Below are 288,358 nucleotides of genomic sequence, written 5' to 3'. Positions count from 1 at the left end.
AAAGTTTCTCTATCCAATACTAATTTTAAAGCTCAATGCAATTGAGAAATTTCTTTGGTTTATTCTTACCTAATATGCTTTCATTTTTACAATTCATTGGTTGATGATAGATACATTCTTTATAGATTAAAGTACCTTGTCTTTAACCAAAAGATCTTCATATTATGTATGAAGGAGCTAGTTTCCAATACTAATTATCAATTCTTCCATTATCATAATTCATTTTTTAATGGTAGAACTATAGAAGCACTAGATTAAAGTACCCTATTGCTAAAAAAAAACTCTTCATATAATAGATAAAACAACATTCAAAACTAATATGTTGTATTGCTTATGGAACCCTTTCGAATGGTTAACTACTATGTATATTTTATATATATTATTCCCTAAATCTGAAATCCCATTAATATCAAGTACAATAAATGTATTTAGAATGAATAAATCCAATTAAGCTATTCAAGCTTCAACCATATTAGTTATAAATTAGAGTCAGAGGCTAATAGTAAGAAAGAAACAAAATCTCAACATATGGAGTACTAGACCTCTTAGGAAGTGTTAATCAACTTGTCTACATGAGACAAAAATTTTGAATTAATTTTGAATTCCCCACTTTGATGGAATCCTAAACCTTCTCCAATAAGTTGACTCTTTTTCTTGAATTTATTGAGGAACATGAGCCACTAGATACATTTATATTTATAGTCCATTACAAATTTCTTTGGTACCAAAATTTGACTGAGATCAATACCTCAATGGATACAAGACGACTACAACTGATAATTGAAAGAGCTATTATTAGCTATCTACAAACAAAAGTGAAGATAATAGTTCTATTTTACATTTAAAAAACATACAAACTAAACTTAACAAACAAAAATCTACACTATATTTCTCTTAACTTAAAATTAAAACTGATTACCAAAATCACAGTGAAGTGTCTATGGCTTCTTCATACCTAGCTAAAATAGAGTTTAATTAATAGAATTTGAACTCCTTGTTTCTCTTTCATCTATAGTTGTGTTGAATTGGGATATGTCATTTTCAAAACAACTTTAGCTAGTCATATTCTCTTAGTTTTAGAGCCCTCGATTCTTTAGAAGTCTCATATATGTAAAACTTATGGAGATCAAAGTTTCAACTTAACTTTCATCAAGTTAACAACACTTTTGGAACACAATAAGTTTTTTGCATCTATTAATAACACATTGTTGCTCAACTTTTTGCTCTTGCTCTACCCCTAGTGCCTATTTATTATGCCAGGCTAGTATACAATTTAAATCAAGCATGTTGGGGTTTGGAAATACATAGGGTACTCTACACTTAAAAAATATAATGTCATTGACAACATACCAAATAGTGATGAAGATAGAGCTCATAGGTTCAACCATCTTGGAAATAATCGTACACTATATTCATTTGCACAAAATTTCATCTTTGTAGATTTTGGAACTATGGTTTGGTTCAATTGTACTAAGAGCTTTTTTGTTTCCTATTACAAACTTTCCAATAAGGAGAAACCTATTATAGATTTAATACTATTTTACTAGGCTTGTTCCCAAAGGGGCCCATGAATAGGCCCTAGTCTGGGTCTAGTGTGGTTGAGATCATACTCTCAAGTGTTTCTTGAGAATTGTCCTTATCATTATTTTTTGTGATCAAACTCTTCGTAAGGGCTTGTGTGGATGTATTTTCTTCTAAAATTTTGCAACTAATCCATTTCATTCCTTCTACAGTCCAAATTTTTCATTTTACTGATGTTTCTTTTAGCATTTTGTCTTACAAAACCTTGCATCTACCTACCTTACCTCCCACTTTTTCTTTATTTTCTTAGGCTCTAATACCTATCAAATTTGACTCTAAGCAACAAAGAGTCCTAGTTTATGAATGATCTTTTTCTCACACTAAATTATGCCTTTTGTGGATCTGAAGAAAAGTGAAATCCACATGACAGTTAATAATATTTAATTTTTTATATCCTAAGTTGTCAGTTTAGATTCTATGTGGGTTTAAAATTTGCTCAAATTTTTCTGGGGCTGGGTTTAAGTTTTTTAATATCTATGTAAAAACACACTGAGTAAAATAAGTTCATAATCCTCTATGCTAATATTAAAGAATCTTAGAAAAATATACCACCCCATATATATTAACCTAGCTACTCAATAGAAGCATTCTCCAGAGTATAGCCCAGTTCACTGGCCAGATATCTACACCTATCAAAAAAAAGTCCAATGAAAAACTAACCAAGAGAAAACTAGAAATTATCAATTTGATGTAATATTTGAGTTGTATTAGCTATTAGAGTTGGTAAATATTATCTATCTCATGTAAGGATTATACATTGTAGTGAGGCCATGATAACAAAAAAGGTTCCCATTCACCTCATAAAACCACTATCTATAGAATAATGATTGTCAATAGAATAATCTTTTATTTGTTAGGATAATATATTAGACCTAAGGTGTAAGTAACTCCAAACATGAGCTATTAGTATTAGTAGCAAAGGATGCCACACACACAAAAATGTCTCTGCAACAATGTGCTTCTTTATTGGTCATTTACATCCAAGAACAAAGAGATAAACCTAGATCCTTCTATAACATTTTTTAATTTGACATCTATTGAGTATCTTGATCTACTATGTAAAAAATTACCTCTGTAGTGAAGTAGAGGTCGTAGAGAAGATCCTCACCATTGACTACAAACTCACTACCCTATAAAGGTAAAAAGATCAAGAAGAAGATAATCATAGCACATTGTGCTGCCAAAACCATGGATCTATCTTGCATTTCATTTTACATTGGTTGTCCCATGCACTACCACTCCCCAATGAAGAAATCTATGATATTCATACAGGTGAATATGAGCTACTCTAACAACAAGAAGCATCAAATACACTAGCATGGACATGCCAAAATATATGTAGTTCCTCTCTCATTTGATTTCTATAAGTCATCCTAATGGATGCAATCTTTTTGATCTTTCATTGTGAAGAGATCATGATTAGGACCATGAGTGGTCTACAACCTTGAGGTGATTGGATTTATGTTACTATATCAGTTGCTTCGATTATGTTTATGGATGATTTTTGAGATTATGATGTGTTATGTGGTTTACTAAGGTTTTTTCTAGTGGTTACCATGATTGATGTGATATCATGATGTTTTTCTATGATTACCCTGAGATGTGGGCAGAGATTTCATTGTGTATTATTATCTTGCTACACTTGACTAGGTTCCTATAGTAGTGGTTAGTCATGTTTATGAGTGTGTTCTCTTATGTTTTTTAAGTGATTTTTTGTGTTTTTTAAACAACCATTATTAAATGCTTAAATACTTAGAAATGTGATATTGCTATCAGGATTTAACTATGTAATTTTGAGTCAACTCATTGACCCATGTTTCATGAGTAGTGATTCAACATGAATCCATCTCTCATGAGAATAAATGGAATACTTAGCACTCATTGGATCTAAGTGATGCTCACAAGTGTGAAGCACTAGGACTTCCTGGGAGGTCACCCATCCTAGTACTACTCTAGCCTAAGCGCACTTAACTATGAAGTTTCCTCCATGGTTAAGCCCAAAGCTTCCAACCCTATTTGAAATGGATTGTCCATGTTGGATTCTTTGGTTATGTGCTATAGATATTTACCTTGTTATATTTTGATTTGAGAGATATTTTTTACTCATGCTATGTTTTACATTTGAGCTTACTCGAGGATTAGGTATTATACTTTATTTTAGTATCATAGATGTTAGACTACGATGTTGTTTAGTTGATCATATTTGCATGATGATGCCATTTTAAGATGATCATGTATTTTATGATGATATTTGGTTATCAGGTATTGGGACATATCTCTGATTAAGTTATGTGATGGATTTGATGTTATGGTTATTTACCTCATTCTTTCTTTATTATGCAATATGTGATGGAGTGATGTAAATAGATTATTTCAATATAATTGAATAAATAGTTTAGTTAGGTGATTTAATGCATTTATTGCTCCATTTAAGTTATTATATGAAATTGCACATGATTATGTATTTTAGTGTGTAGGATTTATATGCCTAGTAGTGGCACATGGAATTAGTGATTTAGTCGTTCATATTTTACCAATGTCATCCCTATATGGTTGACACATCTTATTTAAATGTTTAAATTAAACCTTCTAGTGATTTAATAAATCTAGACTCATTTTCATTATGTGATTAGACCTATGATCATGTTTGTGCATTGAGAGGTTTTCATGTGTCACAAAAGTTATTAGGAAATTTTCAAATTTTTGGTTTAAGGGTTTTTGGGCTTTATTTTAATTAATTTTAATTTTTGAAAACTTTGCCATAGATGAATTCCAATTACTTTTAATACCCTATTTTCATTTGGGTTAATTTAAGATCTAACTAGTTCTCTTAGTTGTATCCAAAATGAAATTTAATTCTAGACTTCTCACTTTTAAATTAGAAAGTTTGAGAGTTAAACCCAAAATCCTCTTCATGAGGATTTACTAGTATGTTCTTTGTGGGAGCTATAGGAGTGAGATCATTACAAGATTTTTCTCGTTAGATCAAACTCGGGAGACCTTGGATTGTCACAATTTTTGGTTACTTCTGTGGGGTTTTTATTTTATAGTTTAGATTCCCATTTTCCCCCTCTTGGCTATAAGGTAGGGCTCTCTTGTTTTATTGTTTTGGCCATGTTTCTACTTCTATTGTTGGTAGTCATTTCTCAGGAGACTAAGAACTAGTTTGCCCCTCCATTTTTGTATGCTAGCTCTACCCAATTGGATAGGTATGAGCATTTCCCTATTTTTTGAGATGAGGGTTTTAGGTTTTGCACCATTATGCTAGTCATTTTTGCATAAGAATCCAATCCTAGATTTTATTGGATTTTTGTGGCTTTTGTGACCTAACACCAAATGGGTTTTAATTTCAATTTTTTCCTATTTTGGGGGTTTTTACCTCGTTTTGCATGTCGCCCTATTTTCTCAGGTTTTCTTGGCATGATGTTGATCATGGACCTAGATCATCCATTGGAATGCTAGTTAAATCAATGTTTCACTTTAATGTTGCATTGGAATGCATTCCACATCCCTACTCCTAACTTTGTGTTTAGTTGAGTGATTTATTACCTAGTGTTATTGTCTATTTTGGACCCTTGTTGTTATTTTGTGGGCACTAGGATTCATGTGGAATCCATACTCCTAGATTGAGGTTGGTTAAGTGAGTTCATGATGTTTGGTCTTGTTGCATTATTAGCATTTGTGTGGAATCCATACTCCTAGATTCATGATGTTTGGTCTTTTTGAATCATTAGGATTCCTAAAGAATCCATACTCTTAGATTCACACCAGAGTAGTGAGTTCATGATGTATGGTTTTATTTTCTTTAGGATTCATGTATAATCTGTCCTCCTGAGTCTATTTTTAGTTGAGTGTATTTTTTCATTGTGTTCTCATCCAATCCTTGTGTGAAGATATTTGTGATGGTAATGCACCACACACGAGCATGTGTGCATGCATATGTTAGGTGACTTGTGAGGCTCGATCTTTCATGGTACTTCTTGAAATTATGATCATTGGGGTTGGGTTGAGAATATGCATGCCTATAGGCACTCATCATTGGATGAACATGGGTAGGGTAGGGTAGCATATGGAGAGGGCTTCTATCTCACAACATAGTGATCATGGGTTGGTAGAGGAAGTTGTTAATCAAGTGATAACTAAATAAAAAACATTGGGTGGTAATAAAACATAAGATAATAAAATGTGTGTGTAGGAGCCTTCTATTGAGGAGTTGAACCACATGATCGTACCTTGGGATTTTGGATGCCATGAGACTCTCCATGATGTCATCCCCTACATAGAAGCTCATTGAGTGTCTAGCTAGGGCTTGTACTTTATGCATTGTCTCTAATCTTGGTTTTAGTCATCATACTATTTGGTGTGACTATTAGCCATGGGTGTTTGCTTTGTGTGTGTTTGTCATTGGATCATTATCTCAATCAACATGATGGGAGTGGACCTATGGGTTTCATGTGGTTGGGAGGCATAACAACCTTCACCACTACTAGGGACTAGTGTGCAAAGACAATCTATTGTCCTAGTGTGACCGTTGCTAATGTTTTTACTTGTTACTTTAGGTTTCAAAGTATGCTTTCTTGTGACTTATGCTTTCATTGGAATGCTTGAATATCATGTTTAGATGATGTTATTTTATTTGGCACATTAACCTATTATGATGTTTAGCATATGTTAGATGATGAGTTTGATTTATTGCAATACCTAATAATTTACTTTTACCATGTTAGATTTCTTGTTATTATGATGTTATTACACTTTAGTAGTAATTTCTTTATAAGATAGCTCTAATTATCTAGTTGGTAGTTTGGGATGTTACCTATGGGGGATGGATAGGACCCTTGAGGTCTCATGATGCTATTATGGGAGGAACCACACACTTATCTTGTTATTTCACTACATTGTGATGTTTCTTTTACTTCTTTCCCTTCACTACTATGTTAGATGGTTAGATGTAGTTTCCATATAGTAGTTATTATTTTGAGTGTCTATGCCTCAAATGTGGATATGGTATTCCCTAGTATGGAGGTTTTGACTTCTTCTTTTATTCCCTTGTTTTCTTTGGAGCATTTCTTTCTTTTCTTGGGTGACCACACATCAGAATTGGGTGATACTTTAAAGTATTACATGTCCAAAGAAGAAGAATCATGTGATACTAGAAAGTATCACACACCCATAGAATATTTATCATGCGGTACTTTAAAGTATCGCACACCCATTGTAGAAAGTTTTTATGATACTTATGAAGTATTACATGAATTTAGGAGAAGTATCACCTACACCTTGAAAGTATCACACTCCTTCTTTAGAAGGGTTGTATGATACTAGAAAGTATTGCACAATGCTATTTTTAAGTGTTGCCTGGGTTTTAAAAAAACTTGTCTAGGAAGATAGAGGCAATTTTTGGTTTGACCAGAAGTTCTCAAGAAGTGCTCTGGCCACTGTATTTAGTGTTCCTATATACCTTGGAATTGGATTTTTATTTTAGAATGTTTTAGATTCAAATTTTATTGCATTCTTCTATGGTTTGCAGTGGCATTTGGAGATCTATTGTTGTTTGGATTCTTTTTAGTCTTCCATTGTGATCTTTGTGATCCTCGTACATCATATTTCATGTGCATCGATAATTTTTATATAATTTTTTTATCTCAACTTATATTTATCCTTGTTCCAAGGATCTCTAGTTAGGGCATTACATCTATTATCAAAGCCCATATTCAAACATTGGGATCTCTATGTATGTGTTGCCCATATGGATGTTAATGCTAGGATTATGCGAGTGTGTATGTCTTGGTGATAGCTAGTGAGTTTTGTTGCTTTGGTATCTATTGTGATGGACTTTCCTATCTAGCAAATGCACCTAGAATAGTGTGAGGGGAAAGAAGTGAGCATTCCTTGTTTTGTATATAGAATTGGGGGACCTTTGTTTAGTTGGTTGTGTGTGTGACCCTATTGAATGTAGCTACTAATCGGTGTCCATGTGTTGGATTTGAATGCCTCTTTTGTTTCTCCTTATGGAGTGAGGTGCATTGTTTCCCTATTTTCTCCTATTTGTAACTAAATAAATGAATCTTATTTGTGATTCTATGTTTTTTAATTATAGTAATGAAATGGTTCCTTTCATTGAGATATGAGTGTTTATTTTGAATCATTGCAAAGGAGTAGGTTTTGCATTCAATCCTTTAGGTTATTAACTTAAGTCCCCAAACTAATTTCTTCATAAGCTTATTTAAATTGTATAAAATTCATGGATATCTAAATGTTGCATTGCATAGAAAATAATTAAGGAAATTAATGTAGTCTACATATGCATGAGGTTATTAATGGTATACTACTTAATGTGTGTGAATGTGTTCTCTAATGCTGCTAGGATGATGTATTCATTAGTATTATGTGGTGGTTTATCCCTCTTGTGTGACTATTCCCAATCATCACATGTAATGTGACTTGATTGATGCCTTGTTTTATTTGGTTGGAGGTATTTTCCTCATGTTGTTGGGCTAGCATTAGTTTTCAGTATTTTCCTTTCTTGAAGTAGTCATCAAATTTTTTCTATCACTCTCTTTGTGGCTATTGTCACACTCAAATTATTGTTGAAATCATCTCTTTTTAATATTTACTATTGGAGCTAACAATTTCCCCATTTGGGCCTTTTGATTATGTTCCATGGTGAATATTCTACATGTTTTAATTCTGCCCAGTTGTGTGTTGTGACTCTATCACATTCATCTCAAACTTCTGGTAGTGCGTACAAGGGATAATATCATAGAGAACATACTAGTGTGTTTTGTTATAGATATAGATTTGTTAATGTTATTTGATGTTATAAATGATGATTAATTGTAATGGTATTCTTGAAAGAAATTCAAAAGGACATGTACTTGTTTCATGGTAAGTGACTCTTGAACCCTTTCTTCAAAAACCTTTTAGATTCATTATGCATTAATGCTTGTGTCATGTTTAATTAATGAAATTATAAAAGACAAGTAATGATGATTTCATTATGTGGATTACCTTTCTTTTCATGTCTTTTACATTTTATACATGTGTGCTCTATGGTTGTTTTGGATGTTTCATCCACTGCTTGTCTTGGTAATCAAGATGGTTTCTGTTTTCTTATGCCATTTTATCTTGAGTGGTGATTCAAAATCTTAGGTCTTAGGACTCTCTTAGCTCCATCATGTTGTGGGTCTCATCAATATCTTCCCAATGCTTTTCAAATGGAGTCAATCAAAGTTTGAACATGAAAGTTATGGCCTCTAGAGTGAAGGAAATTTTTGTACAAATTTGAAATTTCATGCGAGAAACAAGTTATCATGTGTTTTCTCGCTTGGTTCTTTGCATTATCTCACCTGGTTTGATGAGAAACTTCATGAGAGACTATGCTAATGAAAAATTTGGCCTAGGGAACAACAAGCATCTCTTTTGCACTTCTAAAGATGTTGATTGATGTTTTTAGTACCCTTTATTGAGTAGAGGCCAATTCAATCATGATTTATCAAATTTATGGTCATTGGAGAAGTTTAGTCCTTCATGTTATTCTTAGAGGAGTTAATAAGCCTTCCTAATCTAATTTGTACTTTTTAGGACTCATGCTTGGGTTGTGTGTTCCCTATAGCACCATCCAAACTTTGTGAGAAGAAGTGTGGACTGTGAACAATTTGTGCTTGAGGTGCATGTTTCCTTGTCAATTGAGAGTAACTCAATCTTTTTATGAGTCTAGATCTACCTTTTGGACATTGCTTTTGGCACATCTATATAGCATTTTCTCTCTTGATAAAGTAGGCTAGCATGGTTATGCCACTAGCTTAGTTAGTATTGGATGAGTATTTTGATGGTTGGTGGAATAATGAGTTTCTCTAATGCATCTTGGGCTAATTAGTGTAGAGGTTGAGAGAAACTCCCTCTCAGTCCTAATGCTCTGTAGTTTTTTCCTCCCTAAGCTTGTATCTTCACATGTTTGTCTAAGTCAAGTTGCTCATTGACAATTGACTTGAGGTTGGAGATTTAGTTTAGCAATAGGTTGGGTATGGTATTTCTAGCATGTTTCTAGAGGGATATGGTATTTTTCAATGCATATTACCATCGTATGAGTTGGTATAAAGATACTACATGATTTTTTCCACTGATGAAATTCTTTGCAATGTTGTGGAAAGGGATATCTTGTCCAATTGGCTTCTGCAACCCTAGTTCTCAATGATAGTTGAGCTTTTATACTTTAGAGAGAAAGTAATTTCTCCTATGCTTGGTGGATATTAGTGGTATGTACCCTTTTGGAGTGTATAATTTTGTTAGTAAACTATCATCCTCTATTCTCAAAGGTTGAGTTTACATAGATTCAAGGATGCTCATGTATGGCATGAGAGTATTCTTGTGAATTTTGAGATGGTTATTCCCCATAATTCCAACTCTTTTTGGAAGTGTGTCATGTTTTTACCTAGTTTTATGGTCACGTGGTAGGTGTAAGTCATAGTTGGACACCTATTGATGAGGTTAAGTGGGTTTTTCCTTACCGTGTATTGTTGACTTTATGGCTAGATGGGTTTTCCTAGTGCATAGGAGGTTCCTTGTTGGTAGAACTTGTGTCTGTGTAACACCTATTCTCTTGTAGTTGACCTATTTGGGGGCTGACAAGATGGTTTGAGAATGTGGGAGTGATTTGGTTGGACTTGTGAAGAAGTCGGTGAGTCATTCCTATTGCTTGGTTTTGATTTTACAATTGGTGTGTTTGTTTTTGATTCTTGGATTACAGGCTTCCAAGAGTAAGCCTAATATTTTAGGGGGATGGTGTAGTGCCTCTCCCATTTGATTTGTGTAAGTCATCTTGATGGATGCAATCTTGTTGATCTTTCATTGTGAAGAGATTGGGATTAGGACATGAGTGGCCTACACCCTTGAGATGATTGGATTTATGTTACTATATTAGTTGCTTTGATTATGCTTATGGATGATTTACAAGGTTATGATGTGTTATATGATTCAATAAGATTTGTGCTAGTGGTTACTAGGATTGATGTGGTATCATGATGTTGTTCTATGATTACACTAAGATGTGGACAAAGATTGCACTATGTACTTATATTATCATACTACACTAGACTAGGTTCCTATACAACTAGTTAGTCATGTTTATGATTGTGTTCACTTATGTGTTTTAAGTGCCTTTTCATGTTGTTTAAAAAACCATTATTAAATGCTTAAGTTATGTTTTACATTCAAGATGGCCCAAGGGTTAGGTATTATACTTGATTTTAGTATCATAGATGTTAGAATACTATACTATTATGCTGATCATATTTGCATGATGATGCCATTCTAAGAATAAAATGTGTTTTATGATGAAATATGGTTATCTAGTATTTGGACATATCTTTGCTTATGTTATGTAGTGGATTTAATGCTATGGTTATTTACTTCACTCTTGATTCATTATGCTACATGTGAACATGAGTGATGTAAATAGATTATTTCAGTATAATTGAATAAATAGTTAAATTAGGTGATTTAATGTATTTATTTCTTTGGCTAAGTTATTATATGCAATTGCACTTGATAATGTATTTTTGTGTGCACAATTTATATCCCTCATGGTGGCACATGGATTTAGTGATGCAACCATTCATATTTTACCAATGTCATCCCTGTATGGTCAATCTATCTTATTTAATTACTTAAATTAAGCCTTCTAGTGATTTTGTAAATCTAGATTCATTTGCATTATGTGACTAGACCTGTAATCCTATTTGTGCATTTAGAGGTTTTCATGTGTCACAAAAGTTATTAGGAAATTCTATGCTTTTTGGTTTAAGAGTTTTTAGGCTTTATTTTAATTAATTTTAATTTTAGGTAGCTTTTCCATAGATGAATTCCAATTACTTGGAATATCCTATTTTCATTTTGGTTGATTTAGGATCTAACTAGTTCTCCTAGTTATTTTTCCTAATCTATTATTCACTTGAAAAGTGAATAAGTATCCAAAAAGGAATTTAATTCTAGACTTCTAACTTTTGAATTATAAATTTGATAGTAAAACCCAAAATTCTCTTCATGAGGATTTATTGTTCTATTCTTTGTGGGAGCTACGGGCATGGGATCATCACGAGATCGATCTCATTGGATCTAGCTCAAGAAGACCTTAGATTACCGCAATTTTTAGCTACTTCTATGGGGTTCTTATTTTATGGTTCAAATTCTTGTTTTTCCCATTTTGGCTATGAGGTAGGGCTCTCCCATTTTATTATTTTGACTCTATTTCTACTTTTGTTTTTGGTAGTCATTTGTTATGAGGTTGAGAACTAGTTTTCCCCTCCATTTCTATATGCTATCTCTACATAGTTGGGTGAGTATGAGTATTTTCCTATTTTTCAAGATGAGGGTTTGGAATCTTGCACCGTTATGCTAGAAATTTTTGTATACAAACTCCAAACCTAGATTTTATTAGATTTTCATTTCTTTTTTACCCTAAGATCAAATGGGTTTTAGTTTCAAATTTTTCCTATTTTTGTGGTTTTTACCTTGTTTTGCATGTTGCCCTATTTTCTTGGGTTTTCCTTGCATGATTTTTGTCATGGACTTGGATCATCCATTAGGATGCCAGTTAGATCACTATTACACTTTTAAGTTTCATTGGGATGCATGTCACATCCATACTCTCAACCTTGTGTTATGTTGAGTGATTTTTTTACCTAGTGTTATTGTTTCTTTTGGACCCTTGTTATTTCATGGACATTAGGATTCATGTAGAATCCATACTCCTAGATTGAGGCCGATTGAGTGAGTTCATGATGTTTAAACTTGTTGCATCATTAAGAATCGTGTGGAATCCATACTCCTAGATTAAGGTCAATTGAGTGAGTTCATGATGTTTGGTCTTATTGCATCATTGGGATTCATGTAGAATCCATACTTCTGAATTGAAGCTAGTTGAGTGAGTTTATGATGTATTATTTTATTCTGTTTGAGATTCGTGTAGAATCCATCCTCTTGAGTCTTTTTTTTTTTGAGTGTATTTTTGCATTGTGTGATGATCTTCATAATGGTGGTGTGCCACACACGAGCATGTGTGCATGCATATGTTGGGTGACTTGCAAGGCCCAATCATTTGCAATACTTCTACAAGTTATGATCATTGGGTTTGGGTTGGGAATATGCATGCCTATGGGCACTCATTTTTGGATGAGCATGGGTAGGGTAGGGTAGTACATGGAGGGGGTTTCTATCTCATAGTTTGGTGATGCCCAAAGGGTTGGCAGAGGAAGTTGTTAATCAAGTGATAACTATATAAAAACATTGGATGGTAATAAAACTTAAGATAATAAAATGTGTGTGCGAGAGCCTTCCATTGAGGAGTTGAACTACATGATCCTAACTTGGGCTTTTGGATGCCAAGTGACTCTCCATGATGTTAGCCCCTACATAGTAGCTCATTAAGTGACTTACCAAGACCTGCACTTAATACATTATCTCAAATCTTGGTTTTAGTCATCATATTGTCTGGCATGAGTGATAGCCATGGGATTTTTTTTTATGTGTGTTTTTGGTTGGATCATTATCTCCATCAGCATGGTGGGAGTGGACTTACAAGTTTCATGTGGTTTCAAGGTGTACCTACCTTCATCACTGCTAGGAACTGGTGTACAAAGATGATCTATTGTCCTAGTGTGACCATTGCTGAAGTTTTCACTTGTTACTTTAGATTCTGAAGTATGCTTTCTTGTGACTTATGCTTTCATTAAAATGCTTAGATATCATGTTTAGATGATGTTTTTTTATTTGACACATTTCCTTATTATGATGTTTATCATATGTTAGATGATGAATTTGATTTATTGGAATACCTAGTGCTTTACTTTTAGCATGTTAGATTTCATGTTCTTATGATGTTATTATGCTTTAGTAGCAATGTCCTTATAAGATAGCTTTGGCTATCTAGTTGGCAGTTTGGGATGTTACACACAAGGGATGGCTAGGACCTTTGAGGTCTCATGATGATATTACGGTTGGGAGGAACCATACACTTACCTTGTTATTTGTGTATAATGTGATGTTGCTTTCAGTTCTTTCCCTTCACTACTCTATTTGATGGTTAGATACAATTTGTGTCTAGTAGTTATTGTTCTGAGTTTCTATGCCTTGATTGTGGATCCATTATTCATGATGTAGAGGTTTTGATTTCTTAGTTTATTTTCTTATTTTCCTTGGAGCATTTCTTGCTTTTCTTGGATGACCATGAATCAACACTAGGCAATAGTTTAAAGTATCACATGCCCAAAGAAGAAGAATAATGTGATACTAGAAAGTATCACACACCCATAGAAAATCTATCATGTGAGACTTTAAGTATAGCATGCCCATTATAGAAATTTTGTACATACTTATGAAGTATCACACAACTTTGGGAAAAGTGTCATCCAGAACCTAAAAGTATCACACTCCTTTAGAAGGTTTGTACAATACTGGAAAGTATCACATAGTATTGTTTTTAAGTGTCATCTAGGTCTTAGGAAAACCTATCTAAGAAAACAAAGGGTACCTTTCATTTTCACCAGAAGTTCTTGAGAAGTGTTTTGGCCACCCTCTTTGGTGTTCTTGTATACCTTTGAATTGGATTTCAATTTCAGAATGTTTCAAATTCAAATTTGATTATGTTCTTTTATTGTTCATCATGTTTGGTGTATAGTGGCATTTGGTGATCCATTGGTGTTTGGATGTTTTTTTTAGTCTTCTATTTAAATATTTGTGATCCTCATATGTTGTTTGTCATGTGTATCCATACTTCTTTTTTTAATAATTATTTTGGCTTATATTTATCCTTATTCCAAGGATCTTTAGGTGGGGCATTACAAAATATGCCATTATTTTTCCAAGCATAATAAATGTGCACCTTTCTTTTCCTAATTTACCATTTTTCTTTGCTAACATTTACCAAATTCACTCTAAATTCTCCCAAAGCTGACCAAGGTTTGAAATATCAAACCCGCAGGGAATTTTACAAGAAAAAGAAGAATTTGACAAGACTTCAAACTAACTACAAATTTGCAATAATCGAATGTAAAATTTGACTTTTCTGTAGCAAATATGGCAATTTTTTTTGTATCTATTGATAAGTATGAGATTTTTTCCATAGCAACTAATATCTTTGTATTTCTATCAGGATTCAACTATGTATTTTTTGATTCAAACTCATTGACCCATGTTTATATTTATATAATTATAATCCAAGGTGAATATTGCATGCCCAAAATCAAATGACCCATGTTTATATCCCTATATTTGCTATGTTGAATGGGATACATAACAATTATCTACATAATAATTCCAATTGCAATCAAGAAGATAAAAAAGTTTGCAATTACTATAAGAACCTATTTTATAGAAGAAGTACTATTAGAACTTTTCCTTAAAGGGTTTTGTTGGCATGTTCCCATTGTTGAAACTCTAAGTTTGTATTCAAGAGTCATAAACTATGGATTTTTGTTAATTATTTTTAGATTTTATTTAAGGGAAGAATTAGATACTTGAAATAATTAGTAGTAAATGTGAGAGAATAGTTTGAATTTGATAAGTAGAATGTATGTCAATAGGATTTAATACAACACATAATCTAGTAATCTAATTCTGAATATTTTCATATTAATGGAGGAGGTTTATATGATTCAATTTGTTTGACTCTATTACCCAATGGAGTGGCACTAGACTTTAATGTTGATTGGGATACAAATGGAAAGACAATCTAAAATCAAAATATTATTTTCCAACCTGGGGATGGGATATGATAGTATTGCCCCCAAATTGTAAATAGATGATATGTACCAAGTAAATGATTAAATTGGAGTCATGTTTATTGCTCTTGGCATAATTTCATTAGGAATCTGCCTTGTTTTCATTTGAATATCTAAAATTGATAAGTCATAATAGAAAGTGAAAGTATAACTACCAAAGTTTGGTAGAGCTTATAGAGAAGAAGTTGTTGAGCCACCTTCATTAGCTACTGGGTCTAGTTATCTGTGAATAGGATATTACAACCCTTAGGAATTTCTAGAGCACCCATTGGAAACACTAACATAATCAAAATAAATAATGTTGAATTCTTATCTTAGATTTAAAAAAATGGTCCTATGATGCAATCTTTGGATGTCTAGCTAGTTAGATAATGCTCTAAGACATCTAAAATAGGTAAGAGATAGGATGAGTAGAAATAGAAAGTATCAATTACTAAATATAATATTCTATTATAGTGAATCAAAAACATGATATCATGCAAAGATCTAGAAATCTAAGAATTTATATGCACCTAGATTTACGTGATTTATAGATAAAAGTGTATCACAAATAGAACTTCCAAAATTTTGGTTAGATACCATTATCTATAGAGTAGAACAAAATACTAAGTGGATCCCCCACATCGTACCTACCCTATATTTTGATGAACCTTTAGATAGAACTAAATGCTCATAACATATACTCAGGAAGTCATTTACTCGTAACAATTGGTTGAGAAAAAATATTCTATGACCTATAAATAGCACAAGCTTTAAATGAATGCCACAAACTCACACTAAAAATCAGTGTTCATTTAACTTTATCCTAAACTCTCATATTTAAAATGTCTATCTATGATATTTATAGAAGAGGATGGGTATTTCTTTTGGATAAGTCCAATTGAACATTTTTTTATAAGGACGATCTTCACAACATCCATTCTTCTATATAATAAACAAGCAACTGAAGGACTCATATTGTGGGTGTTGTCCAATCTACAAACAAATAAGATCATTTTTTTATGAAAATTAATTAAATATACCATTTCTATCATCTAAGCTTTCCAACCTTTGCCATACTAATATATGTCAAAGCACCAATTAAAAAATTCATCCTAAAGAGTCACTTTAATTGGCTGCAAGATGGAGATTATCTTCAATGTTACTTGAAACTCATAGTTACATGTAGTTTGAGTTTCATAAAGCTAAGTAGCTTCTCTATAATTTACTAATGCTATGTAAAACCTTCACACTAGCCTTAGAACCCTTATTCAATCTTAGTAAATGGCAATGATCACAAGACTATAGAAGTCTTTAATGTTCCCAAAATGTATATGCCCAAGCCTATGTCAAGGTAAAAAATGATCCTATTTGTGTCCAAGTGCTCATGGTGATATACTAGGTAAGGTTAGTATTGGCTTCTTGATGTTGGAAAAGGAAAATTGGATAAAAGATTGGAAAATAATATTAGAAATTGTTCAAACTATTCTAAAGCTTATAAGTAACTTTAAGAATATTGACATCCATAATAAGAAAATAATCATTTCATAAGAGTCCAATGTTACTCAAAAAAAAAAGTTAAACTATTAAATCATATTATCATAAATTCTACATTTGGGGATTGGAAGCAAACTATTATCTTTCACAATCATGTACACTATGGAACACATGGTGAGTTATAGAGATTATTTTATCTAAATTCTACTTAATTAAGATAAGTTGGTTGTTATGTCTTAGGGTTATGTCTATGCACTAATACCTTATCTTTTATGATTATCCTAATGAATAACATTCTATTTATATCTAAGTTCCCAAACATGGGCTCAGTTGGACTCGGCAAGGTTGAGCTGACTTGGGACTCAACTAAAAAATCTGACAAAACTATAAGCAAAGTGAGAAATTTGGTAATTAAATCCCTATTTATTACCCAATATTTCATGTGATCATGCCTTAATTTCTATTTACAAAGAATAGATTAAGGTAAGGCACAAATTAAAGGTAAGGCTACAGATACCATTAACTACATTTGTAGAGAATAGAGTAAAACTTAAGTGCCAACGTCCATGGAAGAACAAGAAAGACTTCCAAGATATGATTTTTAAAATAACACTAAAAAATTATCAACAAATGTATATGATAGGTTTAATGTCATATCCAACTTTCTTTTTCCCAAAATCCATATGCCTGTACCAATCTAGAAGCCATAGACTATATATGGACACCCATGAAAGCATACTCTCCATGTGTTTAATAGGGAGGTTGTAGAATATATATTGGAATATTCTAAGGCACATATATAGCTATATTTTTTATAGTCTAATTACATTTGTATAAAACAATGTATCCAAGTTCTCTTAAATAGAGTTGGAGCTTTGGATATGAATAAGGTGTGATGATTTTATGTTGTTTTTGAGTTATTATCATTTCAAGAAGTTTATTAACATTTGTATTGTTCTGCATACCTTGTTTAATGACATGCAATTTAATACTCTCAATCTCTAGGTGTACCATGCAAAGTTCTTAGAAATATGTAGAGGGAAGAAGGTTGTACTAATTGAAAATTCAACACTCAATACTTTCAATATGCTTCTTGTAGTATGTGCTAGTATAGAAGATGTAGAAGGTAACTCTAAAATTTATTTTGTATATTAATTTCCTCTATATGGCTATCATGTGCCTCTATGAACTATCTTCTTTTGGAAATATTTCTTTATCATGTTGACATTTAGGTGCATTTCAAGTACTACCCCTTGTCAAGAAAATGGGTTTGAATGCAAATTGCAAGCTATACACTACACTGATATCAAGTTATGCAAAAGGTAGAAAAGTTGACATCATGTTCAAGGCAAGCATATATCCCCTTATCAATTTTCTACCTTGTATTCAATCATTTATGTGCATTGAACTATTCAAGTGATCTTGTATTTGGTTGTGAAACATATTCGAATACTCAGGTATTATAAGATATTCTCTTTTTTTTAAAATCCTTGATCTAAGTATTCTATCTAATTGTTTTTGGTGTAGTCCTTTGCTATCCAATTGAAATTATTGGATAAGCCTAACCTTTTTTTTAATTGATCACAAAGTTTTATCCTTGAATAAATTTCTTACATATAAGTACAACATGTTTCTTTTGGACTGTTCACAGGAAAAACTATTTAAAAGAGTAGCCCATGGTAAAAATGTTATATCTTACTCAAAACTCTATAAAATTGAATGAGACCAATTATTTTTAAGGCTAGAGCCATATTCATATTTTCCAATCATGTGCAGGTTTGTGCCAGACCATGCAAATCCAAAGAAGTCATGTTTTTAGACTACAAAGCTAGTAAAATAGTGGAAAAATAGTCCTTTTCAATGTAAGGAACAATTTTTCTTCACTCCAAACTCCAAAAAACTCTTTTTTTTTAATGTTTAAATCCTTTTAATATCCAACACTATATGGTTTCATCACATAACTAATTCTTGGTCAAGATCTACATAGTTGCAACACTATTGCACTTTTTGCAACTTTTTAGTTGACTATAGAATAGTTCTAATTATGCAACTTTTGATACTATTAAAACCTATGCATTTACTGTTTTACCTAGATGTACTATAAATATATGTAGTTAGTCAATAACTATTATATTGTATGGCATCAGACATAGGATACTAAATTTAGTTTATTGGTGGAAATGGACACAACATTGTAGCCTCAAAAACCAAACACAATATTTTTCTAAATACAATACTAGCAGAGGAAAAAGACTCTACATCAGATGATATAAGTTCTAGATTATTCTAACAACTTCATACTACTTTAAGTAGCCTTGGGCTCTAAATCTAGAGAAAAAAGTGTCATCTTGTAGAGCATTGGCCATTTGAGTTTCAAACCCATGAGGTCCTAAATGACCTGAGAACCTCTCAAACATTTTTTTAGTCTCCTCTAGCTTTAAACTAGTTATTCCATTCAAATTTCCATTGAAAATATGTGCATAAGGATGACTTGTAGCATATAGTAAAGTGGAGGAAGGGACAAAAGTGTACTCTGGTGACATGATGCCATTAGATGCACTAAGGTTTCTTGACAGATTTTTGTAGATTACACAATTTGGGATTCCATTATTACTAGTATTAATAGTTGTAGGACTGAGAACTGTGAGATTGTATTGAAACTAGCCATTGGGTGCGAGCATGGATTGCAACTAAAGATATTTCTCATTATTACTAGGGTGCAATTGTGATGGAAAATTGAAGATGTGGGCCTCATTTGGTAGATGTCCTCCTTGATATGATGTCATCCATGGATTTTATTATTGATATGAACCTCCATTCATTTCAATAGAAGCTCAGAATGCATTACCAAAGATGGAGATAGCTAAGTCTCCCTTAGAGCTCACTGTGCTTTTATCTTCATGGTTGTTCCACTATACTTGAATGGTTCTTCCCATGTAGAATAAAACACTTACAAGTTTTTTTCCTACTATACTTGATTCGTTGTTCCCATGTAGAATACAACATTTACAAGTTAAAGTGATATCTTTTAGGTCATGGTTCAAACTCGTATGTGATAATCTACTACTTTGCTATCATGCGTTCATAAAAAATAATGTTGAAATTTGAGAAAATCATCTCCATGATAACCCCTATATCTAAGTCCATTCATCTCTAAATTTCCAAATTTGATGACCATTCTCACTATTAATCACCATATTCAAGTGCCTGATTTTCTCCAGACCTATGATAAGTATAGAACAACATGACATATAAATCATTGAAAAACTAACATGAAAAATTAATAAATATGGTTTGTAGCTTCCTCCTAGAACAATTTTCTCCTATCATTGGATATAATCTTAGGCTCTTTTCATTCATGTAATGGGTGATGTATTTAGGCTTCCATAACTAGACTCCAACATTGCTACTAAATGCATTGAAGATATTGGTACTTGTAATGGTAGTTTCTCTATCATATTTGAGAATTGATATTAACAAATCTCTTGAAACATTCAAACATGGTTATCATACATATTAAGCACTATTTCTTAAGATTCATAATCTCCATGATTCACATTTATAAATTCTTTTATAAATTCTTATATGGTCTGCTATAAATGATCTCCAATTTTCAAATTGTGGAACTCTATACTCTTGAATTATACTACTACAAGTGATACTTGTCGAAATACTAAACTGTATATGAAGGTGTTTTGGAGCATATTCTAAACTAGATTTGTTTGCTAAACATTCTATGTCAAAACCTCCATTTTATTGGTATAAATTTTATTACCCTTTAATGTCAACCTTCATGTACTACTTGTTGTATTTCTTGACTCAATATATGATACCACTACCTAATAACTGTCATTCCCTCTAGTATTTGGTAGAACTTCAAGAATCTATGAGAGTTCTTATAGAAATTAGTAATTACAAGAAGACATTTTTCTTTGTTACTCCACCTGGAGGGGTTCATATTAGCCATGTGGACCATAAAGATATTTATGAAACTTAGAGAAATGATATCAAATGAGTGGGGATAATCTTTATGTCTGTTATGATTTTTTGTAGTGAAGGAATCACATGTGAAACATTGTAAGTAATATATTAAAAAAAAATTCAAATACTAGCCATCATCTTCATCAACTTGGATATTAGGGTAAGGCATGGAGTGTCAACAAGATTTCTCATGTTGCTCACAAGAAAGGAATTTTTGATGTCTATATAACTGCACTCAACAAAATGAATGGCTATGCAACCATGGGAGTTCAAGTGAGATTGAAGTGCCATATATATATATCATGTTTCAAACTATTGTAGAGTATTTTTTTATCATTTTTTTAGTTCTAATATATCCAAGATCATAGGCTTTCAAATACATTTGTAGGAAGCATTTGTGAATCTAAGAGAGCAAGAAAAAGCCTATTGGAAATGAGAGGTGAATTAGTGAATGGTACTAAGTTGATTTTCAATACCAATCTACAATATTTCCTATTCAATGTAAGGTAGAGGACTTTTATTTTAAGGGAATATTTTAGCAAAAATTGGGTGAGGGGAAGTGATAATCTTGCCTATTCCAATGCAATCACTCTCTTATGGAATTTATCAAAATGATGGTTAAGTTGGGGAAATTATTGTGATGAGGTATGTCATTTTCCCCCTTATCCATGATCCTATTTTTAATGTGGCACAAAGTATATGAAGCTTTCTATAGAGGTATCTCAAGTGAAGTGATGTTTTGACTATGACTGTAGGTTATTCAAGGGATGGATTAATTTATCTAGCTATAATATGTAGTAATTTCTTTCTTCATGGTATTAAGCATGGTCTATCAAGTGCTAGAGGTCATTTGGCTCATATTTTATATCTATTGCACTTTGACACATCAAATGAGCCCATGGGAAAAATATTTGACAAGTACTTGGACCACATACCTCACCAACTCTGGCTTTCATGGATGCCCTAGTTGCTCCTTTCTTAATTTGTAGAGACTTGAGGGAGCTCATTGCAAGCTTGTTTCTCAAAAAGTAGCTTCAAGGTATCTCTAGGTCCATATGTAAATTTGGGTTTGAAGTTTTTATGTTTTATTTTTGCAAAGTGTTCTATATATGCTAGTTTCAAAATCTATAGGATGTAATATATGTGGCAACAAATATTTAGTTCATAATTATTTTAAGGATTCTCATATCATAGAACTCTCACATAAAGAGTGATTAGTAGAAAAAAAAAGATGAATTAAATTTTCATGTTTTCTCAATTCTTTCTATTTTCCATAGTGATCATTCACTATTGTTATAAAATTATGAAATAGATTGATGGTATATCTCTAGTTTAGTATTGTTATATCTATTTAAGTCACTAAATATATTTTTGGTAGTCTTTTGAATTGTTAGTGTATTGTTATATACCTAAATTATAACACCTAAATTATAATTGTATAGTCCTAAATTAATTTTTACCCAAGCTATAATTATACTATCCTAGGGTGACATTTTAAATAAGTTCCCAACCATTAGAACCTTTTAAAACTATAGATTCAACACCAACTATGTTTATTGATCCTTTTTCAATCATTTCATCTTGACCAACATTTTTTACAATCATTAGATAAAAAACAAGTATTATTAAAACACTGCTAGAACTTTCAAAACAAAGGTTTGTTGCCAATTTTTACATTTCCTAATGGATCCTCTAATATACTTAATGTCTAGTTACCAAAATAAGCTTAAAAGAAAATTAATTCGTCATTTTTCAACTCCAAGTTGGTTTTAGAGATATTATTCTATTATTTTATGATTACACATTGCATGATTATTCTTTAAATGTTATTAGCTCAATGGAAGAGCATTTGCTTTTAAAGTAGGAGGATGGTGGTTTGATTCCATCATGCTCTATTATAACTAAATATACTAATTATGTGACCAAACATCATTACATATAACACTAAATATATGACCAAATCAACTTTCAAATTTATGACTAAATACATGATTAAATGTACTACTAATTATATGACTAAATGTGTGACTAAATCAATGATCGAAACTAGTGACTAAAATCTAGTTAATATGCAGTCGTTTATAATACTACTAAATATACTACTAAGCAATTTTAGTCACTAATTTTGATCTGTGACTAAAATATACTACTAAATATACTAATTATATGACTAAATCAACTATCAAAATTAGTGACCAAAATTATTCAAGTGACTAATAGTAGTTAATATCCAGTTATTTATAACATTAATAAATAAACTACTTAGTGATTTTAGTCACTGATTTTGATCTATGACTAAAATATGCTACTAAATTTACTACCAAATTTTAGTGACTAAAATCACTTAGTATATTTTAGTCATAGATCAAAATAAGTGACTAAAATCACTTAGTAGTATATTTATTAGTGTTATAAATGACTGGATATTAACTACTATTAGTCACTTGATTGATTTTAGTCACATATACAATTTTTAGTGGGTTTTTTAGTCTCATATTGTTGTTTTTGTACTAGTGGATCAAGAGGGTCTTCCACAAGTTCTGACACTCCCTCTCCTTCTACTACAGCTCAACATTGGCATTGCCTTGAATTAGTTGGTTCTAGAGGGATCCTAACTTCTTTTTAGTTAATTTCCTCTCTTTGAAAATGTTCCCAAATGAAGATCTGCTCCATCCTCTAACCTCTTTTTGGATTCTTTCAAGTTTTCTAGCAATACAAAGCATAGTTGTTCCTTTAATTGAATCCTTCCACCACCATGCAATACAATCTCTAAACTCCATATGTGAGTTCCACATGATCTTGTACCTAAATTGCCTCCATCTGGTAGATTGATTCTACAACCAAGAGAAAACCAACATAGAGTGATCTGATATGGTCCTCGAATCTACCTTTGAGGGAGAATGTTGATGAATATCACAACTAGAAGAGATAAGTGCCCTATCAAGTCTAATCTGAATCATAATTTTCCACAATCTATTATTAGACCAAGTGAAAGAAAGACATTGTAGATGAATATCAATCAAGTCATTCCTTCTAAGGAATCCCTCAAAGTCTTGCATGCTATTAGAAAAATCTCCAAAGCCCCCTATTTTCTCAAAAGGGTATAGAGGGGTGTTAAAATATCCCATGCATAAAAAATTTCCTTGTCTCATAGTCTCAACCACTTTAGTAGCCTTTTCCTAGACAACAAGTTTACCATTTTGAGTGTTGGGGACATAGAAGTTGAATAAATTCCAACTACTAGCTTGGGAGGGGAAACTTGTGACCACAAAATGGGTATTAATGAAATTAACCAATCCCACCACCTTGTTTGAGTTTCATAGCATGGAAATTCTACCAAAAGCACCATTAGCATCACTATAATAAAATTTTACACCTAGCCAAATGTAAGTAGCAACTCTAGAGAAAACTATAACACCCCACCAAGGGATCCAAAAGAATTAACCTAAGTTTTACGAAGTTTTCCAAACATTTTTTTTTTGAACAAGAAAGAGTATCATACACATCAAATAGATACAAAGTGTAGCTTTCATAGTATGGTTTGATTTTGAAAACATAATGATGAGTTAAATGTAAGGTTTCAGTTTTCATTTCAAACACTAGTGCAAAAACAACAATATATTACTAAATAAACTACTAAAAATTGTAGATATGTGACTAATTTTGATTGTGTGACCAATGGTAGTTTATTGCCTGACATTTATCTCCCAACCAAATTTATGACTAAATTATTTTAGTCATTGATTTAGTTATTTATTATTGTTACTTGGTAGTTTATATTGTAGTTTATTTGGTAGTTTTGGTAGTTTTGGTAGTTTTTTGGGTTGTATATTTGGTAGTTGATTCAGTAGTTTGTTTCGTAGTTTATTTGGTACTATATATGGTAGTATATATGCTAGTGTCTTGGGTAATATATTTGGTAGTTTATTTAATTATTAATTTAGTCATATTAGGGCATGATGAAATTGAACTACCATCCTTCTACTTATAAAGTAGGTGCTCTTCCATTGAGCTAGTACCCTTTAAAGAATAATGCAAAAATTTGACAAAGCTATCTTCCCAACATTAGATCTACCATGATCATGGTCATTGTAACATGATCTAGTCTCCTTAAAGAACACAAATTTTAGTTAGTATGAAATACAACAATCTAAATCTTTATCAATAACAATTCAACAATTTTAAATTCTTCTTTCAAGCATGTCAATTATGCTTCTCTAAATTATTGTAGTGACAGACTCTTATAAAATATAATTTGAAGCAGTTTGGCCACACACAAGTATTGTTTCTTATGCTAACTTCTCATAAAAAAGATATAAATGATTATGAAATTCATGTCAAGTAAATAGACCTTTGCATTAAATAAAAACATCAAACCCCATTGAAAAATCACATCTATTAAAAACTATGAAACACAATCAATTGAAATACTCACTTTTTAACATATGGAGGTGACAAAGGATCAAATATTTCCTCTTCCTTGTGCTTAGGTGGGTGTTAAAAGTGTTCTCTAACCTAGTGTTGACATTTATTGAACTTTAGTCTACAAACAACATTAAAATACAAATTTGATAAAAATAAGGCAAATGAAAAGAAAGTTTTTATCAATGGTCTATACTTAAGTTATTTGTACTAATAAGAAAAGTGGTGCCAATTCATAAATGTAACAATGAACTAAATAATATGTTTATGATAAATTGCTTTAAAAACCTATAATAAAAGGAAATAATGGACTAGTAAAGTTTGGTAGGAAATGGATATGCTTCACCTTTTGATAACCCCAATTATAGGATAAGCCCCAAAACCATACATTCATGGATCGTGAGATGGTTGATCATAACCATAAACTTCATATCCTTGACCATAATGTAATGTCCCCTTTTTAGAGCTAGATTTGAATGATAATAGAGCCTAAATACAAAGTTAAACATGTATGTATGTATATATATATATATATACACATATATATATGTATACATATATATACACATATATATATGTATATGTATACATATATATACATATATATATATATGTATATATATATGTATATATTTATGTGTATATATTTATGTATATATATATGTATGTATATATTTATGTATATATATATATATATGTATGTATATATATATACATATATATATACATCTATATATAGATAGATATATATGTATATATATATATGTATATATATATGTATATATATATACATACATATATATACATAAATATATACATATATATATACATATATATATATATATATGTATACATATATATATATATATATATGTATACATATATATATATATATAATTATAATCATAATAATAATCATGTTAATCAAATAAATAATAATACACTGAAATAGTATTATTCAAATTATTATAATAATGAAAGAAAAGATTGTTACTAATAGTACATAATATAATTTATTATTACAAATATGATTAACATATAACATAATATTATGAATCATTTATTTTAATATGATGAATAGAATTAAAATAAAATATTAAATTATGATTATAATTTTATCCCAAGTCAATATTTTAATATTATAGATAAATTAACAATCATACGACAAATAAGCATAATAATAATCAACAATCCAACTACAAATGAGCATACATGGACTTTGACAAGCTGAGGGGATCCATCCTAGTCTGGGATATTGAGCTAGAGGCCATGGGAGATAGATGTGAGAATCTCAAATATGTAAACAAAATATGGACATAGAAATAGAGCATGTAAAATGTACTATACTTCCAAAATGTACAAGCAGAGACAAGGCACACCAAGTGTATCATTGTATCATCCATGTTGCTACTTGTACAACCCTCTTAGAAATTTCTTAAAAGTATCTGTATATTCATCTATGGAAGAGTAAACATCCCAATAGAGAAAACCATGAATTATAGAGGCCAAAGCGATCGATAGGAGTATTATCATCATCGTGTGCAAGAAAAATGAAGGATAGCCTAGCCATGAAAATTCATTGACAGAAAGCCTCAAAAGAATTCAATCTGAGAATAAAGTTACAAAACAATTATGAGGCTAAGGATTCAAAGCTAACAAAAAATATTCTTTTTGTAGGTTTCATAACATATCCCCTCCTTGCCAAATGTCCACACATAACAAAATTCTTTAAGTCAATTGTGATCAAACAATATAGTGTTCAATTTTTACTCTTTCTTAAATGAAGATGCATAGCATACAAATGGAGGGAAGTTTTTATTTAACCGTGCCCTGTAACTATGAGTGTTTACTATAAATGTAATGCTAAAAGGATACTATATCTCCCTCATGTGGATGAAGATAAGGAAAAATAAATAGATTCATGTTCTAGGTTAGGTTCAATGTTTTGAATGTAGTGAATTATTTTTTAAATTTTAAACATCAAAATATATATCTTCAATTATTTTCCCAATATCTCATTGCTATCCTAAATGTGTTGGAGATTGCATTAACTAAGTTTTCTATATTTCCTTCTTCCTTTACAAGTTTTTGATGAAACCTCTTCCCTAACAGTGGCTGTAGATGTAGATGTAGAAGAATGTGAAGGAAATATAAAATATTCAAATGCTCCTCCCTGTCCTTTGATTCCATTAGGATATATATTCAATTAGAAATCCCAAGATATTGTTTGTATTTTCCCATTCAATATCTGCAATATATATCATCCCTTACTCTATTTCATTATTTATTTCTGATCATTATTCCTCCCTCTATTTTTTTTCATTTTTATGTATATCAGTTACATAGAAGGATAGCACAATATTCATAAGTACATGGTCATATCAATATATCAAATCACCTAAGCACCCAATAGCCTCTGTGCAACATTAATTTGTAAATCAAGACCACTTGTTAGATTGAACAAAAATAAATGGCACCTAGCTTTCCCACAATATAATATATCCTAAAGATAAATTCTAGACTAATATGATGACAAAATAATACAAAGGAGATGAATCACTTGATTTTAGACTAAAGAGAAATCTGAAATATAATTTTTGTCTCTACAATCCATTATGCTTGATATAAGAACTTATACATAGCAATATTATTTTTGGTGGAAATAAATAGTAGTTATCATCTAGCCATAAAATGTGGTAATAATCAGTTATAAAAGGTAGTGCTAATTAGAGAGGTATGGAAACTATGCAAGAAGACATTTCTATTCAAGCAACCAAGCATGGAGATAAAGGAATGCTAATGTGCTAAAACTGATATAGTTAACACTATTGATGACACATTGACATATTAGAAAGAAAGTAATTTTTTTTTAGAGGATATGTAGATAGGAAGAGGAAAAATAATAATTTAGCTAGTGACCAGATAGAGTCATTGAACAATATATAGCAGGGACAAAACACTTGAGACTGGATAGTAGAACAGTAGAGGATAAGAAGAAAAAAATCATGCCTAACGTATTTGGAAATGATTACATCAATCTAAGTAGAAGATCCTACTCCAGAATAATTGAATAGAGTATGAAAGGAAAATCAACACATTCTGGTAGATTGGATCATTGAATCCTTAGCAACCACATAGAGATATAGGAGGAGAAGAAGACCTTCAAACCATATTCATGTAAAACATTGGGTCAAGTGAGTAGATGTGCAATATGAAGAATGCTCCTTCAAGAATTCAATCTAGAAGATATTATATTCCTAGAGACATCAATATTAGTAATTCAAACTCATATATACAATACAAATAAGGAGAGGAACAATCATCTTGCATATAGATAAAATACAATCTTATGCAGTCTAAACATAGTAAATAGTAATTGAGACCACTAGGAGGTATAAGTATATGAAATATGAGGGATTTTTGATGTTCAAGTCACAATGTATTACTGGCTCAAATGAAGTGATAAGTAATAGAGTTTTAGAGATATGATTCACTAGCCGTAGTCAATAGAAGAAACCCTACAAAGAGATAACATATTAGTATTGCTAATAAAATTTCCAAAAGCTATGTTCTTAATGTGGAAAAGATATTTGGAGTTTATGGGCCAAATCAACCAAATAAATTGACTCCTCTTTTCCATAAGATGATTCTAAGAAATTTTCATAAGCATATGATTCTAAATAGTGAAGGACATGCTCATGATATTAGAGGGTAGGTAACCTCAGTTGTCCAAGAAAGATAGACATTACATGATAGCTGTAAAGGATGATCAGATTACTTATGTTCAACTAAAAATAATGTACATGAAAAACTTAATCAGCAATCAAGGAGCAACAAAAGAATTCTCAAGAAGGTATAAAAATGATTAAATTCAACACTATGAGAACATGGTAGCCTGCCACATTAACAAATCAAACAAGATCAAACAATGAAGTATTTATCTTAATACAATGCAGATCAATGCTTGTTCACACTACATAATGATAGCTATATCAGTGACAATCCAGATAAAATTAATAATATCAAAGGTTAGAGTTAAAAAGATCACGACTCTCAAAACTCTCAAAGCCAAATATAGAAGGTTTTATTTGAATCAGTCTAATTCCATTTTTGTTATATTTTTTAAGTAGTCATTTATACTTTTTAATAAAGGGATTAAATATTGACTTTATTTTCCTTTTAGATTATATTCATAAGGTATAGGTTTTATTTTTTTAATACAATTATATCAAATATATAAATTAATAATATCTATAATATAATGAGAAAAACAATTATTAGAAAATAATTTAAAATAAAATTTACTGAATCAAAAGCTTCAAATTTTATAGGATTTATAATAAGATTATTTTTTATAGATAAAATATAATAAAAATAATCATTTTCTAAAGATTTACAATAGAAAATTACTAATCATGCTTCTATTTTTTGATATTATCCTTGGAAATATATCTAGTCTTAAGAAAGATGTTAACTTCTTTTGGAACATTCTTTCTTCTCACATTCTCTAGTTTATTTGGAAATGTAGAAATGAGGACAAATTCCAAGGCATTGGTAGATCCCTTACTTTGTTTCATCTAAAAATCATATGTTTTAAAATTGTTTCGCAAGTGTGTTGTATTATGAAGATGGAGAGAGATAAGCTAAAAAGATTTTTACGTGATGGTCATGCCACTACATCCATCTACAAAATGAAGTATGGTCTGGAATGGGCCACCATTTTTGATGATTAGGCTACTTTTGAAGAAGCTCTTAAGCGGTTGTTTAAGGAGATGAGGAATACTAGAGGCCCCTTTTCTAAAAGACTGAAGTTCTTTGCACATATTCTTGAGTGGAAGAAAGTTGTTTGAATGGAAAGAGAGTTTGGATGGACCTCCTGGATAGATGAATTTGATGATATTCTGGAATAGCTTCTTTTATTTTCCTTTTTGAAATCTTGTAAACTATTACATATTGTTTTAGTTGGCTACTCATGGTTGAACTAGGTGGTTGAGATTCACCTCCCCCTTTTGATATCGTACTTGTCCTTTTTTATCAATCGATTATTTAATTTATTTTTTAAAGATAGTTTTGTTGTAACTTACAAGGTTAGGATTAGGCAAAAGTAGATATCTTATAGTACAATTACATGTTTAATTATAAAATGCAAAAAAAAATGAATTTAATTTAATGTACGATTAGAAAGAGGAGTTATTTAAAATCAATTTAAGCTCAAATTAACTAAATGAACAAAAGCTTAAAACTTCAAATTTTATCAAATTTATAATAAGATTATTTGTTATAGATAAAATATTATAAACATGGTCAATTTTTAAAGATTTGTATATAATTTAAAGTTATTTTTTAAAATGAAAAGGAAACTTCCTTTTTTAAAATTTATAATAGAAAGTTAGTTTTATTGTGACTTATAAGGTTAGGATTAGGGGAAACTACACTTCTTATATACAACTACATTTAGAATTAAAATTAAAATTCTATAACTAAATTTTGGAGTTGTTTGTTTTAATTTATTACATAAATAAAATTTCAAAATTGAAAAAAATAGTTTAATTTAGTTTGAAGTAGAAAGAGGAGTTATTAGAAATTCATTTAAAATAAAAATACCTAAATCAACAAAAGCTTCAAACTTTATAGAATTTCTAATAAGATTATTTTTATAGATCAAATATAATGAAAATGATATTTTTAAAGATTTATATACAATTTTTAGTTTACTTTTAAAATGAAAGGGGCAAATTAAAATGAAAAGAGTCGATGGTTTGAAGAGATTTTGAGGATTTAATTTAATTACATAAGATTGGTTTCTTTATGATGGTTGAGCTATGCCTCTCCGTCTACTATAAATATAGGATGCAAAATCAAAAAAATACAATTGATATCCATATACAATTTCTTAAAAAAAAAATTTACATATTTTATAAGCACTCTAGATATCTGATATTCTTTCATTGATAAAGAAATGAATTATTGAACTAAGGTCGTCAATTTTGGGTTATTGAGTAAATATATTTATATTGGATTCTTGAATGGATCATCCCTACGGAGCTTCTCTAGTGCAATTTTATTTCCCACATGATTAGTAAGAAATATTTATTTTATTTTATTTGGATGAAGCATCAGAGTTCAAATATTATACAGTTTTGTCCTTTATAATTATTAATGTTAATTTTATAAATAATTTATATGATAGATAAGTGGACATGATCAATTATAGCATTTTAAAATTGAACATCATAGATATTGAGAAATATTTAATTATTTTCGAAACTATGTCTAGTTTGTCTCCCAATGTTAAAATACATTCTAGACTAACTCTATTGCCCTTCAACATTGGTCTTTATATTTTTCATAATTCACAATCCATATGTTGGTAATTATTTCATTTTTTCCCTTAGAAGAATTAATATATTCATTTTTTCATTAATCTATACTTATTCTTATTTTGACAATATTCAAATATTCATTTATTATTCTTAATTCATAAATTTCAAGTTTGAAGTTTTCTATAATCTCAGAATTTGGGAAACTTTCAATACATTTTCATTCTAATCAATCTACTATAAGTGTCTTGGACCTAAGTGTTTTGTTCCAGGTGAAAGCTTTGAATTCAAACATTTGATACATTTGCATTATAATTCAATGCTTTCACCTAGAATTGATAATACAAGAGCCTTGGAATGCTAGTCATACATTAGTTTATCTTTAAAAAAAATTCAAATATGTACATAATATTTAAAATGTGTTTCAATTAAATGATAATTTATGTTATATATCTCTCTAAAATGAATATTGTTAAGAAATAATTTCACTAAATATCATTGCATCAACATTTCTAATGTGTTTTTATTAAATAATATTTTAATGATCATAAAATTAAATATAAATAATTATAAATAAAGCTCCCTATAGAAATGAAGAGTCTTGTGACCATTTTTACTAAAATAGAGACCTTATAAAATTGTTGACTTCAATAGATAAGGATGTGGAACATAGTTACCTCTAAAAGAAAGAATTGGTGCCAATGTGGATGGAAGGGGTATTTTGTGCAATTTGTGATAGTAAGAGACCTTGATAAGGTTTAAATTATTATTCAGATTATATAAATTAAAATATAAGATAATAACTAACTACAATAATTCATGTGCACAAGTCTAATTATTTCACTATACATGATATAAAAAGCTTCCAATAACCAAAATGAATAAATGCTACACACTAAAAATTAAATAGTAACAATTAAAAACCTTACATCTATAAATCTATAAAAAAGTTAAAGAGTGTATCAACATGATTAAAAATTCATCAATCAATCATTTAGTCATTTGTTTGGGTGACTAATTATTAGTGACCCATAGTTTAGTCATTTATTTGATCATCTATTTAGTCACTTGTCTTTGTCTAACCTTGTGATTTTACTTGATGATCAAAGTAGTCATTTATTTAGTCAATTATAAATTAAAAAACATTACTAGAATTTGATCACTTTTAGTCACGTGACTAAATTTTTTAGTCTTGTGACTAAAAGTTTTAGTCATGTAGTCATTTATTTGCCAAAATTCTACTAGTGAAAGTATGTTTCAAGTAAAAGATTCTTAGTTTACCCTACAATTCAACCCATTCATTTATTCAAATTAGAAAAAATGCACAATTACCCCTAATTGATTTTAAGATAATTTTCTAAAATACTCTAAAGTTGTAAAATTTATTTAATTATTATTAATAACTTTGATTTTAATAAAATTATAAGTTATTTTATTTAAAATCAATAACTATATTTAATAATTTGAATTTCTAAAATTTTCTTCTTCTAAAATTTGCGATCTCTTCCCAAAATTTTGGTCCTCTGAAAAATGAACCCTCAATTGCTGATAAGGAATTCTCTCCTAAATTTGGGGCACTAATTGTGTGATCACCCGAGAGCACTCCTTTCTCACTAGACTTTAACTCTTATTATCTCTTCTTTATCTTTTTCATGCATGTTTAGTGAATTATAAAATAACTTTATTTAATTTTCACTTGACTTACTACAGATATCATAGTTCTATTAGCATGGCACCTTTTCAAGCCTTAAATGGTCATCCTTGTCAAACACCTTTGAATTGGGATAGTCTTGAGGATTACATCCTATTGTGTCTAGAGATGCTTTGAGATATAGAGCAATAGGTAGTGTGCATCTGAGAGCACTTGACTATGGCATAGGATAGGTAGAAAAAGTATGTCAAAGCTCATAGGATAAATAAGCAAATTTCTAGGAGAGAAGGTTTTCTTAAGAGTGTGTTCATGGAAGAGTTTGATATGTTATGGAAAGGGTTTGAAGCTAGCACATCGCTTTATGGGACCATTTGAGATTCTTGAGAGGATTGGTCCATTTTCTTACTGTCTTCCTTTGCCACCTAACATAGCTTGCATTCATGATGTTTTCCATGTTTTGGTACTTAGGTAGCATATTCCTAATGTGGTACATGTTCTTGATTGGAATGTGTTATAGGTAGAGGATGGGAAACTAGCTTTGGAGCTCACTCACATTCTAGAGCAGCGAGAGTTGACCCTCAGGGATCGAACCATAGAGCAAGTAAGGGTCTAATGGGACCCTACTAATGATTCATCAACTACATGGAAGGATGCTTCTAGATTATGAGATTTATATCCCTACTTGTTGTTGGATACAATTGTTCAATTGTGTGTTGTCTTTGATGTTACACAAATGTCATATTAGTTATTAGTTAGTCTATTGAGCTCAGTTAGTCAGCAAGGCAAAAGATAGAGTCAATCGAGTTCAGAAGGTTAGCAAAGAAAGTTTGCATTGTCTACCAAGTGTTCTTAGGCTTTACCTTGTATAGATAGTTATTACTGAGCTTTCAATGTTAAAGAAGAAAATTTAGTTGTTACCAAGCTCACTCGGTCATCAAAGAGAAATATGGAAGATATAGTTCTTACCGAGCTCTCATGGTTAGTGAAGGAAATTTAGTTCTTATCGAGTTAACTTGATAGCCAAAGGATTTTGCAAATTTTGTAGTACTAACTGAGTTGAGATGATTAACTCAGGAAATTATTTCTGGAATAGTGCTTACCAAGTAGGGTCAGCCAATGAAGGATTTCATTATTTTGTGAAATAAATTTTATTTGTTTAATATAATATATGTAGCTGACTGATGTATGGTTTATTAGTAAATGTGACTTGTGAATGAGCCGACTTGATAATCTGGATGGTATATATAAGAGGTCAAGTTATGAATTCTAAGTGTGTGATGGATTTGATGTGAAATGAATGCAAAGAAGGACTAATTATTGTGAGAGTGAATTTTGAAGGATGATCTAGCTTTTATTGGTGATACGGGCTAAAGTACCTTGATGAAAAATATGTAGAACCTGCTAGTACATTATCTGTCAATGATATTGCTGAAAAGAAGACTCACAAAAACATGATGATAGATATTGCATCTACCCTAAGTTATGAAGAATTTGATGATATCAAAGATTGCAAAATTGCCTTTGAAATGTGGAACAAGTTTAAAGAGATCTATGGAGGTGATGATAATGTAAAAAGAGCCAAAGTAGAAAGTTTGAGAGGTCAATTTGATCAAATGAGGATAAGAGAAGATGAAAACATTACAAAATATGTTGAAAGAGTTAAAGCATGTGTTAGTGAAATCAAAACATCTAGAGGATATATCAAGGAGGAAATAGTTATAAGCAAAGTTCTCAGAACTCTACTTCCTATTTATACAATCAGACTTTCTACAATTCAAGAAAGAAGATGTGAAGCAAATCTCAAGATAAATTTAGAAGCCATAGTTGGAAGATTGAATACATTTGAGCTAGATAACTATGACAATTATGTTCTAGTTGCCAAGAACATTGAATTAGCATTTGAAGCCAAGCTTTCACTCAAGGAGAAAGGCAAGAAGATAAAGGATTCTTAGTAAGATAGTGATGAAGAATCAGAATAGAGTTTAGATAGTGATCTTGAGGTGGTTGAAGCTCTGCTAGCAAGGAAATATTCAAGAGGCAAGGAGAAATACAAAGGTAAGGTTCCTCTAATCTAATTTTCTTGTGAAAAAATTGGACATATTGTTGCTAGGTGCCCAAATAAAAAAAATAAGGATGAGAAGAAAGGTCACAAGTGCAATGGCAAGAAAGACTTCAAATAATTCAAGAATAAAGGTAAGAAAACATGTTTCATGGCTAAAGATTCTAATGATGAAGAAGAAGATGAAATTGTCTACATTGCTATAAAGGATGAATATGATAATGATTAGGAAATGACACTTTTTTCTCATGTGAGAAAAAATGATACATGGATTATAGATAGTGGTTGTTCTCATCACATGATTGGTGATAAAACTAAGTTTAAACATTTTGAATATTATGATGGTGGTAGTGTGAGATTTGGCAATAATGAACCTTGTTGCATAAAAGGAAAAGGAAGAATCTCTCTAACTAAAGAAATTGTATGTGATAATGCATATTGGGTAGAAGGACTAAAACACAATATGTTAAGTGTGGCACATCTACTCAATAATGAAATCAAAGTGAAATTCATGCATGGAAAAGCAAGATTGTTGGATGGCAAAGGAAAGCTGATTGGATCGAGCACTCAAACAAAAGGTAACTTGTTTTTATCTTGAACTTGATGAATGTTCATGTTTTATTGCTCAAGTTGAAGAAAGTTGGTTATGGCATAGGAGGTTATGTCATTTGAACTTTGATAATTTGGTGAAAATAAGTAAATTTAGAAAAGTAAGAGGCATTCCTAACATAAAGAAACCTGAGGTTGGTCTATGCAAGAATTGTCAAATTGGAAAGATGGGAAAGAGTAGCTTTAAAAGAAAAAACTATCAGTCTGAAGAAGTTTTAGAAATTGTGCATATTGATTTATGTGGACCTATTGGAATTGAAAGTTATACTAGTGAAAAGTTCTTCATTATTTTTGTTGATGATTACTCAAGAATGATGACTGTCATGTACCTAAGAGAGAAATTAGAAGCATTTGAAAAGTTTAAATGGTATTTGGCTAGAGTAGAAAAGGAAACAGGCAAAAGACTAAAATTTTTAAGGTTAGATAAAGGTGGTGAATTCATTTCACATGAGTTCAATAAATTTTGCATTGAAAGGGGAATCAAAAGATAGGTTTTAGCACCTAGAATACCTGAAAGAAGGAATAGATCTATCATCGACTATATAAGAACCTTAATGATTGAAAAGAGCATTGCTATCAAATACTAGAAGGAAGCTATCAGCACTACAGTTCATACCTTGAACTAAGTACAGCTGAAGAAGGACTCATTCAAAACCCCCTATGAGTTATGGTATGGCTACAAACCAAATGTAAGTTACCTAAAAGTATTTGGAAGAAAATGTTACATTTTGAAAGAATCTATAAAAGGTAAATTTGATGTAAAGGGTGATGAAGGAATATTTTTGGGATATTATTGCAAAAGTAAAGCATACAGATGTTTGAATTTGTCTACTCACAAAGTCATAGAAAGTGCAAATGTGAAAGTTGATGACTTTGCAGAAAGAACAAAACAAGAAAGCAAAAGGGAACCAAAAGATTACAAGAGATTTGTTTACATTGAAATTGATACAGTACCAAATGCACCTCTCAATCAGGAATCTTCAACTCCTAAGTCTTCAATAACCAAGTTCCAAAAAGTTCAAACCAAGCCAATACCTACTGAGCTACAAGAACTCGAGTTGCAAATAGAAGCTACTAAGTCCAAGCAACCAAAACCTAAAGCTAAAATGTAAGAGGATGAAAATGCAAAGTGTTCAAAAGGCAAGGAACCTATATTAGCCAAGTATGTCAAAAGGCATCACGCACCAGATCAGATCATTGGAGATAAATCTGAAGGAACTGTGACAAGAAGTAAGTTGAAAGGCACTTGTTTACTTGCAGATTTTGAACCAAGAAATGTCAAAGATGCACTAATAATGAAAGTTAGATTGATGCTATGAATGAAGAAATAGAGTAGATAGAGAAAAACAAAACATGGACTCTTGTACCTAGGCCTAAAGACAAAAATGTGATTGGAACTAAATGGGTATTCATAAACAAGTTAAATGAAGATGGTAAGGTGTCAAGGAACAAAGCTAGACTGGTATGCAAAGGATACTCTCCAGAAGAAGGTGTAGATTATGGAGAGACTTTTGCTCCTGTTGCAAGATTGGAAGGTGTTAGAACCTTACTTGCATATGCTACATACAAGGGATTCAAAGTTTATCAAATCAATGTCAAGTCAGCATTTCTCAATGGTATACTAGATGAAGAGGTTAACATTGAACAACTTGAAGGTTTTGTTGATCTAGACAAAATGGACATGGTCTACAAATTGCATAACGCTTTGTATGGTTTGAAACAAGCCCTTAGAGCATGGTATGAAAGACTTCATAACTATCTTATTCTGATTAGTTTTCAAAGAACTAATGATAATAGTAGCTTGTATATCAAGGAAGGACTAGATAATAAGATTATTTTGGTAGAAATATTTGTAGATGATACTTTGTTCATAGAAAATGATGATCTTTGCAAAGAATTTTTAGAAAAAATGAACAAGGAATTTGAAATGTCAATATTTGGCGAGATAAAATTCTTTGTTGCTCTTCAAATTCAATAGAATAAGAATGACATCTACATCACTCAATCTAAATACATCAAAGAGATACTGAAAAAGTTTGGTATGGAAGACTACAAACCAGTTGGGACTCCTATGTGTACTAAATTGAAACTTACCAAAGATGATGAATCAAAGGAAGTGGATCAAACATTGTATAGATCTATGACTGGAAAGTTGTAGTATGTAGTGCATGCAAGACCAGACATTGCTCTTGCAGTTGGTATTGTAGCTAGATTTTCAACAAAACCAAAAGAAAACCACATGATGGAAATCAAAAGGATCATAAGATACTTGAAAGGAACTAAAGATTATGGATTATGGTATAAACTTGGAGGAAATATGGATTTAAAAGTGTTTACTGATGCAGATTGGGCAGGGAATGTTGATGATAGAAAAAGTATAACTGGAGGACAAGTAAAAAGTAGAACTACACATCCCAGTCCACAACAGAGGCTGAATATGTTGCTGCAGTAGTAAACTACTCAAACATTGTTTGGTTCAAACAATTATTGGAAGGTGCGAAGGAAGAAATCAAAGAACCTATTGTTATGTTTTGTGACAATACAAATGCAATTAACATATCCAAAAATCTAGTGATGCATTCTAAAACCAAGCAGATTGCTATAAAGTATCACTTTGTTAGAGAATTGGTGCAAGATAAGGAGATCAGACTGGAATATGTTCATACAAAGGAACAAATTGCTAACATATTCACAAAGCCTTTACCTAAGGATGCATTCATGTATCTAAGAGGTAAGTTAGGGGTCATTCCCCTATCTAAAGCTCACTAAAATACAATTTTAGTGATGCATCAACATGTACAAAATTGAATATATATCAGTTGATGTACCAAAGAAATGAAGACATTACATATGAATCAATACTTAAGGTACATTGAATTTCATTTAATTTTAAAGTTGTATTATATTTGGCATGTGTTGTCAAAGAGGGAGATTTTACTATCATATCTTTCTAAAATTTGCAAGAAAAAGAGAGTTTATGTAAGAGGGAGAGATTACTATGAAAGAGGGATATTACTTGAGGAGTTTTGTGGAATAAAATATAAGAGGGAGAAGCATTCTATCAGAAAAGAATTGTTTTCAAATTTCATTCTACCATGACATGTTGTGTTGCCATCAATGCTAAAGAGGGAGATTGTTGGATACAATTGTTTAATTGTGTGTTTTCTTTGATGTTACACAAATGTCATATCAGTTGTCAGTTAGAGTCTATCGAGCTCAGTCAGTCAACAAGGAAAAGGATAAAGTCTACCAAGCGTTCTTAGGCTTTACCTTGTATAGACAGTTGTTATCAAGCTTTCAAGGTTAAACAAGGAAATTCAATTGTTACCAAGCTCACTTGGTCATCAAAGGGAAATATGGCAGAGACAATTCTTACTGACCTCTCATGGTCAGCGAAGGAAATTTAGTTCTTACTGAGTTAACTTGGCAGCCAAAAGATTTTGCAAATTTTGTAGTATTAATTGAGTTGAGATGGTTAACTCAGGAAACTATTTCTAGAACAGTGCTTATTGAGCAAGGTTGGCCAATGAAGGATTTCATTGTTTTGTGAAATAAAGTTTATTTATTTAATATAATATATGTAGCTGAGTGATGTATGGTTTATTGGTAAATGTGACTTGTGAATAAGCTGACTTGATATTCTGAATGGTATATATAAGAGGTCAAGTTGCAAATTCTAAGTGCGTGATGGATTTGATATGAAATGAATGCCAAGAAGGATTGATTATTGTGAGAGTGAATTTTGAAGGATAATTAGAGATCATTGAGGAGCAGCAAAGTATATTTGATTAAGGAGGATCTATTGGTGGAGAATTGAGATCTGTAATCAGTAAATTTAGTTGCATCATATTCAGGTCAATTCATTGTTACTTTCTAACCATTGTAGCAATGATTTCAAAATATCTTAATAGAGTTGATTTAGCAGCCATTTTGTAAATCCTCTAACAAGGTGATAGTTTAGTTGAATTATTCTAAAGACCTCTAGCAAAGCCACTCTTAACAGGGTGATTAAATCCTCTAACAGTGTCACACATAATAGTGTGTTTTGTAACCTTTAACTGGTTTGGCTCCTAGCAAGGCTCACTTCAGAAGAGTAAAAATTGGTAGCTAGTTACTTGGTGGTTTTTCCCATATTGGGTTTCCACATTAAATCTAGTGTCTTTTGTGTTCATGTTATTTACTTTTTCATGCATGTTAATAATTATGAATGCTTGAAGACAAGTAACAAATTAATCTATCGAGTTACAACATTTTGTGAAATGATTACCGAGTATCGGCAGTAACTAGTTATTTAAGACATCTAAGGGATCTATGGATTTGTTTTTGTGGTAACTGATTCACCCTGCCTCGGTTAATCCATCTATAATTCCAACACTTGTTTGTAGGCTTCTAAGAGTAAGCCTAGGTCTAGGGGGGGTGCATTTAGTGCCTACTCCTAGTTTACATTTTGGTTATCATGGGAAAACTCTTTTAGGCTAGTTTTATGCTTGATTATTAGTAGTATTGTTTTGAGATTATTAGATATTGTTTTACATTTAGTTAATTATATGATGAGATTACTTGATACTCTATACTTCATGTATGAAATGATGATTATTCAGTGATTTTAGTAATTGATGATGATTAGTTAGATGGATTATTATGTGTCTTCTTATGGATACTTACCCCATACTACATGTGTATGGTGTGCATGTATGTTTTCTTTATGTATGGCATTTCTGATGTGGTCAAGGAAGGGAATTGTAGTCACCTACTAGTTGGGATCTACATGATGCACCACTTCCTACCATTGCCTATTTAGCTTAGTATATATGTGTTTGTACATGATTTTATGCAGAGTGTACATACCAAGTATCAAGCTTACGTACCAAGTATCACCTTCCTTGAATTTCCAGGATGAGCATACCCTATCACATTATCTCAATGGTAAGAGAGGGGAGATAAATTTTTAAGTCCAAATTCTAAACCTTTAAGCCATTTGTCATAGAAAATTAGAACAAGTATCTAAGATTTTTTACCCTTCAAATGTGTCGAATGACATTAATTCGTGATTATAACACTTTAGTTTGATCTTGTATGAGTTTTTCTATGGTGGGGTTTCGTATTTTATTTTATGAGTCTTTGGTGATTTTTATATTAATGAAGTCAAATTAAATTATTAAATTAATGATTTATTTAATGAAAAGTTATTATAGTATTTTAATATTTCATTATATTTAATTAATTGGGAGATTCATTAAATAAAAAGAATTAAATTTGAAGATAAAAGTTATAAGAATAATTTTAGAACATGATAATATTTATTTAATTTAATAATAATATATTTAGAGTTCATTTTTAAATAAATGATAAATACTATTATTATTTAAGTTAATAAATATTTTATCATTTAAGGTTTGAAAATAAATTAAGTGAAAAAGATATTAATTTATTAAAAGTTTCAAATTGCATAATCCATGCATGAGATTAAAATTTAATGAATTAATTGAAAAGAGAGGTCAAGTGAAAATTAAATAATGTTATTTTATAATTCAATAAATGTGCATGAAAAAGATAAAGAAAATATAACAAGAGCTAAAGTCTTGTGAACAAGGAGTCCTCTCGGGTGAACACACAATTAGTGCCCCGATTTTAGGAGAGAACTCCTTATCACCAATTGAGTGTTCATTTTTGAAGGACTACAAATTTTGGAAGAGGAAAAGAATTTTGGAAGAGAAAAGGTTTTGAGAGGAGAAATTTCTCTCACAATCTTCTTGGGCGTAGTGATTAGCATCAGAGTCCAGGTAGATGCTTGTGATTATTCACACAATTTATTACACTTTTTCCTTTCATGTTTTCTTCGTGGCTATGGATTATAAATCTGAATTTCTCTATGATGAACTTGTGAATATTTCAATATTGTAAATTACTAAATGCATGTCAATATCTTCTATATACATGGAGGTTTAAAATATAGTAAATCAAACCTCATTCTGTACAATTGGAGTCTCAATTTTATTCAGGAAGGGTTTGAATGATATGGAAATTTTATATTGAAAAGTCAATTAGTTCACTAAATTTTCCCTACCAAAGTTTGTTCATAATTCTATTAAAAATATATATCTTTTAAATTATTTAAAAGAGGGGGGTTTCATTATTTTGTTTATATATATATATATATATATATATATATATATATATATATATATATATATATATATATATATATATATATATATATATATATATATATAATGAGGTGCATGGGGGTCACCAACCTCCCACCCCCTCCTTCTTACTTCATCTCCCTAAGGTTGCGACACAATAGATCCCTACTATGTACAATAGGGTACCTGCTATCATGACAGGCCCTACTGTGTACAATAGAACCTACTATCATGACAACAACTGCCATGAGCAACAACGATATTAAAATTGCTTCCCTTTATTTTATTTATTTTTTATGTAATTTTTATTAAAATTAAAATATATTTTAATTTATTTATTTTTTATCGATAAACCTAAGTTGACCCGCCTAACATGTTTCATGATCTAGTTCATTGGTCCCTTCTTAGTCAACTTCTTTCTCAAACACACTAAACACCTCCACCACCTAGGCATGATGTGGCACCACTTGATTGGTCTATAGATCACCACCTCTAATAGTTCCTACTACCACATGGAAGCCTCTAATTGGGTTGTCATGTCACTATGGATAACTCGCATGCATCTTCTCATGGTGAGATCATGAATGCCCTTGATCTGCACCACATGGCACAATTTGGTGCATCAATTTCAAATCTGCCACATCAATATTTTCCACCATGTGTCAATCTATCACTACATCATTTGCATTGTTAGTAGCTTGCCACATCATTCATGACATAGCAATGTCATGACACATGACACCTTGATCCATGTCACCACCTTGATTTCTATGCCATGTCACTGGTGCCACATTATTACTCCTACCACATGGTGACCTTTTGCTATGTCACATGCACAATCACCAGTTGCCACATCATCTATGAGATAGCAATGGCTAACAAAGTTTCAATCCTACCACGTCATCACCTTATTTTCCATGCCTTGTCCCAAACTATGTGCCATATATGGCACTCTATCATTGGTCTAATGGTGTGCCACATGTCAACCATTAATTTTTCTATGTCAATCATTAATTAAGAGTGCATGCTTATTCAAAATTTACTTCTGAGTCCACTAGAATGACCCTTAGGGCCCACACACATGAGTCTTATGTCTCAAAAAATGGATACCTTTCAGACACTACATTATCATGTGTTTTTTTATTTAACTTGTAATTATTCTCTTGCTAGACAAATGTGGTATAAAAGGTTTTCACATGCTTTAACAAAGCCCTACCCATTCATCATGTGTCATTGCACAAACTCTTTTTTTTTGGCTAAATATGATTGAAATGTATCTATCACTAATTTATGTAGCTTCAAGACATTTCATCTCTCCAAACAAGCTAACACACTTCCATAAAAGATTCATCTATCAAAACTACAATCTTCCCTATGATCTTTTGACATGACACATTATTAAACATGTAAAAGCATGACAATGTTGTGAGGAGAATTCAAAATGTGGAGGCTCAATTTTGCCTACAAATTGCAATAATTTCTTCCCTTGCCAAAAATTATTTCCATCCTTGATTTTTGATGTCATTCCTCCTTGAGCGTATTAAGAAATTATTCATCAATGTCATCTCTTAGTCTCTGACTTTGGTTACAAACATGATAGAATCAACATATCATTGTTTCTTATGCAACATGAGCTCCATCTTTCTTAGTCATTAAAAACCCATTACTTTCATCTGTTCTTAATAAATTTAGTAACTCTTGGTAAATGGGTCCAACATATAACTACACCTTCATCCAACTCACCATGCTCACTAAAAAAAAAACATTATATGCTCCTAATTTTAGCCAAGCCTAATCATGTTACCTTGATTGCAAAGCCAATTCGATGAAGAAATTAATTTGCTATTGTGTTATCTAGGGGTAGAATCTCACGTTCCTCCTTTATCACTCAAAACAATGACATTTGTTAATCAATCCTCTATAAGTCATTAGCAATGTCTCCTTGCATAAATTCATTGCCAATCATAGCTCATTTACAAATTACATCTAGTGTAGCTCCTACATATGGTAGGGACTATTGATCCTTCAGGTTTTAGGGAGTGATCTTCCCTGAGAAAATAGGTTAGTGGTGGAGCTTGGGCATAGATAAAAAGCTATACTATGCAATGGGCATCTCCATCCTCATTATCCTTTGTCCATTTGAGTCCTAAGATCCAACACAATTCTTTTCTCTTTTTTGTGCTTCATCACATATTCTAAACACCTACTTCCAAAGTTCCTTAAATTTTTTGACCTACTCACTCGATGCCTTTAGATGTATTATATTTTACAACAAGTTGTGTTAGGTTGGGTGAATTAGGGAGGCTTGGTGAAATAAACAATGTTGAGGGCTTTAATACAATTGTTTTCCTCTTGGGAAACTCTAGACATCTTTATTTTCCCACAAAATTGGTAGCATGCATTACACAAGAATGTGAAACTTGTTTAGGAAAGATGAGATCTAGGTCTTCATATGGAAATATGATGTCTTCAACACCCACGTCTAATCAAAAAATCATGGACCAAGTTGCTTTCTCCCAGAATTCCTAAATATAAATCAATGTTTCTTATTGAAAGATTTTGTTGCCCTCTACATTTAAAATCTTTTCACATCTATACTCATTGGTTATGCTACTCAATGTCCCTCACTAGTTGCATTATATCCATATTTGCTTCTCCATTCAAGCTATGTGAATCTCTAATGTGTAACTTTATGAGATTTACTATTGCATATCATCATCCATTACATTATATTCATTTATCTCTCCATATATGGGGAATAATCATTACTTGTGCAATATTCTATTTGGTGGGTACATTTTTAAGTTATCATAAAAATATTTTCCCTCTCTTATTAATTTATCCCTAACATTCCTCATAGCTGAGTATAGAAAATAGATGTTAAAATGGGAAAAATATTGTTTGTAGTCATCACTAAAATGATGTGTTCCTACTTCTTAAGTGCATCTAAGTAGGCCTCCCAAAATGTTCAATCTCAGCCTTTATTTAAAGCACAACATCCTTTGTTTGAAATCAATCAACCTCAACCAAACTCATCTAGGCTGAAATGAGGTATAATATTTCACCTGCATTTGTCATCAATTTGTCCTTCCATGCATCATATAAAAAGGGTCAATGCAACATTTCCATTTTCTCTAGACTTAGCCCTTTATAGCTTTCATGTGATTCAAAACACATTTAAAACATTGATTGCCTCTTTTAACTTTAACCTCTTTAATATATCAAAACCCTAGTACACCTTATAAATTTGATGGAACTAGTACGGCCCCAGAGTAGGTCAAGCTAAAAAAATTGCAATTAAAACACCTAAATTTTCTCTAATCCTTTGAATGACCCTTTCAAATTGATTAGAAACAAATTTTATCACTAGTTAATCAATTAAAACATCCTTTCCCTTTTCTAATAAATGGAAATTATATGCTAGGAGTTCCCATGAATAGCCTTAATAACTGACTAAATCAAGTAATCAGAGTCTAACACTTGGCACGTCTATTCTTTATTCAACATACTCTTACCCTTTCAATTTTTTTCTAATGATGACTTAGGGGTCAAAATACATTGGCCATCAAAGTTTCTCACTTCAAGTTGTTCTGCAAACAACCAGGTTAGAAACAATAAATTGCATTCGAATTTGGCTTTGAGAACAGGTCAAATGGACACTTGGGGGCATGAGATCTAAGGTATTGGTTCATTATCACATGGAGATTATTTTTATTTTTTCTTATTAAAAATAACTGGGAAAATTTGGTAGGTGTTCAAAGTTGGGTTCTCAAATTTGTAGAACTGGGAACAATAACATATCATCAATTTTTACAAATAGAATTGACCTAGGAATGTGTGCAGATGGATTCGTCAAGACTTGAAAACTAGCACACTTGAAGTATTTTCAAAATAGAACATAGTGGTAGAATCCTTTTTTCTTAATCTATCACGGTATACAAATTTGTAACATCCCAAACATGCCTTCTGATTAATCTGCACTTTTAGACACTAGTGGAACTTTAGAAATTGCATTTGAAACTTAGTTAAATGGATTTTTCATAGGCTCAAATATGGAACATAGCAAGTTTTTGACCCCTAGAATGAAATTTAAAAAGAATATTCTCAATAGGGTTAACTAGGTCAAATTTATAACTGGTCAAACAAGACTTCCTAGAGAACAATACACATTAGCATGACAACAGTAAACAACCAACTTTGAGGGATTCAAAACATGGTCAAAACATATCAAAATATCATGAAATATAAAAAATAGGTTCTTTGATATGCAAACTAAAAAATCCCAAAGTGGTGAGTAATGAAACTTAATCAGGTGCAAGATATTGAGTTTCAAACTAGGCTTCCTATCATTGTTTTACACTTTGACAAAAATGCAGATTTGATCAATGCTCAAGATGAAGATTAATAGAATGACTCAAATAGACAACATATCATTCTGGGACATGTGCATATACTAAATGAAATGTGTGAAACAAATGAAACACATCATAGGCCTCAAAATGACAAATGGGTACACGTGCATGAAAAGCTCTTATAGGAGCTTAATTAAACATAGTTTTTAGAGTGGTACTCAAAATTTGTGCTTCAATTTTGAGTCCCAATAGTGGCTCTTTTTGGAAATGCATGTCCCTTGTGTGCATGAAAAGGATTCTAGATCTCTAGGTGAAGTAGACTAAAATAAGTGGTTTGATGATACTTGTAAAAATTTCCACCACTCCTCGCACTTGGCTTTCAATACTCATTCCCCCACTTTCACCAACATATGATTCTCTTAAAAATGCCTTCTTTGCATTAAGAAGTATTTATTTATTTCTTCATAGAGAAGATCCCTCTGTGACACACTTATACATTGTCCCAAGATATTTTGGTGCATTATGTTTCTTTGGCATCCCTAACCCTCATCCACCCCCACTAGTAGAATTTGGGAAAATAAATGACTATGTGACTAAAACATTTAGTCATGTGACTAAGATGTTTACTCACATGACTAAAAGTGGTCACATTTTACTATTTTTTGACAATTCACAAATGTAAACAACTAAATAAATGACCAATATGGTCATTCAGTAAAATCACAAGGTCAGATAAATTAAAATGAGCAAATAAATGACTAAAAAATTAGTCACCCAAACAAAGATGAATGAATGGATGATTTATTTATTTTTACGCTAATATTTGATAATTTTAGGATAAATGGTGTATATGTTGCTACACAATAAAACAAGTTTCCCTAGTTTCTCTTACTCTCTTTCAATGTTATCTTTAGGAAAATGAAGCAGCTAAAGGAACTTATTAAAATAAGGTTTGACTACTAATTTTAAACACATGTTGTCATGTTGATCATCCAATGAAATTTGATTTGCTAATTTTTTTGCTAGATTATTACATCACTAGACTACATTACATGATTTGGAATTGAACGTTGAATAATTGGCATTAATTATATATTAAAATATTTATTTTATATTGGTATTCCAAAATAGAGTATGAGACTTTTTTATAAGGGAATTTGTAATCTCTAAAATCAAGCAATAACCTATTATTAGTAGATCTTTGATAATTTTATTACATCTTACATTTAGTCGATTAATTTTTAGTTGAGAAATTTGTGATGGTCATGGAAGGTAAGCATCATTGGAGGGAAGTTATTGAGATATTATTTTAATTTATTATTTAGGAGTAAGAAATTGAAATGTGAGTGTCCAAGTTAGCCTTCACTGATCTCTATTTATTGATAGGGCATTACACATTTTGTATATCTAGTTTCAATATAACAAAACTCTACTATTTTTTATCACTTGTGAGCATTCATACATAACGAGCCCTTAGATGTTAGTCAAATTTGATGAAAGCTATTTGAATTCTTGAAAGTAATTCAATATACCCAACAAAACCTCTTTGATTTCTTGAATAGAATCTCAATCAAGGTTGCATTTTTAGTTAAAGATTTCTTTGTATTTTCTAATTTTTTGAAAAAAATTTAATAAATAAAATAATATCTAAATTTATAGAAAAATCCTTTATATTATTATTATTTGATTTTATATATTTACTACCAAATAATAATAAAAATATTATAAGCTATAAATTGACATCAATGATGTAGATCATAAACGCCCTTGGTCGACCATCCAATTCATCATTACCATTTATTGTTTAAAAGGTAAAATATTACAATCCTATTCACCTTGACATGAATCTAGTATCAATTTATTTATCATTGAATTCAATAGTGACATCAATTTTGACATGATCATACAAACTAAATATCATTTTACATTGTGCATTATTTAGTGTGCTTTAATGGTAAATATTCATTTTTGTTTTAGCACTCTTTTAGGTGTAGATTGTTTTAAAAAATATATGCATATTATTTGATGTAATTATTTTAAAAAGTCTAATGAATATAATCAAATATTAAATATAACAAATAAAATAAAACAAATCAATTATATATATATATATATATATATATTGCAAGATATTTCAAATGTAAACAAGTAATACACAAAGTAATTTATTTTTATTTTCATTATTAAAAATAAAAATAAATTTATTTTTTCTTTTATATATTTTTATAATTAACTATCACATAAAATAAATGAAGATATTTTTGTTAAATGTAAGATTACAAATTGGCATTATCTTTTGAATACATTTCATTTTTCATTAATTTTAAACTTTTAATTATTTTGAATTTGATCTTTTACCTTTCTAACAATTTAAATTTTTTATTTTAAAAGTTTAATTTTTTAAAGAATTAATTATTATATAAAATTACATTTATAATTTTTTATTTGTTAATATTGAATTTATTTCTTAATAAATACTACTATCGTGATATTGTTATTACGCTTTAACTATGTAATTTTTGAGTCAAATCTATTGACTCATGTTTCATGAGGGTGATTCCTAGTACTTCTCTTACTTGAGTGTGCTTAACTATAAAGTTTCCTCCATAGTTAAACACAATGTACTTGCAACCACATTTACAAATAAATATTACTATTATTTGTCATATACTAATTATTTTATAAATAATTATTTTTTACTACTCTCATTCTCATACACATTAGGATGGGGGAGTGGGATTGGAGCTAGCCCTAATTTTAAACAATTGTCTTCTTCTTCCCAAATTCTAAACCAAATATTCCCAAGCTCACTTCCAAACCATATATTCCCATGCTCTCATCAAAGTGGATTCGACAGAAGACCATAAAGCTATGGATTTGATTGAGAGAGGGAGGAGGAATTGGGATGTTCTTCTATCGAGGATGAAAGGCTAGGGATAGAGATCTTGAAGGGTGTGTTAAAAACAACCCTTAGATGTGCTTTTACAAACCAAAGAATTAAAATCCCTAGAAGTAGTAAAAATAGAAGTAGTTGTGGTTTAGTTTTCTATTTTGAATACTAGTCTAAAAACTCGAGTTGTGCAGTTGAAGGTTCCACAATACATGCTTTCCCAGGTACGATCTTGTTTAAAGAATGTTTGGTTACATCATTATTCTTTTTGAAGGGAAATGCATGGAGATGAGTGGGTTTTAGTGTATTTGATCAATGGATGGTTTTGGTTCATGGCTTACTATAAAACTCAGAGCGAGTTGTGAGACAAGAGAGGGTTAAAATCAAAGAAAATTAAGGCTAAACACTAATAAAAATAAATAAGTACCTATGACATTCTACTATAGGGATTTTATTACAAGTCAACTAAAACATTGTGATATTTGGAACCCAAAAGATTATTCTTTATGTGAGGAGCTTATTTGATTGTTTAAATCCAAATATAAGTTTTTACATATCATCAATTAAAATGTAAAAAGTGTACAACATTACAAAATTGGAAATTTTGTAATGTTGTACCAAACTTCTTGAGAAGGTGAACTGACTAGTCACAGGTAATTTAATTTGTAACTGCCCCAAATGTATTATAAATGGAGCAATATTATTTCAAGTTGGATATAGAGAAGAGGATGCAAAACATAAATTCAATCAGTTCCTCTAGGTATCGATAGCCAAGAAACCAAGAATATTTATCATTATGGAATAGAAGAGTTACAATACTAAGGCTTTTATTTGTATTCATGTTGGTTTCAGTCCAACTTTGATTTTGGCTGAGTCTTCCAATCAATTTTCCTATTTTACTATTTGGATATTTGTGATTGGGTTAGGATTCTAGACCAACTAAATCTTTATTACTTGAATATAAATGATTTGGACTGAGAAATTGATACTGGTCACTTATATAAAACTTTTCTTAAGATTGTTTTTTGTATAAAAATTACACATTACACATATTTATATTTATTTTAACTAAGCATATCTATACACATTACACCCACCCATGAAAGTGATAAACATTAAACACTTAATGATCAACAAAGATTACAGTTCTTACTGACTAAATGTCTATCAATTTCAATAGCATCATCTCGATAAAATTTTACCTATCCTAAGTAAGGAAGTTAATCACTTGAATTCAACATGTAGATCTATGAGAACTTCATAATTTTAGAGCATTAGTTTGAATTGACAGAAGAAAGAATTATGACAGTGTTTCCTTTTAATGAGGAATTGAAGCAAGAGATTTGATTGCTGATAAGAGAACCTAAATAGTGTTTCTATCCATAGTTTCCTCATCTCACACAAGATTTAAGTATTACATTCATCTAAATAGAGAAGATTTTACCAGATGGATTACACATCTACATCTGAACCATTACAGAACAATTTTCAGATTGTAAAGAAAAACAACAAGGATTATGTATTCATAAGGAGTTATTGTTGGAAATATTCAAGATATGATAGGTTACTAAGAAGGGAGGGGTGAATCAGTAACCTTAAAACTTTTTATTAATTTACCACACATCCATCTATGCTACTACATGCATTAGTTTTGAAACATAAAACAATCATTACACAAGAGAACACAATATTTTGGTGACCTAGAAACCTTCCAAATAGAAAGTAAAACTAGGGTGGGGATGATACCCACAAAAATTCAATACTATAGTATAAAGTTGGCCTGTTAAGGTTTACATTGACCACTTCTAGTGATTTTCCCTATTAGGAGCACAAAGGACTGCTAGGTCCACCTTGTTAGAGGGTTTGCAAACATACAATGAAGTATGCACTTTGTTAGGGGATTTGTACAAAGACTGTTAAGTCTACCTTGTTAAAGGATTTAGAAAATTGATTCACCTATTAGGATGAAGTAGTGGATCTACTTGCAACTAATTTCTGATAAGATTCTTTATGCACTGATCACTTGATGTGATGGATATAATTTTCAATCTCTGAATTGACCTTGCTATGTTCCTTGAACTGTTGCTGATAATCTTTCGCATATATTTCACATTACTTTGCTATTCCTTTTTCATTCATTTCATCATGTTTGATATCTTACAATACATCTTAAATATATACCTTTCAAATTTACAAAATCACAAGGTCGGCCAAAATACAAGTAAACAAATACATTATAGAGTTGGCCCAATAGTAAATAACTCAGGTTCACTGAACTGACTCGATGACCTTCTGATACATGACATCCACTACATTACTTAGCATCATCATGCACTTGGTAGAAGTGAAGGCTTGGTTCATACTAATCACTCGATGAATTTTTGAACTCGGTAACCATTGGTGACTCGTTAGATGTAGTGTCACTTGGTAGATACTGCACACTTAGTTTACCTTGCTTCATTCGGTAAAGTCTAAATATTTCATTGTTCAATTTGCACTAAATCTTCATGATACAAACTTACTACTTGGTAGACACTGTGAAGCATGGTAGATACTGAGAAGCTTGGTAGACACTATTGGACTGCACATTGTTTGTATTTTCTTGGTAGCCACTATCTGCTCGGTGTAAACTACTGAACTGCTAAGCTTACAAGGTAACCACTGGATGCTTGGTAGGCATTTATAATTGAGTAAGTGTTGTCACTAGTGACAAAAATAATCATAATGCCAACAATCTCCCCCTTTAGCATTAGTGACAAAAACACTTATGAACCAAAACTTATGTTAACTAACATTCTAATTTACTCCACTATTTACATATCTTACATATCTCCCCAATATATATGGCATGCATAGCATTTATCTATACAATGTCTCTCTTACTCCTTTTTCTTTCTTTTCCTGTACAACTCATACTCCCAATGCCAACAATCTTATCTCCCCCTTTTTGACAATAATGCCAAAGAATGTATATACAATAAATTTAAATAAAGACACCAAAATGTGAGAGAAATTCAAAGTGTACCTTGAGAATAAGAGAAAATGTCTTATCCCAATTATCTTGCAAAATTTTGCAGGTGGAGAGAGTCACTTGAACTTCTGTAGAAAGTTCAATCATATGATCAGCTATTGAAAAATTGCTATCATGAATCAATGTTTTTGAATAGGCAATATGTCTTTGCATTTGGTCCATGACTGGAAGAATCATATTCTGAATGTCAATCCATGTAGACCTTATTTTGGCTTCTTCTCTAAGTAACTCTACCTACATTCCAGACAAAAAATTCACCTTCATGTGATGAGATGAGCTTGAACTATGGTCAAGCTACAACTTTTGAGCACTATCCTTCATTTCCACATCTATCTTATTTAATTTTTCTTTGACCTCTTTAGTGTACTCGATAACATCACAGAGCTTGCCAAAAAGTGATGTTACATTTGTAAATGCTTGCACAGGGTTGCTCAAAATTTAAGATAATTCAACTTTCTTTATTGCAATGTGCTCAAGCACATTATTGTCAAATTTCTTTTCTACCTTTTCAATGATTTTCTCTTGCCCAGAGGTGTCCTCATTGAACTTATTTATAGCCTCTTCTAATTGCAACAAAATGTGTTGAGATGGATCAACATCAACACCAATGGCTTCAGTAATTATGTTTTTAGCATTTTCAATTATAGTATATTCTCTGTCCCTTTCTTCTATGAGTTGCTTATACCTTGCCTTCAGCTCTAAAAGCTGACTAACCATTCTCATTTCACTGGCTGAGGCATTGCCCAAATCTATCTTGGGAATAATGATTTCTTTATCCAAGTCTATGTCTTCATCAATTTTCTTCCCAGTAAGTAGAAGTTTTAGAGGAGTCTTAGGTTTTACTTCAATGCTTACTTCCTTGGTTTTAGAAATAGAAATGACAGTTGACATAGATGGACTAGCAGAAAAAACTTGAATTGGTGCAATTAGAGGAAAGTTGAGAGAAGTACCAACTATGCCCAAAATTGGTGTGCTTCCCAAAAATGATGTACAAATAGGAATAATTGGAGTTCTAACAATGGTAGACAAAATTGTAGAATGAACTATTGAACTTACTATACATGGAATAGAGGAGGTTGACGTAGTTGATGATGATGTGACTGATTTCTTGGGTGCTAATGAAGAAAGTTCCAACTCGGTAGATGAAGTAATTGATACTTCCATTGTAGATACTTGGAGTTGGGAGGAGATTGGTGAAGATTGAGCAATTGATGTTGCTGTTGTGCTCACAATCTCACTAGTAGAAGCAGTCTCCACAGATGTGACAGTATTTAGTGGAGTGTGAGGAAGAGATGCAATTGCTTCTACTACTATCCCAACCAGATCATCTTCATCCTTTTCTTCCTCCATTGCTTCTTCCTCCTTCTCCTCTTATTCCTTCTCCTTCATCAATTCTTGCATATCTTCATTAGTTACTATGACTGAGGAAGTATTACCATCTTCCTCATCCTCTTGGTCACTTTCATCATCCTTGATTTCTATAGGATCATCACTAGGCATATGTAGATGATAGATGCCCTTCCACATGTTTTCTGCATCATTAACATCATGTTCAATATCTTTGATTAAAATCAAACATGTATGGAATCTAATCATCATTCTTCCTTCATTGTTCTTCATTGCTGCCTTTATTTTTGCCTTAGTAAGATTCGATAAAAGATTCTTCAAGGATTGTTCATATATGTCCTTTTCTATTTGAGTGGCTGACTCCCACCTCAGTTGTAGTCTTACCAACAATTCTTTTGAGATTTGAGGGGCAATCTAGTTTGGGGAATACTTCCATTTTCCCATCTTGGTAAGTACCAGTTCCTCAGTTTGCATCTTCTCTACATTAGTTCTAGTTTCAAATTTTAAAGCTTTGAAATTTGTGATGCCAACTCCCTCTTCCATCTATTTCAATCTTTCTTGGAAGGTGAGAGGGGGCTTACTGAATACAACTTCACTGCCTCCTTTCTTCTTTGATCTTCTGGTAAACATAGTTGTGGAGGCTTTGGGTGGCTTGGTAATGATTACCTTGCCCTTCTTGTTGATTGGCTCTACCTCTTTCTTAGATTCATCTTCATTTTCTAATTCTTGCTCCTATTCTTTGTCCTCACCTTTTCCCTTAGTAATCATTAAAGGCTCGGTAGCAGTTTTCATCTTGGCAACCTTTCTTTTACCTTTGTTGATTTCTTAGGGAAGTTTAATCTCTAATTCTATTCTGGCTTTTGCCTCATCATAGGTACCAAAAATTGGTTTCTTGGGGTCTACTAGCTCATTTACTAGTGCTTCAATTATATCCTTGGTTTCACCAATGTTTACCTCATAAGGTAGAGGTTTCACCCATGCAACTCGGGACTTGACTGCTTGAATGTATACTTTGTCATAGTCTACCATGAAACACAAATCATCTTTGTAGTCCTCAACAAGTTTAGGAGGAATCTTGAACCTATTTTTCATCGTTTCCTTGAAATCTTCAAAATAGTTATCGATTATACTATCAAAATTTACATCCATTTTTGCTATAAACTCATTAATCTAATATAGAATGGGAACATCCTTTCTCCATATGACAGAACCTTTGGAGGGAAATAATTTTTGTACATAAAAGAATAAACATGTTAAAAAAGAACCAAATTTATAGGGGTTATTCTTGGATGATCTAATGCTATCCATGTTCTTGTTCAATTGCCTTAGCAATAGCTCAGACAGGTCATATTCCACATTCTTCTTCACAACCTTAAATGCCAGGTCTATGGCCTCACATGGCACACTATTCAAATGACTAGAACTGTAAATCTTGTGAGAAATTACATGAATTCCATATCTTAGTTCTATGTCAGTAACGATGCTAATCTTTAAGCCACTGCCATCCCACTTGGCTAGGGTTTTCTTCTAAAGTTCATCCTAACCTAGGGTTTTGGTAGATTTAGCTTTGCTAAGAATGGGAAGGCTAGTAATCTTGTGAATCATCTTCTTGGTGATAAATATAGGTTGCTCCAACTATAACTGACCATTGTGAACACGGCCAAGAATATACCTAATCCATTTTATTTGGAAGCTTCTTGGTAGATGAGATATGTGGGTCAACCCTTTTGTTTTGAAATGTTTATGTTTGGGTTTTAGTGAGCCATCAACACACATTTCTTCGAATGTGCTATCCATTTCTAGGGTTCCTATTTCTTGAATTGAACATTTGAAATGAGTTTGGATATTGTTAATTAAAAGTACCTTTGGTGGAATTTGCAACTATGTGCCATTAGGGTTGACTTCCTCTACTACTGTAGGAACCAGCTTGAAGTTTGGTGCTTTCCATTCTACACCCTTGACCAACATTTTTGATCCACGTTTCACCTTGCTGGTGCTTGTGCTTGTGGAAGCCATTGTTGCTTGGTAAGTGATGAAAATCTTTGAACAAATTCCTTAACTACAAATTCGCTTGAAATCGCTTGAAGTTGCTTGAATGCACCTAGAAATCTTTTTGCTCTGAGGATATGATGAAAAATGAAGTTGAATTTCACCCATTTTGATGAAAAATTTTCCATTAATGCTAGGTACCATATTATCATAATGCATGATAGACTATCATCCACTAACCTAACTTGGCAAAAGTATTAACTCGATAGATGAAAAAAAAAAAATTTACTCCTGACCTCGCTCAGTAAGGTCTTTAACCACTTTCCTCGGTAGAGTCTGATGCACTCGATGAAAGATAACATTTCTGTGATCCTGATGTATCTACAATACTGATTGGATCATTTTGCATTCCTCATATTTCTTGGAACTGCTTATGATTTCCTTGCTAAGTACAACTCCAATGCATTATTAGGGATTTAGTTTGAGGGGATGGAGTCACCCACTTCTTGAGTGACTTTACTTCCATGATTTGAGCTTGTATCTTCAGTGGATTTAGGAATCCATTGCTGCCTTATTTGTTTCCTTATTTTGCCAGCCCTTGCTTTTTTTTCATCTTCAATTTTACCTATATTCATGCAATTTTTAGATATATGACCAAGTTTAGTGCATGTATAACACCTTATAATAGTGTCATTCTTCCTTAGGTGATGCCTTGTACAATTTATACCAATGTGTCCATATTCTCCACAATAATGACATCTGCACTAGGTATTATAGTCCCATCCAAATATTGCCTTTACAAGTTGTTTAGTTGGATTGAATGTTTTGGATCTACATTGAGATGCCTTGTGACCATGCTTCTTGCATTTGTGACAATTACCTTCAAATTTTGGTTTCTCCTTGCATTCATTGGCTTTGTGACCATGCTGATTATAGTTATAGCACTTTCCATTGAATTTTCCTTTTCCATTGCTCCAACATTTGTTTGATGTATGACCAATTTTTCCACAATGAGTGCATGAGGGTTTTAGATTCCTTTTTGCACCTTGCTTGGAAGATTCACCTTGTTATTTATTGTACCCAAGTCCTACTTTATCTTTTTGCTTATGAAGATTTTGCTCATTTTTTCGAATCGGTTGATTGATGTCTTCTTGTGACTTCATCATTCTTTCATTGATTTTGTTTTCAGTATTTAGGTCACTCTTTAATTTTTCAACAATTTTCTTTTCACATTTCAATTCTCTCAATATTCTTTCATTAATTTCCCTTTCACAATTTAGATCACTTCTTATTCTTTCATTCTGTGATTTGAGAATCTTGATTTCTTCATTTGCTCTAGAGATTTGATCAATGAGGTCTTCATGTTGATTGGATTGATTATTTCTTAACTCCAAATCTTCATTTGCCTTGTTTCTTTGTTCCAAAATTTCACATAGCCTGATTGATTGGATTTCTTGTTCTCTTTTAAGTTTTCTTACTTCTTGTAGAGAGCCATTCTTTGCTATGAATTCCTTGATTGCCTCATTAGCTTCATCTGAGCTACTTGATGGTAAAAGGTCTTCAATCTTTTCTTCAACATACTGATGGTCATTCATTTGTCTTGCAAGTTCCTTCCTTATTTTTAGGGATTGGGAAAGATGCTCCTTTGCTTCTTTGAGTTGAGCCATGGCCATCTCTAGATCTAGATTTTCATTCTCAATTGCCTTGTCAAGTTTGAATATCTCCATTTGTCTTTTAGATCTTTGCTCAAGCTACCAAACTTTTATCCTGAGAACCACAAAGCTTTGATACTAATTGTTGGAAATATTCAAGATATGATAGGTTACTGAGAGGGGAGGGGTGAATTAGTAACCTTAAATTTTTTTATTAATTTACCACACATCCATCTATGCTACTACATGCATTAGTTCTAAAACATAAAACAATCATTACACAAGAGAACACAATATTTTGGTGACCCAAAAACCTTCCAAATAGAAAGTAAAACTAGGGTGGGGATGATACCCACAAAGCTTCAATACTACAGTATAAAGTTGGCTTGTTAAGGCTTACATTGACCACTTCTAGTGATCTACCCTATTAGGAGCACAAAGGACTACTAGGTCCACCTTGTTAGAGGGTTTGCAAACATACAATGAAGTGTGCACTCTGTTAGGAGATTTGTACAAAGACTATTAAGTCTACCTTGTTCAAAGATTTAGAAAACTAATTCACCTATTAGGATGAAGCAGTGGATCTACTTGCAACTGATTGCTGATAAGATCCTTTATGCACTGATCACCTGATGTGATGGATATAACTTTTCAGTCTTTGAATTGACATTTTTGTGTTCCTTGAACTACTACTGATAATCTTTCGCATATATTTCACATTACTTTGCTATTCCTTTTTCATTCATTTCATCATGTTTGATATTTTACAATACATCTTACATATATACCTTTCAAATTTACAAAATCACAACGTCGACCAAAATACAAGTAAACAAATACATTACAGAGTCAACCCAACAGTAAATAACTCAGGTTCACTGAACTAACTCAGTGACCTTCTAATACATGGCATCCACTACATTACTTGCCATCATCATGCACTCAGTAAAAGTGAAGGCTTGATTCATACTAATCACTTGATGCAATTTTGAACTTAGTAACCACTAGTGACTCGGTAGATGTAGTGTCACTCGGTAGATACTGCACACTGAGTTTACCTTGCTTCACTCAATAAACACTAAATCTTTCATTGCTCAATTTGCACTAAATCTTCAAGACACAAAGTTACTACTAGGTAGACACTCTAAAGCATGGTAGATATTGAGAAGCTTGGTAGACACTGTTGGACTTCACATTGTCTATATTTGCTTGGTAGCCACTATCTTCTCGGTGTAAACTATTGAACTACTAAGCTTACAAGGTAACCACTAGATGCTTGGTAAGCATTCAAAATTGAGTAAGTGTTGTCACTAATGACAAAAATAATCATAATGCCAATAGTTATCACTAGCAGGGTTTTTCTATTCAAATCGTACAAGTTGTCCCATAGATTACTTTAATAGCTTAAAATCCTTAACTTGTTCTCTCTAAGTTTGAATGTTTTAACTATTCCTAGACATAAATTTAGAAGAAGAGTGTTCTAAAAGGTTTCTCCATAAAAAATATGAGTTCATATTTTGATTAAAATAGAGAAGAGAAAACTTCATCCCTAACAATGTAGACTAAAATCACACAAGAAAAGTCTAACAATTCTATTGCATGTTTCATAATCCGATAGAGTTATACATCTGCTATTACATTTTTTTACAAGCCATTGAATAGTATAATGATAGAACAATGTTCTTAATATCACTACATCTATTTCCCCATGTTTCCAACACAAGACTACAGTAGTGCCTACTTGTTGTTCATGCCCCATCTTGTTTAAGCATTGAAACACATCTTTAGTTGTAGTATGAACAAAAGTAATGGTTGCAGTATCTTCAAAATCTAATCATACATCCAACATAAAAGAGTGCTAGCTTCCAAGCTTATTCAGGCTCAAGGGAGATTGTAACGTTGTAATGTATAGTTTAAACTTAAAGAAAATGACAAGAATTTACAATTTGGGAAGCAGATGTCTTCAGATTAACAAAGGAGGATTTTCTAAATTTACATATCATGTAATTTACCTGAGGTCAACTAATTTAGACCAAACACTGAGCACAATTCATCATATACTAAATAGCTAGGAGATCTCTATGATTTCATCTTATTGTTATCTATGCAACAAGTCATGAGGAACAAAATGTGCCTCACTTCCCATAAAAGGATATTAGTTTTGGGGATCATGTATTTAACACATTAATAAATAAATTCTACTATCATTGATCCAAAGATCCATCTAATATAGTAATAGGTGGAGTGTTCCTTCTTTGAAGTTATATTCTAATTAAAGGACCCTGATGGCTAGATAGTAGATTTTTATTTCATTATCTTCTTGCCTTGCAATGATTTCATGTGTATCAATTGTTAGTTTTACTATCTATATTTTAAATAATATGCATACTCTCATTTTTTTAAATGGCTATTTTATAGGTGCAGTTGAATACTTTGACACAGAGACCTCTATATGGTCTGTATTAAAGTCATGTGGAAAGGCTCTGGTACTTTTTCTTGTCAATGTCTGCTTTGATTCATTTTGATTTTGCATTTATTGTTGTTTTTCTTAAGTTCTTAAAAAAAATCTTCTATGCTTATTTACTTTTGAAAGACATGTTTAGAAGTATTTATTCCATCACGTGATTTTCTTTTTGTTAGTTTTCATTCTATTTCAAGTATTTTTTCTTTATGTAATAGAGAATAATTATGTAATTCCAGTGATAATTATCCATGTTTTCTATTAGATTGCACATGGAGGTTAAATTGTGATTCAAAGAGGAGCCTTTTGAATGATTTGAATATTTTGGATTTGGAAACAATGACTTGGGATGCTATAGAAGCTATGTAAGCAATGTTACCATATACAATTATGTGCTATCATAGTCTTGAAAGATAATATTGCCATCAAATATTCATTTATTGGATATTTATCTATTTTGCTTCTGTAGTGGTACTCCTCTGTTGCCAAGGTCTGATCACACTGCAACTATTCATGCTAATAAATATCTTCTAATATTTGGTGGTGGTTCTCATTCTTCATGTTTCAATGATCTACATGTCCTTGACTTGTAAACTATAAGTTAATATAGTAATGCCATTTGTTAGTATTGGTCTTCTAGAAGTGTTATTAACTTTATAAAAAAAACTTGAGCATAAGTAATTTAAAATGTTAACTAAGAATATTCTAAAATTATTGAGCCACAACCTACCTTTAATTTTGTTACTATTTATAAAGGTAGTCAATATGAAAAATGTTTGGACCCTAAACATAGGCAGCATCTGACTAGAATAACAATTTTACAGTGTTGATCAATGCATAAATTAAATTAAAAGAAAATTCACTAATCAGTTAAATCTTTTAAATGAGTACACAATGAACATATCAATATTGCATCTTATAAGCTCAAAAAATAATGATTGCCTGATCAAATACACTTCAAATAGATGTATTTATTTATTTTCATTCAATGTTCTAATATTACTTTTGTAGGTAATAAATAGATGATTAATCCATAAAATATTGGTAGCTATCATAGTTATCAATTATTTTTATTCTTTTAAACTCCTCTAGCTTAATCAAAATTGAGTGTGGTAACTACATTTTTTTATTAAAAATGTAGATAAGTGTGAAACATTGAAACTATTTGAAATACAACTACCTTTATTAACTAATCTTAAGGGTAGAAAGAATGTAAAGATATCTTATGAGCATCTTGTGACTTGCCTTTATTTTTGCAGTCTTATGGTAGTTGTCTTATTTAGATTTCTTATCCACTAGTGCTAATTAGGTAGAATCATGACATTTTAATTTTTTATTTTATAGACATTTCTTGATTACTTGGATTAGTAGGTAGTAGTAAATGCATTTATTTTTCTTGACATAAGCAAAAAATTCATTTTGACCTTTTTTCTTAGAAATTACATAGAGAGGGTCATAGTAGAGAAGGTACCAACATCAAAAAACATCAACGATTTCATAATAGCTATGAGGTTGAGATTTCATAAAAATGATATTTGTTAATAGTTGAGTAATAAACTTAACTTATCAGTCAAACTAATATATGACTAATATAGTTTCGGGCACATGCATTTATATTTTTGAGCTATTTTGAATTTTTTCATAAGAACCATATTCAAGAGTTTGGTTCTAGGAATGTCTCTTGTTTATATATGTATAGTATTTATTAACAAAAGGATAATAATTGCAACTTTGACAATCTTTTCCATTATTCTTTAAAGGGTACTACATCAATGGAAGAGCACCTACTTTACAAATAGGAGGATAATGGTTTGATTCCATCGTACCCTGATATGATTAAACTAGTGATTAAATAAACTACCAAATATACTACCAAATAAACTACTAAATAAACTACCAAATATACTACTAAATAAATTATCAAATCAACTACCAAATAAATTATCAAATATACCACCAAATAAAGTACCAAATATACTACTAAATAAACTATTGAATCAACTACTAAATCAACTACCAAATATAACACATAGTCTACTAAATAAACTACCAAAAAATAATAATAAATGATCAAATCAACATCCAAATTAATGACTAAAATAGTTTAGTAATAAATTTGGTTTCCATATTAATGACTAGAAATAAACTACCAATGGTCACGTGATCAAAATTGGTCATATATCTACAATTATTAGTAGTTTATTTAGTAATATATTGTTGTTTTTGTACTAGTGCCCCGACCTTCACCTCCTTGCCTCCCATGTCTCCATGTTGTATGACATCCCAATTCAACTTGCTCTACTTCCCATCCCACCACTCCCCCCCCATTATCACCTTATAATCTCCACCTCCAACATTCATGATCCCATTAGACTTATGAGATGTAGCAAGGCATCTGATGAGGAGAGTTTTTCAGATTGATCTCTTCAAGCTCAATGCCAAGATCCTTGGCCCTTATCTCTCTATACTCTTTTATAGAGTCATTTGTTTTGGTTTTCCAGACTCATGGTGAAGACACATTATCCACCTGATCCATAAGTTTGGGTTGGCTTTTGATCTTAGAAACCATAGGACCATCATAATTGGGCATACATTTTCCAAACTCTATGCCACAACATTGAATACTATTTTATCAAGTGAGCTTGATATGGGAAATTGTAGGACTAAGGGATGAGCTAGCTTTAGGGAAAACTACTAGACCATTGATCATATCTTGACACTATAGGCTATTATCAAGGAGGCTTGACACCACTTGAAGAAAGTTTACTGTTGTTTTTTGGATTTTCATAAAGATTTTGATTCCATCCCCAAAGTGGCTATTTTTCTAAGACTTAGAGATATTGGTGTTTCTATGATCTTACTGATGACTATCATGAAGTTATATGAGATAGTTGTAGGTAGAGTAAGGACCATCAAGGGCCTCTCCAACCCTATTCAAAGCACCATTGGAGTAAAGTATTACTACCCTCTCTCACTCACCTTGTTTGGGATCTACATTGATGAGCTCAAGGTCTTTGTTAGTAGTTGCTTGATTCCTAGTGATGGTTGTCATCAACACTAGGTATTGATCTCCATACTTCTCTTTGCTAATGATGTGGTTCATCTTACTTCTTCTCCTAAGGATCTTTAGAGGCTTCTAGATAGACTTTCATCATTTTATGACATAATATAGCTGGTCATAAACCTAGAGAAGACTCGTGTTATGGTCTTCAATGGTCTAAAGACCTCACATCTCCATTTTCACTTTCAAGGTCAGGAAGTTGAGATTACATCACTTACACATACCTTGGGGTTAAGTTTTTTGGATCTCATTTTAGATTAAGATAATCCATTCAACCTCAGATCAGTAAAGGGTTGGGTTCCCTTTCCATGCTTGAGAGACAGTGCTTTAGACAACACTTTCAAGACACATCAACTAAGTTATCCCTCTTGGATTCCTTAATAAGACCTATAGTTCTCTATGGTTTGGTGGTATTGGAGCCTTCCCTTTTAGACCTAGTTTGGGCCATGATCGAGTGTACCCAGACTCTGCTCCTCCATTAGATTATTAGATGTCATAGATCTACCCCCCACAATGTTATGTTGGCTGAGTTTGGAGCTCGTACATTTAATCTTGTAGCAACTTTTGACCTGATCTAGTTTCTCCACCTTCTTTGAGGCTTTGTAGACTTGGCTGAAAACCAACACCGATATCCTTAGCCTACTACTCTTCAATTGCTATTGTAGACTCTAATCCAACCACTAGAGCTCACTATTGGTATGCTCAAGATATTATCCTATTAAGATGGGTTGGGATCTACATGGACCATCTCCCTCCCTACCAGTTCTTATTGGACGCTCTTACTCATCTCCTCCCCTCTTAGTAGGAGGTGAATGAGTATGTTAAACTTGCCATCTATAGGTAGTATATTATCCAGATCTAGGTTGATCCTCCTAGGGGTCTATGTCTAAGGATGTCATTCTACACTGAGCACTTCTTAGATACTTGGGATGGGATTATTGTATGCCTTGACTACTTATAAAGACATTAGACACATGCCCTACATATTACCCTTGTTTCCTTTAGGATGGGCTCGCACTAACTCTAGATCTAGGTTGATGTGATAGAGAGGATCAGGTTTGTAGAATTTGTACCTTAGTAGAGGTAGAATCTAAGATTAATTTCCTTTTCACATGCCCCATATGCTACATGATTAGATGGATATTTTATTGTCTATTTAGAGAATGTAGATACCTCCCGTATCTCTTTAGGTACAAAAATTAGTGTTGCATTGCACTCTATCTTCGTGAGTAATTACAACTTCACAACCACACTTCATAGCTATCATTCCCCATGAGCCAAACTCATGCACATCTTATCACAACCTTCTTCTCATCCTTATCTCTAGCTTAGGGTGTGAAGTGAGTGTGCATTTTCCCTAACACTGGCCATTCTGGATTAGTGAGACCCTATAGTGGACCTCTTCACCAATGACACTCCTCTTGTAGTACTTAGTGACACCATAGGACCCCTAGTAGCCACTGGCCATGTTAGTCATTATTTGATTCTTTCCCTTTGAGGATGAATACCTAATCCTTTTTGTGTTGTCTCCTTCTTTCTTCTTCTTCTTTTCTTGTGCTTATTCTTTTGTGGACACTGTTTGGTGCTCCATTTATTTTATATCTTCTTGGTTGTAAGCTTCCAGTCTCATAGACCCATGTTGTGGTCTTTTATTGGACATTAATAAAATTATCTTATCTTATCTTATCTTATCTTATCTAGATAATTTTATTGAAAGCAAGAAAAGTACTCCTAAACTATACAAATGATGGCCCCAAGCCACCAAACTTCACCAAAACTTCTTCTCTTTGTTATAGACCCTATTTTCATTTCCACATTCATGAGGTAAGTTGAGAATATCACCTTCATCAATTTCATGAATTATATTAGCATTCTCAATCAGTCATTTGAAAAAATAACCTCTACATCTTCACTTTCATAATACATGTAAAAACTAGAATAATTCCCTACAACTTTCTCATTATGAAAGTATGGATCAACATGCTCTTGGATCTCAAAATTAGACTAAAATTTATTTCCATCAAGTGAACTATGCATGATATCCAATGGAAACACAAAGGATTTGTACTCTACTTTATTTAAGGAGTCACATATATCATGGATTTGAAACTCATCTTGTGTAACCAAATATGAAGGGTAGATGAAATCTGATTTCTCCTCATTTGCAATCTTGTTTTTCATCTGATCAAATTTGATATTATTTGAAACTCCTTCACATTCTTCAAATAATGGATTATTCACCAACTTACAAAATATACCATGAGAGCATTCAAATACAAAAATTTTGATTACTATCATTCTCTTTTTCTAACAACTCATTGGGATGGACTTTGATTCTATCAAACTTATCATCACTAGACCCATCAGCACAAAAGGAAAACTCAAAATCATAACTACTAGCCCCTTCCTTTTCATCATAAAAAGAATCAAAAATTATTGTAGCATCATCAACATGGGAAGAATTTGAATCAAGAGTAGATCTCCCATTAGTAATATTTCCCACATCATATAAGTCATCATGTATAATGGCATTTGAACTATTATCATATACACCTCCAAAACTTGATGCAAAATATTCTAATTTTGTATTACCTTTAGCATCAAATTGTTAGAATTTCTTTAGAATAACTGGGGGGGTGGGGGGGGGGGGGGGGGCATGAATCATTTATTCAAGGTCGAGATGTCCCTTTAAAACTTTTCACTAAGTGTGGTGAATCCATTCAATCATTCATTTCATTCAAACTTTAACTTGTCCAAGTAGCAAGTTACTATAAATCTACATGCAAGTATAACCCACATGACACCATGATTTACATGGAAACCCAATTTGAGAAAAACCACCCGTAACATGTTACTCAATTCTCACCTTTCTAAAGTGATTCCCTATGAAATTCCTACCCTATTAAAGGCTTACAAAACACACTATTAAATGTGACCTTGTTAGAGGATTTAACCACCCTGTTAGAAGTGGGCCTAGTAAAAGGACTTTAGAAAATTCACTTGGAATGCCACCCTGTTAAAGGATTTACAAATGGCTATTAGGCCAACCTAAGTCCATAGGATTTTTAGATGTAATACAATTTCTAGAGAGTATTAGAAAATCTTGACTTGACTACAATATACAACTTATCTTGCAAATCTCAGATCACTTCTCTACTCATACCCTTGCCTGGCCTTCTATCTCTGCAACTCTTAACTACTTACCTTATCTTTCAAGCTTTGTCTCCTTAAGTATCCATAATCAATGTACCATTGGAATCATCTCTTCATAACCACTTGTAGAAGTAGAGCCTCTATTCTCTTCCTTCTCCTTCTTGAAACTCTTTCAATCACTTTGCAGATTTGACACTTCTGCAGCAGCTCTGTTCTTCTTGGTTTATGACTTCTTAAATAGAAGTCTTGAAGTTCCTTTTCCCACTCAACTCATCTTTTCTTCAATTTCAATTCACATGGATTAGGTAGGATTCATTACATCTAACCCATATTCTATTTCCTCTAGAAACTTCTTGAATAATCCATTAGAATTTGCCCAAAATGGTTTACATAGAATATTGTGCCAACAACTCATCATCCTTATCCTCCAACTTGTTCACAAAATTCAATGTAACCACTAAGTTGTCTTGGATTTGGTGAATCTTCATTATTTGAAATAATGCAACAGCTTGGCACTATTAAAATACTGGTGCTCGACACATATTGTGTTACTTGGCATCAACTATGTTTTTCTTGATGCTCAAAACCTAATGATTACTCGACACCAACTAAAAAAATTTCTTGATGCTTGGCACCTAATCTTTTACTAGGCACTTGAAGATCACTTGGCACTAACTGAAAATGTCTATTACTTGGATTCTACTATGAATTTACTCAACTTCAACTGATTTTCTTGGCTTCAATTGATGATCAAGGTTAAAGCTTTGCAGTCAACTTTGTTAAAACTTCTTCATTCAATTATGTCTAAGTGTGACCATCCTCTTTATCTTTGAGTATGTTATCAATAAACTACTTAACCATTGTCTTAGCTAATCCTTGCACTTCATTACAACATCATAACTCAACCTTTCCCTTAGGTTCTCTTGTTACATCTTGTTGATCAAATCCTCTTCATCAATTAACTAAGTGATAGTGCTTGAATCTTATAAGAAAATATCATTCCTACAAATAGTAGGTTTGACATCAATGGTAAAACAATGAATGAAACATTTTTTTACAATCTTCCTCTTTTGTCTTCAACAACAATGAGCTTTTCAATAAGATTTCCAACAATCTCCCTCTTTGGTATTGATGGAAAACCAAGCTGATCAACCATTAGACTAAATTATTTAACCAAAAACTAACTAGGTTAAAATAGTAAGTCAAAAGCCAAAAGTAAATTGTAACATTACATCTCCTTCTACTATTCTGATTGCTTCATTTCAGCTTCTCCCTCTTTTCTATTGTAGCCTTGTTCTTTGTCTTTCTGCCTTTGTATTGTTCATCATCTACTATTCTGATCAACCTCTAAAATCTCCCTCTATCTTTATTTGTTTAGTTGTCTATATTCAATCTTTGTCTGAATCTTTTATCTTCAACAATTGTTGATAAGTTGTTCACTTCTCCCTCTTTGACAACAATGCCAAAGACATATTAGCATATTTAATATGTAGATGTAGCTCTTGCAGATTTAGTCAATCTCTCCCTCTATCACCTTGCTTGTGACTGATTTGAAGTTTTCAGCACTTCTATTACTTTGGGCATGGATCCCAAAGTAAACATCCTTTGCATTAATGGGTAAAATCTTCAACATTCAACTTATTTGATGTAGGGCATTCTTTATTTTGCTTTAAGTAGCCTTAGCTAGGGGTATCACCCCTAACTTACCTCTAAGATACTCAAAATCATCTTTAGGTAGTGCTTTTGTGAAGATATCAACAATCTATTCCTTTAAGCTAACATAATCCATCTTCACTTGTTTATCTCCCACTAGCTCTCTTACATAGTGGTACTTAATTGCAATATTCTTGGTTTTAGCATGCATTACTAAATTCTTTGATATATTGATAGCACTTGTATTATCACAATAAAGTGTCACAGGCTCAATTACCTCTTCCTTCATACCTTGGAGCAAATGTTTGATCCACACAATATTAGTGCAGTTTATAGCAGCTGCCACATATTTAGCTTCAGCAATAGACTATGAGGTGTAGCTTTATTTTTTGTTTGTCCATGTAATCAACCTCTTTCCTAAGAAAAGTGCTCCTCCACTGGTTCTTTTTCTATCATCAATGTTACCTCCCCAATCTGCATCAGTGTAGGGTCTTAGTTTCAAATTTCTCATTCCTTTTGTAGTACAAACCAAAGTCATCAGTTCCTTTTAGGTATCTCAATATTCTCTTTACTGTCTTTAAGTGATTTTCTCTTGGATTGGTAGAGAATCTTGCTAATATTCCAACAGCTAATGTAATGTCTGGTCTACTATGTACAACATATTATAGCTTTCCAATCATTGACCTATACAATGTCTGATTTACTTCAACAAATTCATCATTCTTGGATAGTTTATGGCTTGTTGCCATTGGTGTGCTAACTGGTTTTGGGTCTTCTAGCACAAATGTTTTGAGTACTTCCTTGATGTATTTGGATTGAGTCACAAATATGTCATGCTTCAACTAATGTAGTTGTAATCCAACAAAGAATTTGATTTCGCCAAACATTGGCAACTCAAATTCATGCTTCATTTGATTTGCAAAATTTTTGCATAAAACATCTTTTCCTCCAAATATTATGTCATCAACAAATATTTTTGAAATCTAAATGTCTTTACCTTCCTTAGCTTTGTTGTACAAATTTCTATTTTCATCTGTTCTTTCAAATCCTATTTTTACAAGATATTTGTGCAACCTTTCATACCATGCTCTTGCCACCTACTTCAGTCCATAAAGTGCTTTGTGTAGTTTGCAGACCATGTCCTTGTTCTTCTCATCAAAAAATCCCTCTAGTTGTTCTATGTAGACTTCCTCTTCTAGTATACCATTCAGAAAGCTGACTTCACATCCATCTAGTAGACTTTGAAACCTTTATATGCAACATATGCAAGTAATGTTCTTACTCCTTCCATTCTTGCAACAGGAGCAAATGTTTCTCCATAATCTAGTCCTTATTATGCATAGCCTTTGCAAACTAATCTAGCTTTATTTCTTGTTATTTCACCATTCTCATCAAGTTTGTTTCTGAACACCCACTTGATACCAATCACATTCTTATTAGCTAGTCTAGGAACTAGAGACCAAGTTTTGTTTTTCTCAATCTGATCTATCTCTTCTTTCATGGCCTTATACCAATTATCATCTTGCAATGCATTTTTGACTATTTTGGGTTCAATCTTTCCTAGTAGACATGATTCATTTATGATTCTACTCCTTGTCATTGGTCTAGCATCATTATCACCAATTATTTGATCTACAGGGTGATGTCTTCTTACATACTTGGTTAATCTGGGTTTAGTCCTTCTTTCCATGTTTGATCCTTCAACTTTAGAGTCATTTTGTTCTTCTTCATTAGGTAATTCATCATCCCTTTCATGTATACTATTTTCAGAACCAGTTTCTTCATTTTCTGCATTCTGCAGCTTAGTTTCTAAATGTAACTCAACATTCACAAGCTGAGACTCGATAGATACTAAATTTTTTTGTTGATTCCCAACTTGATTTGTAGCATTGTCTTTAGTTGTCATTCCTTCATAGAAGTATACAAAGAATCTATAATCCTCTATTTTCTTTGACTCATCATCTTGAATTTCTGCATGCTCATCAAAATTTACATTTGCACTCTCCACAACTCTATTAGTGTTAGTATTCAAGCACTTATATGCCTTGCTTTTAGTGGAGTACCCAAGAAATATTCCTTCATCACTTTTTGCATCAAATTTGCCATTTCTAGTGTCTTTTAGAATATAGCATTTACAACCAAATACTTTGAAATGTTTAACATTAGGTGAATGACCATACCATAATTCAAAGGGTGTTGCATTTGTACCTTTCTTGACTTGAACTCTATTTATTGTGTAGACTACAGTACTTACAGCTTCTCTCCAGTACTTAAGTGCAACATTTTTCTCCATCATCAAGGTTCTAGCATAATCAATCACTAACCTATTTCTCCTTTCAACAATACCATTCTATGGTGGAGTTCTTGGTGCTAACATTTTCCTTTTGATAACATTTTCCTAGGTAGCTTTGTACTTCTATTGGGCCACATAAATCTATATGAACTAACTCTAGAACTTCATTGGAAGTGTATGCTTTTCTTTTGAAACTAGATTTAGTTATCTTCCCTAGTTGACATTGTTTACATATTATATTTTTAGGTTTCTTTAACTTGGGCAATCCCATGACTTTGTTCTTTCTACTAATGCTGATTAGATTATCAAAATTAACATGAAACAACATTTTATGTGACAACCACACATCATCAAGTCTAACAATTAGACATGTGACTTCTCCTATATCTAGGTAAAATAGATTACTCCTAGTTTTTTCACCTTTTCCTATCAAATTTCCATCAATATAATAGATCTTGGCAGTTTTGTTTCAAAACTCCACTTTGCAACCTACATTGCTTAACTGAGATACACTCAATAAGTTGTAGTTCAATCCTTCAACATAGTATGCACTATCACATGAAATTTTCTCTGTAAGTTTGATAGAGCCTTTTCCTTTGATTTGACATGGGGCATCATTACCAAATCTAATTTTATTTCCATCATATTGAGTAAAGGTAATGAGCTTACTTTTATCTCCTATCATGTGATGTGAGCATCCACTGTGTATGATCCATTTGTTATTCTTGTTCACACCGGTAACCAATGTTGTTGCTTCATCTTCATCTTTTTCTAATTCATACTTCATGGCTACATAGAATACTTGATCATCATTTTCATCAGAATCTTCTTCAATAATGTAGCATCTCTTGCCTTTCTCCTTGTAATCTTTTCTATCATCTTCTCTTTTATTCCTAAATTTTCTTCCTTCTTTAAAGTTTTTCTTTTGTGGGCATCTTACAGCTATATGACCTACTTCATTACAATTGAAACATATGATAGGAAGCTTACCTTTAAATTTTCCTTTACCTCTATGAAATCTCTTGGCCAGTAGTGCTTCTAACTATTCCACATCTTCCTCATTTGTGCTGCTATCACTAGATGCATATTTTCCTTTTCTTCTTATTTTGCTTGATGTGTCCTTCTTAGTATCTTTTATTGTCATTTTGTCTTTGAAACCAAATTCAAGGTTCTTAGGTTTGTAATTGTCAAAATTAGATAACTCAAATGCACTAAGTCTTCCAACTATTCCTTCAAAAGTTAGTGTGTTTCCTTGTACACACCTCAACTCTTGAATGGCTAAAACTCTTATAGCATAGATAGGGAGTAAAGTTCTCAAGTATTTTTTGATGGATGTTTCTTCTTCTAGTTGACCACCTAGACTTCTTATTGCACTCACCACTTCTTTTATTCTTGCAACATACTAAGCAGCATTTTAACCTTCCTCCATCTTCATGTCATCAAACTTCCCCCTTAGGCTTTCTCTCTTTGCTCTCTAAAAATTTTGATCTCCTCCATAGATTTTTGATAGGGTTTTCCACATCTTGAATGCAGTTTCATAGTCTTTGACATCATCATTTTTGGCATAGCTAAGTGTAGAGGAAATCTCCAACATTGCTTGATTGTGCTCCTTCTTTTTATTCAAATAATCTATAGTAAGAGGTCTTGTTGGAGTAACATGTTCTACTCCAATTGAAGTTTGTACATAGTCACCTATTGATCCAAGGTGCAATTTTATCAAACTCTGCCATGCAGCAAAGTTGTCTTTGTTAAGCTTGGAAACTTCTCTCTTGGACATCTTGATCTTCCTACTTCTAGTACCTTGAAACTAAATCAGTAGAAGGCTCTGATACCAATTGTTAGAATTTTTTTATAATAACTGAGGAGGGGGGGGCAGGTGAATTAGTTATTCAAGGTCCAAATGTCCCTTTCAAACTTTTTACTAAGTGTGGTGAATCCATTCAATCATTCATTTCATTCAAACTTTAACTTGCCTAAGTAGCAAGTTATTATAAATCTACATGCAAGTATAAATCACAAGAAATCAACACATGGCATAGTGATTTACGTGGAAACCCAATTTGGGAAAAACCACCGGTAACATGCTACTCAATTCTCACCCTTCTGAAGTTATGCCCTATGAAAGGCCTGCCTTGTTAAAGGCTTACAACACACATTGTAAAATGCAACCTTGTTAGAGGATTTAACCACCCTGTTAGAAGTGGGCCTAGTAAAAGGACTTTAGAAAATTCACTTGGAATGCCACCTTGTTAAAGGATTTACAAATGGCTATTAGGCCAACCTAAGTCCATAGGATTTTTAGATCTAATACAATTGCTAGAGAGTACTAGAAAATTTTGACTTGACTACAACATACAACTTATCTTGTAAATCTCATATCACTTCTTTGCTCATACCCTTGCCTGGCCTTCTATCTCTACAACTCTTAACTACTTGCCTTATCTTTCAAGCTTTGTCTCCTTGAGTCTCCATACTCAATGTACTAGGGCAATCATCTCTTCATGACCACTTGTAGAATTAGAGCCTCTATTCTCTTCCTTCTCCTTCTTGACACTCTTTCAATCACTTTGTAGATTTGACACTTCTATAGCAACAGTATTAGTAGCTCTGTTCTTCTTGTTTTATGACTTCTTAAATAGAAGTCTTGAAGTTACTTTTCCCACTCAATTCATCTTTTCTTCAATTCCAATTTGCATGGATTAGGTAGGATTCATTGCATCTAACCCATATTCTATTTCCTCTAGAAACTTCTTGAATAATCCATTAGAATTCACCCAAAAATGGTTTACATAGGATTTTGTGCCAACAACTCATCATCCTTATCTTCAACTTATTCACAAAATTCAATGTAACCACTAAGTCAGCTTGGATTTTGAAAATCTTCATTATTTGAAATAATGTAGTAGCTTGGCACTATTAAAATATTGGTGCTCAGCACATAGTATGTTCCTCGACATCAACTATGTTTTTCCTCATGCTTAGCACCTAAAAATTACTCAGCACCAATTGAAAAAATTTCTTGATCCTCGGCACTTGATCTTTTACTCGACACTTGAAAATCACTCGACACTAACTGAAAATGTCTGTTACTCAGCTTCTACTAAGAATTTTCTCAACTTCAACTAATGATCAAGGTTAAAGCTTTGCAGTCAACTTTGTTACAACTTCTTCATGCAATTATGTCTAAGTATGACCATCCTCTGTATCTTTGAGTATGTTATCAATACACTACTTAACCATTGTCTTAGCTGATCCTTGCACTTCATTGCAACATCATAACTCAACCTTTCCCTTAGGTGCTCTTGTTACATCTTGTTGATGAAATCCTCTTCATCAATCAACTAAGTGATAGTGCTTGAATCTTATAAGAAAATGTCATTCCTACAAATAGCAGGTTTGACATCAATGGAAAAACAATGATTGAAACATTATTTTACAACAATCTCCCTCTTTGCTCTTCAACAACAATGAGCTTTTCAATCATATTTCCAACACAAACTTTGGGGAAAGGACTTTATCACAAGAAGATACATAATGAGGGAAAGTTAGAGCATCCTTAAAAGAATTTGTGTACCTTTCAAAATCATAAGCCAATAGTTTGAAATTTCATCAGCATTTAGCAAGACTTCATCACAAGTTTGTTCTCATTGGCTATGATCATAATCTAGATGATCTAAAATACTTATAATAGTGGTATTATTAATATAGAAATCTAAAAAATTAGTATACTTACCACAACATGTTTCCTCTTCTCTACAAAATATCTCAACACTAGGTACATCACCATACTAATTTTCGTCAAAAGAAGAGTTATCCCTACTACTACTAGATTTTTCTTTAGTCTCACACATACTATCACATGATTCATTTTTAGTCATATATTCCTCTTTCTTATGCTGGTTGCAATCATCTAATTCACTAAAACTTGAATACTTTTCTTTACAATCAGAAGACAATTTATCATTATCTATCGATTCATCACATTCACTATGACTTTCAACACATTCACTTTAATCATTAGTAGAATCAACATAGCATTCATTGTTACTCAAATAAATCTCAATTGTCTTCAAGGATTCTTCAATGTGAATAAACCTTTCTAACCTTAGTCTTGTTGAACAATTAACTGAGTTAGGAATGAAAACCTCTAGGAAAATAATGGGTCATGAAACCTCCTTAGGTCTTAAAGAAATATGGAGATTCAAAAGTGTTGATTTGAACTTTAGGTGTTTTTGGATATCACTTAGAATTTGTAAATACCTTCAAGTTTTGATGTTGCAACTAGATCTACTAATTCAACATGGGTGTAAAGATGAATTTCTTGACACCATTCATAAAAACCATGTAGAGCTGCCACCTCTTTAAAAAGGACAAAGATATCATGACTGTGACTTACCTTTTAACATGTCAACTTCATAAAACAACAAATGCAAACAACATTGAAACCTACAAATCAAGAACTTATAACTTTCTTCTGCAAGAACTACTATAAAAAGCTTAAGATTTTCCCAAAGAAAAGCTAAAAGTATTTTAAATATTTTATTGAATTTAATTTGGAACTGGTAAAAAGATATTCAAGAGTCACCACTCACACTTGTGAGAAGGATTTTAAAACATAATTGTAACTTGATAAACCTAAACAAAGCATTCAATTTTTGGAAAACTTGCAAATCATCAAACCACCTTTGGAGATTTACATACTTGGAAAATAGAAACACATTTGATCATTCTTGACTCTGAATTTGACATTAGCGCAAGTTAAAACATTACCCAACTAAACTGGTTGATGATAAACTTACTATGGTTGTAGCACACAATTTTCATCTAACTCTTAAAGAATTGTTGTCATTAAAAAGCTAACCACTAGGAGACATGAATCTTCAGCAAAGAAATGGAAAAGACATCACAACCTTGCTTCCGTAGAAAATTCTTCCTATTGTATTTAATATCTTTCTAGATTCTCAAGGTTTGTCTATCATATAGATTCAATAAAATTCCCAAAAAATTCACCATTTTGTTGGCTCCTCACTTAATGGTAATTTCAACTACTAGGTAGACAAGACATGATTTTATCTAAGGGAAGTTGTCTCCTATGATGGACACAATTTGTCAAGAACCTGGGCCAACTATAAGGCTAAACTTCTTCTACTTTAAGCTCTACAAAACTTAGGTGAGTAGAACTTTAGATTTTTTCATATGGTACAGGTTCAAAGAATACATATAAATTTATACAAAGCATATTAAACCCTTATTTCTCCTATACTTATGCAATAACAAAGGTATGTAATAGAAATTTTTAAAAATCTATGAAATCCACAAGCTGAGTGAGAGTATCCTTTCAAATCCTAAATAAAAAGGAAAATGGATAATTAATATTTAATTTTCAATCAAAAAAACCAAATATGAAGCAATAAACTAATTTTTTCTTATAGCTAATCAGTGCCCTATCCATTGGGTGTTGACAAGTCACAACATCCATTAGGTATTGATGATCTATCTTCTCACTTTGTAAATCAGATATCTATGTTCAATCTGAACCTCATACTTATCAAACATGCTTCTCATGAAATCTACAACCTTATTAAAATACATCAACCATTTACTCAATTCTTTAAACCAAATTAAAAACACATCAAGATATAAAACTAAATATGAGATGCAATTGGACCTATGTTCTTTGTCCATAGATCACAAAATTTTGCAAACTTTGTTATAAAATCCAACTTTTATTTAAAGGGATCTGCATATTCAACATAAGGATGACGTGGTGCAAGGTAAGAGAATCCCCAAAGGAGATGTCCTAGCCCCTAGCAGTAAAACCACATAGCAGAAACACTACCACAAGAAGCAGTAATGCAAGATCCAACAAGATCCAACTTACAAACCCAATCCCAGATAGTCCAGATACACCACTGGCTAAGAACACCAAGAAGAATCCACACTTGTACCCTTAGGTCCACCAAGCAATCCTCTAGTTCCCAAGCCATAGCCCTAGCTTTCCAAAATTCACAACTCCACCACAATCCTACTGTAAACTACCTCACATTCAGCACTCTGTCCACAGACTCAGAAAAACTTGCTCCTTTGCTTCCTCCTTCTCTCCAAGCTTCTACTAAGAAGATATCACACCTTAAAGCTTGATTAGAAATGCTCATATCCCTTTCTTAAATAGGCATTTTCCACCTAAGATGTTACCAACACAACCAATGTGGGATAAAATGTAAATTCAACTACCTTTCAACAAATATTCAAATCCCACTCAAATACAACTAAGCATCACCATGTGGCCCAACAAATATTAAATGCATGATTTAATAAAATATCCACAAACTTCTAGAATTCCACCTACACACCTCGATAAATAAAATGACAACCATTTTTATTTATTTTTCTATTTATGCCAACTATGCACCTCGAAAATAGAAATTCCTTTTTTTTATTATTACAAATTTTCCCATGCAAGATGCTCCTGCATCAAAGGAAATGATAGATAAATAATTTTTTGAAACTTTCAAGTTTCTCTCTTTTTTATTCTAGGTAAAACTTAAGTTGACTGGCCTGACACATGTCATGATCCAATTTTTTGGTCCCTATTGAGTAACCTGATTTGTTAGACATACTGTACACCTCCACTACCTAGGTGCCATGTGGTGCCACTTGATTGGTTTATAGATAACCACCTCTCACTGGGCCTACCACCCTATGGTGGCTTCTGATTTGGCTATCATGTGCTATGGATAACTTGCATGCATCTTGTCATGGTGACATCATGGTAGTCATTGATTTGCACTATGTGGCTTAATCTAGTACATCCATTCCAAATCTGCCACATCAACATCTGCCACCATGTATCAATTTATCACTATGTTGCTTGACCTATCAGTACATTGCCACATCATTCATGACATAGTGATATTGTGACACATGACACCTCAATCCATGTCACCACCTCAATTTTCATGTTGCACCACCAATGCCACATCACTACTCCTACCACATGGTGACCTATTGTTATGTCACATGCACAGTGACTAGTCACCACATCATTCACAAGATAGTGATAGCTCACCAAGTCTCCATCCTACCATGTCATCACCTCATTTTATGCCTAGTCTGAAACTATGTGCCACATTGCACTCTATCATTGGTCTAGTTGGATGCCATGTGTCATTGATTTGTCCACTTTAGTCGCCTAACTAAGAGTGCATGCTTGTTCAAAACTTACTTTTGAGTCCACTAAAGTCTTATGTCTCAAAAGTTGGATACTTTTTAGACACTGCATTACCATGCGTTTATGTATTTAACTTGTAATTATTCTCTTGCTAGAAAAATATGGGATAAAAGGTTTTTGCATGCTTTAACAAAGCCCTACCCATTTCATTATGTATCATTACACAAACTCATTTTTTTTGGCCAAATATGATTAAAATATATTGATCACTGATTTAGGTGGCTTCATGCACAATCACCAATCACCATGTCATCTGTGAGATAGTGATAGCTCACCAAGTGTCCATCTAGCCATGTCATCACCTTATTTTTCATTCCAAGTCTTAAACTATGTGCCACATGGCACTCTATCATTGGTCCAATTAGGTACCATGTGTTAGTTATTGATTTTTTAATGTCAATGATGTAGACGTTAGGGTACAATAAGAAAAATGCTAATATCAATCCAATAGGACAGATTATACACCCAAACTTCTACACCTTGACACAACAATAACACTAATCGATCATCATTAATCCATAAAACTACACTAGAAAACTTGGCTTCTCACCCATGAATGGTGGATACTCACAAATAAGGTTGATCAGCATGTTAAGGGGTTCAACATAACTTCAAAACCAAAGAATCAAGGCCCAACAAAAACCTAAACACGGGTTACATGACTCTGTCCTAATAATGCAACATCTAGGCTACTAGCCCTTCCAAAGACAAATTAGGCAAAAAGTAAAATATCTTCCAAAAGACCTCAAGAACTAATTAGCATTCCAAGTACCCTTTATTGTTTTTTTTATATCCCCAAAAGGACAAGTGCTAAAGCCATTTACAAGCCTTCCAAAATTGGACTGTTATACAGGCCTAATTGCCCCAATTAGTAATTGCCCCAACCAGGTCACCTTAACAAAGGAAGTACCAAAAATATAGTAAGAAAGACCAAACCAATGCATCCAATTATTATGTTAGGACAAGGGAAGGCAGATTCCAAAGTTTCACTTACTGGCATAGACCCTAAGGCATGCAAATCAACGAGTTTTATAATGCAGCAGAGTTGTCACATGAGGATGCCAACTCATTTGTGCAAATTCCATACAACCACCATCTGCTCTAGCCTAGAAACAACCAAAATATTAATGTACATTTGACAACCTCCCATTCCACCAAAAATCAGAATTTTCCAATGGTGGAAGTGGGAGAAATCAGCATTCTTTTCCAAAACCCTAGGTGGTTAGGGTTTGAGAGTAACTTTTACAAAAAACCTTATATCTCCATCCTCCCAAAAAATCAAGAGCTTAGAGTAGGCTCATTGGAAAGGTGACTATGTAGGCTTCAATAAAAACTAACTCTCCATCCCCCTTGATCCATACAATCTATACAATGCATGAAAAAATAGTCTTTTTGCAAGAAAAATGATGGTTTCTTTATTGATTTCAAAGCAAAAGTACAATGTCTATCTTCCACCAACCTATAAGGGCTTATGAAGACCTTCCTCCAACTAGTCCAACTAATTTTTAAAGGTTGTGACCATTGGAGGGAACCATTACAAACAATAATCCTTATTATATGCATAAATGTTGCATTATTGTTATATTATGCAACTTATTTTGCTTTTTATAACTTTATCAAAACTTCTTAAGATTCTAACACCTCCTAAGACCCTAACAAGACCCTAGGAGACTACTAGACCTCTATGACCTCATCAATCAACCGATTTATAGAAATACCAAAGTTGTTCAAGGGTTCACACAATAGGGTCTAAATGCAAGAAAGCCTAAAAACAACCAAACATGCTAAAAACAAGTTTGAAAAGGCCTAGAAGACCTTAAAAATATTCATTTTGATGGGAGAAGGCCTTATGAATCCTTGGTTTGATGGGGTGCTCCTTGGTTTGATGTGTTAGTTATTGATTTTTCCATGTTAGTCACCTAACTAAGAGTTCTTGCTTGTTCAAAATTTACTTTTGAGTCTACTATAATGACCCCTCGGACCCATACACATGAGTCTTATGTCTCAAAACAAAGATACCTTTCACACATTGCATTACCATGTGTTTATGTATTATTCTCTTGTTAGAGAAATGTAGGATAAAAGGTTTTTGCATGCTGCAACAAAGCCCTACCCATTTCATCATGTGTCATTGCATAGACTCATTTTGTTTGGCCAAATATAATTGAAATGTATCAATCATTGATTTGCATGGCTTCATGCAGAGTTTCCAGTAACCATGCCATCCATGAGATAGAGATGGTTCACCAAGTGTTCATCCTACCACATCATCACCCAATTTTTTGTGCCTAGTCTCAAACTGTGTACCACATAAAACTCTATCATTGGTCTAGTTGGGTGCCATGGGTCAGTTATTGATTTGTGCATGTTAATCACCTAACTAAGAGTGTGTGCTTGTTCAAAATTTACTTCTAAGTCCACTAGAATGGGCCCTAGAGCCCACACACATGAGTCTTATGTCTTAAAAATTGGATACCTTTAAGACACTACATTACCATGTGTTTATGTATTTAACATGCAATTATTCTCTTGCTAGAGTAATATGGGATAAAAGGTTTTCACATTCTTTGAAAAAGCCTTACCCATTTCATCATGTGTCATTGCACAGACTCATTTTGTTTGGCCAAATATGATTAAAATATATCAATCACTGATTTACATGGCTTCATGCATAGTCACTAGTTGCCATGTCATCTGTGAGATAGCAATGACTGACCAAGTGTCCATCCTACCATGTCATCACCTTATTTTTTATGCTCAACCTCAAACTATGTGCCATATGACACTCTATCATTTGTCCAATTGGGTGCCACATGTCAGTTATTGATTTGTCCACATTTGTAGCCTAACTAAGAGTGTATGGTTGTTCAAAATTTACTTTTGAGTGCACTAGAATGACCTCTAGGGCCCCCACACATGAGTCTTATATCTCAAAAGGTGGATACCTTTTAAACATTGCATTACCATGTGTTTATGCATTTAACTTGTAATTATTCTCTTGTTGGAGCAATGTGGGATATAAGGTTTTCACATGCTTTAACAAAGCCCTACCCATTGCATCATGTTTCATTGTACAGACTCATTTTGTTTGCCAAATATTATTGAAATGTATCAATCATTAATTTACGTAGCTTCATACACATTCACTAGTCACCATGTCATTCACGAGATAGCGATGGCTCACTAAGTGTCCATCCTTCCATATCATCACTTCATTTTTTGTAACTAGTTTCAAATTGCATGCCACATCACTTCATTTTTTCTACTCTATCATTGGTCCATCTAGGTGTCACATGTCAATTATTGATTTGTCCACATTAGCTGCCTAACTAAGAGTGTGCTTGTTCAAAATATACTTCTGAGTCCACTAGAATGACCCTCAGGGCCCACATGCATGAGTCTTATGTCTCAAAAGGTAGATACCCTTCAGACACTACATTACCATGTGTTTATGTATTTAACTTGTAATTATTCTCTTGCTGGAGCAATGTGGGATAAAAGGTTTTTGCATGCTTTAACAAAGCCCTACCCATTTTATCATGTGTCATTGTACACACTAATTTTTTTTGGCCAAATATGATTGCAATGTATCAATAATTGATTTGTGTGGCTTCATGCATAATCACCAGTCACCATGTCATCTATGAAATAGAAACAACTCACCAAGTGTCCATCCTACCAAGTCATCACCTCATTTTCAATGCCTAGTCTCAATCTGCATGCTATATGGCACTCTATCATTTGTAAAATTGGGTGTCATGTGTTAGTTATTGATTTTTCCACATCAATCTCCTAACAAAGAGTGCATGCTCGTTCAAAATTTACTTCTGAGTCCGCTAGAATGACCCCAAAGACCCACACTCATGAATCTTATGTCTCAAAAGGTAGATACCTTTTAGACACTACATTACAATGTATTTATGTATTTAACTTGTAATTATTATCTTTCTGAAGCAATGTGGGATAAAAGGTTTTTGCATGCTTTAACAAAGCCCTACCCATTTCATCATGTGGCATTGCATAGGATTCACACGGCTTCATGCACAGTCACCAATCACCACATCATCTGTGAGATAACAACATCTCACCAAGTGTCCATCCTACAATCATCACCTCATTTTTTGTGACTAGTCTTAAACTACATGCCACATGGCACTCTATCATTGGTCCAACTAGGTGTCACATGTTAGTTATTAATTTGTCCATGTCAATTTCCTAACTAAGAGTGCATGCTTGTTCAAAATTTACTTGTTGAAATGTATCGATCACTAATTTACACAACTTCAATACAATTCATCTCTCTAGACAAGTTGACACACTTCCATAAAAGATTCATTTGTCAAAACTACAAGCTTCCCTACATTCTAATGTCACATATTATTAAACATGTAAAAGCATGAGCATGTTGTGCGGAGAATTCAAAATGTGGAGGCTCATTTTTGTCTACATCTTGTGATAATTTCTCTCCTAGCTAGAAATGATGGCCATCCTTGATTTTTGATGTTATTCCTCCTTGAGCATATTAAGAAAATAATTCATTAATGGTGTCCCTTAGTCTTTGACTTTGGTTACGAACATGATAAAATCAATATATCATTGCTTCTTATGCAAGATGAGCTCCATCTTTCTTAATCATTATAGACCCATTACTTCATATATTATTAATAAATTGAGTAACTCTTGGTACCTTGATTGTGAAGCTAATTCAATGAAGAAAGTACTTTTCTATGGAATTATCTAGGGTTAAAATCTCACATCCCTCCTTTATTACTCAATACAATAACATTTTTTAATCAATCCTCCATCAATCATTAGAGGTGTCTCCTTGCATGAAGTCATTGCTAATCATACCTCATTTCCATATTATATCCAGTATGAATCCTACAGATGGTAGGGACTTTTGATCCTTTTGGTTTTAGAGAGTGATTTTCCTTAAGGAAAATAGATTGGTGGTGGAGCCTAGCCATAGATAAAAAGCTATACAATGCAATGGGCATATCCATCCTCATTGGCAAGCTAAGTCATGGTGAGTTGGCATGGTGGAGAAAAGAGATTACTTCCTTTATCCATTTGATTCCCTGAAGCTTTTGCACCTACTCACTATATGCCTTAAGATGTATTAGATTTTATGACAAGTTGTGTGAGGATGGGTTAATTAGGGAGGGCTAGTGCAAGAAACATATTGGAGGGCTTTAGAACAATTGGTTTTCTCCTTTGCAACTCTAGCCATCTTTATTTTCCCATAAAATTGACACCACATATTGCACAAGAATGTGAACCTTATTCAAGAAAGATGACGTCTAGGTCTTAATATGGAAATACGAAATCTTCAAAACCCACCTCCCACCATTCCTAAATATAAATCAATATTCCTATAATATTTTGCCACCCTCTACATTTAAAATCTTTTTACATCTATACACATTAGTGATGCTCCTCAATGTCCTTCACCAATTGCATTATATCTATAAATTCTTCTCCATCTAGGTTGTGTGGATCTATGATCTACATCTTTATGGATTTACTATTACATATTATCATCCTTGACATTATATGCATTTATCTCTCCATTTGAGGGACATAGTCATTACTTGTTTAGTATTCATTTTGGATTATACATTTTGAAGTTATCATAAAAATATGTTCTCTCTCTCTCTCTCTTATTACTTTATCCCTAACATTCCTCATAGTTATATATAGCAAACATATGTTAAAATGGGCAAAATCTTGTTTCCAGACATTGCTAAAATGATATGGTGGTAAGTGCATCTAGCTAAGCCTCCCACAATGTTCAATCTCAACCTTTATTTAAAACACATTATCCTTTATATAAAATCTATCAACCTAAGCTCAACTCATATAGGCTTAAATGAGGAATAATATTTTTCCTACATTTGTCATTAATTTGTACTTCCAGGTATCATATAAAAAAGGTCAATGCAAATTTTCCATTTTCTCTAGAATTTGGCCTTTACTTTCTTTCATGTGATTCAAAACATATTCAAAACATTTATTTCCTCTTTTAACTTCAACCTCTTTACTATATCAAAAACCATAGTACACCTTATAAATCTGATGGAGCTAGTTGAGCCCCAAAGTGGGTTCAACTAATTTTTTTTTGCATCTCAAACACCTAAATTTTATAGAATCCTCCAATTGGCCCTTTTGAATCAATTGGACTCAAATTAGATGACTCATTAATAAATCAAAATATCATTGCCCTTTTCTAATAAATGTCAATTCTATGCCATAAGGACCCAAGACTATACTTAAAAACTGACTGAATCAAGTAACTAGTGTCTGAGACTTGGTGCATCTATTCTTTGTTCAACATATTCTTATCCTTTCAAATTTTTTCTCATTATTAATTTTGGTTCAAAATATATTGACCATCAAAGTTGCTCACTTCAATTTTTTCGACAAACAACCAAGTTAGAAACAATAAATTGCATTCAAATTTGGCTTTGAGAATAGGTCAAACAGACACTTGGGGGCACAAGATCTAGGGCATTGGTTCATTGTCACATGAAGAGTATAATTTTTCATTTTTGTCGTATAATAAATGATTGGGAAAATTTGGTAGGTGTTCAAAGTTGGGTTCTTAGATTTTTAGAACTGGGAACAATAGCAAGACATCATTTTTTACAAATGGAATGGGCCCAGGAAACTGTTGAGACAAATTTTTCAAGACTTGAAAACTAGTACACTTGAAGTATTTTTAGAATATAAAATAGTGGTACAATCCATTTTTCTTAATATAGCATGATTTCAAAGTTATAACATCTCAAATGTGCCTTCTAATCAATTTGCACTTTTAGATACGAGTGAAACTTTAGAAAATGCATTTGGAATCACATCTGAAAATTAGACAAATAAACTTTTAACAGTCTCAAATTTGGAAAATAGCAAGTGTCTAACCCCTAGAATGTAATATAAAAAGAATCTTCTCAATAGGGTTAACTGGTCCAAAGTTATAATTGGTCAAATAGGGCTTCCTAGAATTCTGAACAATATGCATCAACATGACAACAGTAAATAAACAACTTTGAGGGATTGAAAACTTGGTAAAAACATATCAAAACAACTTGAAATTTGAAAAATAGGTTCTTGATATGCATACTAAACACTCCCAAAGTGGTGAGTCATGAAAATTAACTAGGTGCAAGATATTCAGTTACAAACTATGGTTCTTGACACTATTTGACACTTACGCAAAAATGCAAATTTGATTAATGCTCAAAATGAAGCTTCACAGAATGACTCAAAATGACAACTTATCATTATGGGATACATGCATATACTTAATTAAATGTGTTAAATAAATGAAACACATCATAGGCCTCAAAATGTCTGTCAGTTACACATGCACAAAAAGCTCTTATATGGGCTTAATTAAACACATTTTTTAGAGTGGTACTCAAAATCCGTGCTTCAATTTTGAGTCCCAAAATAACTATTATAGTATGATATTAGACCATAGCTACATGAAAATCTTATCATAACCTAACTATTGAATTTAATTTAATTCTAACCTTTAACCAAATTTGTTGCTAAACCAAATTGAAGTATAGCTCTATCATGTAACCAAACTAAACCCTTATTTTTATTTTAAACTCCACTTAATAAAATTAAACTAAAATATATATTTCTAATGCTACTGCTAAAACATATCACTATTAATATGCCCAATCTGATCAAAACTAACCACTAACACATAATTGAACCCTTGCAACAAACTAGATCAAGTTGTATTAATGGATAATACTAAAAGAAACTAAACCCTGTACTTATTTTTAAATTCATTCTAAAACAAATTTAACACGAATATTAAACTAAATATTAGTTCAGCCTTAACACATTACAAAATTCACTCCTAACATTAAATCAATGAAATCTTGAATACAATGCTTGACTAGAACTATACAATAAACCTATGACTACTTCATTAATTTAAAGAAAAAACCCTTATTTGGGGATCCAAACATAACTAAATATTTTGATTAAGTAAAAATTTGTTTTGAAAGGTCCTAAAACCTTTTACAAAGTAATAAGTGAATTAAGAAATGAAAGCCCATGAGAAACTATGCATCAACACTAAACAACTAGACAAGCTAGAGCAAAAAACCATAAAACATCAAATAGGAAAAAGGACAACAAAAAGATAGCATAAAGACATCATTAGAATAGCTATAAGGCTTTCAATAAGTTAATAGCCTGATCAACTAGGATGTTCATGTTTATAGAAAAGGCCCTTAGCTCATCATTTTCTTTGCCATTCATAACCTCTAACTTCTTTGAATTTTCCCTTGTACACTTGTTGGATCCTTGATCATATTTGATATCCTTTGTACCCTAGTTTCTCCCCTATTCTAGGGTATTCAAAAAATTCATTTTGTTGTCCATGATGACTTTCAATATGGAACAACTTTGATCAACAAAATTCTTTAACCCATTTTCAATAGTGTCAACTTTTTTCTCCATGGTATCCATCTTCTTCTACATGTCCTTCAACAATTATTTCATGCTCTATTTTTGGCTTCAAGAGGTGAGACTCTCTTCATCAATTTCTTAACTTCTTTAGCATTCCCAATCACATCTAAGAGCCTATCTAAATGTTGGCCTAAACTTAAGTCACCTCTATTAGTCTCTCTTAGATTTAACATAACTAAATGTTTACCACAAGGCTAAACCAAATTTCATACTATATCAATTAGGTTGTAATCTTATACCAAATAGAAGTAAAAATATAAGTAAAAGTAAACCTTAACTTACATAATTATAAATTAAATTAAACTCAAACTTACACTAATAAAATTGAATTAAAACTATTAACTAAAATTTATTAAAGAATAATTTTTTTACTAAACCAACTTGAACATTAACTGAATACTAAACAAAATTGAAAGATGTCCCTAACGATAATTGAATACTAAACCATATTGAATCTTAACCCATACATTCAATTAGGGTTAATATTGTAATCTAAAACTTAAGTTTTATTCTATATATAATCATGACCTAACACAAACCGAAATGAACCATAACCTAAAATTTGATGGAATTCTAATCCTAATACTAAAATAAAATCCAAATTGAACATGACCATATAAACCTAACCGAATAGTAAAACTAAGTTACATTGTCCTTCAATCAATTAGAACTCGAATAATATTGAAAACCATCAATTTTTTTGAATATTGAACCAAGTAACTACAACTTTAACCCTTCCTTGAATTAGACCTATTAATGAAATTTAAAAAAATTGGCTTGCATAGTAAATTCATACAAATACATATTATCAAATTAATGCAATAATATTATATTATATAAAATTTATTCGAATTATATTCTTACAACTTGTCCCTCCCAATGCTACTATATGTATGTATGTATGTATGTATGTATGTATATATGTATGTATGTATGTATGTATGTATGTATGTATTTATGTATATGTATGTGTATAGAGAGAGAGAGGCTTTAATTTACTTTGAAAAATACCTAGACATTGAAAAGTTTAAACCTAGATATCTCTTGACTTTCTCTATATATATTATATAAATTTATATTTTATATATATATATATATATAGCTAGTTATAATAATATATGTAGATAAAAAATTAATGGTTACTTAAATTATTATATTGTTAATTAATACTTTGATGTAGATCTATCATGTTATAATTGTTGACCAATGAGAAGTGATTTAAAGATTTTATTTTGAAAATGAGTGTTAATGTGACAAGTAGAAAATTAGACAGACAAAAAGTAGATTATCTTTAGTGTAAGAGTTCTTCAATCATTCAAATCAATTAAGTTTATCTTTGTGGAACATTCCTTTATGTAATTTATGATGAAGAGATGTATTATTTTATATCAATCGTAAGTACCATGAAGAATAAGAATTTATATTTCCTTATTTAATTTGGGGGATATTTTTTAAAAGATTCCATTAAATACCTATTATTTCTTGAAGTATTCAATTCAATTTCAAATGAAAATTAAGATAGATGATGCTGAAAAAAAAAAGATATGTTCTCAAATTAAGAAGTATAACAACAATGAGAAATAAGATAATTTTCAAATGTCCACATTCAATTTTTCTTAAATTTGTAATTTCCCCCCAAATTAACAAGCCTAATACAAAGTTAAAGATACTCATGACAACATTTTGATTTAATGTTGAATAACAACTAATATTGAAGAAAGTCTATACTTCCACTTAGATTCATAATTTTCCTTTGATGTAAAGTATAAAACCTAATTTTTTTAATAGAAATTGAAGAATCTTTATATTTAGATAATGATTAAATCAGTTTATATCATACAAAACAAAGAAAAAAAACATAGTGTACTTTCACTTCAACAGATACTTTCATTTGATATAATATAAACAAAATACTATTAATACAATTTTAAGCACAAACATTTTCTTAATGATACTTTACTTTTTTATTTATGAAAAACTAATGTATAAAATTTGAACACAAACATATATGCATCTTTGCATTATTTCTATGAAATTGAATATTTAGTAATAGTGCATTGTGTACGATGTCATCTTGATAAACTCTTTCAACGTATTACTTATTCCAAAGTAAACTAACAAGATTAGCAAACCAATCTGAACACAAAAATAAATAAATGTTATTTATATTTATATATGGAAAACCAATGTATGAAATTTGAACACAAAAATAATTGTGTCTTTTAATATTTCTACAAAACTACACCCTTTAGTAAGGATGCATTGGTCTACAATCTCATCTCCATAGACTCTTTCAACGTATTATTTAGACCAAAGTAAACCAACAATATTTACAAAAAAACCTCCACTCAATAATATTAGATTAATAATTAGCTTTCCAAAAAGAAAAATTTGAGTCCTTTTATATAAAAATATAGTAAGTTGGCAAATACTCCAAACTACCAAAGAAGGGATAAATACGCGTAGAAAACAAGGAATTCATATTTGTATCCTTACATGAATCAAATTTGTCCAAAGAGAAGGTGAAAGCCTTCCAAATACCCTATAAATTGGATTCCCCCATGCTATTTAAGCACAAACATTTTCCTTTGGAGCATATAAAAATGGTGAACAAAGTCATTTTCCTGGTGCTAATAATTGCATTGACAATGTGCATATCGAGGATAGATGGTTATGATAGTTAAAGAACCACCACAATCTAAAAATTCAAGATAATCTATTATTCAACAAGAAGTTATCATATATTTTTAACCTTTAAATTGAGATTTACATCTCATTTCATCTTAGAAAAAAAACCATCAACATAACCATTTGTAATGAAATCTTCTTCTTTCTCTCACATCTCTTCAGCAAAATAATGTATCAATAGAGCTCTCATGAAAAAGAAAATTGTTTATAAAGTTTTTATATTCAATGTACCTACAACCTATTAGAAACTTAATTTGTGCACAACTCTTGTATAAAAATAAATCCACAAGAATATTGTTACGATTAAACCACAGATAGAAATAACAATTACATGCAAATATAACCAATAACAAAAAATAATAGATCACACCAAAAAAAACACAAAACACCAAGATTTAACATGGTTCACCCAATCCCTGGGCTACATCCACCAAACAACAAGTCTAATATTATTATGATCTAGTGATTATAACCTGATTACAATCTGTGATCCCTTACAGCTCAATACTGCTACAAGAACCAATTTTGCATCACAAATATGAAACAATCCCTAAACCTAAGCTCTTTTATACAAGTATTTTTATTGATTTAGGGTTATAACCAATAATTAAATTTTAGCCCAAAATCTTAATAAAATAGGACCAAAATTTTTTTTAAAGAATTTATGAAGTATGTATAGTACTTTCTTGATCAATCACCACAATTTGACAATCTCCCACTTAGGGACTGATCAGGCTCCACACTAAAAAACAATCTCCCACTTGGAGACTGATCCTATAGCTATGTCACTACTACATGAGGCTCCCACTAAATCAAACCACAGTAAACTCTACTATTCTTTTATTCATGTTCAGTCAAGAAGACCAACCGAAGCTAAAGAGGAGTTTAGCTTCTCCCTTGTTACTACCTTTGTCAACATATCTGTTGGATTATCATTTGTATGTATCTTCTCTAGCTTTAATTTTCCATCCCCAAAATTGATCGTATGAAATGGTACCACAACTATATGTGTTTGGTCTTTGAATGTAGAGCTAAATTCTTTGCAAGATGAATGACACTTTGACTATCTGTTAACAAATAATTATCCTTTTGAGGGTGTTCCAATTCTTCCAAAAAGAATTGAAGCCATATCATCTCCTTGGTTGCCTCTATAGCAGCTACATACTCTACCTCTATAGTAGATAAAGCATTAACCTTTTGTAACCTAAAAACCCAGCTCAAGGCTGCCCCACCAATAGTAAAGACATAAACTATAGTACTCTGCCTAGTATCAATATCCCCTACCAAATCTAAGACAACATAACCTTGTAAATCAATAGTAGAGCCCCCAAAGTGTAACCACTTATTAGATGTTCCTCTCAAATGTCTAAGAATCTGTATGATGACATTCCAATGCTCAATTCCTAGATGACTCATATACCTACTAATGGCTCCCACTGCATGTGCAATATCTGGCCTAGTACATACCATAGCATACATCAAGCTTCCTACAGCTGAAGCATTGGGTACCTTAGACATCTTATCCTCATCTTCCTATGTCATAGGACACATCTCCTTAGTCAACTTCAAATGACCAGGTAAAGGTGTGCTGATAGCTTTAGCATTCTCCATAGAGAAACGTCGCAACACCTTCTCTGCATAATCAGCCTGAGATAGCATCAATGTTCTATTCTTCCTATCTCTTCAAATCTTCATACCAAGTTTTTTTTTTGCTGCCCTAAAATCCTTCATAGCAAATGCATGTGCTAATTGGCATTTCAGCCCCTTAATGTGATCCATGTTAGACCCAGCTACAAGCATATCATCAACATATAAACATAAAATAATGTAGCTATCATCATCCAACCTCTTCAAATAAACACAATGATCTGAATGACGCCTATTGTATCCATGTTCATGCATAAAATTGTCAAATTTTAGATAACATTGCCAAGGTGCTTACTTCAAGCCATATAAAATTAACTTTAATTTGCACACTAAATTCTCCTTACCTTTGACCGAAAATCCCCATGGCTAAGCCATATATATCTCTTCATCCAAATCACTATGAAGGAAGGTTGTTTTAATATCAAGCTGGTCTAAATGCAAATCTTCAATAGCCACAAGACTTAAAATAGTATGGATAGAAGTCATCTTAACAACAAGAGAAAATATCTCATCAAAATCAATGCCCTTTTTCTGTACAAATCCTTTCACAACTAACCTAGCTTTAAATCTTTTCTTACCTACTTCCTCTTCTTTGAACCTGTAAACCCACTTATTCTATAAAGCTCCTTTACCTACAGGCAACTTGCATAAATCCCATGTCTTATTCTTTAGCAAAGAGTCCATTTCATCTTTCATTGTAGACTCCCACTAAATCTTAGTATCCACCTGCACAGCTTCATCATAACATTTAGGTTCACTAGCATCAGTAAGTAAAATTAAATACAAAGATGGGGAGAATCTTTCTAGAGGTCTAATTTTCCTTGTTGATTGTCTAACATTCATTAGTGTGTGCGGTATTTTTTGTTTGTTGCTTATCATGAGCAATGGATGGTACATCAGCTTGTGGAGTATCATCTAGCACTACATAATCATCATCTTTCTTCTCATGTTCCTGCAACAAATATTTCTACAACACTTTGTAATTGAATATGACATCCCTACTTCTTATAATTTTATAATTTTCAAAATTCCAAAGCCTATTGTTGGAAATGATTGAAAAGATCATGAATGAAGAATAATGGAACTGGTAAAGAATGTTTTCAATCATTGTTTTGTCATTGATGTCAAACTTGCTACTTGTAGGAATGACAATTGCTTAAGTGATCCAAATACTATCAATTGGTTGATTGACAAGGAGGAGGCAATCAATAAGATGTAACTAGAGAACCTAGAGAAAGGTTGAAGTTATGATATTGTAATGAAGTATAAGAATTAGCTAAGCCATTTATGAAATAGTGTATTGATGACATACTCTAAGAAATAGGGAATGGACACACTGAGACACATCAAAGATGTAAAGTTTAACTAAGTCATTTGTAAAGCATAACTAAGTTCATTTGTGAGTGCCAAGAAAGCTAGTTAGTGTCGAGTAAATTCTTAGTTGAAGCCAAGCAAGTTCAACTTCAATGTGTTCCAATTAATTCTTTAGGTGTCGAGCAAGATCATTCAGGTGTCGAGTAAAACAGGAAGTTAATAGGTGTCGAGTAACATAGGAATTCTATAAGTGCCAAGTGACACACTAATTCTATAAGAACCAAGTAACCAAGAAACGTAGTGGATGCTAAGTAATCCAAAACTAGATAGTGCCAAGCATTAGTAAATAGCAGTAGAAGCCGAGTAACCCAGTTAATGTTGAGCATCAGTAAACCAATGATGTCGAGTTGTTGCATTATTTGTTAAGTCAAAAGATTCGCCAATTCAGTAATGATAAGTTTGTTACATTGAATTTTGTGAATTAGTTGAATGATAAGGATGATGAGTAGATGTCACAGAATTTTATGTAAACCATACAAACCAATTCAAGGCAAATTCTGATGAAGTTTCTGGAAGAAACAACTAGGAGGGAAAACAATATCATTTTCTCAGATCAATTCAAATTGATGAGTGAGAAGACTTGAGTGGCAAATGAAGAATAGAACTTCTTTATAAGGAGTTATAGGTCAAAGATCAAAGAGAGAGGGATTTGGTCATAAGTGTGGTCGTGTGAAGAAGCCAAGAGAAGGCTAGTGTGAAGTGTCAAAAGGATGACACAGTGAGGAGTAAGTACAGAGGATTAAGACTCTAAGTTGATCAAGTGACCATAGAGTGCATTAGCATAATGAGTGGAAGAACTCAAGGAGATAGATCTTGAAGGGTGGACAAGCTATCAGCACTACAACGAAGAAAATTCAAGAAAAGAAAAAAATTGAAGAGTGATCTAAAATCTGCAAGGTTAGAGTTGCAATCTTTATCAGGTCAAAACCTTTCTAATACTTTGTTACCATTTTATTAGACATTGAAATCCTACATTTCTAGGTTAGCTTAATAGCTAGGTGGATAAGCCTCAGAAAAAGGATAGAAGATCCCCAGGAGAAGGATAAGAGATCCTCAGGAGAAGGATAGGAGATCCTTGGAGAGGGATAAACGATTCTTTTGAGAAGGTGACTGTTAGATTGTGGTGACTGATCAGGAAAGTATTGTACATACTTCATAAATAGTGGGGTTCGGGGCATCGTCCCGAAAAATTTTTGGGCAGTAGCTGACATGGTAGCCGACATATTATGGCCGACATGTTATAACCCTAAAGCGGTTTAATACTTGTATAAAAGGGCTTAGGGTTGGGTATTTTTTATAATATTGTGATACAAAATTGGTTCTTGCAGCAGTATTGAGCTGTAAGGGATTATGGATTGTAATCAGGTTGTAATCACTGGATTGTAATAAGATCAGACTTGCTATTTGGTGGACGTAGCCCAGGGATTGGGTGAACCACGTTAAATCTTGGTGCCTTGTGTTCATTTCTGTGTGTTCTATTATTTTCTATTATTGGTTATATTTGCATGTAGTTTTTATTTCTATCCGTGGTTTATCCTAACAGTGACTATAAATCCCATGGACTTGGGTGGGCCTAAAAGCTCTATGTAAATCCTTTAATAGGGTGGAATTCTAAGTTGAATGTTCTTAAGTCCTCTAATAGGGCACACTCCTAATAGGTTGTAGAAATCCTTTAATAGGGTCACATCTGACAATGTGTAAAGCCTTTAACAGGGAAAACCATTGGAAGTGGTTGAAATCAATTTCGCAATTATTTTTTGGGTGTCATCACCACCCCATTTTTACCTTCTTATTCCTGGAGGGTTTTTGGGTCACCAAAATCCTTTGTGTTATGTGGTGATGCATGTTTACTTTTCATGGTTATTTAATGTTTAATTGCATGCATGATAATTCCAACCTTAGTTTTATTAAAAAAATTGTATTGGACATTATTGGACCTTGAATAACTAATTTACCCCCCCTCTCAGTTATTCTAAAAAAATTGTACCAATTGGTATTAGATCCCACTACTGATTTTTTTCAAGGTACTAGTAGTAGGAAGATCAAGATGTCCAAGAGAGAAGTTCCCAAGCTAAACAAAGACAACTTTTTTGCATGGAAAAGTCTGATGAAGTTGCACCTTCGATCAATAGGTGACTATGCACGGACCTCAATCATAGCTGATCATGTAGACCCTATAGGACCCCTCACTATAGAAGACATGAACATGAAGAAGGAGCACAATCAAGCGATGTTAGCAATTGCTTCAGCACTGAGCTATGCCAAGTATGATGACATCAAAGAATGTGGTACTACACATCAGATGTGGAAAACATTATCAAGCATCTATGGAGGAGATGATAATGTCAAGAGAGTCAAAAGAGAGAGCCTAAGAGGAAAGTTTGATGACATGAAAATGGAAGAAGGAGAGAATGCTACTAAATATGGTGCAAGGATGAAAGAACTGGTAAGTGCCATAAGATGCCTAGAAGGATAGTTATTAGAAGAAATAGTATGTAGCAAATACTTGAGAACTTTGCTTCCTATCTATGCTATAAGAGTATCAGCCATCCAAGAGCTAAGGTGTTTACCAGGCAACACATTATCATTTGAATGAATAATTGGAAGACTCACTACCTTTGAGCTATCCAACTTTGACAACTACAAGCTAGAAAACTTTGAATCTGCATTCAAAGCCAAGACAACAATAAAAGACAAAGAGGAGGTGCAAATAAAGAAAAAGAGTGGAAAAGGAAAGTATGTATCTAGTGATAGCAGCATTGATGAAGATGATGTAGACCAATTGGAGGCATTACTAGCAAGAAGATTTCACAGAGGAAGAGGAAAATTCAAAGGTAAGCTACCAATCATTTTTTTTCAATTGTAATGAAGTTGGTCACATTGCAACCAGATGCACACAAAAGAAAAATTACAAGGATGGGGGCAACCTCAAGAACAAGAAAGAGGACAATAAGGACTATAGAGGTAAAGGAAAAAGATGCTACATTGTTGAAGAAGACTCTAATGAGAATGATGATGAAGTAGTCTATGTGGCTATGAAAGATGAATCAGATGAAGATGAAGCAACTACCCTGGTAACTTGCATGAACAAGAATAACAAATGGATCATAGACAATGGATGCTCTCATCACATGACTGGAGATAAAAGTAAGTTCATTACCTTTATTCAATATGAAGGAAATAGTGTTAGATTTGGTAACAATACACCATGTCAGATCAAAGGGAAAGGTAGTATCAAGCTTACTAAAAAGATATCATGTGATAATGTATAGTATGTTGAAGGTCTGAATTATAACTTGTTAAGTTTCTCATAGTTAGGCAACATAGGATGCAAGGTTGAATTTGAAAATGGAGTTGCCAAGATCTATGATTCTCAAGGAAGTCTAATAGGAAAAGGTGACCAGACTAGGAGTAATTTGTTCTACCTAGACATGGAAGATGCTTCTTGTCTCATTGTTCAAATTGATGATGTATGGTTATGGCACAAGAGGCTATGTCATGTAAATTTTGACAATCTGATAAGCATCAACAAAATGAAGAAAGTTAGAGGTCTACCAAAGTTGAAAAAGCCTGATAACACCATGTGCAAACAATGCCAACTAGGGAAGATGACCAAGTCAAATTTCAAAAGCAAGTCAAATTTCAAAAGCAAGGCTTATACTTCTAAGGAAGTATTAGAGCTAGTTCATACTTACTTGTGTGGTCCTTCTGAAGTGCAAAGCTACAAAGGTGACAGATACATAATGCTATTTGTAGATGACTATTCAAGGATGATGACAGTCATGTTCCTAAAAAAAAAATTAGATGCATTCCAAATGTTCAAATGGTATTTGGCCAAAGTTGAGAAATAGATTGCGAAGAGCCTAAAATGTCTCATATCTGATAGAGGAGGTGAATTCACATCAAGAGAATTTGAAGAATTCTGTAATGAAAGAGGAATCAAAAGGTAGACATCAGCACCTAGGACTCCACCTCAAAATGGTATAGTAGAAAGAAGGAATAGATCATTTATTGATTGCACCAGGACCTTAATGATGGAGAAAAATGTTGCACTCAAGTACTGGAGAGCAGTTGTAAGTACTGCAGTCTACACACTCAACAGAGTTCAAGTCAGGAAAGGTACAAATACAACACCTTTTGAATTATGGTATGGGCATTCTCCTAATGTAAAACATTTCAAAATATTTGGATGCAAATGCTATTTATATAAAGAGTGAGGAAGGCACATTTCTTGGGTATTCTACTAGAAGCAAAGCTTATAAGTGCTTGAATGTTAACACTAACAAAGTAGTAGAAAGAACAAATGTGAAATTTGATGAGCTTGCAGAAGTTCAAACTATTGAGGACACCTAGAAAGTAGAAGAATACAAGACCTTTGTATACTTTTATGAAGGTATACCTAATAATGGTGAAGTTTCAACTTAGAATGACAATCAGCAACAAAATCCAGTATCTGTCGAGTCATAAACAGTAAATGTTGAGCAGCAGACACATACAAAAGCCGAGCTATAAATACAGAGAATGTTCATTCAGATTCTGAGAACTATCAACATGAAGGAAATGAAGAAATATCTAATGAAAATACACATGAAGATTCAGATTCTGAAAGAGACAACATGAAAACAAGGAAAGAACTAGTATTGGCAAAGTATGTAAGAAGACATCATCCTGCAAATCAAATTATTGGAAACAAAGAGGCAAGACCAATGACAAGGAATAGACTCAAAAGTGAGACATGTATGCTTAGCAAAATGGAACCAAAAATAGTAAGTGAAGCCATAAAAGATGATGATTGGTACAATGCTATGAAAGAAGAAATAGAAAAAATTGAAAAGAACAAGACATGGACCTTAGTCTCAAGACCAGTTTACAAGAATGTAATTGGAACCAAGTGGGTGTTTAGAAACAAGTTAGATGAGAATGTGAAATCACAAGGAACAAGGCAAGACTAGTCTATAAAGGGTATGCACAAGAAGAAGGACTAGACTATGGAGAAACTTTTTCTCCAATTGCCAGAATGGAAGGAGTAAGGACCTTACTAGCATATGCAGCCTTCAAAGGATTTAAAGTCTATCAAATGGATGTTAAGTCCACATTTCTGAATGGTATACTTGAAGAGAAATTCTACATAGAGCAACCAGAAGGATTTGTTGATGAAAATAACAAAAATAAGGTATGCAAATTGCATAAGGCTCTATATGGATTAAAGCAAGCCCTTAGAGCTTGGTATGAGAGACTTCACAAGTATCTAGTGCAAATAGGATTTGAAAGAACTGATGATAACAACAACATGTACATCAAATTAGAAGAAGGTAAGGATATCCTTGTATCTAAAATCTTTGTGGATGACATAATTTTTGGAGGAAAGGAAGCTCTTTGCAAAAGTTTTGGTGACAAAATGAAACATGAGTTTGAGATGTCTATGTTTGGAGAAATCAAGTTCTTTGTTGGATTGCAATTACATCAACTATAACATGGTATATTCATGACACAATCAAAGTACATCAAAGAGATACTCAAGATATTTGGATTGGAAGACTCCAAACCTGTCAGCACACCAATGGCAACAAGACATAAGCTATCCAAAAATGATGAATCAGCTAAAGTCAATCAAACAATGTATAGATCCATGATTGAAAAACTACAATATGTTGTACATAGAAAACCAGACATAACATTAGCAGTTGGGATAGTGGTTAGATTCTTTGCTAATCCTAGAGAAAATCATCTCATGGCAGTAAAAAGGATAATGAGGTATCTCAAAGGAACTGATGATTTTGGCCTATACTACAAAAAGAATGAGAAGTTTAAGCTTAATGCATACACAGACACAGATTGGGCAGGCAACATTGATGATAAGAAAAGCACAAGTGGAGGAGCATTATTCTTAGGTAGAAGGCTAGTTACTTGGACTAGCAAGAAACAAACATGCACATCTCAGTCCACTACAAAAGCAGAATATGTGGCAGCAGTAGTCAATTGCACAAACATTGTGTGGCTCAAACATCTATTGAAAGGAATGAAAGAAGAGGTAACCAAACTTGTGATACTGTATTGTGATAATACAATTGCTATAAACATATCCAAGAATCTAGTAATGCATGCAAAAACCAAGCATATTGCAATCAAGTATCACTATGCAAAAACCAAGCATATTGTAACCAAAGAGGGAGATTGTTGGAAATGATTGAAAAGATCATGAATGAAGAATAATGGAATTGGTAAAGAATATTTTCAATCATTATTTTATCATTGATGTCAAACTTGCTATTTGGAGGAATGAAAATTGCTTAAGTGATCCAAATACTATCAATTGGTTGATTGACAAGGAGGAGACAATCAATAAGATGTAACTATACCACCTAGAGAAAGGTTAAAGTTATGATGTCATAATGAATTATAAGGATCAGCTAAGCCATTGATGAAATAATGTATTGATGAAATACTCTAAGACACAGGGAATGGACACACTGAGACACATCAACGATGTAAGGTTTAACTAAGTCATTTGTAAAGCATAACTAAGTTCATTTGTGAGAGCCAAGAAAGCTAGTTAGTGCTAAGCAAATTCTCAGTTCAAGTCAACCAAGTTCAACTTTAGTGTGTGCCGAGAAATTTTTCAGGTGCTGAGCAAGATCATTTAGGTGCTGAGTAACATAGGAATTCTATAGGTGTTGAGTGACACAATAATTCTATAGGAGCCAAGTAACTAGGAAACATAGTGGATGTCAAGCAATCTAGAACTAGATAGTGTCAAGCATTAGTAAATAGCAGTAGAAGTTGAGTAACCTAGTTAATGTTGAGCATCAGTAAACCAATGATGTCGAGTTGCTGCATTATTTGGTAAGTCAAAAGATTTTCCAAATTAGTAATCATAAGTTTTTTACATTGAATTTTTTGAATTAGTTGGATGATAAGGATGATGAGTAGATGTCATAGAATTTTATGTAAACCATGCAAACCAATTCAAGGTGAATATTAATGAAGTTTCTAGAAGAAACAATTAGGAGGGAAAAAAACATCATTTTCTTAGATCAATTCAAATTGATGAGCAGGAAGACTTGAGAAGAAAATGAAGAACACAAATTCTTTATAAGGAGTTACAGGTTAGAGATTGAAGAGAGAGGGAGTTGGTCATACGTGTGGTGGTGTAAAAAATCCAAGAGAAGGCTAGTGTGAAGTGTCAAAAGGATGACATAGTGAGGAGTAAGTACAGAGGATTAAGACTTTGAGTTGATCAAGTGACCTTAGAGTGCATTGGCATAATGAGTGGAAGAACTCAAGGAGATAGATCTTGAAGGGTGGACAAGCTGTCAGCACTGCAAGGAAGAAAAGCCAAGCAAAGAAAAGAACTAAAGAGTGATATGAAATTTGCAAGGTTAGAGTTGCAATCTTTATTAGGTCAAAACCTTTCTAATACTTTCTTACCATTTTATTAGACATTGAAATCCTACATTACTAGGTTAGCTTAATAGCTAAGTGGATAAGCCTTAGGAAAAGGATAGAAGATCCCCAGGAGAAGGATAAGAGATCCTTAGGAGAAGGATAGGAGATCCTTGGAGAGGGATAAAAGATTCTTTTGAGAAGGTGACCATAAATCCCATGGACTTGGGTGGGCCTAATAGATCTATGTAAATCCTTTAATAGGGTGGCATTCTAAGTTGAATGTTCTTAAGTCCTCTAATAGGGCACACTCCTAACAGGGTGTAGAAATCCTTTAACAGGGTCACATCTGACGGTGTGTCAAGCCTTTAATAGGGTAGGCCTTTAATAGGGCAAACCATCAGTAGTGGTTGAAGTCAATTGAGTAGTCATTTTGTGGCTGTCATCCCCACCCTAGTTTTACCTTCTTATTCTTGGAGGGTTTCTAGGTCACCAAAATCCTTTGTGTTATGTGGTGATGCATGTTTACTTTTCGTGGTTGTTTAATGTTTAATTGCATGCATGATGATTTCAACCTCCATTTTATTAAAAAATTTGTATTGGACATTATTGGACCTTGAATAACTGATTCGCCCCCCCTCTTAGTTATTCTAAAAGAATTCTAGTGCCTATAACCAAATTCATTAATTCCATAACCAACGAATATACATTTCTTTGACTTAGCTTCTAGCTTCGTTCTATTTTTAGAATCTATGTGAGAAAATGCTTCACAGATGAAGGTTTTAAGAAAAGAATAACTCACCTTCTTACCAGTCCATGCTTCCTCTAGAATACCACAGCCCAAAGGAGTAGAGGGACCTCTATTAATCAAATATACAGTAGTATTGACAACCTCTGCCCACATGTGTAAGGGAAACCCAACATGCAACCTCATGCTACTTGCACCCTCCATTATAGTCTTGTTCATGCATTCAACCACTTCATCTTCCTATGGAGTCCTTGGAATAGTTTTTTGTCTACAAATACCTATAGTGGAGAAATAATCTTCAAATTCATTACTACAATACTCACCACCATTATCAAATATAAGATATTTTAATTTCTTACTAGTTTCATTTCCAACCAAGCATTTCCATTTCATAAAAGTTTGGAATACATCATATTTTTGTCTAAGGAAATAAACCCATACTTTTCTAGTTGTGTCATCAATAAATATAACATAATAATGAGAACCACCAAGGGAAGATACCTAAGCTAGTCCCCATACATGTTTATGCACAAGCTCTAATTTCTCCTTTTTGTTTTCATTCCCAGTCTTTACAAAACTCACTCCATTTTATTTTCCATACACTCAATTTTTAAATAAATCCATATTAACACATTTTAGACCTGGTAAAAATTTCTTTGAATGAATTAATTCCATACCTTTCTCACTCATGTGCCCAAGTCTATTGTGCCACAATGCTGTATCAAAATCTATAGCAGCGAATTGTTCTCCCTGCTCAACTGCAACAATTGTTCCTGAACATTCATTTTCCTTTGAAACAATTAAAGTTGAAGGATCAATATGACTTGTACAAAGATATAAGGTTCCTACTTTCACACCTTTTGCTTCTACAAGGGAACCTTTTGAAATCTTCCAATTTTTATTATTAAAAGTAACTACAGAACCCTCATGTAGTAGCCAATTATTCCCATTTCGCAACTTAATTTTAATTTTTCCCTTCCCAAAAATCTGATAGGGATCATTATCCCCCAAATAAACAAGCCCAAAATCCCCTTAAACATAATCAATGAAATAACCTCTATGAAATGAAGCACTAGAATCTAAAACCCATGAATCATCAATACTTTCTAAGGATAGAAGCAAAGCATCCTCTTCAGATTTTTTACTTACCACATTTGCCTCCTTGTCTCCATCTAGTTTATCTCCTTCATTTTTCTTTTGGTTCCAACAATCTTTATTTTTATGACCTAGATAGTACCAGTAGTTGTTCGGTCCTCTTGATTGAGATCTCCTCCCCTTTGACTTTCCTCTTAATTTCCCACAATTTCTAGAATTACTTCCTCTCTCAATCGTTCTGCCCCTGCTTTGTGCATTCAAAGCACTTCCTAATGTAGATCCACTTGAGGATTTCCTATGAGTTTCCTCACTCAAAATAACACCAATCACATCATCATATTTTAGGGTACTAGATCTAGGAACAAAATTACTCACAGCCATTACCAAGCCATTCCAGCTTTCGGGCAAAGAACACAAAATCAAGAGAGCCCTAATTTCCTCCTCAAAATTGATACCCACAGAAGATAACTGACTAGTAATAGTATTAAAATCATTTAAATGATCTACAATAGATCCACCTTCTGCCATTTTCATATTAAATAAATGCTTCATGAGAAATACCTTGTTTGAAGCGGAGGGCTTTTCATACAATGTCACTAGGGTCTTCATCAAGTCTTCTATTGTATTTTCTTTTGTAATATTAAATGCCACTGATGGTGCTAGGCATAATCAAATGCTTCCAAGAGCCTTTCTATCCAAAAGATCTCATTCATCATTTGACATAGATCCCTAATTGTTGGCTTTGCCTTCCAAATGGCTTCCATAAATCCTTCTGACAAAGATAGTCTTCCATTTGCATCTTCCATAATTGGAATTTCTGCCCATTAAACCTATCAACCCTCAACTTACCCTTATCTTCCATCGCTCCCACTCAATCATGAGACTCCCACTCAATCGTGAGACTTTCCATGAAGTGAAAGGGAAAGACAAGTAAGATTAGATCAAAGACAATTAGTTAGCAAGGATAAGACTCAAAATCAACTTACAAAGAAAATTGAGAGTTAGGAACTGACTCTATTTTAATCAACTTGAATAATGATAAATATCTTAACCTAATGGTCTTACTAGATCTTTGTAAATCTCCTAATAGATTCCTTACTTTTTGGTAAGTGTTAAACCCTCCAATAAGGATAGACCTAGTAGTCTCTTGAGCCTTTAATAGGGAAGACTCCTCACAGGGTATATCATATCTTATGATAAAACATAACCTTAACTGGTTAACTTTATTGCTACAGTAGTGAAGATTTGTGGGTGTCATCCCCACCCAAATTTTACCTTCACTTTGGAGGGTTCCTAGGTAATAAACATTGTGTTCTGTGCTTTTATTTTCATGCATGTGATTGATTAGATTTATATGTTACAATAGATTTACATTACAAGTTTTACATGTACAAGTTATTGATAAATGTGAATGAATTGATGAAAATATCTCACAAGTTAAAATATTTTATATGTTACAGAAAATTTACATTATAATTTATTGTAATTTATTGATTGATTCAAATGCATTATCTCACACACAATAGTACAAAGTCTCACATGAGACTAGAGGGCAGTGTTTCCTCACGCGAGAAATAGAAGCCATTTTGGCTTGGCCAAGGAAAGTTTGGAAGTAGGTTTTGGACACCCTATTAGTTTTTACACCTTCCTAGTTTAAAATAAATTTTATAGGGGGTTTAAAATATATTATTTAAGTATCCCTTATACTTGAGATATATTTTAGTATATGAGACAATTTATTTGAGATAGGTTCCAAACCTTTCTAAGTTAAGATAAAGATTCTAGGAAATTTTAGGGCTTCAGAAATTCAAACTTAGCCAAATTTTAGGGCTTTAGGATTTTAGACTTAGCCAAATTTCATGGCTTCAGGCTTTAAAACTTAGCCAAATTTTAGAAGTCATCATTTATCTTTCAACATGGTATCTAGTAGATGAGTTGTTGTAACTTTGAGCCCTTGTCTTGTGCATGATCATTGTTGGTCTCTTCTTGGATTCTTGATTATGATATGATTAGCGGAAAAGGACTTGTATGTCTAACCATGCTAGGAACTTTTACTTTGGGTTTGGAATAGAACATCCCATTGGTATATTCTCATGATTCCTTTGATCTTGGTTTGAGAGTTATGGTTGAGAACTTGGAGATCTTTGGAAGTAGTTGTAAGACTTTTTCTAGTATAGGTGAACATTTGAGTCTTGTCATATTCCCTATTCTTATCACCTTTTTTTGATGCTTTATTCTTGCACTTGGTTACTTTATGTTTTTTTTTAGTAACTTATCTTAAGAAAAAAATTGTTCAATGCATGTTTTATCCTTGTGTTCCAAGGATCTTCGGGTGGGGTATTAAATAAATCATGGACTCTTTGAGTAGAACAAGAGTCAAGCACTAAATCCTTCCCAAATAAATTTTCAACTTGATGCAAGGAAAGCCAAACTCATGGGTAAAGACCAAGAAATGGAAGCATGGAAAAATCTCCCTCTAGCCTATCAATGCATGTCAGATCTATTCACACCCAATAAAGGTTCATACCAAACAAAGTGTGTGGAGTCTGAGGATAAATTGGAGATTGAAGAGCACTAATAGAGCAGTTTGACTATTGAATGTGAATGAAGGTGAAAGTTGACCCACTCACTAGAAAAAAGGTGCCACACATGTGGGGTACCATTGTCACCAAAACTAGAAACCACTTTTCTTGAGTGCTTGAAATAAGCACTTCATTTCACCAAAGAAATCATGCCATCTAAATTTGTAGTCAAAGCAATGTAGGGGAAAGCAAGGAAGAATGCATGTTTCCCAATCAACACCACATATCAAAGTACTTGTGCACAAGGACTTTTTGTGTGTTTAAATTGCCAACAATAGAGGTTGAGCCATGGAGTCTTCCAAAATTATGTCAAACCCCTTGGTTTAAGTCGCAAACCCCTATCAAAAGAAGAAGAAATCATCAGAGAAATGGCATGGTGCCCAAACACCAAAAAACAAAGCATGTGCCTTTAAAAAAACATTGAGCACATGAAAAAAATTTGGAATTTGCCAAATAATCCACATGCCCAAAAGAAAATTATGCCTCTTCCCAACACATGCACAAAAATCATGTGTTTCTTCAAAAATGCTAACAAAGAGAGTGAGGACCAGGAAGGACAAGGTCTAAACAGAGGTTGGAGTTCTTCCCTAGGGTGAGCCCCATTGTCATTGTCCTACAAAAATCCTTGTGCAGGAGGGTACCACCTCCAATTTTTTTAAAAATATAAAAAACTTGTCTCCTTTTCAAAAGGGATGTGTGCTTCTTTTCTCAATTGTATGAATTGATAGGGGAGTCACCTTTTCCTCAAAACATGCAATTTTGAAAAACTTTTTTTTTTTTGCAAAAAAGAATTGATAAAAATTTAACAAAAAATATTATCACCTCAATTTACATGCCCAAGTTAAAATGACCTATGTGAAAAAAATTTGCCTCAGATTTTAATAGTGTCTAAACTAGACATATTTTATATGGAAATGAGGGTTTTTGAGTGCTTTGAGCTCAATGGTGATGTTTTTTTGGGGCCAAAGTGCCCTAAAAATAGGTTCCCCTAGATCCAATACAAAATGATTCTTAAAACTAAAATCCTCTGAAAGAGAAAAAATAGAGATTTGAAAACCAAGCCAAACCTCTTACAAACATAACATAGGCATGAGGATCTAGAGCTCTGATACCATGTACAATATCTAATTACTCTAACAATCCCCACAATGTACAAGTGCCAACTTGTCCCACATTTCTTTAGCAATATTATAATTCTTGACATCATCAAACTCAATATATGTAATCTCAATCATCATATTGTTATGTTCTCTTTTCTAACCCATCTCTATCATAGTCATAGAATGGGTAGGAGGAACATATTATTTCTCTATGGCTAGTGTGTAGCATTGTCTCAAATTCCAAATAAATGTAACTTTATCCTATTTTTCCTTGATGATAAATTCTCCTTGTTTAGTTTTCATACCTATCTCTTATATATCTTCAGATCTTTTTCTCAAGTTCCTTTAAACTTCTCCCTTCTAGCACTTAGCTCTAGTTCTAATTGTTAGACAAATGAGAGGGGGCATGAATTACTTATATCTAGTTATTCTATAGGCCTTAAACTACATTAGTACCAATTCAAGCTTCATATAATTTCAAGTCAATTACTTAGTAAACACATTCAAGATCTCAAATCAAACATATAACAACATTACTTCAAACTATTATCTCATTATTCCTTACTATACTAATTATCAAAGTAATCAGTTGACATGTACTAAGTTTCATCATTAAGTACTAAAAATCAATATAAACTTTCAACATAATAACAATCAAACATTTGACACAGATATTTGACATGGAAACCTTGTAAAGGGAAAAACCACCTGGGAACTAGCAACCCATATAAATTCACTCTTCTAAAGTGAGATCTATTAGGATCCAACCTTGTTAAATTCTACATGCACATTTTTAGTGCAACTTGGTTAGAGGATTTTAACAAAATATCATCTAGACCTTATCACTCCTTGATGTTTCTAAATAGTGGTCTACTCTAAAGGGCTTACAAACATCACTAATGGACGCTAGCATATAGCATTTCAAATACTTGTTAGGTACACATGATTAAGATATTTTATTTGCTAAAACAATAATAAAGTAACATAACCAAGTCATCTATATTTATTATTTAGCACTACATTTCTTGTCCAAATCTCTTCTTTGCTCTATCCCTTTCTTTTGATATATTTCTAGCTGATTTACACAATTTATCTTTTACTTAGCACTTCATATTCTTGGTCTTCTCCATTATATTCTACCCAGTTCACCTTTGGTGTTCCTTCTTCAAATTCATCAAAATCCCCAATATCATAAACAATCAACAACCAAAAATAACCTTGTTCATCTCCTTAAATAGCTAACTTTTTCCTTTCTAGAATCTACCTAATTTTTCCACTAAAATATGATCGTAGATCTCATACACAATCAATCTAGACACTTAACATATACATCTTCTCCTTGAACTTTGTGCTCATCTTCATTTTGTTAAATTTCCTTCATCAAATCTTCATTATATTTTTCCATTCATAGCTCCCATAACTAACTTTGACTTTATCCTTTGAACTTCTAAAATGTTCTTAGTTTTCATCAAATGTTGGCTCCAGATTAAATATTTTCTTAAATTTTTCTTCTTATTCATACTCTGTGAATCTTACAAATTTACTCAAGAAATACATCACATGGTTAACACTAAAATGACTTAGTTAACAATAAAATTTGACTCTTCTTTTCTAGGTGCTTGATGAAAATTGTAGTAGCTTGGTTAACTTGTGTTCCTTCATGCACCGATTAGACTATCTTGCATATACGTGATCATCATTACTTGCTCACAAACATTATATGGCTGTAAAATAATCTAACCAGTATTATAATTTCAAGATCTAACTCATTCAAGCACCCAATGAATACCATACTTATCATCATACTTTCTTCAAATCCTCTTCATCAATCAAACAATATGGAAGTCTATTGAATTAGTATCATGTCTTACCAACTAAGGCTTCACATCAATGACAACATAACAAATGATATGAATCTTTCACATACATTAACAAATTATCAGTTGGGGCTAATAATGAACCTCATAGATGTGCAACTAGGGAATCATGAAAATTAATTGGTCATATTTTAAAAGCTTTTATAGTTGACATCTTAGAGGTTTTGCACTTTGACAAGTAGAGAAAATGTATTTATTGCAAACTAAATGGGACTTGCAAATGGATTCATTAATTTTTGAAGGTATCATCACTATGTTCTCACTAATCACTAGTAAGGAAAATTAAGCTCTCAAAATGGGCTACTTGAAATTTTGGAAATGTCCAATTAGTAGATTTGAATGAAACACCTTGAACTAGGTAGATCCAAAATGTATCAAAACTCATTAGGAGCCTCAAATGTGAAATGTTTGTTATTTTACACACAATAAGAATGTCCCAAAGTTAGTATTCTATGACACTTAACAAGAATCAAAATATTCAATTTCAAAGTATGCTTGTTCATTCAATTTTATATTAGGTAAAAAAAATTATTGACATAAGCTAGGATTGACACCTTACAAAATCATTCAAATCTACAAAATAGGGACTCATAGTGAACACATGGACTAAATTCAAAGTAGATAACTAATTCAACAACATGTGGTTAAGGACTCTCCCAAGGACCTTTGATAATGTTTGTCAAGTATTTACATAATGTAATTTGTTTGATATTCAATAAGGCTACTAAGGGTTGAGAGCTAGAACTACTCCAAAGAACTTTGCAAAAGGATTCAAATAAAATCAAGGGTTGTAAATAACCCAAAAATATCAAGTCAACCCACTAAAAATATTCTACAACCCATTCCACAAACAAATCTAAAATGTTGATCCACTAGGCCTACTAGCAATTAGGCCTCAAGTCTCAAACTTTTCTCAAAATACCTCTATAAAAAATTATATTTTTGGACATGCATTTGTCTTGACTTCAACATACTAAAAGAGATTTATCAAGTGATTTGGACTAGTCAACTATGACTATTTTTGTCTAGGAAGAAGGCACATTTACAAAACTATGTGCAAAAGAATTCCCCAGCTCTACAAATTTGAAGAGAACCTTATTTTGGTCTCAATTAAAGGATTCAGGCATCAATTTCTATTTACATATTGTCTAGACCCAAAAGCACCAAATTTGTTACCAAACATTTGCCCAAACTATGGCTTCTTCATTGTCACCTCTCCCACCCAAATATTCAACAATCAAGGGTTGATTCACCTTCCCCTTGACATACCAATCCACTTCCAATCATAAAAAGTGGTCCTCCAATGGCTAGTTATGCTACTACAATAGTGATGCCTCCAAATTTTGTTCCTTCAATAGATAAACTTAATAGTGATCACCTATAATTTTCTACTTTTCCTTTAATATAATTTTAGTATAACATCATACATGTTAGGGAATTAATTTGATGGGTATCAGGCTTCTACATCCATTAAATGATCATGATTCTATGAAAAGAGTCAAAATTGGTTAGAAAACAAAGCCAAATCCTTAACCCTATTAGCAACTTATAGAATGAATGCAGAAATGATGGCTTAAAATCATCCACATGCATTAAGCATGAGTTATATGATGTCTCTAAACCATTACAAAGATAAGAGATGAAAGATCCATCAATAAACCATTAGAAATTTGCGACAACAATGAACTTTACTTGTTTAATTCATGAAACAATTCATACAATGGTGTTTAATCTGTATTGTATGATACCCCAATGTCTTCACTAGGCTATATATGGTAGATGTCAACTACATAAACCTATCCAACTAAGTTGTAATTCTTTATACACATATTTAAGGGTCTAAATCCCCTTTCCCTTGAAATTGCAACTAACTATTAGAAATTAAAAATTCATATTTCTAACTTACATTTCTTTTCCTTATTTAATTCAAAACATCTACAAATTTGTTTCTATTATCTTTGTAGGGCCTAATTAACCTATCTAAGACCCCATTAAACCAATTAGAATCTCATTTGACTCTATTAGGCACTATTGGGCTCCCATACATTCAATTTATCGTAAGGTCCTTATCAAGACCTTTAGGAATTATGGACTTTACATCATTTTGATTATTACATATGGCCATGATTGGCCTCAATCCTTTCCAATCCACCTCCAAATGCATCTTCATGCTCCTCTCCAAGATTGGAGTCTTCATGTGGCCTTGGTATCATCTAGGTCCTCCTGCACCATTAACATATGACTCTCATGATTAAGCATCAAACTCACCAGGTACATAAGTACTCAAAATCATAAATAGGACAACTTTAAAAAGATTTTGAATCTATTAATATCAAGAATTTGAGGGTACCAATAACCCTAACTTTGATCAAAACCTTAACCTAAACCATAATACCAAACATTTTAAAACTCTAATCAAGAGCATAATCCTTACCATAATCACAATCCTAGCCTTAAATCTTAACCCATAAAATAAATATTAATCATAAACAAGATCATAACTTAAACCTGTTAGTGAACAAATTTTCCTCCAAAGAAAAACATATGATTTAAGCCTAAAAGCCCAAATAGGAAGACTAAATGTGCACTAATAGTTGGGCCACCTCACTATTGAAAAGTGTAAGCACCCTCTAAATTTATCCAGGTACATCTCCCCATGTATGATTTACAATGTATTCACAAAAATACAAATATGTATGCTTTTAACTAGAAAGCACAAAAGGTTTACAAACATCTATCTGTAAACATGATATAGATGCAGAAAAATTAAGTGACAAAAAGGAAAATGAATAGAAAATGACACAAAGTTCATTAACCTAAATCTTGCATTACAAAGAGAATGAAAACAAGGAATAAATCATCCATCCTCTTGAGAAAGTGAAGAATCAAAGCTTCAAAGACATCTTGAAATTAAAACATATTCAAAAAATAATGACACTAAAATGCATTTAGAGAAAACTAAAAGCTAGAAAAAGATCACAATCAGTGGAAAGATAACTACCCAAGCTCTAAGTTTTAGTGTGCAATTATCTCTCAAATATCCCTTCTCTAAAATGTAAAAGATTACACAAATCTCATTATATATTTGAATAAGAATCACCATCTAGAAGAAACACAAATTCCCTCCCTTACATTATGCTTAAAATCAAAATTTACCCCCTTTTCCTAACATAAAGTCCAAAAAAAGAATAAGAGCTCTACTCTTCCATAGCCCATAGTATATTATCTTCCCCCTTCAAAGAATAGAAAGCAAACTGGAACCCCCACTCTTGAAAGATCTTCACCCTCAATCCTTTGGATAAAGTTGTTCAGTTTTTATAACTAAATCTTAAAAACTGTTCTTGAATGATATATTTCCCATGAATGTAAGTCATAGATATAATGAATGTTCCTTCTATCAATAAACATTATAACTTCATAAGGAGTAACATTCCCAATAGAAGGAACCCTAGGATTTCAAACCCTAAACCCATAATCTAGGGTGAGGATGACTATTGTGAGGAAGGAGATGAAATGGAATCAAATGATGGGGATAAGGATGATGAAGTTAAAATTCTATCCAAAAATCCTAGAAAGAGGAAAGTTGCAGAGGAATTGATCCCAGAGAGGAGCTTTGAGAAATCTCTTGAAACCCCTAGTCCTCAGCCCCAAAGCCCCCAATCTCCTATGGCCCCTGTTCCCACACCGCCTTGGAAGAAGAATTTAGAGGTTTTAGTGGATGTTAGTAGAGGGGAAGTGAAAACGGAGAGGAGAAGGACATTAAGGAGGTTCAATGCTAAAAGGGCCAAAATGGGGATAGTAAGAGAGGAAATGAATCCATAGATCTAGGAGGACAAGGAGGGGAATATAAATTGGGAACAACTTATTGACGTTACCCTAGTTTCCATTTATGATAATGCTCGTGAACCTAGCCTCAACCTACTTAATAATGTAAAAAATTGCATGATTGATAATTTCCTCTCAATCAAGTGGATTTTTCACAAGCTTGAGGAATTAAAAGCTAAAGTTGGCCAGATGGATTTTCAAGTCAGCGGCAGTGATCAGGTTTCTCTGGGGGACCAAGTGGGTCACATCACTAGGGTGGAAAGGAGATTGCAAAGTTTAGAGGCCTTCAATTAGAACCACACCAACCAAATTATTTCCACCTTGGCCACTCTAAATGAGAACATCATTAGTCTGGGTGAATCCCTTAAAGTAGCTAGTATTGGGAGGGTCTAGGAGAAAAAGAACAGGTGTGAGCTCATGCAGACTGATGCTAACAAGGAGGAGATCAAGGACCTAGTAGGTCAATAGGATGATCAAAAGTAGGAGGCTATGGCTATAGAAACTGAAAGAGACATTGAGGTGGTGAAGACAATGTAGGTACTCAAAGGATAGACAGATCAATAGGGGTCTTTTGTCCTTTAGTCCTACTTGTTTTCCTCTGTGGATCTTGTGGCTTTTTGTTCTATCTTTTTCTAAGTTTTTTAGGCTGGCTTTTTCTTTTTGGTCATTGCTCTATTGTCTTTTTCTCTTATGTAGACAACTTCACTTGGATTAGGCCTTTGTTTTTATGCCCGTTTATATGTAAAAACTTTTGAGTTTCAAGATCCCTATAAAACCTAATTTTCTTAATTGAAAACATTATAACTTCATAAATTAAAGTAATATTAAATTTGATATGAATGTTTAGGTAGCATAGGGAAGATGTCTCTATTTTTTTTATGAACTAGCATATATCGTGCCATCATAAGATGAAGTCTAGCCCAATAATACTTGACAAGTAGCATGAAGAGGGAAGGAAAAATTTATCAAGTGAATGTCATATTACCTTCATACCCTATGTGATGACTTCTCCAAGGTGAATGATTTAAATTTTGATATCTCCTTTATTAACATTGTGATTATAATTCACACCATTATTAGAGTGCAATGAAGGAATTAGGTGTCAATCTTTCACAATCTGGCTCCATGTATATGAACCTGCACATCATGCTGCTCCTAGAAATTTTTTCCAAATGATTGGATTGTTATGTTTTAATATCTTGATGAGTCTTCACCTTTTTGTATTTGATCACAAAGAACATCTAAGGCTCAAGACAAATCTATGTCCAAGTTCCATGTATGGGGTATAGGAAGATGACTCATGGTCTTCACATATTGTTTGTGTTACTATCAATATATTCTCTTCAAACCATTGATTTTTCTCATGACTAGTTTTGGTGTCAGCATTTTGCTAAAATGGCTCACATGACTTCCGTTGCATTTTGTATTAACTTGATCCTTGGTTCTTTATTGATGTGTATAATGATGAAGTTTGTGCCTTTTCAAACTAACATTTCATCAAGTGATATGATATATACTATTAGTTCCTATCAGGTTTTCCATGGGTTCAAGGGAGTCTCCAATTTGTGTATATCAATGGGGGTACATCACACTCAATGTAGATTGGTTTGCTAGCTATCTACCACTTAACAACTAACACACAACTCCATTTTTAAACTTGAACTAATAGATATTTCAAAGATGAGTAAATTCTGGTTATTATCTTTGGGTTCCAACTTCAAATATCTTCCTCATTCAACTCAAGGATACACCATACCTAATCACCCTTTATGATTAAAGAAGATTCTTGTCTTTTAAGTTAAATATTTTTAAATGAATGTCATTTCCTTCAACTCTACATCAGGCTTATACATGATTTAATCATCACTATCATTGCCTTCTATCTGAATGTTTTGGGCTTTGAGTATTTGAGAAACAATTTTTTTTTCCATCTCTAAATATCATGAATTATGATGCTCAATTGGGCTTTTGGAGTGACAATATCTTCTCATGTTATTGTGGAGGACCCAAGAACATAATTAGGTTTTATCATGGGGAGACCCAATCTACTTTTTATGCTTGAACATTGTGAATTGATGAACCCCAACCCCCACATCCTTTCACCTCTTGTGGCCAATAAGGCTAGACAAGGCAATGTGAATGTATTTCTACATGCTAGTCCTTATGAATGAATTGAAAAGAGACACACAGTATTAATTAGTTTATTGCCACCAATTTATTCAATAGACATTCTAGGGAATAATTGACACATCATTTCTATGTAATCACCTTCAAAAATTGTGACTCTCCATGTAGTCATCTTCTTTACTTCACAAAGGAGCATACTTTGAGGGCTAATAATAACCATAGTTTTGTGGAGACATAATTTTAAGCTTGACAATATGGTTGAGCATCTTATATTTCCACAACATGGTTGCACCCCTATTTGATCAAAACTTTCATGTCCATTGAAACTTCTTATCACCATGGCATATGTGTGTTATATAAAGGCATCCCAATTGAATTATGATGATTAACTATGAAAATGAGCCTATCATGTTCCTATGTATTTTGGATTGCATGTTAGCAACATTCTAACCAACAATATGTGCATAACTATGGAAAACCATAGAAATACAAGGCTTTGAAACTTTGAGCTTTGAATAATGTGAGTCATGACCAACTCATCATTGACCTAGTTTGATTGTTATCACTCCATGCATCCATAATGACTCCAATGTTTTTAATGGATCCTTGTTAGTTATAAGAGCTCATGGACATGTATCCAAAGTGTTATTTGTGTAGCTTAAAAGGTAGTCATTAGTTAGGATTCTCAACTAACCATACAACTTTTGAATTCATTCCTTGAATTCATGAATGACATGCATTTGACTTTAAAATCTACATCCTAGTCTTTCAAAGGAAGATCTCTACAAATGGAGACTCTTCATTGAAGGGAGTCTTGTTTTGACAATGCTCTATGAGGGAAAAGATAAATTCCTTTTGATGTAGATCCATATATGACCTCAATGCTTTTGATAACTCAACTTTCATGGGGGATGACTGTGATACTTCATTAATTGAAGGGTTTCTTCGATTAAATCTTCCTTGATGGAAAAGAGTGCATGTCATGTAGGGTCTTTATAATTAAGATCAGCTCAACACAAATCTTTAAATATAGATTGTTCCAAAACAACTTGAGCCTTCAAGTATTGAGTGGAATGAGATTTTGACCCTTAGATTTGGATTTGAACTTTAAGGCTTTTGAAATAGATCCATGGGACTACCTAAATGATGAGCCTAAATATGTATACCTGAACCTTACACATGAAACTTGTGAATCCATTCTAGACCAATTAGCACTAGTAAAGTTAATGAACTAAGCCTTTGACCCTAAATTTATAAATCACTAAATTGCAAGATGAACTATATAAACTCTCAAACTAGTTTGAATTTCTTTGAACCTTAGTTCAAAGAGGTTCAAGATCTCACACTTAAATTTTTAAATATTGGATCCATATGGGTACAAACAAAACCCTAAATGTAATGCTAACCATGACATAATTCTAAACTATTTTATTAACTCTAATGCTTCTAAAACCCCAAAATTTAACTATAATAATTGTTGGAAATATAAGAGGAGTAACAAAGAGGGGAGGAGTGCATTAGTAACCACAAAAATAGATCCCAAATCCCTCAGATGTTACTACAAAATATAAACATTTTTGAAACTATTGTTACTCAATTAACACATAGGCACTCAGTTAACACTAACAATATGTTGTAAATCAATAACCACTAAAATAACAATTGTTACTTAGTGAATACTAAACATGTAGAACTTAAGATTTTATATGTGACTAACCTTAATTATCTTAGTTGCATACAAATGAAATAAATAGCATGAACGCAAGTGACATGAAGATTTAACGTGGAAACCCAATTTGGGAAAAACCACCAATTGTAACTAGTTACTAATTTTCACTCTTCTAAAATGAGCTATGTTAGTATCCAACCATGTTAAAGGTTACAAAATATAGTGTTAGGTATGACCTTGTTAGAGAATTTAATCACCCTATTAGGAGTGGCCTTATTAGAGGTCTTTAGATAGTTCGATCTAGAAATGCCACCTTGTTAGAGGATTTACAAATACTTGTTAAGCCAACTTGATTAAGAGATCTGATACACTACTACAATGGTAAGAGAGTAATAATGATATGATCTAATTTTTGATGCAACTATATTTCTGATTTCAAATCTAAATTTTTGCTCAAATACTTGATCCTTCCTAATCAAATAGATCTTTGTAGCTCCTCAAGGATATTCTTATTATCCTTCTAATTTTCTTAATCTAAGCATCTCTTATTCATTCATCCACTTGCACACATTCAATCCTCAACTTGACCTTATACTTATATCATACACAATTTCAAGTCAACTTGAATACATCTTAGAATAATTAATATTCATCTCCTTAATCGGCTAGAACCAACAAACAAATCAATTAAACTTGAAACAAGAAAATCCTTTGTTAGCTGACCCTTCTCTATAGGCACTAACTCAGAAATGGTTTTCCCTTGTTAAATAAGTGAACTTGATTAACACTACATTTTGCTAACTTCCTTCGGTAATAGAGTGAGCTTAGTTAGCATTTTTTCCATCTAACTTTCCTTTGTTAACTGAGTGACCTCAATTAACACTCAACTTCTACTGATTTCTCTTAGACGCCTAAGTGAACCTGGTAGACACTGCCTTCTAAATTTGGAAAATGTTGGAATGCTCAGTAGACATAGGAAACTATCTTCATTGCCTGAGTAATCTCGAAATACACTGAGTGGTAAAGATATGACATTTTGTTTAACATCAAAGACAACATATATTTGGTCAACAATCTCCCTCTTTGGCATTGATGGAAACGCAACATGTCATAATACAAGAAAATTTTAGAGAAAATAAAATCAGAAAAATATCCTTATTTTCATTTTAATTCTCATTCATGAGAACTCCCTCTATTACTATGAACTCCCTTTGACTTCAATTTCTCCCTCTATTAGCAAACTTTGTCTTCAACATCTTCTTCTAATAGAAAACTCTATCCTTTTCATATCAAACCAAGTTCTTCCACTTTGGCATCTTCAAACAAAATTTCTTTGATATATGACAATGATAGTAAACTCTCCCTCTTAAAAAAATTTCCCTAGTATATGACTCAAATCTCCCTCTTTGACATCTTATGAAAAAGATAATATTTAGTGAATTCTAATGTACCTTATGTACAGATTCATATGCAATCTTCCCTTTCAATACTGCATCAACTTGGTTGATCTTCAACATGCTCTAGTTGATATATCACTAAACCTAATTTAGTGAGCTTAAAATGGGGGAATGAACCCTAACTTACCACTTAGATAGATAAATGAATCCTTAGGTAATGGCTTAGTGAATATGTCTATAATTTGTTCTTTAGTATTCACATATTCCAATCTTACCTCTTTCTCTTCCACCAATTCTCTCATAACATAATATTTTACTCCAATGTGCTTGGTCTTGGTATGCATCACAAGATTCTTTGATATATTGATTGCACTGGTGTTATCATAGAAGATAACCACTAGATCTTTGATCTCTATCTTCATACCTTTTGACAATTGCTTGAAACAAACTGCATTGGAACAATTAACTACTATTGCAACATACTCTACCTCTATTGTAGACTAAGAAATTTAGTTCTTCATCTTACTTGTCCAAGAAACCTATCTATTACCAAGAAAGAATGCTCCACCACTAGTTCTCCTCCTATCATCAAAACTTCCTACCCAATCAACATTTGTAAAGGCTTTCAAATCCAAATTGGCTCCTTTCTTGTACCATAATTTATAGTCTTTAGTACCCTTCAGATACCTCATGATTCTCTTGATTTCCATCATATGATTTTCTTTAGGATTAGCTAAGAATCTTGCCACCATGCCAACTGCAAGAGCAATATTAGGCCTTGTATGTGTTAGAAATATAAGGTAGGAAATGTTACTAAGAGGGGAGGGGTGAATGAGGAATCAATAAAAATTTTATCTTATTTCACCAATCAATCCTTCATATATTATTATGATCTAAATCAATGCATGAAAGAATGGAAGTATTTAAAACATTCATAACACTTTCACACAAGATATGGTGATGAAAAACCTTCCAATTAGAAAGTCAAACTAGGGTGGGGATGATACCCACATGCTTTAGTACTGCAGTATAAAGTTAACCTATTAAGGTTTATAATTAACCACTTTTGGTGATTTTCTCTGTTAGCAGCAATAAGGACTTTGAGGTACACATTATTAAATGATTTACAAACATACAATGAAGTATGCACTCAGTTAAGAGATTTAGCAAAAGTCTATTAAGTCTACCCGTTTAAAGGATTTTACTAGTCCACCTTTTAGGATGAACCAATGGCTGATCTTTGATCTACAACTCTAATTTGCTGGTTGAGATTCCTTTTTTATTGCAATGATCACATGATTTTGATAGATAAATCTCTAATGTCCCTTATACTACTTCTTTAATTTGCACTTCTTTTGATCATATACTCTTCACATATATACTTGTATATGATAAAATGCATTACATATATATCAATTCAAATCACAACTTACTAGAATCAGCTATAATATCAATTTCATCATAATTCACAAAGTCAGCCCAACTGCTATAACTTGGGTTTTGAAGAGAAACTCAGTGATGTTCTAATACTTAAAAACACTGTCAATGCTCAAAAATCTTTGGCACTTGGTTGAACTTGAAGCTCGATCCATACTAATCACTTCCAAGTAGCTTGAACTCAGTCAACACAGTGTGACTCAATGAATATTTAGAAACTTGGCAGCAAATGGATCACTTGGTTAACACTATATAGCTAGGTCAATACTACATCCACTTTGTTAACACTATGATCTCGATAGATATTTTTAGAATTGGATAACACTATGGAACTTGGTTAACACTATGATCTTTTTCACTTCCACTAACTAGCTTGGTAGCCTCTGCTATGCTCAGTTTGCACTAAACTTATTTATGAAGCTCTGTAAACACTATAAATTGGCTTAGATGCTCAGTAGGCACTATATTATGAATATTTGGCATGGGAACACCTAAATCACTTGGTTAACACTATAAATTGAATGATAATCTTCATAGAAACTATAGTGCTCGATAGCAATGTAACTAATTGACTAAGTGTTGAGTCATTGATAGAAAAATTGACCTTAATGTCAAAAATCTCCCCCTTTGGCATTAGTGACAAAAAAAACTTATCAAAAAAAATATGATCATTCAAAACTATAAATCAAAACTTCCTCAAATGTCATCATTTAGTGTCTTCAACTCAGTTTTGACTTCCATCTTTTGTGGCTTGGTAACATACTCTATTTTTCTTATTTTTCAAAATTTATTTTGTAAAGGTATTTTCTATTTATCCATACTACTATACTACTCCCCCATACATATATCTCTCCTATATAAATAAAAATGGAGTACGGTATGTTTCTCTTCCTTTATATATTACACAAATTCATTTCTCCCCCCTTTTGACATAAATGCTAAAAGATGTATAATATCTATATGTTAATACCAAAATGTGAAAAGAATTCAAAATGTACACTTAGAATAAGTATCATTGTCTTTTCCCAATTCCCCTATTATACCTTGCTTGCATGCAATGCAATCTGAACTTCTACCGATAATTCCATCATGTGATCAGATATGGAGAAGTTATTATTATGGGTGAGTGTCTTTGCATGTGCAATGTGTTTTTGCAATGCATTCGTGTTTGGAAGAATCATTCCCTAGATTTCTATAAGTGTGGCCCAGATTCTAGCTTCTTCCTTCAATAATTTTAGTTGCAGATTTGTCAGATATCTGATCTTTGAATAATGTGCAAAACTATGACTTGGGTCAAGTGGCAATTGGTGTGCACTTGACTTCATATCTTCATCTATCTCGGATAGTTTATCCATAATCTCCTTTGTGAAGATATATTTGTCACTTAATTTGATAAATACTAAAACAACATTATTAACAGAGGTTTCCATCGAATCAAGAGTAGTAGCTAACTCTACTTTATCTATTTTAATTCATTATGTAACTTGTTCCAACACTTTGTTCTCAAATATTCTATTACCAAGAGTGTCTAAATTAGCGGAATGGGGAGTGGAGTGTGCGGAGAAAGCGAGTATGGGTCTTTGAATCAGTGGCAAGGCAGGAATGGGATTTTGAATCAGTAGCTAGGTGAGAATCAAGAAAACATGGGCATTGGGGGCAATCTGTAGCTGCAGGGCAGGAATCGGAGGTGAATGATGCGGATGCCTCAAAGGATGGGGACCCATGGGAGTTGCTGCCTCACCCAAGTGAGAAGATTCCTCCCCTTCACTCAGGTGGTGGGCCGCCTGGGGCCTGGGGGTGTTGGTCAAAACTTTTCGGAGTCAAATCATCAGGTAAGTCAACATTCTTGAAAGTCATTGATAAATCAGACAAGGAGAAGGGTATCTTTGCTCTCAAAGTTCCTCGAGAAATTATAGACCACAATATCCTCAGTATGGCGAATACTCTGGTGGGAAAATTTATAGGGCCAAGGCCCAACATAGATGTTTTGAGGGTTTTTTCCAGAAACAAATGGGATTTAAAGGGGCATGTAGAGGTGACAGCAATGGCTAAAGGTTTCATGACTTTTGAGTTTTCTTGCTCGGAAGACTTTTCCAGAATCCTGTGCGGAGGGAACTGGTCTCTGGGGAGATCAACTTTAATATTGCAAAAATGGTATTCCAATCTACACTTGAATAATGCTTTCCTATCCCAAGCTCCAGTTTGGATTAGACTCCCCAAATTGCCCATGGAATACTAGCATGAGGACGTCTTTGATGGCATTGCCAGGTCTTTTGGAGAGCTTCTTTCCATTGATCCTATAAAAATAGCTAAGAAGAGACTCACCTATGCAAGGATATTTGTAGAAGCAACTAAAAGATAGGATATGCCTCAAGTTATAGAATTTCAATCTTGATTGGGAAGCATAATCCAAAAGATTGACTATGAAAGTGTGCCTTTTGCGTGCTTCCATTGTAAGAAGGCAGACCACAAGGCTGGATTCTGCCCACTATTCAAAGGAAAGGGAATGGGGGGAAAGGCCCACCCTCAAGGTGGAAAGAAAGCTGCTCATGTTCCCAAAAAGATTTGGAAGAAGAAAGAAATACAAGTCAAGAAAAATGGAGAGGCTGAAGGAAAAGCTAATGATTCTGTTCCTAATCACCAAGCTAAACCCCGAGACCTCCAGGTTGTAGTGGAAGCACTGGAAGGAGAATGGAATGAGACAACTGAGGAAAAAACCAACCCTTCCCATGTGAAGGAAACCAAGGATAATCTCAAAGAGGCAAGTATTATGGAGTCTCAAATCCCTGACAGTTTTGAGGAGGTTGATCCGAACCTTTCCTTTGTCTCGAACTCTGTGGAGGAACAAAAGGAAGGGGAACCAATGTCTCCAAACTCCACAAACCCGATTAGTACGGAACCCCCTATGATAAAGAATAGAATCTTAGAATGGTTGTCTGTTTCAACATCAAAACAACTAGCCAGGCAGGATGCTTTGTTTGATTTATGTAAAGAAGAAGAAGAGCCACCCTAGACAAAAGTTAGAAGGAGAAAGAAGAAGAATAGCCGAGAGCCCTCTCCTGCCTCTCCTGCTTCAACTAGAAGCAAGGCCAAGGCTGATCTTGGTCATAAAACCAACCCGGTGGGAAGGAAAAACAAGAATGAAATCAGGAAGGAGGAAGCAAGAAGAAACATCATAGAATGCAGCGCACCATCCAGGAAGCCTACTCATCAATTAAAGCATGAAGATCCTCTCATGGAATATTCATGGACTCAATGGAATCCACAAGCAAGAAGTTGTAAGGAATATGATAAGGGATCAAAGGCTTGATATATTTCTTATTCAGGAAACGAAAATGAAGAAAGAAAATTTGGAAAATATTAGATTCAATAGCAACATGAATGGAATTGCCTCAAACTCAGAAGGAGCATCTAGAGGGCTGCTGCTATTATTCAATAATAGACATTTCAATATTCTACCCAAGTATGATGAGGATAACATCCTCTTCTATAGAGTTCAACATTTGCAAACTAATGATTGCTAGTTTTTAGTGAACATTTATGCTCCCAACAACAAGAGAGATAGAAAAAATTACTGGGTCAAAGTTGGAAAGTTGGTGCATACCAGTGACATTAAGAAAGGCATAATCCTAGGAGACTTCAACTCTCCACTAGAGGACAAGGAGAAGATGGGAGGATTGCCCCTAGATTGGGAAAGTAAGCAGGATCTTTCCAATTTCATCAATGACCTAGCCCTAATGGATTTGGAGCTCTCGGGGGGTACCTTTACCTGGTCTAACAAGAGAGTTGGTCAGGACTGCATTTAGGTTAGATTGGATAGAGCTTTAATCTCCCCAGATTGGTTGCACTCTTTTAGCTGTAGATTATCTCTGATTCCTAGAGTTGGTTCTGACCACTCCCCCATTTCTCTTGGGGTGTCCCCTCTTGAGCCCAGGAGAAATTGCCCTTTTAGGTTCGAGAAAATGTGGACTACTCACCCTGACTTATTTGATAATGTCAAAAGATGGTGGGGGATTGGTGTTGATGTCTCAGCCATGTTTAGAGTCACCAAAAAGCTCTGCAATGTGAAGAGGATGGTAAAAATTTGGAACAAGTCTAATTTTGGCCATATTTTCCATGACAAGGAGGAGTTGTCAGACAATCTATCTGTTATCCAAGATAGTATATAGAAGGAAGGATATAATGAGAATAATAGAGAGGTTGAGATGTTGATCCTATCAGATCTTCACAACTTAATCAATAGGGAGGAAAAGTTCTGGAGGCAAAAATCTCGAATCACATGGCTTAAGGATGGAGATCGAAACACAAAGTTCTTTCATCTCTCCACCCTAAACATAGGGCTAACAATAGGATCTCTAGAATCAAGAAGGGGCAGGTGTTGCTGTCTAAAGATCTAGATATCTTGGCTAAAGCGGTCTCCTTCTCTTCTCTTCTCTCCAAGGACCCCCTGCTTTCCAAGGAGGACCAAGAGGATATTATCTCTTGTATTCCTCAGATTATTCAACCTCACCATAATAAACTTCTCTATGCTATTCCTAATGCTTTGGAAGTTAGAGAGGCCCTTTTCTCCCTACTTGGTGATAAATCTCCTGGTCTGGATGGGTTTCCCACCTTTTTCTTTAAAATGTACTGGCCAGTGGTCATGGGGGATGTGGTTAAGGTAGTTCAGGAGTTCTTCGAAGCTAGAAGTATTCTTAAGGAGATAAATTCTACCTTCTTGGTTCTCACCCCTAAATCCCCAGGGGCTAACTCTTTCAACAAGTTCAGGCCTATCAGTTTATGCAACTCTTTCTACAAGATCATCTCTAAAGTTCTCACTTCTAGAATGCTTAAAATCCTGCATATGATCATATCGCAACAACAATCTAGCTTTGTTCCTGGGAGAAAAATCTTGGACTCGGTACTGATGGTTCATGAGGTTATTCATTCTTTAGAAGCTTCCAAGTGGGAAGGTATGTTTCTCAAACTGGATCTTTCAAAAGCCTATGATTGGGTGGACTAGTCCTTTCTTGGGAAGGTCCTTTAGGCCTTTGGTTTTGACAAAAAAGTGTGTAAACTCATTTCTCAATTGGTGACTACCTCCTCTCTTGCTGTTCTGATTAATGGAGCCCCCTCTGATTTCTTTAAACCTTCTAGAGGTCTCAGGTAGGGAGACCCCCTCTCTCCTATCCTCTTCATTATTTTAGCTAAATGCATTAGGAGGCTTATTGAACATAAAAATTCTGAAGGAAGTCTTAAAGGGATTAAGCCTTCTTCGAGAAATGCCCCCTTCACTCATCAGCAATTTGAGGATGACACTATTATGGGGGGGGAAGCTTCTGTGAAAGAAGCTAAGACTTTGAAAGAGGTTCTTGATACTTACTCCAGAGGGACTGGACAGCTGATTAACTGGAACAAAAGCTCGACTCAGTATCCTTGGTTGTGGGGTGGGCTCTCTCCCCTCATCCTATCTAGGGCTCCCCTTGGGCTCCTCTCCCCTTGACTCTTTCTGGAATGGAATTTTGGATAGATTCAACAAGAAGATGGTTGGATGGAAAGGGGCCTCTCTCAGCCAGGCTGGGAAATGTTTACTGGTCAAATCCACTCTTCAGAACCTTCCCATTTATGCTCTGAGCCTCTTTGGAATTCCTATGAAATTTGTAGAGAAAATGGAGAAAATCCAAAGAGACTTTCTATGGACCGGACTTGAAGGAAAGAAAAGGTACCCTCTTGTTACCTAGGAGAAGGTCTGCCTCCCTAAGAGGTATGGTGGTCTGGGCATCAGAAAGCTTACCCATCTTAATAACGCGCTTCTTGCAAAACAAATCTAGCGAATCTTCAATAACACTAGTGAATGGAGAGACATTCTAAAAAATAAATACATCAAAAGACCATCTCTTCATTTTACTTTATTGAATGAGGACATCCCTAAAGGGTTGACTATTTGGAATGGTATCCTAAAGGCCAGGGACCTGGCTAAGGTGAGGGTTTCTTGGAAATTAGGCAATGGAGAGGATATTCAGTTTTGGTCAGACAGGTGGTTATGTCAAGTCCCTCTTTCTAACAACCCAGTATTTGAGAGATGGATGCAAGAATGTACGGAGCTATATGGGTTTAAAGTAAGAAATTACAGGGTTGGTTAGGAATGGAGAGACCTTTCCCTCATTTTTGAGGATTTGAAACCAATAATGACTATGCTTAACTCTTTGATCCCTAGTAATAATAAGGATGAGTTGGTCTAGAGGGATAATCCCAATGGAAGTTATTTTGTTGCTTCTGGCTACAACTCTCTTTGGGGTTTAAAGGAGAAACCCCATTAGGTGGATGTCTGGCTCATAGGCCTCACTCCAAAGATCAACATATTTTATTGGCTAGCCCTTCAGAACAAAATCCTAATGCAAGATAATCTCATGAAGAGAGGCCATGTTATGCCCAGTAGATGCCCACTCTGTAAAAACCAGTCTGAGTCGGGAAATCATATCTTAATTCAATGTGGCTTTGATAGGGAGGTGTGGAGTTCTCTTAATCAGGATATGGAGATTCTCTGGTGCTGGCTGAATAACCTTATCAACTTTTTAAGTCATTGGAAAAGCCTTTGTAAAATTGCTGGTCGGCAGGATAATTATGCCTAGTTTTTGCCTCACTTCTGTTGGAGCATCTGGAAGGAAAGGAATAATAGAATTTTTAGGGATAGAGAAGAGCTGGCAATAATTCTCAGAAGGAAGATTTTGAAAAACATAAAAGAACACCTTCAAGTGATGAAGGAGGGGGAAGTTGATATAGGGGATAGGAAGATGGTTAAAGAAAAAGACAGGAATCCCAAAAGACAAGATGCCAGATGGATTCTACCCCCGAAAGGGTAGTCAAAAGCCAACTTCAATGGCACTTCTAAGGGCAACCCAAGCCCCTCTAGAAGTGGTGGAATTATAAGAAATAGTTTTGGGGAGGGGATTGTGGCCTTTGCTCTCCCACTTGGTACCCAAACCAACCATTTGGCTGAAGCTAGAGCTGCGTGCAGTGTGGTAAAGCTGGCTTTTGAAGCTGGCGTTTCCAAACTTTGGAAGCTGCGTGCAGTGTGGTAAAGCTGGCTTTTGAAGCTGGCGTTGATGAGACACATGTTGCCCTCACAAAATTTGAGAAGGTCCACATCACTCATGCGTTTAGAGAGGCAAACCTAGTTGCTGACTAGTTTTCTAACAAAGCTGTGGGAGTAGACAAAGAGATGACCTAGCACTCTAGAAAAGATTTTTCGATGGAGGCTAAGTCACTAATCGAGCTGGAGAAAATCCACAGAAGTATGGGTCAATCTAACTATTATCATGTTTAATAAAGAAAGATCAAATTTTGGTATAAGCCATAATAAGTTCTTGGTTGTCGTAATCTCAAGGGATTTTTTCCATCATTTTGACATGTTTGGAGGATCGTTATCATTTTCACTTGCTATTGTTTCAGAGATGCGAAGGATCATGAACCCAATAATAGAAATAGAGCCAAAATCTTGGCTAGAAAAAATTTGGAGAGATTGGGGCTCATGAAAATAGTTGAAGAAAAAATGGATGTCATGACTGGAGAACGGAGCAGAAAGGAACCGGTGGGTGAAGTGGAGAAGTGGAAGAATATGGGAAAAGTTTGGAAAAGATTGGAAAAGGGCGAGGTTGCAAATTTTTTTGAGAAAATCCATGATTTTGACCCTGAGGTCACCAACAGCATGGTGAACTAGTGGAACAATGGCAAGGTCAAGGTGAATGGGGTTTCTTTCCAAATCACAGAGGAGGTGGTTGCGGAGGTCACTGGTATCCCTATGGAGGGTTTTAAATTCTACAAGGACAAGAAACTTTCATCCAATGCAGTCAAGGAGTTTGTGAAAAATTTTGCAGAGATGAACAAGCTGGAAAAGAAAGAGTCTTTCTATGTGACAGAGACTATAAAGAAGTTCTGGAGGTATGTTTTATATGCCCTCATTGATTATGTTACCCTGGACCCTAGGTTTGATCGGGTCAAAACACACCATTTTGTTATTTTAAATCATTTTCGCCATAAGAGTAGAATTTCCATTCCCTTTTACCTTCTCACTTCTATGAACAAGGCTATCTCTAGTTTCAAGAAGAAAGCCACTGTTAACCCCGCTTTGCATGAGGGTTTATTGCTCCTCATCCATGAGCATTTTAGAGCTTAGTCTATATGCAAAAACCCTCCTCAAGTTGAGGATGTTGACAAAGGCAGCTCTGGCTCTTCTTCAAACTCTGATGACGTTGAGAGCATAAGCTCGGAGGAGGAGAATGTTACCTCAGGAAAGAAGAATAAAGGTCAAGGTAGGAAATAGTCCATAGCTACAACTCCTAGCAGGAAAAGCCCTAGGGATCACAGCCAAGCTCAAGGAAAAGAGATTTATGCTGAGGAGGAGGAGGAAATGGATACAAAAGATTCTAATAATGAGTTGGAGGAGGAGTTGGAAGAGGAGAAACCTAGGAAAAAATGGAAGAGGGAGGTACCAAGAGTTGAGGAGACTAGAAATAAAAGGACGGATGTTATTCCTCTTCCCCTCTCCCCTACCTAGTCTTAGCCTCCTTCAAAGGAAAAAGTGAATGTCATCCCTGGTGAGAATGAGGGGGAAGTGTGGTTCAATAATACAAGAAAGGCCTGCAAAAATTTCAATGTGACGACTGCTACTATGGGGATTTTTAGGGAAGTTATGAACCTTTAGATCCTGGTGGACAATCTGGAGGAGCCTAGGCTCAATGAGCTCATAGACCCAGCTATCTTGGCCATTTCAGACAACGCAAGGGAGACTGGAATGAACCTTCTGAATAATGCCTGCAGTAGTATGATTGACAACTTCAGATCAATCAAATGGCTCTTCCATGAGCTGGAGGAAGTTAGGGAAAGGTATCCCAGATGGAAAGTACTAAGAAAAAGACTGGTATTGATAGCCAGGAGGACCAGGATAACAGAGAAAGCTTAAATGAAAGGAGAATTAGAAATCTTGAAAACTACAACCACAACCTAGCAAGTTAGATGATTTCTCTCCTGAGTTCGATGAATGACAACTTCCAATCCCTAGCTGGTAAACTTAAGGATAGGGGCTTCTTGGTGGAGGAGGGAGGACAGAACAGGGAGAAAGCTAGGCCGAATGATGACAAGGCCACTACCAGTACATTCTCCAGTATGGATCAGGGCATGGAGAAGGTTCAGGATAAAATGGCTAAGGAGCAACAAAAGATAGTCAAGGCAGCTCAGACTATGCAGGAAATGGAGAAGATTACTGAAGACTAGTTTTCTTATCTTTTGAATTTTTCGTCTTTCTGGATTTTGGCTTTTGGACAAGTTTTATGTAGTCTATTTTAGTTTGTTTTTTTTTTGGCCTTTCTGTGGGCCTTTGTTATGGGCTGGGCCTTCAGGCTTTTTTTCAGCTGTTGGACCTCTATTTTGGCTGGGCTTCTTTTGCTTATTATCAGCCTTGTTTTTTGTAAAACTTATGGGTTTCAGGATCCCTTAAAACCTATTTATCTTATCAAAAACACTTTGTTCTCAAATTTTCTTTCATCTCTTTGTAACAATTTATCTTGTCCATTCAAGTCTTTGTTATATTTATGAACAATTTTTGCTAACTGGTCCAAAATGGTTTTTTTTTCTATCAACCTTAATACTCAAAGAATCAATAAAGATTCTCTTTATGTCTTCAAGAACTTGAATTTCTTTCTTCTTTTCTTCTCTAAGCTTTTGATGCTTAGCTCTCTTCTTTAGTAGTTCACCCATGCTTTTCATTTAATCAGGGGTGAGGGTAGAGATATCTCACCTTGGAATAACTATATCCTTATCTAGATCAACTACTTCTACTTCTTCTTTACCCTTTTCTTTCAGAATGGTAGAAATAATTTGTTCACCCTTATCTAAGACTTTAGTACTCGGTTGAGAATGGTTCTCAACTATCATTATACTAGCTATGGATACATTTGGAATAGAAATAATTGTGGAAATTGATGAACTAACAACAAATGTAGAAATGACATGAACTATAGGAATACCTTGTTGCTACTTGGTCAAGCTTGATGATGGAGGACTTTGCTACTTGGTAAATAAAGTGATGGGCACTTCAGTCAATGTAACATTTAGCTAAATATATCCAAAGCTTGGTTGGGTACTTGATATAAAATTAGTATCCACAACCAACTTGATATAAGCTTTCTCTGAGCTTGATTGCACTAAGGATTTTCTTAGAGAGTGAGGAAATGAGGCCATGACTACTACTATAATTTTATCTTCATTAGTTTCCTCACCCTTGTATCTCTAGAAGGCTTCCTCCAGTAGCTTCGTATTCTTCCTCCTCGTCATCCAAATTGACAACATCTAGCTCATCATCTTTTATTTCTACATCTTCTTCCTCATCTTCATCATCCTTGTCATCAACATGAACAAAAAATTCATTGGGTTGATGCAACTAATAGATGTTCTTCCATGTAGTTATAGCTGTCTTCAGCACATATTCAATGTCCTTAAGCAATATCATGCAAGTTTTTGACTTGAGAGTGAACTTCTCATTTTGCTTCAAGGATTACTTTACCTCCTTCTTACTAATATTTGGCATGAGTTGCTTGAAGGTTTGTTCATAGATGTCCTTGGTAATCTTCTATGCATTTTCCCATCTAGGATTTATTGTCTACATAAGTGATTCATTGTGCAAGCTCATTAGGTGATTACTTCCATTTACCTAGTTTGGTCATGAGTCTATCTTCTATCTACCTTTTATCTTCCTCATTCCTTGTCTCATTCTTGAGAAATTTGAAACATGCCATGCCAATTCCTTCTTCCATCTTCTTCAATCTTTCTTGAAGTGTAGGTGTAGATCTTTTGAAGATAATCTATTCAGCTTCATCTTCACCTAACTTCAATTTCTTTCTAGATTTGACTTCTATTCTTATGGATGCAACAAGGGAGGACTTGGAAAGTCCAGTTATGATAACCTTACCTTTCTTCCTGAGATGCTCTTTTTCCTTAGAATTGGCTTCTTCTTCTTCTTCCTCTTCATCATCATCTTCTACATCATCACCTTTTCCCTTGATAACAATTAGAGGAGAACATGCTTGCTTTGTGCTTTTCAGTAGCTTCTCTACTCTTTTCTTTCCTTTATTTACTACTTCAAGTAGCTTGATCTCAAGCTCAATTCTTTCCTTTGCCTCATCATATATTCCAAAATAGATTTCTTTGGGATCTACAGGCTCGTTCAATAGAGCCTCTATGATATCTTTATTGTCATGAATGTTAACCTTATACTTTACAGGCTTAACCCATGCCACTCTACATCTGACTGCCTAACTATATACTTTGTGGTAGTCCACCATGAAACAAATATCATCCTTGTAATATTCTACAAGCTTCTTAGGGATCCTAAATCTATTTTGTATCTTCTCTTTGAATGTTTCAAAAATAGTTATCTATTATGCTATCAAAAATTTCACCCATCTCTACTATATGCTCATTGATTTGATATGAAATAGGAACATCCTTCCTCCATACTATTATACCTTTGGAAGGGAAAAAAATTTGAACAAAGAAGAATAAACATGTCAAAAGAGATCCAAACTTACATGGATTATTCTTTGACCCTCTGATGCTCTCCATGTTCTTGTTAAATTGATTCAACAGTGACCCATTGTTACCTCATTTGTTTTTTGATATTGTCATCTTTCTCTTTCTTTTCATCTTCAATTCTACCCATATTTATACAGTTATTGGCAAGATGTCCAAGTTCTATACAAATAAAACATCTTTTTGTAGTATCTCTTTTTCTCATGTGATGTTTCACACAGTTTGCTCCAATGTGCCCAAATTCACCACAGTAGTGGCATTTACACCATGTATTGTAATCCCATCAAAATATTGCTTTCATAATTTGTTCTATTGAGTTCCACTACTTGGTTTTGCACTCTGAAGATTTGTGTCTTTGTTTCTTGCAATTGTGACATTTACCTTCAAACTCAGGTTTCTCTTTGCATTCATTTTCTCTATGACCATGTTTATTGCAACTGTAACACTTTCCATTGAATTTTTCTTTACCATTGCTCCAAAATTTATTTGATGTATGACCTATCTTACCATAATGATTGCAAGTAGGCCTTTTATTCTTTTGAGCTCCTTGCTGAGATGATTTACCTTCTCCTGTGTATCCTATTCCATATTTTCTTTTGTGTCTATGTTGACTTTGTTTATCCAATTGATTCATGCTTTCCAGATATTTCATCATTCTTTCATAGGTTTTCTTTTCAATTTTGAGATCATTTTTTAGTCTTTCATCTTAGATTCATAAGCTCTTCATATGCATTAGTAAGTTGATCAATGAAATCTTCTTGCTCGAGGGATAGATGTTGGATTTCATTGTTTGTTTCTTCTATCTCTTTTTTGGCTGTCTTTTTCTTCCATGACTTCACATAATCTAACTGATTGGATTTCTTGTTCTCTTTTCAGCTTTCTAATTTCTTCTTGAAGATTGGAATTCTTTTCTAATAGGTATTTGATTGCTTCATCAGGTTCATCTCTATTTCTTTTTGGACATATGTCTTGAATTCTTTCTTCAGTATAGAGATTGTCATTCATTTGTACTGCAAGATCTTTTTTTCCTTTTAATGATTGAGAGAGTTGCTCCTTTTCTTTCGTCAATTGTCCAAAGGCTAATTCAAGATCCAACTTTTCATTTTCAATAGCCTTATCTAACTTGTATACCTCCATTGCCTCTAATATTTTCTCAAGCTATTAAACTTCTAATTTGAGAATCATACCACTCTGATACCAATTGTTGCAAATATAAGGTAGGCAAGGTTACTAAGAGGGGAGGGGTGAATCAGGAACTAATAAAACTTTATGTTATCTCACCAATTAATCCTTCATATAATATTCTAATCTAATTGCATGCATGAAAGAATGAAAGCAACTAAAATACTCATAACACTTTGGTACAAGATATGGTGACCCAAAAACCTTCTAATTAGAAATTAAAATTGGAGTGGGGATGATACCCACAAGATTTTGTACTGCAATATGAAGTTAACCTATTCAGGCTTACAATTGACCACTTATGGTGATCTTCCCTAAACTAGGAGCAATATAGATTGTGAGGTCCACCTTGTCAAAGGATTTACAAACATACAATGAAGTATGCACTTAGTTTAGAGATTCATCAAAAGATTGTTAAGTCTACCCTATTAAAGGATCTGACTGATGCACCTATTAGGATGAACCAATGGTTGATCTTCGGTCTACAACTCTAAGGTTTATATTCCTTGTATTACAATGATCACCTGATTGTGATAGATAAATCTCTTTTGTCCCTTATATTTTTTGTAGCCTTCTTTAATTTTCATATCTTCTCATCATATACTCTTCACATATATACTTGGATGTGATACAATGCATTACATATATCAATCCAAATCACAACTTACTATAGTTGGCTACAATACCAATTTCATCATAATTCACAAAGTCAAACCAATTGTTGTAACTTGGGTTCTAGAGAAAAACTCAGCAATATTTTGATACTCGACAAACACTGTCAACACTCAACAATCTTTCGCACTCAATTGAGCTTGAAGCCCAGTCCATACTAATCACTTCCAAGTAGCTTGAACTCGATCAACACTATGTGACTTAGTGAATATTGAGAAACTCGATAGCAACTAGATCACTTGGTTGACACTATATGACTCAGTCAATGCTAGATCCACTTCATTAACCTTGTGAGATTAGTGGATAATGTTGGACTTGGTTAACACTATAGAGCTCAATTAACACTATGATCTTCTTCACTTCCATTTACTAGCTTGGTAGCCTCTGCTACACTTAGCTTGCATTGAACTTGTTTATGAAGCTTGATAAACACTACAAACTGACTCAAGTGCTTAGTAGACATTGTATTTTGACTACCTAGCTTGGGAAAAACTAAATCACTTGGTTAACACTACAAACTGAATGATAAGCTTGGTAGCAATTGTAGATGTTAGTAGCAATGTAACCAATTAAATAAGTGTTGAGTCACTGATAGATAAATTGACCTTAATGTCATTAGTATGTCCTACATATTGCAGTTTTCCAATCATTGATCTATATGTGGTTCGATCTACCTCTTTGGAATTATCATTTTTGGAAAGCTTATGTCCAGTAGACATAGGTGTTCCAACTAGTCTTGAATCCTCCATTCTAAATATCCTTAGTATATCCTTAATATACTTGGATTGAGTAATATAGATACCATCTTTCTTCTATCAAATTTCTAATCCAACAAAGAATTTTATCTCTCCAAACATGGACATCTCAAATTCCTTGATCATTTGCTTTGAAAATATGTGCACAAGTCATCATTTCCTGTAAACAATGTTTCATCCACAAATATTTCTATCAACACAATGTTCTTGTCTAGTCCTTCTTTGATGTGTAGGTTGTTGTTATCATTTTTCCTTTGAAAACCAATCTTCATTAAATAGTTATGAAGTCTTCGATACCAAGCTCTGGAAGCTTTCTTGAGAACATACAATGCTTTGTGCAACTTGCAAACCATATCCTTTTTTCTTAGATCTACAAAACCTTATGGTTGCTCTATGTAGACTTCCTCTTCAACAATTCCATTCAAGAATGCAAATTTCACATCCATCTGATAAACTTTAAATCCTTCATGTGTAGCATAAGAAAGTAAAGTCCTAACACCTTCTAATCTTGCAAAAGGAGAAAAGTTCCACCATAATCAATACCTTCTTCTTGAGAATAGCCTTTACATACTAACCTTGCTTTGTTTCTTGAAACTTCTCCATCTTCATTCAACTTATTTCTAAAAACCAACTTTGTGCCAATTACATTCTTATCCTTGGGTCTAGGAACAAGAGTCTAGCTCTTATTCCTTTCTATCTCTTCTATTTTTGCATTCATTACTTCAATTCGACTCTCATTATCCAAAGAATCTTTAAGTGATCTAGGTTCAAATTCAGTAAGAAAATATGTACCTTTCAATTTGTTCATTATCATAGTTCCATTTGACTTGTCTCCAATGATTTGATTAGGTGCATGGTGCCTTTTGAAATATATTTCTAACATAGGTACTTTAGATTTAGAATCTATTTCACTTTCCAAACCATGATCTTTTGCATCATGCTCGGGTCCCACTATCTATGACTCAAGTCCTTGAAACTCAAACTTTTGTTGCATTGGTTGTGATTTGGTATCCTCTAACTATGACTCAGGTCCTTCAGACTGTAACCTAGGTTGCACTTGCTACAACTTAGTAGCTTCTAGAGATTTTGAGGACTTAGGAGGTGAAGTTTAATGACTTCCAATTGGATTAGGCAATGTATCACGTTCAAAGTAAATAAACTTTCTATAATCTTTAGGTTCTTTGCTAATCTTTGCTTCACTCTTTTCTACAAACTCATCAATTCATACGTTTAAGATCAAATTCAAACATTTATATGCTTTACTTCTACTTGAATATCCTAGGAATATTCCTTAATTTCCTTTGACATCAAATTTACCTTTCCCAGTCTATTTTAGAATATAACATTTACTACCAAATACTTGCAAGTAACTTACATTAGGTTTGTAGCCATACCATAGTTCATAAGGAGTTTGATTTGAGTCTTTCTTCAGCTTTACTCTATTCAAGGTATGCATTGTTGTAATGATTGCTTCCTTCTAGTATTTCATTGCAATATTCTTTTTATATCATTGAGGTTTTGCACAATCCATGACTGATCTGTTCCTTCTCTCTACTATACCATTTAGTTGTGGTGTACCAAGGTTTAGTGAAAAATTCATTGAATTCATTAAAACTCCTCTATCTAATCTCAAACACTTCATCTTTTTTCATATTTATTTTTCTACTCTTGCCAGATATCACTTAAACTTTTGAAAAGCTTCATATTTATCTTTTAGATACATTACACTCATCATTCTAGAATAATCATCAACAAATTAAATAAAGTAATTATCTCCACTGTAGCTCTCAATTCCAATAGGTCCATAAAGGTTTGTATGAACTAGCTCCAAGACTACTTTAGAATGATAGTTCTTTCTCTTGAAACATGTCTTGCCCATCTTACCAATTTGACAAAATTTTGCAAAGGCCCATATCTGGTTTCCTCAAACTAGGAATACCTCTCACTCTTTTTTTTTTTTCTTATCTTGATTAGATTATCAAAGTTCACATGGCACAACCTCTTATACCATAACCATATTTCTTCTACTTGGGGATCTCCCTTTTGTAAGACATCCTAATCTTTAGCTTACACCCTTGAAACCTTCTCTACAAACACCAAAAGATCTAATACCAATTATTTGAAATATAAGAGGAGTAACTGAGGGAGGGGTAAATTAGTTACCATAAAAATAAATCCTATATCCCTTAGATGTCACTACAAAACATAAACATTACTAAAACTATTGTTACTCGATTAACACATAGGCACTTGATTAACACTAACAATATGTTCTAACTCGGTAACCACTGAAATAAACAATTGTTACTTAGCAAATATTGAACATGCAAAACTTAAGATATTATCTTTGATTAACCTTAATTAACTTTGTTGCATACTCATGAAAGAAATAGCATGAACACAAGCAACACCAAGATTTAATGTGGAAACCCAATTTGAGAAAAAACACCAATTACAACTAGTTACTAATTTTCACTCTTTTAAAGTGAGCCCTATTAGGAGCCAACCCTATTAAAGGCTAAAAAACACACTATTAGGTGTGACCCTATTAGAGGATTTAATTACCTTGTTAGGAGTGGCCTTGTTAAAGGTCTTTAGACACTTCAATCTAGAAATACCACCTTGTTAAAGGATTTACAAATAGTTGTTAAGCCAACTCGATTAAGAGATTTGATACATTACTACAATGGTTAGAGAGTAAAAATAATATAATCTAATTTATTATGCAACAATATTTCTGATTTCAAATCTAAATTCTAGCTCAAATACTTGATCCTTCCTGATCAAATGTATCTTTGTAGCTCCTCAAGGATATTCTTCTTATCCTTCTAATTTGCTTCCTCTAAGCATCTCTTATTCATTCATCCACTTGTACACACTCAATCCTCAACTTGACCTTATACTTATATCATACATAATTTCAAGTCAACTTGAATACATCTTAGAATAATTAATATTCATCTCCTTAATAATCTAGAACCAACAAACAAATCAATTAAACTCAAAACAAGAAAATCCTTCATTAGTCGACCCTACTCAGTAGACACTAACTCAAAAATGATTTTCTTGTATTAACCAAATAACTCAATTAACATTTCATCTCCACTAGCCTAATTTGGTAACGAAGTGAGCTCAGTTAACACTAGGTTCATCCAACTTTCCTTTGTTAACTGAGTGAGCTCAATTAACACTCAACTTCTGCTAACTTCTCTTTGACGCCCGAGTGAACTTGGTAGACATTTCTTTTTAAACTTGGAAAACACTAGAATTCTTGGGAAACACAAGAAATTGTCTTCATTGCCCAAGTAAGCTCGGCATACACTGACTAGCAAAGATATGACATTTTGTGTAACATCAAAGACACTATACATTTGATCAAAAATAACAATGATGTAAGCCTTAACCTTAAGGATAGTCTTAATCTAAACCTTAAACCTTGAGCCTAACTATCATTCTAAATTTTAATCCTAAACTGAATACTAAGCATGATCTAAACCATTACCCTAGCCATAATAATAAGCTTGGTCATCATACTAACTTTAACACTAACCCTAATAAAAACCCTAAACTTAACCATAATACTAAATATGATGTATTTACCCCTAACATAAACATAATCACACCTTAAATTATAATCTAGACTCTAACTCAAATATTAAATCCTAACCCAAACATTAAACTCTAATTGCAAATCAGATCATAATCCAAATGGGTATGTGCAGGGTCATGGTCAACCAAACTATGGCTTTAAGTGGTAGTGAAAAATCAACAAATCAGGGTTATGTCAACTTGACACATAATTTTTAAGTGGTTCTAGACTTTATATCAAAAAGTTGTAAGAAAATAATCTGTAGGAAATTGAATGTAGTTTCTAAACTACTAGGCCTTATCTAGAGGGAAAAAATTTGATTGGTCAAAAGCTTGGATTTTAATATAGCACTACAAAAATTTCAGGGACAAAATAAAAAGTAGGTGTATGTCTAACCACCTTAATCAAAATTAAATGATAATATTTTTTAATATAATTATAGATATAGAAAGTAGACTCATGCCTAGATGTGACGTATAATTTTGGGTATTTTTATTCCAAATAAATAATTAAATATGAATTTTCTACTAAAACTTTTTTAGAAAAAAACTCTCATGTTTGACCACCTTAACTAATAGAAAACTTTACCAAATTAACTTTATTTTTTCTTATACTAAGCAAAGCATAGAATGTGATGCAATTTTTGGATTTAAAAAATGTTTTACCGTTTGAAAGTTATAGCTATTTTTCAATCAGTATGTCAATCGACACTTTACAATCATCTTCATTGAAAATTAACTAATAAATATTTATTGAACTCGGAATTTGATAGCAATTATATCAATAGAATCTTAAGAGTGTTATTAAAAAAACCCTTTTTGTTTCATTCAATTTCGATGAAAATAACATTGTCAGATGGCTACCCAAAATCTGAGTGTTAGTGAAACCCTTCACAAATACATTTTTTGGGTTGACCAAATAGGCTGGGTAAATACTGAGTCTAATCAAATACCTAAAACCAAATCAGGTATCTGATATGAAATCGAGCATCTAATTAGGTACGTGATTTTTCAATTGAAATTTTGGAGGGAAATTTGAGAGGAAAGATTTTCCAATTGCAATTTTGGAGGGAGGGAAATTTGAGAGGAAATAAATTTGAGAGGGAAACTTTAGAGTATTTTAGAGGGAAATTTATTTGGGGGAAGTGTGGATATTGATATTATTATTGGATATGATTATGATTATTATTATTAACTATTATTATTATATATGATTATAATTATTATTATATATAGTAATATGTATGATTATCATTATTAAATATAATATAGTTATAAATACAATTAAGATTATTATAACTAAATATATTATAGTAATATATATGATAAATATTATTATTAAATATATATATATATAGTAATATTAAATGACTATTATTATATATAATAATATATATGATTATTATTATTAAATCTATAATCTAGTAACATATATGATTATTATTGTTATATAATCTAATAATATATTACTATTAAATTAAAGTATACAACATTATATTATTATTAAATATAATACTATCATAAAATGCATCGAAAGGGGTCATAGGTTAACCTATGACCCCTCTCAATGCATTTCATGATAACATATGTCCCTAGCGCCCCTAGTGACCCCTTTCGACGCATTCCCAATGCGTATCTAGGGGTCTGAGGGCCCTTAAGGACATACCTTGTCATGAAATGTGTCGAGAGGAGTCATAGGTTAACCTATGACCCCTCTTGACACATTAGAACTAACCATATGCATTAACCTATGACCCCTCTCAATGTATTTCATGACAACGTATGTCCCTAGGGGCCCTAGGACCCCTACGGATGCATGTGGTTAGATCTAATATGTTGAGAGGTATCATAGGTTAACCTATGATTTCTCTCGACACATTTCATGACAACCTATGTCTCTAGGGGCCCTAGGACCCCTAGGGACATAGGTTATCATGAAATGCGTCAATAAGGGTCATAAGTATGACCCCTCTTGATGCATTAGAACCAACCAAATACGTTCGTAGGGGACCTAGGACCCCTAGGGACATAAGTTTTCATGAAATGTGTTGATAGGGGTCATAGGTTAACCAATTACCCCTCTCAACACATTATAATGAACCACATGCGTCCCTAGGGGCCCTAGGGGCCCTAGGGACATAGGTTGTCATGAAATGTGTCGAGAGCAATCATAGGTTAATCTATGACCCCTCTCGATGCATTTCATGACAACCTATGTCCCTAGGGGTCCTAGAGCCCCTAGCGACACATTTGGTTGGTTCTTGACATCTCTCGATGCATTAGAACCAACCACATATGTTCCTGTTGCTCCTAGAACCCTTAGGGACATACGTTGTCATGAAATGCATCAAGAGGATCTCAACTCATTATAACCAACCAAATGCATCCCTAGGGGTCCCAAGGCCCTTAGGGACACACATTATCATGAAATGTGTCAATTAGGGTCATAGGTTAACCTATGACCCCTCTTAACCTATGAGCCCTCTTGACACATTAGAACCAACTGAATGTGTCCCTAGGAACATAGGTTGTCATGAAATTCATTGAGAGAGGACATAGGTTAACCTATGATTCCTCTTGATGCATTAGAACCAACCACATGCATCCCTAAGGGTCCTAGGGCCCCTAGGGACATATGTTGTCATGAAATGCATTGAAAGGGGTCATAGGTTAACCTATGACCCCTCTCAACGCATTATAACCAACCAAATGTGTGACCCCTAGGGTTCCTAGGGCCCTTAGGGACATACATTGTCATGCAATGTGTTGATCAGGCTCATAGGCTAACCTATGACCCCTCTTGACACATTGAAACCAACCAAATACATCCCTAGGGGCCCTAGGACCCCTAGGGACATAGGTTGTCATGAAATATATCGAGAGGGGTCATAGGTTAACCTATGATGCCTCTTGACACATTAGAACCAACAACATGTGTCCGTACAGGACTTAGGACCCATAGGGACATAATTTGTCATAAAATCTATCAAAAGGGGTCATAGGTTAACCTATGACACCTCTTAACGCATTAGAACCAACCACATGCATCCCTAGGGGTCTTAAGGCCCCTAAGGACATATGTTGTTATAAATGTGTTGTGAGGGGTCATAGGTTAACCTATGATGCCTCTCGATGCATTAGAACCAACCACATGTGTCCCTAGAGGTCCTAGGGCCCCTAGGGACATACATTGTCATGAAATGCATTAAGAGGGATCATAGGTCAACCTTTGACCCCTCTCAACACATTGGAAAAACCAAATGGATCCCTTGGGGCCCTAAGACCCCTAAGGACATAGGTTGACATGAAATGCATTTAGAGGGGTCATAGGTTAACCTATGACCCCTCTTGACACATTAGAACCAACCACATGCATCCTTATGGCTCTTAGGGCCCCTAGGGACATAGGTTGCCTTGAAATGCATTGAAAGGGGTTATAGGTTAGCCTATGACACCTCTCAATGCATTAGAACCAACCACATGCATTCCTAGGGGTCTTAGGGCCCCTAGCGACATACATTGTCATGAAATACATTGATCAGGGTCATAGGTTAACCTATGACCCCTCTTGATGCATTGGAACCAACCAAATGCATCCTTAGGGGCCCTAGGACACCTAGGGACATAGGTTGTCATGAAATGCATCGAGAGGGGTCATAGGTTAACCTATAACCCCTCTCGACACATTAGAACTAACCACATGTGTCCCTAGGGGTCCTAGGGCCCTTAGGGGCATAGGTTGTCATGAAATACATTGAGAGTGGTCATAGGTTAACCTATGATGCCTCTCAACGCATTAGAACCAACCACATGTGTCCCTAGGGGTCCTAGGGCCCTTACAAACATACATTGTCATGAAATGCATCAATCGAGATCATAGGCTTACCTATGACCCCTCTTGATGCATTAGAATAAACCAAATGTGTCACTAGGGGCCCTAGGACCCCTAGGGACATAGGTTGTCATGAAATGTGTCAAGAGGGGTCATAAGTTAACCTATGACCCATCTTGACACATTATAACCAACCAAATGCATCCCTAGGGGTTCTAGGGCCCTTAGGGACATACATTGTCATGAAATGCATCGATCAGGGTCATAGGTTGATGCATTAGAACTAACCACATGCATCCCTAGGGGTTCTAAGGCCCCTAGGGACATACATTGTCAAGAAATGTGTTAAGAGGGGTCATAGGTTAACCTATGACCCCTCTCGATGCATTATAACCAACCAAATGCGTCCCTAGGGGCACTAGGGCCCTTAAGGACATACATTGTCATGAAATGTGCATTTGGTTGGTTATAATGCATCAAGAGGGGTCATAGGTTAACCTATGACCCCTTTTGATGCATTACAACCAACCAAATGCGTCCCTAGGGGTCCTAGGGGCCCTAGGGACATACATTATCATGAAATGCATCAAGAGGGGTCATAATTTAATCCATGACCCCTCTCAACACATTATAACCAACCAAATGTGTCCCTAGGGGTCCTAGGGCCCCTAAGGACATACATTGTCATAAAATACGTCAATCGAACCTATGACCCCTCTTGATGCATTGGAACCCACCAAATGCATCCCTAGGGGCCCTAGGACCCCTAAGGACATAGGTTGTCATGAAATGCTTTGAGAGGGGTCATAGGTTAACCTATGATGCCTCTCAATGCATTAGAACCAACCATATGTGTCCCTAGGGGTCCTAGGGCCCCTAGGGACATATGTTGTCATGAAATGCATCAAGAGGGGTCATAGGTTAACCTATGACCCCTCTTGATGCATTGGAAGCAACCAATGTATCCCTAGGGGCCCTAGGACTCCTAGGGACATAGATTGTCATGAAACGTGTCGAGAGGGGTTATAGTTTAACCTATGACCCATCTCGACACATTAGAACCAACCACATGTGTCGCTAGGGGTCCTAGGGACTCTAGGGACATAGGTTGTCATGAAATGCATTGAGAGGGGTCATAGGTTAACCTATGACACCTCTCAATGCATCAGAACCTACCACATGCATCCTTAGGGGTCCTAGGGCCCCTAGGGACATACATTGTCATGAAATGCATCGATCGGGGTCATAGGTGAACTTATGACCCCTCTCGATGCATTGGAACCAACCAAATGCATACCTAGGGGCCCTAGGAACCCTAGGGACATACGTTGTCATGAAATTCATCGATCAGGGTCATAGGTTAACCTATGACCCCTCTTGATGCATTGGAACCAACGAAATGTGTCCCTAGGGGCCCTAGGACCCCTAGGGACATAGGTTGTCATGAAATGTGTCAAGAAGGGTCATAGGTTAACCTATGACACCTCTAGCGGCACTATAACCAACCAAATGCATCCCTAGGGGTCCTAGGGCCCCTAGGGACATACATTGTCATGAAATGCATTGATCGGGGTCATAGGTTAACCTATGACCCCTCTCGACGCATTTTAGAACCAACGAAATGGATCATAGGTCATAATAATAATAACAATAATATTATATGTTGTTATAATAATAATAATAATATATATTAATAACATATATAATACTTTACGTTATTATATTTAATAATAATATAGTAAAAATAATAATAATATAATATAATTATCATACATATATTATTATATATTAATAACATAGGTCATAATAATAATAACATATATTATGTTATTATATTTAATAATAATAGTAAAATAATAATAATATAATATAATAATTTCATATATATATAATATTTATAGATTATAATTATAATAACATATATCATTACATTTAATAGTAATATAATATAATAATACATTATAATCTAATACATAACTCATAACTCATTATACATAACTCAATAAACATTATAATCTTAATCTTAATTCATATTTCCCTCCAAAATTTTGGCCTCAATATCGGATACCCAATTTTACTAGCATGATTTTCCCAAAATATTCCCTATGACTATAGACCCGATAACATCGCTTTTTGTGGGACATTTTCACGAGTTTTGGGAAAAGTCACGTTTTAGGGCCCGAATGATCAATTTTTTTTTTATAATATCTCACTAGTTGTCCGATATTGTCATCTGAATGGGGAGCAACAGTCATCGAAAGGCTAAATGCAAAAGGAAGGTATCCAATGAAGGCATTGTGGCATATAGGGAAAGGGACAAAGTAAATCATCGAGGGAAAAGACAAAGTATGTTAAATGTGAGTCAAGTTGATGATGAATTAGTCGAAGGTGAAATCATAGAGTTAGATAATGAATATGTGCAGTTGGGGAATGAAAATGTACCAATTGAAAATGATAATGCTAGGATTGAAAATTTAGAGAATGAAAATTTGGAGGATGAAATGCTACTAGGTCATAATGTAAATTGCATGATTGACCATACCGAACATGACAATGCATAGGAACCTTACATATCTCCCATTTATAATTGACATGAAGGTTTCAAAACAAAAAAAAAGGATAATTGAAATTGATAAAACAATTATTACCAATTTGGAAGGGAAAAAATTAGAAACAACCATTCAGTTATGGGCTTCAAGACTATATAAGATGTTTTTCGGCAACAAGACAGTGGTGGAGCAATGTTAGTTTTTTATGCACTTATTAAAGATGCAAAAGATGAGACCTATGCTTTCCAAATTGAAGATTTGTGTCAATAAAAAATTGGAAAGAAATGCCATTATTGTGAAGAATCATTTTAGTGCTCTCAATAGCATTGGAAAAAATAGCAGGGAGAAGGATAAGAGAGCTACTCGAAGGGTTATTACAACCTCTTTTGTAAGTCATCATTTGAGAAAGGGTAGATATATGAAACAAACTTTTATTGACTTGAACCTAAATTGTACTACTTTGAGAAGAGCACTTAGTAGATGAGAGAGAATTGATGATCCTCTTCAAAATGAAACATGGGCTTTTGGTGGGAGACTTCCACATTTTGATAAGAAGCTATCTGTTGATGTGAGGGAAGAAATTAAACAATTTTGGCACTCTAGCTCATGAGTATCACCCAATGCTAAAGACGTGTTAAAGTTGAGAATTGGCATTATAGACTGTACGCCACATCCTAAACACTATTTGGAAGTAAGTCAAATTATGTTGTTCAAAAAATTTAGAGAGATTCATCCAAGTCTTCATATATCACAAAGAGCTTTTGAATCTTTGAAGCCATTTTATTGTGTGCCACTTAAATTTTGAAATACATGTTGTTGCAAATATCATGTCGATTTTTCTACGCACCATGAACTATTGCACTCCATCTGTTCTACTTTGCATAGTAAAGAAATGTCAGAGAATTGTGGTGCTAGTGGACTTCCAAAATCATCAAGAGACTTACTAGATCAATTTTTATGTCATAGAGTTGATGGTTGTTTCTTTTATAGAAATTCTTGCCTAAATGAGAAGTGTTTAGAATGTGGTGGCTTATCCAAGTTTGATACATGTTGACATAACGAACATGAACAAGATCTTAGAAAGACAATAGTAATTAAAAAGGTATATGAAATGGTGAAATACACATTAAAGAGGGGGGGTGAGGGCTCTAGATATGAATCGGTTGCAAAAGAAATCAGTGTGGCTAGTTTTATTTTAGATTTTAAGGAAAATCTGTTCTACAAGTATGCAAGGCATAGTCATAGGTCTCTATGGTTGGATCAACAATTTAGAATGTGTAAGGAGACTTTTCTCATTAGCACGATTATATCTATTGTTGACTTTGCTAAGAACTACACATTGAAACCTCAAAATGAGACATAATCTCAGTATTACAACTCCATTTAGATTGTTATTTTCATCCACATAACATAGAGACATGCCCCTGAAAGTACCTAAGATAATCAAAAGATTATTAGAGAGTATAATTTTTATATGAGTGATAATAGATCTCACTCTCACGAGTTTGTGCAACATTGTTTTGAGAATTATTTTGATAATTTCTTATAGGAGCATGCAATTTCTATGGATAGACATATCATTTGGTCAAATAATAGTACATGTCAATTCAAGAATTCTCGCATGTTTTATTGGTTGTGTAAGATGCATGTAGAGAGGGGGGTGCCTCATATTTGGAATTTTTTTAAGTTCGGCCATGGGAAAGGGGAACACGATGGAGTAGGTGCATGTGTGAAGAGAGCTCTAGTTAAAGAGCAATTGAAGATTTCATTAGCAGAGCTTCTTGATGCTTGTAGCATTGTTGATTGGTTTAGTTTAACATTATCACAAAGGGGGACTCTTGATTCAGTGGTACGCAAGTTCTTTTGGTTGGTTTAGGAAGGGTTTATAAGTGATAGATCAGATTGTGCTACAATGAGAGACTCATCAAAAATGCATTCATTCTAGAGCTCTAATTCTAGTACATGGACCATTTGGACATGACAACTAGCTTGCTTTTGTCCTAGTTGTTTTCAATGTGATTGGGATCATTGTGAGTTAAGTGAGTGGGTGGACACATGGGCTCCACATTATCTTACTCCATTGTCTATCATACCCTCTATCATAAATGATGATATGGAAAGTTCACTCGAGCATAATCATCTATCAAATCTTCTTCAGCTAGGACATGTCTTTGCATTGGTTGCACCATAGGAGAATGATGAGAAATATGATTATTGGTTAGCACATTGTGTAAGACTCAAACAAAATCTTGCACAACTGATCATAGATGATGATGGATTCACATATTCTATTGGTTCAGTGGTTGTCACTGGAACATGGTTGCAGACATGCATGCTCAAAAGGAATGGAATTCCTGCATTCAAAGACTATTAGAACCACAAAATAATTCTCATATATTCACATCTTATTATAGCAACAATTGTAAAGTTGTTAAAGCATCAAGAAAGACCAAAAGTAAAAGAACTTTTTACTATTACTAATGCTGATCATGAAGCCCTGTTGGAGACCCTAAAATAGAGAGAGGACCCTATTGGAACACTTGACTAGGTATATTTACTTCTTATGTTATTTTCTTAATGATTAAGTGAACCGATGATTATCTTGTTTAATACAATAAGTTACTAATATTTTTTATGATATTGGAATGTAGGTACATCATGAAGAGTTGGGGGGGGGGGGGGGGGGGGGGGCGGGGGGGGGGGGGGGGGGGGGGGGAAGGGGGGCAGGGTGTTCCGGAGAATTCCTAAGATTTATAATGTATTATGATGTAAAATGTGAAAAAAAATTATATAGTTTTTGTAATAATGAAAAAGACAGGTTAAATTAATTACATATCCTAATTTGTACTTTGGTACGTTCTTTGTAAGGAATTATAAGAGGATGATATAAAAATTAAATAAATAGTAATTTAGATCCTTATAGAAAGATATTGAACAAGTTCTTGCAAGTCATATTTGCATGTGATACAAGGCTATAAGGACAATTTTAAGAGCATTTATATCTATAAAAGTATTGAAGCAAGGAGACAATGAAAGATAATTTCTTATGGATATCTTATTACAAGTTTGGCTTTTTTATTATTTGACATAGAGCTAACATTAAGATTATTAAAACTATTTTTATCAAACTAATCAAATAAGACAAATCTAGAAAATACAGATGAACAATTAGAATTAATATAGATAACTATTGAGGGAGAAAATTTGAGCTGAGAATATGTATACTTGATTCCTTAAAAACAATTTGGGGAAGGTGTCAATAAGTTTGAATACTCATTCCCAATGAGGCATTGAAACAAGATGTGATTTTATGATGCTAATATTGTGTAAGCCTTTTACTACAAGTCTTATCAATGCATTTCGTTTCTTTTATGGTGTGAGGTTTTCATCTCTAGGTTATTATAAAGGGTGCAAGAAGAGCGATGGGTGGAAGAAATAGTTGATTTGGATAATGTTTTTCTATATCTTGGGAATGCTAGGGTGGTTTTGTTACACTTTATTAAAGTTGGTTGTTATAGTTCAAGTCAAATTTTGGGTTCTATATATTATATAGGCTCTAATTGTGTGACAACAATCACATAAACTTATTGAAACACTTGTATAAATTCAAAGCATTGTTGTCCATATATATACTAGTTTATCTATTTTTTTTTTTTTAAACAACTTTTAGCATTTAAATCAAAGCCATTATATTGAACTAATAATATATTAAAATAAGAAAAACTAAATAAAATAAGTAAATTTAATTTATTATTTTCTTACATTGTTTTTGTCATTTTCAACATTTGACATGCCTCTTTTTATTTTCATATAGAGAGAAAGGAATGAAACTTTTATAATCTAGAATAATTTTATTAAATTTGAACTTATGACCTCTTATTCAAAAACTAAATTCTCCACCTTTTGAAAAACTTAACATATGAAACTTTAAAAAAGATTGGAGATAATTCATCATTCATTAATTCCTTATGAAACTCTCAAAGCCTATTAGAACCCAATTTGTAAATTCAAAATGATGCTTCATATCTAAGAATGCAATTTCTTGAAAGTTTTTAAAGCATACTTGACAAGTTCCATTCATGCACATCTTACAATCTTTGATTCATTAGATAAAATATGTTTGAGATGGTCTATGAGGAAAAATTAGGGCTCTTTCTTTGGGATCTTTATGTCTAAACATGTGAAACTAAGCTCTATAATGGCTTATCAAGTGTAAGACTAGCCATTTAGCACAATACTAGTGCTTCCATGCATATGGGAACCTACTACAAATGTGTTTTATTGATAACTGAACATCCAAAGATCTCAAAATGAGAAATCATGGGTTCTTAAGTCCCCCCAAACTCAATCCAAATGGGAATTTAAATCTAATTATTGTATAAGTCAAATAATTGAACAACATGGTATTAAAATAGGGGATCAATTTTACAACATAACTTTGAAACCGTTGATGTTGGCATTGAATCATCAGCACCATTAGCTCTAGATAAATAGGTGAACCCTAGTGACACCCTTGTTTCGGCCATGGAGACCCTCCATCATCCACAGCCACCCCGTACTGAGTAGTTTCCAAGGTGCTCTAAGTGCATTTCAAGGTTGATCTTCCAAGGGTTGTAACTTAGAGCTCATGAAGGCTATCAATGAAACATCAAATTCTACAGGATGGTGATGTTGAGGCCTAAAATAGCCTATCTCATTTTTGAGAGATCACATTGTGTTTGGATTTGGCACAGTGATCTCGCTTGATGCCAAAACTCGCAATGTGTCTCAATTCATAGGTGTACCACAGTGTAACTTTGAAACCACTGATCTTGGCATCGAACTATCAGTGCCATCAGCTCCACATGGGCAGGTGAACCCTATTGAAACCCTTTTTTTTTCCACTAAGACCTTCCATCATCCATGGCCACCCTATACTGAGTAGTCTCCAATGTGCTCTAAGTGCATTTCGAGGTCAATCTTCCAAGGGTCATAACTCAAAGCTCATGAGGACTATCGATGATGAATTCCATAGGATAGTGATGTCAAATCTTATAATAACCTATCTCATTTTTGAGAGATCACATTTCGTTTGGATTGGACACAGTGATCTCACTCTATGCCAAAACTCGTAGTGTGCCTCAATTCATAGGTGCACCACATCGTAACTTTGAAACCACTGATCTTGGCATCAAATCATTAGTGCCATTAGCTCCAAATGGGCAGGTGAACCCTAGTGACACCCTTTTTCTATCCAAGGAGACCCTACATAATCCATGGCCACCTCATACTGAGTAGTCTCCAAGGTGCTCTAAGTGCATTTCGAGGTCAATCTTCTGAGGGTCGTAACTCGAAGCTCATGAGGGCCATCGATGAAACGTCAAATTCTACAAAATGGTTATGTCAAGGCCTATAATATCTTATCTCATTTTTGAGAGATCGCATTCTATTAGGATTCATCACAGTGATCTTGCTCAATGCCAAAACTCATAGTGTGCCTCAATTCATAGCTACACCACAACATAACTTTGAAACCACTGATCTTGGCATTGAATCATCAGTGCCATTAGCTTTGAATGGGTAGGTGAACCCTAGTGACACCCTTGTTCTGGCCACAAGGATCCTCCATCATCCGCGGCCACCCTGTACTGAGTAGTCTCGAAGATGCGCTAAGTGCATTTCGAGGTCAATCTTCTAAGGGTCATAACTCAGAGCTCATGAGGGCTATCAATGAAATGTCAAATTCTATAGGACAGTGATGTCAAAGCCTATAATTACATATCTCATTTTTTGAGAGATCACATTCTGTTTGGATTCGACACAATGATCTCACTCAATGCCAAAACTCGTAGTGTGCCTCAATTCATAGGTGCACCACAGCGTCACTTTGAAACTGCTAATCTTGGCATTGAATGATCAGCACCATTAGCTCTAAATGGGTAGGTGAACCCTAGTGACACCTTTTTTCCAACCATGGAGACCCTCCATTGTCTGCGGCCACCCCATACTGAGTAGTCTCCAAGGTGCTCTAAGTGCATTTTGAGGTCAGTCTTCTGAGGGTCGTAACTCGAAGCTCATGAGGGTTATTGATGAAACATCAAATTCTATAGGACAGAGATGCCAAATCCTATAATAACCTATCTCATTTTTGAGAGATCACATTCCTTTTGGATTCAGCACAGCAATCTCCCTCGATGCCAAAACTCGCAATATACCTTAGTTCATAGGTGCACCACAACATAACTTTGAAATAGCTGATCTTGGCATCAAATCTTTAGTGCCATTAGCTCCAAATGGGTGGGTGAACCCTAGTGACAACCTTGTTCTAGCCTTGCTCCATCATTCATGGCCACCCTGTACTGAGTAGTCTCCAAGGTTCTCTAAGTGCATTTCGAGGTCAATCTTCTGAGGGTCATAACTTAGAGCTCATGAGGGCTATCAATGAAACATTGAATTCTACAAGATGATTATGCTAAAGCCTATAATAACCTATCTCATTTTTGAGAGATCACATTCTATTTAAATTTGGCACAGTGATCTTGCTCGATGGCAAAACTCATAGTGTGCCTCAGTTCATAGGTACACCATAGCATAACTTTGAAACCACTGATCTTGACATTGAATCATTAGTGCCATTAGCTTCGGATAGATGGTTTAACCCTAGTGACACCCTTTTTCCAGCCACGAAGACCATCCATCGTCCGCGGCCACCCCGTATCAAGTAGTCTCCAAGGTGCTCTAAGTGCATTTCAAGGTTGATCTTCCAAGGGTCGTAACTCAAAGCTCGTGAGGGCTATCGATGAAATGTTGAATTCTATAGGATGGTGATACTAAAGCCTATAATAACCTATCTCATTTTTGAGAGATCACATTCTGTTTAGATTTGGCACAGTAATCTCGCTCGGTGCCAAAACTCGCAGTGTGCCTCAATTTATAGGTGCACCACAATGTAACTTTGAAACCACTAATCTTGGCATCAAATCATTAGCACCATTAGCTCCAAATAGGAAATTTAACCCTAGTAACATCATTTTTTGGGCCACGAAGACCCTTCATCATCCACGGCCACCCTATACTAAGTAGTCTCCAAGGTGCTCTAAGTGCATTTCGAGGTCGATCTTCTAAGGGTCATAACTCAAAGCTCGTGAGGGTAATTGATGAAACATAAAATTCTATAGGATGGTGATGTTGAAAATTATAATAACCTATCTCATTTTTGAGAGATCACATTATGTTTGGATTCGGCACATCGATCTTTCTTGATGCCAAAACTCACAGTGTGCCTTAGTTCATAGGTGCACCACAACATAACTTTGAAACCGTTGATCTTGGCATCAAATAAATAGTACCATTAGCTTCAAATGGACGAGTGAACCCTAGTAACACCCTTTTTGGCCACAATGACCATCCATCATCCATGACCACCCTGTACTGAGTAGTCTCCAAGGTTCCCTAAGTGCATTTTGAGGTCAATCTTTCGAGGGTTGTAACTCGAAGCTCATGAAGGCTATTGATGAAACATAAAATTCTACAGGATAGTGATGTTGAAGCCTATAATAACCTATCTCATTTTTGAGAGATCACATTCCTTTTGGATTCAGCACAATGATCTCGCTTGATGCCAAAACTCATAGTGTGCCTCAGTTCATAGGTGTACCACAGCGTAACTTTGAAACCGCTAATCTTGGCATCGAATTGTTAGCGCCATTAGCTCTAGATGGGTGAGTGAACCCTATTGACACCCTTGTTTCATACATGGAGACCATTCATCATCCATGGCTACCCTGTAAAGAGTAGTCTTCACTGTGCTCTAAGTGCATTTTGAGGTCGATCTTTCGAGGGTCGTAACTTGGAGCTCGTGAGGGATATTGATGAAATGGTGAATTCTATAGGATAGTGATGCCAAGGCCTAAAATAACCTATCTCATTTTTTAGAGATCACATTCCTTTTGGATTTGGCAGAGCAATCTCGCTCAGTGCCAAAACTCGCAATGTGCCTCAGTTCATAGGTGCACCATAGCATAACTTTGAAACCACTAATCTTGGCATCGAATCATTAGCACCATTAGCTCTAGATGGGTGGGTGACCCCTAGTGACACCCTTATTTCAACCACAAAGACCATCCATCATCCATGGCCACCTAGTACCAAGTAGTCTCCAAGGTGCTCTAAGTGCATTTCAAGGTCAATCTTTTGAGGGTCGTAACTTGGAGCTCATGAGGGCTACTAATGAAACATAAAATTATATAAGATGATGATGTCGAGGCCTGAAATAACCTATCTCATTTTAAAGAGATCACATTCTATTTCGATTCAACGCAATGATCTCGCTTGATGCCAAAACTCACAGTGTGCCTCAGTTCATAGATGCACCACAACATAACTTTGAAACTGTTGATCTTGGCATTGAATCATTAGTGTCATTAGCTTCGAATGGGTGGGTGACACCTAGTGACACCCTTGTTCTAGCCACAGAGACCATCCATCGTTCGTGGCCACCCCGTACCGAGGATACCCCTTGGTGCTCTAAATGTGTTTTGAGGTCAATCTTCTAAGGGTTGCAACTCAGAGCTCATGAGGGCTATCAATAACCCCTTACAAAGTTGGTGAACTTTTCTAATTAAGAATTTAAAGTTATAACAAAAATTGCTCAAAATTGCAAAATTTGCAAAATCGCAATTTTGCAACTTTTTCTTGCAAAGTGAAAATGAGTGCAAAGAGTCAGTTAGGGGTTTGAGAAAGACCATACAAGGTTGGAAACACCTATATAAGGTGTGAAATGATAGCATGCATTAATGAAGCTATTTTTTTTAAGTGGATCAGTATGGGTTATGTGAACCTTATGTAGGAGGTTAACAGGTGTGTTTATGTCATGATAGCACTTCAAATTAAACATTGCATCCAAATTTGATAATAAAGGTTGTTAAAATGTTATTCACAAATTATTGAATTTGAATCAAATATAACAAACATGATCAAAATTAATGATATTCCATAAACATGAGCAATACACATGATCCACGATAAATTGAACAATACTAGATACTAAATTAATATGTATATCATTGTGCACATAAATGATAAAAATATATATCAAAATACATGTATCCATAGAAAAATTTCACAAATATATATCAAAGATCATATATCCATAGACAAAGTACACAAATATATATATCAAAATACATAGATCCATATACAAAATGTGGTTGATCATGTCATCGAAATGTGTATAATATCAATGTTTCCATAAACAATGTGGCATATTCCATCTCAAAATGTCTCATGATGCATCCTATGTCAACTATACTATCCTAGGGTGCTAGTGGATGATCAAAATGCAACTATTGTCACAAAGGTTTGCACCCTTGTCCAAAGTTTTTACCTAAGGACAACCTTGTGAAACATGGAAACAACCTCCAAGCTATGGGACTTGAACAGTAAGGTTGAGTCTCCAGAGAAGGCCAACTTCCTTTACTATCAGGGTGCACCTAACTACTCTTGGAGAGGAAAATGGAGAAGGAATGCATGAAAAGAAAATCTACCTATTCTAACCTAAGGGGGTGATGCACCAAAATAGAGTGTTCAAACCAATCTCTACCCATACATGCACTATTGAACCATCATGACACCAAAAGATATACACATTTAGACTTGCTTTAATCTAACAATCACATGCAGATTAGGAAACCAAGATGAATGACACAAGGAAAGAGAAGATTCACTTATATATCATTCACAAGCCAAAAGAGACACAGTCATGCAGATTGCAGATCTCTAGAAAACACTAATGAGAGACAAATAGTTCTTGCACTTTCACATTAATGGCTGAAGGAGATAAGGAAGAATGCCATACAGTTCAGAGGCAAAGGGAATTTACACATGAAATTGCAAAGCAATATTAGAGAAGTCAGAGAAGAGTCGACCTTTTCAAAATTTACAAAAATTGCCTTTATACTTTAGGCATAACTGAGATGTCCTCTAACTGAAGTTACTCCACAACAACTACATTGAAGTCCCACCAAGAATAATCATGCAAATTTGAAGAGAATCCAATTTAAGCATAGATCTAGATGCAATGATATCTAATCTTGCTAGAACAAGGGCCTAAGAAGATAGAAATGGCACCATTAAACTATCCTAATCGAGGTAGATGGATCAGATCAAAGGGGTGGAGTGTTTTCCCATGTTCATTGAGTTTAGCATTCATTCGAGGGTAGTTGGCATTGACCACAAGGATTAGATCACACAACAAACTCAAATTCCCCTATTTCTAGCCAATGAATCAGCATGATCAGCAGGTCAACCTAACATTGCAAGCAAAATAGGCCATGTGGACCAATCAGTTTATTCCATTTTACCACCTTGCAAAGTCCCCACGCAGTTGACCACACCCTTTAACTAACTGTGCCACCTCCTCAGAACCCTGACCGTGATAGCCACATAATCGCCAGCCCAACTATCCATGCTAACTGTTAATACCCTGGCTGGGCCCACTAGGACACATGTCATAAAGGGGATTCCTCACAATGTTTAATCTTCATGCAACTCCATAATGTGGGAAATCCTTGATCGTTGATCTCTTGTGAGATCAACGATCATGAAAGATCCCCATATACTGTGTTTTCCCCCTCAAAATTCTTGGACCCATGAGATACTTATCATACACCTGACATCCAACTCAGCAACCATCCTAGCAACACCTTGGTGACCCACACAAGAAATAGGTCCCACAGAGACACACGATAGTGAGGCACTTTCTCGTATTTCTTAAAGTCCTTGCATCTCCATATTGCGAGAAAGCATTAATCGTTGATCCGTTTGCATCGAATGGTGATCAAAACTCTATAGAACTGCATACCTAGTCAACTGGATGTGCCAATGAGATCCAACTTCATACTCTAACTTTCCTGATAGCTGCCATAGAAGACAAGCCTCCATTATCTCCTAAGAAAGTGGGTCATTATGTCACACCAACCACGCGTCACAAAGGGGCATGCCCGCATTACTTAATTACCTTGCAACTTCTTCTTGCAGGCATGTACCAACTATTGATTTTGAGAGATATGATAGTGCTCATAACACGTGCATTCTGAACCTCTATGAATATCCACCATGACATCATCCAGATGCGTGTCACCAAAGCGCTTCCTCGCATTGTCAGGAAGTCTGACAAAGCTCAGAATGCAGGAAAGCGAGCAGCAATAGAATTGCCAGCTCACCCTGCCACCTTGTTTGTCCTATCTAGGGAAACTTCAAAGGAGATGGACCCACCTACCATGTGTTGTTAAGGGGCTTCCTCGCAATACATAAAGGTCATGCATTTGGAAAATGCAAGAAAGCACCCACCATGGATCTGCGCAAGATCTAATAGTGCAAAAAGTTGCAGGAAAGAAGAAGGTCTATTTGATTGTTTTAATATTTTGCATTTTAATTTCCTAGGCATTAAAATAATATAAAAGATGCGAAGGTGACCGTTGGGCAGGGCAAGCATTCAAAGTTCAAATTTAGGTGGGAGGCAAAATAGATAACATTTCTGGCAACTCAGAGGGGATGCAAGCGAGCTATGCATATGACCAGTGGCCTTATGCATCCATTAGGCTATAGAGTTGAGAAAATGTGGATCTTGTTTGCAATGAAACCCTAACCCTACCTCTATGATAGCAAAACATTGAAAATCTCTATCTCTACAACTCTGCAAACTAGAACTAGAGACCAAAACTTCTGCAACCTTCAAAATTTTGAAAATATGCGACCTCACAAAGAGACAGCTCATGCTTGTGCACTTCTTGGAAAATAGGAATTACAAGAAACAAAACTAAGCTACATATGTACGCAAAACTTCAAACCCTATCAGAGACACGGCTTGAGATAGATCCCATTAACTGGGATGGGCAAAACTTCACCATCAGGCCTGCTTAATTGAAAAGCATTGTCCTATTTGCAGCTGACAATCAGATAGGGGCCACTCCATAGTGCATCAAATTTTGAGTGCCTCCCTAGTTTTTCCCTATCTGCATCCCATTTCAAAACCAAGTCACCCTCCCTGAAGGTTTTGACCCTAGCCTTCTTGTCAAAGCTCCTTTTTACCTGCTTCTGATGTGCTTCTAGGGTCTGCATGGCCTAACTCCTTTTAGTTCTATCTAACCCTTGAGGATATCCATTACCTAATAAGAAATTCTTCATATCATTCATCCAGTTCCTTGGGTCATCACTTCTTGCCTCTTGTTACTCTGTTAGTATCATGGAAACTTCCTCATCTGATTCCTAAGGTGACATCATCTATTTACACAACCCTTTCCCTCTTACAAGCTTGGTGATCTAGATGTCAACATCGTATTCCATTACTTTAGTAATCCAGCTAGCTCTCTTCTCACTAATATCTTTTCTCAAAAGGAAATCCTTCACACTGGCATGAGGTACTAACAAATGAACCCTATTATGAGATAGGAGGTGTCTAAATTTATTTAAAGCTCTGACGACTACAAGGGCTTGCTTCTCCACATAGTTTTATTTATCTTCATACTCTTTAAGCCCTTCACTAAAGAAGGCTATGGGCTGCTCTTCATCTTTATCATTTGTTTGAGTCAAGACAGCAGAAATACTTGACTCACTACCTAAGGTATAAAGGATGAAATCCTTTTCAAAGTTTGGATTAATGAGAGTAGGGGTTGAGGCTATAGCTACCTTGATCTCTTCAAAACTCTCTTTCCTTCCCTTGGTCCATGCAAAGACCATACTTTTCTTGAGCATAGCTGTAAGGGGTTTTACCATGGTAGCAAGATTAGGGATAAATCTACTCACAAAATTTATCCTACCAAGGAAACTTTGCAGCCCTTTCTTATGTTTAGGAAGGGGAAGAGCAAGTATTGCTTTTGTTCTTTCTAGATCAATGGTCAAACCATCCTCAAATACAATGTGTCCTAATAATTTTCCTTGATTGGTGGCAAAGACACACTTGCTTGGGTTAAGGGATACCCCAAACTCCCTACATCTTGAGAACACCTATCTTAAATGATCAAAATGATCTTCCACATTCTTTGAATATACTATGATATCATCAAGGTAAACTAATACGAACTTTTCAAGCATGTTTTTAAAGGTCACCTCCATTGGTTTCTAAAATGCAGCACCTACATTGGTTAGCCCAAATGGAATCTTACAATAAGCATAAGTTCCCCATTTGGTGGTAAATGGAATCTTGTACCTATTAGACTCTTTGAGAAATACTTGATTGTAGCCAAAAAATCCATCAAGAAATGAAAACCTCCTTGAACCACTAACCTTGGACAAAATCTGCTCCATGGAAGGGAGAGGATGGTGATCTTAAGGGAAGCTTGGTTAAGATCCCTAAAGTCCAAACACAATCTAATTTCTCCATTCTTCTTCCTAAAAGGGACAAGGTTTTCTACCCATGATGAGTGCTTGATAGGGAAAATTATATTGACCTCAATCAATTTAGATAGCTCTTTTCTCATTAAGGGTTGAATCTTGGGATTCACTAGCCTCTATTTTTGTCTTACTAGTTTGACATTATCAATTAAATCTATGGTATGTTGAAACAACCTCGGGTCAAAACCCTTTAAATCATCATATGTCTAGGCAAATATATCATTAAATTCTTGACATAGATGAATAAAACTTTTCTGCTCAGTCTCAGAACATACCTTCCCCATGTTTAAGGATTTTCCATCAGCAATCATGACTGAAGTGTGATCATCTTAGTCAGCAGCTAAGTTCGTGACTCTGCCTCTTGGTTTGTCATCAAGATTGAAAACACTCTCTAAGGTAATGAGACCCTTAGGAAATTTTTTGGAACTTAGGTTAATGATTTGATCACCATACTGATCATGCAGTCTTGATTGGTTTCTATCTGAAAATTCTACTTCATTCTGCAAGAAGCTCACAATTGGTTCATCATATTCGAACACTTGCCAATGGATGTTATTGTCAGGGATGGCAGGCCTTACTACCATCCTAATTTGTTGCTTCTTCTCCTCCTCAAGATTCCCTGGCACATCATAAGATGCACCTATTGCTGCAAGTCTATCAGCATGTCTATTTTCTCTTCGAGGGATGCTTTGAATATTAAATGCATTGAAACCTTCAAGAAAATCCCATACCCTATGTTTATAAGACTTGAGAAAATTGTTCTTGGTGATATTATAATTTCTCACATGATTAACCACCAGCTCACTATCTCCATATACATTTAAGGCTTGAATTCCTCTTTTTTGAGCAAGTAGGAGACCTTGAATCAAGGATTCATACTTGGCCACATTATTAGTGCAACTGAACTGGAGCCTAAAGGAGAAGTAGTACCTTACTTGTGCAGGAGAAATCAACATCACACCAGCCCCTGATCCATTCTTATTCTTTGAGCCATCAAAGTACATGCTCCATATCCCACTCATATCTTCTCTAGTCTCCACAAGATTAGGAACTAGAGCATCCCTCTCTAATATGCAATATGTACTAAGGCCTACCTCAACAGTTTCTAACATAGGATCAAATTGATATGCATTAGCCCATTTAGCTAAGAGAAAATTAGGTATCTCTGCTAGGGAAGTAGTAGGCTCATTCACTATGTCATTCTCATCCATTTCTAGGATAGTGCAATTCATGTTGATGAGGTTAGGGGTGTAGGGTTAGGTATGATGGAGGGCTAGAGGCTCTGCTCTAATCAAAGCTTTGGCCCCATATCTTGTTCTAAAAAACATATATGACCTATTAGAAGATATGTAAACACCTATTTGGGCAGTGAAGTCTCTTGACAGGCAAATGGAAAAATGTGGCTTGACTTCAACAACAGATATATCTTGAGTTATAGTACAACTAGGGCGTGCATGTAGGGCCATTTCCACATTCCTAAGGATCCCTAAAGTCTTGACAGTACTACCATCCAACTGTAACACATCCCTAACAATGGGCTCATATTTCATTCCTAAAGTATCAGCAACACACCTAGGAATCACTGAACTACTAGCCCCTGAATCAATCATGCAATTGTGGACTAGTTTATCCCCTATAATTAGAGAAACATAAAATGGAGGGGTTCTAACCTTTTTATTTGTTTCTTCCTCCCTTGATGGTTGTACTAGGCTTGTGGCACTTTCCATGTTGGGTAGCTGATCCTTTGGTTCAATACTTTCCAATTCTTGCTGCAACAACCTCTTTTGCATGGGTATAGTAGCAACAGCATCCCACATGGAGATATTCACATTTTTCTACCACATTGAACGGCGTAGTGGGTGCTTCAGTAGGAGCCTTGGGAGCTGCACTTGTAGGAGGTTGAGATGGAACAACTCGAGGATCATTTACATTCCTTCTACTATTATTTTGCCTCTGCTGCTGAAAGGTGTTTGATTGATCATTTGCTGATTGATCATGAGGTATCGTATTTGAAGTTGAGGCTTGATTGGGGGGAGGAGGGGTAGCATCTTCAATAGCTCTTCTTTTGCTCCTAGTGTTGTGAGCAATGGAATCCTGGTTTACATTACTATGCTCTTCTACCTGATGATTCATGAAGGATGAATCACCCTGTCCTTGCGTATATGAGGCCTCTTTAAATTGGTCTTCCTTGTATGGTTGTCCTGCTGCAGGCTCTTGGATGGTCAAAGCCAAATAAGATTCAGCCTTCTGACACATGCAACAAGCATAGGAGTAGTTACAAGAGGGACAAAAATCTTGATCTTGGGCCATGTTGTTTTGAAAAACTATGGCCCTACTTCAGTTTACATTTGAGGTTGAAGCATGACTACTCTACCTATTCTTATCAAAAGAATTGTTCCCATAATTCTAATTTGGTGGCCTACCACTGTTCATAGTTTGATGCTACAATTGATGAGCTTTACTACCTTGAGCTTTCTATCTCTCCAAAGTCACCACCTTATTGCTCATTTTTTGCATCACAGAGAAGCTATCCTCCAACTTCTTCTCTTCCCCTTACAATCTCTTATCTATGTTCAACATCATAGATTGCATCATCTCCTTGATTTCATCTATTCCATTTGAAGATGTGGAAGTTTGAGGGACTAGAGCAAGGGATTATGATGTGGAAGTTGTGGGAAGAGGAACCACTATCGGTTGCTAGTTTGGAACATCAGGAAAGAAAGGCATAGGGGGCCTTGGGGCTAGCTTGCCTCCTTGTATTAGGATGTTTTCTAACTTTATTTCTATGTCATAGGCATTAGGCAAGGTATGTCCTCCCATAGTTTGGATTGTAGTGGCGATGTCACTATTAAAAGCTCTGAGGTAATGCAAGAAGGCATTACCAGGGGTAAGTTTTACTAAAGTGGGTATTCTATCCCATGTCTTTTGAAATCTATAGTTGAAATCAATCATACATTAATGGGAGGCTCTTTTTATAGTAGTCAACTATTCTAAAAGTGACAAATGGTCACTTTTGTCCTCAAAGTGTTTGCATAGTCATGCCCCTAATCCATCCCAATCTGTTATAGAACCATGAGCCAAACCTCTATACCATTGTAATGTTTTTCCTTTCAAGGATGAGGCTAGGAGCCTAACTGCAATGTCATCCTCCGTAATACCATGGATATTAAAGACATTTGCAACTTCTTAAATGTGTTCTGAGGGAGAGGTAGAAGTTTCGTTAATAAATTCTGGTATACTCTTAAGTGCAGCTATTGGTATGTCATGTCTTTCAGCCAATAAAAGAGGACTTCCACCATTAAAGGTGTCAAAAGTATGGGCTCTGGGCAATGCCATATAGACAAGTGACCTATTGATATGCGTTGATGGCAATCTATGTTGAGATCTAATAGTAGGAGGAGTAGAAATAGATCTTGCAGGTGTATTTTTTGCTATTGCACTCCTAACTGATGACAAAGATACTCTAGCCTTCCTCTAGGATTTGAAAATGAAAGCTCTTGGTACTAAAAATTACCTCTAGAAGATGCTCCCATTTCAGCTTTGGGAATGAATTATTGCAACTTTAGTCTGGAACTAGATGTATTTGAAGCTCAGAGTCACCAAGTACTTGAAGAATGAGCCTCTTAAAGGCTTGAACAATGAAGCCAGTACTATCTCTTCAATATTAATCTTGAAATCTTCCTTTTTGACACCAGTAGACTTGAAATTTTCTAAATAGAGTGACACCGGGCGTGTCAAAAATTGTTGTCATAGAGGTTTGCACCCTTGTCCAAAGTTTTTACCTAAGGACAACCTTGTGAAACATGGAGACAACCTCCAAGCTGTGGGACTTAAACTGTGAGGTTGAGTCTCTGGAGAAGGCCGACTTCCTTTACTATTAGGGTGCACCTAACTACTCTTCGATAGGAAAAGGGAGAAGGAATGCATGAAAAGCAAATCTACCTATTCTAACCTAAGGGGGTGATGCACCAAAATAGAGTGTTCGAACCACTCTCTGCCCATACATGCACTATTGAACCATCATGACACCAAAAGATATACACATTCAGACTTGCTTTAATCTAACAATCACATGCAGATCAAGAAACCAAGATGAATGACGCAAGGAAAGAGAAGATTCACTTATATATCATTCACAGGCCAAATGAGACACAATCATGCAGATTGCAGATCTCTACAAAACACCAATGAGAGGCAAATAGTTCTTGCACTTTCACATTAATGGCTAAAGGAGATAAGGAAGAATGCCATACATTTTAGAGGAAAAGGGAATTTACACATGAAATTGCAGAGCAATATCAGAGAAGTCAGAGAAGAGTTGACCTTTTCAAAATTTACAAAAATTGCCTTTATACTTCAGGCATAATTGAGATGTCCTCTAATTGAAGTTACTCCACAACAACTACATTGAAGTCCCACCAAGAATAATCATGCAAATCTAAGGAGAATCTGATTTGAGCACAAATCTAGATGCAATGATATCTGATCTTGCTAGAACAAGGGCCTAAGAAAATAGAAACAGCGCCATTAAACTATGTTGATCAAGGTAGAGGGATCAGATTAGAGGGGTGGAGTGTTTTCCCGCATTCGCTGATTTCAGCATTCATTCGAGGGTAGTTGGCATTGATCACAAGGATCAGATCACACAACAAACTCAAATTCCCCTGTTTCTAGCTGGTGAATCAGCATGATCAGCAGGTCAACCTAACATTGCAAGAAAAATAGGCCACATGGACCAATTAGTTATTCCATTCTGCCATCTCGCAAAGTCCCCACGTCATTGACCACACCCTTTAACTAACCGTGCCACCTCCTCAGAACCCTAATCGTGATAGCGACATAACTGCCAGCCCAACTATCCATACTAACTGTCCTTGGCCAAGCCTACCAAGACACATGTTGTAAAGGGGGGCTTCCTCACAATGTTTAATCTTCATGCAACTCCATAATGTGAGAAAGCCCTGATTGTTGATCTCTTGCAAGATCAACGATCATGAAAGATCCCCATATACTATGTTTGCCCCCTCAAAATTCTTGGGCCCACGAGACACTTATCATACACTTGGCATCCAACTCAGAAAAAACCCTGGCAACACCTTGGTGACCCACAAAATAAATAGGTCCCACAGAGACACATGGCAGCGAGGCACTTTCCCGCATTGCTTAAACTCATTGCATCTCCATATTGCAAGAAAGTGTTGATCGTTGATCCGTTTGGATTGAACGGTGATCAAAACTCTATAGAACTGCATACCTGGTTATCTGGATGGGCCAATGAGATCCACCTTCATACTCTAACTTTCTTGACAGCTACCACTGAAGACAAGCTTCCATTATCTCCTAAGAAAGTGGGCCCGTGATGTCACACCAACCATGCATCACAAAGGGGTATGCCCGCATTACTTAATTACCTTGCAACTTCATCTTGCGAGCATGCATCAACCGTTGATTTTGAGAGATTTGACAGTGCTCATAACACATGCATTCTAAACCTCTGCAAATACCCACCATGACATCATCTGGATGCATGTCACCAAAGCACTTCCTCACATTGTCAGGAAGTCTGACGAAGCTCAGAATGCAGGAAAGCAGGCACCAATAGAATTGCCAACTCACCCTGCCACCTTGTCCGCCCTATCTATAGTAGCTTCAAAGGAGATGGACCCACATGCCACACATTGCTAAGGGGCTTCCTCACAATACATAAAGGTCATGCATTTGGAAAATGCGGGAAAGCACCCACTGTGGATCTGGGCAAGATCTGACGGTGCAAAAAGTTGCAGGAAAGAAGAAGGTCCGTTTGATTATTTTAATTTTTTGCATTTTAATTTCCCAGGAATTAAAATAATATAAAATATGGGAAGGTTACCATTGGGTAGGGGAAGTATTCAAAGTTTGAATTTTGGCGGCAGGCAAAATGGATAACAGCAACCTCTTCGCTGCACTAGGTGGATCGGATGCCTCCTACATAAACAAAAAAGGAAAACCCAAAGTTAGACTACTAAATTTATATGATTCTTTGTATCTAACATTGAATTACTCAAATGTATAATGATCCTTTTTTTAATGAAGATTTATACTATTAAACTTTCATAATAAATACCTCTCTCATCGACCTCCTACACCAGTCAGGAGTCCTCTCGTATGCCCTCAACAATGCTTGTACCTCACTAATTGCGGCCTGTGTATGTTTAAATATGTTTGTTAGATGAATCTACAACTTAAACTATAACATTATAATTCATAGCATGCTAAATTTATAACATATTTAATTAGGAATTCAAACTACAACTTACTAGTGTAGACTCCTCCTCAGGATATAGTGGTTGCATCATCAAAGATACAAAACTCTCTCATCGAACCTCGTGTGCACTATGAGTTTCCTATGAGATGAAAAATAGTAGTTGTTAATATCATGGAAATCAGTTTTGATTTTATTTATGAAGATAAGGAAAATAAAAAATAAATGATACTTATACATACAATGCGGCTCTCGGTGCAAATGGAAATGCCTAAACGTCTATGACGCAGAATCTGTATGGGCTCATTGCCAATAACCATGCCCTATATACAATAAAGAATGTAATTAAATTTTATTACCACAAACATTTTACAATAATGCATCGATATTTAATCAAATAGAAAGCACATAATTACCTTTCCTTTATCAATGGGTGCTAGCTCATCCCCCACACTTTGTCCTCCAGGGACAGGTGGTACCTACAAGATAAAAGAAAGATTAGAAACCATAAATGCTACAATATCAAATAGAAAAAATAATGAGAACACAAAATAATTTACTATAGATGTCTCAAGGCCAAATGAAATAGCCAAGAGCATGGCATCATCAACCTGTCTGAGCTCCTCCTCGGTCATCAACTAAACATGAATGAAGATCAGATACATGTATAAGTCAATATGGCTTAAAAATTAAAATTACTCTATTATAAATATTAACTTTAAATCCCATTTCATAACAAACGAAATGTATACATGTACCAACATAGAAGGAGTCCATGCCTCTACATTCCCCTCCTCTCTCGCATCAGGTTCTGTAGCCTCTGCACGTGTGTCTGATGCATCCTCGTCTAATACAAAATGATACTTAGGAAGATCACCTATGGGACCCAAGCAAATATTCTTGCATGTAATGCAAGTGTGAGGCACACAAACATGTGATGAGCTAGTCAATGATGAATTGGCGCCAACATCATCAACACAGGGAGGCAAGACTGACTTAGCTTGAGATATCAATAGGCTACTTAGTCTATGAATGGCTCTAATGGTTTGAGAGCTAGCCTCTATGATAATATCAAGATGCTGCACTCAAGGAGGGGGGAGACATCAGTAGGGGGAACAAAAGTGCCAGTTTTCTTCCACCGAGAAGAGGGTCTATTCTAAGGAGCTCCTCCTCTACACCCATGTTTGGCTTCATGCTCCAATAGTTCCCCTTGAGGCCCAACACAAATTTTGCATACAATTTTCTAAGGAAATAAAATGGCACCTCTAAATTTCTATGTGGAGGGAAGTCAAAAACCATCCACCAAAAATCACAAAAGTTTGCATGTATGGTGTCATTTGTGCACCATTTAATCGATAGTTTGATTTTTTTGCGGTCAACTGGTATACCAGTTTTTGGGTTCACAAAGGCCAACCAAATCATATTTTCTTATATTGAGGGCCACAACCTCATCATAGTCCAAGCCATCATCAAACATCTCATGCATTTCATCACGCCAAAGAAGAGCGATGTTTTGTTCATTGGTAAGGGTTTCAATGTTATCCACTATGGTGTTTAATGTAGATAACATAGGAGCCAATACATGTACATTATTATATGTTGTTCACAAAGCTCTCAATTTGGTGAGATTTTAAATTATCAAATCCTCGATTCGAGGAGGGTTTTGAGGAGGCAAAGGATCATTTGGTGGACGATTTTGCAGGGGCACTAGATCATTTGGTGGGGGTTATGAGGAATAGTATTCCTTGCCTTAGTGATATCATTTTGATCAGTCATTCCTATTAATTTGCAAAACATAATTTATATTTTTTAAAACCTAAATTTTAACAATTTCTATCAAAAAAACCCTAAATTCTAACAAATTCAACTAAAACTAAAAAATTTATAATAAAATTTATTAAATTTATAGTAAAATTGATTTTTTTTTAAAACTAACCTTTTATCGTGTATCCGATTGAAAAATGGATATCCATGCAACAAACATGATAGAGTATGTGCAAGATCATGGTGTACCAAACTATGGCCTTAAGTGGTAGTGAAAAATCAGCAAATCAGGGTTATGTCAACTTGACACATAATTTTAATGTGGTTATGGACTTTATATCAAAAATTTGTAAGAAAATAATTTGTAGAAAATTGAATGTAGTTTCTAAACTACTAGGCCTTATCAGGAGAAAAAAATAATTGATTGGTCAAAAGTTTGGATTTTAATGCAGTAGTACAAAAATTTTAGGGAAAAAATAAAAAGTAGGTGTATGTCTGACCACCTTAATCAAAATCAAATGATAATATTTTTTTAATAGAATTATAGATATAAAACGTAGACTCATGCTCGGATGTGATGCATATTTTTTGGTATTTTTATTCCAAATAAATAATTAAATATGAATTTTCTACCAAAACATTTTTGAAAAAAAAACTCTTGTGTCTGACCACCTTAACTAATAGAAAATTTTACGAAATTTAATTTTTTATTTATTTTTCTTACACTAGGCGAACCATAGAATGTGACGCAACTTTTAGATTTAAAAAATGTTATACTGTTTGAAAGTTATAACTATTTTTCAATCAGCACTTTACAATAATCTTCATTGATAATTAACTAATAAATACTTTTTGACCTCAGAATTTGACAGAAATTATATCGATGGAATTTCGAGAGTGATATTAAAAAATGCTTTTTGTTTCATTCAATTTCGATCAAAATAATATTATCAGATAGCTACTTGAAGTCTAAGTCTCACTAAAACCCTCCTCAAACACATTTTTTGGGTTGACAGGGCAGGCTTGGTGAATACCAAGCCTAATTGGATATTCGATCTCAAATCGAATATCCGATATGGCTCGGTGAGCCCCCTTCCGCTTTTGGAGGGAAATTTCAAATCGCAAGACATTTTAGAGTGAAAATCAAGTTTCTGATTTATAGTTTATAACTTATCAATTATTTAAGTTACATTACTATATAAAAATATATTATATATATATATAATAACGTAACATAAAGATATAACATATAATATATTATATTATTCTTATTATATTCTATAAATATAATATATATTATTATATTATATTTTTTATTTTTTATTTTTTTTTATTAAATATAATAACGTAATATATTATATATATGTATGTTATTAATATATATTATTATTATAATCTATAATATATTATTATTATTATGAGCTATGTTATTAATATATAATAATATACTATCTTATTAGTTTATAATCTATAAATATAATGTCATCATGTAATGGGTCAAAGGGGGTCATAGGTCACCTTATGACCCCCTTCGACCCATAAGAATGATTCTAATATGTCCCTAGGTCATAGGTCACCTTATGACCCCCTTCGACCCATAAGAATGATTCTATGACCCCCTTTGACCTATTTGAATAATTCTAATATGTCTCTAAGGGTGCTAGGACCCCTAGAGACATATGTCGTCATGTAATGGGCTGACCTATGACCCCCTTTGACCCATAAGAATGATTCTATTATATCCCTAGGGGTCCTAGGACCCCTAGGGACATATGTCATCATTTAATGGGTCAAAGAGGGTCATAGGTCAACCTATGACCCCCTTTGACCCATAAGAAAGATTTTATTATGTCCCTAGGGGTCCTAGGGACATATGTCATCATTTAATGGGTCGAAGGGGGTCATAGGTCAACCTATGACCCCCTTTGACCCATTTCAACGATTCTAATATGTCCCTAGGGGTCTTAGGACCCCTAGGGACATATGTCATCATGTAATGGGTCGAAGGGAGTCATAGGTCAACCTATGACACCCTTTGACCCATTTGAATGATTCTAATATGTCCTTAGGGGTCCTAGGACCCCTAGGGACATATGTCATCATGTAATGTGTCAAAGGACCTATGACCCCCTTTGACCAATAAGAATGATTCTATTATGTCCCTAGGGGTCCTAGGACCCCTAGGGACATATGTCATCATTTAATGGGTTGAAGGGGATCATAGCTTGACCTATGACCCCCTTTGACCCATTTGAACGATTCTAATATTTCTCTAGGGGTCCTAAGACCCCTAAGGACATATGTCATCATGTAATGGGTCGAAGACCTATGACTTCCTTTGACCCATAAGAAGGATTCTAATATGTCCCTAGGGGTCCTAGGACCCCTAGGGACATATGTCATCATTTAATGGGTTGAAGCAGATCATAGCTTGACCTATGACCCCTTTTGACCCATTTGAACGATTCTAATATGTCCCTAGGGGTCCTAGGACCCCTAGGGACATATGTCGTCATGTAATGGGTCGAAGAGGGTCATAGGTCAACCTATGAACCCCTTTGACCTATAAAAAAGATTCTATTATATCCCTAGGGGTCCTAGGGACCCTAGGGACATATGTCATCATTTAATGGGTTGAAGGGGGTCATAGGTCAACCTATGACCCCCTTTGATCCATAACAAAGATTCTATTATGTCCCTAGGGGTCCTAGGACCCCTAGGGACATATGTCATCATTTAATGGGTCGAAAGGGATCATAGATCAACCTATGACCCCCTTTGACCCATTTGAATGATTCTAATATGTCTCTAGGGGTCCTAGGACCCTTAGGGACATATGTCATCATGTAATAGGTCGAATGGGGTCATAGGTCAAACTATTACCTCCTTTGGCCCATTTGAAAGATTCTAATATGTCCCTAGGGGTCTTAGGACCCCTACAGACATATGTCATCATGTAATGGGTCGAAGGGGGTCATAAGTCTTTGACCAATAAGAACGATTCTATTATGACCTCTAGGGACATATGTCATCATATAATGGATCGAAGGAGGTCATAGGTCAACCTATGACCCCCTTTGACCCATAAGAAAGATTCTATTATGTCCCTAGGGGTCCTAGGACCCCTAGGGACATAAGTCGTCATTTAATGGGTTGAAGGGGTCATAGGGCAACCTATGACCCCATTTGACCCATTTGAATGATTCTAATATGTCCCTAGGGACATATGTCATCATGTAATGGGTTGAAGGGGGTCATAGGTCAACCTATGACCCCCTTTGACCCATAACAATGATTCTATTATGTCCCTAGGGGTCCTAGGACCCCTAGGGACATATGTCATCATTTAATGGATCAAAGAGGATCATAGCTTGACCTATGACCCCCTTTGATCCATTTGAACGATTCTAATATGTCCCTAGGGGTCCTAGGACCCCTAGGGACATATGTCATCATGTAATGGGTACCCCCTTTGGCCCATTTGAACAATTCTAATATGTCCCTAGGGGTATTAGGACCCCTAGGGACATATATCATCATGTAATGGGTTGTAGGGGGTCATAGGTCAACCTATGACCCCCTTTGACCCATAAGAACGATTCTATTATGTCCCTAGGGGTCTTAAGACCCCTAGGGACATATTTCATCATGTAATGGGTCAAAGGGGGTCATAGGTCAACCTATGACCCCCTTTGACCCATAAGAAAGATTTTATTATGTTCTTAGGGGTCCTAGAACCCCTAGGGACATATGTCATCATTTAATGGGTTGTAGGGGGTCATAGGTCAACCTATTACCCCCTTTGACCCATTTGAACAATTCTAATATGTCCCTAGGGGTCCTGGGACCCCTAGGGACATATGTCGTCATGTAATGGGTCGAAGGGGGTCATAGGTCAGCCTATGACCCCCTTTGACCTATAAGAACAATTCTATTATGTCCCTAGGGGTCCTAAGACCCCTAGGGACATATGTCATCATTTAATGGGTTGAAAGAGATCATAGCTTAACCTATGACCCCCTTTGACCCATTTGAATGATTCTAATATGTCCAGACCCCTAGGGACATATGTCATCATGTAATGGGTCGAAGGGGGTCATAGGTCAACCTATGACCCCCTTTGACCCATAAGAAGGATTCTAATATGTCCCTAGAGGTCCTAGGACCCCTAGGGACATATGTCATCATTTAATGGGTCGAAGGGGGTCATAGATCAACCTATGACCCCCTTTGACCCATTTGAACGATTCTAATATGTTCCTAGGGGTCCTAGGACCCCTGGGACATATGTTGTCATGTAATGGGTCGAAGGGGGTCATAGGTTAACCTATGACCCCCTTTGATCAATAAGAATGATTCTATTATGTCCCTAAGGGTCTTAGGACCCCTAAGGACATATATATTAATATATATATTATATTTATAGATGATAATACTAATAAGATAATATATTATTATATATTGATAACATAACTCGTAATAATAATAATATATTATAGATTATATTAATAATATATATTAATAACATACATAAATATATCTATAGTGCGTTATTATATTTAATAAAAATATAGGAAAAATAATTATAATATAAATTATATTTATAGATTATAATAAGAATAACATAATATATTATTATATATTAATAGATTATATGTTATATCTTCACTTTACATTATTATATATATATATATATATATTATAATACATCTTTACATAGTAATATAACTGAAATAATTTATAAATCATAAACTATAACTCCCAAACTCGGTTTTCCCTCCAAAGGTCCCTAGGTCGCATATCGAATATTTGATTTGATATCGGATATCCGATATTACTGGCATCAATTTCCAACATATTCCCTATCCCTGCAGACCCGACAACATCACTTTTTGAGTTTTTTTTCCACGGTTTTACAAAAAGTCGCGTTTTGGGGCCCAACCATTCGAAAAAAGTTTAAAAATATAACATTAGGTGTTTGATAGTGTCATCTGAATGGGGAGCAACAATCGTCGAAAGGCTAAATGCAAAAGGAATATATCCATGAAGATATTGCGGCAAATAGGGAAAGGGGCAAAATGGAACACCGAAGAAAAAGACAAGGTATGCTAAATATCAGTCAAGTTGACGATGAATTAGTCGAAGGTGAAATCATAGAGTCAGATAATGAATAGGTATAGTTGGGGAATGAAAATGTACCTATTGAAAATGATAATGCCGAAATTTAAAATTTAGAGAATGAAAATTTTGAAGACGAAATGCTACCAAGTCATAATCCAAATTGCATAATTGACCATGTCGAACATGACAATGCACAGGAACCTAATGCACAAGAACCTTACATATCTCCTAATTATAATCGACATGAAGCTTCTTAAACACCTAAAATGGATAATTGAAATTGATGAAATGATTATTACTAGTTTGGAAGGGAAAATATCAGAAAGAACCATTCGGTTATGGGCTTCAAGACTATATCAGATGTTTTTTGGCAACAAGACAATGGTAGAGCAATGTCAGCTTTTCATGCACTTATTAAAGATGCCAAAGATGAGACCTAAAATGTCCAAATTGAAGATTTGTGTTAATAAAAAGTTTGAAAGAAATGTCATTATTGTGAAGAATCTTTTCAGTGCTCTTAATAGCATTGAGAAAAATAGCAGGGCGAAAGATAACAGAGCTGCTCGAAGGGTTATTACAACCTCTTTGGTAAGTAATCATTTGAGAAAAGGTAGATATATGAGACAAAATTCTATTGATTTGAATCTAAATCATACTACTTTGAGAAGAGCACTTAGTTGATGAGAGAAAATTGATGATCCTCTTCAAAATGAAACATGGGCATTTGGTGGGAGACTTCCACATTTTGATAAGAAGCTATCCGATGATGTGAAGGAAGAAATTACACAATTTTAGCACTCTAACTCATGAGTATCACCCAATGCTAAAGATGTGTTAAAGTTGAGAATTGGCATCAAAGACCTCACGCCACATCCTAAACACTATTTTGAGGTAAGTCAAACTATGTTGTTCAAACAATTTAGAAAGAGTCATCCAAGTCTTCATATATCACAAAGGGCTTTTGAATCTTTGAAGCCATTTTATTGTGTTCCACTCAAAATTTGAAATACATGTTGTTCCAAATATCATGTTGATTTTTCTATGCACTATGAACTATTACGCTCCATTCATTCTACTTTGCATAGTAAAGAAATGTTGGAGGATTGTCGTGCTAGTGGGCTTCCAAAATCATCAAGAGACTTGCTAGATCAACTTTTATGTCATAGAGTTGATGGTTGTTTCTTTTATAGAAATACTTGCTCAAATGAGAAGTGTTCAAAATGTGGTGGGTTATCCAAGTTTCACACATGTTTCCATGAGGGGTGCTAATAAGATCTTGGAAAGACAATAGTGAAAAAAAAAGGTATATGAAATGGTGAAATACACATTGAAGAGTGGAGGTGAGAGCTCTAGATGTGAATTGGTTGGAAAAGATATCAGTGTGACTAGTTTTATTTCAAATTTTAAGAAAAATCTTTTTTACAAGTATGCAAGACATAGTCACAAGTCTCAGTGGTTGGATGAACAATTTAGAATGTGCAAGGAGACTTTTCCCATTGGCACTATTATATCAATTGTTGATTTTGCTGAGAACTACACATTGCAACTTCAAAATGAGACACAATATCAGTATTACAACTCTATTCAGATTGCTATTTTTGTTCACATAACATATAAACATGCCCCTCATAGTGTGGGAGATAATCAGAAGATTATTAGAGAGTATCATTTTTATATGAGTGATAATAGATCTCACTCTCACAAGTTTGTGCAACATTGTTTCGAGAATTATTTTGATTTCTTACATGAGCATGCAATTGCTATGGATAGACATATCATTTGGTCCAGATAACTGTACAGGTCAATTCAAGAATGCTCGCATGTTTTATTGGTTGTGTAGGATGCACGTAGAGAGAGGGGTGCCTCATATTTGGAGCTTTTTTGAGTTTGGCAGCGAAAAGGGGAACATGATGGAGCAGGGGCATGTGTGAAAAGAGCTCTAGTTAAGGAGCAACCGAAGATTTCAGCAGCAGAGCTTCTTGATGCACGTAGCAGTGTTGATTGGTGTAGTTTAGCATTATCATAGGGGGGGGGGGACTCTTGATTCAGTGGTACGTAGGTTCTTTTGGTTGGTTGAGGAAGGGTCCATAGCTGATAGATTGGATTGTGCTACAATGAGAGGACTCATCAAAAATGCATTCATTTCAAAGCTCTGATTCTAGTACACAGACCATTTGGACACGACAGCTAGCTTTCTTTTGTCCTAGTTGTTTTCAATGTGATTGGGATCACTGTGAGTCAAGTGAGTGGGTGGACACATGGGCTCCAACATTATCTTACTCCATTGTCTATCATACCCTCTATCAGAAATGATGACATGGAAAGTTCACTTGAGCATAACCATCTATCAGATCTACTTTAGCTAGGACATGTCTTTGCATTGGTTGCACCACAGAGGAATGATGAGAAATCTGATTATTGGTTAGCACACTTTGTAAGAGGTAAACAAAAACTTGCACAACCATCACAAATGATGATGGATTCACATATCCTACTAGTTTAGTGGTTGTCACTGAAAACATGGCTGCAGACATACATGTTTAGAAGGAATGGAATTCCTGCATTCGAAGATTATTAGAAGCAAAAAATAATAATCATATATTCACATCTTATTATAGCAACAAATGTAAAGTTGTTGAAGCATCAAGGAAGACCAAAAGTAAAAGAACTTTTTACTATTGCTAATGCTGATCATGAAGCCCTGTTGGAGACCCTAAAATAGAGAGAGGACCCTATTGGAAACACTCGACTAAGTATATTTACTATCTTATGTTTATTTTTTTCATAATGATTCAATGAACTAATGATTATCTTGTTTAATACAATAAGTTACTAATTTTTTTATGATATTGGAATGTAGGTACATCATGAAGAGTTGGGGGGGGGGGGGGGGGGGGGGGGGGGGGAGGCAGGTATTGGGGAGAATTCCTAAGATTTATGATGTATTATGATGTAAAATGTGAACTTTTTTTTGTATATGGTTTTTGTAATAATGAAAAAGATAGGTTAAATTAGTTGCACATTCTAATTTGTATTTTGGTAGGTTCTTTGTAAGGAATTATAAGAGGAAGATATTGAACAAGTTCTTGCAAATCATATTTGCATGTGATACAAGGCTATAAGGGACAATTTTCAGAGCATTTATAACTATATGAAAGATAATTGCTTGTGGATATCTTATTACAAGTTTGGTTTTTTCCTTATTTGACATAAAGCTGACATTATGATTATTAAAACTACTTTTATCAAACTAATCAAATAAGAAAAATTTAGAAAGTATGGATGAACAATTAGAATACTTGATTTCTTCCATTTTGCAACCAATCGTGGCATTTGAAAGCATAAAGAGTCATAATATTGTATAATGTTTTGAAAGACTTTCATATTGAAAAGTTGTAAAGGACCATGAGATTTGAATTTTAGTAATGGTCTAGGTTTGCATAGGGTAAGTGAGTCATTAGATACGTCCTAATAAGGTCTCATAATAATCTCAATTCATTTCATAAGTTGAAACATTCAATAAGTCACTTAAAATTTAGCTTATTGCTTTAGAAAATTCAAATCTTGAATGTAATGGCTACATGAGCATTTTGGAGAGAAACTCCATAGTTTAAATTTCATGAAGGAATAGGAAGTGAAATCGATTGGAGATGGTTGAGGGGGTTATTAACCATCCCTTGAAACTTATAAATAGTGTTTGTACGGACTGTAAGGGCAGTATGTACGGACTAATTCAGAATTTTGAATAAAAAAGCTTAGATTTTAATAGCAATTCGAAGGTCCTTTGGAGTTTCTGAGTTCTTTATGATATTTTGAAATTTCCCTTTTCTGATTTTGTATGATATTTCCAACCTCTAATCATATTTTCAAGATCAAACAACTAATATCACAAAGATCCACCAAATTTCTCAAGAAACCCCAAATCGGGTATGCCAGAAATTGTGCCAAAAGCTTCACAGCTTCACCTATTATTAATAAATCTGAAAGTGGACATTTTTACAGAAATTTTAGCAGCATAACAGCCTAAAAAATGACATTTCCAGATCTGTATATCCTTTACACAACATTTCTCAAATGTAGGACAAAAACTATGCTCATCGGGCTCTCGAAATTAACACAAAAATGCTCGAAAACACCACAAAACACTAATAATCTATCTCAGAAGTTTAATCACGTCCCAATACATATATTCAGCTCTATTTTAACACCTTAAAGTCTTAAATACAAAAGCAACCCAAACTGATATGAAATACTCAACTGAAAACACCAAACTCATGCAAAAAACACACCCAAAAACCCACAAATCTACACTGTTCAGCACAAAGGCAAACTCTGTATGAGCATGCACATGGAATGGATTCAAACTCCCATCCTTAGCCTTCTTGGAAACCTACAAACTCCCGTTCTTGGGTTTCCCTAGAAACCTGCAAACTCTCGTTCTTGGGTCTCCTTCTCCACAGGTTTGGCAGCCTCTGAAGAATAACAAAGAATGAGCAAAAATCCAGTTCTGTAATCAGCCCAAAATGCCTCCAAACCCCTTAAAAGAGGGAATAACTGTAACTCACATCCAAGAGAGGTTAATGAAACATATTTTAATAATAATTTTCATTTATTAGTCCAACGGTTTCCAAAGATTAACCCCCTTTTTCCGAAACTTCACTTTCTTGGGCCTGCCTGCCTTAGCAAAGATTATTATTTTTTAATTATTTAAAAAGGGGACATGACATATTCTAATGAATTGAGGCATCTTCTAAGATCTGTAAGGAAGTATAGGACCAAGTTTTGATTTCATTTTTGAAAGGTTATACATCTAACTTGTTGATTGTTGGTTGTAGCAGTCCTTTTCATAAGCATTTTGACAATTTTTTTATCTAATCATGGTCATTCCATGAAATTCTTACTTGATTCTTCATGGAATGCCATTTTCTAACATGTATAATGTCTTCTAACTCTGAAATGATCAACTAACTAGAATAATTGGTGGTCTCCAATCATAAAAGGGTGAAAACAAGGGTTGAAAGTGAGGGGACAGTCCTATAGGAAGAGATTTTCCTTAAAGAGGGTAGTGTTTGTGAGTTGATTCATTTTTATGGTGATAAAAAATAGATGTCTAAATTTTGAATTAGTCCAACAAGGCTTGGCATGTGTGAGATTTGTGATGCCCTAGGAATAAGGGTTTTAAGAAGGTGAATTGGGGCTTTTGGGGTTAGGGATCCCATAGACTAAAATTGAGAGTGGATTTATCTAATTGAAGTCATTTTAGGAGCCTATGCAAAGTTTGGAGTCCAAATCTTAAGTACTTCTAGTGGTTGCTTTGTAAATGCATCTTTTCTACATTATTAAAAAAATAGGAGACGTGTGAAAGTTCATTGATATTTTCCAAAGTAATGGTATCTAAGTCTTATATATGTTTTGTGAAAGGATAAAGGGTATCCAAAACATCCATTTATTCAAGGAGTCTTTTGAAAAAAATAAAAGTTATCCACCTATTTGTCTTGTTGTTGTTACAGAATTGTAAAGTTGCATAGACAACATTTTGGCATGTTGTGCATTTTGGCTTGAAAAATATTGAAACTCAAGGGTAAGTGTTGGAACATGGTGAATATGTCAAAAAAAACTCATTAAAGCCTTAAAACCTCCTGAAGTTGACCATTTGTGGGATTTGACAATCAGGACCTAGAAGGGTCACTTGGCACATTGTTACAAATTTACTCATTTTAGGTTGTTACTTGGGTCCATCACCCTATCCTCTGCATCACTTGTATATTGTCAACATTTTGGACTGAAGCAACATGTTGCATTTGATCCTCTCCATAATCATCTTTATGTTCAAGTGCATCATGGTTCATAGTGTTTCTTCTTTTTGTTGGTTCATCATGGTTACCATGCATTATTACAACCATGCCAACTCTTCCTCCATTAGTTACCATGCTTAGAATCATTGCAAAAATTGCATATACTCTAAATTTTTAGTAGCAAGGTTCTCACAAAAAAATTTTACAATACTATAAAAATAATCTTATAAGCTTTGGTTAGCTATCATCTCCAAATGAGCTATTCATTAATATGGTGATTTAACATCATTCTAATATGTTGAGCTCTTAGGCCCACCCCTTGAAACAAGAGTAAAATAGATAAGAATTTTTTTGCATGCAGTCTTAAGCCTCCCCAAATGAACTAGTCATTACCAAGGTGGTTCAACATCACCCATTAGTGTTGAATCCTTAGGCCCACCGTTCCAACTGAGAGGAAAACTGGTTCTTAGTCCAATAACATTAATAAAATACAGGGAACACTAGTGCAAAGCACCTAATAATTTTTCTTTTCTTGATGTAATAAGGTCTAGGGATAGATCTAATGATCTCCCTATGACCATCCACATTTTTAATGGACACAAGACCCCATGGTGCAACTATAAGCCTTGGCCATCAATTGGTCCAATAAAGTGGATTTTTGGTAAATTCCATGTTTTTTAGGTAAGTCTAGATGTTTAGAACATTGTTATGGTCCATAGGAGTTTGTAGAGTCCATTTACAATCAAATTTGCAATAAAACTTGTCTTAGCGCAAAAATTGCAAAAAGTTGCTTAGCAACTTTTGCAATTTTCTTGACAACTTTTCAAAATATAACTCCTAATGGCTAGAACTGTCTGAATCATCAGTGCCATTAGCTCTAGATGGGCAGGTAAACCCTAGTGACACCCTTGTTCTGGCCATGAAGACCATCCATCGTTTGCGGCCACCCCATACCGAGGAGTCCCCAAGGTTCTCTAACTGCATTTTGAGGTCAATCTTCCAAGGGTCAGAACTCGAAGCTCGTGAGGGCTATTGATGAACTGTTGAATGCTACAAGACGGTGATGTTGGGGCCTAAAATAACCTATCTCATTTTTGAGAGATCACATTCCATTTGGATTCAGCACAACGATCTCACTCGATGCCAAAACTCGCAGTGTGCCTCAGTTCATAGGTGCACCATAGCGTAACTTTGAAACCGTTGATCTTGGCATCGAATCGTCAGTGCCATTAGCTCTAGATGGGCAAGTGAACCCTATTCACACCCTTGTTTCGACCATAGAGACCATCCATCATTTGCGGCCACCTCGTATCGAGGAGTCTCCAAGGTGCTCTAAGTGCATTTTGAGGTTGATCTTTCGAGGGTCATAACTTGAAGCTCGTGAGGGCTATTGATGAACTGTCAAATACTACAAGACAATGATGCTAAGGCCTAAAATAACCTATCTTGTTTTTGAGAGATCACATTCTGTTTGGATTCGGCACAATGATCTCAATTGATGCCAAAACTCGCAGTGTGCCTCAATTCATAGGTGCACCACAGTGTAACTTTGAAACTGTTGATCTCAACATCGAATCATCAGTGCCATTAGCTCCAAATGAGTGGGTGAACCCTAGTCACACCCTTGTTCTATCCATGGAGACCATCCATCATTTGTGGCCACCCCGTACCAAGGAGTCTCCAAGGTGCTCTAAGTGCATTTCGAGGTCAATTCTTTGACGATCATAACTCGAACCTCGTGAGGGCTATCGATGAACTATTGAATGCTATAGGACAGTGATGGTGAGACCTAAAATAACCTTTCTCATTTTTGAGAGATCACATTCTGTTTGCATTCGGCACAGCGATCTTGCTCAATGCCAAAACTCGCAGTGTGCCTCAGTTCATAGGTGCACTACAGTGTAACTTTGAAGTTGCTGATCTTGGCATCGAATCGTTCGTGCCATTAGCTCTGGATGAGCGGGTGAACCCTATTCACACCCTTGTTCCTTCCACAAAGACCATCCATCATCCGTGGCCACCCCATACCGAGGAGTCTCCAAGGTGCTCTAAGTGCCTTTCAAAGTTGATATTCTAAGGGTCATAACTTGGAGCTCGTGATTGCTATCGATGAACTGTTAAATGCTACAGGATGATGATGTTGAGGCCTAAAATAACCTATCTCATTTTTGAAAGATCGCTTTCCATTTGCATTTGGCACAGCGATCTCACTCGATGCCAAAACTCGCAGTGTGCCTCAATTCATAGGTGCACCATAGTGTAACTTTGAAACCATTGATCTTGGCATCAAATCATTAGCGCCATTAGCTCTGAGTGGGCGGGTGAACCCTATTCACACCCTTGTTCTGGCCACGGAGACCATCCATCATCTGTCACCACCCCGTACCAACGAGTCTCCAAGGTGCTCTAAGTGCCTTTTGAGGTCGATATTTCGAGGGTCATAACTCGGAGCTCGTGATGACTATCAATGAACTGTTGAATGCTACAAGATGGTGATGTTGAGGCCTAAAATAACCTATCTCATTTTTCAGAGATCACATTCCATTTGCTTTCAGCACAGCAATCTCACTCGATGCCAAAACTCGCAGTGTGCCTCAGTTCATAGGTGCACCACAGCGTAACTTTGAAACAGATGATCTTGACATCAAATCGTTAGCGTCATTAGCTCCGAATGGGTGAGTAAACTCTATTCACACCCTTGTTCCAGCCTTAGAGACCATCCATCATTTGCGGCCACCCCATACCAAGGAGTCTCCAAGGTGCTCTAAGTGCATTTCGAGGTCGATCTTTTGACGGTCATAACTTGGACTTCATGAGGGCTATCAATGAACTGTCAAATGCTATAGGACGGTGATGCTGAGACCTAAAATAATTTATCTCATTTTTGAGAGATCATATTCTGTTTGCATTCGAGACAATGATCTCGCTCGATGTCAAAACTCGCAGTGTACCTTAGTTCATAGGTGCACTAAAGCGTAACTTTGAAACTGTTGATCTTGGCATCGAATCGTTAGCACCATTAGCTCTGGGTGGGCAGGTGAACCCTAGTCACACGCGTGTTCCATCCACAAAGACCATCCATCGTCTGTGGCCACCCCGTACTGAGGAGTCTCCAAGGTGCCCTAAGTGCCTTTCAAGGTTGATATTCTAAGGATCATAACTCGAAGCTCGTGATGGCTATCGATGAACTGTTGAATGCTACAAGATGATGATGTTGAGGCCTAAAACAACCTATCTCATTTTTGAGAGATCACATTCCATTTGCATTTGGCACAGTGATCTCACTCGATGCCAAAACTTGCAGTGTGCCTAAGTTCATAGGTGCACCATAGCGTAACTTTGAAACCATTGATCTTGGCATCGAATCATCAGTGCCATTAGCTCCAGGTGGGCAGGTGAACCCTAGTCACACCCTTTTTTTGGCCACGAAGACCATCCATTATCTGCAGCCACCCTGTACCGAGGAGTCTCCAAGGTGCTCTAAGTGCCTTTGGAGGTCGATTTTTCGAGGGTCATAACTTGGAGCTCGTGAGGGCTATCGATAAACTGTTAAATGCTATAGGACGGTGATGATAAGGCCTAAAATAAATTATATCATTTTTGAGAGATCACATTCCATTTGCATTCAGCACAGCGATCTCGCTCGATGCCAAAACTTGCAATGTGCCTCAGTTCATAGGTGCACCATAGCATAACTTTGAAACTATCGATCTTGGCATCGAATTGTCAGTGCCATTAGCTCCGGGTGGGCGGGTGAACCTTAGTGACACCCTTGTTTTGGCCACGGAGACCATCCATCGTTCGCGGCCACCTCGTACCGAGGACTCTCCAAGGTGCTCTAAGTGCATTTTGAGGTCGATATTTCAAGGGTCATAACTCAGAGCTCATGAGGGCTATCAATAAACCGTTGAATGCTACAGGATGGTGATGCTGAGGCCTAAAATAACTCAGAGCTCGTGAGGGCTATCGATGAACTATCCAATCAAGTCTCTTAAATTGAGATATTTTGAAGTTATGTTGAAATTGAAAAGTTGTAGTATGAGGATAGTAACAAAGTGAAGTGCTAGTTATCAAAGATTATGAATCTATGAATGACTTGGTGGTTGGGAATAGAATCCATGGTTGAGGAGTGGAGTCCTTAACTGTGTTGAGATTATATTTGAAGCCAAGAGTTAGTTTCAAGGTTGAAGGTGGAATTTAAAATCAGATTTGGGGTTATCTAAACCTTGTGTAGGAGATTAACAAGTGTGTTTATGTCATGATAGCACTTCAAATTATACATTGCATCCAAATTTGATAATAAAGGTTGTTCAAATGTTATTCAAAAATTATTGCATTTGAATCGAATATAACAAACATAACCAAAATTAATGATATTCCATAAACATGAACAATACACATGATCCACGATAAATTGAACAATACTAGATACTAAATTAATATGTATATCATTGTACACATAAATGACAAAAATATATATCAAAATACATGTATCCATAGACAAAATTTTACACAAATATATATCAAAGATCATGTATCCATAGAAAAAGTACTCAAATATATATCAACATACATAGATCCGTATACAAAATGTGGTTGATCATGCCATCAGAATGTGTATAATATCAATGTTTCTGTATACAATGTGGCATATGCCATCTCAAAATGTCTCATGATGCATCCTACGACAACTATACTATCCTAGGGTGTTGGTGGATGATCAAAATGCAGCCTCTTCACTGCACTAGGTGGATTGAATGCCTCCTACATAAACAAAAAAGGAAAACCCAAAGTTAGACTACTAAATTTATATGATTCTACGTATCTAACATTGAATTACTCAAATGCATAATGATCTTTTTTCTAATGGTGATTTATACTATCAAAATTTCATAATAAATACCTCTCTCATCGACCTCCTGTGTCGGTTAGGAGTCCTCTTGTATGCCCTCGACAATGCTGGTACCTCTCTGATTGTGGGTTGTATATGTTCAAATACCTTTGTTAGATGAATCTACAATTTAAACTATAACATTATAATTCATAGCATGCTAAATTTATAACATATTTAATCATAAATTCAAACTACAACTTACTATTGTAGGCTCCTCCTCAGGAGTGAGTGGCCGCATCATCAAATCTACATAACTCTCCCATCGAACCTCATGTACACTAGGAGTCTCCTATGAGATACAAAATAGTAGTTGTTAATATCACGGAAATCAGTTTTGAATTTATTTATGAAGATAAGGATAATAAAAAATAAATGATACTTATACATACAATGGGGCTCTCAATGCGAATGGAAATCCCTGATGGTCTACGACATGGAATCTATATAGGCTCATCGCTAGTAGCCGTGCCCTATATACAATAAAGAATGTAATTAAATGGGATTACCACAAAAATTTTACAAGAATGCATCGATATTTAATCAAATAGAAAGTACCTAATTACCTTTGTCAATGCATGCTAGCTCACCCCCCACACTTTGTCCCCCAGGACAGGTGCTACCTGTAAGATAAAAGAAAGCTTAGCAAACATATATGCTACAATATCAAATAGAAAAAAAATATGAACACAACATAATTTACCGTAGATGTCTCAAGGCCAAATGAAATGGCCGAGAGCGTGGCATCATCAATCTGTCTGAGCTCCTCCTCAGTCACCAACTAAATGTGAATGAAGATCACATACATATAAAAGTCAATATGGCTTAAAAATTAAAATTACTCTATTATAAAAATTAACTTTAAATCACATATGTCATAGAAAAAAAATATATACACATACCGACACCAAAGGAGTCCATGCCTCTGCATTCCCCTCCTCTCTCGCATCAGGGTTTGTAGCCTCTGTATGTGTGTCTGGTGTATCCTCATCTAATACAAAATGATACTCAAGAAGATCACCTATGGAACCCAGGCAAATATTATTGCATGTAATGCAAGTGTGAGGCACACAAACATGTGATGAGCTAGCCGATGATGAACTGGCACCAGCATCATCAACACGAGGAGACAGGACTGACCTAGCTTGAGATATCATTAGGCTACTCAACCTATGAATGGATCTGATGGTTTGAGAGCTAGCCTCTCTCATAATATCTAGATGTTGTACTCGAGGACGAGGGGAGATATCAGTGAGGGGGACAAAAGTGTCAGCTTTCTTCCACTGTGAAGAGGGTCTATCCTGAGGAGCTCCTAGTCCTAAGCCCATGTTGGACTTCATGCTCCAATAGTTCACTTTAAGTTTCAACACAAATTCTGCATATAATTTTCTAAGGAAATAAAATGGTATGTCTAAATTGCCATGTGGAGGGATATCAAAGACCATCCACCAATGATCCCAAAAGTTTACACGTATGGCATCATTTGTGCACCATTTAATCGATAGTTTGGATTTTTTTGGGTCCACTGGTAAACCTATTTTTGGGTTTGCAAAAAGGCTAGCCAAATTGTCTTTGCTTATTTTGAGGGTTGCAACCTCATCATAATCCAAACCATCATCAAACATCTCGTGCATTTCATCACACCAATAAAGAGCGACATTTTGTTGGTTTGTAAGGGTTTCAATGTTATCCACTATGGTGTTTAACGTGGATAACATAGGAGCCAATGTGGGTACATTATTATATGTTCTATGTAAACCTCTCAACTCAGTGAGATTTTCATTTCTCAAATCCTCGATTCAAGGAGAGTTTTGAGGGTGTAGAGGATCATTTGGTGGACAGTTTTGTGGGGGTACTGGATCGTTTGGTGGGGGGTTACGAGGAATATTATTCCCTACCTTAGTGTCATCATTCTGATCAGCCATTCCTATTGAATTACAAAACGTAATATATATTTTTAAAAAACCTTAATTTTAACCTTTTTTTTCAAAAAAACCTTAGATTCAACTAAAAAAAACAAAATCATGCTAAAATCTATTGAATTTAGATTTAAAATGAGTTTTTTTTTTTTTTAAAACATACTTCAATATCTAATATCCGATCGCATGCAAATACTGGCCCCCAAAATATGCGAAATAAGGGCTCGCGGGTCTAGTTTCATTTTTATGTAATGTCACAGATATCGGATATTCGATATTAAATCGGATATCCAATATGGCGCATATCTTATATTTTATATATAAGATATAACATATATCATATATCTTATATTTTATATAAGATATAACATATATCATATATCTTATATTTTATATGATATTTTATATATAAGATATTACATTATATTATATTTTATATTATATTATATTATTATAATATAATATTATTATTATATTATATTATTATAATTTATAATATATTACTTTTTCATTATTATATTTTATATTATATTATATTTTATATATTTTTATATTATATTTTATATATATTATATTACATTAATATATATTATAATATAAAATATTATATTATATTATTATATTATATAATAATATTATTATTATATTATATTATTATATTATATAATAATATTATTATTATATTATATAATAATATTATTATTATATTATATTATTAAAATGTATTATATTATATTATATTATTATAATTTATAACATATTATACTTTTTCATTATATATTATATTATAATATATTACTTTTTTATTATTATATTATATTTTATATATATATATATTATATTACATTGCTATATATTATAATATTAAATATTATATTATATTATTATAATATAATATTATTATTATAGTATAATATTATACGATTATAATATAATAATAATATTATTATTATATTATAGTATTATTATCATTATATAATATTAAATAATATATTATACTATTATAATATAATAATAATAATGTTACTAGATTATCAGATATCCGATAAGACTTGGTCTTTCCTTCCAGGTTTGGTTCCTGGATAGGTGGAAAAAAGTCAGAGCGGATTTTGAAGCACTTTTAGACGTGTTCAAACTCTATTTTTTTCACATCGCCACTTTTTGGCACACCATGATCCTGCACATACCCGATATATGACTATGAAAACACAACCCGTGAGTTTTTTTTTCTAAACTAACACTAGCAGTTATCGAGTATCCAATATAATATCAGATACCTAATATTATCAGATATCAGATATAATATTGGGTATTCGATATGAAATTAGATACCTGATAAGGGTTGGGCCTTACTTTCCAGGTTTGGTATCAAGATGGGTGAAAAAAAGTCAAAGCAGATTTTAAAATGCTTTTAGACATTTTCAAACTATTTTTTTCACATCACCACTTTTTGGCACACCATGATCTTGCATATACCCAAATAGTAAAAACAAACCTAACCATGATGTAAATCTAATATCTTGTACTAACCATAACCATGACATAAAGGTAAAATTTTATGCTAATCATAATCAAAACCCAAATCGTAGTTGTAATTAAAACCTTGATATAAATCCTAAATAAAAATGTAATGCTAATCTAAAACCTTAATACTAACCAAGATGTAAACCCTAACCCTAACCATAATCCGACTCATAAACCCTAAAATGGAATTTTAACCCTAATCAAAACTCCAACTTTATCTATAATACTAAATATGATGTAAATCATAATTTTGATATGATAATTCTAATTGTAAACTAGAAACCCTAATTGTAACCATTATGTAAATCAATACCTTAATCATAATCCTAATCCTAATTGTAATCATAACCTTAAGCCAAAATCCCATTGCTTATCCTAAATCATAACTCGGGGGGCATAATGCTATTACAATATAGTTATATAGTGATTTATTTAATATCTTTCATGTTACACTACAACTACGAGAGTATTGATATACATGTGTATATATCGAACACCTCCTCCAAAAGATCTTGCTAAAATAATTTTATATATAATTAAAACATATTTACTTTTATACTCAATCATTTTGAACAATAAACAATATTTAAGTCAATAGGCTTATATGTGGGAGCTTTGCTCTCAGTATTTGCAATTTTTTGCCTGGAAATTGTCAGCCCATATCAGATTTTACAATTTTCAAAAATAAATTTGTCAATAACTACCGAGAATCTTCCAACATAGAAATATTTAAAGTCAAATATCTCAACAAATCTACAAAACTTTAAAAATAGAACTATCCTTTCCACAAACCAAAAAATCCTCAAAAATAGAAACATCAAAATGCTCCATCAATTTGTCACTGTTATTAAATGTGAAATAGAAAAATTATTTTTATGCAAGAGAATTTCTATTTTTCTTAGCCATTAGCAAATTTGGTTCTATATATACACACAAGAAGAAAGAACGGTAAAATTCATAGCACAAACATATTGTAGTCTGTAAATAAATATTTTAGATTGAAGTTCCTTCATAATGAAACTTTGAATTTTTTTCAATAATCTCGGTTTAAGTTTATACTCATATATTATAGAGCAATGAATATGTCATCAATCAAGATTGACCATTTATTTTGGTGTATATTAATTGGGTTGTAATTTGTATGACAATATTTCATCCAAAAGATTTCTCTTTTACAGACTTCAATTTTTAGCAATTTTGATTGTTTAAAAATTTCTCTTTTACGGACTTCAATTTTCAGTAATTTTGATTGTTTAAAAATTTGACATTTTTCCTTGACATCTTTCAATTCAAAAAATTTAGTTTTATTTTTCTATGAATAGATTTGTTAGTCTTTAATCTTCAGCAATTATGATTACATCTTTCAATTCAACTAATTTTACCTTGATTGTCTGCATATAGAAACATTAGAATTTTTAATGAGAAAAATGATATGTTTTCTTTGGTTTTCAATTTGTTTCTAAAATCTTATTTTCACAATAACAATGTGGAAATAGTAAAAATTGACAGTAAATTGGAATTTTAGATAACTCTTCTTTCTTAATGGTTTTGTTTTATGTCAACATGAATTTAACATAGATTCGACATGACTTTCAATCTAGATTTTCTTTTAATGGATTTTTTACAATCTTCACCAAATCATTTAATTTGGAAAATGAAATTGTGTTCTAAGACTTTTCAATTCGATAATGTGATCCGATCTTCATTGCAACATTTTGGATATTGAAATTTAGATATTGCTTCATTCAAAATTGTTATGTCTAACATTGATTTGATTTGAATGAATTTGTTACAGATACCTAACTCTTTAGTATTTTTTATAAATTTTAAAAATAAATTTATTCTTAGCATCTTTCAATTCTTTTCTTTTTTTGAATCTCATTAAAACAATTTAACTCAGATGTCCCTAACATTTAAGAAATGAAAATTCTATGAATATGTGGATAAATAACTTTAAAAGGGATCAACATTTTGATTTGATGAAATTCAAATGGTCAAGGAAAAGGTGGGTGGACATGAGATAGATTGGTGAAGGATTTCTGTTTTATTTTGTTGTTTAGAAATCACCAAATTCTTTTATGTAAAATGTGTCATTTTAACTTCTACCTCTGAACAAGTGAATGGTATGAATTGTAAAGCATCTTTAAACGCAAAACTAAAATGCATATCTTACCACGAGGGACATTCAATTTTTTTATCAAACTCATATATATATATATATATATATATATATATATATATATATATATATATATATATATATATATATATATATATATATATATAAAATGAGATTATTTAAATTCATTAACATGCATATCTTTCTAGGTTTGCTTATTTTAATTAAATAAATAATTATTTAACCTATTCTAAGTAGTTTTACATATTCAATAACATTTTTTAAATAGGTACAAGAGAAAAAAGCATTTATTTTCCATATCATTTAGTAGTTAATTCTATATTAATTATTAAATTTTGGCTTATAGATTTTATTTAAATCAAAATATTTTACTTTAAAAAAAAATTATCAATTCATGTAGGCTACTCAACCTATGAATGGCTCTAATGGTCTGAGAGCTAGCCTCTCTCATAATATCTAGATGTTGTACTCGAGGACGAGGGGAGATATCAGTGAGGGGGACAAAAGTGTCAGCTTTCTTCCACTGGGAAGAGGGTCTATCCTGAGGAGCTCCTAGTCCTAAGCCCATGTTGGACTTCATGCTCCAATAGTTCACTTTAAGTTTCAACACAAATTCTGCATATAATTTTCTAAGGAAATAAAATGGTATGTCTAAATTTCCATTTGGAGGGATATCAAAGACCATCCACCAATGATCCCAAAAGTTTACATGTATGGCGTCATTTGTGCACCATTTAATCGATAGTTTGGATTTTTTTGGGTCCACTGGTAAACCTATTTTCGGGTTTGCAAAAAGGCTAGCCAAATTGTCTTTGCTTATTTTGAGGGTTGCAACCTCATCATAATCCAAACCATCATCAAACATCTCGTGCATTTCATCACACCAATAAAGAGCGGCATTTTGTTGGTTTGTAAGGGTTTCAATGTTATCCACTATGGTGTTTAACATGGATAACATAGGAGCCAATGCGGGTACATTATTATATGTTCTATGTAAACCTCTCAACTCAGTGAGATTTTCATTTCTCAAATCCTCGATTCGAGGAGAGTTTTGAGGGTGTAGAGGATCATTTGGTGGACGGTTTTGTGGGGGTACTGGATCATTTGGTGGGGGGTTACGAGGAATATTATTCCCTACCTCAATGTCATCATTCTGATCAGCCATTCCTATTGAATTACAAAACGTAATATATATTTTTAAAAAACCTTAATTTTAACCTTTTTTTTCAAAAAAACCCTAGATTCAACTAAAACAAACAAAATCATGCTAAAATCTATTGAATTTAGATTTAAAATGAGTTTTTTTTTTTTTTAAACATCCTTCAATATCTAATATCCGATCGACTATCTGATATCCGATCGCGTGCAAATACTGGCCCCCAAAATATGCGAAATAAGGGCCCGTGGGTCTAGTTTCATTTTTATGTAATGTCACAGATATCGGATATTCGATATTAAATCGGATATCCAATATGGCGCATATCTTATATTTTATATATAAGATATAATATATATCATATATCTTATATTTTATATGATATTTTATATATAAGATATTACATTATATTATATTTTATATTATATTATATTATTATAATATAATATTATTATTATATTATATTATTATAATTTATAATATATTACTTTTTCATTATTATATTTTATATTATATTATATTATTATAATATAATATTATTATTATAGTATAATATTATACGATTATAATATTATTATAATAATATTATTATATTATAGTATTATTATCATTATATAATATTAAATAATATATTATACTATTATAATATAATAATAATAATGTTACTAGATTATCAGATATCCGATAAGACTTGGCCTTTCCTTCTAGGTTTGGTACCTGGATAGGTGGAAAAAAGTCAAAGCGGATTTTGAAGCACTTTTAGACGTGTTCAAACTCTATTTTTTTCACATCGCCACTTTTTGGCACACCATGATCCTGCACATACCCGATATATGACTATGAAAACACAACCCGTGAGTTTTTTTTTTTAAACTAACACTAGCAGTTATCGAGTATCCAATACAATATCGGATACCTAATATTATCAGATATCAGATATAATATTGGGTATTCGATATGAAATTAGATACCTAATAAGGGTTGGGCCTTACTTTCCAGGTTTGGTATCAAGATGGGTGAAAAAAAGTCAAAGCAGATTTTAAAATGCTTTTAGACATTTTCAAACTATTTTTTTTCACATCACCACTTTTTGGCACACCGTGATCTTGCATATACCCAAATAGTAAAAGCAAACCTAACCATGGTGTAAATCTAATATCTTGTACTAACCATAACCATGACATAAAGGTAAAATTTTATGCTAATCATAATCAAAACCCAAATTGTAGTTGTAATTAAAACCTTGATATAAATCCTAAATCAAAATGTAATGCTAATCTAAAACCTTAATACTAACCAAGATGTAAACCCTAACCCTAACCATAATCTGACTCATAAACCCTAAAATGGAATTTTAACCCTAATCAAAACTCCAACTTTATCTATAATACTAAATATGATGTAAATCATAATTTTGATATGATAATTCTAATTGTAAACTAGAAACCCTAATTGTAACCATTATGTAAATCAATACCTTAATCATAATCCTAATCCTAATTGTAATCATAACCTTAAGCCAAAATCCCATTGCTTATCCTAAATCATAACTTGGGGCATAATGCTATTACAATATAGTTATATAGTGATTTATTTAATATCTTTCATGTTACACTACAACTACTAGAGTATTGATATACATGTGTATATATCGAACACCTCCTCCAAAAGATCTCCCTAAAATAATTTTATATATAATTAAAACATATTTACTTTTATACTCAATCATTTTGAACAATAAACAATATTTAAGTCGATAGGCTTATATGTGGGAGCTTTGCTCTCAGTATTTGCAATTTTTTGCCTGGAAATTGTCAACCCATATCAGATTTTACAATTTTCAAAAATAAATTTGTCAACAACTACCCAGAATCTTCCAAAATAGAAATATTTAAAGTCAAATATCTCAACAAATCTACAAAACTTTAAAAATAGAACTATCCTTTCCACAAACCAAAAAATCCTCAAAAATAGAAACATCAAAATGCTCCATCAATTTGTCACTGTTATTAAATGTGAAATAGAAAAATTATTTTTATGCAAGAGAATTTCTATTTTTCTTAGCCATTAGCAAATTTGGTTCTATATATACACAGAAGAAGAAAGAACGGTAAAATTCATAGCACAAACATATTGTAGTCTATAAATAAATATTTTAGATTGAAGTTGCTTCATAATGAAACTTTGAATTTTTTTCAATAATCTCGGTTTAAGTTTATACTCATATATTATAGAGCAATGAATATGTCATCAATCAAGATTGACCATTTATTTTGGTGTATATTAATTGGGTTGTAATTTGTATGACAATATTTCATCCAAAAGATTTCTCTTTTACAGACTTCAATTTTTAGCAATTTTGATTGTTTAAAAATTTCTCTTTTACGGACTTCAATTTTCAGTAATTTTGATTGTTTAAAAATTTGACATTTTTCCTTGACATCTTTCAATTCAAAAAATTTAGTTTTATTTTTCTATGAATAGATTTGTTAGTCTTTAATCTTCAGCAATTATGATTACATCTTTCAATTCAACTAATTTTACCTTGATTGTCTGCATATAGAAACATTAGAATTTTTAATGAGAAAAATGATATGTTTTCTTTGGTTTTCAATTTGTTTCTAAAATCTTATTTTCACAATAACAATGTGGAAATAGTAAAAATTGACAGTAAATTGGAATTTCAGATAACTCTTCTTTCTTAACGGTTTTGTTTTATGTCAACATGAATTTAACATAGATTCGACATGACTTACAATCTAGATTTTCTTTTAATGGATTTGTTACAATCTTCACCAAATCATTTAATTTGGAAAATGAAATTGTGTTCTAAGACTTTTCAATTCGATAATGTGATCCGATCTTCATTGCAACATTTTGGATATTGAAATTTAGATATTGCTTCATTCAAAACTGTTATGTTTAACATTGATTTGATTTGAATGGATTTGTTACAGATACCTAACTCTTTAGTATTTTTTATAAATTTTAAAAATAAATTTATTCTTAGCATCTTTCAATTCTTTTCTTGTTTTGAATCTCATTAAAACAATTTAACTCAGATGTCCCTAACATTTAAGAAATGAAAATTCTATGAATATGTGGATAAATAACTTCAAAAGGGATCAACATTTTGATTTGATGAAATTCAAATGGTCAAGGAAAAGGTGGGTGGACATGAGATAAATTGGTGAAGGGTTTCTGTTTTATTTTGTTGTTTAGAAATCACCAAATTCTTTTATGTAAAATGTGTCATTTTAACTTCTACCTCTGAACAAGTGAATGGTATGAATTGTAAAGCATCTTTAAACACAAAACTAAAATGCATATCTTACCACGAGGGACATTCAATTTTTTTATCAAACTCATATATATATATATATATATATATATATATATATATATATATATAATGAGATTATTTAAATTCATAAACATGCATGTCTTTCTAAGTTTACTTATTTTAATTAAATAAAAAATTATTTAACCTATTCTAAGTAGTTTTACATATTCAATAACATTTTTTAAATAGGTACAAGAGAAAAAAGCATTTATTTTCCATATCATTTAGTAGTTAATTCTATATTAATTATTAAATTTTGGTTTATAGATTTTATTTAAATCAAAATATTTTACTTTAAAAAAAAATTATCAATTCATGTAGGCTTTCTTTTTAAGTGTTCGAGGTTAAGATCCATAAAAAAAAAAATACAAAATAAAATAATAATATATATTATGAAGTTTCCAAATCAAAATCTCCTACAAAAACATGCGAGTGCTAGTTACATTAAGTTCGAAGATTAAAAAAATTGTAAGACATTTCCTAGAGGAGTACCCTTAAACTTTATAAACATGCCGAATACTTTGTATAAGGTTATAAAAACAGTATTGTCAGCGAGGTGGGCCCTTCCAGAATATTAACAATTCTATATATTTGGGAATTTGGTATTGAATTACTGCCATTGGTTTACCGTACACAAAGTCGGTCAATTGACTAACATTCAGAGGTTTGCACTGACGTCAATCCCGGGGCCAACATGAAATTCGCTTGTAAATTAAGGTGACTTGGCAGCTTGAAAAAAACTCCAAGAGGAGTGTAGAAGACGTTTCGAATCAATTGACACGGAATATAGTTTGACTCAATCCAAAAACAGCGACGCGTTATTCCAAGCCGTAGGATTATTCTGGATAGTGGATCCTTAATTTCCCCAACAATTCACGTCAATTTCTAAACTAAAAGTGTTAAATAGTCAAAGTTGACTTTTTTTTCCCAAGCTTAATTCTTCGGTTAGTGTGTGATGTTTAAGGGTGGTCGTTTTAGCTAGCTAATACAAGGGCACAATTCGATAGGTTGAAACCTCTTTGGATAAGACCAAATGACTTATCAACCCCTTGAATTCATAACAACTTGTTCATTCGACAACTCATTTGAAACTATTCAACTTCAACAATAGCCAAGGACTTTGATGTTCAAATTTTTTAAGATTGGAATGTCATTATAGTTAACTTTGCACGTCTACATATTCTTAGATTTTGGCATTTTTTAGGTTGCCTCTATATAAGACTTTACTTCTTATAACTATTGTTTTGGCTTTTCGATAAGATATTTCTTTTGTTTTTGTTGTCATTGTATTCAACTTAACTATTTACATTTATTGTTACAATTATATGCATAATGCAAAAAACAAAATTATTATATAATTATATGTGAAATTGTTATTTTTAATTATTATTGTGATATTATAGAATTTGTATTAAGCATATTTTATTTCAATTTTTGTTTTGACTTTTATATACTTCTCATTTATTACATCTTTTCATGCATTTATCATAAACATTTTCTTTCCACTTCGATTGTCACCTATATTTTTATTGATGGCTAAACAACATTTATTTACTGTTTTGGCCTAACTTTTGAATAGTCACTTTAGTGTAGCATACTAAGCATATGTATTTGTAAAATTTATTGTAATTCTTATGTTTTCCAATCATTTCACATCTCTGTATCCTCTAACTACTATTAGAATTTAGGGAACAAAATGATTCATATTCTCAAACAAATCTAGATATGTGCATCATTTTATGATCATATGCATTGAAGAAGAGTGTTCTTTATCTTTTGTGTAGGTATTATGGGAGAGAACCTAATCTAGCATATCCCTAAATTAAAAAGTTTTTTTTAGTACTATCATTTTTTGAATATTCAAAAAGTATACATTAAATTGGAGTGAATTAAGAAAATGATAAATCAGGATTTTGCATATGATCAAATAATAAGCCACAATTATAAGATATTTTTATGAATGTAGCTCTCACTAAAATTCTAGATATTATTTTTGTTCATAATGCATTTAGTAAATTACAATTTTAAAGTGAGTTGTAAACTATCATGACTTCCTTTTAACCTTAACACGTCTAGATTTTATCACTATCATTAAACTTTGTTCATATTTTTTTGTCACAAGAGATAAGTGTATCTACTTCTACTTTTTAAACTATCATGGCTTCCTTCTAACCCCAACAAGTCTAGATTTTATCACTAGCATTAAACTTTGTTCATATTTTTTGTCACAAGGGATAAGTACCTCTAAATATTATATTTGCTTATGTAATTTAGTATATATTTTTTTAAATACATATAAATATACTACATTTATTTATTCGTATAGGTTAATGTGTATGTATTTTCATCCATTTACTTGATTAGCTATATTAAACTTAGTGAATATTTATTTCCCTTAAACTTTTAGTGAGTTTGATGTGAATCAGCTATCTCAAATCATCAAATTATAGATATTTCTTATCAACTTTTGTATATCATTTGATTTGATTAGCCAAGATTAGTCTTAAATAAAGTTTTATTTCCCTTAAGCTATGGTGAAATTACCTAATTACCACACAACCTAGTTTAACCCTAGGTTTATTTATCATTGTTAGTGATTTCATATTTGCCAATTTCTAATTTTTTATTTTTTATTGATCTAGATTCTTTTTTTTCTCATTCTTGTTTTCCAATGATATATTCTCACTTTAGATTTGAGTGCTTCATAATTTTTTTATGTTTTAGATGTTATGGGGACTAATAAATGATTGGTAATAATTTTACATTATTTTGGTATTATTTGAGATGTCTTGTAATGGTTCTACATCTTCATAGTATCATGAGTCCTACATCCTAGTATAAATATTATTGTTATATCAAGAACTTCCATAACTAACGATTCTCATCATGTACACATGCTTCTATTTCTAAATTTTATATGTTTAGAATTTTTTTGTCATGTGATCAATTATCCTTTATATACTTATATGAAATTCTATACTACAAATGAGATTATTATATTTACGAAATATTTTTGTATCTACCTGTTTTCATTTTTTATGCAAGAATTTGATAATGACTCACTTTTCTATGAGATAATCTTACTTCAATCATATGTGAATGAAATTTATAGTAAGTATTTCTTATATGGATAGTTATGCTAGTATGTATACTAAACTTTGATTGTATCCTTCCTTTGAATACAATTATTTCAATGTTACACTCAATACTACATTAATTATGAAGCACATACATGATATGACCATATTTTATTTTCCTCTAGATATATGATATATCATATGATCGAAGTATCTAGATATAGCAAAATCATAACAAATCATGTGAATTATGGTAATTAAATTTAAAAAAATAGTAAGTGTATATGTCAAATCAACATACATGACATAAAAGATGAATCATGGAGGTGATCAACCACTAATGTGATCAAGAACATACAATGAACCGCAATAATACTTATATGATATCTCATCATCAAAAAAAATTAATAGAGAAATCTCATAGGAATAAGTTGTATAATCTTTGTCATTGATCATCCTTATGAAAATATTTTAATGAAATTTACTATTAAAATAATATATATACAAGTTCTTTCAATGAGTTCACATATTTCATAGTAGGAATATCATATCTATGATGTGTATTAGCATTTCTCTAGCATGATTAGGAAATGGATTTTAAAATAAACTTTGACTTGAGGGATAAATTGAATGGTTGACCCCACGAGTTACCCACCAAGTGAATCATACTATTTTCTATCAATGTATACTTCATGTTTCAATAAAATGCATTTTTGAGTAGTGAGAATTAACTTCCCATATTTATTATCAATATGTAAGCCTACACTACAATATACTATGTTGATAAGTTGAAGAATAATAAAATAACATGGATTGAAAATAGGTAGATTTGAAGGATTGAAAATATTGTGCAAAAAAAATTCTCTTATTATTATTGCAACCTATAATACTATAAATTCTAAAACTGAAAGTGTTAATATTTTAAAATATTAAAAAATTTGAGCCATAATCAAGCACATTAGAAGTAATTGAAACTTCTATTGAATTTTTTATATATTAAAAAGCAGCCAAAATAGTGGTTGGCCCAAAGATAGAAAAACAAGGCTAAAGATCAGTCAAAAGTCATTACCATATGATTAACCAACCCCCTTTCTTAATACCAAAAACCCCCACATTAAAATGTTCCTATACCTAAACTTGCACTACAACTATCAACTAACATATTGTCATAATTATACAAAAACTTTACCCTCTTAACTATTCTAGGCATAAACCAAGTCTAGAAATTAACATAATAAGCCCCATGGGCCAAACAATAACCAATAAACATAAACAACAAAAAGAAAAACAAGGGACCAGGAGATAACTCTCTGTCTTTTGGTTGTTCTGGTTCTCTAGTAGAAGTTGCAACCAATCATCTACCAAGAAGCCATACAATGAGTGGGTGATCTCCATTCCCTTAGTGTCCTTTCTCTCTTCCTTATTGGCCTACAAAAGATGGAGGGTGGTTGTAGCATAATACATCACATGGATAGAAAAATTGACCACCCTGTCAAACTTGTCCTCAAGGTCCTTGTTCTTTTTTATTAAGCTAGTAATGGACTCCTCCAACTTGAAAAAATCATGATTAACTGGGGCATGATTTTCAGCAGTGGCCAGTAGCACATTATTATCCTCATTTTGGTTGTCACCTCCCACGGACTTGTCATCCTAGACCTTCTTATTATTCTTGATCCCCTAATTTTGATCTTCCAAGTTTAAAACCCTAACGTGGGAGGTAGTTCAGTCCCTTAATTTTGAACTTCCAAATTTAAACCCTAATGGGGAAGGTAACTATCCCCTGATCACCCATATCCCCCCCATTCCTATAATTAGGGGTGTTGGCCTCAGTTTTGAAAGTATCCAGCACCCAAGAAGGCATAGGATTCTCATGACCCTTCATTAGTCTCCTAATTCTTGTCCTCACTAGTCATCCCCTCATCATCCTGTTCACCATAGTTTCTCCTAATGGCTTTTCTTTTAGATGTAGGGACTCATTTCTTTCTAGAGTTGTGCGTAGAATCAAAACTAGTCAACTTTTCCTTACCAGGAGTTGTAGACGGCTTCTTGTCCCTTGGTCTTTTCTTTGACCTGTGGATTCCCTTTGTAGCCATATCTCTAGTAATTTCTACATCCAACACCTCCATTTTATCCACCTTAACCTTCCTAATAGTAGTAGAGTGCACCTTATCATCCTATATTTTTTAAGAAAGGGACGAAGTCTAGGCAACCTCAATAATCTTGAGTAGGGAAGGGATCGAGCTAGGAATGTGAGGGTTAAGACCCTTGTAAAACTTAAACAAATGAAAAATTAAGGCTTGATGGTATATGGTGTAACTCTTTCCTTCTTTGTTTTTGCATACATTCTAAACATTATCCTTCATAGAATGCATGATCACATTCTAACCTTCTATTCAATGTTATTTGCATTATCACATATGTTTGAAAGAGAAGAAAATATATAATCACTTATATATTATCTTAGATTGGTAACCACAATCACTTAATCCTTAACTACAAACTTGTTTATGAGAAATAGTAGGTTTTAAATACTCTATGCTAAAATTCAAAATGATTTATTTTTTAGTTCTACAAAACAATAAAGAGATCATGAGGTAAAGAGAAGATCAATCAATAAAAAAAATTTAAAGGTATATGTAAGCATAATAGTGAATTTTACTTTTGGAAAAAAAATTTAAAAATATAAAATTATGCCCAATCTCATCTAGATTTGATCTCGGTGACCTTAAATTGAAGCGCTTTAGTAATCATACAATCTTATAATGTACCTTCTAGCATGAGAGAATTCAATAAAACCTCCTTATAAAATTCTATATAAAGGTAGAGAAGTAGCTTTTGAAATATGTAGAAGGGATTCAGTCAAATTGCATTAGATAAAACCTACTAGTGTAGCACACTCATAATAGCCTCCTATAAATGTGTTATAATTTTAGAGGACAAAAAAGTAATATCATAATCTACAGTTAAATCCAATTGTGAATTTATTAAAACTTAACCTTTTAAAAACATGTAGCCCTAAAAGATTTAACTTTCTAAAAAGTGTAGTGTTTAATGTAAAATAAATATAATATTATTTTTAACATTAAAAGATAACAAATAAAAGATATTCTTATGATGCATAGCTAGTTAATTTTCTTTTTGTAATTAGAAGAACACAAGAATATACTAACTAAATAAATGTTTTTTTACAACTATAAATATACATGAACATATTAACACAAGTAATCCTTTTTTGTGTTATAAAAACATGCGAACGTTCTAGTTAAAAAATATTATCAATTTCTTTAAAAAAATATGACACCATCGAATATTTGACTATAATACCAAAACTTTTTTTTTTAAAAGTCACCAACTTTCATGTCCCGTTAATGAAAAAAATTATTTAAATAATCAACCGTTGATGACACTAAATTTGTATTGACTTTATCATTATCGAAATAGATCTTAACTTTTAAAAAAATTCCAAATAAACAAAACACCTTTTTAAATTATTAGTGCAGATTAATTAAAATAAAATAAATTGGATTCACGACGACAATGGCCACCTTCCAACTTCCCGAGGTGTTTAGTTTGTTTCGACAATCAATATTATTTCATTTGAGCTTAGTTAGCGTTCAGAGATATTTCGTATGTCTTCAACCATCGATCGAAACCGTGCACTGACAAAAATGGGGCATCGAAGTCTACCAGTGACAAAATCATGTGGCCAACTTGGCCATATAATTTCAAAGTACAATTGGAACTGCGCGTCGTTTCCAGTGGATTATTTAACCAGTTAAGGAGGAAGACGCGTATCGATCGTGCATATCAGATCAATAGAATTTTAAAATGATTTCTAAGCGTGCTTGACTCTGCCAAAAGATATCCCCAAGTCTTTGAGCTTATCGTGAAAGTCTTACCAGTGCGCTTTGCATGTATTTTGTCTTAAGAGGCGCTGGGCCCATTGTGTTTAATTCAACAGAATCCTTCTTTTTCCTACACAAATCCCGTCAATTGCTATCATGAGAGAAAAAAGAATTATTTTCTGCATCGGTTGACCAGCTTGTGCTTCAAAGAATCTGCAAGTTCTAAGTTTGCTCGCCTTATTAAAATCCTTTCTCCTTGGATAGATGATCAGGCAGTTCCCAAGTAGCTTGGATTTGATTGTTTTTGAAGTCAATTGTGTTTTATGATTCGAAATTCACAGTGGTTCATTATCGGAAAGATCAGTTTTTTATATCAAATCGCCATCAATTTGATATTGACTGAGAATTTCCAATGGTTGGGGTCTGCTATTAACTGAGAATCTCCATTGGTTATGGTTTTCTCTTTGATATCATATATGTTTTCTCTTATATATCAGATCGCCATAAGCTTTGATATTAACTCAGAATCTCCAAAGGTTGATTAGTATCTTTTCCAGATTTTGTATTTTTTTTTGGAGATTGTTGTGATCAGATGTTTGCTTTCTAGAGCTGAAGTTTGTTGTTGCAACTGTTTCTTTCTAGCCTGTGTGTGGCTCTGAAGCATGATTCTATTATTCAATCCCAGTTTTTCAAAGATTGGTTATATCTACTTTGGATTTATTTGATTGGAGATGATCTTCCAAGGTCTTTAATGACAATTTTAAAGGGAAATACTGGTCTTTTTCTGCTAGGATGCTTGTGGTTGAAGTGTTTTTTGTGGTGCTAGTGACGAAATTGGTCTCTGATTGTAAATCTCAATCTGATATTGAATTGGCTGTTTTTCAATTGAGGCCGAGATTTGTTTTTTGGGATTTTTGGTACTTACTACCAGGGTATAGCATGGCTTGAATTGCTGATTCGATTCAGCCAGCCCGCCCTTTTCAGAAGTGGGGCTGATTTTTCATCTCGAGATCTCCAGAGTTCTTCAATGGCGGTTTTCAAGGGATTTGCTGCTCTGTTTTTTGTAGTTTGCTTGTGGTTGAGCTTTGTGTACTCTGTATGTGGTGCAAGCAATGCGATTAGCCTCTCATCTTCTGCAAATCTCATTGGAATCGCAAATGGCAATGCCTCTGAGACGATTCTTCAGACCAAAGATGGGAAATTCGGCTTGAAATTCAATGCTGTGGGAAAATCCTTTCTGCTGGCCATAGTTTTCCTGTTATACAACGAGACAACAGTCTGGTCGGCAAACAGGAACTTTCCAGTTTCTCGCAATGCGACATTAGTGGCAGATGCAGAGAGCAATCTGGTGCTGCGCGATGCGGACGGAAAATCAGTCTGGTCTACGAATTTCACGGGGACATCTAATGTTACTCTTGGCGAAAATGGGAATCTGATTCTGTACAACAGGGGCGGCAGGGTGTTGTGGCAGAGTTTCGATCATCCGACCGATACACTCATTCCAGGCCAAATCGTTAGGGCCCGAACATTTCTGGTCTCCAGCATTTCATCTTCCAATACATCTGAAAGCGCTTACCAGGCCGGTGTGCTACCAGGCGGTGCAGGATTTTTCGCCAATGCGCCTCAGTTTTTGCCCTACGGAATTCTTGAGTACAACCCTCAAAGATTAAACGCTCGAGAAGCCCTCGTCAGTTTGTACAACTCAACCTGCAATCACACAATTGTAGCCTTCTCCGCTGACGGCCTGAAATTGATCTGGAAGCAAGAAGGATCTATTTCCGACGAATGCAGACTAGAAACCGGCGGGAATCCGAATGGATTCTCCATTACCGTCTCGTCGACTTCAGGCGAAGGCTTTCGCTACATCAGAATGGAGACGGACGGAAACCTGAGACTGTATTTGCAGTCGCCGGCAAATCTCATCCTCGAAAAGGATTTCTTCCAAGATTTCTTCACAGATCTGTGCAGACTTCCGAATTACTGCGGGCCTTACGGTATTTGCAGCCAGCCGGGAGCAAATTGCAGCTGTCCCGCATTTCCCCAATATTTTCCCTCTCAGGGCTCCTGCAAACCAAAGAAAAATTTAAGCTGCAATTCGAGCCATGTAATGGTGGAGATCCAATCGATTGATTATTTCCCCAGCCGTTACATGGATCCGCTCAACATTTCATTGGCCGAATGCAAAGCCAAGTGCTTGGCCGACTGCTCCTGCGTAGCAGCCTTTTATTACCAGTCCTCAAGCTCGTGCTTCCTCTACCAGGAGCTTCTGTCAATGAGGGCTTCATCAGATCAAACTCAGCTAGGGTTTCTCAAAGTCGAAGGTGAATCTGAAAATATATCTTCAAAACACAGAAAACGCTTCTGGAGTAGGCCGGCAAATGTAACGGGAGTGGTTTTAGGCGGGGCTTTGCTCATTGCCCTGCTCTTCGTCATCATCCCCCGCCTGAAGAAAGAAAAGCCGCCATTAATAAGCCCCGAACAAGACGACGATTTTTTCAAAGCTCTCCCTGCTCTGCCTCCGAGATTCACCTTCAACGACCTGAAAATAATCACCAGCAACTTCAGCGAAAAGCTCGGATCCGGCGGCTTCGGATCTGTGTACGCGGGAGTCCTCGAGGATCGAACCCTGGTCGCCGTAAAGCAACTGGAAGACACATCTCAGGGCTATGGCGAGTTTCGAACCGAGATCGCCACTCTCGGCAGCCTCAGCCACGTAAATCTAGTACGTCTCCGTGGCTTCTGCGCAGAGGAAGCTCATCATCTTCTCGTGTACGATTTCATGGCGAATGGATCCCTGGACGCCTGGATATTCCCAAAGGACGAAACTAGGGTTTTGCCCTGGCCGATCCGACTCAAAATTGCCATTAATACAGCCCGCGGCCTCACATTTCTTCACGAAGAATCCCGCGAATGCATCGTCCATCTCGACGTCAAACCGGAAAACATCCTCCTGGACGATCAATTTACAGCCAAGCTTTCCGACTTCGGCCTATCAAAGCTCATCGACAGATCTCAACAAAGCCGGATTTTGACCGGAATGAGAGGTACGCCGGGGTATCTGGCGCCGGAATGGCTGATGGAAACGGGCGTGAGCAGCAAAAGCGACATCTACAGCTTCGGCATTGTTCTTCTGGAGGTGATTTCCGGTCGCCGCTGCGTGGATTTGACGTCACCGGCTGACGACTGTTATCTTCCGGCTGCCGCCATTAGAAGGTTCCAGGAAGGAAACTTGGCGGAGCTTCTGGATCCTCGCTTGGAAAGAGGCGAAATTTCGATGGAGGAGGTGAAAAATGTTGTAGCGGTGGCGCTCTGGTGTATTCAGGAGGAGGGCGTGATGAGACCAAAAGCAAGCTCCGTAACGCGTATGCTGGAAGGTCATATGAAGATCCAGGAGCCGCCATTGTTGCCTTTGCAAGCTGCGCTTGCACGGCAGCGGAATATCTGGATCGCCGTTGCAGATGGAAATGCACAGCAGCCATCATCGTGATAAGCAACTTGTTTTTATTTAAGTTTCTGGTCTGTATCTTCTATAGTTTGATTCTGTTGTATTTATATAAGCTTTGTTCTGTTCTGATGGCTCACGCAGATATTCCTCTTATGAGGGACACGAGCTGGTAACGTATTCAATGTATTGTTCTTGTGGCTGGAAGTATATAAAAGGGGATTTTGATTACGCTCTTTTGGTCTATTAATTGTCTGGTTTTTAAAATGTTTTTTTATGATAACTCAAATTTTTGTAAGACCTCGTGGGTGTTTTATTTTCCAATTGATTTTCTGTTTATGCATTTAAAAAAGTTCTGATTATAAAAATCGAACTTTATTCTTAGCAATATGCACACAACTTTCTAATTTATGTTTTATATCTTTTGAGTTAGTTTCTAATCATTGATTTATTTAAATGCAATCTTTAAATTCTTGAGATATGTTAAATTTATGTCATTATATTTATCATTGATCTTTTGGTGAATTTTGGTTTGGTGTTCAAAGGCGTTGTATTTTTATTTTTTGCGGGAAACAAATGTGAAGTTATGGTAGTTATGGTATTTCATTGTGAAAAATCACAATACACCGTTGGAAAAACATGCATTTTCATTGCAAAAAGATACTGCAATATAGACTTCAAAGGTCATGAATGAAGAAGGAAGGAAGCCGCTTCCTCTCGTGAGAAAATTTTTATCCACTTGTTTTGGAATGTCATGTTCTTGCTGATAAAATCACAATTTCATGTTGATGTTTAAAATAGTGTTAATTTTTGTGTTAATTTAATCCCATATCAACATAAAGGGAAAGGATACTTATTTTTTCACATTTTTTAATAAAGCTTTAAAGATATCTTATTATTTTATTTTATCATTTAGTTAGATTTGTAAATTACTTTTTTGTTAATTTTAGTTTTTAATTAAATATTTATTTTTAGTTAGATTTACCATTTTTTAGATTGTATAAATTATTTATATTTAGTTTTCTAATGAATTAGATATAGTTAAATAGTTGATATTTTTACATGTCAATTGCATACTTTTAATTGGAGAGTAATTTATCTTTAGACTTGATATAATTAAGAATAGTTGTCTTGCACTAAATCTAAATCAATAGAAATAAGTTATGTAGTTTCAATCTACAACTTTTTTTTTTATATATAAATTTACTTTAACCTCTGCATGTGAGATGATTTTTGTGATTATTGCTTGTCTAATTAAAATGAGGAAGGGTAAATAATATTATAATTACTTTAAACAAAAACACCATAAAATGTCAACATAAAAAGATTATCTTTCGAGAAATAATAACAATTTATATGAACTACATCTCAATTAATTCAATCTAAAAAGTAATTATTATTATTTTTAAATTTGATAATAATATTAATATACATCTAAATTATATATATAGATAAATTTTAAATTATTTTAAAAATATTTATTATTATTATTATTATTATTTTAATCGGTAAATGGCCAAAAGCCTTGACTAATTTTATTAGTTAGGAAAAAATTGTTACATTAGCATTTCTCTGTTCAAACGGGCACTGGTAGGAAAGAATAGAGAAGAAAACCTTCAATCTAGCCTGGGACAGAAGTCCTAACATAGTTACATCTTAAAAGGGGCATACCCCAGTGAGATCCTATTCTATTACATACATCATTGTAAATAAATTATAATGAGGGGCATACCCCTAACAATCACCATTTGATTGGCTATAGTTAGTGATCATACTTATCCAAAGCCACAAGAACTGGAATCGTAAACCACCGAAATGCTTGCAAACTACGATATTAAAGAAATTAATCCTCCTTTGGCTAATCAAACACAAAGGTTAGATAAAAATAATAAAGAATGTGCATGAAATTACCTATCAAGAAAACCAAGAAAAACTAAAAAATAAGGAAGATAATTAGTACCAAATTAAATGGGGCAAGATAAAAAATTCCCATCAAAGATCTCATTAAATTAAGACAAGATAATCCTAAAAAGATATCCAAGAACAACCACAATATAAATAACTAAACCTAGCCTTGGCCTTATGAAAACACAAATATTAATCTAGCCTTCAAAGACAAACATAATCAAATTACAAACATACCCTTCAATCTGTATACTAAAGAAAAAATTAACTCGATACCACCTTTAAGAGACCAAATGATCTTAACTTATGATAAATAACCTACTATCTCATGAGATCAACCCCAAAATATGCTAAGCTACAATAGAATAACCAAGCTGAACATGTCACCCAATATCTAGAAAGAGTGAAACCAACCATATAGAAAACCACAAACAACATTAATCATATTAACAATAGCTCCTTATTTATGAAAACTCTCATTAAATAAGTTCAGCAGAGAATCACATTAAATCCATTACGAAAATGAATTACGTCCACTAAATCTACCAGCTAGACAAATTCAAATTTCAGGAAGTAACCAAACCAAATTTATGAATACAATATCTGCATCCATCTAATTAACTAATTGTAAGTCTAAGATTAACAAAATAGCCCTAACTTGTACTATGAAAAAAAACACATATAGTCCACAATCTTCATATATATCTCAATCAATGCCCACAACAAAAATCACAAATAAATCCATACTCAAACAAAAAGAATTAGCAAATAAACAAACAAGATTACCAAATGAATATGCATATATAATACGAAATACTTAGTTATACCAAAGTTCGTAATTTTGTATACAAATATAATAATCCCCCATCAAACTGAAGTTCAAAAGAGACCCATATTACAAATCTATAATACACTTCTACATATTTATATTCCTATCTACAATACATCATATATGAAACCCTTGACTAACAAGGAATATATAGATTACTAACCCTAGCTTTTTAACAACCAAAACTTAATACCTAACAAACCTAGTTCCTCTGCTTCCAATAGACCATGATAACTTCTAGTATATCATTTGGCCTATCCACTATGAAATTAGGGGGAAATGAAAAGTTGAATTTGGCCCTGCTAGTCTTTTCAAAATTTGGCGTACGGAACTCCAGGGCATCAAGATCATCAAAATTCAAACCTGACTAAATATAAGAATTGAAAAGATGGAGGTAATTAGTCAGCCATTTTCTACCCTCATCCTCCACAATTCTCCTCCATCTCAGTAAAAATTGGATACTAGCTTCCATGCATGGCCATTCTCGGTAAAAGGCCAAATTATCTCTGATAATAAGACTCTGTCGTCGGTATGTCATTTCAAGGTCAGATGCACCTAGAGGAAGACTCATATACTTCTTTGGGAGGGGGATGTAGAATTTATCATCAATGTTGAAGACCGTCTTCTCTAGTCCCTTTCTCCACATTGGACTAAAAACATCATTACATAACCTAACTATATCTCCCTCGCTGACCTTTTCTCAAACTAAACACCCAATAAAAGACCCAATGATGCTGCTACTCATTCTCCAAGTTGCTTTGTAATCAAACACTCCCTCCCCAATAGATTTTCTAATGGCGATACAAGTCATTTCGTAGACCGGATTGAGAAGGTGATTCCATTGCTCCGGCTTAACATTACCCAAGAAAGCCATTGTTCAATTTTTAGACATGTGGAATACATGGACATTTGACTCCATTGCTGAAGGATTGAAAACGACAAGAACAAAAGCAAAAAGTAAATAAAACTCACAAGCGAAGGATCTAGAACCCCTAACATTGCCAGTTGTAAGCAACCAAAACTTATGCATATAAGAGTAAGGGATTCAAAGCAAGAAGAAATCATTAAAAGGACACTGAACTCAATCATATGATAAAAACCTGCAGAAGCCTATACTCCTAATGATGAAAGAAAACAAATAATATCACTGGGAAAGGCGATAGCACCTAGCTCAAAACCTAGAAAAAGGAAGAGGCCAAACCAACTTAAGGCTATAGATCTTAAGGGGATCAAACCAAAAGAAACAAAAGGAAAGAAAAGGAGTATATATTTATATATAAATATATATTCCAAAAAAGACTATAATCCTAAAAACCTATCAGAATAAATAACAAGAGCTATAGGAAAAAATAGGGAGAGAGCTAAAAGCTCGAAATAAGAACAAAGTATAAATATAGAACTAAAAAATGGCATGTCAAAGCCAGATCAAGAAATAAACCCTAACGAACATAACCCAAAGTGTCAAAGGACACTACAATAATGATAAGAACAAAACTAGACCTTATACTGCCACCATAATGCACTAATCAAAGGGACAATGTATCATTGAAACTTTGAATAGTGAAACCATCTACTCCTTTATTGGCCAACCAATCTACTTTTTGGTTTCCTTCCAGAAAAATATGACGAATTTGAGAATCTTCAATGCAATCAAGGAGAAATAGAACTTCGTTTAATTTAGAATTGATTAGCCAATTAGGGGTGGCTCACTTCCTAACAGCGATGAGAATAATCTAGGAATCACATTCAATGATGACCTTAAACAAACCTAAGTCAATACATAACTGCAATCCTTTATTTAGTGCCTCTAGCTCTACCATGTTATTTGAGGTCGGAGGAACAGGCATAGCTAACATAGCTAACCATTTGCTAGAGTCATTATTAATAATGCATCCAATACCTGCCACACCCAGATTGCTTCTGGCAACTCTGTCAAAATTAATTTTGCACCAACCGTGAGGAGGTGGTTCCCACCTACAACTGGGTCTCACCTCCTTACTACTCTTTCAATAAACAAGGGGCGGATTAATAAGATTTGGCCAATTCTTTTTCATAAGATCGTCCCAGAAGGCGAATGATCCCTCTTCTTTACTAGATTTCCTCAAGTGAGAATTCAACACCTCCACAATAGAAGCTTCTATTTTTTATAATAATCCTTCCACATTCATTTCCAAATCTTGAAAGATATGACGATTCCTCTCCTTCCAAATCTCCCATGCTATAATTGAAGGGAAAATAATCCAAAGTTTACTATAAACTCCATGAGACATGTTAACAGGCCATGTAGAAAGGAAATCTAGGAAAAATTGAGGTAAAGGTGAAGACCACCCAAGACGAGACCTGAGCCAATCCCAGCAAACTTGTCCGTACGAAAAGCTATACAAAAGATGATCTAAATCTTCATTGTTATGTTTGCATAGCACACATCTGGATAGACCACAAATACCAAATCTAGCTAGTCTGTTAGTAATCAGAATCCTTTTATGGAGAACCAACCATAAGAAGAATCCTGCCTTAGGGAGACATGATCCATCCCAGCAAATTTTGAGGGGCATTTCCACTTGATTCCAATTATGAGAATGAAACAAATCCTTATAACCATTCTTCATATTGTATTTACCATCTAATGAGCCAACCCAAATGAGTTCATCTAGTCTTTCAGATTGTTTAATCTTCCTGCCCTTCACAATCTTCTCATAAGCCTTAATAGAGTTTGGATCTAACCCTAACCCATCCACTGACCACTATGTCCATACACAGGATCCTTCCGATATAGATTTAATCTTATAGTCCTTCACTTTATCACCCCATTCACAGGACAATTTGTTCTTAAGATTAGTATAAACAGGAGAGGAGGAAATTGGGGAGCATCCATCCCAAGAGTCTTCCCAAAATAAAGCTTTGTCACCTAGCCCCACATCCCAGGTTAGGAAATTACAAATTATTTTATGACATTTAGCCATAAAATTCTAGCATTCTGACCCTCTCAAAAAAAAAATCATTCTAAATAGAGACAACGGACCTTCAGGATCAAGATATTTGTTATAAAATATCTTGGCCCATTTATGATCTCTTTTAGAGTATAGCCTCTAGATAAGTTTCACACCTAAAGCTTCATTTTGCCACTGCAGGTTCTTGATCCCTAGGCCTCCATAGTCCAAGGGTTTACATAAATTCTCCCATTTGTTGAGAGCTAATTTGTTATCATCTTCATTGTCTTTCCATAGAAAGTTCCTAAGCTTTGTCTCAAATTTTGATAACATATACCTAGATATAGGGAGACAGGAAAGAGGAAAGGTAGGGATGGTTGATAAAATCGATTTAATTTTGATAGTTTTACCAACCTTAGAAAGACACTTATCTTTCCAATAACCTATTTTCTTATCTAGCTTCTCAAGCGTATCCGACCAGACTTTACTAGATTTTGAACCCTTCTCTAAGGTGATACCTAAGTATTTACATGGAAAAATCCCCTTTTTTATAACCCATAATCCTACAAATTTGATTTTCCATATCCAGATCAGTATTCAAAAAAAATATCTCTGATTTAATTTCATTAATAATCTCCTTAAAACCCAGCATCTCATAAACAAAGCTCTTACCTAGCAGGATTGTCTCATCGGTATATTGTTGGTGAGTGATGTTAGGAATATTCCTCGTAACCATAACACCAACTATCTTATGATTTTGATAAGCATTTGAAATCGCTCTTCCAAATGCTTCCGCCATAATGATAAATAAGGATGGGGATAATGGATCACCTTGTCTAATTCCTCTTGAAATCTCAAAGAAACCTTCGGGCATTCCATTAATGAGGATCGAGATCTTAGGAGTAGAGATAAATTTGAAAATGAGATTAATCCATTGGTGAGAAAAGTCAAACGCTTCAAGAACTTTACAAATAAAATGCCAATAAACCATATCATAAGCCTTTTGAATACCTAATTTCATGAGCATACATGCCTCTTTGTTTTTAGATGTCGAGTGAATAGTTTCTTGAATTGTTAGGATACCATCCAAAATCAATCTTCCCAAGACAAAACCTGTATGTTCTTCAAAAATTAACTTTGGAAAAAGTCCTTTAAGCCTATTAGCTAGAATTTTAGAGAAGATTTTATAAACTCTTGCATAGAGCTATAGGGTGAAAATCTCCTAGAAATTTTGGCCCATCTTTTTTAGGAATCGGGGTGAGAAAAGAATAATTTATCTCAACCAATAAAGATCCTCCATTAATAGAAGCTTCAATGGCTCTCCATAGATCTTCTCCCAAAATATCCCAACACTTTTGAAAGAAGAAGGCCTGGAAACTGTCAGGACCCAAAGATTTTTCTAGGTTCATCTTGAAAACAACAGTTTGAACCTCCTCCAAAGTGATTGGTTTATTTAACTCTTTATTATCTTCGACCGAGATTAATTTAGGTATAAATTTAAGCATTTTAGCCTACACCTCAATATTAGATCCTTCATAATTATTTAATAGCCCCTAAAAATGTGCTACAAATGTATCAGCAATTTCATGTGGTTTATCAGTATAAACTCCCAAATGATTAGTGATACTCATTATTTTTTTCTTAGATCTACTTTGAATGGTGGAATCGTGAAATAATTTTGTGTTTCGACCACCCTAATCTAGCCATTTCTCTCGAGACTTTTGCCTCCAAAATATCTCTTCTTTGGAGAGGATTGCTTCTTGTTTTGTGAGAAGCTCTTTTCTAATGCGTAATTTTCATTATTCATACCATATTTAATAATATCTAGGTTAAGATTTTTTAGTTTTTCTTCAATTTCCATTTTTTCTTTGAAAATGTTATTAAAATGCTCTCTATTCCATCTTAGGATCATTTCTTTTAAAAAATTTAGTTTAGAGATAAAGACAAACATCTTAGATCCTTTGAATCTAGCTTGGTTCCACCACTCTCTAATATTCTCAATGAAATTAGGGTCATGAAACCACATCTTTTCACACTTGAATGGATTCCTAATAGGTTTAGTTGGTTCACTAAGTTCAAAACATACAAGAAAATGATCAGAGCCTACTATTAGTAGGATATAGGACTGGAAATTGTAATTGTCAAAATTTCCAATTATAAAAAACCTATCAAGTTTCTCCACAATATAAGTGAAGTCCTTCCTTCTATTTTTCCATGTATAAGTACCATTATTTAATAGTATATCAATCATACTATTATTTTCATTCCATACCTTAAAATCTAGAGATGAAATAGGGAGGTGTTGTGTACCTCCAACTTTCTCTTCTAAGCTTAATATAGTATTAAAATCACCACCAATTAGAATGTCGTGATCCTTGTACTTAAGGAAAATAGAGCTTAGTTCATCCCATACCAATTTCTTCCCTAAATTACTTGTGGGCCCATAAATTTTAATTAAAATGAATTTCAAATCTGATTTAAGATTCTACACACTAACACACATCCAATTAATACTAAATTCTAAACAATGAATATCTACCTTTCTAGGATTCCAAATAACACCTAAACCTCTCGACGCACCTATAGATTCAGAGAAGAAAGACTCCCAAAAAACTAGCATCTTATTAAATCTTGAACCTTCTATCTTACTTAATTTTGTTTCCTGGATTAAAATTATTTTTGAATTAAAAGTTTTAAGGCTTTGTTTAATGAGTCTTCTTTTGCTAGGGGCATTTAAACCCCTAGCATTCCTAGTGATCCTCATGATGCCTTGGGAAGGCACTTCCCTTTCCCAACATTTAGCAAATTATCAATCTTCTGTTGTTCTATATAGTGCCCATCTGCCTCTCTTAATTCCTTCAAAGTTCTTTTGCATCTTTTACCTTTTGCCCTACCATATTTTGGAGAACTCAAGCCTTCTTGAATCATATAAATCCCAAGCTACTAAGAAATATCTACTAGGTTGTGCTCAAAAGACGTCTTGAGGACCTCTTGTTTATTAAATTCTTCATTCTCAAGCTCACTGATAATTTGACTAACTGCTCTCAACTGCTCCAAATCATCAAGTCTAGGCTCTTCCATATTACATTCTTCAGTTATGATAAAATCCTAATTTGTCTTTGTTAAGGTGCCACAATTTAGGGATTGTCTTGACATGTTATCCTCCATTTCTATCTTTTCTATATCCCTTTTGAGATCTTCTACTGAATAATTCTTGCCACCTAACTTAATAATTCTTTGAATCAAAGCCTCCTTCTATGAATGTGAACTATTATTTATATTCTCGAAGCTGAAGACCTGAATTAACTCCTCAAATAACAATTCTAGGTCTATGTCCTCTATATTTAGAATTTCCATAGTTGGTACTATATCCATATCTTTGTTTAAAAAAATTTGAACTTCTTTAATAATGGCACTATCTATGCTTAAGCCTCCATCAATAGCTTATGGCTAAATATCTTCAGGAGTAAAAGGAGAGCTTATGTAATCACTCAGTGTCTGCCAGAATTTAGATGAGAAGTTGCTTCATTTTTTCATGGGAGTCACTGCTTCAAATTCCATATCCTGCATCTATTGTTGTATTACTTGTCCTTCCATCTTGGATGTTTTGGTTTCCTCAGATTTCTCCATCTCTGGGGCAAAAAGTAAGAAATTTTCTACTTTTACTATATCGTTCTTTTATGGAGCCTCTGGTGTCCTATTTTGCACATTTCCAATTCCTCTATACCAAGAAATTCCTTACTTGAAAAGTCTAATTTAGTCTTGCTACTGATATCTTTCTGATCCATATTTGACTTGATAGCTAAATTAAAATCCTCTATATTGCTTGTTGTCTGATTTTGTTGCGGATTTGCTGCAATCTCATTATCAGTAGTCTCCATCTTTTTATCTATCTTATCCCTCTGCTCCATACTTTCCTTGAATATTTTCTTATGCTTTTTTTATTTTTGTTTCCTTGCCAGCTCCTTCTTTTCTATCAAATCCAAAGGTTCTTTGTGGATAATGATAGATTTCTCCTTTTCAATAGATGTTGAATTGTCTTTATTTAATTCTAGATTCACCAAATTAGAATATTTTTTATCTCTCTATGACTCATCTGTACTTTTGTCCTAAATAGTAGATTCAAAATTTGCATATCTTATACCCATCCTCTTTCTCAACTTGTAAATCATAGGGAACATACTTCAGAAATTTGAGGTGAGGGGGAGATTTGTGTACCCCAATCCATTGTTACCCTCAATTTTTAAGATTTCTAAAATTTCTCCCTTGAATGAATGAAGATCAAGATCATAACTGCTTTATTTGTTGAAATTTTTTGATGAAAATGAAGTGATTGTTTATATTTTGTTATAATTAATAGTTTCACATTATTATCATATTCAAATGAGGCATCAAACCCTATGAACTTACCAAAAAGAGACCCAATCAATTTAAGAATATCAATCTAGTTTGATTTAAGCGATAAAGCTTGAATATTGAACCACATTGGACAATCAAATTCAACATTTTCTAATCTAAAATTTGGACACCTTTTAATAAACTTGACAATGTGCCCATTAAAAAATTATTCAAAGACATTAACAAATTCATTTCTAACAACCTAATCTAAACAATTCAAAAATAGGACATTATCAGAGAAACAGGATATACTTACCTAGCCTCGACAGTATTCTTCAAGCTAGTTGGAAAGGAAAAATATATCATCATTAGAGCTGATCCAAACTACGAAGATCTCAAGGTCTTCGCATCCCCTCCATGCTACTTCACATTCCTCATTTCTAAGCAAGATGGGTTTTTCTTTGTTAATTGGATCTGGGCCTCCTATAGATATTGCCAAATTCCTCCCAGGCCTCTTTCCAAATCTTTGATAGGGGAGGATATAGGGTTTAGGGGAAACCATGATGGGTGCATTCGCATCATTGAGGATGTCATGATAAGGGGGTGGAGAAGAAACCCTAGCCGATTCTAATAAACCAGAGGGAACTTTGTAGAGATTAGGAACAACGTATTTAGTCAAACTAAAAACCCTAATCTAATGTTCCAGACTTTCTATGGTAAAGAATGGATATGGTTGAGTAAAATCTAATGAAATTGGATTGTGGAAAGTGGAACATGAATGAGGAGTCCCAAGAACTGACGAACTACCATGCATTTCTGCATTCTGTATTGAAAAATTGTCATGCTCTTGAATCATATGGTTGCCAAACTCCACCAGAACAGATAATTTATTTCCAGTCTCCACCTCATAATGTACCTAAGAAGGATCCTAAATTTGTTCAAAAACATGCTACTGGCTATGTTTGGGGCGTCTGTAGTTATTGCGAAAGTCGAATGCCCTCTTGGAATTTTTCACACGAATGCCTGAATTCACATTTCTGCTTTTTCTCATTGCTCTGCTTTTGTTCGCTCTTCTTTTGTTCACCATTGTAATTTTTCACTTGTTATCCTCTTTCTATTTATTATTATTATTAATAGGATGTGTTTTTGAATTTTTATTCTAAGTAATTATGTATAAATTTTAGAATTTATAGTGCTTTTGTTTATGAAAATAAAAATTATTTTAGTTGTCAAATGAATAATATCTTAAAATGCTACATTTGATATGTGAACATATATAATTATAATTTAAAGATTAGAGAAGAAAATTACTTCTATCAATCTTGGCTAAAAGAAAAGTTCCTAAATTTATTTATTAAAAAAATTGACTCCTCATATTTTAAATTTTTAACATTTTTCAATTTTAAGTAACTAGCACTTGTACCAAAAGGCACAATGTTTACACCGATTTGAGCATATGTTGTAAGTATTGTCTTAAAATATAATATTTATAACATTTTTAGGAAGGTGCATTTATGCTTTCAATAGAGACATAATTGGGGAGATTTGTTGAATATCATATTATTCATTGTTTCGACAGAGTGGAGCAATAACCTTCAACATGTAATGATATTGACATTCATATACACATAAAGAAAACATTCATTCCACATCAAGATAATATACTCAAGGCAAAACTAAAATAGACTTCATTACATTCAAAGGCAATCCATAACAAAAATATGGGTCAAACATAATCACAAAATATATATTAAAGTATAAATGCAAGCAACAAAAAAATGATATCATTTAAGAAGTGTGATTGGAGTGCTTAACTGATTGAAAATTAAATTGTCAAAATTTTCAAGCTAAATAAAACCCCATTTAGAAATCATAACATTTAAGTGGGAAGATAATGTTCTTGGATACTCCTTGACTCTATGCACTTTAAGTCCATTGTAAGATCATTACCACTAAATTTAATCATCTTGTGTGGGTCCAACTACTAGTAGAAACCCATCAATATATTACTTTCCATTTTTATCATCTAAACATTTGACAGTAGTTAAGGATGAGTAAAGTCATGTTTTAACATGTTCCAAGGTGCTAACATATCACTAACAACCCAAAGGACAACATCGCAGGGGGTAAAGTTGGTCTGCCAAAACAAGGTTGGTCTGCCAAAACATGGAGGAAGTTGTGGTTGGTGCAAACTCTACTAAAATGGTAAAATTAGTGAGCGTACTCCTCAGCTCACAAATCTTGAGATTTTATTGAAAAATCATTGGAGTAAGTCTTTCTTAGAGCATAACAAAATATCGAGTATGAACTTTATAGTACAATGCAAAGGAAAGAATGCATATAATTATTCACAAATTTTTATTTTAATGCACATGGAAGCAAACAAAATGGTAGTTAACATCACACTAAAGCTTAATTCTTAGACAACAAAGTATTAAATAATTTAACAATTCTGTAAGATAACCATCACACTTCTCCATAATAATTCTAAGATAGCTTGGCAAGTTTGAAGCAATCAATTAAATTAAAGTGCACACTAACTTTCAAGCCATTTTATACATGGGCCATATAGATCAATCACTGTATTTATTTAAGAAGGATTGACTACCTAGAATGACAATAATTTATAACAAATATTGTTGAAAATAAAATAATGAAAGACAACAATAAATGTTAGATCACAAGCCAAGTAAAAGTTTAAAACAATGTTGCAGTATCTAGAGTAGTGATATTCATTTTGGGTCAATTCTTATGTTAAATATAAATTAAAAAATTATTGTCAATAATAACAAAGGCTCAATTAAGATAATAACAAAGACACAATGATTAATGTGGTAGGAGACTTCTATGTAGATAGTGATATGTAATGGCAAAGTTTTTACTAAAAATAGTTGAGAGATGAAGACTTTTGTAGCAACCATTAAACCTTGCAATGTATTATGGAACTACCTAACACAATAATGATTTGGTTGTAGATGTAAATTGGGATGGAACAAACAAAATCTTTTGCAATATTCAACATCAACATGACTCCAGAACAATCCTCAATATCCCAAAAATACTTTTTTGTTCCCAAAACTTGAATAATTTAGTCCCACTATTGTGATATGAACACATCACCCATACAAGTTGGCCTCTATTGTAGAAAGGCCCATTTGTGCACATTTTCAAAGAGCTTAAGGTATGTCCAGGATCATGGCCAGCCGAACTATGGCCTTAAGTGGTAGTGAAAAACGCCCGTGGCTATACAGCCACGAAAATGAACTCCCTTTACAATGTTTTTTCTAACTTCTCAAAAAAAATTCCAAGTCCTCTCCTTCGTAAGGAAGTGCATTTTTGTGGCTGTATAGACGTTGCCGTGAAAAACCAGCAAATTAGGGTAATTTTGACACGTAATTTTAAAGTTGTTATGGGCTTTATATCAAAAAGTTGTTAGAAAAGAATCTGTAGGAAATTTAATTTAATTTCTAAACTACTAGGCCTTATCTGGAGAAAAAAAAAAATTATTTATCAAAATTTTGGATTTTAATGTAGTACTACAAAAAATTTAGGGTGAAAATAAAAAGTAAGTGTATGTCTGACCACCTTAATCAACATCAAATGATAATATTTTTTAATATAATTATATATTAAAATAAAAGTAGACTCATGCCCAAATGTGATGCATATTTTTGGGTATTTTTATTCTAAATAAATAATTAAATATAAATTTTCTACTATAACTTTTCCAGAATAAAAAAAACTTTCATGTCTGACCACCTTAACTAATTGAAAACTTTACAAAATTAATTAAATTTTTTTCTTATACTAGGTGAAGCATAGAATGTGACGCAACTTTTGGATTTCAAAAATGTTATACCATTTGAAAGTTATATAGCTATTTTTCAATTAGTATGTCAATTAGTAGTTTACAGACCTTCATTAAAAATTTACTAATAAATACTTATCAAACTTAGAATTTGATAGCAATTATATCGATAGAATCTTGAGAGCGTTATTAAAAAAACCCTTTTCATTTCATTAGATTTTGATGAAAATAATATTGTTAGATGGCTACTCGAAGTCTGAATGTCACTGAAACATGTCTCAAACATGTTTTTTGATTTCGCCAAATAGGTTTGGTAAGTACCAAGCCTAATCGAGTACCTGATACTAGATCGGGTACCCAATGTGAAATCAGGTACCTAAAAAGTGGCGGCCAAAATTTTCCCCAAAGATTCATAGCCCAAATTTTGGAGGGAAACTAAAATTTGGGAAGTGTGGACATCATTATTATTATTGACTATTATTATTATATACAGTAATATTATATTATTATTACTATATATAGTAATATATATAATTATTAAATATAATATAGTAATATATAATTATTATTAAATATAATATAGTAATATATGTGACTATTATTATTATCAAATATAATATGCTAATATATATGATAATTATTATTATTATTAAATATATAAATAGTAATATTATATGATTATTATGATTATTATTAAATAGTAATATATATTATCATTATTATAATATAGTAACATATATCATTATTATTATTAAATATAATATAGTAATATATATGGTTATTATTATTATATAATCTAGTAATATATAATTGTTATATTAAAATTTATAGTATTATATTATTATTAAATATAATATTTTCATGAAATTTGTCAAAAGAGGTCATAGGTTATCCTATGACCCCTTTTGATGCATTCGATCAAACCAAATAGGACCTCTAGGGACATATGTTGTCATGAAATGCATTGAAACGGGTCATAGATTATCTTGTGACCCCTTTCAACCCATTCAATCAAACTAAATAGGTCCCTAGGATCCCTAGGGACATATGTTATCATGAAATGCGTCAAAAGGGGTCATAGGTTAACCTATGACCCCTTTCAACGCATTTCACAACAACATATGTCCCTAGGGTTCATAGTCCTATGACCCCTTTTCACCCATTCAAATAAACCAAATAGTTCCCTAGGGGTCCTAGGACCCATAAGGACATATGTTGTCATGAAATGCATCAAAAGGGGTCACAGGTTATCCTATGACACCTTTGGACTCATTTGATCAAACCAAATAGACATATGTTGTCATGCAATGCATCGAAAGGGGTCATAGGTTATCTTATGACCCCTTTCAACCCATTCGATCAAACCAAATAGGACCCTATAGGTCCTAGAACCCTTAGGGACATATGTTGTCATGAAATGCATCAAAAGGGGTCATAAGTTATCCTATGACCCCTTTCAACCCATTCGATCAAACCAAATAGGTGCCTAGGGGTCCTATGACTCCTAGGGACATATGTTGTCATGAAATGTGTTGAAAAGGGTCATAGGTTATCCTATGACCCCTTTCAACCCATTCGAACAAACCAAATAGGTCCTTAGGGGTCCTAGGACCCCTAGGGACATATGTTGTCATGAAATATGTTGAAAGGGGTCATAGGTTATCCTATGACCTATTTTGACCCATTTGACCAAACCAAATAAGTCCCTAGGGGTCCTAGGACCCCTAAGGACATATGTTGTCATGAAATGTGTCAAAAGGGGTCATAGGTTATCTTATGATTCCTTTCAATGCATTTGATCAAACCAAACAGGTCCTTAGGGGGTTTACGACCGCTAGGGACATATTTTGTCATGAAATACATCAAAAGGGGTCATCACTTATCCTATGACCCCTTTTGACCCATTCAATCAAACTAAATAGGTTCCTAGGGATCTTAGAACCCCTAGGGACATATGTTGTAATGAAATGTGTCAAAAGGGGTCATAGGTTATCCTATGACCCCTTTCAACCCATTCGATCAAACCAAATAAGTTCCTAGGGGTATGTATTTCATGACAACATATATCCTAGGACCCCTAGGGACATATGTTGTCATGAAATCATTTGAAAGGGGTCATAGGTTCGTTAGAGTAAGTAATTATTATTTACACTTTACTTATGTTTACTTAGGATAAATGCATTATTTTATTATTTCTTAGGTTAGACACCTAGGAGTTTGCATACTCATATGAGTTGTCTTGTAGACAACACAGTTGTTCACACTCTCAATTTAGCACATGGTGTCTACAACATAATTTTACATGACACACCTTTATAGGCTTATCCTCTTATCATCTCACTAACTCCTATGCTTAATGGAGGATAACCCATTCTTGGTGGACATGTGCTTAGTTGTGAGGCTTATCATATTGCTAACTCCTAGATGTTCAAGATGCATCGTAGAGGCCTTTATATACAAGCACCTCTAGTGTACTATACAATCACTTGAATATCATATTATTATTCTAATCATACTCTATTGGTCTATTTTGTGCTAGTTATTGTGCTTCTTGTTCTTAGGTGAATATTTCCCTAAGGAAAATTCTTGCATGGTATCAGAGCCATAGAGGTGTCATTTCATAGCCATTGCAGACCGATCTTGGTTCACCTCTTTGAGGACACCTTGACTCAGATCTAGATTATCTACAAATATTGGGTGTATCTAGAGCCAAAGCAGACCTCACCATTGCATCTAGAGCATTGATTCAGTGAAAATTGACTATAAATTCACCAATATTGAGCCATAGCCAATTTTGAGGCAAAAAAAAATGACAAACTGGCACTTGAAGACCCAATTTGCGAGTACGATATGATCATTTTCAGATATGCTTAATTTATTTTCAAATCTGTTATTTGTATTTTCTCTGCATTATTCTCCTATTTTTAGAGCATTTTTTGGAAATAAAAAATAAAAAAAATTAGGCCATTAGGCTTATAGAGAAAAAAAAAATTTGCAAGAACCAGGTGGTCAAATCTTGGCCCCTACAGGGAATATTCTATCATAGTGTGGCATACTCCATTCTACTTTTGGAAAACACAACAACTCCCAGTCGAATGTTCCATTGGAATCAAATTTTGACATATACCCCTCACAAATCCAGAAGCCATACAATAGTTTGGCCACTGCAACCCGATTTTGGCAACTTATAACACAATTTAGTGGGTTCATTTTTTTTTCAATCTGTGGTTTGTGTTTTTTAAATAACACAGCACCCCAATGTAGGGTGCATGCGGGACTAAAGTCCCTAAGCACCCCCATTAGCATTTCAGACCACTCCCACCAATCTCCTTCCTGGTCACCATCGACCCATTCCAGAGGCTTCCACCAATGGTGTCCAACACTCACTAGTTACAGCCTGTACAACCTCACTAGTCTTCCAATTTTCAAGTAGTAGCAAAGGAAATCTCATCCATAGGTGACTTCTTGCATGGAGTCTCGTCTGCCACATGGATTCTCGTCCACACACGCAACAACCCCACACAGTGACAGTTTAGTCATCTAGTTAGCAATAGATGACACGTCAAACCACAGTCACATGTACACACACACACACATCAACAAAGATCCATGTCAGCATTGAGTTAGTGATTCTGTATTGCCGATGTCATAACTGACATCATCTACCACATCACCAGGGGAGGTGTTTTTCGTTGATGTAAGCATTTCACTGGTTTAAATTTGATAGTCATTTGACCATCATTTGCAAGCCAATTTGAACGGCTGCAATGGTCATTTGGATGTAAAATTTAACCTTGTAGGTTGTTGATTAGACCCCTCTCTAGATTCATTTTTTATTTGATAGTCCTACTTTGGGAGGCCATATCTTAGTCATTTGGGCTCCAAATCAAGTGCAATTTTTCTTGATTTTGGGTATAATTTCCTAAAAAAATTAGTGGTGCTATTTTATTTTATTTTTGGTACACGAATTTGTTAGAAATTGTAGTTTTTGGTGATTGTACTTGTCCAATTCTATGTTTTTGCAACTTCAATTGCTCTGTATGTGCTCATCTGGACACATAAACAGGTTTCATTTTTTTTGAAAGTGAATAATTTTCATCTACATTCCAGATTTACAATTAAATTATAGGCTATCACTTTTAGAAATAGGTCCTTTCTTTGCATTGTATTGCTTCAAATTTGTTGTATTTCTGAGCTACATTGTAAAGTTCTAGATTTGCACTATAAAAGAAGGTTGTAAATAGAAAATTAGAAGTCCACTAAGTCCATTTGACAAAGTGGCCTATTGTAAATGTACTACCTATAAAGTGCCAAATCATACATTAGGGGGAGTTGATTGCTTGTTTTTGCATTTTGGAGGTTTCATTGATTGATCTCATGGAGTCTTGTCGCACATGTCAATTTGGTTTAAGACTAAAGTTGACAATGAGGAACTATCACAAATGGAGTGCTTTGATGCTTTATCATCTAAGAGAACATCGGGAAGAGTTTCCTTATCTCTACTCGAAGACATTACCACCTAATCCTACTTGGAAACATCTTTCTAAAGTTCTTTGCTTTCTATATAACAGTATGAGTGAGGAATCTTTTGCTCCTCTTAGTATGACAAGTTTTCTTCATGATGTTTAGATGGCTCTTTGGGAAGCATATGGAGATCCCACAATTCCTCCATTTCTAGAAGACATTCTACCTCCAGTCACTCTAGTTATGGTACCTCCAACTTTAGATGAGATCACACATTTTGATACTCCTATTGATTCTACTGATCCATTTCTAGCCATAGATGCTCCTTATTCAGTGTAATAGGATTTACCATGTCTTCCTACTTCAGCTTCATGGGATGACTTCCTTCCAGACATTGTAGGGTTGTTCATGGAGTCTCACATTGAAGATGTGGGAGACATCATCGATGACATCAATCTTCTCTTTGTTGAGGAGACTTCTTCACTCATTGTGAGGGTACACTTTGACCCTCAACCACTTGATTGTTCTTACATGATTGTGGTTTCTTTACAGCAAATGGATAAGGACTCTTTCACTTATGAGGAGTCATATCAGTCATTGGAGATTGTCTTCCAATTTTTTGAGACTTCATATTTTCTAAGGATTCTTCCTACCAATTGGGGAGTGTTCTCTACCACACCTATGGCACCATTTCTTCATATAGGGAGGACCATCATTCAACTTTCATAGTGCAACTTCTTCAATCATCGAGGAGGTTTTTTCATAGGTGTGCCTACATCATTTTGTGTGTGTGTGTGTGTGTGGGGGGGGGGCGTGGGTGGTTGGGTGGTGACATTGGTTCTCTTCATACATTTTCCTATCTAGATGCTTCATCATGTTTGGAGTTTGATTCAGTTTCATTCTTGGACATATTACCTTGTTTGCCACTGTATTTTGGGCATCCACCAGATTGGTTTGTGGCATCTTTATGCATCAAGGACTTGTCAACATATGAGCAGACTTTAGAGGTAGCATCCACCGCATACTACATCTGGGTCCCTCTTCCACCTTCTTATCCCTAGTGGGAAGCATATTTGCACCTATACTTGGTGTATCTTCTTCCTAGAGGGAGAAACATTTTTTGTCAACATTGGATTTTCTTTTGTCTTCAAACACTTATCATTCTAAGATCCTTCACTAAGGGGGCAATTTCATCGAGGGATTCTCTATTGTATATGCAAGATATATGTCATAATAGGAAGGTCTTTATTACTCCATCCATACATGCATCATTCTTTATTGTACTCATCTCTCTTTTGGGGGAGGGCTTTTCCCATGAGCTTTTCCCTTTTTCTCTATTTGTAGAGAGATTGCATTTCATTGCATTTCAGCATTGCATTTGTACTTGGGTACCTAACATGGTCTAGTAGCTAGGACCCATTATGCATTTCATCATAGCTTTTGTGAGCCTAAGTGCATTCCCCTAAGTTGCACTTAAGGGGGGTGTTAGTGTAAATAATAATTATTTACACTTTACTTAAGTTTACTTAGGATAAATGCATTATTTTATTATTTCTTAGTCTAGACACCTAGGAGTTTTCATACTCATATGAGTTGTCTTGTAGACAACATAGTTGTCCATGCTCTCAATTTAGCACATGGTGTCTACAACATAATTTTACATGACACACCTCTGTAGGTTTATCCTCTCATCATCGCACTAACTCCTGTGCTTAATGGAGGATAACCCATTCCTGGTGGAGATGTGGTTAGTTGTGAGGCTTATCATATTGCTAACTCCTAGACAATCTAGATGCATCTTAGAAGCCTTTATATATAGGCACTTCTAGTGTACTATACAATCAATTAAATATCATATTGTTATTTTGATCATACTCTATTGGTCTATTTTGTGCTAGTTATTGTGCTTCTTGGTCTTGGGTGAATATTTCCCTAAGGAAAATTCTAACAAAGTTATTCTATAACCCCTTTTGACCCATTTGATCAAACCAAATAGGTCCCTAGGGGTCCTAGGACCCCTAGTGACATATGTTTTCATGAGATGTGTCGAAACCTATGACCCCTTTTGATCGATTTGATTAAACCAAATAGGTCCTTAGGGGTCCTAGGACCCCTATGGACATATGTTTTCATGAAATAGGTTGAAAAAGGTCATAAGTTATCCTATGATCCCTTTCGACCCATTTGATCAAACCAAATAGGTTCCTAGGGGTCCTAGGACCCGTAGGGACATATGTTGTCATAAAATGCATTGAAAGGGGTCAAAGGTTATCCTATGACCCCTTTTGAACCATTTGATCAATCCAAATAGGTCCCTAGGGGTCCTGGACATATGTTGTCATGAAATGCATTGAAAGGGGTCATACCCTATCCTATGATCCCTTTCGACCCATTCAAACAAACCAAATAGGTCCCTAGGGGTCCTAGGACCCCTAGGGACATATGTTGTCATGAAATGCATCAAAAGGGATCATAGGTTATCCTTTGACCCCTTTCAACCCATTCGATCAAACCAAATAAGTCCTTAGGGATCCTAGGACCCGAATAGAACATATGTTGTCTTGAAATACATTGAAAGGGGTCATAGGTTATCCTATGATGCCTTTCAACCCATTTGATCAAACCAAATAGGTCCCTAGGGGTCCTAGGACCCCTAGGGACATATATTGTCATGAAATATGTAGAAAGGTCAACTCAATCAATCAAACCAAATAGGTCCCTAGGACCCCTAGGGACATATGTTGTCATGAAATGCATCGAAAGGGGTCAGAGGTTATCCTATGATGCCTTTCAACCCATTTGAACACACGAAATAGGTCCCTAGGGGTTCTAGGAATCCTAGGGATATATGTTGTCATGAAATGTGTTGAAAGGGGTCATAGGTTATCCTATGGCCCCTTTCAACACATTCAAATAGGGGTCCTAGGACCCCTAGGGACATATGTTGTTATGAAATGTGTCATGACCCCTTTTGACCCATTCAAACAAACCAAATAGGTCCCTAGTGGTCCTAGGACACCTAGGGTCATATGTTGTCATGAAATGCATCAAAAGGGGTCATAGGTTATCCTATGACCCCTTTTGACCCATTAGATCAAACCAAATAGATATGTTGTTATAAAATGGGACAAAAGGGGTTATAGGTTATCTCACGACCCCTTTCAACCCATTCGATCAATCTAAATAGGTCCCTAGGGGTCCTAGGGACATACATTGTCATGAAATGCATCAAAAAGGGTCATAGGTTATCCTATGACCCCTTTCAATACATTCAATCAAACCAAATAGGTCCCTAGGGGTCTTAGGACCCCTAGGGACATATGTTGTCATGAAATGCATTGAAAAGAGTCATAGGTTATCCTATGACCCCTTTCAATCCATTCGATCAAACTAGATAGATCCTAGGGTTGACATATGTTGTCATGAAATGCATCAAAAGGGGTCATAGGTTATCGTATGACCCCTTTCAATGCATTAAATCAAACCAAATAGGTTCCTAAGGGTCCTAGGGCCCCTAGGGACATATGTTGTTAGGAGATGCATTGAACCTATGACCCCTTTCAACCCATTTGATCAAACCAAATAGGTCCCTATGGGTCCTAGGCCCCTAGGAACATATTTTGTCATGAAATGCATCAAAAGGGGACATAGGTTATCCTATGACCCGTTTCAACACATTCAATCAAACCAAATAGGTCCCTAGGTGTCCTATGACCCTTAGGAACATATGTTGTCATGAAAAACATCGAAAGGGGTAATAGGTTATCTTATGACCCCTTCTGACACATTTGATTAAATCAAATAGGTCCATATGACCCCTAGGGACATAACTATAATATATGACTATATATTAAATAGAATAATAATTATAAGATATGACTATAGAATAATAATAATCATATTTATTACTATATTATATTTAATTATTATTATTATATTATTATGACCAATTTAATAATAATAATGATAATCATAATAATTATTATATTACTCTATTATATTTAATAATAATTATGATCATAATAATAATTGTATATATTGCTATATTATATTTAATAATAATAATAATCATAATAATAATTATATATACTACTTTATTATATTTAATAAGAATAATATTCATATATATTACTATATTATATTTAATAAAATACAAATATGCAATAACATATAATTTTCTTCACATTGCCCACACTTGCCAAATGTTGACTTCCCTCCAAAATTTGGGCAATGGGCATCCATATCAGGTATCCAATCGTGGATCGGATACCCTATATGGGATCAGGTACCCAAAATATTGGCATACTTTTTCCAAAATATTATGTCACTGCAAAACTGCCAATGACATTTTTTTGGGTCCATTTTCACAGGTTTGAAGAAATATGATTTCTTGGGGCCCATATGATCGAATTGCTATAATGTATGATTAGGTGTCTAATATTGTTGTCTAAATGGGAAGCAGTAGTCGTTGAAAGGCTTAACGCAAAAGGAAGGTATCAAATGAAGAAATTGTAGCATATAGGGAAAGGGACAAGGTAAATCACCAAAGGAAGAGACAAGGTATGTTAAATGTGAATCAAGTTGACGATGTATTGATCAAAGGTGAAATCATAGAGTCAAATAATGACTATGTACAGTTGAGGAATGAAAATGTATCAATTGATAATGATAATGTCGAGATTGAAAATTTAGCGAATAAAAATTTGGAGAATGAAAATTTACCAATTCATAATGTAAATTGTTTGATTTACCATGTCGAAAATGAAAATGCACAAGAATGTTACATATCTCCTAATTATAATCAACATGAAGGTCTTAGAACAACAAAATGGATAATTGAAATTAATGAAACAATTATTACCAATTTCGAAGGGAAAAAAACACAAAGAACCATTCAGTTATAGGCTTCAAGACTATATAAGATGTTTTTCAACAACAAGACAGTGATGGAGCAATGTCAACTTTTTATGCACTTGTTAAAGATGTAAAAGATGAGAACTATGCTATCCAAATTGAAGATTTGTGTTTGCAAAAAATTGGAAAGAAATTCCAATATTGTGAAGAACCTTTTTAGTGCTCTCAATAGCATTGAGAAAAATAACAAGGAGAAGGATAAGAGAGCTGCTTGAAGGGTTATTACAACATCTTTGATAAGTCATCATTTTAGAACATGTAGATATATGAGAAAAACTTGTATTGATTTTAACCTAAATCATGCTGCTTTGAGAAGAGCACATAGTAGATGAGAGAGAATTGATGATCCTCTTCAAAATGAAACATGGCCTTTTGGTAGGAGACTTACATGTTTTGATAAGAAGTTATCCAATGATGTGAAGGAATAAATTACATAGTTTTGGCACTCTACCTCAAGAGTATCATCCAATGCTAAAGATGTGTTGAAGTTGATAATTGGCATCCAAGACCACATGCCACATCCTAAACATTATTTGGAGGTAAGTCAAACTATGTTGTGATTGCATATATCACAAAGGGCTTTTGAATCTTTGAAGCCATTTTATTGTCACTTAAAATTTGAAATATATGTTGTTGCAAATATCATGTCGATTTTTCTATACACCATGAACTATTACGCTCCATCCGTTCAAATTTGCATATTAAAGAAATGTTGAAAAATTTTGGTAATAGTGGGCTTTTGAAATCATCAAGAGATTTTTTAGATCAATTTTTATGTCATAGAGTTGATGGTTGTTTCTTTTATAGAAATTCGTGCTTAAATGAGAAGTGTTCAAAATATGGCAACTTATCCAAGTTTGACACATGTTTCCATGAGGGGTGCAAACAAGATCTTGGGAGGACAATAGAAAAAAAATGGTATATGAAATGGTGAAATATACATTGAAGAGTGGGGGTGAGGGCTCTAGATGTGAATTGGTTGCAAAAGAAATCAATGTGGCTAGTTTTATTTCAGATTTCAAGAAAAATCTTTTCTACAAGTATGCTAGACATAGTCATAGGTCTCAAAGATTGGATCAACAATTTAGAATGTGTAAGGAAACTTTTCCTATTAGCACTATTATATCAATTATTGACTTTTTAGAGAACTACACATTACAGCCTCAAAATGAGACACAATCTCAGTATTAAAACTCCATTTAGATTGCTATTTTTGTCCACATAACATATAGACATGCCCTTGATAGTACGGAAGATAATCAAAAGATTATTAGAGAGTACCACTTTTACATGAGTGATGATAGATCTCACCCTCACGAGTTTGTGCAACATTGTTTCGAGAATTATTTTGATTTCTTACAGGAGCATGACATTGCTATGGATAGACATATCATTTTGTTAGATAATTTCATAGGTTAATTCAAGAATGCTCACATGTTTTATTGGTTGCATATGATGCACGTAGAGAGGGGGGTGCCTTATATTTGGAGTCTTTTTAAGTCTGACCATGGGAAAGGGGAACATGATGGAGTAGGTCCATGTGTGAAGAGAGCTCTAGTTAAGGAGAAATTGAAGATTTTAGGAGCAGAGCTTCTTGATGCTCGTAGCATTGTTGATTGGTGTAGTTCAAAATTATTAAAGGGGGTAACTATTGATTTAGTAGTACACAGATTCTTTTAGTTGGTTGAGGAAGGGTCCATAGGTGATAGATCAAATTGTGCTATAGTTAGAGACTCATAAAAAATGTATTCATTATGGAGCTCTGATTGTAGTACATGGACCATTTGGACATGACAACTAGCTTGCTTTTGTCATAGTTGTTTTCAATGTGATTGGGATCACTATGAGTCGAGTGAGTGAGTGGACACATGGGCTCCACATTATCTTACTCCATTTTCTATCATACCCTCTATTAGAAATGATGACATGGAAAGTTAACTTGAGCATAACCATCTATCAGATCTTCTTCAGTCGGGGCATGCCTTTGCATTGGTTGCACCATAGGGGAATGATGAGAAATCAGATTATTGGTTAGTGTATTGTGAAAGATGTAAACAAAATCTTGCTGAACCGATCACAAATGATAATGGATTCACATATCCTATTGGTTCAATTGTTGTTGCTAGAACATGGTTGCGAACATACATGCTTAGAAGGAATGGAATTCCTGCATTCAAAGACTATCAGAAGCACACAAAAAATATCATATATTCACATCTTATTATAGCACAAAATGTGAAGTTTTTGAAGCATCAAGGAAGACCAAAAGTTTTTTAAAAAAATTACTATTACTAATGCTGATAACAAAGCCTTATTAGAGACCCTAAAACAAAGAGAGGACCCTACAAGAACACTCGACTAAGTATATTTACTTCTTATGTTCTTTAGTTCATAATGATTTAGTGAATTGATGATTATTTTGTTTAATACAATAAGTTACTAATATTTTTTATGATATTGGAATGTAGGAACATCATGGAGAGTAGTCATGCATGAAGATAAAAAACTAAATAAGGAGCAGAATGAAGAAAAATCTATTCTATTTTTGACACTAAAATTTTTTTATAGTTGTGTATTGATGTAATAATGATTAAACACTTGAGATATTGAAAATGTAAACTTTTTGATTTAATGTAATAAAAAAATATGCTTTTACTTAATGCAATTTATGTGGAGGGACCTAAAAAATGATGATTTTAATACATACTAATACCAAACTTGCACTATACCCAATACCAAAAACTTGAGAGAGGTAAAAAATAATGTTTTTACTTAATACTAACCCTAGTGACACCCTTGTTCTGACCATAGAGAGCCTCCATCCTTTGTGTCCACCCTATACCGAAGAGTCTCCAAGGTACTCTAAGTGTTTTTTGAGGTTGATCTTCTAAGGGTCATAACTCAAAGCTCATGGGGGCTATCGATGAAATGTCAAATGTTACAGGACTATCATGCTGAGGCATACAATAATCTATCTCATTTTTGAGAGATCACATTCTATTTGGTGGCATAATGATCTCGCTCGATTCCAAAACTTGCAATGTGTCTCAGTTCATAGGTGCATCACTACATAACTTTCAAACTACTGATTTTGGCATTGAATCATCAATTCCATTAGCTTTAGATGGGTGGGTAAATCCTAGTGACACCCTTGTTCCAACTGTTGAGAGCCTCCATCATTCACGACCACCCCATACCAAAGAGTCTCCAAGGTGCTCTAAGTGCGTTTTGAGGTTGATCTTTCGAGGGTCATAACTTAGAGCTTGTGGTGGCTATTGATGAAAAATCAAATCCTATAGGATGTTCATGCCAAGGCCTACAATAACCTATCTCATTTTCAAGAGATCTGATTTTTTTTGGATTCAACACAATGATCTCACTTAATGCCAAATGTTGTAGTGTGCCTGAGTTCATAGGTGCATCACTGCATAACTTTGAAACTATTGATCTTGGCATCAAATTTTCAGTACCATTAGCTCCAGATGGATGGGTGAACCCTAATGAAACCCTTTTACCAACCACTAAGAGCTTCCATCATTCACAGCCACCCCATACTTAAGAGTCTCCAAAGTGTTCTAAGCACATTTCAAGGTCAATCTTCCCTGGGTCATAACTTGGAGCTCATGAGGGTTATCGATGAAATATTGAATACTACAAGATATTAATGTTGAGGCCTATAATAACCTATCTCATTTTTAAGAGATCACATTCTATTTGGATTCGGCATAGCGATATTGCTCAACGCCAAAACTCACAATGTGCCTCAGTTCATAGGTGCATCACTGCATAACTTTGAAACTATTGATCTTGGCATCAAATTGTCAATTCAGTTACCTTTGAATGGGTGGATGAACCCTATTGATACCTTTGTTATAGCCACTAAGAGCCTCCATCATTCATGGCCACCCCATACTAAAGAGTCTCCAAGGTGCTCTAAGAGCATTTTAAGGTTGATCTTTCAAGGATCATAACTTAGAGCTCATGGGGGCTATCATTGAAATGTCAAATGCTATAGGATGTTCATATCAAGGCATATAATAACCTATCTAATTTTTGAGAGATCACATTTTTTTTAGATTTAGCACAACAATCTCGCTCGATGCCAAAATGTGCAATGTGCCTTAGTTAATAGATGCATCACTATGTAACTTTGAAACCACTAATCTTGGCATCAAATCATCAATGACATTAGCTCTGGATGGGAAGGTGAATCCTAGTGACACTCTTCTTATGAATGCAGAGAACCTCCATCATTTTCTGCCACCCCATACCAAAGTCTCCAAGGTGCTCTAAATGTGTTTCAAGGTTGATCTTCCAAGGGTCGTAACAAAGAGCTCATGGGGGCTATTGATTAAATATCAAATTCTACTAGACAGTCATGTTGAGGCCTACAATAATCTATCTCATTTTCAAGAGATCACATTCTATTTGGATTTGACACAAAATTCTCGCTCAATACCAAAACTTGCAGTGTGCCTCAGTTCATAGACGCATCACTACATAATTTTGAAATTGTTGATCTTGGCATCAAATCATCAATTTCATTAGCTTTAGATGGGTGGGTGAACCCTAGTGACACCCTTATTCCATCCATGGAGAGCCCTTATCTTTTCTACCACCCCATACCGAAGAGTCTCCAAGGTGCTCTACGTGCATTTCATGGTTGATCTTCTAACGGTTGTAACTTGGAGCTCGTAGGGGCTACTGATGAAATGTTAAATGCTACAAGATAGTCATGCTAAGGCCTATAATAACCTATCTCATTTTTTATAGACACATTTAGTTTGGATTCAGCACAACAATCTCACTCGATGCCAAAACTTGCAATGTACCTTAGTTCATAGGTGCATCACTATGTAACTTTGAAATCGATGATCTTGGCATCGAATTGTCAGCATCATTATCTCCAGATGGGAAGGTAAACCCTAGTGACACTCTTTTTTTGACTTCAAATAGCCTCCATCATTCACAGCCACCCCATATTGAAGTGTATCCAAGGTGCTCTAAGTGTGTTTGGGCGAGTGAGCCATAGTGACATCTTAAGAGATTGCAGAGATCATTTCAAATTTAACATATATGATATCATTTCAGAATAAGAATTGCGTCAAATTTTGATAATAAAGGTTGTTAAAATGTTATTCACAAATTATTGCATTTGAATCAAATATTACAAACATGAATTAAATGAATGATATTCCATAAACATGAACAATACACATGATCCATGATAAATTGAACAATACTATACTAAATGAATATGTATATCATTATGTACATAAATGAAAAATATATATATCAAAATACATGTATCCATAAAAAAATTACACAAATATATATATCAAAGTTCATGTATCCTTAGACAAATTGCACAAATATATATCAAAATACATAGATCCATATACAAAATGTGTTTGATCATGTCATCGAAATGTGTATAATATCAATTTCTATGTATACAATGTGTCATATGCCATCTCAAAATGTCTCATGATGCATCCTATGACAACTATACTATCCTATGTTGTTGGTGGATGATCAAAATGCAGCCTCTTTGGTGCACTAGGTGGATCATATGCCTCCTACATAAACAAAAAAAGGAAAACCCAAAGTTAGACTACTAAATTTATATGATTGTATGTATCTAACATTGAATTACTCAAATGCATAATGATCCTTTTTTTAATGAATATTTATAGTATTAAACTTTCATCATAAATATCTCTCTTATTGACCTCCTACGCCAGTCAGGAGTCCTCTCATATGTCCTCGGCAATGCTTCAACCTCGTTGATTGTGGCCTATATATATTCAATTATGATTTTTATATGAATATAAAACTTAAACTATAATATTATAATTCATAGCGTACTAAATTTATAACATATAATCAAGAATTTGAACTAAAACTCACCTCTGTCAACTCCTCCTCTGGATATAATGGTTGTCTCATCAAAGATACAAAACTCTGGCATCCAACCTCATGTGCATTAGGTGTTTCCTATGAGATACAAAATACTAGTTGTTAATATCACGAAAATCAATTTTTAATTTGTTTGTGAAAATAAGAAAAATAACAAATAAATGATACTTATGCATACGATGGAGCTCTCACTATGAATGGAAATGCTAGAGGGTCTACAATGTTGAATTTGCCTAGACTCGTCAATAGTAGCCATGTCCTGTACAATAAAGAATGTAATTAAATTTCATTACCACAAACATTTTACAAGAATACATCGACATTTAATCAATTTAAAAGCACCTAATTACCTTTCCCTTTTCAATGGATTGTGCCTCACCCCCCACACTCTGCCCCCCACTGAAAAGTGATACCTGCAAGAGAAAAGAAAGAATAGAAACCATATATGCTCCAATATCAAATAGAAAAATAATGAGAACATAACATAATGTACTATAGATGTCTCAAGGCCAAATGAAATAGTCAAGAGCATGAAATTATCAACCTGTCTGACCTCCTCCTCAATCATCAACTAAACATGAATGAAGATCAGATACATGTATAAGTTAGTATGGGTTAAAATTACTTTATTATAAAGATTAACTTTAAATCACATATGTCATAACAAAAAAATGTATACACGTACCAACACAGAAGGATTTCATGCCTTTGCATGCCCCTCCTCTCTCACATTAGGGTGTGTAGCCTCTATACATACATAGCCTCATTTGTGCACCATTTAATTGATAATTGTGGATTTGTGCATTCTACTTTTTTACCAGTTTTTGGGTCCACAAAAAGGTTAACTATATCATCTTTAGTTATATTTAGGGCCACAACCTCATCATATTCTAACCCATCATCAAACATGGCATGCATTTCCTCACACCAATGAAGAGCAACATTGTGTTCATTGGTAAGTGTTTCAATATTATCCATTATGGTGTTTAACATGGATAACATGGGAGCCAATGCAGGTATATTGTTATATGTGGTTCGTAAAACCTTCAATTCAGTGAGATTTTCAATTATCAAATCTTCAATTCGAGGAGGGTTTTCAGGGGGTAGGGGATCATTTGGTGGACGTTTTTGAGGGGGTACTAGATCATTTGGTGGAGGGTTATGAGGAACATTTTTTCTTGGCTCAGTATCATTATTTGGGTCAACCATACCTATTAATTTGCAAAACATAATTTCTATTAAAAATAACCTAAATTTCAATGATTTCTATTTTTTTAAAAATAATTTTTAAATGACTAATTTATAATAATATTCATTCAAATCATAAAAAATACAAAAAAAAAACTTACCTTTATAAAATACCCGTTCAGAAATCTAATACCCGAATGGAGCACAACAATAAAACTCAAAAAATGCAATGCAAAATAGCTCTTGGGTTTTTTTTAAAATCTATGTCATAGGTTGTGGATATCTAATTTCATATCGGATACCTAAAAAGGCTTGGCCCAAAATTTTTACCCTTGGTATCAAGATGGGTGGAAAAAAGTTAGAGTAGATTTTGAAACACATTTAGAAATTTTCAAACTCCACTTTTCTCACATTGCCACTTTTTGGCACACCATGATGCTACACATACCCATTAGCAAATGCATTTATGTACTTCATTTATGATAGTGATGTAATCACTTCATACTCAACCCAATATGTGAATGTGAAATTTAAAATATCTTGCCAAAACCATTTAATTATAGTCAGACTCCTTATTTGAATTCAAAATAATACCATTGACATGATCATCTATTTAATAGATCTTATGCAAGAATGATGCATTCTATTATGACATTCCCATTAAATTTGTATCGACTTCCATGAAGTTGATATTTCATCCTCAAATGAAAACTATCTCTTCCTTATTTTTTTTATTTTTTTTGTTGATACATAACTGATTTTTTTTTATTGGTTGAAATTAGTAATTCTATCTTTAATTTCTCAAATCAAAATATTAGAATTCATTCAAACTTAGCATCAATGTTTAACTTTAGAACATATTGATACAATAAAATATTGCAAGCTTGAATCACTTTCAAATAAAAATGAAGAATCTTCATTCCACTTTTAGGGTTGATTCAATATTTAATTAGGCCAATATCAAATTGTTAAGTTCTAACTGATTTCAATTGCTAAAAGTCCATGTTATACCATCACTGCCCAATTTTGAAACAAATAAAACTATAATGGATTTTAAATATCAATTCCTAATTAATGCCACCCGTAGCCATACAAAATGGGCATGTATTGGAACAAAATTGGAAAATTCTTAAATAAAAATTAAATTAATTTCACAACAATCAATGAAAATCAAGAACCAACTTATGATTGTGACTGAAAACTCTAAACTTGGAAGATGAAAATTGTAATGCCCCACCAAGGGATCCAAAGAATTAATCTAAAATTTCACTAAGTTTGCCAAACAATTTTTTTTTTTTAATACATGAAAGTAAAACCATTTACAATTCCCTATACATAGTAACGGAAGCATTAGCATCAATTCAAGTAAACATGACATACATAACAAGTTACATTCTTTAAGGGTCCCTTAATGTTGAATCACATCTAAATTAACTATTAATGATTCCATCTAATCTTACATCCACATAAAATAATAATGAAAAGTCCAATGTTCATAAATTACATTTCCAAATGCTCAATCATCCACTGCACATGCCACAGGGTATGAAAGGCTTGAAAGAATATTCATCTATGTAAATAAAGTACATCATCCTACTAATTCTAATCCATGATGCAATAACATAAATGAAATCACATGTCATACATGATATATCATCACAAAAGATATAAACATTCATCATAAAAGATAACCATATATCACAAACATAAATAACTAAGTGCATGGTTCCTCCCAACTGTAAATAGCATCATTAGACCATCATGGATCCTAGCCATCCCTATGTGTGTAACATTCCAAATCACCAAAGAGATCATCGATATTATCATAGTAGGAATGTCACTCCTAAATCATACTACATCATATGTAGAAAGTAATCTAACATGCAAAGTAAAGCATAAGATAACATCATATAACATATGCAAATCATCAATGTGAGGATACATGTCCACCATCTTAATCCATGAAGATAGATGCCAACAAAGAATGCATTAGCCACGGTGTCTCAAACGGATCTCAAATGATAAGAGTGAAAAAGCACTACCACCCGACCGCGTGGAACCTAAATGGTCCACTCCCACCGTGCTGAGGAGATAATCTCAAGTCCCAATAGGTTATCAAATCACATAGCACAAATACTCTCTAAGTCCAGGAATCCTAAAAGTATACTAAGTCAAAGGTTCCAACACAAAACCAACATCTAATCCTAGAGGCACGACAAAGACATGTAGCAAACTGACTATGCAAGTGGGAAAGTGTCATCACACGAATTAGGCTAGAGTTACCCTGGCATTCTCTCAATAGTCCTTGGCCCCCTAGTGATCCCTGTGCGGCCACTAGTATCCTCTCATACTGACGAGCCATACTACGAAATGCAAGGTTGCAACTAAGTGTTCTCTCTACTCCCATCCTAGTTTGTACAAGCACTCAAGGCATGGGCAAGAAAATAAAATTATCTTATTAGGTTCATTTAATCCCCATTTAGTGTAAATGTTTTCACTTATTAAAACGACTTACAATGAGTTACCTTGGCAGCCACTTAGGGCCCTAGCCCCTATTGCAAGCCACTTCTCGACACTACAAGTAGATAACCTACCCTAAGCTCATGGAATCATAAATCACAAAATCACCACAGTCCTATACAAGTGACTGGAAAAATACCAAAAAGAATAATCCATAATAAGAGCATTAAATATCCATGAGCACATGAAAAGAATCCATAGATAATCATGACCACAACAGTTCTCTATTGGAAACTGAAGGTATCACTAATAATCAAAAGTATCCATTGGTTCTCAATAACCAAAATATATACAAAATCAAACCAAGGGTTAATATCACCAATTACGTCAACTGACGCATTCAGAGGGTACTCAACTCAGATACTTGTCCTAATTTCCAATTAGGAGAAATGGCTTAAAGGGTTGAGATTTGGACTTGAGAATTTATCTCCCCTCTCTTACCATTGAGAAAATGTGATAAGGTACGCTCATCCTGGCAATTCAGAGAAGTTGATACCAGATACCTGCAACATGCATAAAAACCATGCATGTACATATCATATATATATATATATATATATATATATATATATATATATATATATATATATATATATATATATATATATATATATATATATATATATATATATATATATATATATATATATATATATATATATATATATATATATGCTAAGCTAAATAGGCAATGGAAGGAAGTGGTGCATCATGTAGATCCCGACTAGCAAGTGATTACGACTCCCTTCCTTAACCACATCAGAAACGCCATCCAATAAGAGAAAAAACACACACACCATACACATGCAAGTATGGGGTGAGTATCCATAAGAAAACACGTGTGATAATAAACCATCTAACTAATCAATAACTAAAAATAATGTAATCATCATCATGCATACATGAAATGTAGAGTCTAAGTAATCACATCGTATATTAACTGAATCTGAAATGATATCTAATAATCTCAAAACAATGTTATTAATAATCATCAACATCAAACTAGCCCTAAAAGAGTTCGACAATGATAGAAAAAATGTGAACTAGGGCAAACACTACAAAAATTGATTTTTGTCAATTTCAAAAATTAGAATATAATTAAAGGAAAGAGAACACTTTTAAAACCAGAACAATAGAAATAAATCCAAATAGAAAATTTGGTGAATCAAACTGTAATATTTAATTATAAGATAAAAACTACAAAGTAAAACTTCATGCCATCCAATAGGCCAGGCTGCAAACAACCAGAGAGCATATAATGTTACTTCACCTTCTCTTTATTACTTTATTCAGTTACATTCAACTCTTTGAATAATTCATTTGGTTAGTTACAAAATGTTACCTACTCATTCACCTTCTCTTTATTACTTCATTCAGTTACATTCAACTCTTTGAATAATTCATTTGGTCAGTTACAAAATGTTACCTACTCGTTACAGCACATAATGTATCTATTACAAACTTTCAACTTGTCATACAAGATTCCATCTTGTATTTAATACATCTTGCAAAATTAATTCTGTAAGATTGTGCAAATAAATGCATTTGAATATTTTAATATGAAACTACTTTCAACAATCTAATTTTGAGACTTACAATACAATGTGATTAAGTTGATTTGTCAATCGATGCTCCTACACCACTCAACCAACCCTCTACCCCACTGTTTAGCATGCCCAAATTTTCTTCAAACCACCACCTCACCTCTGTTTCAAACCTCCTTGGAGCATAAATAATGGTCATGCCTACAAAATAAAACTGTTAGGTTTATGTTTGATAGTAGGATAAGGAATAAAAGAAAATAAGCTGAACATAATGGTTATGAATAGGGTTACACAAATCCCACCACTGCTCCATGAAGATTGCATTTTGCAACTCTTGTTGAGTCTCTCAACTCCCAAGTTTCATCTACACAAATATTTTCTTGTTAACTAGTCCTCCACATAGATTCAATGGAAATGGTTATGGTCAATTGTTTCCTTCACACTAAATTTAGGATTGATTACATCGACTCCCCAAATAGTGTGACATGTTTCTTGAATTGAGGAGTCACTCATTAATTAAAATAAAATTTTAATGTCTGATAGTTTTTTGACAATCTAATATCTAATAGTTTTTCGACGTATGACAATTTATCAACAATTGCTTTCCACAATAAAAAAATGCCTATCGACTTAAAGATTATAAAATTCTTCCTCTTTATAGTAGCAAAAGTCCTCTTCTTTTCCATTCATATGGACAAATGACTCCTATTGGTCAATCATTGCACATACATAAATGTGCAATTCATAGTATATATATAAATTAACTATTTGTTAGTGCTTGACTTGGGAGGAGATTTATGTATAGGTTAGATGCAATTAGATCAAATACAATAACCAATTATATTTATGGATTTTTGGCATGAAACTTATGTATCTTGAATGTAAGTTATAAACTATTTTTCATATGTAACTTTATATTATATATATTTTTAAAAAATTACAATTATAATTTTAACTTAAAATTAATATATAAAATATAATATATATTTGGATGTGCATATAATATATTATTTATCCCCAATATAAAATAAACCAACTATAAATTATAATATATGATCTTATTTATTATTTATGTCATGTATATATATACATATATATATATATATATATATATATATATATATATATATATATATATATATAAACTTAATTACATATTATCTATAATTAAGTTAGTTTAGTAATAGAAATAATATATATTAATATATTTATCTTTAATAATAATAAGTCAATGATAATATGTAATAATAATATAGTGTGATCGGAAACATTGATGAGAAAAAAACTTACACAGTCTTACCTAGAAAGCAAATAGAATTTTCATGGATTGTGTGAATCTAATAGCTTTGAAGCATAATATATATCTTTAATTTGTTTAATATGAATTGATTTGATATTTTTATACTTAATAAATAATATTTTATTTGTTCAAAGTAGTGATATTGTATTTAACTAATTTGTTTTATTTGTTTTGTTTTGATAGGTAATGGCCGAAGCCTAGAGACTATTTTGACCATTTATATATTTATTGTTATTTGATTCAATTAATTATTATTATGTGTTAAGCTCGAGCAGATTCGAACCCAAGACCTCTCTAATGAGAAGCTCACAATTTACCATTGTGTTGTAGGCTCTTGCCTATTTAACTAATTAATTTTTAAATCAAATTCATTCACCCATTATCTCAAAGTTGTTAGGCCCATTTACCGTTGCACCAAAAGCTATGACTGTTAGTGAACATGGAACACCACATAATTAACCACCTGTGGGCAAGGGAGCATGTCGCATCACCCAACAATCTCCCCCTCAACGCGCATACCAGGTGCTTACATGGGTTGGGAAGGCACCGGGGAGATTTGAACCCATGACCAGGCCAAAACCAAGCTTTGATACCAATTGCAATCCAGTGATTACAACCTGATTACAATCTATAATCCCTTACAGCTCAATACCGCCGCAAGAACCAATTTTGTATCACAACATTATAAAAAATACCCAACCCTAAGCCCTTTTATACAAGTATTAAACTGCTTTAGGGTTATAACATGTCGGCCATATGTTGGCCATAATATAAAGTAGTTTAATACTTGTATAAAAGGGCTTAGGGTTGGGTATTTTTTATAATGTTGTGATACGAAATTGGTTCTTGTGGCGGTATTGAGCTGTAAGGGATTACGGATTATAATCAGGCTGTAATCACTGGATTGCAATTGGTATCAGAGCTTGGTTTTGGCCTGGTCATGGGTTCAAATCTCCCCGGTGCCTTCCCAACCCATGTAAGCACCTGTATGCGCGTTGAGGGGGAGATTGTTGGGTGATGCGATGCGCTCCCCTACCCATAGGTGGTTAATTATGTGGTGTTCCATGTTCACTAACAGTCATGGCTTTTGGTGCAACGGTAAATGCGCCTAACAATTGGTATCAGAGCCTAGTTGTCTTTCAGTTATCCTCTACAGAAAAGTCTCACGGTTAAGTGGGAGTCTCACAGTTGAGTGGGAGCGATGGCAGATGAGGGTAAGTTGAGGGTTGATAGGTTTAATGGGTAGAACTTCCAGTTATGGAAGATGCAAATGGAAGACTATTTATATCAGAAGGATTTACAGAAGCCATTGGAAGGAAAATCCAAGAATCAAGGAACTATGTCAGAGGCTGAATGGGATCTTTTGGATAGAAAGGCACTCGAAAGCATTCGGTTATGCTTGGCACCATCGGTGGCATTTAATATTACAAAAGCAAAGACGACAGAAGATTTGATGAAAACCCTAGCGACACTGTATGAAAAGCCCTCCACTTCAAATAAGGTATTTCTCATGAAGCATTTATTTAATATGAAAATGGCAAAAGGTGGATCTATTGCAGATCATTTAAATGAGTTTAATACTATTACTAGTCAATTATCTTTTGTGGGTATCAATTTTGATGAGGAAATTAGGGCTCTCTTGATTTTGTGTTCTTTTCCTGAAAGCTGGAATGGCTTGGTAATGGCAGTGAGTAATTCTGTTCCTGGATCTAGTACCCTAAAATATGATGATGTGATCGGTGTTATTTTAAGTGAGGAAACTCGTAGAAAATCCTCAGCTGGATCTACATCAAGAAGTGCTTTAAATGCACAAAGCAGGGGCAGAACGACTGAAAGAGGAAGTAACTCTAGAAATCATGGGAAATCAAGAGGAAATTCAAAGGAGAGGAGGTCTCAATCGAGAGGACCAAATGATTGCTGGTACTGTGGGAAACTAGGGCACAAAAAGAAAGATTGCTAGAATCGAAAGAAAAATGAAGGAAATAAATTAGATGGAGACAAGGAGGCAAATGTGGTAAGTAACAAATCCGAAGAGGATGCTTTGCTTCTGTCTTTAGAGAGTGTTGATGATTCATGGGTTTTAGATTCTGGTGCTTCATTTCATGCTACACCTCATAGAGGTTATTTCATTGATTATGTCCAAGGGGATTTTGGGCTTGTTTATTTGGGGGATAATGAAACCTGTCAGATTGTTGGAAAGGGAAAAATTAAGATTAAGTTGCAAAATGGGAATCATTGGCTACTACATGAGGTAAGACATGTTTCAAAACTAAGTAGAAATTTAATTTCAGCAGGGCAACTCGGTGATGAGGGTTGTGTAGTTACTTTTAATGATAAAAATTGGAAGGTTTCAAAAGGTTCCCTTGTAGTAGCAAAAGGTGTGAAAATAGGCACCTTATATCTTTGTACAGGTCATATTGTTCCTTCTACTTTGATTGTTTCAGAGAAAAATGAATATTCAGGAACAATTACTGCAGTTGAGCAGGGAGAACAAATAGCTGTTGTAGATTATGATACAGCGTTGTGGCACAATAGACTTGGGCACATGAGTGAGAAAGGTATGAAAGTACTTCATTCAAGGAAAGTTTTACCAGGTCTAAAATGTGTGAATATGGATTTCTGTGAAATTTGTGTGTATGGAAAACAAAAGAGAGTGAGTTTTCTAAAGACAAGGAAGGAAAACAAAAAGGAGAAATTAGAGCTTGTACATACAGATGTATGGGGACCAGCCCAGGTATCTTCTCTTAGTGGCTCTCATTATTATGTTACATTTATTGATGATGCAACTAGAAAAGTATGGGTTTATTTCCTTAGATAGAAATCTGATGTATTTCAAACTTTTAAGAAATGGAAATGCTTGGTTGAAAATGAGATTGGTAAGAAATTAAAATGTCTCAGATCTGATAATAGTGGTGAGTATTGTAGTCATGAATTTGAAGATTATTGCTCCACTAATGGTATTCGTAGACAAAAAATTGTTCCAAGGACTCCACAAGAAAATGGAGTGGTTGAACGAATGAACAGGACTATAATGGAGCGCGCAAGGAGCATGAGGTTGCATGCTGGGTTTCCCTTACACATGTGGGCAGAGGCTGTCAATATTGCAATATTTTTTATTAATAGAGGTCCCTCTACTCCTTTGGGTTGTGGTATTCCAGAGGAAGCATGGACTGGTAAGAAGGTGAGTTATTCTTTTCTCAAGACCTTCGGTTGTGAAGCTTTTGCTCATATAGACTCTGAAAATAGAACCAAGCTAGAAGCTAAATCAAAGAAATGTGTCTTTTTTGGATATGGCATTAATGAATTTGGTTATAGGCTTTGGGATTTTGAAAATCTTAAAATTATTAGAAGTCGGGATGTCATATTCAATGAGAAAGTGTTGTACAAAGATCTGTTGCGGCAACATGAGAAGAAAGAAGATGATTATGTAGTGCTGGATGATACTCCAAAAGCTGATGTTCCAGCCATTCTTCATGATGTGCAACAACTGCAACAACAAATACCACACACACTAGTGAATGTTAGATGGTCAACAAGGCAAATTAGACCTCCACAAAGGTTTTCTCCCTCTTTGTATTCTATTTTACTTATTGATGCTGGTGAACCTAAAATTTATGATGAAGCTGTGCAGGTGGATACTAAGATTCAGTGGGAGTCTGCAATGAAAGATGAAATGGACTCTTTGCTGAAAAATAAGACATGGGATTTGTGCAAGTTGCCTGTAGGTAAAAAGGCTTTAAAGAATAAATGGGTTTACAGGTTGAAAGAAGAGGAAGGAGGTAAGAAAAGATTTAAGGCCAGGTTAGTTGTAAAAGGATTTGCACAGAAAAAGGGAAGTGATTTTGATGAGATATTTTCTCCTGTTGTTAAAATGACTTCTATTCGTATTGTTTTAAGTCTTGTGGCTACTGAAGATTTGCATTTAGAGCAGATGGATGTTAAAACAGCCTTTCTTCATGGTGATTTGGATGAAGAAATATATATGGCTCAGCCACAGGGTTTTGAGGTCAAAGGTAAGGAGAACTTAGTGTGCAAATTGAAGAAAAGTTTATATGGCTTGAAGCAAGCACCTCGGCAATGGTATCTGAAATTTGACAATTTTATGCATGAGCATGGATATAATAGGTGTCATTTAGATTACTGTGTTTATTTTAAGAGGTTGGATGATGGTAGCTACATTATTTTATGTTTATTTGTTGATGATATGCTTGTAGCTGGGTCTAACATGGATCATATTAAGGGGCTGAAACGCCAATTAGCACATGCATTTTCTATGAAGGATTTGGGGGCAGCAAAACAAATCCTTGGTATGAAGATTTGCAGAGATAGGAAGAACAAAACATTGATGCTATCTCAAGCTGCTTATGTTGAGAAGGTGTTGCAACGTTTCTCTATGGAGAATGCTAAAGCTATCAGCACACCTTTACCTGGTCATTTGAAATTGACTAAGGAGATGTGTCCCAAGACACAGGAAGAGGAGGATAAGATGTCCAAGGTACACTATGCTTCAGCTGTAGGAAGTTTGATGTATGCTATGGTATGCACTAGGCCAGATATTGCACATGCAGTGGGAGTCGTTAGCAGGTATATGAGTCATCCAGGATTTGAGCATTGGAATGCTGTCAAGTGGATTCTCATATATTTGAGAGGAACATCCAATAAGTGTTTACACTTTGGGGGCTCTACTACTAATTTACAGGGCTATGTTGACTCATATTTGGCTGGGGATATTGATACCAGGAGGAGTACTACAGGTTATGTCTTTACTGTTGGTGGGGCAGCCGAGAGCTGGGTTTCTAGGTTACAAAAGATTAATGCTCTCTCCACTACAGAGGCAGAGTATGTTGCTACTACAGAGGCAGCCAAAGAGATGATATGGCTTTAGTTCTTCTTGGAAGAATTGGGACATCCTCAGAAGGATAATTATTTGTTCACAGATAGTCAGAGTGCCATTCATCTTGCTAAGAATTCAGCTCTACATTCTAAGACCAAACACATACAGTTGTGGTACCATTTCATTCGGTTAGTTTTGGAGGATGGACAGTTAAAGATGGAGAAGATACATACCAATGACAATACAGCAGATATGTTGACAAAGGTTGTAACAAGGGAGAAGTTGAACTCCTCTTCAGCTTCGGTTGGTCTTTTAGACTGAACATGAATAAAAGTACAGTAGAGTCTAGGATGATTTGATCCAGTGGGAGCCCCATGTGGTAGTGGTATTGCTACAGGATCAGTCTCCAAGTGGGAGATTGTTGTTTAGTGTGGAGACTGATTAGTCCCCAAGTGGGAGATTGTTAGATTGTTAGATTTTTAGACATATGGCCGACATGTTATAACCCTAAAGTGGTTTAATACTTGTATAAAAGGGCTTAGGGTTGGGTATTTTTTATAATGTTGTGATACGAAATTGGTTCTTGTGGCGGTATTGAGCTGTAAGGGATTACGGATAGTAATCAGGTTGTAATCACTGGATTGCAATTGGTATCAAAGCTTGGTTTTGGCCTGGTCATGGGTTCAAATCTCCCCGGTGCCTTCCCAACCCGTGTAAGCACCTGGTATGCGCGTTGAGGTGGAGATTTTTGGGTGATGCGATGCGCTCCCCTGCCCACAGGTGATTAATTATGTGGTGTTCCATGTTCACTAACAGTCATGGCTTTTGGTGCAACGGTAAATGGGCCTAACAAAAGTCATTAAACTTTCTAACAAATTATACGATCTAATTATACAAACTAATATAATATTTTTTCATTCAAATAAATTGACAAATTATTTGTAAAATAAAAAACATTTATATAATTATTATTATTTTTAATAAAATGCAATTATTTTTCTATTGAATGAAATTTACATCAAATTTTATTTCAAATTATCTTTAAAATATTTTAAGAATATTATTTTAATAACTATTCAATCAAAGTAAAATAGGAGTATTTAAACAAATAACTATAATTGTTTTTTAATAATATTAATTATTAACATTCATTAAAAATATCTTTTTAAATGATGCTTTGTAATTAATATAGATTATGAAAAACATTTAATAAATTGTAACAATTAAATTTGATTTATTGTAAAATCAATTTCTATTAACAAAATTATATTATTATTTTTCAGAAATAGAAATTATATTATTAGCTTATAATTATTATTGTTCTATCGTTAACTTATAATTATTATTAGTCTATGACAAGGGAGAATCTAGTTTGAAATTGAAATTAGCCAAAATGGGGGCTGACCCGAAGTATAGGATGTTGAAAAATAGCTAATTAGCAAGCATGTCAATAATTAATCAACCTCCTTTTCAATTTCAGAAAACCCCCATATTAATGTGTCCCAACTACGATAAAACAAATTACAAACAATATACAAACTTCATAATAAGAATCGTCCATAAAAGCACCATCAACATAACCCTCATGAGTCAAGTGGTGTAACAATAATCAAAACACAATTGAAACATAAATAAAAGAGGGTACTAATTCCCCTTATTCTTATCCTTTCCCTCTATCTTGTCTAGTATCAGTTGGAGCCAATCATCAGATAAGAACTTGTAAAGCAATCCCATGGTGTCCATGCCCAATGCAGAAGTGAGGCCTTCCTTCTCTATGTGCAACACGTGAAGGGAAGACACTATCAAGTGCATCACCTACACAAAAAACCTAGTTCATCTATTGAACCTCTGCTCTAGGATCTCCTTCCTTTCTTCTAGCTTCTTTAGGTTCTTGTTAATGACCCTCAAATCATTGTTCTGAATAGTAGTAGATGGGGACTAAGGGATGTCCTTCTCAAGGATATGATCACCTTTGTCAGTAGCACATTGCGGGGAGGTGAGGGTCACCCCCCCTCACCCCCTAGCATATTAGGGGAATTATTCTTTTGAGTATCATAGACATAAGTGGGGAGGGGGCTTAAGTGGCTACTATCCTCACCCTTTCCATCACTAACAATTTCCTCCTCCTCCTCTCTCACATGTTTCCTCTGGGAGCTATTGTTCTTCTATTTTTTTCTAAGGTGGTTTTCATTTGCCACTATCAATGGAGTCCAAACTAGGGGAACTTTCCATCTTAGGTCTGAGATCCACATTAACCCTCTTCTTCTTCTTGTTCCTCATGGACCTTCTCCTATCACCTTCAATTTCAACATCCAAGTCTAAAATCTAGATATTTAGAAATAAATAATACTGAGAGTGGGGTGAATCAATATTCTACAAACTTTTTCCAACAAGTGAAAATTATTAATTACTTCAAAACATGAATAAGAAAATAAACTGATAACGTTGAACAATAAATAAATCCAAACACAATGAGAACTCATAACATCGTATATGGTTAACTAGGGAAACCCTGGCCAAGGGAAAACCTTGGTGGGGATGGTACCCACAAAATGATCCACTAAACAAAAGAATCATGTTAAGGATGTTGACCCTATTAAGAGTATATGAAGTACATATAGTGTCTTGGTCCTTGTTAGAGGACTAGGTCTTCTCAAAATCCTCAATCCTGTTAGGAGTTGGTAATACAATTACATATGTGTGCAAGAAGAGTACATTTCCCTAACATGTAATTATACAATTGAGTGCCTTAAACAAAATTAGATAGATACAATAACCTCTTAATTGTTAACTGTTGGACTTTGCATATCTTTGATCTTACATTAGAATTCACATCATAGAGATTTCACATAAGTTCACATATAGCATATATAATTTGCATATACACCATATACTTCATATTTACACCACATTACTTTGCAAGTAATGGTTTCTTACTTATACCTTTCTCTTTTACAAACTTTGTCCAATCATCTTGATGCTTCTACACGTTTGGCTAACTACAAATTTAACCATACTAACTTAGGGTTAACATCTAGGATGTCATCCCTAAATAATTAAGTAGTTATTTCATAAATAAAATAATTCATTAACATTTTATTTATATGTTTTTGTTGTGCTTTGTTCTTTTATGTTCACTACCTTTACTGGTAAATTTGATATAATTAATGTTGTACTAACCGTACCATACTACTCACTTAGGCATGTCATCAAGACAATCTATTCTACATGTCCATAACTATGCACGTGCCAGTTGTCACTTTAAACTTCACAATATCAAAACTATCTCTATATTGATACTAAAAGTGTTTAACACTTAGATAATTTTTTGTCTCTGAACATAAAATCTTCAATTATACAATCTATCATCTCTTCAAAGATATATGTTTCCATAAATGACATCCCTTTTCCTAATCTACTTAGCCATATTACCAATAATCTCCCCCTTTGGCATTGATGGAAACATATGGGAAAATTGGCTAAGTCCCAAAATGTTACTTCAAAACTTCCTCAAAATTTGGCCTTTACAAAAAAAATTCAAAATTATAAAATTTGTGGATTATTACACATATAACCATATTTTCCTTATATCTCCTAATAGTACTATAATACTACTCCCCCTTAGTATAGAAATAATACTTTTGTACACATTTATTCTATACAATTTTCATGTATACTTCTCCCCCTTTGATATCAATGGAAAAGGTGTCAAAACTTATTTACATGTCAAAATTGAATTATTTACCTCCTTCTTAGGCTAATAGGTGAGAAATAAAGTATCCAAAACTGCTACCAAACTCTTCATGTTCTTCACCCATGAATCTTTTACTCCTTCTAAAATGCTAAGGAGAGCGCATAATCTATAATATGTAATCTCCACTGCATTCAAATCTAAGTAAATGAAGTTCTCAAAAGATGTCTTGGCTTACATACCTTCTTCTAACTAGCTCTCAATAGTGCTCAACTTCATAGATTGGTGTTCTCTCAAAAGTGAGAACTTCTTTGTGATCCTTGCCTTGTTGTCTTCCAACATACTTATCTCATCATAAGTTTTACTAACATGTGCCTCAATTCCTTCAATCTTTACACCAAGTTGGCTTATCTTATCTATTAGTGCCTTAACTTTGCCAAACTTTTTCTTAAGTTCTGCATCACTATCTATTTTTTTTTAAAAAGACATTGTAAATTTTTCATACAAGGTTTTACCTTCAAATTTGCACTTTCTCAATGCCTTGATGAAAGCCTCAAGAGTTGTCAAATCATTCCTGATGTTTTGACAGATAGTGTTAAACATTTGTGCATCACACTTAGCTTGAGCTTATGTCACTTCTACTTCTAAAAAACTTGTGAATTCAGCATCAAATACTTGAATCGTGGCTTTGGCTCTGTCTTCAGGAATTGGGTCAAGGGACTTTACAGTCAAGGTTCCTTGTAACTTTTCAGTTACCTCCATAAGAGTTTTTTGCAAACTCTTTAATTTATTTTTTTAGTAATAATCTTAATTAGGGATGACATTGATTCTAATTGATCATAATCACATGAGTCTATAAGAGATACTAAGGTGAGAGAACTACTTGGCTCACTTTCTTCTGCCTCCTTTCTTTGTTCCTCTTCTATTTTCTTTTCTCAACTTCTATATTTTTTTCTTCTTCCTTCTTTCTCTTCTCTTCCTCTTCTTTCCTCTTCTTTTCTTCATCTTCCCTCTTCTTCTTTTCTTCCTCTTCCTTCATTTTCTTCTCTTCAACTTCTTGTCTCTTCTGCTCTTTAACTTCTCTCTTTTTCTTCTTTACCGTTCATTTCTTCTTCTTCTTCTTCCTTCTCATCTTCTTTTCTCTTTTTCTTTGTTGCATCATTCTTTTGTTTCTCTTATTCCTCATATGAGATGGAATAATAAGTGATATTTTCAATAATGTTGGCCCAAGATCCTTAAAGGATTTCTTGCAATGTTTACTATCACTTGTGTCACACCAACTTGCATGGTGTCAACTCTAATTGTGATCTTTGGCACTACTGCTATTGAGCTCAAATCCTTCATCATATGCATAATTTCTTTTTTGTTTCTATAGACACTCAAAATGGGTTTGCATCTACAACCTCATCACTTCTTCATACTAATTTGTCACATTTTCTCATTCTGCTAACTTTGATCTTTTGGCCAGATTGACCATATTTTGTCATTTATATCCCCTTTCACATCAATTTCATATCAACTCAGAATCATATCAAATCAACTTGGAATCATATCATATCAACTCAAAATCATATCAAATCAACTCAGAATCACCCCAAATCAACTCGGAATCACTTGAAATTGGTCCTAATCAACCCAAAACATATCAAACATCTCAAATCAATCATCATTTATCTGCTCCTAGGCATTTTTGTGGCTTTCAATGCCTTGGAAACCTACCTTATCAGTCTGACCTTAGTACTATCATGGCTCTCAGTGCTAGGTTAAAATATTATTCATGTCATTCAATCTTTGACGTTGTTGAGGCTTTCAATGTCAGTTCATGGCATTATCAACCATTTTAATAATATTGACAATGTCTGTCAGTGTTATTATGATCAAATCTGATCAATCAATTTCAATCCTGTAGCATTTACAATGTCGATTAAATGTTACATATCAATTCATTCATGTCATGTGTCCTTGGCATGTTATCAACTTCAATCAATTAATCTGATCATGGCTTTGATCTACTAGTCATCATCTTATTCCATATCCATCATCATCACATTTTCATCAAAGGATACGGTCGCATTCATTTAATCAAATTGGCCAATCATCTGCTAATTTTCTCTATAGGATTAAATAACCCATAATTTAATTCTATTATTCCTTCTAATTATTCTTCCTAATTATCATCCTTAATTAATTAATTTTATTAATTAATTGATTCATTATCTGCAAACCATGAAAATTTACAATTTCCTAAGTTCCATTTTCCATCATTAATTCCTTTTTCTACTAATTCTTATTTTGTGGAATAAAAGGATTTTTAATTCAAATATTCCATAAAATATTTCATCATCATGACACTTGGATGTGACACCTCGTGGATTCTCCTTTGACACTTGGCTAAGATTTTCATAATCAAATATTATTACCTCTTATGCATGTCCCTATTTGGCTTATTTGTCATAGATTCTTGGCTTTAAGTGGGTTGAGGAATCTTATGACGCGTCATAGATTCTCTTCCAAATTTGACTCTCATGTGTCATAGAATCCTACTTTTGGCATATTTCATCATATGCGTCATAGGAATCTCTTCCCACATCGCATGTCTATGGGTGACAAATCCAATGCTCTCACCCTACATGAAAATTATAAAAGGGACACCCTTCCTCTCATTTTAGATCTAGAATGCTTAAGTCTTGAGTCCTTGAATCTTTGAGTTTTTGAGTCTCTACTAATTTGCATTTTACTAATTTTCATTTTGCATTCTTGCCCTCACAATAAAATCACACTTCAAGTATTCTCATGGATTTATCCCTATCATAGGCTTTTGCTTCAATCTTGTGTGCACTATAGGCAAATTGAAGCTATAATCATTTGGAGAAGAAAGAAGGACATGGGAGCTCAAAACGAAAAAGGGAGTTTTTGATTATGTTTGCTTTCTTTTGATTAGTTTGGCTTTCATGGTAGACTAGTGGGTGCAAATACATGTTGATTGAGTTTGTGATTTTCTCATAGTGTGTTCTGCTTCTAACCCATTTTTCTAGTCCTACATTTTGGTGAACCCGATGTGAACATGCATATCTAACTTGGGTTTTCTTGTTTGTGCTTGTGGGTGCAAGGAAGGAGCTCACTTGGAAGGGTATAATGACTATCTGCTCTTCCTTTTCACACATAGATTAATTAGGGGGTCTAGTAAAATGCTTATATGTTGTTGTTTCATACATTCTGTTAGCTTGCTGTCCTAGGGTGCACTCTGCTCTATCAGGGCGCACTTGGGACCCCTAGGAGCAGTTTTAGGAGCCCAGAAACCACCAAAACCTCTTTTTTCTATTCCCAACTTACCATCTGCACCCATCTAGGCCCCAACTACATCATTGATGTAGTCTACATTGTTTGGGTGCACTTGGGAGTGTAGCTTTGAAAATTTCAGTTTCTAGGTTTTAACTAGGCACCCGTTTCCCCACACCCTGCACTTGACTTCCCAACTATGCCCTAAAACTACCAACTAGACCAAATTGGGCCCCAACTACATCATTGACATAGTCTGCACTATCTGGGTGCACTTGGGGATGTTCAGAGCCATTTTGGCCTTCTGGGGAGCAATTTGCACTGTCGGAGCACACCTAGGTTCATAGTAAGCACATGCACCAATCAAAATCTGCATTTCAAGCTCCTATCACTCTCTAGGACATAGATGAGGTGATTTTGTGTTACTAATGATCTATTTGCAACATGTGGTGATTGTTGGATGAAGATATGATCATAGCAAACTACTGATGTGTGTGCTTTGTAAGAAGTTGTCAAAGACTTTGTGTGTCTTTCAAAACTGTGTGTGGATTTCCTAGATTAGATAACATTTTGTTTGGTGCTTAAAAAGAACCTTTTTCTTTTCTGCCTAGCATGTCAACAGTGTTAAATACCTAGGAGTTGCATTGGACGTATCCTCTCCCCTCGCCATTCGTGGACCTTGGGTGTAAGAGAAATCCATGTAACTTCTATAGGAGGCTTGCCTTGGACCAAGATACTTGGTATTGGGTATGCCAGGGGACGACCTCAAAGTGGTAACGGGCCAAAGCCAAGTCAACGTTCTAGCCACTATATAAAATTTGATTACGGTGAAAGCTGTATCGACAGTATTGCTCTGTGATAGCTCTCCTCCAGTACCCTTGTGGTGCATCAAACCTCGATTCTCGGGGCTAGGAGACCTTTTGCAAAAGTTTATCATTCACTTGCCGAACGAAATGCCCTTACTAAAACCATGTTTTAGTGGCCAGAATCCTTTCTATCCACTAGCTCAAGGGGTCACCCATGCCTGTGAAGACATCCTACATTCTCGTGATCCTTAGTAGAGGCAATAGTCCCTTGGGAAGTCATGCCCCTTGGGAAGCGGATCTTCGCAGCCCTGAGAAGTGAGTGCGCTGTAAGGGGGAGCCTGTGGTGCCAAGATCCTAGGTTTTCTGCTCTGGATAAGTGCGGCTGAACTTTGGTTCAAGTAGGAATTCAGTGGATACAGTCTTAAAAGCCTAGGTTGTGGTGTGTTTGTTAACTTTTTACAACAACTATTCTTGTCTTAATGTGTCTTGCGTGTGTGTAAAACATAATCAAGATAAAAGACAAACTGTTAAATTTACACCTTGGATATCATTTGAACTTGTCAAAACCTCACACATTGCCAAAACATTTCAACCTTTATCAAACTTTACAAACATTGATTCAACACACTCGAACCTTGGAAAACATGGCGACTTGGGCTCTTAAATGTGCTTGGCAAAATGTAGATCTCACACTTGCATAGATTTCACTTGCATTCACCCTAGTCTAGGTTTCATTCTTACATCATATAGGCTTCATATTGCACCTTTTAGTCCTCATTTAGTATCTATTACTTTTCATATTGCATCCATTTAGGTTCAGTTTTACTTTCCTTAGTTTTTGCATTCCCATCTTAAAATCAGCACTTTGCATTCACCACCTTGCATCCTTGCATAGCTATTCATCATTTTGACCACTTTATCCATCATTCTAGGCATCCTAATCATCATTTTGAGCATCCACACTGGCCCTAACACTATCCTCTACCATTTACCTCTCTGTGACATCAATCCTGAAACCATAGCTTCCAGAATTGCCTCAATTTTAGCCCAGCTTACCAACTGCGCCCAGAAACTACCAACTGCACCCAACTGGGCCCCAATTATCTCATTGAAATATTTTTCACTATTTGGGTGCACTTGGTGGTCCTAAGATCTAGTTTTGGGTTCCAGATAGCATTTTGGGGCTTCAACAGTGTCCTTAGGTACCTGGTTAGCTCCCCTTGCACTAGCTTGCCCAGATCTGCATTCTACAGCACCTAATAATCATCACCTTCACTTAAGAAATCATTCTATATGTCATAACTTTCATTTTTCATCTCCCAACTCAGCCTAACATCAACCCTAGCATCTTGGCTTCTTGGCATGTCAGTTTGGTAACCATACCCCTCAGAATCAGCAAACATTCTTCCTAGCTTACCAACTGCGCCTAAAAAATACCAACTGTGCCCAAACTGGCTCCAAGTGCATCAATGACATAGTTGGTACTATTAGGGTGAACTTGGCACTATTAGGGATCACTTGTCTACCTGCATGACCATTTTGGGCCTCCGAACTGCACTTTAGGACCCCACAACTGCATCTAGGAGCCTCTAGACCTCCATGTTCTGCACTTGACCCAAAATTGTATCTTGCACCCAAAATCCCCTTTTGCATCATAGGAGTTATCTGTATCACATATCCACTCAGAATCACCATCATTTTGAGTCCTCAAAACATCATTTTGAACCCCCAAAACCTTTGGATTTAGTCAAAAATCTAGACAAAGTATAAGTCTTAGAGTATCTCCTAGTGTTGATGGATAATGGATCTTGACTAGTCTTTTTACCTCTTTGCTTATCATTTTCTTTGGTTAAAATCTATCTATGCCTTGATATATTTGAACTTTTCATCTTTTATCAATTTGATCTTTTCATCTTTTATTAGTTTTTGGTCAAGATCCAAAGTCCTTTATCACAAGGTTAAACTCTTAGGCAAAATACTTTCAAAAGGTTTTATCTAAGTTAAAAACTTTCCATATACCCTTGTCATAACATAATCATATCCCTAGCATCCCCAAACATTATTTTTACCTACCCTAGTGGTATATCCCCTTCATATTGCATTGATCAAAATCCTTAACATCACTTTCACTACAAAACCTTATCAAATTGTCCATCAACCAAATTGCCTTCTTGAGCATTTACCCTGATTTTGCATGTCCCAAACATCATTAAGAACACTAGAACATCATCCTTTTCATGATATACCTTGCATACATCAGCCTTTAGCATCCTTACCAAGTCCAAAACATAATCCTAATTGTCATTTTCATCCCCTCTAGTCAAACTTCAAAACATCACCTTGCATTTTGCATTTGCATAATATCCCTAGGACATTTTCACTTTGAACATCAAAACCATAATTCATTTAGCATTTCCTCACATTTCATAACATTCCTAAACAATTAAAAATCCCAAAAACACTCATATCTTGCATACCCACCACTCTAAAATCACCCAAAACACTCAAAAATTCCATTGCATTTGCACTCTTAGGTATCATGCCAGCACTTACTAGGATACAATCAGCTCAGAGACCTAAGGAACTCTATCAACCTTTGTTTTTTGAGGCACAAGAACAACCAAAACCTCATCCAAGACAAAGAAAGAGCAAGAAAATCCAACAAACCTTTGACGAAGACCAAATCGAGGCATCACAACCATTACTAGCGGACCCCTTGAACATGTATCTGCAAGATCCTCAAGCTATGGCACAAAAAACCTTGAACAATACACCTACCATGAGATTTCCTCCAAACACTTCCCCCACACATGGGATGGTTCAATGGAGTCCTGACTTTGAACCTATATTCGTGCCAATGCCACCAAGAGAAGGAAGTGTACCAACCTCACCTGAAGATGAACAATCACATTCATTTGAATTCAGCCAACCTAACACATCAAACATAAAACAATGTATTGTACACCTAAGTGATGACTCTGACATTGATTATGGTGTCACTAATGAAGAAATTGCTAGGGCATGTCAAGACAAAAGTTTTCGCAAGAACTTCAAATGTTTGGCAGCTCAAGAAATTGTCAAATTTAATCCAAACTTGGAAGGTCCTAGGTCCAAAAATCAAACCAACACAACAATTGAAAACATCCAACCCATGATAAATTTGGACTTAGACAAGGGAAAACAACCTTTGGAGTTTTCAAACACAATAATGGCACCTATAAGATCCCATCAAGAACCAACAATTGAAATCCTCCAAAGTACATTTGAACACATCAATGTCAACCCCTTGTTTGATGAAATACCACCAATCCCTAAACACCCCAAAAGGACATTAAGACTTGATTTTAGTCACATGATGCAACAACAAGATGCACCTAAAAGGACCCATGCTCTAGGGATGCCAGACATACCTTCTTTGGAGGAAAATCAACAAGGTACACCTTTGCTTCTAACTTTACCTAGTGCTATGACATCAAACACTATGGAGCCTCTCATAAATACAACATGTGAAACATCAAGTGCAACCATCCCTATAGATGCACAAAGGAAAATTCTTATTGACATTACGCCCATTCCTAATAGGGACACATCTCATAGTCAAGTCAATATGATGTCGCAAGCAGGAACATCTAAAACACAAAGGTACCAAAACAACAATACAAACATGACGTTCAATTCTCAAGGACTTAGTCAACCCGCATGACAACAAAAACCTACAATGGTACAAGGACTCAACACTTCCAAGGCACAACCAAGTCTACATCTGCTTGACACACATCCCACATATCAACAACAACATCAAACGCAACAACAACAATCACAAATGGGGCAAACATCCAACATTCCTAACACGCAATCCCATGTGGACCCACTTGACTTACACACAATTTATCAAAAACAATTCCAACAACAATAAATGATGTTTGCTAAACAACGAGAGAAACTCAAGCAACAATTGGAATACCAAAGATGCCTTGAGAAACAAATCGCATACCAGCAACATTTGTTACAACAACATGTGCCACAACAACCTCAACAAATACCTCTGCAACAACAAGCACACACATGGTCTCAAATACAACCAACAGAGGTATCCCAACAACAACCACAACACATGGCACAACAACAACACATGGTACAACAATCGTAGTCAATCCCACAACAAGTGCCACATCAAATACTACAACAAGTACCCCAACAACAAGGACCTTTCTGTCTTCGAGGTGCCAACATACCTCCACCACCTAGTGACACTTCATCAGATTCATCAGACACAGAAATGTTAGAATCAAGTAGATATAGTTCTCGCCACAGCAAATGGTCTACTCATAGACACAAAAGACTTGAAGGAAAGACCATCATGCAAAACCCCAATGAAGAACTATTACAACAATTCAAACAACTTTCCAAACAAGTCGAGGCATTGGGAGTCCAAAAGAAATAGGCTCTATATATGGAAAGGGACCTATGTCCTAACCCATTCAATAAAATTCTATCTATGCCTCCATTCCCAAAACACTTTGAAGCTCCAAGGTTTGAAAAATACCGAGGAAAAGGCAACCCTATTGATCACATCCAAGAATTTTGTGCTTCATGTACTGAACTTAGTGATGAACCCACTTACCTTATGAGATTGTTCCCTTGTTCTTTAGGTTGGCCTACACTTGAGTGGTACTCCAAACTTCCCGGTAATATCAAATCTTTGTCAGAGCTAGAAAACAAGTTTATCTCCCACTTTGCCTTTAACATCACAAATGAGCTGACACTTTCTGATTTGTGCTCAACTAAACAAAATATAGGAGAATCATTCATCACATTCTTACTACGTTAGAGAAGCTTAGTTAGTCAATCCTCATTAGACATTCCTGAAGAACAACAAGTAAACTTGTGCATTGAAAACTTAGTCCTAGACTTAATGCATGAACTTAAAATCAAGAGCCCAAGCACCATTTCTAAACTAATGACAAAAGGGGCTAGTATTGAAGATGCTCTTATCCGTAAGGCAATCCTCAAGATAAACAAGGACAATACCAATACCAACTCGTCTAATGAAAAGGAAAAAAATTTCTCAAAAAAAAAATGTGACTAATGATGGCATTGTGGATGCCCGCACAATTAGCATAGCACAACCTCAATTGACTTTGAGAGGTGTAAACCCTACAAATTCACAAACTCCTAATCAAACAACACCTCAACAACAGAAAACTGAGACTTCCACGCAAGATAAAAGACATCCTAGAATCAAAGATAGGAAATTCACACCACTGAGAATACCACTTGAGACTGCATTACAATAGTTACTTTGTAATAACTTCCTACAGCTACCCCCAATCAAAGATGAACCATTGACTAAAGCTGATTGGTGGGATGAAAAAAAGTATTGTAATTACCATCACACCAAAGGACACAAGACTTCATCATGCTTCCAACTAAAACATGCAATACAAGACCTTATTGATGATGGTATCATCACAGTTGATCCATCACTATTAGCATCCAACTCTGATCACACTATTTTCAAAGATCCTTTGGGTAATCATGACAAAGAGAAATCCTCAAGTTCAAACTCAAACTCACAAGGTAATTTGAATTACACACACATCGGCTATGACTACACCATCAATTGCTTTAATGAGTTTGACTTTCGCATATCCACATTCACATTGAAGGCTGAAGACCCTCGTTGTGCTATCACTACATGTCGTAGCAAGATCACCCTACCTGGAGCCCCATCTAGACCTACTGCTTCTACTAGACCTGCACCCCCATCTAGACCTATTGCTCCTACTTCAGCTGATTATAGCCTTGTTGAACAACTCGGAAAAACCCCTGCACAAATATCCATTTTGGACCTCCTACGTGCATCCCCCCAACACCAAAAGATCTTGGAGCAAGCCCTTGAAGAGTTAGTAGTCCCAGATAACATTGATGTTGCCCAGTTCCAAGCCATGGTTGGGAACCTATCTGCGTCACAACATATCACTTTTTCACCCCGTGATATTCCTAATGACAAACCTAACCATAATGATCCCCTATATCTTGAAGTCTTCATCCATAATGCCAAAGTCAGACGTGTCTTAATAGATGGAGGAGCAGGACTGAACATCTGTACTCTTAAGGTTGTCAAAAATTTGGGTTATTCTAAAGATGATGTGGATCCCTCTCGAAGAATCACAATAAATGCTTATGATGATGGTGAACACTTGTCTAGGGGCATCATCACATTACCTATCAGAGTTGGTCCAGCTACTGAAGACACATTGTTCCATGTCCTAGACATCAAAATGAATTGCAACATGATACTAGGATGCCTTGGCTTCATGTTATGAAAGCAGTTCCTTCTACATATCATCAATGTTTGAAGTTTTCCTATCACAACATAGAGGTTACCATCCCTAGCGATCCAAATCCTTTCCAATTTTGTGCTAATCTAAGAGATGCTACTACATTCCAAATCCCAACAAACAATGAAGCACAACCCACAAATTCCTCTAAGTATGTGGATGCTAATATACTGCTCAATAAAGCCAAGGAAAAGATGAAGATTGAAGACAATGGGTGTGGAGAGTACTTTATCTCTCAAGTATCTCACATTAAGGAGTCAACACTTTCTCCCATCAGTACAAAGAATGATACTTCCATCAATGAGAATACATCCATATGTATTGAGAAAGAAAAAGCAGAACGAGAACCCACTTTGATATCTCCTAGCAAGTATGGACTTGGGTTTACCATCATGCAGAAACAAGGTTATGATGGCTATAGTGGTCTTGGATGTCAGAAACAAGGAATCATTGAACCTATCACTACAGAAGGACAACCTCCTAGTTTGGGGCTTGGATTTAAACCATTACAAATAGGTCCTCCTAGTACCACAGTACCTACATGTAAGACTATGGATGTTTCAAATGATGAAAAGGCATCTGAGGATATCCCACTTGAAACCAACAATCCCCTAACCTCTGAGCATAACCCCAATGACCCAGTTGAATCAATTACCCATATATCTACCTTCAACCAAAGCCCATTCAACACTGATGATGACATCTCCTCAAGTTATCCTAAACCTTTGGATTGGAACCAATGTGGACCATCAATTCGACAATGATGGCATATTTTGGGGAGCCAACTCCACTTTCTACTTACAAAGCAAAAAGAGAAAAAGATAGCAAGCATAGGTCTCTTGGTGAAAATCAAAAAGCACCATTAGACCATAAAAAATCCAAAGCTAAGTAGCTCCCAATGATACAAAATGAAAAATATGATGCCATGAATATCAGTGTTCTAGTGTTCAACATGCCACAAAGTCTTTTGGAGCTCTCTCAATCAACGTTCATGCAGAAGGTCATTGGTCTCAACCCTCCCTTATATGCCTTTGTTTATCCCCCAATCCAGCTACCTAATTTGTCCAACAACCAAAATCAGTCCTTTATCCAACAAGCCTTTGCATATGTCATCATTAGTGACATCCCACATGACATTTCTATTGACCCAATTATCCTTAGATGCCTTGATTTGCAAGAGATAGACATTGTCTTACATACGGTACACGATGGTATCTCTCAAGGCCTTTCTAGTGGTTTGATTTTAGCTACAGACTCGAAACAAATCCTCCATAGTTATGGTCAGTCATGGATCCAGAGCTCATTAGCCAGCAACACCAACAATAGATATCTTCTCAGCATTTGTCAGTGACATTCTTGATTCCATCTAAAAGTCATGAAAAAATACCAAAAAAATAGCAAAAAGTCATTAAAAAAGCAAAAAAAAAGTGAAAAAAGTCATGAAAAAATGGATGCCTTGATGAAAACCTGGCAAATAGGCGTCTTGGCACAAAAATTTGAGTCAAGAGAAAAATTTCGTCCAAAAGTGAAAACCTAGCAAACAGGCACTTTGGGCAAGTACCATGGTGAAAACCTAGCAAACAGGCGCCATGTGTAATCAGTTATTGCTCCTCCATCTATTAGGATTCCATCTGGTCTTTTCCCCCTCCATCATTCCTTGATCATATCCTTCATATTACAAGACATCCTTGGTCCCTTATCATGGCTCACGAACTGGTTAATGTCCTTTGTTACCTTGCTTAAGCATCACTAGTCTACACACACAATCTGTCATTGGCCTCTGTACATAATTTGCGTCTTGTCTGGGGGCATATTACCTACATGGTGCATAAGTTTGAATTTGAACTAGGGGCATACCCCTAAGTTCTTTTTATCCATTGGATCTATCGCATAACGGATTGGAGCTAACACTTGTATATGCTTATACGATCCTAAAAAAATCCTAAACATTCAAATACAATCTTGAGAAAATCACTAAAAATCACATAATGTCTTGAAAAAATCCTTAAAAATTCAAATACGATCTTGAAAAAATCACTAAAAATCATAACATGTCCTGAAAAAATCACTAAAAATCATAAAATGTCTTGAAAAAACCCCAAAAATCATAAAATATCCTGAGAAAATCACTAAAAATCATGTAATATCTTTAAAAAATCCTAAAAATTCAAATACAATCCTAAAAAAATCCCTAAAAATCATAAAATGTCTTGAGAAAATCTATAAAAATCACATAATGTCCTGAAAAAAAAAATCCTAAACATTCAAATACGATCCTGAAAAAATCACTAAAAACCATAACATGTCCTGAAAAAATCCCTAAAAATCATAAAATATCCTGAAAAAAACCATAAAAATCATAAAATGTCCTAAAGAAACTAGTCATGCAAAAACATCAAATATCCCCACAAAAACCCTAAAAATCACAAAACCTATAAAAAATTTGCAATAAACTTTGCACATTTTCACTATGGATAACCACCCCTTTTGCATAAACACTTGCACTTTGCAGACTAAAAATCAAAGCACTACACTTCAATGCCAATCACAATATCTAAGCAACGTGACCAAAAATCAATCCAACATGTCACTATGAACTTATCAACTGAATCCACAACCAGAACTATCACATTATCAACATGTCGAACACTATCTACACACCTAAAACATTAACAAGAATGTAATAATGGACAAGAATAGCTATTGGCTCACGATGTTTAGTGAGTGATTTATTTTTTCTTTGTTTTTTCTTTGATCATGTCGCTATGCTACTCGATGATATAAATTGATCTATGAGAGTGGCCAAGATGGTTCATGGTCATCTTTTTCCATTTTTGTCTGTTACAATGTACCTTTTGAGAGTCTGGGGCATGTACATATGTTTTAGGAAGGACAAGGTCATTCTCTGTTTGCATCATGCTTGTTTACGCAAAAGGCTTGCATTTGCACTCTGGCCCTTTATGCCATGATGCGTTGCATTCCATTTTCCATATCAAAATAAAGCTCCATTTGACATATAGTGCACTTTCTAGAAGCAAAATTCTTTCCATCATACTAACATCTCCTCATCTCATCTTTCTTCTTCATCTCATTCTCCATCACCATGATCATGTCTTCTAATTCACCAAATCATCTTCATCTTGCATTCATGCATTCTTGCATCATCCTACGTTGTCAATCACCTTTCTATGGCTTTCCACTTGGTTCAACCTCAGTCTGACATTTGTCTCATCATCTTTGACCAAATATGACCATTTTTTATGATTTCCCTCATGTTATGACATCTTTCCATCATTTTGGGCATGCACGCACAGTTTCGGGTCATTCCGTCAGTTGCTATGGTTTTGTCTTCTTGTTGTTGATAAATTGACTTATCATATGCTTATCTTAGTCAATTTCTTGAGGGGGCACCCATATATATCATCCCTACTGGGGCATGTTGTGGCTTTCCCATAAGTTATTTTTTGATACAACGCTCTAAATCACATTGTATCAAAGAGGGGCAAAATGTAGACGCTCAAAAATGGTTCGCATCTACAACCTCATCACTTCTTCATAGTAATTTGTCCCATTTTCTCATTCTACTAACTTCGATCTTTTGGCCAGATCAACCATATTTTGTTATTTATATCCCCTTTCACATCAATTTCATATCAACTTAGAATCATATCAAATCAACTCAGAATCATATCAAATCAACTTGAAATCACTCCAAATTAACTCGAAATCACTTGAAATCGGTCCTAATCAACCCAAAACATATCAAACATCTCAAATCAATCATCATTTATCTGCTCCTAGGCATTGTTGTGGCTTTCAGTGCCTTGGAAACCTATCTTATCAGTCTGACCTTAGTACTGTCATGGCTCTCAGTGCTAGGTTAAAATATTATTCATGTCATTCAATCTTTGACATTGTTGAGGCTTTCAATGTCAGATCATGGCATTATCAACCATTTTAATAATATTGACAATGTCCATCAGTGTTATTATGATCAAACCTTATCAATCAATTTCAATCCTGTAGCATTTACAATGTCGATTAAATGTTACATATCAATTCATTCATGTCATGTGTCCTTGGCATGTTATCAAATTCAATCAATTAATTTGATCATGGCTTTGATCTACTAGTCATCATCTTATTCCATATCCATCATCATCACATTTTCATCAAAGGATACGGTCGCATTCATTTAATCAAATTGGCCAATCATCTGCTAATTTTCTCTATAGGATTAAATAACCCATAATTTAATTCTATTATTCCTTCTAATTATTCTTCCTAATTATCATCCTCAATTAATTAATTTTATTAATTAATTGATTCATTATCTGCAAACCATGGAAATTTACAATTTCCTAAGTTCCATTTTCCATCATTAATTCCTTTTTCTACTAATTCTTATTTTGTGGAATAAAAAGATTTTTAATTCAAATATTCCATAAAATATTTCATCATCATGACACTTGGATGTGACACTTCATGGATTCTCCTTTGACACTTGGCTAAGACTTGTCATAATCAAATATTATTACCTCTTATGCATATCCTTATTTGGCTTATTCGTCATAGATTCTTGGCTTTAAGTGGGTTGAGGAATCTTATGACACGTCATAGATTCTCTTCCAAATTTGACTCTCATGTGTCATAGAATCCTACTTTTGGCATATTCTGTCATATGCATCATAGGAATCTCTTGCCACATCGCATGTCTATGGGTGACAAATCCAATGCTCTCACCCTACATGAAAATTATAAAATGGACACCCTTCCTCTCATTTCAGATCTAGAATGCTTAAGTCTTGAGTCCTTGAATCTTTGAGTTTTTGAGTCTCTACTAATTTGCATTTTTCATTCTTGCTCTCACAATAAAATCACACTTCAAGTATTCTCATGGCTTTATCCCTATCATAGGCTTTTGCTTCAATCTTGTGTGCACTATAGGAAAATTGGAGCTACAATCATTTGGAGAAGAAAGAAGGACATGGGAGCTACAAATGAAAAAGGGAGTTTTTGATTATGTTTGCTTTCTTTTGATTAGTTTGGCTTTCATGGTAGACTAGTGGGTGCAAATACATGTTGATTGAGTTTGTGATTTGCTCATAGTGTGTTATGCTTCTAACCCATTTTTCTGGCCCTACAGTTTCCTCATTCTCTTCCTTATAGTTATCTCCCATAATTAGTATGGCTCTCTTATTATCCCTAAGATAAGGTTCTAAACCTTTCAATAGATTGGCCATGTGATAATCATTGTCAATTTGACACAATTTGTTAAGAAGATTATGTTTGATGTTTTTGTCTTTTTTAGAAACTCTCTTCCTTATGTTTATCAATCTCCCACAGAGATCCTTAGGAATATCATCCTTTACATCTTCAAACTTCTTATTAGAAAAAATAATATGTCTAATCATAGCATTTCCTAACTACAATCTGCCTATACCAATGTAAAAATGATAATACTTGTTTAACTAGACAAAACTTCCACCATTTATTATTGTGAAGTTTACCTTATCAATTTTAGGCTTCCAAGCCTTCCTTCCTAATTGCACACTTTCAGGTTCCTTCTCTGAGATCTCTTGAGCCTTTTTTTGACCTCACACCTTCTTTCTTGGTATGGTTAGAGTGATTTCCTTTTTTTTTCTTTTGCCTAGTCCTTTGACCATAGCCTTCATTCTCTTAATCCTTGGAGAATTGAGTGATTCCTATTTTTCTCTACAAGTCTCATTGATTTCCTCTTAACCTCAACAATTTCTACTTCTTTTACCTCAAACTCCTTAGAGAGTGGAATAGGAGTGATAGGTACCTATTTTTATGACACAATTGAATAGGGGGCAATGGGGTTTGTTGTATATGTACCCACTATCACTGTATCAATTATTCATGTTGATGCCAAGGGTGGAATATACATCATCCCTTGTTGACTTGTCTATTGCATACTAATAAGTCACTGTGCTTTCCTCCTCAGCTATCATCTTAGGCTTGTTCAAGTTTCTTCTTCATCATTGCCTCTACCTTCTTCTTTATATATTTCTCTAGTTGGTTTTGACTTGCTAATTACATCATCTCCTCGTAGGTTCTAAACCTATCAAACTCTTCATCTTTGTCTTCCTTGAGGATAACTTGTGCATATCCTTCTATCTCAGCTTCTATCAACTCATATCCTAGGGGTTCAACATATAGCATTCTCAGTTCAAATACTTCTATGTAGGTAAATTTTGTGTCTACCATGAAGGAAATATCTTCTCTATACTTATATGCCATAGAGGCTGGCACTCTGAGTCTTTCCTTCATCTCAGTCTAATAAGTTTTGACTATCAGATTTGCATTGTCCTCCACTTTCTCACTAAGGTGACTGTTATATATTCCTAAAATCTTTTCCATGGTACATGTGTCATTACTCACTATAGAGGATGTTTACATAAATGGAAATCTCTTGATTAGATGGAAAAACATGTATGTGATTAAGGATTGGAATCTGAACTAACTGTTCTTCACTTTCTTAATACTCTCCAGGTTCTCTATCAATTGTGTCATTGGGATTTCACACAAGTTGACATTTCCCTTTTCAACACAAAATTTGAGAGTGCCTGTCAGGGATAACTTTAAGAAACCCCTCTCGAGAAAAATATGTAAAACGCTGGTGAATTCAACATTAAATATGGAGGAAAATTTTCTAAGGGCGATTTTTTCATTTGAGGGAAGGGAGAAAATTATTTTCTATTGGAAAAATTTTTAATAATAATTATAGCGAATTAATTTTATTTTTTTTGGTACGCAAATAAATGTAGGCGATTTTCTGTTTAGGTGTTAAATATTTTCATAATGTAAGAGGTGAATTAATTATTTTATATAACATAAAATATTAATATAGTTGGATAATATGTCAATTTCCAAAGAGAGATTATTTTATTTTTTGGTGAATTTATAGATTCAAAAGTGGTCCATGGCCCACATGCCAAGTGTACACTATATAGTGTACTTGTAGTATGCCAATCCATTAAGATTCAATTAATAATGTACCCTTTTTTATTGCCAACTTGGTCATCATCACTTTTAATGTTGTCATTTTATGGTGAAAAGAATTAATTTGTATGGTTGATTTAATATAGATTAATGGCTTCATTCTATTTTGGGCCTAATTTTAAATGACATACAATAAAGTCCCAATCTTCTCGAAATTAGGACACGTGTGCCAAAGACTAAAACATAAAATAGTTGGCTAAATGGGGATAGTTAGAGACATGTCAGTAAAATGGTGGGCAATGCACAACTCAAGGGAAAACATTATTTTATTTTAAGGGCGAAATAACATTGTCCAATAAGAAAACATAGGGAAACACAGGTGAAAATTTTAAAATAATTGTGTTTTAAATGTAGATTACATTGGCAATTGGACCAGGATTTGTGACCAATTATGTGTAAACTAATAAGTGATTAGCCTTGGATTTTGACCCAAATTATTTAATATCTTGGTGACATGGTTGACCCTGTATGCAAGTTTTATTTGCCAAATTGTGATTTCCCAAAGAGACTGAATAGCCAATTGGCGAAGATTCGCCTCTAAAAAAATCACTGGTGCCTGTATGAAGCCAGTTGCCATGTCATCTTCTCTGGAACCATAACATATTCTTGTAGCAATGAGTTTGCTCAATAATCTAACATCATGCTATCAAATTTTACTTATTATCATTCTTCTACCATTGTATACTAATTTATTGTTATCAATTACCAACTTCTTGACATTTTTCTCATTTAAAGGTATGCTTCCTTCATTACATAGTCTTGTCAGTTCATGGATAAAATTTGCAAAAATTTCTACTACATTATCACCTAGCCAAAAATTTCCATCATGAATTTTGCTTGGGATTATCTATGTCCATTCCTCATTGTCAAATTCATGATAAAATAAAAATTTGATTGGGTCACATCATTTAAATATTCAAATTATTATTTATACCTCATCTCCTGGTTATAAATGTTGTCAAATTCCTTAGATATGTGCTCTTCTCCAACATTCTCAAGTTTACTTCTTAGGTAATTGCTAACATCTTCCAAATGAAGAACATTTTTAGGCATTCTTGATAATGCGTAGCTAGGGTTATCACTTGTATCTCTCACTAGATTAACCTTAATTTTAGGTCTTGCCACATCTTCGACATTATGAATCAATGATCTATCCATGCTCCCCATTGAATTTTTTTCACAAATCTAAATTTTAGAAATGGAATACCTTGTTAAAATGTATAACTAGGGTTCTGAACTTCACACTTGTAAACACTTGAAATCTCCTTTAATTCATTGTCAAATCAATCTTGAAAACTTCTTTACTCTTCACATGGTTGAATTATACTCACAATCATGTTTTCAAGACTTATATAATTTGCAACTATCTCGATATTAATTACACAACTACTCAATTCATAAAAAACTTTTCTCTGTTAATTAATAAATGTGTTTTCATTCATACAGCTTTGTACGATCTCCAAATGGCTTGCACTCTTAACCAGAGCTTCCTTGCAATTTTCTTAACCTTATGATAACTTCACAACTTCTAACTCAGCCTCTAACTTTTTTTCTATCTTTCTAATGCTTTGTCTTTGATAAAAAAAAGTGTGTCATTCAAGTAAGATGAATCACACACTATGGTTGATTTCATTCTCTCTCTAGGTGCATCGAAAAGTGTTCTTCTAAAATCACATGTGAACTTGATGGACCATTTTCCTTCACAAAAACTTCCTTAAATTCCTAAACATTCTCTTTAAGTTCCTCTTTGTGATTTTTGCCTCTATTTTCATTCCTTTTGTCATTTTTGTTGTTGTTCCTTTTGTAGTTTGAGTTCCTCATGCAGGAGCACCTAAGGATTGCCTAGGCAATCTAAGTTTCATATTTTTGTTATGTATGTAAGAGCCTTAGGGAATTTTGGATGTGGAAGATAAGGACATGTTGACCATAGTAGGAGTAAATTTCAGATATTTTTTCATAGGTTCTTAGGGCCTTTTACCAAGTGCAATTAGGGGCTAGTAAGTTGTAAAGCCCTCTAATTGGCACAAGACATGATGATAATGTCATCATGAGGTCAATAGGATCTAGGAAGAGTTAAGGTGAGTTTTTTAACCATATTTGAGGTCTTTGGTTAAGTTTGATGATATAGGAAGTTCATTTGAACAAATTGGTAAAAAGTTGCAAAAAGATGTAAAAGTTGCATTGTGCAAGTTTGCAACTTTTAGAAGTTGCTTGAGCAAATTTTTGTAAAAAAATTGTAAATAATTGGAGAAGAGTTATAAGGAGTTTATAACCACCCAAATACCCTATATAAGGCTAGAGAATACCTATGAGCATAGTTTGGAAGCTCATTGTATAGTTTGATAGTTTTTACAATCAACATTTCGGAGCATTTCGTGAGCAAATTATTTGTTTCTGAATGATAGTAGGTAGTTAGGAGTTAAAGATCCATATATAGTTTCACTTATGAATCTTTTGGTTTTCACATTTTCTTGAATTTTTTTATTAGTAGATAGGGATTTTGAACTATTTAATTACCTTTTGTAAAACTCTTTTGGCTCTACATTGTCACTGGTTTTGTCCAAACAGTTCTTGAAGATGGGGCTTTAACTCACTTTCCTACAGTTCAATATGTACAACCTTTTGGGAATAGTGAGTAGACTCCATGTACATAATTTAAATCGAAGAAATGACCCTCAAATGTAGAGCAACCATTTTTAATGTCTTTCTCTAGGCAAGCCTATGGTGAATCTAGCTAGGGAAGACCAAATAGAAACCAACATATCTTGCAGAGCAGGAAAGCTAGGGACCTAATTCCTTTTGTACATGGAAGAAGAAAGTATTACCATCATTCCATCAAGGAGATAGATTAATAAAAATAAAATAACATTCCTAAAAATATCTTGTTTGTGAAGGCAACTGTAATCACCTAAAAATGGTCATCTAGACTATTAGCCCCCTTCTCATCTTTTTGGCTAAATTAGTTAATTATTTGCCTAGGACAAATTACTAAAAATTAATTTATTTGATTTTAACCTATAGTTTCACTATAATACTCTAATTCCACATTTTATTAAAAGAACATGTCCCCTTGTATTTAAATAAAAGACACCATTCTCCTGACCCACTCAATGTGCACACATAAAGTCCCTTTTCTAATTATAAATTAAAAGAAAAGGATTTTGTATCACATGAAAAGTCAACTCATTTTCATTGGTTGACTTTCTCTTACACATAAATCATGCCAAAAGTCAACGCCTACCCTTGATTGTCCACTTCCTTAATCTTGATCTCAACCATCTGTCTACCTTTAAAAGAGAGAGATTTCTCCTTCTCAAAGCATCCATCTTCTTGAGTATTGTTATGTTGTATGTTTCTTGATCGATTTCTTGGAGCTTTGTGGAGAATTATCATTTCTTGTCTAGTTCTCTCATAATCATTTCATATTAACTTAGATTCATGTAGTGTTCCCTTTTGCAATAGTTTTAATCACCTAGCTTAACTAGAATGGTTGTTGTAACACTCTCATTTTGATTAATCTAGTTGCATTGTACATATCATTTTATCATAGTTCATACTTGCATTGCATATTTGACATTTATTTTGGACACTTGCATTCTTTCTCTTGTTTCAAGAACCTCCCATTGCATCATTTACTAGTAAGGATTGTGTCTCTAAGGCTCAACTAAGAGTTATTCATATGCTCAAAAAAACTCATTTGGACTTCATGGATACAAAGCTCTAAGATGACATTCAAGCATTCCAATTCATGGGATCTCTTGGACATAAGGGTTTAGACTAGTGCGCATTTCTAGTGTACATTTTTGGTGCCCATTGTTGGGTAGAATATCCTAGTTTTTCTCCTAATCTACATCTTTTTCTTGCATTTTTTGCTTGTTATCTAGTCTTTTTATTTTATACAATTTTCAATATCATATGATACTTTCTCAATATTGTTCAATACTTCTTAGCACTTTCATGTGACACTTTTCTAGTAAAATTATCACGTGCCCATATAGAACTCTATCATACCAACATAGTTTTATCATGTGGCTATAGGGAGAAATATCACATGATAGAGAAGTATCATACCACTATACTAAAAAGTATCGTATGATACTCTATCAACAAAAAATATTGCCCAACTTGAAACTAGTTGTTGTTTGGGTACTTTGATCAGTTTTTCAGTCTATAGCAGTTAGTTTGTCATTTTTTTAGGATCATTACAGTTTGATAAATATCTTATTGAAAGGTTTCATATTGTTTTGGGACTAACTCTTATTGAACTAATGGTTGTTCTTGTATGATTTTTCCATAAATGTTAAAATATATAGTCCACCGATATAACTCAAGGGGGGTGAATCAATTATACAAGTAATGTCACAATTAATAATCTTAAAAAATTTTAACCATATAAGTAATGTAAGCTAAAACCACAACAAGATACTTGTACACAATAACACTAGATATTTTAACTAGGGAAACCCTTGATCAGAGGAAAAACTTCAGTGGGGATGGTACCCACAAGATGATGTACTAATATAAATATTCCTTGTTAGAGGATAGACCATGTTAGGAGTCTATTACAACATTCAGTACATATAAGTCCCTATTAGGAGACTTTGAATCCCTGTTAGGAGATTCCAACCCTCTTAGGAGTTGTGGAAGATAGCTAGACCCATTGTCCAAATAGCTTCAAGGGCAAGACCAATGAACCTACTATCTAAATGATCTATGTATTATTCCTTGCAAAATAATAGAGCTGAAATGTACTTTTTTCTTCTGTCTCTATCCTATCAACCAGTCTTTAGTTCCTTCATATTTTGTAACCAGATCTCAAATCTTGCATCGAATAATCCCTTAGATTGCTTACACGCATTAAGTAAAAACTCTGCTCCTTTTCACACTTCGCACTTCTCACAATGATCACCATACTTTTTAATCAAGGAAAACATCTTTCCTTTATACCATATCTTCATAATAAATCCTTGAGTCAGCCTTGAGGCTTTCCTAATTAATTAAAATAAGATAACTAATTAATTATAATTACAATAGCACTGTTGGCTCACAGTTTACACAAAACTTCATAAGTGTGATACTAAGGCTTGTGTACTTGCTAAAATCATTTCTTGACTATCCCCTATCATTACCTGACTGTGCATCACTTCATTACATTAGGATGTAAGATAGACAACAATCATCAAGAATTGCTTTCCCAATACTCTATCTCTGAATTGATCTTTGCAAATTACATACAACTTTTGTATGTCAGCGACTTAGACTCTGTGCACTTAACCATGTCATCAAGGTACTATGATGTAAATGTCCATAACTGTGCATGACCAAACAATCAATCCATTGTCTATACCATCAAGATCTTTGTATACTACTCTGCTAGTCTTTACAGAAATAGTGTTATATTGACGTCAATGACAAACAAAGCCATGAATGCAACATATCAATACTCTCCAATGCTTAGGATACTCCCCCAATGTAGTATCATTAATATTCATGCTAACAATCTACCCCTTTGGCATTAATAGAAACATAGATGAAAAACATCTAAGTTCCAATAGTACCAAGTAGAACTCTATTGCTACTTCTATCCTCATCTCATGCATATTCACCTCCATGATTTAGGAAGTGTTTTTCATGCATATTCTCTCCCCCATTGACATCAATGTCAAAGGTGTCAATCTCAATACCAATTGTTAATTAGCTGCTCCAAGTCATCAACTAGCTCAAGTGTCCAAAGCTAGCATTCAATACCAAATACGAAATACCAAGAGTCCTCAATGACTCATTACTTACGAGATACTCCTCCATATAGGAAGCATCATCATTCAATCGAGTCAAATAATAGTGCTTTGTACCACTAGACTAATGCACTCTCTACATCACCTACTCAAAAGTAGGTAGGGGCATAACCCCAAGCATACCTCTCAAGTACTCAAATGTATCTTTAATAAAAGGCTTCATAAAGACATTTTCAATTTGATCCTTAGTACTTACATACTCCAATCTGATCTCCTTTTTTGTTGCTTTCTCTCTCAGCACATGATACTTAATAGATATATGCTTTGTCTTAGAATGCAATATAGGATTCTTAGACATACTAACTATACTTTTATTATCACAGTAAATGATAACAGGTTCTTTAATCTCAATTTTGATATCCTTCAACATTTTCTTCATCCACATCTGATTACATTTGTTTGCTACTATAACATACTCTAATTTAATAGTGCTCTTTGAAATCAATCTTTCTTCTTGCCTAACCAGGAAACCAATCTTCCTCCATGAAAGAATGCTCCACCACTGGTGCTCTTTCTATCATCCATACTACTTGCCCAATCAACATTAGTAAATGCAAAAAGTGTGAAATCACTTGATCTGTCATGCCAAATTCCACAATCAGATGTCCCTTTTAGATATCTAAATATTCTCTTAACTACTACAAAATGATATTCCTTAGGATTAGCTTAAAATCTAGGTACAATCCTAACTACATTTTCTATATCTAGTCTGGTGTGAGTCAGATATTGCAACCCTTTATTCATTGATCCAAACTTCTTTGCTATTGGAGGTGTCTCATCTTTGCTAGATAACTTGTGACTAGTTATCATAGGTGTGCCAACATGTTTACAACTTTCCAGACCAAACCTTTTCAACAAATCTTTTAGATACTTAACTTTTGAAATGAATACACCATCATTATTCTACATAGTTTAAAAAGCCTAGGAAAAACTTTATTTCTCCTATCATGCTCATTTAAAATCCATTCTTTATCTCCTCAACAAATTTATCACTAGATTCACCATTACCTCTAAAAATGATATCATCAACAAATATTATAATGATCAACAAATCATCTTCAATTTCTTTCAAATACAAGTTACAGTCTATCGTACCTTTAGCAAATCCATGCTTTTCCAAGTAGCTATCTAACCTTGCATACCAGGTTCCTAGTGCTTCCTTTAGACCATAAAGAGCTTTTTTTAATTTTCATAGCATGTCTTTGTCTTCTAATAAAGGAAAACCTTTAGGCTACTCAATATAAACCTCTTCTTCTAATTCTCCAATCAAAAAGGTAGATTTAACATCCATCTGATAAACCTTGAATATCTTGTTTGTTGCATAAGCCAGGAACATTCTTACAATTTTGATTATTGCTACAGGTGTGTATGTTTCCTCATAATCAATATCTTCTTGTTGCGAGTAACCTTTACAAACAAATCTAGCCTTATTTCTCACAATTTCTCCTTGCTTATTCATCTTATTCCTGAAAACCCATTTTGTTCCTATCACATTTTTGTCTTTTGGTCTAGCAAGTAACTCCCATGTATCATTCTTTATTAATCCAATTATTATCTTTTTTTGCTTCATCTGCACACTTGTGTTCAACTTGAGATATCAAGCATATCTCCTCATGTACTTTGTTCCTTTTCATAACACCTTTGTCTTTACTTCCAATTATCTGCTCAGGAGGGTGATTCCTTGTCAAGTTTCTATTTGGGGTAGGAGTTGACATTTCAACTCTTATCTCTTCTCTAGTTTCAAAACTTTGTTCTCCTCTATGCTCAAAAGTTAGCACATCATTTTGCAAGTCATTTTTAGTCTTAAACAAAACTTTAGCATTATGTCTAACAATTCAAAAGTTGTTTTCTTCTTCATCTAAATTATAATCTACAATCTTTTCTTTAGTTCAAAACTTCTCATCAATCCTTACATTTGTGCATTCAACTATTGTCTTAGTTCTATAGTTGAAGCATCTATAAGCCTTACTTTTCAAAGAGTAGCCAAGAAACATACATTCATTGCTTCTTGGGTCAAACTTACCAATGTCATCATCTCTCTTAATATAACATTTTCTCCCAAATATCCTGAAATATTTGACTAATGGTGAGTATCCAAACCATAGTTCATAAGGTGTCTTATCCATACCTTTTCTGATTTGTACTTTGTTAAGAGTGTATACTATTGTATTCATTGCTTCTCTCCAGAATATTTTAGAAACATCATTCTCAAATAGCATCATTCTAGCTACCTCTGCTAAAGACTTATTTCTTCTCTCAGCAATCCCATTTTTCTTAGGTGTTCTAGGTGCAAATAATTGTCTTTTGATTCCATTTTCTTCGCAAAATATGTTAAATTCTCTAGAGGTGAATTCTCCTCCTCTATCAAATCTCAAACACTTAATCTTAACACCAGATTCATTCTCAACTCTATTCTTAAATATCTTGAACTTCTGAAAAGCTTCATATTTCTCTTTAAGAAATGCTACCCACATCATTCTAGTGAAATCATCAACAAAAATCATAAAATACCTTTCACCATAGAATCCTCATGTTCTAGAAGGACCACTCATATCTCTGTGAATGATCTCTAGCTTCTGTATGGTAGTGAACTTCTTGCTAGGGAATGATAATTTCTTCTACTTAGCCAAAATAATTACTCACACACCACATTAGTGGGCTTAACAATCTTAGGCAAGTCTCTGACTACAAAAGTGCTACTAAATTTCAAAATATTATCAAAGTTTATGTGACAGAATCTTCTATGCCATAACCAACTATTACCCACTTTAGCTACCAAACATGTCATCTTAGTAGGATTCAACTAAAATACATTACCACTAGATCTAATTCTAATTCCAATCATCTTACCATCTCTTTCTTTGATAGTGCAGGTTTTCTTAGAAATTTGTAATCGATAACCTTTGTCCATCAATTGTCCAACACTCAACAAGTTATGCTTAAATCCATCAACAAAATAGACATCATCAGTGTTAGTTTTAGCATCAAGAGTAATGGATCCAATTCTTGTTATATGACAGGTTGTATTATTTCCAACTCTAACAATAGCTCCATCATTATTCTTAAACTTGACAAACTTATTCATATCACTAGTCAAGCAATGTGAACAAACACTGTCAATTATCCAATCAGGCTTCTTTTCCACTTGGGTAACCAGAGCTCTTTCTTCTCTAATTTCTCTATCAAGATCATCTTCCTTGATAGCTACAAATCCTAATTCATCATCACTTTCACTTTGACTCTCATTAGATTCTTCATCTTCATTTGCATATAAATAATTTATATCTCTATCTCTTCTAGGGTTAAACTTCTCTTTATAATTTTTCTCTTTTTTGGGACATTTAGATACATAATGACCAAATTCATTACAAGTCCAACATTTAATATTTTCTTAATATCTTCTCTTCTCACTAGAATGGCTATTCCTTCCTCAATCTTCTTGTCTTCATTAGCTCTATTGTTGCTAGCAAAATCTACATAGGTGCTTGCACTCCTTGTCAAATTGGGTATAATTTTTAGTGAACTAAAGGCTATTTCGACTCTTGCAAGTTCACTAGACTATCTAATATTTATTTTTGTTGATTCTAATCTTCCAAGTAATGTTTCCTTAGTGAAATCCTTAGTGCAAGGCATCACTAGCTAAATCATCTCCGCTATTGGCTTGAATGGTGATGTCAATCTTTTCAAGATCTTCCATATGACTTCATCATCTTCCTTAGTTCCACCATAAGATCAAATACTTGCAACCATTTTTGATATTCTGCCAAAATAACTTCTTACATATTCATCTTTCAGCATTCTAGCATCTTGAGATGCACATATCCAATTCTTTAATCTAATTCTTTTTGCATGATCATCACCTTCAAAAGTAAACTCTAAAGCTTTACATATTTCATGAGATGTTACAAGTGATTTTATCTAACTGTACTTATTCTCTCAAATTTCTGTCACTAGGTCTTCTCTTTCTCTCATGTTACACATGAATAGATCTCTCTCTTCTTGACTGTAACCTTCAAGGTCTTCTTTCTTAACGATTGTCCTCTAACTTTTTGTCAAGATGCAATATCCTAGACCCATGCACAATAGATGATTCTTCATCTTCTCCTTCCAACTATCATAGTTGGCCCCATCAAATCTTGGACTATCCTTCTTGAACATATTTACCATTGATCTCCCAAAACTATTAAGCTTTTTCTTCAAGGACCTGAAGCTCTTATACCAATTGTTACAATATATAGTCCACTGATATAACTAAGAGAGGGGTTGAATTAGTTATACAAGTAATGTCATAATTAACAATCTTAACCATATGAGTAATGTAAACTAAAACCACAATAAGATAATCATACATAATAACACCAGATATGTTAACTAGGGAAACCCTTGATTAGAAGGAAAACCCTAGTGGGGATGGTACCCACAAGATGATGTACTAATATAAATATTTCTTATTAGAGGAGAGACCATGTCAGGAGTCTATTACAACATTCAGTACATATGAGTCCCTATTAGGAGATTCTAGCCTTGTTAAGAGTTGTGAAAGACAGTTGGACCCATTGCCCAAAGAACTTCAAGGGCAAGACCAAAGAACCCACTGTCCAAATGATATCTATATTATTCCTTGCAGAATAATAAAACTGAAATATACTTTGTTCCTTTATCTCTACCCTGTCAACTGGACTTCTACTTCTTCAAATCTTGTAAACAAATCTCAAATCTCACATCAATAATCCCTTGGATCACCTATATGCATTCAGTAAGAAATCTTCTCCTTTTTTCACTTTGTACTTCTCACAACTATCACCACACTTTTTAACCAAAGAAAACATCTTTCTTTTATACCATATCTTCATAATAATTCCTTGAGTCAGCCTTGAGACTTTCCCAATTAATTAAAATAAGATAATTAATTAATTATAATTACAATAGCACTTTGGTTCATAGTCTATAAAAAAATTTACACATGTGATACTAAGGCTTGTGCACTCACTAACATCATCAATTGATTGTCCTTTGTTACTGCCTTATTATGCATCACTTCATTACATTTGGGATGTAGGATAGACAACAATCATTAGGAACTATTTTCCCAATACTCTATCTCTGAACTACTCTCTATAAATTAGGTACAACTTTTATGCCCCATCAACTTAGACTCTGTGCACTTAACCATGTCATCAAGACACCATGTTGTACATGTCCATAATTGTGCATGACCAGACAATCAAACCATTGTCCATACCATTAAGATCTCTATTTATTACTCTACCAATCTTTATAGAAATTAAGTTATGTTGAAATCAATGACAAACATAGTCATGAATGCAACAATGCTCAAGATACTCCCCCAATGTAGTATCATTAGTATTCATGCTACACTAAATACTTGAAAATTTTCCTTAAAAGAATACATATCAAAGCTTCAAATGCAAAAAGGCTACTAATGATTGTTTGCAGGGCTGCATAAAAGCATAAAAACCAAACAAGTGTTTATATTTCCCTTATTTTGTGTGTGAAAATCTTACTAATTATTTAGCTTTCATAGGGAACATAAGAATTGTGATTGTGGTCTCTTGGTGGTAAGAAAGTATGCCCTTTACCCTTATGGTGAATCAGAAATCTTGATCCACCTTTAGATTTCAAAAGCAAGAGGGTTAATTGAACTTGCTTGGCATGTTTGGGGGAAACAATTGGGATAGGAGAGTATGCTCTTCACCCATGTGGTGAATCATAAATCTTGACCCCCAAGAGTGGATCCACTCTGTTTTAGTCTAGCATCCTTTAGAGGGCCTTCTCTTGAGTAATCAAGAGGAATGACCCAAGTGGGGACAAGTGAACCTGACTATTCTGTCCCACTATAAACTCAAGGCTTCCAAGGACACAAAACCTTGGTAGACATAGTGCTTGCCTTGGTTAGTGTGAGTACTTGTGGGATGGGGACCATGAGGAAAATGGTAGGCAAGAATGCTTAAGGTGCGCTTGTGGCTGCCAGGTTCATTTCTTGCCGCAAGGAAAGGTGTTTGGTAATTGGGTACAAGAGGAGTACTACGAAGTGAAGCCCAACCTAAACACTCTAGGTTAGTAACTACCTTATTTTTCTTCTCAACTTCTTGGTGCAAGGATCAATCTTGGGATTACCTGGATCACCCCAAGATTTTACATTCACCATTTGTGTCCCCTTGGTTATGTTGATGGTGTCTCCTTGACAAAGCCAATATCTCTTATGGGCAACCACTTAGTGTGAGACGAAGGGGAACTTAGTGTTGGCCAAGTTGTTGAGTAATGAACCTTGACTCTTAGGTAAATCTACTTGGAAAGCAGTTTTCAAAGGTGCTAGACTTGTGTAAACATTCTTGCAAATCAAACATCTCCTTAGCATTGGTAGGAATTTTCTTTGATATCAAAATTGTGTGTTAGCAAGGTTGCTTTGTCCCTTGCTCAATTGTTTGAGACATGTGAATTACCCTCACTATTTGCAAACCATATTATTCTCTAATGAAAACAGAGCTCCTATACTATCTGCATAACACTCTAGTCTAGAAACATTCGATGATCAACCTAAAACATTAAAAAAAATTCTCAAAATTGCCCTTTTTCACATTTCATTAGCACTCTATCATAAAGCTATTTAAGAAATATCATACAACCCTTTGTTGCTGAAATTTTATCACCTACTTATTGGAAAGTCTATCACCTAGTTATAGTCAACTATATTGCCCTCCTTCAGGAAAAGTATCATCTAGCAAAAAAGTATCCCTAACTACTATTAACTCTATTGTACAATATATTTTTCTATCCAAATATCGTCTGCTTCTTAGAGAAATATCACTTGGCTTTTGTTTCTTGTAAAATATAGTTTGAATTGCATCTTAGCTGGTCTAGGGGTGTCATCACTTCATCCTACATGAATCTGGTCAGAAATCTTTGTGTTAGGTACTATTCTAAGCTAAAAAGTTGGCTTAAGTCTATTAAATGTAAGCTAAAAATGATCACTAATGGTCACTTGTAAAAATTCTCTTACCTTTCTATGCTAGCTACTTTCTATCAAGCTTTTTTCTCAATCACTTAACCCAATTCATTGTTGATATAAACGCTTGAGCACTCTTGACAAGCCACTTTCTTATTTTATCTTTGACAAGTGATTGTTCTTGACCCTATAAGCTTCAAATCTAAAACACTTTTCTCATCCTATTAAATGAAGACATTCCCTTACATGATATTCATGACTAGGTTCCAAGTTTTTAAAGGTAGTCATCCTTCTTTCACCTTCAAAAAATTGGAAACTCTAGCAAGGCACCCTAGCGGATAAACTTATGTGGAGGATCCCATCTTTGATAAACCACAAGAAGCTAATATCTGGCATAACCTACTCTATAGCTTTGAGAATCCATTTAGTACACCCTTTAATACACCTAGGGGTGAAGATAGCATCTTGCTCACCATGCTACTTGAGGAGAGGAAACATCACTTAGAAGAACAAGCCCACATGGAAAAAGAAAGACTCAAAGAGGTCATAGACATGGCCACTAGAGAAATAGCCTATCATCAAGCTGAGTTTGATGCTCATACATGTAATGAAAAAAATAGGCAAGGCTACTACATCAACCCATTTGATAACATCCCTCTTGGTGGAAATGATGGGAATAATACACCTCCTAGGACTTCTAGATTCAATGCAAGAGTAGGCCCATCACCACCGAGATGTTCACAATCACATCATGAAAGTGATGAAAAAATCACTAGTGAACACTTGATGAGATTCCAACAAGACAAGGTCACTCAAAGGCTAATGCTCAAAACCTTGGAAAAATGGGGAGGGATGGAAACTCCCTCAAAAAATTGACGTACAAATGATAATCCAAAAAAGAGAACCTACCAAAGCTAAGATCTTGAGAGAGGAAATGCAAGAACTTAGAAATCAATTTGCACAACTACAAGTTTCCAAGGAGTAGCCCAAGGTCTCTTTTGTTGAATTGATATGTGTTCTTCCTTTTTAAAGGAGTCTTTACATGCTTCTATTTCCTAGGGATATAGAGGTTCCCAAATATGATAAATATGATGGAAATGGTGATCTTCATGATCATGTGAGACACTTATATGCTCTTAGTATGGACTTCATGCATGAAGACATGTACCTTATGAGGTTGTTTCCTCGAAGCTTGAGAGGCCAAGCTATGCAATGGCTCATAAAACTATCACCTCCTCTTAAAACATTTGATGAACTTGCACAATGCTTCATCTAGAAGTACTCTTACAACATAAAAACATCCCATTACTATGTTGGATTTGTGTAACATTAAACAAAAACAAGGTGAATCCTTTGTAATGTATCTCCAGTGATGGAGATCTTTACATTCTAGATACCCTCAGAAATTCCTAAAATCGAGAAGAATGACATTTTTTCAATATACTTGTAGTAGAACTCTACTTCGACCTTAGAAAATAATTGTTCACATCTTTTAATACCATGGTTGAAAGTGCATACTGCATTCAGGATGTTGCTATTAGAAAATGTGACATTGTGTTGAATAAAGACAAAAATGGCAATGGAAATGGCAATGACAAAGAATTCCTTGGAATAAAAAAAAATACGTTGTTAGTGATGGAGTAGCAGAGCTCCTAAGACCAAGGAATCTACCTTTATCCTTTCCAATGGTATTTATGTTGTGAAGAAACAAGAGACTTCAAAGTCTCAATCATCTACTAAAAAAAAAAAAACTAAGCCAAGACATGTTTACACACCTATGCTAGAACATTACGAAGTGGTTTTGAAGACCTTACTTGCAAATAAACTGGTCACAGTTCTAGACAACTTTCGGCCCTATGACCCACCCATCAGAACTACTTGGTCGAGAAAGGAACATGTCTGCAATTATCATAGGAATAAAGGTGGTGCAGGAGCACCTAACCCTCTATTATCCATAGCATCTATCATTTTAACTCTACATGAGTTCTACTCAAAGGCATTTGTTCCTAATAGACATTTGTAATAGGTAGAAATAGTTATCTAATAAATCAAGCCTACTTGTAAGGCCTAGTCACTATTGGTATTTTATAAACCATGGGTTTTTTACTATGGTCATTATGCACATCTTAGTCCTAGGATAATATAGGTGTGTTCTTAGGCTTATAAAATTGTGTACTTGGCTAACACTAGGAATCCTTTCTTAACTGACCCAACTCAGCATGGTTTTGGAGCTCAGAAGTGCTTGAGAATTACTAGTGTAGAGCTTAGACTAAATATCCTTTGTTAACTGACCCAACTCATCTGACACTATCTCCAAACTCAATTAACACAAGATTATTTTCACGTATGAGGGAACTATGTTCAATGACCAAGTAGGCTTGGCTAATACTGACTACTTGGCAAGACTAACAGTGTTTCATTATATTTAACAAATTTTCACCTAATCACTCTCAATGGTCACACCCTTTTAAAATTAATTGGATTAGTTGGGAACAATCTTCAAATATCTCTTTTAGGTGGGTGGAAGATATACACACATGAATATGTAATTTTTCATTTTTGAATCAATAAAAGATCCCATTTTTCTTGTAAAATGTTGCATTTTCACAGTGTACAGACTAGTGTGGATTGACACATGTAAATTATTGATTGATTTGGAATTGTTAACATCTTATAGAATAATTCAAGTGGTTTGAGGGTTTGAAGTTCTTTGTAACTAAAGTTATTAAAGTTTCTTTCTCGGGTACACCAAAACCCTCCATTTAGTGACTAATTTTAGGAATGATGCCCTAACTTGCATTCCCACCATGGGAATTCCATGCCACTTGGTAAAATGAAAGTTAGGAGGATTTAAAATATGGTCCCTAAAGTATGGGAAATGGAAATCAAGGCTACTAATTTTTCTAGAAAACCCTAGGCCAAACATCTTTGTGTGTTTGGTGTAGGACATCAAGTATTAAAGTGTTGCAGGCACTTGGGGGATGGATGAAACCAATATAAGGGTGGATAATGATCTCTTATAGACCCCTACATGTTTCCCAGTTGATAGCCTAACCTAGTAAATCATTGATTTTGTGTTTCCTCAACAAAACCTAGCAATTAGGCCTAAAAGGAAATTTTGTTATCTATGACCATTGGGAACAAGATAGGTAGACCAAACCCACTAGTTAGAGTTGGATAAGTATTTTGGAACCTTTCCACTCTTTTATAAACTAATAGGTTCCCATTCAATGCATAAACCTATTATTTGGAGATTTTGTGCTTAAGACCTAGTTGTGCTCTTTTGGGTTCCTAAGCTATAATTTATTGGAATATTCAAATGGGAAGAATGCTTCTGAGAGGGGGTTGAATCAAAATTACTATTCTTTAGCCTATTTTAAATCCTTAATAACATATAACTGAAATTAACATGCATGCATATAAACATTAAACAATCATGAGAAATAAACATGCATCACCACATAACACTTGAGATTTTGGTAACCCAGAAACCCTCCATGAATAAGAAGGTAAAACTGGGGTGGGGATGATACCCACAAAATTATTGCAGCAATAATGTTTAACCACTTTTGATGGTCTTCCATGTTAAAGGCTTTACATTGTGTCAATAGTGACCTAGTTAAAGGATTTACAAACACTTCACATGAAATGTTACCCTGTTAAAGGATTTAATCACCTTTTTAAAGGATCTACAAAATAGCTGTTAAGCTAACCTATCAACATAGGATTTCCTTTCTAATACAATGGATAGAGAGTATTAGGTATAATAAACTTGATAGCTTACAATCCTTGATTTTTGAATACAAGCACTTGATCTACTTTCTCTAATCTTGATCCTCTGAGATCTGATATTTGTTCATATCCCTTTCTTTGTTTTGATCAACTGAATGTCTAATTGTTGCTCTCTTCCTCTAAGTCCTTTTACTCTGAACTCTGAACTCCACTATAGTTTCCCCACACTCTCCTGCATCCATTCATAATACAATGAGATTTCATCTTCCTTATAAAGATATTTGAAGACTTAAGGTTAGGTGTGGATCTATGATCCATATTGAATCTCTATTTCCTACTCATTCCTTGCACTTTTGTTATTGGTTGCATGCCTTCATTTTTTTAATTGGCTTCATGTAGTTTGCATAGGAAAAATAAAAGATTCGATCTTATCTGTTTGATCCTTCTAGATCCTTCAATGTCGGCCATAAAAATGGTTTACATCTAAATTAGTGAAGTTACAAACTCATATGTGCATTCTGTGTTACTCAACACTTACTAATTTATAATGTGTGGCACATGTAACAAAACTATCTCACTCAACTCCTATTGCATTTTTGTTTTGCTCAACATCATCTGTGGCTCGGCACTTAAATATCACTCGGCTCCTGTATCATGCTTGGCACATGAATTCACTTGACACTTGATCTTCACTTGACCCTTGATCTTCACTCGACACCTAAAGTCTGCTTGGCTTCAATGTAGAAAGTGGTTAAGTGTGTTGCCACTCAAATGTCAAAACCATTCTGAGACTAACAATCTTCCCCTTTGACATGAGTGTCAAAAACACTTAACTAAGCATTATTTATCTGACCTTATGAGTACATTCACTAATTGAAAAATTATTGTAACTCCCCCTGAGTTGATTGTGCCATTATCTGTTCTATCTTGGTAACCAAAATTATTGTGTTGAATATGTCTCATGCTGAATGCTGATATAACATTATATCTCCCCCTTTATCTCATCTCCCCCATTCTCTTTATCTCCCCCTTTTTCGACACTTATGTCAAAGGGTTCTAAGGGTTAAGACCATGTTTCACCAAAAATGTACCATTTACCTGCATAATCATCCTGAGAGAAGCATCCCAATTACTCAAAGCAATTTCAAGAGATTTGTATTGGATGGCAGTCTCTGCAGCGAGATGAAAAAGACCATCTGAGGTAGACAAATTAGGGTCTTTCTTTAGAACATTTTATGCATACGCTTGTTCCTTATGGAGGATTTCCAAGTGTGGGGTGATGGAAGATTGAAGCTATAGCAATTTGGCTTTGATGGTGCTCTCTTCTGTTGTCAATTCAGCCAATTCCTTCTGAGTACAAATCGTTTGAGAAAAATTCTTCTCACTTTGAGCTAGATCCTTAGGTAACTACATGCTTGAAATATTTAGATTCCTCTCCAAGCTCATTATCCTCTGGCTAGTCTCTTGTGTGAAATATGAGAAGTCACACAACTTTTTGTACAATGAGAATATTAGTCTTCATTTTGTACCTGGTCCACTATATTGGCTAGTTTCTCCATTATGGACTTTGTTTCATTAGGTACCTATAAATTGAAAGCATATAGAAATATATCCTTAATTTCTAATAATGCTTGCCTCTGTTTGTACTCATTCCTAAGTACCTCTTGCTTCTTCTTCCTTTCAAGTGCCTCTTGCACTTCAGTCATTTGGGCAATGGTCATGGTGTCAAAGTCATCCCTGGGAATGACTATCTCTTCATCAAGAGTAGGGTCTCCCTAGTGAAGTACCCTTGCAACCTTGGTAGAACTTGAGCCTAGTACAAATATCTGCAATTGTACTACAGAGCTCGGCTACTGTGAAGTTTCAGTGGGAGTCCTTGTTCTAGGAAAGTTGGCCAATGTTTGAATTACCTACTACTCGTTCTCCTTAGGGATCTCCCCTTCCTTGTCCTATTCTTTTCTACCTTGATCAATGAAAGTTATCTTAGGCAATGCACCTTGTGTTTGTGTTGTAGATACAAAGGTATCTTTCTTTCTAGTTTTCTCTTTTGTTGTCTCCCCTATAGGTGTACTTACTAAAGTGTCAACCTTAGCAATTGTATCTTTGACTTTGTTCTCTTTAGGTTGAGTACTAGTATTTGTAGGAAGTTGTGAAGGTGGTTCTTGTGGATTCACCTTTTCCTTGGCAATTTCAGCTATTGCCTTTTGCAATTCCTCTACACTCACCAAAACAGGGTAACCAACGAATGCTCGGTATGAACTGTAAACTGAGTGATGAACTCGGTAAGCATTTAGAAACAAATAAGTGTTGTAACTAATGACAAATGTATCATTATTCCAACAATCTCCCCCTTTGGCATTAGTGACAAAAACACTTATGAGCCAAAATTTATATACAAGATCTGACAAACTAATTTGATTCTGTTGTGCTGAATATATATGGGCTACCTTACATATAACTCCCCCATACAATATACACAAGGTTTTTACATGAGTTATATGACTTTATTTTTTTATTACTTTATTACCTTCTCCCCTTTTGTGTTTGATTTTTTTTTTATATATTACTTTCTCCCCCTTTTTGACAATAATGCCAAAGAATTAAAAAAAAATGTATTTGCATGGATACACCAAAATGTGTGATAAACTCAGAATGTACCTGAAGAATTAGTTGCAGAGTTTTGTCCCAATTGTCTTGTAGTATTTTACATGTGGAGAGAGTAACTTGAACTTCTGCAGAAAGTTCAATCACATGGTCTACAACAGAGAAATTATTGTCATGGATCAATGTTTTTGAATATGTAATGTGCTTCTGCATTGTGTTCTTGACAGGAAGGATCATATTCTGGATGTCAATCAGAGTAGACCTGATCCTTTCTTCCTCTCTTAGTAATTTTTCCTATTTTTCTGACAAAAATTTGATTCTCAGATGATGGGATGAACTTGCACTGTGGTCAGATTGCAGCATTTGGACACTGACCTTCATATCTGCATCAATTTTATTCAACTTTTCTTTTACTTCCTTTGTATACTCGGTAACATCACAAAGTTTTGCAAAAAGTGAGGTTACATTATTAAAAGAATTTTCAATGTCAGACAAAATTGAGGTTAATTCAACCTATTTTAATGCAATATGTTGAGCAATGTGCTCAAGCACCTTATTGTCAAATTTCTTCTTTGCCTTCTCTATTAATTTTTCTTGTCCCGAGATATCCTCATTGAATTTATTCACCGCTTCTTCTAGTTGTAATAAAATGTGTTGGGATGAATCCACTTCAACACCTATAGCCTCTGTTATTATATTTTTAGCACTTTCAATAATGCTATATTCCTGGTCTCTTTCATGCCTGAGCTGTTTTTGCCTAGCCTTCTGCTCTAATAGCTGACTGATCATTCTCATTTCATCAACTGATGTAGTATCTAGATCTATCTTAGGAATGACAATGTCCTTATCCAGATCTATTTCTTCATCTACTGCCTTACTGGAAAACATGTATTTCTTAGGTTTTTCTGCAGTGACTACACCTTTGCCCTTTGAAATTGAAACAATAGTTGATGATGTTGGACTGGCTGTCAAAACTGGAATGGGACCAACTAAAGGAAAACTAAGAGAAGTGTTGGTTGTATCAAAACTTGATGTACTTCCCAAAAATGATGTACTACTCAAAAATGATGTACATATTGGTATATTTACAGTTGAAGAAATTGGAGCAAAAATTGGGGCCAATGTGGCTGAGGAAGATAAAATTGGTAAGAAACTGGGAAGACTTATTGTACAAGCTGCAGGTGGAAGAGATATACTCGGTGAAGTAGCTACTGCAGTGGATGACTCGGTGGCTGATGATGTGCTTGGAAGCTCGGTAACTAAAGAAGTGACTACTAGCTCAGTAGATGAAGTGCTTGGCACTTGCATTACAGAAACCTAGAGCTGAGAGGAGACAGGTGGAGATTGATCAATTGATGAGGCTATTGAGCTCACAATCTCACCAGTAGAGGCTGCTTCTTCCTCCATTTCTCTTTCATCTTCTTCTTCCTCAATTTCTTTTCTAGCTTCTTCTTCAAATTCTAACATTATTGATTGTAGGTCTTCTGGTATTTCTTCAATGTCATCACCCTCATCATCATCATCATTATCATCACTGCTGTCATTGTCCGTGATTTCAACAGTATCCTCACTGGGTTTGTGTAGATGATAGATGTTTTTCCACATGTTTGTAGCATCATTTACCACATGCTCAATATCTTTGACAAGTATCAGACAAGTGTGGAATCTAATCATCATATTGCCTTCGTGATCTTTCAGAGATTTCTTTACTTCAGCATTAGAGAGATTTGGCAGGAGATTCCTCAGGGTCTGCTCATAAATGTCTTTGACAATTTTTGTTGCAGCTTCCCATCTTGGTTGCAATCTTTCCAATAGCTCTTTGGAGATCTGAGAGGCTATCTGGTCCAAGGAGTATTTCCATTTTCCCATTTTGTTCAGTACCAGATCCTCAATCTGCATTTTCTCTTGTTCTGTTCTGGTTTCGAACTTTAATGCTTTGAAGTTTGTGAAGCTACCTCCTTCATCTAATTGCTTTAGTCTTGCTTCAAAGGTGAGTGAAGGCTTAACAAATACAGGTTCCTTCTTTCCCTGTCTTGTTCTCCTGGAGAATACTATAGTGGTTTGTTTTGTAGGTTTGGTGATAGTCACCTTACCTTTCTTTCATTGAGGCTCTTCTTCTTCTTCTTCCTTTTCTTCATCTTCTCCTCTCCCTTTTGTTATCATGAGAGGTCCAGTATCAGCTTTTAGCTTTTCTATCTTTCTCCTGCCTTTAGAGATTGCTTGAGGAAGCTTGATTTCAAGCTCTATTCTAACCTTTGCCTCTTCATAGGTTCCAAATGTAGGAAACTTGGGATCCACTGGTTCATTTACCAGTGCCTCAATGATATCTCTGGCATCATCAATATTTAGCTCATAGGGCAATGGTTTTACCCATGCCACTCGGGGTTTGACTGCCTGGATGTAGACTCTGTCATAGTCAACCATGAAACAGACATCATCCTTATACTCTTCAACAAGTTTTGGAGGTATCCTGAACCTGTTGTTCATCCTTTCCTTGAAATCTTCAAAATAATTATCCATTACCTTATCAAAATTCATACCCATTTCTACTATGAATTCGTTTATTTGATACAAAATTGGAGTATCTTTCCTCCATACAACTGCACCCTTAGATGGAAAGAATTTCTGTACATAGAAAAATAAACAAACTAGCAAAGAGCCAAATTTACAAGGGTTTGTCTTTGCAGTCCTTATGCTATCCATGTTTTTATTCAATTGTTTTAATAGCACATCAACTAGGTCAAACTCCATATTTTTCTTTACAATCTTATATGCCAAATCTACAGCCTCACAAGGTACACTATTCAGCCTGCTGGAACTATACAGTTTGTATGCAATAACACAAATACCAAATTTCAGTTCTATATCTAAAACATTGTTGAGATTTAAACCTCTGCCATCCCATTCAGCTTGGGTTAATTTCTGGAGGTCATCTCGACCTAGGGTTTTGGTGGTTTTGGCTTTGGTCAACATTAGTAAGCCCGTGATCTTGTGGATCATCTTCTTTGTTATGAGGATGGGTTGTTCTAACCACAATTGTCCATTATGCACACGGCTTAAGATATACCTTACCCATTTTACTTGGAAACTCCTTGGCAGATGTGGGATATGGGTTAAACCTTTGGTTTCCAAATGTTTGAACTCGGGTTTTAGGGTTCCATCCACGCATAACTCGGTAGGGTACTATCCATATCTAGTGTCCCTATTTCTTGCATAGTACACTTGAAATGAGTAAGAATATCATTGATTAGAAGTACCTTTGGAGGGATCTGCGATTGAGCTCCATGCAGGTCGAGTGATTCAGTGATGGCAAGAACAATTTTGAAATTGGGCACTTTCCATTCGACTCCCTTCACAAGCATTTCAGAACCTTTCTTTGCCTTGCTGCCACTGGTGCTTGCGGATGCCATTGCTACTCGGTGAGAGAATGATTTTGTAACACAATTGCTTTGCTGGAAAATTGCTTCAAATCACTTGAACTCGCTTGGATGCACTTGAAAATATATTTGCTCTGTGAACTCTGAATTCATGATGAAAAATGAGATCAAATTCTACCTTTTTGATTGAAATCCTGTCATTAATGCTCGGGTACATAGGTAGCTGAGAATTAGGGTTTTATAAATGGTCACTGACTTACTCAGTAAACCTTGCAACTCAGTGAACACACAAAACTTTCTTAACTTCCCGACCAATCTCGGTAAAGTCTAAAAATCAACCTTACTCGGTAGATGCAACACTGTGAATTATGACTTGTATCTGCAATACTGATTTATCATTTCCACTCCTTCTTTCTGGAACTGCTTAGGATATGGCTTGAGGATGCAGTCCCTTATCCTTCTTGATAAGTCTAATTAGGAATGGTGGAGTCACTCATTCTTAGAGTGACATTTCCATCATTTGAATTTTCTTGCTCGGTAGACTTAGGAATCCACTGTTGTTTCATTTGCTTTCGAATATTATCAGCTCTAGTTTTCTTTTCATCTTCAACCTTTCCTATATTCATGCAATTCTTGGCTATATGACCAAGTTCAGTACAAGTATAGCATCTTATGGTTGTATCTTTCTTCCTTAGGTGATGCCTTCTACAGTTTGTTCCTATGTGTCCATATTCTCCACAATAGTGACATCTACACCAAGTATTGTAATCCCAACCAAATATTGCTTTGACAATTTTTTTTGCTGGGTTGAGTGATTTTGATCTACATTCAGATGCCTTATGTCCTTGTTTGTTGCATTTGTGACACTTTCCTTCAAACTTTGGTTTCTCCTTGCATTCATTGGCTTTGTGACCATGATGATTGCAATTAAAACATTTGCCATTGAATTTACCTTTACCATTATTCCAACATTTGTTAGATGTATGACCTATCTTGCCACAATGATTACAAGTGGGTCTTTGATTCCTTTGGGTACCTTGTTCAGAAGATTCACCTTCTTCCTTGTATCCAAGACCAGCTTTACCCTTTTGCTTATAAAAATTTTGCTCATTTTGCTGATTCAATTGACTCATGTCTGCTTGAGATTTCATCATCCTTTCATTGACTTGCTTTTCAATATTTAGATCATTTTCCAAGTTTTCATTGATTTGTCTCTTAGTTCTTAAGTCATTCTGTAGACTTTCATTTTGTGTTCTGAGAATCCTAATTTCTTCATTTGCATTGGATAGTTGATCTACTAGATCTTCATGTTCAAGGGATTGATTTTGAGTTTCATGACTTCTATCTTCCAATTCTTCTTGTGCTTTGTTTCTTTGTTCCAAAACTTCACATAGCCTGATTGACTGTATTTCTTGCTCTCTTTTAAGTTTTCTTACCTCTTCTTGCAGTGATCCATTCTTTTCTAGAAGTTCTTTGATTGCTTTGTCAGCTTCTTCTGTATTACTTGATGGTAACAAATCTTCAATCCTTTCTTCAACATAAAAATGGTCATTTATTTGTCTTGCAAGTTCCTTTCTTCTTTTTAGGGATTGAGAAAGATGTTCCTTTGCTTCTTTGAGTTGAACCATGGCTATCTCCAAATCTAGCTTCTCATTCTCAATAGTTTTGTCAAGTCTGAATATCTCCATTGTCCTTGATCTTTGCTCAAGTTGTCAAGCTCTGTCCTGAGAACCACAAAGCTCTGATACCAATTGTTGGAAATATTTAGGACTAACAAAGTTACTGAGAGGGGAGGGGTGAATCAGTAAGCTTTTAAAATTTAAACCAATTCAGCATAATAACAAATTTACCAATCATTCATCTACTTTACTGTATGCATGAAAAAGATTAACACACTGATTTGGTGACCCAGAAACCTTTCAAATTGAAAGTAAAACTAGGGTGGGGATGATGCCCACGAAACTTCAATACTGCAGTATAAAGTTGGCCGGTTAAGGCTTACAGTGATCACTTCTGGTGATCTGCCCTGTTAGGAGCAAGTAGGACTGCTAGATCCACCTTGTTAGAGGATTTACAAACATACAATGAAGTATGCACTTTTTTAGTAGATTTACAAAAGACTGTTAAGTCTACCCTGTTAAAGGATTTACAAAAGTGATTCACCTGTTAGGATGAAGTAGTGGATCTGCTTGCAACTGGTTTGCTGATTAGATCTTATGTACTGATCACTTGATGTGATGGATATACCTTTTTTGCTCCTTGATAACCTTGTTGAATACTCCTCTACTGATTCTCTTTCAATTCGCTCTTACTTCACTGTTACTTCTCTTCATCATATATATTTTTTTTGCAAATGGCACAATACATTACCTATATACCATTCCAATATTTACAGCAACAAGGTCGGCCAAATACAAGTGGACAAAACATTACTGAGTCGGCTAGATAGTAGAAAACTCAGGTTCCTCAAACTCACTCGGTGACCTTTTGACACTCGGCATCCACTACATTACACGGCATCATCATGTACTCGGTAGAGGTAGGGGCTTGGTCCATACTAATCACCCTGAGTAGCTTGGGACTTGGTAACCACTAGTGACTCGGTAAACATTGTGTCACTCGGTAGAAACTAACTCCTTCGATTCACTTGGTAAGCATTGTATACTTCCTTTACCTTTCTATCTTGGTAATCACTGAAGCCTTCATTTACCTTCCTGACTCGGTAAATACTAAATCCTTTGTTTACCTTTCTAACTTGGTAAACACTAAAACCTTTGTTTACCTTTCTGACTCGGTAAACATTAAAACCTTCGTTTAGTTTCTTGACTCGATAAACACCAAAAAACCTTCATTTACCTTTCTGACTCGGTAAACACCAAAAACCTTTGTTTACCTTTCTGACTTGGTAAACATTAAAACCTTTGTTTACCTTCCTAACTCGGTAAATACTGCTGAACATACTTGGTAACCAACGAATGCTCGGTATGAACTGTAAACTGAGTGATGAACTCGGTAAGCATTTAGAATCAAATAAGTGTTGTAACTAATGACAAATGTATCATTATTCCAACATGTTGTGCCTTCACCAAGTTTTTCTTTTAGCTTTTTAACCAATTTATCCTTTTTCTTGAGTGTGGAGGTAGTCTTTAACTTCATATCCACCTTTGACCTTATCACATCATAAGTGCCAAAGTGTGGGGCACTCTTGTCTATCTCTTCTGCCAAAAATGTAGTTATTGCTACAGATGCTTCATCTATGTTGATCTCATAATCAAGAGGCCTTAACCATCTCACTCTTGGTATGACATCTTGTACATAGGTATAGTCAATATCTACAAGAAAACATACATCATTTACATGTTTCTCCACTAAAGAAACTAGAATCCTAAGTATTTGCTTCATTGATTTCTTAAAATCTTCAAAATAACTTATCATCAGTGTGTCAAAATTGTCTCCCATTTGTTCTATATATTCATTAATTTGGGCTATGATAGTTCTATTATTTCTCCATACAACTTTTCCAAAAGAAGGAAATTCATTCTGAACATAGAAGAATATACAAACCAAAATTGCACCAAATTTGCATTGGGCACCCTTTGTCCTTCTTATAGCTGCTAAGTTTTCATTAATCTATTGTAGTTACAACTCTGTAAGATCATAAGTATGATCCTTTTTCACCAATTTTTAGCCTACATCTACTACAATACAAGGCACATTGTTGATTCTACTAGATTGATAGAATGTATGGGGAGTAACTCTAACAGCAAATTCAACGAGAGGATCTTGAATGGCGTCAATTGTCATTCCTCTTTTATTCCACTTGGCAGCTGTATTTTTCTCAATAACCTCCTTGGAATCACTTCTCAAGGTCTTGTACCAATCTAGGGTAGGATACCAGTTACCCTATTAATGATTCTTTTTGTGATCTTTATGGGGACATCTTCTAACAACAGACTACCATCATGAATTTTGCTTAACACAAGTCTAATCCATTCTGTCTCAAATACGGTGGGAAAACCCAAAGCTCATGTTAAACCCTTCCTCTCAGCAATTTTATATTCATCCTTCAAAACTCCATCGACACACAACTTCTCATAGGCTTCCCTTATTTCCATATCTCCTATGGCTCCTATCTTACATTTATAGCATATCCTTATGTCCTGAACCATTACAACTTTTGGGTGTATGCAGGAAAGAGCTCCGACGGGATTATTCTTATATGCAACTTTAGGGATGGGATGGAAATTAGGCTGCTTAACCTCATTAGATACTAGTTGGACCTCAAATGACTCTTTTTCATGGGTTTTCTCAGAACTTGAAGCCATTTGTGCAAATTAGGGTTTCCTTTACAAACAAATATGAAACTATGTAGCTCGGCACAAACAAAAATACCTCAAGATCGATGAAAACACATTGTAAGAGGTTGGAATTTTCTTGGAACACTGGATTCTTTTCTATGAAGTTGCTCCGCTCTCTTTCTCTTCTTTGCTTCTCATATACGATGAAGAAAAATGATTAAAATCATGATAATATACCCTATTTCCATTGCATTAAATGCTCAACTACCCACTCAGCTTCTAAAGGATTTTTAACATTACTTGGCATGTACTACATTTCCACTTCACTTGACTTTCATTGGAATTACTCAACTCGACATCAATCATCAACTCAATCGCTATTAGGAACTCAACACCCACTAGAGTTTTACTCGGCCTCTAAGGACAACTTAGCAATTTTGTAAGAATCTTCATATTATGACTTGGCATCTTTTCTTACACTGATTTCTTCTTTTCAGTATTTCTTTGTCTTGAGACTGGGATATGATATAAATTTGTATATCAGTCCCGTGCATCTATTCATGTTTAGTTTGATGAAGTGTGATCACTTGACCCATTGGGTGCAGTGATCCCTTCACTTGATGTGTTGCACTCATATTTCTTCTTCCAAGTCTTATTCATTTGTCCACTTATTTTTTCAACATCAATCTTTTCTTTTCCTTTGTTGGCTTCAATTTTTGGTGCTTTTCACCTTGTAGGATAGTTTTTTCTTATATGACCATTTTTCAAGCAGCTGAAACAAGTAGTTTGACTTAGCCACCTGCTATAATTCCCTCTGAAGTTTGTCCTTATAAAATTTTCAAGGATATGTCCATATTGCTGACAATAATGATAGCTATACCTAGTGTTGTAATCCCAATAGTAGTGATTTTCATTTCCTTTTTTTTTTTACTGGTTGATTTGATGTCCACATAGGCTTTGATCTACATTCAAAGGCTTTGTGTCCATACTTCTTGCAGTTGTAGCAATGACCTTCAAATCTTGTTGTCTTGATAGTCCTAGTTCTGCATTCATGTGCTTGATGTCCTTGCTTCTTGCACTTATGACAATAGCTTGCACTCTTAGGCTTATCATTTTGATGGGCATTCTTGCTTCTGCATACATTAGAGGTATGTCCTTTCTTACCACAGAAATGATAGGTAGGTTTGGTGTTCTTACCTTTGTTGCTTCTTTCTTTTGTAGTCTTGGATGACTCTCCTTCTTCAGTTCTGGTATATCCTAATCCTTGAGTGTCATGGCTGGACCTTGGGGATTTCAGTAACTACTCAAAATACTTGATAGCTTCACTTGACTTGTTGAGATTCTCTGTTGTTTCTTTTTCTCTATTCTATTCATTCTGTAGTTGTTCATTCTACATCTTTAATGTAGAGATCTCAATATCTTTCATATTGAGTTCATGATGAAGATTCATCATTTAGGTAAGTGTATCCATCTGCATGTTTGAGATCCTTGTTAATTCAGTACATTTTTCTTCAAGTCTATTTGTTAGATTCCTTTTGTCATCTTCCATCATGACTCCGTCCTCAACTTCTCGTTTCTTTTGTTCAGTGATTTCACATA

General features: G+C 34.1%; 1 protein-coding gene across 1 annotated transcript; it reads left to right on the top strand.

The window, feature by feature from the left end:
• The first annotated feature begins 194,823 nt into the window (after positions 1–194,823).
• On the top strand, positions 194,824–198,578 carry LOC149547680 (G-type lectin S-receptor-like serine/threonine-protein kinase SD2-5). Its single transcript, XM_089791759.1, has one exon. It carries the CDS (start codon positions 195,933–195,935, stop codon positions 198,390–198,392), a length of 2,460 nt encoding a protein of 819 aa, XP_089647885.1. The 5' UTR covers positions 194,824–195,932; the 3' UTR covers positions 198,393–198,578.
• Positions 198,579–288,358: the final 89,780 nt, after the last annotated feature.

Source organism: Cupressus sempervirens, chromosome 7 (genome assembly GCF_028749045.1).
Source record: "Cupressus sempervirens isolate cs-2001-9-10 chromosome 7, ASM2874904v1, whole genome shotgun sequence".
Taxonomy (NCBI): domain Eukaryota; kingdom Viridiplantae; phylum Streptophyta; class Pinopsida; order Cupressales; family Cupressaceae; genus Cupressus; species Cupressus sempervirens.
The sequence above is the reverse complement of the archived record's forward strand: the minus strand, read 5'-3'. Positions and strand labels throughout refer to the sequence as shown.

Coding starts and splice junctions, on each gene's coding strand:
- LOC149547680 (XM_089791759.1), top strand. CDS start 195,933: ATGGCGGTTTTCAAGGGATTTGCTGCTCTGTTTTTTGTAGTTTGCTTG.